The sequence below is a fragment of the Festucalex cinctus genome, chromosome 11, assembly GCF_051991245.1.
Source record: "Festucalex cinctus isolate MCC-2025b chromosome 11, RoL_Fcin_1.0, whole genome shotgun sequence".
NCBI lineage: Eukaryota > Metazoa > Chordata > Actinopteri > Syngnathiformes > Syngnathidae > Festucalex > Festucalex cinctus.
Genome location: NC_135421.1, coordinates 3,669,045 through 3,957,402, shown reverse-complemented (window position 1 = coordinate 3,957,402; position 288,358 = coordinate 3,669,045). Strand labels below are relative to the sequence as shown.

At 41.1% G+C, this 288,358-nt stretch overlaps 1 protein-coding gene and 1 long non-coding RNA gene across 6 annotated transcripts; both read left to right on the top strand.

Moving 5' to 3' along the window:
- The first annotated feature begins 123,991 nt into the window (after positions 1-123,991).
- On the top strand, positions 123,992-263,124 carry itgb2 (integrin, beta 2). Of its 5 annotated transcripts, XM_077537721.1 has the most exons (16): positions 123,992-124,038; positions 171,228-171,285; positions 176,233-176,330; positions 183,917-184,118; positions 187,710-187,880; positions 187,954-188,192; positions 189,586-189,744; positions 193,656-193,751; positions 193,840-193,929; positions 194,881-195,018; positions 206,215-206,405; positions 222,800-223,032; positions 238,058-238,277; positions 238,363-238,577; positions 260,175-260,341; positions 262,801-263,124. In XM_077537721.1, the coding sequence occupies exons 2-16, from the start codon at positions 171,231-171,233 to the stop codon at positions 262,864-262,866; spliced, it is 2,340 nt and encodes a 779-aa protein (XP_077393847.1). In that variant the 5' UTR covers positions 123,992-124,038; positions 171,228-171,230; the 3' UTR covers positions 262,867-263,124. The 5 variants fall into 5 exon arrangements, 3 of the variants coding, with proteins under 3 accessions (XP_077393847.1, XP_077393848.1, XP_077393849.1); XR_013287411.1 differs by lacking the exons at positions 238,058-238,277; positions 238,363-238,577; positions 260,175-260,341; positions 262,801-263,124 and adding exons at positions 235,236-235,389; positions 235,833-235,986; positions 236,184-236,394; XR_013287410.1 differs by lacking the exons at positions 238,058-238,277; positions 238,363-238,577; positions 260,175-260,341; positions 262,801-263,124 and adding exons at positions 235,236-235,389; positions 235,833-236,396.
- LOC144031028 (uncharacterized) lies at positions 219,584-220,940 on the top strand. The gene is made up of 3 exons (XR_013287412.1): positions 219,584-219,879; positions 220,319-220,549; positions 220,831-220,940. It is a non-coding gene; the product is annotated as an uncharacterized LOC144031028 (long non-coding RNA).
- Positions 263,125-288,358: the final 25,234 nt, after the last annotated feature.

Sequence of the window (288,358 nt, the reverse complement as noted above, 5' to 3'; positions counted from 1 at the left end):
GGAACTGAAAAGCTGGAAGAGCTCATGATGGAACATATTTGAAGTTGGAACGAAGTGAATCGGATGAAAAATGTGGAAGGAAATGTGAAATTTTGAATCTCCCATTAAGAATACATGGGGAAAAATCGGGTACGAAATCGGGAATTGCGGGTAAGACGTGAATCGTGGGAATAAGAAAAATGGAAGCGCTGTAGGCGCGAATATTTGGAATCGTTTGAAATTGGAACGGAGTGAATCGGGTGAAAAATGTGGAAGTAGAAGCTGGACAAAAAAGTGCGAGGAATAAAATATAAGAATAAGAATAATAACTAGAAATGCCATTTCTGGGGAAATGGCGTGTGAAGGCTGGAGAGCTGAATGAATACCTGTGGAATGATTTGGAATAATGTTGAATGATGATGAATGATATTAAAAGATATTGAAAGATATTGAATGATATTGAATGATATTGAATGATGTTGAATGATACTGAATGACATGGAATGAGCTTAACATGCTGAAGTTGGAATGGTTTAAATTCATCCAAAAATCTAGAAGCAGTTGAAGGAATACAAATACCACAAAAGTAAAAATAAATCAGCAAGAAACAAGAAAACAAGGAAGAAATCAAGTAAGAAATGGACGAAGTAGCAAGTAATCGGGTAAGCAATGGAGTAAAGTGAGAAGAATTAAGTAAGCAATGAAGTAAGGAGGGTAGAATCGAGTCGCAATGGTGTAAGGAGTGGCAAACTTAAGCAATGGAGTAATAGTCACTCTGTTGAAATCAGGTCACATTTGCATTAGTATACTAAGCTAGCATTAGCATGCTAAGTTAACATTAGCATTAATATGCTAACTTAGCATTAGCATGCTAACATTAGCATTAGCATGCTAACATTAGCATTAGCATGCTAAGCTAACATTAGCATTAGCAAGCTAACATTAGCATTAGCATGCTAACTTAGCATTAGCATTAGCATGCTAAGCTAACATTAGCATTAGCATGCTAAGCTAACATTAGCATTAGCATGCTAACTTAGCATTAGCATGCTAAGCTAACATTAGCATTAGCATGCTAAGCTAACATTAGCATTCACATGCTAAGCTAACATTAGCATTAGCATGCTGAGCTAACATTAGCATTAGCATGCTAAGCTAGCAATAGCATTAGCATGTTCAGCTAGAATTAGCATTAGCTAACATTAGCATGCTAACTTAGCACTAGCATGCTCACTTCCTGTTGATTTCAGGCCACTTCCTGTTGAAATCGGGTCACTTCCTGTTGAAATCGGGTCACTTCCTGTTGAAATTGGGTCACTTCCTGTTGATATCAGGTCACTTCCTGTCAAAATTGGGTCACTTCCTGTTGAAATTGGGTCACTTCCTGTTGATTTCAGGCCACTTCCTGTTGAAATCGGGTCACTTCCTGTTGAAATCGGGTCACTTCCTGTTGAAATTGGGTCACTTCCTGTTGATATCAGGTCACTTCCTGTCAAAATTGGGTCACTTCCTGTTGAAATTGGGTCACTTCCTGTTGATATCAGGTCACTTCCTGTCAAAATTGGGTCACTTCCTGTTGAAATCGGGTCACTTCCTGTTGAAATTGGGTCACTTCCTGTTGAAATCGGGTCACTTCCTGTTGAAATTGGGTCACTTCCTGTTGATATCAGTTCACTTCCTGTCAAAATTGTGTCACTTCCTGTTGAAATTGGGTCACTTCCTGTTGATATCAGGTCACTTCCTGTCAAAATTGGGTCACTTCCTGTTGAAATCGGGTCACTTCCTGTTGAAATTGGGTCACTTCCTGTTGATATCAGGTCACTTCCTGTCAAAATTGGGTCACTTCCTGTTGAAATTGGGTCACTTCCTGTTGATATCAGGTCACTTCCTGTCAAAATTGGGTCACTTCCTGTTGAAATCGGGTCACTTCCTGTTAAAAACAGGTCACTTCCTGTTGATTTTAGGTCACTTCCTGTTAAAATTAAGTCACTTCCTGTTGAAATTAAGTCACTTCCTGTTGAAATCGGGTCACTTCCTGTTGATTTTAAGTCACTTCCTGTTGATATGAGGTCACTTCCTGTTAAAATCAGGTCACTTCCTGTTGAATTCGGGTAATTTCCTGTTAATATCAGGTCAGTTCCTGTTGATTTTAGGTCACTTCCTGTTGAAATTAAGTCACTTCCTGTTGATATGAGGTCACTTCCTGTTGATATTGGTCACTTCCTGTTCAGGTCGGGGAATATCCTGGCAAGAATCACACGCATACCTAATCAATTGGCCAAAATGGCCACCGCCTTGGGAGGCCAGGTTGGCGAGAAACCTGGGCATATCATTTGTCTAAAATGGCCGCCGTGCATGGTAAGTTGGAAAATGCCCGCCATGCGTGGTAAGTTAGGTGGTAAGATAGAAGAGCTCATGATGTGAAATGGTGGAATATATTGAAGTTGGAACGAAGTCAATCGGATAAATAATGTGGAAGTAAATGGAAAATGTAGAATGTGGGAAATATTTGGGTACGAAATTGGGAATTGTGGGTAAGGTGTGAATTTTGGAACTGAAAAGCTGGAAGAGCTCATGGCTTGAATTGGTGGAATATATTGAAGTTGAAACCACGTCAATCGGTTGAAAAATGTCGAAGTAAATGTGAAATGTAGAATGTGGCAAATATTCGGGTACGAAATCGGGAATTGTGGGTAAGGCATGAATTTTGGAACTGAAAAGCTGGAAGAGCTCATGGCTTGAATTGCTGGAATATATTGAAGTTGGAACGAAGTCAATCGGATAAATAATGTGGAAGTAAATGGAAAATGTAGAATGTGGGAAATATTTGGGTACGAAATTGGGAATTGTGGGTAAGGCGTGAATTTTGGAACTGAAAAGCAGGAAGAGCTCATGGCTTGAATTGGTGGAATAGATTGAAGTTGAAACGACGTCAATCGGATGAAAAATGTCGAAGTAAATGTGAAATGTATAATGTGGGAAATATTCGGGTACGAAATCGGGAATTGTGAGTAAGGCATGAATTTTGGAACTGAAAAGCTGGAAGAGCTCATGGCTTGAATTGCTGGAATATATTGAAGTTGGAACAAAGTCAATCGGATGAATAATGTGTAAGTAAATGGAAAATGTAGAATGTGGGAAATATTTGGGTACGAAATTGGGAATTGTGGGTAAGGCGTGAATTTTGGAACTGAAAAGCTGGAAGAGATCATGGCTTGAATTGGTGGAATATATTGAAGTTGAAACGTCAATCGGATGAAAAATGTCGAAGTAAATGGAAAATGTAGAATGTGGGTAATGTGCGGGTACGAAATCGAGAATTGTGGGTAAGGCGTGAATTTTGGAACTGAAAAGCTGGAAGAGCTCGTGGCTTGAATTGCTGGAATATATTGAAGTTGGAACGACGTCAATCGGATGAATAATGTGGAAGTAAATGAAAAATGTAGAATGTGGGAAATATTCGGGTACGAAATCGTGAATTGTGGGTAAGGTGTGAATTTTGGAACTGAAAAGCTGGAAGAGCTCATGATGGAACATATTGAAGTTGGAACGAAGTGAATCGGATGAAAAATGTGGAAGGAAATGTGAAATTTAGAATCTCCCATTAAGAATACATGGGGAAAAATCGGGTACGAAATCGGGAATTGCGGGTAACACGTGAATCGTGGGAATAAGAAAAATGGAAGCGATGTAGGCGCGAATATTTGGAATCATTTGAAATTGGAACGGAGTGAATCGGGTGAAAAATGTGGAAGTAGAAACAGGACAAAAAAGTGCGAGGAATAAAATAGTATAAGAATAAGAATAAGAATAAGAATAACGGGAATGGTGTAGAATAACATATGTGTGAAGGCCTCCAGCCTTCACACAACTAGAAATGCCATTTCTGGGGAAATGGCGTGTGAAGGCTGGAGAGCTGAATGAATACCTGTGGAATGATTTGGAATAATGTTGAATGATGATGAATGATATTGAAAGATATTGAAAGATATTGAATGATATTGAATGATATTGAATGATACTGAATGACATGGAATGAGCTTAACATGCTGAAGTTGGAATGGTTTAAATTCATCCAGAAATCTAGAAGCAGTTGAAGGAAGATAAATACCACAAAAGTAAAAATAAATCAGCAAGAAACATGAAAACAAGGAAGGAATCAAGTAAGAAATGGAGGAAGTAGCAAGTAATCGGGTAAGCAATGGAGTAAAGTGAGAAGAATTAAGTAAGCAATGAAGTAAGGAGGGTAGAATCGAGTCGCAATGGTGTAAGGAGTGGCAAACTTAAGCAATGGAGTAATAGTCACTCTGTTGAAATCAGGTCACATTTGCATTAGTATACTAAGCTAGCATTAGCATGCTAAGTTAACATTAGCATTAATATGCTAACTTAGCATTAGCATGCTAAGCTAACATTAGCATTAGCATGTTAACATTAGCATTAGCATTCTAAGCTAACATTAGCATTAGCATGCTAACATTAGCATTAGCATGCTAAGTTAACATTAGCATTAGCATGCTAACATTAGCATTAGCATGCTAACTTAGCATTAACATTAGCATGCTAACTTAGCATTAGCATGCTAAGCTAACATTAGCATTAGCATGTTAACTTAGCATTAACATGCTAAGCTAACATTAGCATTAGCATGCTAACTTAGCATTAGCATGCTAAGCTAACATTAGCATTAGCATGCTAAGCTAACATTAGCATTCACATGCTAAGCTAGCATTAGCATTAGCATGCTGAGCTAACATTAGCATTAGCATGCTAAGCTAGCAATAGCATTAGCATGTTCAGCTAGCATTAGCATTAGCCTGCATTAGCATGCTAACTTAGCACTAGCATGCTCACTTCCTGTTGATTTCAGGCCACTTCCTGTTGAAATCGGGTCACTTCCTGTTGAAATTGGGTCACTTCCTGTTGATATCAGGTCACTTCCTGTCAAAATTGGGTCACTTCCTGTTGAAATTGGGTCACTTCCTGTTGATATCAGGTCACTTCCTGTCAAAATTGGGTCACTTCCTGTTGAAATCGGGTCACTTCCTGTTAAAAACAGGTCACTTCCTGTTGATTTTAGGCCACTTCCTGTTGAAATTAAGTCACTTCCTGTTGAAATCGGGTCACTTCCTGTTGATTTTAAGTCACTTCCTGTTGATATGAGGTCACTTCCTGTTAAAATCAGGTCACTTCCTGTTGAAATCGGGTCATTTCCTGTTAAAATCAGGTCACTTCCTGTTGATTTTAGGTCACTTCCTGTTGATATGAGGTCACTTCCTGTTGATATTGGTCACTTCCTGTTCAGGTCGGGGAATATCCTGGCAAGAATCACACGCATACCTAATCAATTGGCCAAAATGGCCACCGCCTTGGGAGGCCAGGTTGGCGAGAAACCTGGGCATATCATTTGTCTAAAATGGCCGCCGTGCATGGTAAGTTGGAAAATGGCCGCCATACGTGGTAAGTTAGGTGGTAAGATGGAAGAGCTCATGACGTGAAATGGTGGAATATATTGAAGTTGGAACGAAGTCAATCGGATAAATAATGTGGAAGTAAATGGAAAATGTAGAATGTGGGAAATATTTGGGTACGAAATTGGGAATTGTGGGTAAGGCGGGAATTTTGGAACTGAAAAGCTGGAAGAGCTCATGGCTTGAATTGGTGGAATATATTGAAGTTGAAACAACGTCAATCGGATAAAAAATGTCGAAGTAAATGTGAAATGTAGAATGTGGGAAATATTCGGGTACGAAATCGGGAATTGTGGGTAAGGCATGAATTTTGGAACTGAAAAGCTGGAAGAGCTCATGGCTTGAATTGCTGGAATATATTGAAGTTAGAACGAAGTCAATCGGATAAATAATGTGGAAGTAAATGGAAAATGTAGAATGTGGGAAATATTTGGGCACGAAATTGGGAATTGTGGGTAAGGCGTGAATTTTGGAACTGAAAAGCAGGAAGAGCTCATGGCTTGAATTGGTGGAATAGATTGAAGTTGAAACGACGTCAATCGGATGAAAAATGTCGAAGTAAATGTGAAATGTATAATGTGGGAAATATTCGGGTACGAAATCGGGAATTGTGGGTAAGGCATGAATTTTGGAACTGAAAAGCTGGAAGAGCTCATGGCTTGAATTGCTGGAATATATTGAAGCTGGAACAACGTCAATCGGATGAATAATGTGTAAGTAAATGGAAAATGTAGAATGTGGGAAATATTCGGGTACGAAATCGGGAATTGTGGGCAAGGCGTGAATTTTGGAACTGAAAAGCTGGAAGAGCTAATGGCTTGAAATGCTGGAATATATTGAAGCTGGAACGACGTCAATCGGATGAATAATGTGTAAGTAAATGGAAAATGTAGAATGTGGGTAATGTGCGGGTACGAAATCGGGAATTGTGGGTAAGGCGTGAATTTTGGAACTGAAAAGCTGGAAGAGCTCATGGCTTGAATTGCTGGAATATATTGAAGTTGGAACAAAGTCAATTGGATGAATAATGTGGAAGTAAATGAAAAATGTAGAATGTGGGAAATATTCGGGTACGAAATCGTGAATTGTGGGTAAGGCGTGAATTTTGGAACTGAAAAGCTGGAAGAGCTCATGGCTTGGATTGCTGGAATATATTGAAGTTGGCATGAAGTCAATCGGATGAATAATGTAGAAGTAAATGTGAAATGTAGAATGTGGGAAATATTCGGGTACGAAATCGTGAATTGTGGGTAAGGCGTGAATTTTGGAACTGAAAAGCTGGAAGAGCTCATGATGGAACATATTTGAAGTTGGAACGAAGTGAATCGGATGAAAAATGTGGAAGGAAATGTGAAATTTTGAATCTCCCATTAAGAATACATGGGGAAAAATCGGGTACGAAATCGGGAATTGCGGGTAAGACGTGAATCGTGGGAATAAGAAAAATGGAAGCGCTGTAGGCGCGAATATTTGGAATCGTTTGAAATTGGAACGGAGTGAATCGGGTGAAAAATGTGGAAGTAGAAGCTGGACAAAAAAGTGCGAGGAATAAAATATAAGAATAAGAATAATAACTAGAAATGCCATTTCTGGGGAAATGGCGTGTGAAGGCTGGAGAGCTGAATGAATACCTGTGGAATGATTTGGAATAATGTTGAATGATGATGAATGATATTAAAAGATATTGAAAGATATTGAATGATATTGAATGATATTGAATGATGTTGAATGATACTGAATGACATGGAATGAGCTTAACATGCTGAAGTTGGAATGGTTTAAATTCATCCAAAAATCTAGAAGCAGTTGAAGGAATACAAATACCACAAAAGTAAAAATAAATCAGCAAGAAACAAGAAAACAAGGAAGAAATCAAGTAAGAAATGGACGAAGTAGCAAGTAATCGGGTAAGCAATGGAGTAAAGTGAGAAGAATTAAGTAAGCAATGAAGTAAGGAGGGTAGAATCGAGTCGCAATGGTGTAAGGAGTGGCAAACTTAAGCAATGGAGTAATAGTCACTCTGTTGAAATCAGGTCACATTTGCATTAGTATACTAAGCTAGCATTAGCATGCTAAGTTAACATTAGCATTAATATGCTAACTTAGCATTAGCATGCTAACATTAGCATTAGCATGCTAACATTAGCATTAGCATGCTAAGCTAACATTAGCATTAGCAAGCTAACATTAGCATTAGCATGCTAACTTAGCATTAGCATTAGCATGCTAAGCTAACATTAGCATTAGCATGCTAAGCTAACATTAGCATTAGCATGCTAACTTAGCATTAGCATGCTAAGCTAACATTAGCATTAGCATGCTAAGCTAACATTAGCATTCACATGCTAAGCTAACATTAGCATTAGCATGCTGAGCTAACATTAGCATTAGCATGCTAAGCTAGCAATAGCATTAGCATGTTCAGCTAGAATTAGCATTAGCTAACATTAGCATGCTAACTTAGCACTAGCATGCTCACTTCCTGTTGATTTCAGGCCACTTCCTGTTGAAATCGGGTCACTTCCTGTTGAAATCGGGTCACTTCCTGTTGAAATTGGGTCACTTCCTGTTGATATCAGGTCACTTCCTGTCAAAATTGGGTCACTTCCTGTTGAAATTGGGTCACTTCCTGTTGATTTCAGGCCACTTCCTGTTGAAATCGGGTCACTTCCTGTTGAAATCGGGTCACTTCCTGTTGAAATTGGGTCACTTCCTGTTGATATCAGGTCACTTCCTGTCAAAATTGGGTCACTTCCTGTTGAAATTGGGTCACTTCCTGTTGATATCAGGTCACTTCCTGTCAAAATTGGGTCACTTCCTGTTGAAATCGGGTCACTTCCTGTTGAAATTGGGTCACTTCCTGTTGAAATCGGGTCACTTCCTGTTGAAATTGGGTCACTTCCTGTTGATATCAGTTCACTTCCTGTCAAAATTGGGTCACTTCCTGTTGAAATTGGGTCACTTCCTGTTGATATCAGGTCACTTCCTGTCAAAATTGGGTCACTTCCTGTTGAAATCGGGTCACTTCCTGTTGAAATTGGGTCACTTCCTGTTGATATCAGGTCACTTCCTGTCAAAATTGGGTCACTTCCTGTTGAAATTGGGTCACTTCCTGTTGATATCAGGTCACTTCCTGTCAAAATTGGGTCACTTCCTGTTGAAATCGGGTCACTTCCTGTTAAAAACAGGTCACTTCCTGTTGATTTTAGGTCACTTCCTGTTAAAATTAAGTCACTTCCTGTTGAAATTAAGTCACTTCCTGTTGAAATCGGGTCACTTCCTGTTGATTTTAAGTCACTTCCTGTTGATATGAGGTCACTTCCTGTTAAAATCAGGTCACTTCCTGTTGAATTCGGGTAATTTCCTGTTAATATCAGGTCAGTTCCTGTTGATTTTAGGTCACTTCCTGTTGAAATTAAGTCACTTCCTGTTGATATGAGGTCACTTCCTGTTGATATTGGTCACTTCCTGTTCAGGTCGGGGAATATCCTGGCAAGAATCACACGCATACCTAATCAATTGGCCAAAATGGCCACCGCCTTGGGAGGCCAGGTTGGCGAGAAACCTGGGCATATCATTTGTCTAAAATGGCCGCCGTGCATGGTAAGTTGGAAAATGCCCGCCATGCGTGGTAAGTTAGGTGGTAAGATAGAAGAGCTCATGATGTGAAATGGTGGAATATATTGAAGTTGGAACGAAGTCAATCGGATAAATAATGTGGAAGTAAATGGAAAATGTAGAATGTGGGAAATATTTGGGTACGAAATTGGGAATTGTGGGTAAGGTGTGAATTTTGGAACTGAAAAGCTGGAAGAGCTCATGGCTTGAATTGGTGGAATATATTGAAGTTGAAACCACGTCAATCGGTTGAAAAATGTCGAAGTAAATGTGAAATGTAGAATGTGGCAAATATTCGGGTACGAAATCGGGAATTGTGGGTAAGGCATGAATTTTGGAACTGAAAAGCTGGAAGAGCTCATGGCTTGAATTGCTGGAATATATTGAAGTTGGAACGAAGTCAATCGGATAAATAATGTGGAAGTAAATGGAAAATGTAGAATGTGGGAAATATTTGGGTACGAAATTGGGAATTGTGGGTAAGGCGTGAATTTTGGAACTGAAAAGCAGGAAGAGCTCATGGCTTGAATTGGTGGAATAGATTGAAGTTGAAACGACGTCAATCGGATGAAAAATGTCGAAGTAAATGTGAAATGTATAATGTGGGAAATATTCGGGTACGAAATCGGGAATTGTGAGTAAGGCATGAATTTTGGAACTGAAAAGCTGGAAGAGCTCATGGCTTGAATTGCTGGAATATATTGAAGTTGGAACAAAGTCAATCGGATGAATAATGTGTAAGTAAATGGAAAATGTAGAATGTGGGAAATATTTGGGTACGAAATTGGGAATTGTGGGTAAGGCGTGAATTTTGGAACTGAAAAGCTGGAAGAGATCATGGCTTGAATTGGTGGAATATATTGAAGTTGAAACGTCAATCGGATGAAAAATGTCGAAGTAAATGGAAAATGTAGAATGTGGGTAATGTGCGGGTACGAAATCGAGAATTGTGGGTAAGGCGTGAATTTTGGAACTGAAAAGCTGGAAGAGCTCGTGGCTTGAATTGCTGGAATATATTGAAGTTGGAACGACGTCAATCGGATGAATAATGTGGAAGTAAATGAAAAATGTAGAATGTGGGAAATATTCGGGTACGAAATCGTGAATTGTGGGTAAGGTGTGAATTTTGGAACTGAAAAGCTGGAAGAGCTCATGATGGAACATATTGAAGTTGGAACGAAGTGAATCGGATGAAAAATGTGGAAGGAAATGTGAAATTTAGAATCTCCCATTAAGAATACATGGGGAAAAATCGGGTACGAAATCGGGAATTGCGGGTAACACGTGAATCGTGGGAATAAGAAAAATGGAAGCGATGTAGGCGCGAATATTTGGAATCATTTGAAATTGGAACGGAGTGAATCGGGTGAAAAATGTGGAAGTAGAAACAGGACAAAAAAGTGCGAGGAATAAAATAGTATAAGAATAAGAATAAGAATAAGAATAACGGGAATGGTGTAGAATAACATATGTGTGAAGGCCTCCAGCCTTCACACAACTAGAAATGCCATTTCTGGGGAAATGGCGTGTGAAGGCTGGAGAGCTGAATGAATACCTGTGGAATGATTTGGAATAATGTTGAATGATGATGAATGATATTGAAAGATATTGAACGATATTGAATGGTGTTGAATGATGTTGAATGATACTGAATGACATGGAATGAGCTTAACATGCTGAAGTTGTAATGGTTTAAATTCATCCAGAAATCTAGAAGCAGTTGAAGGAAGACAAATACCACAAAAGTAAAAATAAATCAGCAAGAAATAAGAAAACAAGGAAGAAATCAAGTAAGAAATGGAGCAAGTAGCAAGTAATCGGGTAAGCAATGGAGTAAAGTGAGAAGAATTAAGTAAGCAATGAATTAAGGAGGGTAGAATCGAGTCGCAAATGGTGTAAGGAGTGGCAAACTTAAGCAATGTGGAGTAATAGTCACTCGGTTGAAATCAGGTCACATTTGCATTAGTATACTAAGCTAGCATTAGCATGCTAAGCTAACATTAGCATTAATATGCTAACTTAATATTAGCATGCTAAGCAAACATTAGCATTAGCATGCTAACTTAGCATTAGCATTCTAAGCTAGCATTAGCATGCTAAGCTAACATTAGCATTAGCATGTTAAGCTAACAGCATTAGCATGCTAAGCTAATATTAGCATTAGCATGCTAACATTAGCATGCTAACTTAACATTAGCCTTAGCATGCTAACTTAGCATTAGCATGCTAGCTTAGCATTAGCATGCTAAGCTAACATTAGCATTAGCATGCTAAGCTAAAATTAGCACTAGCATGCTAAGCTAACATTAGCACTAGCATGCTAGCTTAGCATTAGCATGCTAAGCTAACATTAGCATTAGCATGCTAAGCTAACATTAGCACTAGCATGCTAGCTTAGCATTAGCATGCTAAGCTAACATTAGCATTAGCATGCTAAGCTAACATTAGCATTGACATGCTAAGCTAACATTAGCATTAGCATGCTAACTTAGCATTAGCATGCTGAGCTAACATTTGCATTAGCATGCTAAGCTAGCAGTAGCATTAGCATGTTCAGCTAGTGTTAGCATTAGCTAGCATTAGCATCCTAACTTAGCACTAGCATGCTCACTTCCTGTTGATTTCAGGCCACTTCTTGTTGAATTCGGGTCACTTCCTGTTGAAATCGGGTCACTTCCTGTTGAAATTGGGTCACTTCTGTTGATTTTAGGTCACTTCCTGTTGATATCAGGTCACTTCCTGTCAAAATTGGGTCACTTCCTGTTGAAATCGGGTCACTTCCTGTTAAAAACAGGTCACTTCCTGTTGATTTTAGGTCACTTCCTGTTGAAATTAAGTCACTTCCTGTTGAAATCGGGTCACTTCCTGTTGATTTTAAGTCACTTCCTGTTGATATGAGGTCACTTCCTGTTAAAATCAGGTCACTTCCTGTTGAATTCGGGTCATTTCCTGTTAATATCAGGTCACTTCCTGTTGATTTTAGGTCACTTCCTGTTGAAATTAAGTCACTTCCTGTTGATATGAGGTCACTTCCTGTTGATGTTGGTCACTTCCTGTTCAGGTCGGGGAATATCCTGGCAAGAATCACACGCATACCTAATCAATTGGCCAAAATGGCCACCGCCTTGGGAGGCCAGGTTGGCGAGAAACCTGGGCATATCATTGGTCTAAAATGGCCGCCGTGCATGGTAAGTTGGAAAATGGCCGCCATGCGTGGTAAGTTAGGTGGTAAGATTGAAGAGTTCATGACGTGAAATGGTGGAATATATTGAAGTTGGAACGAAGTCAATCGGATAAATAATGTGGAAGTAAATGGAAAATGTAGAATGTGGGAAATATTTGGGTACGAAATTGGGAATTGTGGGTAAGGCGTGAATTTTGGAACTGAAAAGCTGGAAGAGCTCATGGCTTGAATTGGTGGAATATATTGAAGTTGAAACCACGTCAATCGGTTGAAAAATGTCGAAGTAAATGTGAAATGTAGAATGTGGGAAATATTCGGGTACGAAATCGGGAATTGTGGGTAAGGCATGAATTTTGGAACTGAAAAGCTGGAAGAGCTCATGGCTTGAATTGCTGGAATATATTGAAGTTGGAACGAAGTCAATCGGATAAATAATGTGGAAGTAAATGGAAAATGTAGAATGTGGGAAATATTCGGGTACGAAATCGGGAATTGTGGGTAAGGCATGAATTTTGGAACTGAAAAGCTGGAAGAGCTCATGGCTTGAATTGCTGGAATATATTGAAGTTGGAACAAAGTCAATCGGATGAATAATGTGTAAGTAAATGGAAAATGTAGAATGTGGGAAATATTTGGGTACGAAATTGGGAATTGTGGGTAAGGCGTGAATTTTGGAACTGAAAAGCTGGAAGAGATCATGGCTTGAATTGGTGGAATATATTGAAGTTGAAACGACGTCAATCGGATGAAAAATGTCGAAGTAAATGGAAAATGTAGAATGTGGGTAATGTGCGGGTACGAAATCGAGAATTGTGGGTAAGGCGTGAATTTTGGAACTGAAAAGCTGGAAGAGCTCGTGGCTTGAATTGCTGGAATATATTGAAGTTGGAACGAAGTCAATCGGAAGAATAATGTGGAAGTAAATGAAAAATGTAGAATGTGGGAAATATTCGGGTACGAAATCGGGAATTGTGGGTAAGGCATGAATTTTGGAACTGAAAAGCTGGAAGAGCTCATGGCTTGAATTGCTGGAATATATTGAAGTTGGAACGAAGTCAATCGGATGAAAAATGTCGAAGTAAATGAAAAATGTAGAATGTGGGAAATATTCGGGTACGAAATTGTGAATTGTGGGTAAGGTGTGAATTTTGGAACTGAAAAGCTGGAAGAGCTCATGATGGAACATATTGAAGTTGGAACAAAGTGAATCGGATGAAAAAATGTGGAAGGAAATGTGAAATTTAGAATCTCCCATTAAGAATACATGGGGAAAAATCGGGTACGAAATCGGGAATTGCGGGTAACACGTGAATCGTGGGAATAAGAAAAATGGAAGCGATGTAGACGCGAATATTTGGAATCATTTGAAATTGGAACGGAGTGAATCGGGTGAAAAATGTGGAAGTAGAAACAGGACAAAAAAGTGCGAGGAATAAAATAGAATAAGAATAATAACTAGAAATGCCATTTCTGGGGAAATGGCGTGTGAAGGCTGGAGTGCTGAATGAATACCTGTGGAATGATTTAGAATAATGTTGAATGATGATGAATGATATTGAAAGATATTGAATGATATTGAATGGTGTTGAATGATGTTGAATGATACTGAATGACATGGAATGACCTTAACATGCTGAAGTTGGAATGGTTTAAATTCATCCAGAAATCTAGAAGCAGTTGAAGGAAGACAAATACCACAAAAGTAAAATTAAATCAGCAAGAAACAAGAAAACAAGGAAGAAATCAAGAAATGGAGGAAGTAGCAAGTAATCGGGAAAGCAATGGAGTAAAGTGAGAAGAATTAAGTAAGCAATGAAGTAAGGAGGGTAGAATCGAGTCGCAATGGTGTAAGGAGTGGCAAACTTAAGCAATGGAGTAATAGTCACTCTGTTGAAACCAGGTAACATTTGCATGAGTATACTAAGCTAGCATTAGCATGCTAAGCTAACATTAGCATTAGTATGCTAATTTATCATTAGCATGCGAAGTTAACATTAATATTGTCATGCTAAGCTAACATTAGCATTAATATTCTAACTTAGCATTAGCATGCTAAGCGTACATTAGCATTAGCATGCTAACTGAGCATTAGCATTAGCATTCTAAGCTAAAATTAGCATTAGCATGCTAAGCTAACATTAGCATTAGCATGATAACATTAGCATTAACATGCTAACATTAGCATTAACATGCTAAGCTAACATTAGCATTAGCATGCTAAGCTACCATTAGCATTGGCATGCTAAGCTAACATTAGCATAAGCATGCTAACTTAGCATTAGCATACTGAGCTAACATTAGCATTAACATGCTAAGCTAGCAATAGCATTAGCATGTTCAGCTAGCCTAAGCATTAGTTAGCATTAGCATGCTAACTTAGCACTAGCATGCTCACTTCCTGTTGATTTCAGGCCACTTCCTGTTGAAATTGGGTCACTTCCTGTTGATTTTAGGTCACTTCCTGTTGATATGTCACTTCCTGTTGATTTTAGGTCACTTCCTGTTGATATGAGGTCACTTCCTCTTGATATGAGGTCACTTCCTGTTAAAATCAGGTCACTTCCTGTTAAAATCAGGTCACTTCCTGTTGATTTCAGGCCACTTCCTGTTGGAATCGGGTCACTTCCTGTTGAAATCGGGTCACTTCCTGTTGATATGAGGTCACTTCCTGTTGATATGAGGTCACTTCCTGTTGAAATCGGGTCACTTCCTGTTGATATGAGGTCACTTCCTGTTGATATGAGGTCACTTCCTGTTAAAATCAGGTCACTTCCTGTTAAAATCAGGTCACTTCCTGTTGAAATCGGGTCAATTCCTGTTAAAATCAGGTCACTTCCTGTTGATTTTAGGTCACTTCCTATTGAAATTAGGTCGAAATGGCGGAAATCCTAGGCGTCCCTAATCAATTGGCCAAGATGGCCGCCGCCCCCGGTGGACGACGTGGCGGAAATCCTAGGCGTCCCGAATCAATTGGCCAAGATGGCCGCCGCCACCGGTGGACGACGTGGCGGAAATCCTTGTCGTCCCGAATCAATTGGGCAAGATGGCCGCCGCCACCGGTGGACGACGTGGCGGAAATCCTGGGCGTCCCTAAACCATTGGCCAAGATGGCCGCCGGCCTGTGGGTCCAGGTTGGCGAGAATCCTGGGCATATCTAATCATTTATCTAAAATGGCCGCCATTCATGGTAATTTGGAAAATGGCCGCCATGTGTTGTAAGTTAGGTGCTAAGATGGAAGAGCTCATGACGTGAAATGGTGGAATATATTGAAGTTGGAACGAAGTCAATCGGATAAATAATGTCGAAGTAAATGTGAAATGTAGAATGTGGGAAATATTTGGGTACGAATTTGGGAATTGTGGGTAAGGCGTGAATTTTGGAACTGAAAAGCTGGAAGAGCTCATGGCTTGAATTGGTGAAATATATTGAAGTTGAAACGACGTCAATCGGATGAAAAATGTCGAAGTAAATGTGAAATGTAGAATGTGGGAAATATTCGGGTACGAAATCGGAAATTGTGGGTAAGGCATGAATTTTGGAACTGAAAAGCTGGAAGAGCTCATGGCTTGAATTGCTGGAATATATTGAAGTTGGAACGAAGTCAATCGGATGAATAATGTGGAAGTAAATGTGAAATATAGAATGTGGGAAATATTCGGGTACGAAATCCGGAATTGTGGGCAAGGTGTGAATTTTGGAACTGAAAAGCTGGAAGAACTCATGGCTTGAATTGCTGGAATATATTGAAGCTGGAACGACGTCAATCGGATGAATAATGTGTAAGTAAATGGAAAATGTAGAATGTGGGAAATATTCGGGTACGAAATCGGGAATTGTGGGCAAGGCGTGAATTTTGGAACTGAAAAGCTGGAAGAGCTAATGGCTTGAAATGCTGGAATATATTGAAGCTGGAACGACATCAATTGGATGAATAATGTGGAAGTAAATGAAAAATGTAGAATGTGGGAAATATTCGGGTACGAAATCGTGAATTGTGGGTAAGGCATGAATTTTGGAACTGAAAAGCTGGAAGAGCTCATGGCTTGAATTGCTGGAATATATTGAAGTTGGAACGAAGTCAATCGGATAAATAATGTGGAAGTAAATGGAAAATGTAGAATGTGGGAAATATTCGGGTACGAAATCGTGAATTGTGGGTAAGGCGTGAATTTTGGAACTGAAAAGCTGGAAGAGCTCATGATGGAACATATTGAACTTGGAACGAAGTGAATCGGATGAAAAATGTGGAAGGAAATGTGAAATTTTGAATCTCCCATTAAGAATACATGGGGAAAAATCGGGTACGAAATCGGGAATTGCGGGTAACACGTGAATCGTGGGAATAAGAAAAATGGAAGCGATGTAGGCACGAATATTTGGAATCGTTTGAAATTGGAACGGAGTGAATCGGGTGAAAAATGTGGAAGTAGAAGCTGGACAAAAAAGTGCGAGGAATAAAATATAAGAATAATAATAATAAGAATAAGAATAAGAATAACGGGAATGGTGTAGAATAACATATGTGTGAAGGCCTCCAGCCTTCACACAATAATAAGAATAACGGGAATGGTGTAGAATAACATATGTGTGAAGGCCTCCAGCCTTCACACAACTAGAAATGCCATTTCTGGGGAAATGGCGTGTGAAGGCTGGAGAGCTGAATGAATACCTGTGGAATGATTTGGAATAATGTTGAATGATGATGAATGATATTGAAAGATATTGAATGATATTGAATGGTGTTGAATGATGTTGAATGATGTTGAATGATACTGAATGACATGCAATGAGCTTAACATGCTGAAGTTGGAATGGTTTAAATTCATCCAGACATCTAGAAGCAGTTGAAGGAAGACAAATACCACAAAAGTAAAAATAAATCAGCAAGAAACAAGAAATCAAGTAAGAAATGGAGGAAGTAGCAAGTAATCGGGTAAGCAATGGAGTAAAGTGAGAAGAATTAAGTAAGCAATGAAGTAAGGAGGGTAAAATCGAGTCGCAATGGTGTAAGGAGTGGCAAACTTAAGCAATGGAGTAATAGTCACTCTGTTGAAATCAGGTAACATTTGCATTAGTATACTAAGCTAGCATTAGCATGCTAAGCTAACATTAGCATTAGCATGCTAAGCTAACATTAGCATTAGCATGCTAAGCTAACATTAGCATTAGCATGCTAAGCTAGCATTATCATGCTAAGCTAGCATTAGCATGCTAAGCTAACATTTACATTAGCATGCTAACTTAGCATTAGCATTAGCATGCTAACATTAGCATTAGCATGTTAAGTTAGCATTAGCATGCTAAGCTAACATTTGCATTAAGCTAAAATTAGCATTAGGATGCTAAGCTAGCATTAACATTAGCATGCTAATCTAACATTAGCATTAGCATGCTAACTTAGCATTAGCATGCTAACATTAGCATTAGCATGCTAACTTAGCATTAGAATTATGCTAAGCTAACATTAGCATTAGCATGTTAATCTAGCATTAGCATTAGCATGCTAAGCTAACATTAGCATTAACATGCTAACTTAGCATTAACATTAGCATGCTAACCTTAGCATTAGCATGTTATCCGAGAATTAGCATTAGCATACTAAGCTAACATTAGCATTAGCATGCAAACTTAGTATTAGCATGCTAAGCTAACATTAGCATGCTAAGCTAGCAATAGCATTAGCATGTTCAGCTAGCATTAGCATTAGCTAGCATTAACATGCTAATTTAGCACTAGCATGCTCACTTCCTGTTGATTTCAGGCCACTTCCTGTTTAAATTGGGTCACTTCCTGTTGAAATGGGTCACTTCCTGTTGATTTTAGGTCACTTCCTGTTGATTTTAGGTCACTTCCTGTTGATTTGAGGTCACTTCCTGTTAAAATCAGGTCACTTCCTATTAAAATCAGGTCATTTCCTGTTGAAATTGGGTCACTTCCTGTTGAAATCGGGTCACTTCCTGTTAAAATCAGGTCACTTCCTGTTGATTTCAGGCCACTTCCTGTTGAAATCGGGTCACTTCCTGTTGATATGAGGTCACTTCCTGTTAAATTCAGGTCACTTCCTGTTAAAATCAGGTCACATCCTGTTGATTTCAGGCCACTTCCTGTTGAAATCGGGTCACTTCCTGTTGATATGAGGTCACTTCCTGTTAAAATCAGGTCACTTCCTGTTGATTTCAGGCCACTTCCTGTTGAAATCGGGTCACTCCCTGTTGAAATCAGGTCACTTCCTGTTGATTTTAAGTCACGTCCTGTTGATATGAGGTCACTTCCTGTTGATTTTCGGTCACTTTCTGTTGATATGAGGTCACTTTCTGTTGATATGAGGTCACTTCCTATTGATATGAGGTCACTTCCTGTTGATATGAGGTCACTTCCTGTCGAAATCGGGTCACTTCCTGTTAAAATCAGGTCACTTCCTGTTGAGTTTAGGTCACTTCCTAAATCCTAGGTCCCTAATCAATTGGCCAAGATGGCCGCCGCCCTCGGTGGACGACGTGGCGGAAATCCTAGGCGTCCCTAATCAATTGGCCAAGATGGCCTCCGCCACCGGTAGACGACGTGGCGGAAATCCTATGCTTCCCGAATCAATTGGCCAAGATGGCCGCCGCCCCCGGTGGACGACGTGGCGGAAATCCTCGGCGTCCCTAATCCATTGGCCAAGATGGCCGCCGGCCTGTGGGTCCAGGTTGGCGAGAATCCTGGGCATATCTAATCATTTATCCAAAATGGCCGCCATTCATGGTAATTTGGAAAATGGCCGCCATGCGTGGTAAGTTCGGTGGTAAGATGGAAGAGCTCATGACGTGAAATGGAGGAATATATTGAAGTTGGAACGAAGTCAATCAGATAAATAATGTGGAAGTAAATGGAAAATGTAGAATGTGGGAAATATTTGGGTACGAAATTGGGAATTGTGGGCAAGGTGTGAATTTTGGAACTGAAAAGCTGGAAGAGCTCATGGCTTGAAATGCTGGAATATATTGAAGTTGAAATGACGTCAATCAGATGAAAAATGTCGAAGTAAATGTGAAATGTAGAATGTGGGAAATATTCGGGTACGAAATCGGGAATTGTGGGTAAGGCATGAATTTTGGAACTGAAAAGCTGGAAGAGCTCATGGCTTGAATTGCTGGAATATATTGAAGTTGGAACGAAGTCAATCGGATGAATAATGTGAAAGTAAATGTGAAAGATAGAATGTGGGAAATATTCGGGTACAAAATCGGGAATTGTGGGTAAGGCATGAATTTTGGAACTGAAAAGCTGGAAGAGCTCATGGCTTGAATTGCTGGAATATATTGACGTTGGAATGAAGTCAATCGGATGAATAATGTGGAAGTAAATGTGAAATATAGAATGTGGGAAATATTCGGGTATGAAATCCGGAATTGTGGGTAAGGTGTGAATTTTGGAACTGAAAAGCTGTAAGAGCTCATGGCTTGAAATGCTGGAATATATTGAAGTTGGAACGAAGTCAATCGGATAAATAATGTGGAAGTAAATGGAAAATGTAGAATGTGGGAAATATTTGGATACGAAATTGGGAATTGTGGGTAAGGCGTGAATTTTGGAACTGAAAAGCTGGAAGAGCTCATGGCTTGAATTGCTGGAATATATTGAAGCCGGAACAACGTCAATCGGATGAATAATGTGGAAGAAAATGTAGAATGTGGGTAATGTGCAGGTACGAAATCGGGAATTGTGGGTAAGGCGTGAATTTTGGAACTGAAAAGCTGGAAGAGCTCATGGCTTGAATTGCTAGAATATATTGAAGTTGAAACGACATCAATCGGATGAAAAATGTCGAAGTAAATGTGAAATGTAGAATGTGGGAAATATTCGGGTACGAAATCCGGAATTATGGGTAAGGCATAAATTTTGGAACTGAAAAGCTGGAAGAGCTCATGGCTTGAATTGCTGGAATATATTGAAGTTGGAACGAAGTCAATCGGATGAATAATGTGAAAGTAAATGTGAAAGATAGAATGTGGGAAATATTCGGGTACGAAATCGGGAATTGTGGGTAAGGCATGAATTTTGGAACTGAAAAGCTGGAAGAGCTCATGGCTTGAATTGCTGGAATATATTGACGTTGGAATGAAGTCAATCGGATGAATAATGTGGAAGTAAATGTGAAATATAGAATGTGGGAAATATTCGGGTATGAAATCCGGAATTGTGGGTAAGGTGTGAATTTTGGAACTGAAAAGCTGGAAGAGCTCATGGCTTGAAATGCTGGAATATATTGAAGTTGGAACGAAGTCAATCGGATAAATAATGTGGAAGTAAATGGAAAATGTAGAATGTGGGAAATATTTGGATACGAAATTGGGAATTGTGGGTAAGGCGTGAATTTTGGAACTGAAAAGCTGGAAGAGCTCATGGCTTGAATTGCTTAAATATATTGAAGCCGGAACAACGTCAATCGGATGAATAATGTGGAAGAAAATGTAGAATGTGGGTAATGTGCAGGTACGAAATCGGGAATTGTGGGTAAGGCGTGAATTTTGGAACTGAAAAGCTGGAAGAGCTCATGGCTTGAATTGCTAGAATATATTGAAGTTGAAACGACGTCAATCGGATGAAAAATGTCGAAGTAAATGTGAAATGTAGAATGTGGGAAATATTCGGGTACGAAATCCGGAATTATGGGTAAGGCATAAATTTTGGAACTGAAAAGCTGGAAGAGCTCATGGCTTGAATTGCTGGAATATATTGAAGTTGGAACGAAGTCATCGGATGAATAATGTGGAAGGAAATGTGAAATATAGAATGTGGGAAATATTCGGGTACGAAATCCGGAATTGTGGGCAAGGTGTGAATTTTGGAACTGAAAACGTGGAAGAGCTCATGGCTTGAAATGCTGGAATATATTGAAGCTGGAACAACGTCAATCGGATGAATAATGTGTAAGTAAATGGAAAATGTAGAATGTGGGAAATATTCGGGTACGAAATCGGGAATTGTGGGTAAGGCGTGAATTTTGGAACTGAAAAGCTGGAAGAGCTCATGGCTTGAATTGCTGGAATATATTGAAGTTGGAACGAAGTCAATTGGATGAATAATGTGGAAGTAAATGAAAAATGTAGAATGTGGGAAATATTCGGGTACGAAATCGTGAATTGTGGGTAAGGCGTGAATTTTGGAACTGAAAAGCTGGAAGAGCTCATGGCTTGGATTGCTGGAATATATTGAAGTTGGCATGAAGTCAATCGGATGAATAATGTGGAAGTAAATGTGAAATGTAGAATGTGGGAAATATTCGGGTACGAAATCGTGAATTGTGGGTAAGGCGTGAATTTTGGAACTGAAAAGCTGGAAGAGCTCATGATGGAACATATTTGAAGTTGGAACGAAGTGAATCGGATGAAAAATGTGGAAGGAAATGTGAAATTTTGAATCTCCCATTAAGAATACATGGGGAAAAATCGGGTACGAAATCGGGAATTGCGGGTAACACGTGAATCGTGGGAATAAGAAAAATGGAAGCGCTGTAGGCGCGAATATTTGGAATCGTTTGAAATTGGAACGGAGTGAATCGGGTGAAAAATGTGGAAGTAGAAGCTGGACAAAAAAGTGCGAGGAATAAAATATAAGAATAAGAATAATAACTAGAAATGCCATTTCTGGGGAAATGGCGTGTGAAGGCTGGAGAGCTGAATGAATACCTGTGGAATGATTTGGAATAATGTTGAATGATGATGAATGATATTGAAAGATATTGAAAGATATTGAATGATATTGAATGATGTTGAATGATACTGAATGACATGGAATGAGCTTAACATGCTGAAGTTGGAATGGTTTAAATTCATCCAGAAATCTAGAAGCAGTTGAAGGAAGATAAATACCACAAAAGTAAAAATAAATCAGCAAGAAACAAGAAAACAAGGAAGAAATCAAGTAAGAAATGGACGAAGTAGCAAGTAATCGGGAAAGCAATGGAGTAAAGTGAGAAGAATTAAGTAAGCAATGAAGTAAGGAGGGTAGAATCGAGTCGCAATGGTGTAAGGAGTGGCAAACTTAAGCAATGGAGTAATAGTCACTCTGTTGAAATCAGGTCACATTTGCATTAGTATACTAAGCTAGCATTAGCATGCTAAGTTAACATTAGCATTAATATGCTAACTTAGCATTAGCATTCTAAGCTAACATTAGTATTGGTATGCTAAGCTAACATTAGCATTAGCATGCTAACATTAGCATTAGCATGCTAAGCTAACATTAGCATTAGCATGCTAACATTAGCATTAGCATGCTAACCTAACATTAGCATTAGCATGCTAAGCTAACATTAGCATTAGCATGCTAACTTAGCATTAACATGCTAAGCTAACATTAGCATTAGCATGCTAACTTAGCATTAGCATGCTAAGCTAACATTAGCATTAGCATGCTAAGCTAACATTAGCATTAGCATGCTAAGCTAACATTAGCATTCACATGCTAAGCTAACATTAACATTAGCATGCTGAGCTAACATTAGCATTAGCATGCTAAGCTAGCAATAGCATGCTCACTTCCTGTTGATTTCAGGCCACTTCCTGTTGAAATCGGGTCACTTCCTGTTGAAATCGGGTCACTTCCTGTTGAAATCGGGTCACTTCCTGTTGAAATTGGGTCACTTCCTGTTGATATCAGGTCACTTCCTGTCAAAATTGGGTCACTTCCTGTTGAAATTGGGTCACTTCCTGTTGAAATTGGGTCACTTCCTGTTGATATCAGGTCACTTCCTGTCAAAATTGGGTCACTTCCTGTTGAAATCGGGTCACTTCCTGTTAAAAACAGGTCACTTCCTGTTGATTTTAGGTCACTTCCTGTTGAAATTAAGTCACTTCCTGTTGAAATCGGGTCACTTCCTGTTGATTTTAAGTCACTTCCTGTTGATATGAAGTCACTTCCTGTTAAAATCAGGTCACTTCCTGTTGAAATCGGGTCATTTCCTGTTAAAATCAGGTCACTTCCTGTTGATTTTAGGTCACTTCCTGTTGAAATTAAGTCACTTCCTGTTGAAATTAAGTCACTTCCTGTTGATATGAGGTCACTTCCTGTTGATATTGGTCACTTCCTGTTCAGGTCGGGGAATATCCTGGCAAGAATCACACGCATACCTAATCAATTGGCCAAAATGGCCACCGCCTTGGGAGGCCAGGTTGGCGAGAAACCTGGGCATATCATTTGTCTAAAATGGCCGCCGTGCATGGTAAGTTGGAAAATGGCCGCCATACGTGGTAAGTTAGGTGGTAAGATGGAAGAGCTCATGACGTGAAATGGTGGAATATATTGAAGTTGGAACGAAGTCAATCGGATAAATAATGTGGAAGTAAATGGAAAATGTAGAATGTGGGAAATATTTGGGTACGAAATTGGGAATTGTGGGTAAGGCGTGAATTTTGGAACTGAAAAGCTGGAAGAGCTCATGGCTTGAATTGCTGGAATATATTGAAGCTGGAACGACGTCAATCGGATGAATAATGTGTAAGTAAATAGAAAATGTAGAATGTGGGAAATATTCGGGTACGAAATCGGGAATTGTGGGCAAAGCGTGAATTTTGGAACTGAAAAGCTGGAAGAGCTAATGGCTTGAAATGCTGGAATATATTGAAGCTGGAACGACGTCAATCGGATGAATAATGTGTAAGTAAATGGAAAATGTAGAATGTGGGAAATATTCGGGTACGAAATCGGGAATTGTGGGTCAGGCGTAAATTTTGGAACTGAAAAGCTGGAAGAGCTCATGGCTTGAAGTGGTGGAATATATTGAAGTTGAAACGACGTCAATCAGATGAATAATGTGGAAGTAAATGGAAAATGTAGAATGTGGGAAATATTCGGGTACGAAATCAGGAATTGTGGGCAAGGTGTGAATTTTGGAACTGAAAAGCTGGAAGAGCTAATGGCTTGAAATGCTGGAATATATTGAAGCTGGAACGACGTCAATTGGATGAATAATGTGGAAGTAAATGGAAAATGTAGAATGTGGGAAATATTCGGGTACGAAATCGGGAATTGTGGGCAAGGCGTGAATTTTGGAACTGAAAAGCTGGCTCATGGCTTGAATTTCTGGAATATATTGAAGTTGGAACGAAGTCAATCAGATGAATAATGTGGAAGTAAATGAAAAATGTAGAATGTGGGAAATATTCGGGTACGAAATCGTGAATTGTGGGTAAGGCGTGAATTTTGGAACTGAAAAGCTCATTATGGAACATATTGAAGTTGGAACGAAGTGAATCGGATGAAAAATGTGGAAGGAAATGTGAAATTTTGAATCTCCCATTAAGAATACATGGGGAAAAATCGGGTACGAAATCGGGAATTGCGGGTAACACGTGAATCGTGGGAATAAGAAAAATGGAAGCGCTCTAGGCGCGAATATTTGGAATCGTTTGAAATTGGAACGGAGTGAATCGGGTGAAAAATGTGGAAGAAGAAAGCGGACAAAAAAGTGCGAGGAATAAAATATAATAATAATAATAATAAGAATAACGGGAATGGTGTAGAATAACATATGTGTGAAGGCCTCCAGCCTTCACACAACTAGAAATGCCATTTCTGGGGAAATGGCGTGTGAAGGCTGGAGAGCTGAATGAATACCTGTGGAATGATTTGGAATAATGTTGAATGATGATGAATGATATTGAAAGATATTGAAAGATATTGAATGATATTGAATGATGTTGAATGATACTGAATGACATGGAATGAGCTTAACATGCTGAAGTTGGAATGGTTTAAATTCATCCAGAAATCTAGAAGCAGTTGAAGGAAGATAAATACCACAAAAGTAAAAATAAATCAGCAAGAAACAAGAAAACAAGGAAGAAATCAAGTAAGAAATGGACGAAGTAGCAAGTAATCGGGAAAGCAATGGAGTAAAGTGAGAAGAATTAAGTAAGCAATGAAGTAAGGAGGGTAGAATCGAGTCGCAATGGTGTAAGGAGTGGCAAACTTAAGCAATGGAGTAATAGTCACTCTGTTGAAATCAGGTCACATTTGCATTAGTATACTAAGCTAGCATTAGCATGCTAAGTTAACATTAGCATTAATATGCTAACTTAGCATTAGCATGCTAAGCTAACATTAGCATTAGCATGTTAACATTAGCATTAGCATTCTAAGCTAACATTAGCATTAGCATGCTAACATTAGCATTAGCATGCTAAGTTAACATTATCATTAGCATGCTAACATTAGCATTAGCATGCTAACTTAGCATTAACATTAGCATGCTAACTTAGCATTAGCATGCTAAGCTAACATTAGCATTAGCATGCTAAGCTAACATTAGCATTAGCATGTTAACTTAGCATTAACATGCTAAGCTAACATTAGCATTAGCATGCTAACTTAGCATTAGCATGCTAAGCTAACATTAGCATTAGCATGCTAAGCTAACATTAGCATTCACATGCTAAGCTAGCATTAGCATTAGCATGCTGAGCTAACATTAGCATTAGCATGCTAAGCTAGCAATAGCATTAGCATGTTCAGCTAGCATTAGCATTAGCTAGCATTAGCATGCTAACTTAGCACTAGCATGCTCACTTCCTGTTGATTTCAGGCCACTTCCTGTTGAAATCGGGTCACTTCCTGTTGAAATTGGGTCACTTCCTGTTGATATCAGGTCACTTCCTGTCAAAATTGGGTCACTTCCTGTTGAAATTGGGTCACTTCCTGTTGATATCAGGTCACTTCCTGTCAAAATTGGGTCACTTCCTGTTGAAATCGGGTCACTTCCTGTTAAAAACAGGTCACTTCCTGTTGATTTTAGGCCACTTCCTGTTGAAATTAAGTCACTTCCTGTTGAAATCGGGTCACTTCCTGTTGATTTTAAGTCACTTCCTGTTGATATGAGGTCACTTCCTGTTAAAATCAGGTCACTTCCTGTTGAAATCGGGTCATTTCCTGTTAAAATCAGGTCACTTCCTGTTGATTTTAGGTCACTTCCTGTTGATATGAGGTCACTTCCTGTTGATATTGGTCACTTCCTGTTCAGGTCGGGGAATATCCTGGCAAGAATCACACGCATACCTAATCAATTGGCCAAAATGGCCACCGCCTTGGGAGGCCAGGTTGGCGAGAAACCTGGGCATATCATTTGTCTAAAATGGCCGCCGTGCATGGTAAGTTGGAAAATGGCCGCCATACGTGGTAAGTTAGGTGGTAAGATGGAAGAGCTCATGACGTGAAATGGTGGAATATATTGAAGTTGGAACGAAGTCAATCGGATAAATAATGTGGAAGTAAATGGAAAATGTAGAATGTGGGAAATATTTGGGTACGAAATTGGGAATTGTGGGTAAGGCGGGAATTTTGGAACTGAAAAGCTGGAAGAGCTCATGGCTTGAATTGGTGGAATATATTGAAGTTGAAACAACGTCAATCGGATAAAAAATGTCGAAGTAAATGTGAAATGTATAATGTGGGAAATATTCGGGTACGAAATCGGGAATTGTGGGTAAGGCATGAATTTTGGAACTGAAAAGCTGGAAGAGCTCATGGCTTGAATTGCTGGAATATATTGAAGTTGGAACAAAGTCAATCGGATGAATAATGTGTAAGTAAATGGAAAATGTAGAATGTGGGAAATATTTGGGTACGAAATTGGGAATTGTGGGTAAGGCGTGAATTTTGGAACTGAAAAGCTGGAAGAGCTCATGGCTTGAATTGGTGGAATATATTGAAGTTGAAACGACGTCAATCGGATGAAAAATGTCGAAGTAAATGGAAAATGTAGAATGTGGGTAATGTGCGGGTACGAAATCGAGAATTGTGGGTAAGGAGTGAATTTTGGAACTGAAAAGCTGGAAGAGCTCATGGCTTGAATTGCTGGAATATATTGAAGTTGGAACGAAGTCAATCGGATGAATAATGTGGAAGTAAATGAAAAATGTAGAATGTGGGAAATATTCGGGTACGAAATCGTGAATTGTGGGTAAGGCGTGAATTTTGGAACTGAAAAGCTGGAAGAGCTCATGATGGAACATATTGAAGTTGGAACGAAGTGAATCGGATGAAAACTGTGGAAGGAAATGTGAAATTTTGAATCTCCCATTAAGAATACATGGGGAAAAATCGGGTACGAAATCGGGAATTGCGGGTAACACGTGAATTGTGGGAATAAGAAAAATGGAAGCGATGTAGGCACGAATATTTGGAATCGTTTGAAATTGGAACGGAGTGAATCGGGTGAAAAATGTGGAAGTAGAAGCTGGACAAAAAAGTGCGAGGAATAAAATATAATAATAATAATAATAACTAGAAATGCCATTTCTGGGGAAATGGCGTGTGAAGGCTGGAGAGCTGAATGAATACCTGTGGAATGATTTGGAATAATGTTGAATGATGATGAATGATATTGAAAGATATTGAAAGATATTGAATGATATTGAATGATGTTGAATGATACTGAATGACATGGAATGAGCTTAACATGCTGAAGTTGGAATGGTTTAAATTCATCCAGAAATCTAGAAGCAGTTGAAGGAAGATAAATACCACAAAAGTAAAAATAAATCAGCAAGAAACAAGAAAACAAGGAAGAAATCAAGTAAGAAATGGACGAAGTAGCAAGTAATCGGGTAAGCAATGGAGTAAAGTGAGAAGAATTAAGTAAGCAATGAAGTAAGGAGGGTAGAATCGAGTCGCAATGGTGTAAGGAGTGGCAAACTTAAGCAATGGAGTAATAGTCACTCTGTTGAAATCAGGTCACATTTGCATTAGTATACTAAGCTAGCATTAGCATGCTAAGTTAACATTAGCATTAATATGCTAACTTAGCATTAGCATGCTAAATTAACATTAGCATTAGCATTAGCATGCTAACTTAGCATTAGCATTCTAAGCTAACATTAACATTGGCATGCTAAGCTAACATTAGCATTAGCATGCTAACATTAGCATTAGCATGCTAAGCTAACATTAGCATTAGCATGCTAACATTAGCATTAGCATGCTAACTTAGCATTAGCATTAGCATGCTAACTTAGCATTAGCATTAGCATGCTAAGCTAACATTAGCATTAGCATGCTAAGCTAACATTAGCATTAGCATGCTAACTCAGCATTAACATGCTAACTTAGCATTAACATGCTAAGCTAACATTAGCATTAGCATGCTAACTTAGCATTAGCATGCTAAGCTAACATTAGCATTAGCATGCTAAGCTAACATTAGCATTCACATGCTACGCTAACATTAGCATTAGCATGCTGAGCTAACATTAGCATTAGCATGCTAAGCTAGCAATAGCATTAGCATGTTCAGCTAGAATTAGCATTAGCTAGCATTAGCATGCTAACTTAGCACTAGCATGCTCACTTCCTGTTGATTTCAGGCCACTTCCTGTTGAAATCGGGTCACTTCCTGTTGAAATCGGGTCACTTCCTGTTGAAATTGGGTCACTTCCTGTTGATATCAGGTCACTTCCTGTCAAAATTGGGTCACTTCCTGTTGAAATTGGGTCACTTCCTGTTGATATCAGGTCACTTCCTATCAAAATTGGGTCACTTCCTGTTGAAATCGGGTCACTTCCTGTTAAAAACAGGTCACTTCCTGTTGATTTTAGGTCACTTCCTGTTGAAATTAAGTCACTTCCTGTTGAAATCGGGTCACTTCCTGTTGATTTTAAGTCACTTCCTGTTGACATGAAGTCACTTCCTGTTAAAATCAGGTCACTTCCTGTTGAAATCGGGTCATTTCCTGTTAAAATCAGGTCACTTCCTGTTGATTTTAGGTCACTTCCTGTTGAAATTAAGTCACTTCCTGTTGAAATTAAGTCACTTCCTGTTGAAATTAAGTCACTTCCTGTTGATATGAGGTCACTTCCTGTTGATATTGGTCACTTCCTGTTCAGGTCGGGGAATATCCTGGCAAGAATCACACGCATACCTAATCAATTGGCCAAAATGGCCACCGCCTTGGGAGGCCAGGTTGGCGAGAAACCTGGGCATATCATTTGTCTAAAATGGCCGCCGTGCATGGTAAGTTGGAAAATGGCCGCCATACGTGGTAAGTTAGGTGGTAAGATGGAAGAGCTCATGACGTGAAATGGTGGAATATATTGAAGTTGGAACGAAGTCAATCGGATAAATAATGTGGAAGTAAATGGAAAATGTAGAATGTGGGAAATATTTGGGTACGAAATTGGGAATTGTGGGTAAGGCGTGAATTTTGGAACTGAAAAGCTGGAAGAGCTCATGGCTTGAATTGGTGGAATATATTGAAGTTGAAACCACGTCAATCGGTTGAAAAATGTCGAAGTAAATGTGAAATGTAGAATGTGGGAAATATTCGGGTACGCAATCGGGAATTGTGGGTAAGGCATGAATTTTGGAACTGAAAAGCTGGAAGAGCTCATGGCTTGAATTGCTGGAATATATTGAAGTTGGAACGAAGTCAATCGGATGAATAATGTGGAAGGAAATGTGAAATATAGAATGTGGGAAATATTCGGGTACGAAATCCGGAATTGTGGGCAAGGTGTGAATTTTGGAACTGAAAAGCTGGAAGAGCTCATGGCTTGAATTGCTGGAATATATTGAAGCCGGAACAACGTCAATCGGATGAATAATGTGGAAGAAAATGTAGAATGTGGGTAATGTGCGGGTACAAAATCGGGAATTGTGGGTAAGGCGTGAATTTTGGAACTGAAAAGCTGGAAGAGCTCATGGCTTGAATTGCTGGAATATTTTTAAGTTGGAACGAAGTCAATCGGATGAAAAATGTCGAAGTAAATGTGAAATGTAGAATGTGGGAAATATTCGGGTACGCAATCGGGAATTGTGGGTAAGGCATGAATTTTGGAACTGAAAAGCTGGAAGAGCTCATGGCTTGAATTGCTGGAATATATTGAAGTTGGAACGAAGTCAATCGGATGACTAATGTGGAAGTAAATGTGAAATATAGAATGTGGGAAATATTCGGGTACGAAATCCGGAATTGTGGGCAAGGTGTGAATTTTGGAACTGAAAAGCTGGAAGAGCTCATGGCTTGAATTGCTGGAATATATTGAAGCTGGAACGACGTCAATCGGATGAATAATGTGTAAGTAAATGGAAAATGTAGAATGTGGGAAATATTCGGGTACGAAATCAGGAATTGTGGGCAAGGCGTGAATTTTGGAACTGAAAAGCTGGAAGAGCTAATGGCTTGAAATGCTGGAATATATTGAAGCTGGAACGACGTTAATTGGATGTATAATGTGGAAGTAAATGGAAAATGTAGAATGTGGGAAATATTCGGGTACGAAATCGGGAATTGTGGGCAAGGCGTGAATTTTGGAACTGAAAAGCTGGAATAGCTCATGGCTTGAATTGCTGGAATATATCGAAGTTGGAACAAAGTCAATCGGATGAATAATGTGTAAGTAAATGGAAAATGTAGAATGTGGGAAATATTTGGGTACGAAATTGGGAATTGTGGGTAAGGCGTGAATTTTGGAACTGAAAAGCTGGAAGAGCTCATGGCTTGAATTGGTGGAATATATTGAAGTTGAAACGACGTCAATCGGATGAAAAATGTCGAAGTAAATGGAAAATGTAGAATGTGGGTAATGTGCGGGTACGAAATCGAGAATTGTGGGTAAGGAGTGAATTTTGGAACTGAAAAGCTGGAAGAGCTCATGGCTTGAATTGCTGGAATATATTGAAGTTGGAACGAAGTCAATCGGATGAATAATGTGGAAGTAAATGAAAAATGTAGAATGTGGGAAATATTCGGGTACGAAATCGTGAATTGTGGGTAAGGCGTGAATTTTGGAACTGAAAAGCTGGAAGAGCTCATGATGGAACATATTGAAGTTGGAACGAAGTGAATCGGATGAAAACTGTGGAAGGAAATGTGAAATTTTGAATCTCCCATTAAGAATACATGGGGAAAAATCGGGTACGAAATCGGGAATTGCGGGTAACACGTGAATTGTGGGAATAAGAAAAATGGAAGCGCTCTAGGCGCGAATATTTGGAATCGTTTGAAATTGGAACGGAGTGAATCGGGTGAAAAATGTGGAAGTAGAAGCTGGACAAAAAAGTGCGAGGAATAAAATATAATAATAATAATAATAACTAGAAATGCCATTTCTGGGGAAATGGCGTGTGAAGGCTGGAGAGCTGAATGAATACCTGTGGAATGATTTGGAATAATGTTGAATGATGATGAATGATATTGAAAGATATTGAAAGATATTGAATGATATTGAATGATGTTGAATGATACTGAATGACATGGAATGAGCTAAACATGCTGAAGTTGGAATGGTTTAAATTCATCCAGAAATCTAGAAGCAGTTGAAGGAAGACAAATACCACAAAAGTAAAAATAAATCAGCAAGAAACAAGAAAACAAGGAAGAAATCAAGTAAGAAATGGACGAAGTAGCAAGTAATCGGGTAAGCAATGGAGTAAAGTGAGAAGAATTAAGTAAGCAATGAAGTAAGGAGGGTAGAATCGAGTCGCAATGGTGTAAGGAGTGGCAAACTTAAGCAATGGAGTAATAGTCACTCTGTTGAAATCAGGTCACATTTGCATTAGTATACTAAGCTAGCATTAGCATGCTAAGTTAACATTAGCATTAATGTGCTAACTTAGCATTAGCATGCTAAGCTAACATTAGCATTAGCATGCTAACTTAGCATTAGCATTCTAAGCTAACATTAGCATTGGCATGCTAAGCTAACATTAGCATTAGCATGCTAACATTAGCATTAGCATGCTAAGCTAACATTAGCATTAGCATGCTAACATTAACATTAGCATGCTAACTTAGCATTAGCATGCTAAGCTAACATTAGCATTAGCATGCTAAGCTAACATTAGCATTAGCATGCTAAGCTAACATTAGCATTAGCATGCTAACTTAGCATTAGCATGCTAAGCTAACATTAGCATTAGCATGCTAAGCTAACATTAGCATTCACATGCTGAGCTAACATTAGCATTAGCATGCTAAGCTAGCAATAGCATTAGCATGTTCAGCTAGAATTAGCATTAGCTAGCATTAGCATGCTAACTTAGCACTAGCATGCTCACTTCCTGTTGATTTCAGGCCACTTCCTGTTGAAATCGGGTCACTTCCTGTTGAAATCGGGTCACTTCCTGTTGAAATTGGGTCACTTCCTGTTGATATCAGGTCACTTCCTGTCAAAATTGGGTCACTTCCTATTGAAATTGGGTCACTTCCTGTTGATATCAGGTCACTTCCTGTCAAAATTGGGTCACTTCCTGTTGAAATTGGGTCACTTCCTGTTAAAAACAGGTCACTTCCTGTTGATTTTAGGTCACTTCCTGTTGAAATTAAGTCACTTCCTGTTGAAATCGGGTCACTTCCTGTTGATTTTAAGTCACTTCCTGTTGACATGAAGTCACTTCCTGTTAAAATCAGGTCACTTCCTGTTGAAATCGGGTCATTTCCTGTTAAAATCAGGTCACTTCCTGTTGATTTTAGGTCACTTCCTGTTGAAATTAAGTCACTTCCTGTTGAAATTAAGTCACTTCCTGTTGATATGAGGTCACTTCCTGTTGATATTGGTCACTTCCTGTTCAGGTCGGGGAATATCCTGGCAAGAATCACACGCATACCTAATCAATTGGCCAAAATGGCCACCGCCTTGGGAGGCCAGGTTGGCGAGAAACCTGGGCATATCATTTGTCTAAAATGGCCGCCGTGCATGGTAAGTTGGAAAATGGCCGCCATACGTGGTAAGTTAGGTGGTAAGATGGAAGAGCTCATGACGTGAAATGGTGGAATATATTGAAGTTGGAACGAAGTCAATCGGATAAATAATGTGGAAGTAAATGGAAAATGTAGAATGTGGGAAATATTTGGGTACGAAATTGGGAATTGTGGGTAAGGCGTGAATTTTGGAACTGAAAAGCTGGAAGAGCTCATGGCTTGAATTGGTGGAATATATTGAAGTTGAAACCACGTCAATCGGTTGAAAAATGTCGAAGTAAATGTGAAATGTAGAATGTGGGAAATATTCGGGTACGCAATCGGGAATTGTGGGTAAGGCATGAATTTTGGAACTGAAAAGCTGGAAGAGCTCATGGCTTGAATTGCTGGAATATATTGAAGTTGGAACGAAGTCAATCGGATGACTAATGTGGAAGTAAATGTGAAATATAGAATGTGGGAAATATTCGGGTACGAAATCCGGAATTGTGGGCAAGGTGTGAATTTTGGAACTGAAAAGCTGGAAGAGCTCATGGCTTGAATTGCTGGAATATATTGAAGCTGGAACGACGTCAATCGGATGAATAATGTGTAAGTAAATGGAAAATGTAGAATGTGGGAAATATTCGGGTACGAAATCGGGAATTGTGGGCAAGGCGTGAATTTTGGAACTGAAAAGCTGGAAGAGCTAATGGCTTGAAATGCTGGAATATATTGAAGCTGGAACGACGTCAATCGGATGAATAATGTGTAAGTAAATGGAAAATGTAGAATGTGGGAAATATTCGGGTACGAAATCGGGAATTGTGGGTCAGGCGTAAATTTTTGAACTGAAAAGCTGGAAGAGCTCATGGCTTGAAGTGGTGGAATATATTCAAGTTGAAACGACGTCAATCGGATGAATAATGTGGAAGTAAATGGAAAATGTAGAATGTGGGAAATATTCGGGTACGAAATCGGGAATTGTGGGCAAGGCGTGAATTTTGGAACTGAAAAGCTGGAAGAGCTAATGGCTTGAAATTGTGGAATATATTGAAGCTGGAACGACGTCAATCGGATGAATAATGTGGAAGTAAATGGAAAATGTAGAATGTGGGTAATGTGCGGGTACGAAATCGGGAATTGTGGGTAAGGCGTGAATTTTGGAACTGAAAAGCTGGAAGAGCTCATGGCTTGAATTGGTGGAATATATTGAAGTTGAAACGATGTCAATCGGATGAAAAATGTCGAAGTAAATGTGAAATGTAGAATGTAGGAAATATTAGGGTACGAAATTGGGAATTGTGGGTAAGGCGTGAATTTTGGAACTGAAAAGCTGGAAGAGCTCATGATGGAACATATTGAAGTTGGAACGAAGTGAATCGGATGAAAAATGTGGAAGGAAATGTGAAATTTTGAATCTCCCATTAAGAATACATGGGGAAAAATCGGGTACGAAATCGGGAATTGCGGGTAACACGTGAATAGTGGGAATAAGAAAAATGGAAGCGCTGTAGGCGTGAATATTTGGAATCGTTTGAAATTGGAACGGAGTGAATCGGGTGAAAAATGTGGAAGAAGAAACTGGACAAAAAAGTGCGAGGAATAAAATATAATAATAATAATAATAATAATAAGAATAACGGGAATGGTGTAGAATAACATATGTGTGAAGGCCTCCAGCCTTCACACAACTAGAAATGCCATTTCTGGGGAAATGGCGTGTGAAGGCTGGAGAGCTGAATGAATACCTGTGGAATGATTTGGAATAATGTTGAATGATGATGAATGATATTGAAAGATATTGAAAGATATTGAATGATATTGAATGATGTTGAATGATACTGAATGACATGGAATGAGCTTAACATGCTGAAGTTGGAATGGTTTAAATTCATCCAGAAATCTAGAAGCAGTTGAAGGAAGATAAATACCACAAAAGTAAAAATAAATCAGCAAGAAACAAGAAAACAAGGAAGAAATCAAGTAAGAAATGGACGAAGTAGCAAGTAATCGGGTAAGCAATGGAGTAAAGTGAGAAGAATTAAGTAAGCAATGAAGTAAGGAGGGTAGAATCGAGTCGCAATGGTGTAAAGAGTGGCAAACTTAAGCAATGGAGTAATAGTCACTCTGTTGAAATCAGGTCACATTTGCATTAGTATACTAAGCTAGCATTAGCATGCTAAGTTAACATTAGCATTAATATGCTAACTTAGCATTAGCATGCTAAATTAACATTAGCATTAGCATTAGCATGCTAACTTAGCATTAGCATTCTAAGCTAACATTAACATTGGCATGCTAAGCTAACATTAGCATTAGCATGCTAACATTAGCATTAGCATGCTAAGCTAACATTAGCATTAGCATGCTAACATTAGCATTAGCATGCTAACTTAGCATTAGCATTAGCATGCTAAGCTAACATTAGCATTAGCATGCTAAGCTAACATTAGCATTAGCATGCTAACTTAGCATTAACATGCTAACTTAGCATTAACATGCTAAGCTAACATTAGCATTAGCATGCTAACTTAGCATTAGCATGCTAAGCTAACATTAGCATTAGCATGCTAAGCTAACATTAGCATTCACATGCTACGCTAACATTAGCATTAGCATGCTGAGCTAACATTAGCATTAGCATGCTAAGCTAGCAATAGCATTAGCATGTTCAGCTAGAATTAGCATTAGCTAGCATTAGCATGCTAACTTAGCACTAGCATGCTCACTTCCTGTTGATTTCAGGCCACTTCCTGTTGAAATCGGGTCACTTCCTGTTGAAATCGGGTCACTTCCTGTTGAAATTGGGTCACTTCCTGTTGATATCAGGTCACTTCCTGTCAAAATTGGGTCACTTCCTGTTGAAATTGGGTCACTTCCTGTTGATATCAGGTCACTTCCTATCAAAATTGGGTCACTTCCTGTTGAAATCGGGTCACTTCCTGTTAAAAACAGGTCACTTCCTGTTGATTTTAGGTCACTTCCTGTTGAAATTAAGTCACTTCCTGTTGAAATCGGGTCACTTCCTGTTGATTTTAAGTCACTTCCTGTTGACATGAAGTCACTTCCTGTTAAAATCAGGTCACTTCCTGTTGAAATCGGGTCATTTCCTGTTAAAATCAGGTCACTTCCTGTTGATTTTAGGTCACTTCCTGTTGAAATTAAGTCACTTCCTGTTGAAATTAAGTCACTTCCTGTTGAAATTAAGTCACTTCCTGTTGATATGAGGTCACTTCCTGTTGATATTGGTCACTTCCTGTTCAGGTCGGGGAATATCCTGGCAAGAATCACACGCATACCTAATCAATTGGCCAAAATGGCCACCGCCTTGGGAGGCCAGGTTGGCGAGAAACCTGGGCATATCATTTGTCTAAAATGGCCGCCGTGCATGGTAAGTTGGAAAATGGCCGCCATACGTGGTAAGTTAGGTGGTAAGATGGAAGAGCTCATGACGTGAAATGGTGGAATATATTGAAGTTGGAACGAAGTCAATCGGATAAATAATGTGGAAGTAAATGGAAAATGTAGAATGTGGGAAATATTTGGGTACGAAATTGGGAATTGTGGGTAAGGCGTGAATTTTGGAACTGAAAAGCTGGAAGAGCTCATGGCTTGAATTGGTGGAATATATTGAAGTTGAAACCACGTCAATCGGTTGAAAAATGTCGAAGTAAATGTGAAATGTAGAATGTGGGAAATATTCGGGTACGCAATCGGGAATTGTGGGTAAGGCATGAATTTTGGAACTGAAAAGCTGGAAGAGCTCATGGCTTGAATTGCTGGAATATATTGAAGTTGGAACGAAGTCAATCGGATGAATAATGTGGAAGGAAATGTGAAATATAGAATGTGGGAAATATTCGGGTACGAAATCCGGAATTGTGGGCAAGGTGTGAATTTTGGAACTGAAAAGCTGGAAGAGCTCATGGCTTGAATTGCTGGAATATATTGAAGCCGGAACAACGTCAATCGGATGAATAATGTGGAAGAAAATGTAGAATGTGGGTAATGTGCGGGTACAAAATCGGGAATTGTGGGTAAGGCGTGAATTTTGGAACTGAAAAGCTGGAAGAGCTCATGGCTTGAATTGCTGGAATATTTTTAAGTTGGAACGAAGTCAATCGGATGAAAAATGTCGAAGTAAATGTGAAATGTAGAATGTGGGAAATATTCGGGTACGCAATCGAGAATTGTGGGTAAGGCATGAATTTTGGAACTGAAAAGCTGGAAGAGCTCATGGCTTGAATTGCTGGAATATATTGAAGTTGGAACGAAGTCAATCGGATGACTAATGTGGAAGTAAATGTGAAATATAGAATGTGGGAAATATTCGGGTACGAAATCCGGAATTGTGGGCAAGGTGTGAATTTTGGAACTGAAAAGCTGGAAGAGCTCATGGCTTGAATTGCTGGAATATATTGAAGCTGGAACGACGTCAATCGGATGAATAATGTGTAAGTAAATGGAAAATGTAGAATGTGGGAAATATTCGGGTACGAAATCAGGAATTGTGGGCAAGGCGTGAATTTTGGAACTGAAAAGCTGGAAGAGCTAATGGCTTGAAATGCTGGAATATATTGAAGCTGGAACGACGTTAATTGGATGTATAATGTGGAAGTAAATGGAAAATGTAGAATGTGGGAAATATTCGGGTACGAAATCGGGAATTGTGGGCAAGGCGTGAATTTTGGAACTGAAAAGCTGGAATAGCTCATGGCTTGAATTGCTGGAATATATTGAAGTTGGAACGAAGTCAATCAGATGAATAATGTGGAAGTAAATGAAAAATGTAGAATGTGGGAAATATTCGGGTACGAAATCGTGAATTGTGGGTAAGGCGTGAATTTTGGAACTGAAAAGCTCATGATGGAACATATTGAAGTTGGAACGAAGTGAATCGGATGAAAAATGTGGAAGGAAATGTGAAATTTTGAATCTCCCATTAAGAATACATGGGGAAAAATCGGGTACGAAATCGGGAATTGCGGGTAACACGTGAATCGTGGGAATAAGAAAAATGGAAGCGCTCTAGGCGCGAATATTTGGAATCGTTTGAAATTGGAACGGAGTGAATCGGGTGAAAAATGTGGAAGAAGAAACTGGACAAAAAAGTGCGAGGAATAAAATATAATAATAACTAGAAATGCCATTTCTGGGGAAATGGCGTGTGAAGGCTGGAGAGCTGAATGAATACCTGTGGAATGATTTGGAATAATGTTGAATGATGATGAATGATATTGAAAGATATTGAAAGATATTGAATGATATTGAATGATATTGAATGATGTTGAATGATACTGAATGACATGGAATGAGCTTAACATGCTGAAGTTGGAATGGTTTAAATTCATCCAGAAATCTAGAAGCAGTTGAAGGAAGACAAATACCACAAAAGTAAAAATAAATCAGCAAGAAACAAGAAAACAAGGAAGAAATCAAGTAAGAAATGGACGAAGTAGCAAGTAATCGGGTAAGCAATGGAGTAAAGTGAGAAGAATTAAGTAAGCAATGAAGTAAGGAGGGTAGAATCGAGTCGCAATGGTGTAAGGAGTGGCAAACTTAAGCAATGGAGTAATAGTCACTCTGTTGAAATCAGGTCACATTTGCATTAGTATACTAAGCTAGCATTAGCATGCTAAGTTAACATTAGCATTAATATGCTAACTTAGCATTAACATGCTAAGCTAACATTAGCATTAGCATGCTAACTTAGCATTAGCATTCTAAGCTAACATTAGTATTGGCATGCTAAGCTAACATTAGCATTAACATGCTAACATTAGCATTAGCATGCTAAGCTAACATTAGCATTAGCATGCTAAGCTAACATTAGCATTAGCATGCTAACATTAGCATTAGCATGCTAACTTAGCATTAGCACTAGCATGCTAAGCTAACATTAGCATTAGCATGCTAACTTAGCATTAACATGCTAAGCTAACATTAGCATTAGCATGCTAACTTAGCATTAACATGCTAAGCTAACATTAGCATTAGCATGCTAAGCTAACATTAGCATTCACATGCTAAGCTAACATTAGCATTAGCATGCTGAGCTAACATTAGCATTAGCATGCTAAGCTAGCAATAGCATTAGCATGTTCAGCTAGAATTAGCATTAGCTAGCATTAGCATGCTAACTTAGCACTAGCAGGCTCACTTCCTGTTGATTTCAGGCCACTTCCTGTTGAAATCGGGTCACTTCCTGTTGAAATCGGGTCACTTCCTGTTGAAATTGGGTCACTTCCTGTTGATATCAGGTCACTTCTTGTCAAAATTGGGTCACTTCCTGTTGAAATTGGGTCACTTCCTGTTGAAATTGGGTCACTTCCTGTTGATATCAGGTCACTTCCTGTCAAAATTGGGTCACTTCCTGTTGATATCGGGTCACTTCCTGTTAAAAACAGGTCACTTCCTGTTGATTTTAGGTCACTTCCTGTTGAAATTAAGTCACTTCCTGTTGAAATCGGGTCACTTCCTGTTGATTTTAAGTCACTTCCTGTTGACATGAAGTCACTTCCTGTTAAAATCAGGTCACTTCCTGTTGAAATCGGGTCATTTCCTGTTAAAATCAGGTCACTTCCTGTTGATTTTAGGTCACTTCCTGTTGAAATTAAGTCACTTCCTGTTGAAATTAAGTCACTTCCTGTTGATATGAGGTCACTTCCTATTGATATTGGTCACTTCCTGTTCAGGTCGGGGAATATCCTGGCAAGAATCACACGCATACCTAATCAATTGGCCAAAATGGCCACCGCCTTGGGAGGCCAGGTTGGCGAGAAACCTGGGCATATCATTTGTCTAAAATGGCCGCCGTGCATGGTAAGTTGGAAAATGGCCGCCATACGTGGTAAGTTAGGTGGTAAGATGGAAGAGCTCATGACGTGAAATGGTGGAATATATTGAAGTTGGAACAAAGTCAATCGGATAAATAATGTGGAAATAAATGGAAAATGTAGAATGTGGGAAATATTTGGGTACGAAATTGGGAATTGTGGGTAAGGCGTGAATTTTGGAACTGAAAAGCTGGAAGAGCTCATGGCTTGAATTGGTGGAATATATTGAAGTTGAAACGACGTCAATCGGATGAAAAATGTGGAAGTAAATGTGAAATGTAGAATTTGGGAAAAATTCGGGTACGAAATCGTGAATTGTGGGTAAGGCATGAATTTTGGAACTGAAAAGCTGGAAGAGCTCATGGCTTGAATTGCTGGAATATATTGAAGTTGGAACGAAGTCAGTCGGATGGATAATGTGGAAGTAAATGTGAAATATAGAATGTGGGAAATATTCGGGTACGAATTCCGGAATTGTGGGCAAGGTGTGAATTTTGGAACTGAAAAGCTGGAAGAACTCATGGCTTGAATTGCTGGACTATATTGAAGCTGGAACGACGTCAATCGGATGAATAATGTGTAAGTAAATGGAAAATGTAGAATGTGGGAAATATTCGGGTACGAAATCGGGAATTGTGGGCAAGGCGTGAATTTTGGAACTGAAAAGCTGGAAGAGCTAATGGCTTGAAATTGTGGAATATATTGAAGCTGGAACAACGTCAATTGGATGAATAATGTGGAAGTAAATGGAAAATGTAGAATGTGGGTAATATGCGGGTACGAAATCGGGAATTGTGGGTAAGGCGTGAATTTTGGAACTGAAAAGCTGGAAGAGCTCATTGCTTGAATTGCTGGAATATATTGAAGTTGGAACGAAGTCAATCGGATGAATAATGTGGAAGTAAATGAAAAATGTAGAATGTAGGAAATATTCGGGTACGAAATCGTGAATTGTGGGTAAGGCGTGAATTTTGGAACTGAAAAGCTCATGATGGAACATATTGAACTTGGAACGAAGTGAATCGGATGAAAATTGTGGAAGGAAATGTGAAATTTTGAATCTCCCATTAAGAATACATGGGGAAAAATCGGGTACGAAATCGGGAATTGCGGGTAACACGTGAATCGTGGGAATAAGAAAAATGGAAGCGATGTAGGCACGAATATTTGGAATCGTTTGAAATTGGAACGGAGTGAATCGGGTGAAAAATGTGGAAGTAGAAGAAGGACAAAAAAGTGCGAGGAATAAAATATAAGAATAATAAGAATAACTAGAAATGCCATTTCTGGGGAAATGGCGTGTGAAGGCTGGAGAGCTGAATGAATACCTGTGGAATGATTTGGAATAATGTTGAATGATGATGAATGATATTGAAAGATATTGAAAGATATTGAATGATATTGAATGATGTTGAATGATACTGAATGACATGGAATGAGCTAAACATGCTGAAGTTGGAATGGTTTAAATTCATCCAGAAATCTAGAAGCAGTTGAAGGAAGACAAATACCACAAAAGTAAAAATAAATCAGCAAGAAACAAGAAAACAAGGAAGAAATCAAGTAAGAAATGGACGAAGTAGCAAGTAATCGGGTAAGCAATGGAGTAAAGTGAGAAGAATTAAGTAAGCAATGAAGTAAGGAGGGTAGAATCGAGTCGCAATGGTGTAAGGAGTGGCAAACTTAAGCAATGGAGTAATAGTCACTCTGTTGAAATCAGGTCACATTTGCATTAGTATACTAAGCTAGCATTAGCATGCTAAGTTAACATTAGCATTAATGTGCTAACTTAGCATTAGCATGCTAAGCTAACATTAGCATTAGCATGCTAACTTAGCATTAGCATTCTAAGCTAACATTAGCATTGGCATGCTAAGCTAACATTAGCATTAGCATGCTAACATTAGCATTAGCATGCTAAGCTAACATTAGCATTAGCATGCTAACATTAGCATTAGCATGCTAACTTAGCATTAGCATTAGCATGCTAAGCTAACATTAGCATTAGCATGCTAAGCTAACATTAGCATTAGCATGCTAACTTAGCATTAACATGCTAAGCTAACATTAGCATTAGCATGCTAACTTAGCATTAGCATGCTAAGGTAACATTAGCATTAGCATGCTAAGCTAACATTAGCATTCACATGCTGAGCTAACATTAGCATTAGCATGCTAAGCTAGCAATAGCATTAGCATGTTCAGCTAGAATTAGCATTAGCTAGCATTAGCATGCTAACTTAGCACTAGCATGCTCACTTCCTGTTGATTTCAGGCCACTTCCTGTTGAAATCGGGTCACTTCCTATTGAAATCGGGTCACTTCCTGTTGAAATTGGGTCACTTCCTGTTGATATCAGGTCACTTCCTGTCAAAATTGGGTCACTTCCTATTGAAATTGGGTCACTTCCTGTTGATATCAGGTCACTTCCTGTCAAAATTGGGTCACTTCCTGTTGAAATTGGGTCACTTCCTGTTAAAAACAGGTCACTTCCTGTTGATTTTAGGTCACTTCCTGTTGAAATTAAGTCACTTCCTGTTGAAATCGGGTCACTTCCTGTTGATTTTAAGTCACTTCCTGTTGACATGAAGTCACTTCCTGTTAAAATCAGGTCACTTCCTGTTGAAATCGGGTCATTTCCTGTTAAAATCAGGTCACTTCCTGTTGATTTTAGGTCACTTCCTGTTGAAATTAAGTCACTTCCTGTTGATATGAGGTCACTTCCTGTTGATATTGGTCACTTCCTGTTCAGGTCGGGGAATATCCTGGCAAGAATCACACGCATACCTAATCAATTGGCCAAAATGGCCACCGCCTTGGGAGGCCAGGTTGGCGAGAAACCTGGGCATATCATTTGTCTAAAATGGCCGCCGTGCATGGTAAGTTGGAAAATGGCCGCCATACGTGGTAAGTTAGGTGGTAAGATGGAAGAGCTCATGACGTGAAATGGTGGAATATATTGAAGTTGGAACGAAGTCAATCGGATAAATAATGTGGAAGTAAATGGAAAATGTAGAATGTGGGAAATATTTGGGTACGAAATTGGGAATTGTGGGTTAAGGCGTGAATTTTGGAACTGAAAAGCTGGAAGAGCTCATGGCTTGAATTGGTGGAATATATTGAAGTTGAAACCACGTCAATCGGTTGAAAAATGTCGAAGTAAATGTGAAATGTAGAATGTGGGAAATATTCGGGTACGCAATCGGGAATTGTGGGTAAGGCATGAATTTTGGAACTGAAAAGCTGGAAGAGCTCATGGCTTGAATTGCTGGAATATATTGAAGTTGGAACGAAGTCAATCGGATGACTAATGTGGAAGTAAATGTGAAATATAGAATGTGGGAAATATTCGGGTACGAAATCCGGAATTGTGGGCAAGGTGTGAATTTTGGAACTGAAAAGCTGGAAGAGCTCATGGCTTGAATTGCTGGAATATATTGAAGCTGGAACGACGTCAATCGGATGAATAATGTGTAAGTAAATGGAAAATGTAGAATGTGGGAAATATTCGGGTACGAAATCGGGAATTGTGGGCAAGGCGTGAATTTTGGAACTGAAAAGCTGGAAGAGCTAATGGCTTGAAATGCTGGAATATATTGAAGCTGGAACGACGTCAATCGGATGAATAATGTGTAAGTAAATGGAAAATGTAGAATGTGGGAAATATTCGGGTACGAAATCGGGAATTGTGGGTCAGGCGTAAATTTTTGAACTGAAAAGCTGGAAGAGCTCATGGCTTGAAGTGGTGGAATATATTCAAGTTGAAACGACGTCAATCGGATGAATAATGTGGAAGTAAATGGAAAATGTAGAATGTGGGAAATATTCGGGTACGAAATCGGGAATTGTGGGCAAGGCGTGAATTTTGGAACTGAAAAGCTGGAAGAGCTAATGGCTTGAAATTGTGGAATATATTGAAGCTGGAACGACGTCAATCGGATGAATAATGTGGAAGTAAATGGAAAATGTAGAATGTGGGTAATGTGCGGGTACGAAATCGGGAATTGTGGGTAAGGCGTGAATTTTGGAACTGAAAAGCTGGAAGAGCTCATGGCTTGAATTGGTGGAATATATTGAAGTTGAAACGATGTCAATCGGATGAAAAATGTCGAAGTAAATGTGAAATGTAGAATGTAGGAAATATTAGGGTACGAAATTGGGAATTGTGGGTAAGGCGTGAATTTTGGAACTGAAAAGCTGGAAGAGCTTATGATGGAACATATTGAAGTTGGAACGAAGTGAATCGGATGAAAAATGTGGAAGGAAATGTGAAATTTTGAATCTCCCATTAAGAATACATGGGGAAAAATCGGGTACGAAATCGGGAATTGCGGGTAACACGTGAATAGTGGGAATAAGAAAAATGGAAGCGCTGTAGGCGTGAATATTTGGAATCGTTTGAAATTGGAACGGAGTGAATCGGGTGAAAAATGTGGAAGAAGAAACTGGACAAAAAAGTGCGAGGAATAAAATATAATAATAATAATAATAATAATAAGAATAACGGGAATGGTGTAGAATAACATATGTGTGAAGGCCTCCAGCCTTCACACAATAATAATAATAAGAATAACGGGAATGGTGTAGAATAACATATGTGTGAAGGCCTCCAGCCTTCACACAATAATAAGAATAACGGGAATGGTGTAGAATAACATATGTGTGAAGGCCTCCAGCCTTCACACAACTAGAAATGCCATTTCTGGGGAAATGGCGTGTGAAGGCTGGAGAGCTGAATGAATACCTGTGGAATGATTTGGAATAATGTTGAATGATGATGAATGATATTGAAAGATATTGAAAGATATTGAATGATATTGAAGGATGTTGAATGATACTGAATGACATGGAATGAGCTTAACATGCTGAAGTTGGAATGGTTTAAATTCATCCAGAAATCTAGAAGCAGTTGAAGGAAGATAAATACCACAAAAGTAAAAATAAATCAGCAAGAATCATGAAAACAAGGAAGGAATCAAGTAAGAAATGGAGGAAGTAGCAAGTAATCGGGTAAGCAATGGAGTAAAGTGAGAAGAATTAAGTAAGCAATGAAGTAAGGAGGGTAGAATCGAGTCGCAATGGTGTAAGGAGTGGCAAACTTAAGCAATGGAGTAATAGTCACTCTGTTGAAATCAGTTCACATTTGCATTAGTATACTAAGCTAGCATTAGCATGCTAAGTTAACATTAGCATTAATATGCTAACTTGGCATTAGCATGCTAAGCTAACATTAGCATTAGCATGCTAACTTAGCATTAGCATTCTAAGCTAACATTAGCATTGGCATGCTAAGCTAACATTAGCATTAGCATGCTAACATTAGCATTAGCATGCTAAGCTAACATTAGCATTAGCATGCTAAGCTAACATTAGCATTAGCATGCTAAGCTAACATTAGCATTAGCATGCTAACTTAGCTTTAACATGCTAAGCTAACATTAGCATTAGCATGCTAACTTAGCATTAGCATGCTAAGCTAACATTAGCATTAGCATGCTAAGCTAACATTAGCATTCACATGCTAAGCTAACATTAGCATTAGCATGCTGAGCTAACATTAACATTAGCATGCTAAGCTAGCAATAGCATTAGCATGTTCAGCTAGCATTAGCATTAGCTAGCATTAGCATGCTAACTTAGCACTAGCATGCTCACTTCCTGTTGATTTCAAGACACTTCCTGTTGAAATCGGGTCACTTCCTGTTGATTTTAGGCCACTTCCTGTTGAAATTAAGTCACTTCCTGTTGAAATCGGGTCACTTCCTGTTGATTTTAAGTCACTTCCTGTTGATATGAGGTCACTTCCTGTTAAAATCAGGTCACTTCCTGTTGAAATCGGGTCATTTCCTGTTAAAATCAGGTCACTTCCTGTTGATTTTAGGTCACTTCCTGTTGAGATTAAGTCACTTCCTGTTGATGTGAGGTCACTTCCTGTTGATATTGGTCACTTCCTGTTCAGGTCGGGGAATATCCTGGCAAGAATCACACGCATACCTAATCAATTGGCCAAAATGGCCACCGCCTTGGGAGGCCAGGTTGGCGAGAAACCTGGGCATATCATTTGTCTAAAATGGCCGCCGTGCATGGTAAGTTGGAAAATGGCCGCCATACGTGTTAAATTAGGTGGTAAGATGGAAGAGCTCATGACGTGAAATGGTGGAATATATTGAAGTTGGAACGAAGTCAATCGGATAAATAATGTGGAAGTAAATGGAAAATGTAGAATGTGGGAAATATTTGGGTACGAAATTGGGAATTGTGGGTAAGGCGGGAATTTTGGAACTGAAAAGCTGGAAGAGCTCATGGCTTGAATTGGTGGAATATATTGAAGTTGAAACAACGTCAATCGGATGAAAAATGTCGAAGTAAATGTGAAATGTAGAATGTGGGAAATATTCGGGTACGAAATCGGGAATTGTGGGTAAGGCATGAATTTTGGAACTGAAAAGCTGGAAGAGCTCATGGCTTGAATTGCTGGAATATATTGAAGTTGGAACGAAGTCAATCGGATGAATAATGTGTAAGTAAATGTGACATATAGAATGTGGGAAATATTCGGGTACGAAATCCGGAATTGTGGGCAAGGTGTGAATTTTGGAACTGAAAAGCTGGAAGAGCTCATGGCTTGAATTGCTGGAATATATTGAAGCTGGAACGACATCAATCGGATGAATAATGTGTAAGTAAATGGAAAATGTAGAATGTGGGAAATATTCGGGTACAAAATCGGGAATTGTGGGCAAGGCGTGAATTTTGGAACTGAAAAGCTGGAAGAGCTCATGGCTTGAATTGGTGGAATATATTGAAGTTGAAACGACGTCAATCAGATGAAAAATGTCGAAGTAAATGGAAAATGTAGAATGTGGGTAATGTGCGGGTACGAAATCGAGAATTGTGGGTAAGGAGTGAATTTTGGAACTGAAAAGCTGGAAGAGCTCATGGCTTGAATTGCTGGAATATATTGAAGTTGGAACGAAGTCAATCGGATGAATAATGTGGAAGTAAATGAAAAATGTAGAATGTGGGAAATATTCGGGTACGAAATCGTGAATTGTGGGTAAGGCGTGAATTTTGGAACTGAAAAGCTGGAAGAGCTCATGATGGAACATATTGAAGTTGGAACGAAGTGAATCGGATGAAAACTGTGGAAGGAAATGTGAAATTTTGAATCTCCCATTAAGAATACATGGGGAAAAATCGGGTACGAAATCGGGAATTGCGGGTAACACGTGAATTGTGGGAATAAGAAAAATGGAAGCGCTCTAGGCGCGAATATTTGGAATCGTTTGAAATTGGAACGGAGTGAATCGGGTGAAAAATGTGGAAGTAGAAGCTGGACAAAAAAGTGCGAGGAATAAAATATAATAATAATAATAATAACTAGAAATGCCATTTCTGGGGAAATGGCGTGTGAAGGCTGGAGAGCTGAATGAATACCTGTGGAATGATTTGGAATAATGTTGAATGATGATGAATGATATTGAAAGATATTGAAAGATATTGAATGATATTGAATGATGTTGAATGATACTGAATGACATGGAATGAGCTTAACATGCTGAAGTTGGAATGGTTTAAATTCATCCAGAAATCTAGAAGCAGTTGAAGGAAGATAAATACCACAAAAGTAAAAATAAATCAGCAAGAATCATGAAAACAAGGAAGGAATCAAGTAAGAAATGGAGGAAGTAGCAAGTAATCGGGTAAGCAATGGAGTAAAGTGAGAAGAATTAAGTAAGCAATGAAGTAAGGAGGGTAGAATCGAGTCGCAATGGTGTAAGGAGTGGCAAACTTAAGCAATGGAGTAATAGTCACTCTGTTGAAATCAGGTCACATTTGCATTAGTATACTAAGCTAGCATTAGCATGCTAAGTTAACATTAGCATTAATATGCTAACTTGGCATTAGCATGCTAAGCTAACATTGGCATTAGCATGCTAACTTAGCATTAGCATTCTAAGCTAACATTAGCATTGGCATGCTAAGCTAACATTAGCATTAGCATGCTAACATTAGCATTAGCATGCAAGCTAACATTAGCATTAGCATGCTAAGCTAACATTAGCATTAGCATGCTAAGCTAACATTAGCATTAGCATGCTAATTTAGCATTAACATGCTAAGCTAACATTAGCATTAGCATGCTAACTTAGCATTAGCATGCTAAGCTAACATTAGCATTAGCATGCTAAGCTAACATTAGCATTCACATGCTAAGCTAACATTAGCATTAGCATGCTGAGCTAACATTAGCATTAGCATGCTAAGCTACCAATAGCATTAGCATGTTCAGCTAGCATTAGCATTAGCTAGCATTAGCATGCTAACTTAGCACTAGCATGCTCACTTCCTGTTGATTTCAGGCCACTTCCTGTTGAAATCGGGTCACTTCCTGTTGAAATTGGGTCACTTCCTGTTGATATTAGGTCACTTCCTGTCAAAATTGGGTCACTTCCAGTTGAAATTGGGTCACTTCCTGTTGATATCAGGTCACTTCCTGTTGAAATCGGGTCACTTCCTGTTAAAATCGGGTCACTTCCTGTTAAAAACAGGTCACTTCCTGTTGATTTTAGGCCACTTCCTGTTGAAATTAAGTCACTTCCTGTTGAAATCGGGTCACTTCCTGTTGATTTTAAGTCACTTCCTGTTGATATGAGGTCACTTCCTGTTAAAATCAGGTCACTTCCTGTTGAAATCGGGTCATTTCCTGTTAAAATCAGGTCACTTCTTGTTGATTTTAGGTCACTTCCTGTTGAAATTAAGTCACTTCCTGTTGAGATTAAGTCACTTCCTGTTGATGTGAGGTCACTTCCTGTTGATATTGGTCACTTCCTGTTCAGGTCGGGGAATATCCTGGCAAGAATCACACGCATACCTAATCAATTGGCCAAAATGGCCACCGCCTTGGGAGGCCAGGTTGGCGAGAAACCTGGGCATATCATTTGTCTAAAATGGCCGCCGTGCATGGTAAGTTGGAAAATGGCCGCCATACGTGGTAAATTAGGTGGTAAGATGGAAGAGCTCATGACGTGAAATGGTGGAATATATTGAAGTTGGAACGAAGTCAATCGGATAAATAATGTGGAAGTAAATGGAAAATGTAGAATGTGGGAAATATTTGGGTACGAAATTGGGAATTGTGGGTAAGGCGGGAATTTTGGAACTGAAAAGCTGGAAGAGCTCATGGCTTGAATTGGTGGAATATATTGAAGTTGAAACAACGTCAATCGGATGAAAAATGTCGAAGTAAATGTGAAATGTAGAATGTGGGAAATATTCGGGTACGAAATCGGGAATTGTGGGTAAGGCTTGAATTTTGGAACTGAAAAGCTGGAAGAGCTCATGGCTTGAATTGCTGGAATATATTGAAGTTGGAACGAAGTCAATCGGATGAATAATGTGTAAGTAAATGTGACATATAGAATGTGGGAAATATTCGGGTACGAAATCCGGAATTGTGGGCAAGGTGTGAATTTTGGAACTGAAAAGCTGGAAGAGCTCATGGCTTGAATTGCTGGAATATATTGAAGCTGGAACGACATCAATCGGATGAATAATGTGTAAGTAAATGGAAAATGTAGAATGTGGGAAATATTCGGGTACAAAATCGGGAATTGTGGGCAAGGCGTGAATTTTGGAACTGAAAAGCTGGAAGAGCTAATGGCTTGAAATGCTGGAATATATTGAAGCTGGAACGACGTCAATTGGATGAATAATGTGGAAGTAAATGGAAAATGTAGAATGTGGGTAATGTGCGGGTACGAAATCGGGAATTGTGGGCAAGGCGTGAATTTTGGAACTGAAAAGCTGGAAGAGCTCATGGCTTGAATTGCTGGAATATATTGAAGTTGGAACGAAGTCAATCGGATGAATAATGTGGAAGTAAATGAAAAATGTAGAATGTGGGAAATATTCGGGTACGAAATCGTGAATTGTGGGTAAGGCGTGAATTTTGGAACTGAAAAGCTGGAAGAGCTCATGATGGAACATATTGAAGTTGGAACGAAGTGAATCGGATGAAAACTGTGGAAGGAAATGTGAAATTTTGAATCTCCCATTAAGAATACATGGGGAAAAATCGGGTACGAAATCGGGAATTGCGGGTAACACGTGAATCGTGGGAATAAGAAAAATGGAAGCGCTCTAGGCGCGAATATTTGGAATCGTTTGAAATTGGAACGGAGTGAATCGGGTGAAAAATGTGGAAGAAGAAACTGGACAAAAAAGTGCGAGGAATAAAATATAAGAATAAGAATAATAACTAGAAATGCCATTTCTGGGGAAATGGCGTGTGAAGGCTGGAGAGCTGAATGAATACCTGTGGAATGATTTGGAATAATGTTGAATGATGATGAATGATATTGAAAGATATTGAAAGATATTGAATGATATTGAATGATGTTGAATGATACTGAATGACATGGAATGAGCTTAACATGCTGAAGTTGGAATGGTTTAAATTCATCCAGAAATCTAGAAGCAGTTGAAGGAAGATAAATACCACAAAAGTAAAAATAAATCAGCAAGAAACAAGAAAACAAGGAAGAAATCAAGTAAGAAATGGACGAAGTAGCAAGTAATCGGGTAAGCAATGGAGTAAAGTGAGAAGAATTAAGTAAGCAATGAAGTAAGGAGGGTAGAATCGAGTCGCAATGGTGTAAGGAGTGGCAAACTTAAGCAATGGAGTAATAGTCACTCTGTTGAAATCAGGTCACATTTGCATTAGTATACTAAGCTAGCATTAGCATGCTAAGTTAACATTAGCATTAATATGCTAACTTAGCATTAGCATGCTAAATTAACATTAGCATTAGCATTAGCATGCTAACTTAGCATTAGCATTCTAAGCTAACATTAACATTGGCATGCTAAGCTAACATTAGCATTAGCATGCTAACATTAGCATTAGCATGCTAAGCTAACATTAGCATTAGCATGCTAACATTAGCATTAGCATGCTAAGCTAACATTAGCATTAGCATGCTAAGCTAACATTAGCATTAGCATGCTAACTTAGCATTAACATGCTAACTTAGCATTAATATGCTAAGCTAACATTAGCATTACCATGCTAACTTAGCATTAGCATGCTAAGCTAACATTAGCATTAGCATGCTAAGCTAACATTAGCATTAGCATGCTAACTTAGCATTAACATGCTAACTTAGCATTAACATGCTAAGCTAACATTAGCATTAGCATGCTAACTTAGCATTAGCATGCTAAGCTAACATTAGCATTAGCATGCTAAGCTAACATTAGCATTCACATGCTACGCTAACATTAGCATTAGCATGCTGAGCTAACATTAGCATTAGCATGCTAAGCTAGCAATAGCATTAGCATGTTCAGCTAGAATTAGCATTAGCTAGCATTAGCATGCTAACTTAGCACTAGCATGCTCACTTCCTGTTGATTTCAGGCCACTTCCTGTTGAAATCGGGTCACTTCCTGTTGAAATCGGGTCACTTCCTGTTGAAATTGGGTCACTTCCTGTTGATATCAGGTCACTTCCTGTCAAAATTGGGTCACTTCCTGTTGAAATTGGGTCACTTCCTGTTGATATCAGGTCACTTCCTATCAAAATTGGGTCACTTCCTGTTGAAATCGGGTCACTTCCTGTTAAAAACAGGTCACTTCCTGTTGATTTTAGGTCACTTCCTGTTGAAATTAAGTCACTTCCTGTTGAAATCGGGTCACTTCCTGTTGATTTTAAGTCACTTCCTGTTGACATGAAGTCACTTCCTGTTAAAATCAGGTCACTTCCTGTTGAAATCGGGTCATTTCCTGTTAAAATCAGGTCACTTCCTGTTGATTTTAGGTCACTTCCTGTTGAAATTAAGTCACTTCCTGTTGAAATTAAGTCACTTCCTGTTGAAATTAAGTCACTTCCTGTTGATATGAGGTCACTTCCTGTTGATATTGGTCACTTCCTGTTCAGGTCGGGGAATATCCTGGCAAGAATCACACGCATACCTAATCAATTGGCCAAAATGGCCACCGCCTTGGGAGGCCAGGTTGGCGAGAAACCTGGGCATATCATTTGTCTAAAATGGCCGCCGTGCATGGTAAGTTGGAAAATGGCCGCCATACGTGGTAAGTTAGGTGGTAAGATGGAAGAGCTCATGACGTGAAATGGTGGAATATATTGAAGTTGGAACGAAGTCAATCGGATAAATAATGTGGAAGTAAATGGAAAATGTAGAATGTGGGAAATATTTGGGTACGAAATTGGGAATTGTGGGTAAGGCGTGAATTTTGGAACTGAAAAGCTGGAAGAGCTCATGGCTTGAATTGGTGGAATATATTGAAGTTGAAACCACGTCAATCGGTTGAAAAATGTCGAAGTAAATGTGAAATGTAGAATGTGGGAAATATTCGGGTACGCAATCGGGAATTGTGGGTAAGGCATGAATTTTGGAACTGAAAAGCTGGAAGAGCTCATGGCTTGAATTGCTGGAATATATTGAAGTTGGAACGAAGTCAATCGGATGAATAATGTGGAAGGAAATGTGAAATATAGAATGTGGGAAATATTCGGGTACGAAATCCGGAATTGTGGACAAGGTGTGAATTTTGGAACTGAAAAGCTGGAAGAGCTCATGGCTTGAATTGCTGGAATATATTGAAGCCGGAACAACGTCAATCGGATGAATAATGTGGAAGAAAATGTAGAATGTGGGTAATGTGCGGGTACAAAATCGGGAATTGTGGGTAAGGCGTGAATTTTGGAACTGAAAAGCTGGAAGAGCTCATGGCTTGAATTGCTGGAATATATTTAAGTTGGAACGAAGTCAATCGGATGAAAAATGTCGAAGTAAATGTGAAATGTAGAATGTGGGAAATATTCGGGTACGCAATCGGGAATTGTGGGTAAGGCATGAATTTTGGAACTGAAAAGCTGGAAGAGCTCATGGCTTGAATTGCTGGAATATATTGAAGTTGGAACGAAGTCAATCGGATGACTAATGTGGAAGTAAATGTGAAATATAGAATGTGGGAAATATTCGGGTACGAAATCCGGAATTGTGGGCAAGGTGTGAATTTTGGAACTGAAAAGCTGGAAGAGCTCATGGCTTGAATTGCTGGAATATATTGAAGCTGGAACGACGTCAATCGGATGAATAATGTGTAAGTAAATGGAAAATGTAGAATGTGGGAAATATTCGGGTACGAAATCAGGAATTGTGGGCAAGGCGTGAATTTTGGAACTGAAAAGCTGGAAGAGCTAATGGCTTGAAATGCTGGAATATATTGAAGCTGGAACGACGTTAATTGGATGTATAATGTGGAAGTAAATGGAAAATGTAGAATGTGGGAAATATTCGGGTACGAAATCGGGAATTGTGGGCAAGGCGTGAATTTTGGAACTGAAAAGCTGGAATAGCTCATGGCTTGAATTGCTGGAATATATTGAAGTTGGAACGAAGTCAATCAGATGAATAATGTGGAAGTAAATGAAAAATGTAGAATGTGGGAAATATTCGGGTACGAAATCGTGAATTGTGGGTAAGGCGTGAATTTTGGAACTGAAAAGCTCATGATGGAACATATTGAAGTTGGAACGAAGTGAATCGGATGAAAAATGTGGAAGGAAATGTGAAATTTTGAATCTCCCATTAAGAATACATGGGGAAAAATCGGGTACGAAATCGGGAATTGCGGGTAACACGTGAATCGTGGGAATAAGAAAAATGGAAGCGCTCTAGGCGCGAATATTTGGAATCGTTTGAAATTGGAACGGAGTGAATCGGGTGAAAAATGTGGAAGAAGAAACTGGACAAAAAAGTGCGAGGAATAAAATATAATAATAATAAGAATAACGGGAATGGTGTAGAATAACATATGTGTGAAGGCCTCCAGCCTTCACACAACTAGAAATGCCATTTCTGGGGAAATGGCGTGTGAAGGCTGGAGAGCTGAATGAATACCTGTGGAATGATTTGGAATCATGTTGAATGATGATGAATGATATTGAAAGATATTGAAAGATATTGAATGATATTGAATGATGTTGAATGATACTGAATGACATGGAATGAGCTTAACATGCTGAAGTTGGAATGGTTTAAATTCATCCAGAAATCTAGAAGCAGTTGAAGGAAGATAAATACCACAAAAGTAAAAATAAATCAGCAAGAAACATGAAAACAAGGAAGGAATCAAGTAAGAAATGGAGGAAGTAGCAAGTAATCGGGTAAGCAATGGAGTAAAGTGAGAAGAATTAAGTAAGCAATGAAGTAAGGAGGGTAGAATCGAGTCGCAATGGTGTAAGGAGTGGCAAACTTAAGCAATGGAGTAATAGTCACTCTGTTGAAATCAGGTTACATTTGCATTAGTATACTAAGCTAGCATTAGCATGCTAAGTCAACATTAGCATTAATATGCTAACTTAGCATTAGCATGCTAAGCTAACATTAGCATTAGCATGCTAACATTAGCACTAGCATTCTAAGCTAACATTAGCATTGGCATGCTAAGCTAACATTAGCATTAGCATGCTAAGCTAACATTAGCATTAGCATGCTAGCATTAGCATTAGCATGCTAACTTAGCATTAGCATTAGCATGCTAACGTAGCATTAGCATGCTAAGCTAACATTAGCATTACCATGCTAACTTAGCATTAACATGCTAAGCTAACATTAGCATTAGCATGCTAAGCTAACATTAGCATTAGCATGCTAAGCTAACATTAGCATTCACATCCTAAGCTAACATTAGCATTAGCATGCTAACTTAGCATTAACATGCTAAGCTAACATTAGCATTAGCATGCTAAGCTAACATTAGCATTAGCATGCTAAGCTAACATTAGCATTCACATCCTAAGCTAACATTAGCATTAGCATGCTGAGCTAACATTAGCATTAGCATGCTAAGCTAGCAGTAGCATTAACATGTTCAGCTAGCATTAGCATTAGCTAGCATTAGTATGCTAACTTAGCACTAGAATGCTCACTTCCTGTTGATTTCAGGCCACTTCCTGTTGAAATCGGGTCACTTCCTGTTGAAATCGGGTCACTTCCTGTTGAAATTGGGTCACTTCCTGTTGATATCAGGTCACTTCCTGTCAAAATTGGGTCACTTCCTGTTGAAATTGGGTCACTTCCTGTTGATATCAGGTCACTTCCTGTCAAAATTGGGTCACTTCCTGTGGAAATCGGGTCACTTCCTGTTAAAAACAGGTCACTTCCTGTTGATTTTAGGCCACTTCCTGTTGAAATTAAGTCACTTCCTGTTGATATCGGGTCACTTCCTGTTGATTTTAAGTCACTTCCTATTGATATGAGGTCACTTCCTGTTAAAATCAGGTCACTTCCTGTTGAAATCGGGTCATTTCCTGTTAAAACAGGTCACTTCCTGTTGATTTTAGGTCACTTCCTGTTGAAATTAAGTCACTTCCTGTTGAGATTAAGTCACTTCCTGTTGATATGAGGTCACTTCCTGTTGATATTGGTCACTTCCTGTTCAGGTCGGGGAATATCCTGGCAAGAATCACACGCATACCTAATCAATTGGCCAAAATGGCCACCGCCTTGGGAGGCCTGGTTGGCGAGAAACCTGGGCAAATCATTTGTCTAAAATGGCCGCCGTGCATGGTAAGTTGGAAAATGGCCGCCATACGTGGTAAGTTAGGTGGTAAGATGGAAGAGCTCATGACGTGAAATGGTGGAATATATTGAAGTTGGAACGAAGTCAATCGGATAAATAATGTGGAAGTAAATGGAAAATGTAGAATGTGGGAAATATTTGGGTACGAAATTGGGAATTGTGGGTAAGGCGGGAATTTTGGAACTGAAAAGCTGGAAGAGCTCATGGCTTGAATTGGTGGAATATATTGAAGTTGAAACAACGTCAATCGGATGAAAAATGTCGAAGTAAATGTGAAATGTAGAATGTGGGAAATATTCGGGTACGAAATCGGGAATTGTGGGTAAGGCATGAATTTTGGAACTGAAAAGCTGGAAGAGCTTATGGCTTGAATTGCTGGAATATATTGAAGCTGGAACGAAGTCAATCGGATGAATAATGTGGAAGGAAATGTGAAATATAGAATGTGGGAAATATTCGGGTACGAAATCCGGAATTGTGGGCAAGGTGTGAATTTTGGAACTGAAAAGCTGGAAGAGCTCATGGCTTGAATTGCTGGAATATATTGAAGCCGGAACAACGTCAATTGGATGAATAATGTGGAAGAAAATGGAGAATGTGGGTAATGTGCGGGTACAAAATCGGGAATTGTGGGTAAGGCATGAATTTTGGAACTGAAAAGCTGGAAGAGCTCATGGCTTGAATTGCTGGAATATATTGAAGTTGGAACGAAGTCAATTGGATGAATAATGTGGAAGTAAATGAAAAATGTAGAATGTGGGAAATATTCGGGTACGAAATCCGGAATTGTGGGCAAGGTGTGAATTTTGGAACTGAAAAGCTGGAAGAGCTCATGGCTTGAATTGCTGGAATATATTGAAGTTGGAACGAAGTCAATCGGATGAATAATGTGTAAGTAAATGTGAAATATAGATTGTGGGAAAAATTCGGGTACAAAATCGTGAATTGTGGGTAAGGCATGAATTTTGGAACTGAAAAGCTGGAAGAGCTCATGGCTTGAATTGCTGGAATATATTGAAGTTGGAACGAAGTCAGTCGGATGAATAATGTGGAAGTAAATGTGAAATATAGAATGTGAGAAATATTCGGGTACGAAATCCGGAATTGTGGGTAAGGTGTGAATTTTGGAACTGAAAAGCTGGAAGAGCTAATGGCTTGAAATTGTGGAATATATTGAAGCTGGAACGACGTCAATTGGATGAATAATGTGGAAGTAAATGGAAAATGTAGAATGTGGGTAATGTGCGGGTACGAAATCGGGAATTGTGGGTAAGGCGTGAATTTTGGAACTGAAAAGCTGGAAGAGCTCATGGCTTGAATTGCTGGAATATATTGAAGTTGGAACGAAGTCAATCGGATGAATAATGTGGAAGTAAATGAAAAATGTAGAATGTGGGAAATATTCGGGTACGAAATCGTGAATTGTGGGTAAGGCGTGAATTTTGGAACTGAAAAGCTCATGATGGAACATATTGAAGTTGGAACGAAGTGAATCGGATGAAAAATGTGGAAGGAAATGTGAAATTTTGAATCTCCCATTAAGAATACATGGGGAAAAATCGGGTACGAAATCGGGAATTGCGGGTGACACGTGAATCGTGGGAATAAGAAAAATGGAAGCGCTCTAGGCGCGAATATTTGGAATCGTTTGAAATTGGAACGGAGTGAATCGGGTGAAAAATGTGGAAGAAGAAACTGGACAAAAAAGTGCGAGGAATAAAATATAATAATAATAATAATAACTAGAAATGCCATTTCTGGGGAAATGGCGTGTGAAGGCTGGAGAGCTGAATGAATACCTGTGGAATGATTTGGAATAATGTTGAATGATGATGAATGATATTGAAAGATATTGAAAGATATTGAATGATATTGAATGATGTTGAATGATACTGAATGACATGGAATGAGCTTAACATGCTGAAGTTGGAATGGTTTAAATTCATCCAGAAATCTAGAAGCAGTTGAAGGAAGATAAATACCACAAAAGTAAAAATAAATCAGCAAGAATCATGAAAACAAGGAAGGAATCAAGTAAGAAATGGAGGAAGTAGCAAGTAATCGGGTAAGCAATGGAGTAAAGTGAGAAGAATTAAGTAAGCAATGAAGTAAGGAGGGTAGAATCGAGTCGCAATGGTGTAAGGAGTGGCAAACTTAAGCAATGGAGTAATAGTCACTCTGTTGAAATCAGGTCACATTTGCATTAGTATACTAAGCTAGCATTAGCATGCTAAGTTAACATTAGCATTAATATGCTAACTTGGCATTAGCATGCTAAGCTAACATTAGCATTAGCATGCTAACTTAGCATTAGCATTCTAAGCTAACATTAGCATTGGCATGCTAAGCTAACATTAGCATTAGCATGCTAACATTAGCATTAGCACACTATGCTAACATTAGCATTAGCATGCTAAGCTAACATTAGCATTAGCATGCTAAGCTAACATTAGCATTAGCATGCTAACTTAGCATTAACATGCTAAGCTAACATTAGCATTAGCATGCTAACATTAGCATTAGCATGCTAAGCTAACATTAGCATTAGCATGCTAAGCTAACATTAGCATTCACATGCTAAGCTAACATTAGCATTAGCATGCTGAGCTAACATTAGCATTAGCATGCTAAGTTAGCAATAGCATTAGCATGTTCAGCTAGCATTAGCATTAGCTAGCATTAGCATGCTAACTTAGCACTAGCATGCTCACTTCCTGTTGATTTCAGGCCACTTCCTGTTGAAATCGGGTCACTTCCTGTTGAAATCGGGTCACTTCCTGTTGAAATTGGGTCACTTCCTGTTGATATTAGGTCACTTCCTGTCAAAATTGGGTCACTTCCTGTTGAAATTGGGTCACTTCCTGTTGATATCAGGTCACTTCCTGTTGAAATCGGGTCACTTCCTGTTAAAATTGGGTCACTTCCTGTTAAAAACAGGTCACTTCCTGTTGATTTTAGGCCACTTCCTGTTGAAATTAAGTCACTTCCTGTTGAAATCGGGTCACTTCCTGTTGATTTTAAGTCACTTCCTGTTGATATGAGGTCACTTCCTGTTAAAATCATGTCACTTCCTGTTGAAATCGGGTCATTTCCTGTTAAAATCAGGTCACTTCCTGTTGATTTTAGGTCACTTCCTGTTGAAATTAAGTCACTTCCTGTTGAGATTAAGTCACTTCCTGTTGATGTGAGGTCACTTCCTGTTGATATTGGTCACTTCCTGTTCAGGTCGGGGAATATCCTGGCAAGAATCACACGCATACCTAATCAATTGGCCAAAATGGCCACCGCCTTGGGAGGCCAGGTTGGCGAGAAACCTGGGCATATCATTTGTCTAAAATGGCCGCCGTGCATGGTAAGTTGGAAAATGGCCGCCATACGTGGTAAATTAGGTGGTAAGATGGAAGAGCTCATGACGTGAAATGGTGGAATATATTGAAGTTGGAACGAAGTCAATCGGATAAATAATGTGGAAGTAAATGGAAAATGTAGAATGTGGGAAATATTTGGGTACGAAATTGGGAATTGTGGGTAAGGCGGGAATTTTGGAACTGAAAAGCTGGAAGAGCTCATGGCTTGAATTGGTGGAATATATTGAAGTTGAAACAACGTCAATCGGATGAAAAATGTCGAAGTAAATGTGAAATGTAGAATGTGGGAAATATTCGGGTACGAAATCGGGAATTGTGGGTAAGGCATGAATTTTGGAACTGAAAAGCTGGAAGAGCTCATGGCTTGAATTGCTGGAATATATTGAAGTTGGAACGAAGTCAATCGGATGAATAATGTGTAAGTAAATGTGACATATAGAATGTGGGAAATATTCGGGTACGAAATCCGGAAATGTGGGCAAGGTGTGAATTTTGGAACTGAAAAGCTGGAAGAGCTCATGGCTTGAATTGCTGGAATATATTGAAGCTGGAACGACATCAATCGGATGAATAATGTGTAAGTAAATGGAAAATGTAGAATGTGGGAAATATTCGGGTACAAAATCGGGAATTGTGGGCAAGGCGTGAATTTTGGAACTGAAAAGCTGGAAGAGCTAATGGCTTGAAATGCTGGAATATATTGAAGCTGGAACGACGTCAATTGGATGAATAATGTGGAAGTAAATGGAAAATGTAGAATGTGGGTAATGTGCGGGTACGAAATCGGGAATTGTGGGCAAGGCGTGAATTTTGGAACTGAAAAGCTGGAAGAGCTCATGGCTTGAATTGCTGGAATATATTGAAGTTGGAACGAAGTCAATCGGATGAATAATGTGGAAGTAAATGAAAAATGTAGAATGTGGGAAATATTCGGGTACGAAATCGTGAATTGTGGGTAAGGCATGAATTTTGGAACTGAAAAGCTGGAAGAGCTCATGATGGAACATATTGAAGTTGGAACGAAGTGAATCGGATGAAAACTGTGGAAGGAAATGTGAAATTTTGAATCTCCCATTAAGAATACATGCGGAAAAATCGGGTACGAAATCGGGAATTGCGGGTAACACGTGAATCGTGGGAATAAGAAAAATGGAAGCGCTCTAGGCGCGAATATTTGGAATCGTTTGAAATTGGAACGGAGTGAATCGGGTGAAAAATGTGGAAGAAGAAACTGGACAAAAAAGTGCGAGGAATAAAATATAAGAATAAGAATAATAACTAGAAATGCCATTTCTGGGGAAATGGCGTGTGAAGGCTGGAGAGCTGAATGAATACCTGTGGAATGATTTGGAATAATGTTGAATGATGATGAATGATATTGAAAGATATTGAATGATATTGAATGGTTTTGAATGATGTTGAATGATGTTGAATGATACTGAATGACATGGAATGAGCTTAACATGCTGAAGTTGGAATGGTTTAATTCTAATGTTAGCATGCTAACATTAGCATTAGCATGCTAACTTAGCATTAGCATGCTAAGCTAACATTAGAATTAGCATGCTAACTTAGCATTAGCATGCTAAGCTAACATTAGCATTAGCATGCTAGCTTAGTACTAGCATGCTCACTTCCTGTTGATTTCAGGCCACTTCCTGTTGAAATCGGGTCACTTCCTGTTGAATTCGGGTCACTTCCTGTTGAAACTGGGTCACTTCCTGTTGATTTTAAGTCACTTCCTGTTGATATCAGGTCACTTCCTGTCAAAATCGGGTCACTTCCTGTTGAAATCGGGTCACTTCCTGTTAAAAACAGGTCACTTCCTGTTGATTTTAGGTCACTTCCTGTTGAAATTAAGTCACTTCCTGTTGAAATCAGGTCACTTCCTGTTGATTTTAAGTCACTTCCTGTTGATATGAGGTCACTTCCTGTTAAAATCAGGTCACTTCCTGTTGAAATCGGGTCATTTCCTGTTAAAATCAGGTCACTTCCTGTTGATTTTAGGTCACTTCCTGTTGATTTTAGGTCACTTCCTGCTGAAATTAAGTCACTTCCTGTGGATATGAGGTCACTTCCTGTTGATATTGGTCACTTCCTGTTCAGGTCGGGGAATATCCTGGCAAGAATCACACGCATACCTAATCAATTGGCCAAAATGGCCACCGCCTTGGGAGGCCAGGTTGGCGAGAAACCTGGGCATATCATTTGTCTAAAATGGCCGCCGTGCATGGTAAGTTGGAAAATGGCCGCCATGCGTGGTAAGTTCGGTGGTAAGATGAAAGAGCTCATGACGTGAAATGGTGGAATATATTGAAGTTGGAACGAAGTCAATCGGATAAATAATGTGGAAGTAAATGGAAAATGTAGAATGTGGGAAATATTTGGGTACGAAATCGGGAATTGTGGGTAAGGCGTGAATTTTGGAACTGAAAAGCTGGAAGAGCTCATGGCTTGAATTGGTGGAATATATTGAAGTTGAAACGACGTCAATCGGATGAATAATGTGGAAGTAAATGTGAAATATAGAATGTGGGAAATATTCGGGTACCAAATCCGGAATTGTGGGCAAGGTGTGAATTTTGGAACTGAAAAGCTGGAAGAGCTCATGGCTTGAATTGCTGGAATATATTGAAGTTGGAACGAAGTCAATCGGATGAATAATGTGGAAGTAAATGTGAAATATAGAATGTGGGAAATATTCGGGTACCAAATCCGGAATTGTGGGCAAGGTGTGAATTTTGGAACTGAAAAGGTGGAAGAGCTCATGGCTTGAATTGCTGGAATATATTGAAGCTGGAACGACGTCAATCGGATGAATAATGTGTAAGTAAATGGAAAATGTTGAATGTGGGAAATATTCGGGTATGAAATCGGGAATTGTGGGCAAGGCGTGAATTTTGGAACTGAAAAGCTGTAAGAGCTAATGGCTTGAAATGCTGGAATATATTGTGAAGTTGGAACGACGTTAATTGGATGAATGATGTGGAAGTAAATGGAAAATGTAGAATATGGGTAATGTGCGGGTACGAAATCAGGAATTGTGGGTAAGGCATGAATTTTGGAACTGAAAAGCTGGAAGAGCTCATGGCTTGAATTGGTGGAATATATTGAAGTTGAAACGACATCAATCGGATGAAAAATATCGAAGTAAATGTGAAATGTAGAATGTGGGAAATATGCGGGTACGAAATCGGGAATTGTGGGTAAGGCATGAATTTTGGAACTGAAAAGCTGGAAGAGCTCATGGCTTGAATTGCTGGAATACATTGAAGTTGGAACGACGTCAATCGGATGAATAATGTGGAAGTAAATGAAAAATGTAGAATGTGGGAAATATTCGGGTACGAAATCGTGAATTGTTGGTAAGGTGTGAATTTTGGAACTGAAAAGCTGGAAGAGCTCATGATGGAACATATTGAAGTTGGAACGAAGTGAATCGGATGAAAAATGTGGAAGGAAATGTGAAATTTAGAATCTCCCATTAAGAATACATGGGGAAAAATCGGGTACGAAATCGGGAATTGCGGGTAACACGTGAATCGTGGGAATAAGAAAAATGGAAGCGATGTAGGCGCGAATATTTGGAATCATTTGAAATTGGAACGGAGTGAATCGGGTGAAAAATGTGGAAGTAGAAACAGGACAAAAAAGTGCGAGGAATAAAATAGAATAAGAATAAGAATAAGAATAAGAATAACGGGAATGGTGTAGAATAACATATGTGTGAAGGCCTCCAGCCTTCACACAATAAGAAGAAGAATAACGGGAATGGTGTAGAATAACATATGTGTGAAGGCCTCCAGCCTTCACACAATAATAAGAACTAGAAATGCCATTTCTGGGGAAATGGCGTGTGAAGGCTGGAGAGCTGAATGAATACCTGTGGAATGATTTGGAATAATGTTGAATGATGATGAATGATATTGAAAGATATTGAAAGATATTGAATGATATTGAATGATGTTGAATGATACTGAATGACATGGAATGAGCTTAACATGCTGAAGTTGGAATGGTTTAAATTCATCCAGAAATCTAGAAGCAGTTGAAGGAAGATAAATACCACAAAAGTAAAAATAAATCAGCAAGAAACATGAAAACAAGGAAGGAATCAAGTAAGAAATGGAGGAAGTAGCAAGTAATCGGGTAAGCAATGGAGTAAAGTGAGAAGAATTAAGTAAGCAATGAAGTAAGGAGGGTAGAATCGAGTCGCAATGGTGTAAGGAGTGGCAAACTTAAGCAATGGAGTAATAGTCACTCTGTTGAAATCAGGTCACATTTGCATTAGTATACTAAGCTAGCATTAGCATGCTAAGTTAACATTAGCATTAATATGCTAACTTAGCATTAGCATGCTAAGCTAACATTAGCATTAGCATGTTAACATTAGCATTAGCATTCTAAGCTAACATTAGCATTAGCATGCTAACATTAGCATTAGCATGCTAAGTTAACATTAGCATTAGCATGCTAACATTAGCATTAGCATGCTAACTTAGCATTAACATTAGGATGCTAACTTAGCATTAGCATGCTAAGCTAACATTAGCATTAGCATGTTAACTTAGCATTAACATGCTAAGCTAACATTAGCATTAGCATGCTAACTTAGCATTAGCATGCTAAGCTAACATTAGCATTAGCATGCTAAGCTAACATTAGCATTCACATGCTAAGCTAGCATTAGCATTAGCATGCTGAGCTAACATTAGCATTAGCATGCTAAGCTAGCAATAGCATTAGCATGTTCAGCTAGCATTAGCATTAGCTAGCATTAGCATGCTAACTTAGCACTAGCATGCTCACTTCCTGTTGATTTCAGGCCACTTCCTGTTGAAATCGGGTCACTTCCTGTTGAAATTGGGTCACTTCCTGTTGATATCAGGTCACTTCCTGTCAAAATTGGGTCACTTCCTGTTGAAATTGGGTCACTTCCTGTTGATATCAGGTCACTTCCTGTTGAAATCGGGTCACTTCCTGTTAAAAACAGGTCACTTCCTGTTGATTTTAGGCCACTTCCTGTTGAAATTAAGTCACTTCCTGTTGAAATCGGGTCACTTCCTGTTGATTTTAAGTCACTTCCTGTTGATATGAGGTCACTTCCTGTTAAAATCAGGTCACTTCCTGTTGAAATCGGGTCATTTCCTGTTAAAATCAGGTCACTTCCTGTTGATTTTAGGTCACTTCCTGTTGATATGAGGTCACTTCCTGTTGATATTGGTCACTTCCTGTTCAGGTCGGGGAATATCCTGGCAAGAATCACACGCATACCTAATCAATTGGCCAAAATGGCCACCGCCTTGGGAGGCCAGGTTGGCGAGAAACCTGGGCATATCATTTGTCTAAAATGGCCGCCGTGCATGGTAAGTTGGAAAATGGCCGCCATACGTGGTAAGTTAGGTGGTAAGATGGAAGAGCTCATGACGTGAAATGGTGGAATATATTGAAGTTGGAACGAAGTCAATCGGATAAATAATGTGGAAGTAAATGGAAAATGTAGAATGTGGGAAATATTTGGGTACGAAATTGGGAATTGTGGGTAAGGCGGGAATTTTGGAACTGAAAAGCTGGAAGAGCTCATGGCTTGAATTGGTGGAATATATTGAAGTTGAAACAACGTCAATCGGATAAAAAATGTCGAAGTAAATGTGAAATGTAGAATGTGGGAAATATTCGGGTACGAAATCGGGAATTGTGGGTAAGGCATGAATTTTGGAACTGAAAAGCTGGAAGAGCTCATGGCTTGAATTGCTGGAATATATTGAAGTTAGAACGAAGTCAATCGGATAAATAATGTGGAAGTAAATGGAAAATGTAGAATGTAGGAAATATTTGGGCACGAAATTGGGAATTGTGGGTAAGGCGTGAATTTTGGAACTGAAAAGCAGGAAGAGCTCATGGCTTGAATTGGTGGAATAGATTGAAGTTGAAACGACGTCAATCGGATGAAAAATGTCGAAGTAAATGTGAAATGTATAATGTGGGAAATATTCGGGTACGAAATCGGGAATTGTGGGTAAGGCATGAATTTTGGAACTGAAAAGCTGGAAGAGCTCATGGCTTGAATTGCTGGAATATATTGAAGTTGGAACAAAGTCAATCGGATGAATAATGTGTAAGTAAATGGAAAATGTAGAATGTGGGAAATATTTGGGTACGAAATTGGGAATTGTGGGTAAGGCGTGAATTTTGGAACTGAAAAGCTGGAAGAGCTCATGGCTTGAATTGGTGGAATATATTGAAGTTGAAACGACGTCAATCGGATGAAAAATGTCGAAGTAAATGGAAAATGTAGAATGTGGGTAATGTGCGGGTACGAAATCGAGAATTGTGGGTAAGGAGTGAATTTTGGAACTGAAAAGCTGGAAGAGCTCATGGCTTGAATTGCTGGAATATATTGAAGTTGGAACGAAGTCAATCGGATGAATAATGTGGAAGTAAATGAAAAATGTAGAATGTGGGAAATATTCGGGTACGAAATCGTGAATTGTGGGTAAGGCGTGAATTTTGGAACTGAAAAGCTGGAAGAGCTCATGATGGAACATATTGAAGTTGGAACGAAGTGAATCGGATGAAAACTGTGGAAGGAAATGTGAAATTTTGAATCTCCCATTAAGAATACATGGGGAAAAATCGGGTACGAAATCGGGAATTGCGGGTAACACGTGAATTGTGGGAATAAGAAAAATGGAAGCGCTCTAGGCGCGAATATTTGGAATCGTTTGAAATTGGAACGGAGTGAATCGGGTGAAAAATGTGGAAGTAGAAGCTGGACAAAAAAGTGCGAGGAATAAAATATAATAATAATAATAACTAGAAATGCCATTTCTGGGGAAATGGCGTGTGAAGGCTGGAGAGCTGAATGAATACCTGTGGAATGATTTGGAATAATGTTGAATGATGATGAATGATATTGAAAGATATTGAAAGATATTGAATGATATTGAATGATGTTGAATGATACTGAATGACATGGAATCAGCTTAACATGCTGAAGTTGGAATGGTTTAAATTCATCCAGAAATCTAGAAGCAGTTGAAGGAAGATAAATACCACAAAAGTAAAAATAAATCAGCAAGAAACATGAAAAAAAGGAAGGAATCAAGTAAGAAATGGAGGAAGTAGCGAGTAATCGGGTAAGCAATGGAGTAAAGTGAGAAGAATTAAGTAAGCAATGAAGTAAGGAGGGTAGAATCGAGTCGCAATGGTGTAAGGAGTGGCAAACTTAAGCAATGGAGTAATAGTCACTCTGTTGAAATCAGGTCACATTTGCATTAGTATACTAAGCTAGCATTAGCATGCTAAGTTAACATTAGCATTAATATGCTAACTTAGCATTAGCATGCTAAGCTAACATTAGCATTAGCATGCTAACATTAGCATTAGCATTCTAAGCTAACATTAGCATTAGCATGCTAACATTAGCATTAGCATGCTAAGTTAACATTAGCATTAGCATGCTAACATTAGCATTAGCATGCTAACTTAGCATTAACATTAGCATGCTAACTTAGCATTAGCATGCTAAGCTAACATTAGCATTAGCATGTTAACTTAACATTAACATGCTAAGCTAACATTAGCATTAGCATGCTAACTTAGCATTAGCATGCTAAGCTAACATTAGCATTAGCCTGCTAAGCTAACATTAGCATTCACATGCTAAGCTAGCATTAGCATTAGCATGCTGAGCTAACATTAGCATTAGCATGCTAAGCTAGCAATAGCATTAGCATGTTCAGCTAGCATTAGCATTAGCTAGCATTAGCATGCTAACTTAGCACTAGCATGCTCACTTCCTGTTGATTTCAGGCCACTTCATGTTGAAATCGGGTCACTTCCTGTTGAAATTGGGTCACTTCCTGTTGATATCAGGTCACTTCCTGTCAAAATTGGGTCACTTCCTGTTGAAATTGGGTCACTTCCTGTTGATATCAGGTCACTTCCTGTCAAAATTGGGTCACTTCCTGTTGAAATCGGGTCACTTCCTGTTAAAAACAGGTCACTTCCTGTTGATTTTAGGCCACTTCCTGTTGAAATTAAGTCACTTCCTGTTGAAATCGGGTCACTTCCTGTTGATTTTAAGTCACTTCCTGTTGATATGAGGTCACTTCCTGTTAAAATCAGGTCACTTCCTGTTGAAATCGGGTCATTTCCTGTTAAAATCAGGTCACTTCCTGTTGATTTTAGGTCACTTCCTGTTGATATGAGGTCACTTCCTGTTGATATTGGTCACTTCCTGTTCAGGTCGGGGAATATCCTGGCAAGAATCACACGCATACCTAATCAATTGGCCAAAATGGCCACCGCCTTGGGAGGCCAGGTTGGCGAGAAACCTGGGCATATCATTTGTCTAAAATGGCCGCCGTGCATGGTAAGTTGGAAAATGGCCGCCATACGTGGTAAGTTAGGTGGTAAGATGGAAGAGCTCATGACGTGAAATGGTGGAATATATTGAAGTTGGAACGAAGTCAATCGGATAAATAATGTGGAAGTAAATGGAAAATGTAGAATGTGGGAAATATTTGGGTACGAAATTGGGAATTGTGGGTAAGGCGGGAATTTTGGAACTGAAAAGCTGGAAGAGCTCATGGCTTGAATTGGTGGAATATATTGAAGTTGAAACAACGTCAATCGGATAAAAAATGTCGAAGTAAATGTGAAATGTAGAATGTGGGAAATATTCGGGTACGAAATCGGGAATTGTGGGTAAGGCATGAATTTTGGAACTGAAAAGCTGGAAGAGCTCATGGCTTGAATTGCTGGAATATATTGAAGTTAGAACGAAGTCAATCGGATAAATAATGTGGAAGTAAATGGAAAATGTAGAATGTGGGAAATATTTGGGCACGAAATTGGGAATTGTGGGTAAGGCGTGAATTTTGGAACTGAAAAGCAGGAAGAGCTCATGGCTTGAATTGGTGGAATAGATTGAAGTTGAAACGACGTCAATCGGATGAAAAATGTCGAAGTAAATGTGAAATGTATAATGTGGGAAATATTCGGGTACGAAATCGGGAATTGTGGGTAAGGCATGAATTTTGGAACTGAAAAGCTGGAAGAGCTCATGGCTTGAATTGCTGGAATATATTGAAGCTGGAACAACGTCAATCGGATGAATAATGTGTAAGTAAATGGAAAATGTAGAATGTGGGTAATGTGCGGGTACGAAATCGGGAATTGTGGGTAAGGCGTGAATTTTGGAACTGAAAAGCTGGAAGAGCTCATGGCTTGAATTGCTGGAATATATTGAAGTTGGAACGAAGTCAATTGGATGAATAATGTGGAAGTAAATGAAAAATGTAGAATGTGGGAAATATTCGGGTACGAAATCGTGAATTGTGGGTAAGGCGTGAATTTTGGAACTGAAAAGCTGGAAGAGCTCATGGCTTGGATTGCTGGAATATATTGAAGTTGGCATGAAGTCAATCGGATGAATAATGTGGAAGTAAATGTGAAATGTAGAATGTGGGAAATATTCGGGTACGAAATCGTGAATTGTGGGTAAGGCGTGAATTTTGGAACTGAAAAGCTGGAAGAGCTCATGATGGAACATATTTGAAGTTGGAACGAAGTGAATCGGATGAAAAATGTGGAAGGAAATGTGAAATTTTGAATCTCCCATTAAGAATACATGGGGAAAAATCGGGTACGAAATCGGGAATTGCGGGTAACACGTGAATCGTGGGAATAAGAAAAATGGAAGCGATGTAGACGCGAATATTTGGAATCATTTGAAATTGGAACGGAGTGAATCGGGTGAAAAATGTGGAAGTAGAAACAGGACAAAAAAGTGCGAGGAATAAAATAGAATAAGAATAAGAATAATAATAATAATAATAAGAATAACGGGAATGGTGTAGAATAACATATGTGTGAAGGCCTCCAGCCTTCACACAACTAGAAATGCCATTTCTGGGGAAATGGCGTGTGAAGGCTGGAGAGCTGAATGAATACCTGTGGAATGATTTGGAATAATGTTGAATGATGATGAATGATATTGAAAGATATTGAATGATATTGAATGGTGTTGAATAATGTTGAATGATATCTGGGCATATCATTTGTCTAAAATGGCCGCCGTGCATGGTAAGTTGGAAAATGGCCGCCATGTGCGGTAAGTTAGGTGGTAAGATGGAAGAGCTCATGACGTGAAATGGTGGAATATATTGAAGCTGGAACGACGTCAATTGGATGAATAATGTGGAAGTAAATGTGAAATGTAGAATGTGGGAAATATTCGGGTACGAAATCGGGAATTGTGGGTAAGGAATGAATTTTGGAACTGAAAAGCTGGAAGAGCTCATGGCTTGAATTGCTGGAATATATTGAAGCTGGAACAACGTCAATCGGATGAATAATGTGTAAGTAAATAGAAAATGTAGAATGTGGGAAATATTTGGGTACGAAATCGGGAATTGTGGGCAAGGCGTGAATTTTGGAACTGAAAAGCTGGAAGGGCTCATGGCTTGAAATGGTGGAATATATTGACGTTGGAACGAAGTCAATCGGATAAATAATGTGGAAGTAAATGGAAAATGTAGAATGTGGGAAATATTTGGGTACGAAATTGGGAATTGTGGGTAAGGTGTGAATTTTGGAACTGAAAAGCTGGAAGAGCTCATGGCTTGAATTGCTGGAATATATTGAAGCTGGAACGACATCAATTGGATGAATAATGTGTAAGTAAATGGAAAATGTAGAATGTGGGAAATATTCGGGTACGAAATCGGGAATTGTGGGCAAGGCGTGAATTTTGGAACTGAAAAGCTGGAAGAGCTAATTGCTTGAAATGCTGGAATATATTGAAGCTGCAACGACGTCAATTGGATGAATAATGTGGAAGTAAATGTAGAATGTGGGTAATGTGCGGGTACGAAATTGGGAATTGTGGGTAAGGCATGAATTTTGGAACTGAAAAGCTGGAAGAGCTCATGGCTTGAATTGCTGGAATATATTCAAGTTGGAACGAAGTCAATCGGATGAATAATGTGGAAGTAAATGTGAAATATATAATGTGGGAAATATTCGGGTACGAAATCCGGAATTGTGGGTAAGGCGTGAATTTTGGAACTGAAAAGCTGGAAGAGCTCATGATGGAACATATTGAAGTTGGAACGAAGTGAATCGGATGAAAAATGTGGAAGGAAATGTGAAATTTTGAATCTCCCATTAAGAATACATGGGGAAAAATCGGGTACGGAATCGGGAATTGCGGGTAACACGTGAATCGTGGGAATAAGAAAAATGGAAGCGCTCTAGGCGCGAATATTTGGAATCGTTTGAAATTGGAACGGAGTGAATCGGGTGAAAAATGTGGAAGTAGAAGCTGGACAAAAAAGTGCGAGGAATAAAATATAAGAATAATAAGAAGAACTAGAAATGCCATTTCTGGGGAAATGGCGTGTGAAGGCTGGAGAGCTGAATGAATACCTGTGGAATGATTTGGAATAATGTTGAATGATGATGAATGATATTGAAAGATATTGAAAGATATTAAATGATATTGAATGATGTTGAATGATACTGAATGACATGGAATGAGCTTAACATGCTGAAGTTGGAATGGTTTAAATTCATCCAGAAATCTAGAAGCAGTTGAAGGAAGATAAATACCACAAAAGTAAAAATAAATCAGCAAGAAACATGAAAACAAGGAAGGAATCAAGTAAGAAATGGAGGAAGTAGCAAGTAATCGGGTAAGCAATGGAGTAAAGTGAGAAGAATTAAGTAAGCAATGAAGTAAGGAGGGTAGAATCGAGTCGCAATGGTGTAAGGAGTGGCAAACTTAAGCAATGGAGTAATAGTCACTCTGTTGAAATCAGGTCACATTTGCATTAGTATACTAAGCTAGCATTAGCATGCTAAGTTAACATTAGCATTAATATGCTAACAGCATTAGCATGCTAAGCTAACATTAGCATTAGCATGCTAACATTAGCATTAGCATTCTAAGCTAACATTAGCATTAGCATGCTAACATTAGCATTAGCATGCTAAGTTAACATTAGCATTAGCATGCTAACATTAGCATTAGCATGCTAACTTAGCATTAACATTAGCATGCTAACTTAGCATTAGCATGCTAAGCTAGCATTAGCATGTTAACTTAGCATTAACATGCTAAGCTAACATTAGCATTAACATGCTAACTTAGCATTAGCATGCTAAGCTAACAATAGCATTAGCATGCTAAGCTAACATTAGCATTCACATGCTAAGCTAGCATTAGCATTAGCATGCTGAGCTAACATTAGCATTAGCATGCTAAGCTAGCAATAGCATTAGCATGTTCAGCTAGCATTAGCATTAGCTAGCATTAGCATGCTAACTTATCACTAGCATGCTCACTTCCTGTTGATTTCAGGCCACTTCCTGTTGAAATCGGGTCACTTCCTGTTGAAATTGGGTCACTTCCTGTTGATATCAGGTCACTTCCTGTCAAAATTGGGTCACTTCCTGTTGAAATTGGGTCACTTCCTGTTGATATCAGGTCACTTCCTGTCAAAATTGGGTCACTTCCTGTTGAAATCGGGTCACTTCCTGTTAAAAACAGGTCACTTCCTGTTGATTTTAGGCCACTTCCTGTTGAAATTAAGTCACTTCCTGTTGAAATCGGGTCACTTCCTGTTGATTTTAAGTCACTTCCTGTTGATATGAGGTCACTTCCTGTTAAAATCAGGTCACTTCCTGTTGAAATCGGGTCATTTCCTGTTAAAATCAGGTCACTTCCTGTTGATTTTAGGTCACTTCCTGTTGATATGAGGTCACTTCCTGTTGATATTGGTCACTTCCTGTTCAGGTCGGGGAATATCCTGGCAAGAATCACACGCATACCTAATCAATTGGCCAAAATGGCCACCGCCTTGGGAGGCCAGGTTGGCGAGAAACCTGGGCATATCATTTGTCTAAAATGGCAGCCGTGCATGGTAAGTTGGAAAATGGCCGCCATACGTGGTAAGTTAGGTGGTAAGATGGAAGAGCTCATGACGTGAAATGGTGGAATATATTGAAGTTGGAACGAAGTCAATCGGATAAATAATGTGGAAGTAAATGGAAAATGTAGAATGTGGGAAATATTTGGGTACGAAATTGGGAATTGTGGGTAAGGCGGGAATTTTGGAACTGAAAAGCTGGAAGAGCTCATGGCTTGAATTGGTGGAATATATTGAAGTTGAAACAACGTCAATCGGATAAAAAATGTCGAAGTAAATGTGAAATGTAGAATGTGGGAAATATTCGGGTACGAAATCGGAATTGTGGGTAAGGCATGAATTTTGGAACTGAAAAGCTGGAAGAGCTCATGGCTTGAATTGCTGGAATATATTGAAGTTAGAACGAAGTCAATCGGATAAATAATGTGGAAGTAAATGGAAAATGTAGAATGTGGGAAATATTTGGGCACGAAATTGGGAATTGTGGGTAAGGCGTGAATTTTGGAACTGAAAAGCAGGAAGAGCTCATGGCTTGAATTGGTGGAATAGATTGAAGTTGAAACGACGTCAATCGGATGAAAAATGTCGAAGTAAATGTGAAATGTATAATGTGGGAAATATTCGGGTACGAAATCGGGAATTGTGGGTAAGGCATGAATTTTGGAACTGAAAAGCTGGAAGAGCTCATGGCTTGAATTGCTGGAATATATTGAAGTTGGAACAAAGTCAATCGGATGAATAATGTGTAAGTAAATGGAAAATGTAGAATGTGGGAAATATTTGGGTACGAAATTGGGAATTGTGGGTAAGGCGTGAATTTTGGAACTGAAAAGCTGGAAGAGCTCATGGCTTGAATTGGTGGAATATATTGAAGTTGAAACGACGTCAATCGGATGAAAAATGTCGAAGTAAATGGAAAATGTAGAATGTGGGTAATGTGCGGGTACGAAATCGAGAATTGTGGGTAAGGAGTGAATTTTGGAACTGAAAAGCTGGAAGAGCTCATGGCTTGAATTGCTGGAATATATTGAAGTTGGAACGAAGTCAATCGGATGAATAATGTGGAAGTAAATGAAAAATGTAGAATGTGGGAAATATTCGGGTACGAAATCGTGAATTGTGGGTAAGGCGTGAATTTTGGAACTGAAAAGCTGGAAGAGCTCATGATGGAACATATTGAAGTTGGAACGAAGTGAATCGGATGAAAACTGTGGAAGGAAATGTGAAATTTTGAATCTCCCATTAAGAATACATGGGGAAAAATCGGGTACGAAATCGGGAATTGCGGGTAACACGTGAATTGTGGGAATAAGAAAAATGGAAGCGCTCTAGGCGCGAATATTTGGAATCGTTTGAAATTGGAACGGAGTGAATCGGGTGAAAAATGTGGAAGTAGAAGCTGGACAAAAAAGTGCGAGGAATAAAATATAATAATAATAATAATAAGAATAACGGGAATGGTGTAGAATAACATATGTGTGAAGGCCTCCAGCCTTCACACAACTAGAAATGCCATTTCTGGGGAAATGGCGTGTGAAGGCTGGAGAGCTGAATGAATACCTGTGGAATGATTTGGAATAATGTTGAATGATGATGAATGATATTAAAAGATATTGAAAGATATTGAATGATATTGAATGATATTGAATGATGTTGAATGATACTGAATGACATGGAATGAGCTTAACATGCTGAAGTTGGAATGGTTTAAATTCATCCAAAAATCTAGAAGCAGTTGAAGGAATACAAATACCACAAAAGTAAAAATAAATCAGCAAGAAACAAGAAAACAAGGAAGAAATCAAGTAAGAAATGGACGAAGTAGCAAGTAATCGGGTAAGCAATGGAGTAAAGTGAGAAGAATTAAGTAAGCAATGAAGTAAGGAGGGTAGAATCGAGTCGCAATGGTGTAAGGAGTGGCAAACTTAAGCAATGGAGTAATAGTCACTCTGTTGAAATCAGGTCACATTTGCATTAGTATACTAAGCTAGCATTAGCATGCTAAGTTAACATTAGCATTAATATGCTAACTTAGCATTAGCATGCTAACATTAGCATTAGCATGCTAACATTAGCATTAGCATGCTAAGCTAACATTAGCATTAGCAAGCTAACATTAGCATTAGCATGCTAACTTAGCATTAGCATTAGCATGCTAAGCTAACATTAGCATTAGCATGCTAAGCTAACATTAGCATTAGCATGCTAACTTAGCATTAGCATGCTAAGCTAACATTAGCATTAGCATGCTAAGCTAACATTAGCATTCACATGCTAAGCTAACATTAGCATTAGCATGCTGAGCTAACATTAGCATTAGCATGCTAAGCTAGCAATAGCATTAGCATGTTCAGCTAGAATTAGCATTAGCTAACATTAGCATGCTAACTTAGAACTAGCATGCTCACTTCCTGTTGATTTCAGGCCACTTCCTGTTGAAATCGGGTCACTTCCTGTTGAAATCGGGTCACTTCCTGTTGAAATTGGGTCACTTCCTGTTGATATCAGGTCACTTCCTGTCAAAATTGGGTCACTTCCTGTTGAAATTGGGTCACTTCCTGTTGATATCAGGTCACTTCCTGTCAAAATTGGGTCACTTCCTGTTGAAATCGGGTCACTTCCTGTTGAAATTGGGTCACTTCCTGTTGAAATCGGGTCACTTCCTGTTGATATCAGGTCACTTCCTGTCAAAATTGGGTCACTTCCTGTTGGAATTGGGTCACTTCCTGTTGATATCAGGTCACTTCCTGTCAAAATTGGGTCACTTCCTGTTGAAATCGGGTCACTTCCTGTTGAAATTGGGTCACTTCCTGTTGATATCAGGTCACTTCCTGTCAAAATTGGGTCACTTTCTGTTGAAATTGGGTCACTTCCTGTTGATATCAGGTCACTTCCTGTCAAAATTGGGTCACTTCCTGTTGAAATCGGGTCACTTCCTGTTGAAATCGGGTCACTTCCTGTTGATATCAGGTCACTTCCTGTCAAAATTGGGTCACTTCCTGTTGGAATTGGGTCACTTCCTGTTGATATCAGGTCACTTCCTGTCAAAATTGGGTCACTTCCTGTTGAAATCGGGTCACTTCCTGTTGAAATTGGGTCACTTCCTGTTGATATCAGGTCACTTCCTGTCAAAATTGGGTCACTTCCTATTGAAATTGGGTCACTTCCTGTTATCAGGTCACTTCCTGTCAAAATTGGGTCACTTCCTGTTGAAATCGGGTCACTTCCTGTTGATTTTAGGCCACTTCCTGTTGAAATTAAGTCACTTCCTGTTGAAATCGGGTCACTTCCTGTTGATTTTAAGTCACTTCCTGTTGATATGAGGTCACTTCCTGTTAAAATCAGGTCACTTCCTGTTGAAATCGGGTCATTTCCTGTTAAAATCAGGTCACTTCCTGTTGATTTTAGGTCACTTCCTGTTGAAATTAAGTCACTTCCTGTTGAAATTAAGTCACTTCCTGTTGAGATTAAGTCACTTCCTGTTGATATGAGGTCACTTCCTGTTGATATGAGGTCACTTCCTGTTGATATTGGTCACTTCCTGTTCAGGTCGGGGAATATCCTGGCAAGAATCACACGCATACCTAATCAATTGGCCAAAATGGCCACCGCCTTGGGAGGCCAGGTTGGCGAGAAACCTGGGCATATCATTTGTCTAAAATGGCCGCCGTGCATGGTAAGTTGGAAAATGGCCGCCATACGTGGTAAGTTAGGTGGTAAGATGGAAGAGCTCATGACGTGAAATGGTGGAATATATTGAAGTTGGAACGAAGTCAATCGGATAAATAATGTGGAAGTAAATGGAAAATGTAGAATGTGGGAAATATTTGGGTACGAAATTGGGAATTGTGGGTAAGGCGGGAATTTTGGAACTGAAAAGCTGGAAGAGCTCATGGCTTGAATTGGTGGAATATATTGAAGTTGAAACAACGTCAATCGGATGAAAAATGTCGAAGTAAATGTGAAATGTAGAATGTGGGAAATATTCGGGTACGCAATCGGGAATTGTGGGTAAGGCATGAATTTTGGAACTGAAAAGCTGGAAGAGCTCATGGCTTGAATTGCTGGAATATATTGAAGTTGGAACGAAGTCAATCGGATGAATAATGTGGAAGGAAATGTGAAATATAGAATGTGGGAAATATTCGGGTACGAAATCCGGAATTGTGGGCAAGGTGTGAATTTTGGAACTGAAAAGCTGGAAGAGCTCATGGCTTGAATTGCTGGAATATATTGAAGCCCGAACAACGTCAATCGGATGAATAATGTGGAAGAAAATGTAGAATGTGGGTAATGTGCGGGTACAAAATCGGGAATTGTGGGTAAGGCGTGAATTTTGGAACTGAAAAGCTGGAAGAGCTCATGGCTTGAATTGCTGGAATATATTGAAGTTGGAACGAAGTCAATCGGATGAAAAATGTCGAAGTAAATGTGAAATATAGAATGTGGGAAATATTCGGGTACGAAATCCGGAATTGTGGGCAAGGTGTGAATTTTGGAACTGAAAACGTGGAAGAGCTCATGGCTTGAAATGCTGGAATATATTGAAGCTGGAACAACGTCAATCGGATGAATAATGTGTAAGTAAATGGAAAATGTAGAATGTGGGAAATATTCGGGTACGAAATCGGGAATTGTGGGCAAGGCGTGAATTTTGGAACTGAAAAGCTGGAAGAGCTAATGGCTTGAAATGCTGGAATATATTGAAGCTGGAACGACGTCAATCGGATGAATAATGTGTAAGTAAATGGAAAATGTAGAATGTGGGTAATGTGCGGGTACGAAATCGGGAATTGTGGGTAAGGCGTGAATTTTGGAACTGAAAAGCTGGAAGAGCTCATGGCTTGAATTGCTGGAATATATTGAAGTTGGAACGAAGTCAATTGGATGAATAATGTGGAAGTAAATGAAAAATGCAGAATGTGGGAAATATTCGGGTACGAAATCGTGAATTGTGGGTAAGGCGTGAATTTTGGAACTGAAAAGCTGGAAGAGCTCATGATGGAACATATTTGAAGTTGGAACGAAGTGAATCGGATGAAAAATGTGGAAGGAAATGTGAAATTTTGAATCTCCCATTAAGAATACATGGGGAAAAATCGGGTACGAAATCGGGAATTGCGGGTAACACGTGAATCGTGGGAATAAGAAAAATGGAAGCGCTGTAGGCGCGAATATTTGGAATCGTTTGAAATTGGAACGGAGTGAATCGGGTGAAAAATGTGGAAGTAGAAGCTGGACAAAAAAGTGCGAGGAATAAAATATAAGAATAAGAATAATAAGAATAATAATAATAAGAAGAATAACGGGAATGGTGTAGAATAACATATGTGTGAAGGCCTCCAGCCTTCACACAATAATAATAAGAATAACGGGAATGGTGTAGAATAACATATGTGTGAAGGCCTCCAGCCTTCACACAATAACTAGAAATGCCATTTCTGGGGAAATGGCGTGTGAAGGCTGGAGTGCTGAATGAATACCTGTGGAATGATTTAGAATAATGTTGAATGATGATGAATGATATTGAAAGATATTGAATGATATTGAATGGTGTTGAATGATGTTGAATGATACTGAATGACATGGAATGACCTTAACATGCTGAAGTTGGAATGGTTTAAATTCATCCAGAAATCTAGAAGCAGTTGAAGGAAGACAAATACCACAAAAGTAAAATTAAATCAGCAAGAAACAAGAAAACAAGGAAGAAATCAAGAAATGGAGGAAGTAGCAAGTAATCGGGAAAGCAATGGAGTAAAGTGAGAAGAATTAAGTAAGCAATGAAGTAAGGAGGGTAGAATCGAGTCGCAATGGTGTAAGGAGTGGCAAACTTAAGCAATGGAGTAATAGTCACTCTGTTGAAACCAGGTAACATTTGCATGAGTATACTAAGCTAGCATTAGCATGCTAAGCTAACATTAGCATTAGTATGCTAATTTATCATTAGCATGCGAAGTTAACATTAATATTGTCATGCTAAGCTAACATTAGCATTAATATTCTAACTTAGCATTAGCATGCTAAGCTTACATTAGCATTAGCATGCTAACTGAGCATTAGCATTAGCATTCTAAGCTAACATTAGCATTAGCATGCTAAGCTAACATTAGCATTAGCATGATAACATTAGCATTAACATGCTAACATTAGCATTAACATGTTAAGCTAACATTAGCATTAGCATGCTAAGCTAACATTAGCATTAGCATGCTAACTTAGCATTAGCATACTGAGCTAACATTAGCATTAACATGCTAAGCTAGCAATAGCATTAGCATGTTCAGCTAGCCTAAGCATTAGTTAGCATTAGCATGCTAACTTAGCACTAGCATGCTCACTTCCTGTTGATTTCAGGCCACTTCCTGTTGAAATTGGGTCACTTCCTGTTGATTTTAGGTCACTTCCTGTTGATATGAGGTCACTTCCTGTTGATGTGAGGTCACTTCCTGTTAAAATCAGGTCACTTCCTGTTAAAATCAGGTCACTTCCTGTTGATTTCAGGCCACTTCCTGTTGGAATCGGGTCACTTCCTGTTGAAATCGGGTCACTTCCTGTTGATATGAGGTCACTTCCTGTTGATATGAGGTCAATTCCTGTTGAAATCGGGTCACTTCCTGTTGATATGAGGTCACTTCCTGTTGATATGAGGTCACTTCCTGTTAAAATCAGGTCACTTCCTGTTAAAATCAGGTCACTTCCTGTTGATTTTAGGTCACTTCCTGTTGAAATTAAGTCACTTCCTGTTGAGATTAAGTCACTTCCTGTTGATGTGAGGTCACTTCCTGTTGAAATCGGGTCACTTCCTGTTGAAATTGGGTCACTTCCTGTTGATATTAGGTCACTTCCTGTCAAAATTGGGTCACTTCCTGTTGAAATTGGGTCACTTCCTGTTGATATCAGGTCACTTCCTGTTGAAATCGGGTCACTTCCTGTTAAAATCGGGTCACTTCCTGTTAAAAACAGGTCACTTCCTGTTGATTTTAGGCCACTTCCTGTTGAAATTAAGTCACTTCCTGTTGAAATCGGGTCACTTCCTGTTGATTTTAAGTCACTTCCTGTTGATATGAGGTCACTTCCTGTTAAAATCAGGTCACTTCCTGTTGAAATCGGGTCACTTCCTGTTAAAATCAGGTCACTTCCTGTTGATTTTAGGTCACTTCCTGTTGAAATTAAGTCACTTCCTGTTGAGATTAAGTCACTTCCTGTTGATGTGAGGTCACTTCCTGTTGATATTGGTCACTTCCTGTTCAGGTCGGGGAATATCCTGGCAAGAATCACACGCATACCTAATCAATTGGCCAAAATGGCCACCGCCTTGGGAGGCCAGGTTGGCGAGAAACCTGGGCATATCATTTGTCTAAAATGGCCGCCGTGCATGGTAAGTTGGAAAATGGCCGCCATACGTGGTAAGTTAGGTGGTAAGATGGAAGAGCTCATGACGTGAAATGGTGGAATATATTGAAGTTGGAACGAAGTCAATCGGATAAATAATGTGGAAGTAAATGGAAAATGTAGAATGTGGGAAATATTTGGGTACGAAATTGGGAATTGTGGGTAAGGCGTGAATTTTGGAACTGAAAAGCTGGAAGAGCTCATGGCTTGAATTGGTGGAATATATTGAAGTTGAAACGACGTCAATCGGATGAAAAATGTCGAAGTAAATGTGAAATGTAGAATGTGGGAAATATTCGGGTACGAAATTGGGAATTGTGGGTAAGGCATGAATTTTGGAACTGAAAAGCTGGAAGAGCTCATGGCTTGAATTGCTGGAATATATTGAAGTTGGAACGAAGTCAATCGGATGACTAATGTGGAAGTAAATGTGAAATATAGAATGTGGGAAATATTCGGGTACGAAATCCGGAATTGTGGGCAAGGTGTGAATTTTGGAACTGAAAAGCTGGAAGAGCTCATGGCTTGAATTGCTGGAATATATTGAAGCTGGAACGACGTCAATCGGATGAATAATGTGTAAGTAAATGGAAAATGTAGAATGTGGGAAATATTCGGGTACGAAATCGGGAATTGTGGGCAAGGCGTGAATTTTGGAACTGAAAAGCTGGAAGAGCTAATGGCTTGAAATGCTGGAATATATTGAAGCTGGAACGACGTCAATCGGATGAATAATGTGTAAGTAAATGGAAAATGTAGAATGTGGGAAATATTCGGGTACGAAATCGGGAATTGTGGGTCAGGCGTAAATTTTGGAACTGAAAAGCTGGAAGAGCTCATGGCTTGAAGTGGTGGAATATATTGAAGTTTAAACGACGTCAATCGGATGAATAATGTGGAAGTAAATGGAAAATGTAGAATGTGGGAAATATTCGGGTACGAAATCAGGAATTGTGGGCAAGGCGTGAATTTTGGAACTGAAAAGCTGGAAGAGCTAATGGCTTGAAATGCTGGAATATATTGAAGCTGGAACGACGTCAATCGGATGAATAATGTGTAAGTAAATGGAAAATGTAGAATGTGGGAAATATTCGGGTACGAAATCGGGAATTGTGGGTCAGGCGTGAATTTTGGAACTGAAAAGCTGGAATAGCTCATGGCTTGAATTGCTGGAATATATTGAAGTTGGAACGAAGTCAATCGGATGAATAATGTGGAAGTAAATGAAAAATGTAGAATGTGGGAAATATTCGGGTACGAAATCGTGAATTGTGGGTAAGGCGTGAATTTTGGAACTGAAAAGCTCATTATGGAACATATTGAAGTTGGAACGAAGTGAATCGGATGAAAAATGTGGAAGGAAATGTGAAATTTTGAATCTCCCATTAAGAATAAATGGGGAAAAATCGGGTACGAAATCGGGAATTGTGGGTAACACGTGAATCGTGGGAATAAGAAAAATGGAAGCGCTGTAGGCGTGAATATTTGGAATCGTTTGAAATTGGAACGGAGTGAATCGGGTGAAAAATGTGGAAGAAGAAACTGGACAAAAAAGTGCGAGGAATAAAATATAATAATAATAATAATAATAAGAACTAGAAATGCCATTTCTGGGGAAATGGCGTGTGAAGGCTGGAGTGCTGAATGAATACCTATGGAATAATTTAGAATAATGTTGAATGATGATGAATGATATTGAAAGATATTGAATGATATTGAATGGTGTTGAATGATGTTGAATGATACTGAATGACATGGAATGACCTTAACATGCTGAAGTTGGAATGGTTTAAATTCATCCAGAAATCTAGAAGCAGTTGAAGGAAGACAAATACCACAAAAGTAAAATTAAATCAGCAAGAAACAAGAAAACAAGGAAGAAATCAAGAAATGGAGGAAGTAGCAAGTAATCGGGAAAGCAATGGAGTAAAGTGAGAAGAATTAAGTAAGCAATGAAGTAAGGAGGGTAGAATCGAGTCGCAATGGTGTAAGGAGTGGCAAACTTAAGCAATGGAGTAATAGTCACTCTGTTGAAACCAGGTAACATTTGCATGAGTATACTAAGCTAGCATTAGCATGCTAAGCTAACATTAGCATTAGTATGCTAATTTATCATTAGCATGCGAAGTTAACATTAATATTGTCATGCTAAGCTAACATTAGCATTAATATTCTAACTTAGCATTAGCATGCTAAGTTTACATTAGCATTAGCATGCTAACTGAGCATTAGCATTAGCATTCTAAGCTAACATTAGCATTAGCATGCTAAGCTAACATTAGCATTAGCATGATAACATTAGCATTAACATGCTAACATTAGCATTAACATGCTAAGCTAACATTAGCATTAGCATGCTAAGCTAACATTAACATTAGCATGTTAACTTAGCATTAGCATGCTAACTTAGCATTAGCATGCTAAGATTGGCATTAGCATGCTCACTTAGTAATAGCATTAGCATGCTAATTCTAAGTTAGCATGCTAATGCTAATGTTAGCATAATGCTAACATTAGCATTAGCATGCTAACTTAGAATTAGCATGCTAAGCTAACATTAGCATTAGCATGCTAAGCTAACATTAGCATTAGCATGCTAACTTAGCATTAGCATTAACATGCTAAGCTAACATTAACATGCTAAGTTAACATTAGCATTAACATGCTAGCTTAACATTAGCATGCTAAGCTAACATTAGCATTAACATACGCAGCTAACATTAGCATTTGCATGCTAAGCTAACATTAGCATGCTAAGCTAGCATTAGCATGTTAACTTAGCAATAGCATGCTAACATTAGCATTAGCATGCTAACATTAGCATTAGCATGCTAACTTAGCATTAGCATGCTAAGCTAACATTAGCATTAGCATGCTAACTTAGCATTAGCATGCTAAGCTAACTTTAGCATTAGCATGTAAACTTAGCATTAGCATGCTAAGCTAACATTAGCATTAGCATGCTAAGCTAACATTAGCATTAGCATGCTAAGCTAACATTTGCATTAGCATGCTAACTTAGCATTAGCATGCTATGCTAACATTAGCATGCTAAGTTAACATTAGCATTAACATGCTAAGCTAACATTAACATGCTAAGCTAACATTAGCATTAACATGCTAGCTTAACATTAGCATGCTAAGCTAACATTAGCATTAAAATAAGCAGCTAACATTAGCATTTGCATGCTAAGCTAACATTAGCATACTAAGCTAGCATTAGCATGTTTAGCTAGCATTAGCATGCTAACTTAGCATTAGCATGCTAAGCTAACATTAGCACTAGCATGCTAAGCTAACATTAGAATTAGCATGCTAAGCTAACATTAGCACTAGCATGCTAGCTTAGCATTAGCATGCTAAGCTAACATTAGCATTAACATGCTCAGCTAACATTAGCATTAGCATGCTAAGCTAACATTAGCATTCACATGCTAAGCTAACATTAGCATTAGCATGCTGAGCTAACATTAGCATTAGCATGCTAAGCTAGCAGTAGCATTAGCATGTTCAGCTAGTGTTAGCATTAGCTAGCATTAGCATCCTAACTTAGCACTAGCATGCTCACTTCCTGTTGATTTCAGGCCACTTCTTGTTGAATTCGGGTCACTTCCTGTTGAAATCGGGTCACTTCCTGTTGAAATTGGGTCACTTCTGTTGATTTTAGGTCACTTCCTGTTGATATCAGGTCACTTCCTGTCAAAATTGGGTCACTTCCTGTTGAAATCGGGTCACTTCCTGTTAAAAACAGGTCACTTCCTGTTGATTTTAAGTCACTTCCTGTTAAAATTAAGTCACTTCCTGTTGAAATTAAGTCACTTCCTGTTGAAATCGGGTCACTTCCTGTTGATTTTAAGTCACTTCCTGTTGATATGAGGTCACTTCCTGTTAAAATCAGGTCACTTCCTGTTGAATTCGGGTCATTTCCTGTTAATATCAGGTCACTTCCTGTTGATTTTAGGTCACTTCCTGTTGAAATTAAGTCACTTCCTGTTGATATGAGGTCACTTCCTGTTGATATTGGTCACTTCCTGTTCAGGTCGGGGAATATCCTGGCAAGAATCACACGCATACCTAATCAATTGGCCAAAATGGCCACCGCCTTGGGAGGCCAGGTTGGCGAGAAACCTGGGCATATCATTGGTCTAAAATGGCCGCCGTGCATGGTAAGTTGGAAAATGGCCGCCATACGTGGTAAGTTAGGTGGTAAGATGGAAGAGCTCATGACGTGAAATGGTGGAATATATTGAAGTTGGAACGAAGTCAATCGGATAAATAATGTGGAAGTAAATGGAAAATGTAGAATGTGGGAAATATTTGGGTACGAAATTGGGAATTGTGGGTAAGGCGTGAATTTTGGAACTGAAAAGCTGGAAGAGCTCATGGCTTGAATTGCTGGAATATATTGAAGCTGGAACGACGTCAATCGGATGAATAATGTGTAAGTAAATGGAAAATGTAGAATGTGGGAAATATTCGGGTACGAAATCGTGAATTGTGGGCAAAGCGTGAATTTTGGAACTGAAAAGCTGGAAGAGCAAATGGCTTGAAATGCTGGAATATATTGAAGCTGGAACGACGTCAATCGGATGAATAATGTGTAAGTAAATGGAAAATGTAGAATGTGGGAAATATTCGGGTACGAAATCGGGAATTGTGGGTCAGGCGTAAATTTTGGAACTGAAAAGCTGGAAGAGCTCATGGCTTGAAGTGGTGGAATATATTGAAGTTGAAACGACGTCAATCGGATGAATAATGTGGAAGTAAATGGAAAATGTAGAATGTGGGAAATATTTGGGTACGAAATTGGGAATTGTGGGTAAGGCGTGAATTTTGGAACTGAAAAGCTGGAAGAGCTCATGGCTTGAATTGCTGGAATATATTGAAGCTGGAACGACGTCAATCGGATGAATAATGTGTAAGTAAATGGAAAATGTAGAATGTGGGAAATATTCGGGTACGAAATCGGGAATTGTGGGCAAAGCGTGAATTTTGGAACTGAAAAGCTGGAAGAGCTAATGGCTTGAAATGCTGGAATATATTGAAGCTGGAACGACGTCAATCGGATGAATAATGTGTAAGTAAATGGAAAATGTAGAATGTGGGAAATATTCGGGTACGAAATCGGGAATTGTGGGTCAGGCGTAAATTTTGGAACTGAAAAGCTGGAAGAGCTCATGGCTTGAAGTGGTGGAATATATTGAAGCTGGAACAACGTCAATTGGATGAATAATGTGGAAGTAAATGGAAAATGTAGAATGTGGGAAATATTCGGGTACGAAATCGGGAATTGTGGGCAAGGCGTGAATTTTGGAACTGAAAAGCTCATTATGGAACATATTGAAGTTGGAACGAAGTGAATCGGATGAAAAATGTGGAAGGAAATGTGAAATTTTGAATCTCCCATTAAGAATACATGGGGAAAAATCGGGTACGAAATCGGGAATTGCGGGTAACACGTGAATCGTGGGAATAAGAAAAATGGAAGCGATGTAGACGCGAATATTTGGAATCATTTGAAATTGGAACGGAGTGAATCGGGTGAAAAATGTGGAAGTAGAAACAGGACAAAAAAGTGCGAGGAATAAAATAGAATAATAATAATAACTAGAAATGCCATTTCTGGGGAAATGGCGTGTGAAGGCTGGAGAGCTGAATGAATACCTGTGGAATGATTTGGAATAATGTTGAATGATGATGAATGATATTGAAAGATATTGAATGATATTGAATGGTGTTGAATAATGTTGAATGATATCTGGGCATATCATTTGTCTAAAATGGCCGCCGTGCATGGTAAGTTGGAAAATGGCCGCCATGTGCGGTAAGTTAGGTGGTAAGATGGAAGAGCTCATGACGTGAAATGGTGGAATATATTGAAGCTGGAACGACGTCGATTGGATGAATAATGTGGAAGTAAATGTGAAATGTAGAATGTGGGAAATATTCGGGTACGAAATCGGGAATTGTGGGTAAGGAATGAATTTTGGAACTGAAAAGCTGGAAGAGCTCATGGCTTGAATTGCTGGAATATATTGAAGTTGGAACGAAGTCAATCGGATGAATAATGTGGAAGTAAATGTGAAATATATAATGTGGGAAATATTCGGGTACGAAATCCGGAATTGTGGGCAAGGTGTGAATTTTGGAACTGAAAAGCTGGAAGAGCTCATGGCTTGAATTGCTGGAATATATTGAAGCTGGAACAACGTCAATCGGATGAATAATGTGTAAGTAAATAGAAAATGTAGAATGTGGGAAATATTTGGGTACGAAATCGGGAATTGTGGGCAAGGCGTGAATTTTGGAACTGAAAAGCTGGAAGGGCTCATGGCTTGAAATGGTGGAATATATTGACGTTGGAACGAAGTCAATCGGATAAATAATGTGGAAGTAAATGGAAAATGTAGAATGTGGGAAATATTTGGGTACGAAATTGGGAATTGTGGGTAAGGCATGAATTTTGGAACTGAAAAGCTGGAAGAGCTCATGGCTTGAATTGGTGGAATATATTGAAGTTGAAACGACGTCAATCGGATGAAAAATGTCGAAGTAAATGTGAAATGTAGAATGTGGGAAATATTCGGGTACGAAATCGGGAATTGTGGGTAAGGCATGATTTTTGGAACTGAAAAGCTGGAAGAGCTCATGGCTTAAATTGCTGGAATATATTGAAGTTGGAACGAAGTCAATCGGATGAATAATGTGGAAGTAAATGTGAAATATAGAATGTGGGAAATATTCGGGTACGAAATCCGGAATTGTGGGTAAGGTGTGAATTTTGGAACTGAAAAGCTGGAAGAGCTCATGGCTTGAATTGCTGGAATATATTGAAGCTGGAACGACATCAATTGGATGAATAATGTGTAAGTAAATGGAAAATGTAGAATGTGGGAAATATTCGGGTACGAAATCGGGAATTGTGGGCAAGGCGTGAATTTTGGAACTGAAAAGCTGGAAGAGCTAATTGCTTGAAATGCTGGAATATATTGAAGCTGGAACGACGTCAATTGGATGAATAATGTGGAAGTAAATGTAGAATGTGGGTAATGTGCGGGTACGAAATCGGGAATTGTGGGTAAGGCATGAATTTGGGTAAGGCGTGAATTTTGGAACTGAAAAGCTCATTATGGAACATATTGAAGTTGGAACGAAGTGAATCGGATGAAAAATGTGGAAGGAAATGTGAAATTTTGAATCTCCCATTAAGAATACATGGGGAAAAATCGGGTACGAAATCGGGAATTGCGGGTAACACGTGAATCGTGGGAATAAGAAAAATGGAAGCGCTGTAGGCGTGAATATTTGGAATCGTTTGAAATTGGAACGGAGTGAATCGGGTGAAAAATGTGGAAGAAGAAACTGGACAAAAAAGTGCGAGGAATAAAATATAAGAATAATAATAAGAATAAGAATAACGGGAATGGTGTAGAATAACATATGTGTGAAGGCCTCCAGCCTTCACACAATAACGGGAATGGTGTAGAATAACATATGTGTGAAGGCCTCCAGCCTTCACACAATAAGAATAACGGGAATGGTGTAGAATAACATATGTGTGAAGGCCTCCAGCCTTCACACAATAACTAGAAATGCCATTTCTGGGGAAATGGCGTGTGAAGGCTGGAGAGCTGAATGAATACCTGTGGAATGATTTGGAATAATGTTGAATGATGATGAATGATATTGAAAGATATTGAATGATATTGAATGGTGTTGAATAATGTTGAATGATATCTGGGCATATCATTTGTCTAAAATGGCCGCCGTGCATGGTAAGTTGGAAAATGGCCGCCTTGTGCGGTAAGTTAGGTGGTAAGATGGAAGAGCTCATGACGTGAAATGGTGGAATATATTGAAGCTGGAACGACGTCAATTGGATGAATAATGTGGAAGTAAATGTGAAATGTAGAATGTGGGAAATATTCGGGTACGAAATTGGGAATTGTGGGTAAGGCATGAATTTTGGAACTGAAAAGCTGGAAGAGCTCATGGCTTGAATTGCTGGAATATATTGAAGTTGAAACGACGTCAATCGGATGAAAAATGTCGAAGTAAATGTGAAATGTAGAATGTGGGAAATATTCGGGTACGAAATCGGGAATTGTGGGTAAGGCATGATTTTTGGAACTGAAAAGCTGGAAGAGCTCATGGCTTAAATTGCTGGAATATATTGAAGTTGGAACGAAGTCAATCGGATGAATAATGTGGAAGTAAATGTGAAATATAGAATGTGGGAAATATTCGGGTACGAAATCCGGAATTGTGGGTAAGGTGTGAATTTTGGAACTGAAAAGCTGGAAGAGCTCATGGCTTGAATTGATGGAATATATTGAAGCTGGAACGACATCAATTGGATGAATAATGTGTAAGTAAATGGAAAATGTAGAATGTGGGAAATATTCGGGTACGAAATCGGGAATTGTGGGCAAGGCGTGAATTTTGGAACTGAAAAGCTGGAAGAGCTAATTGCTTGAAATGCTGGAATATATTGAAGCTGGAACGACGTCAATTGGATGAATAATGTGGAAGTAAATGTAGAATGTGGGTAATGTGCGGGTACGAAATCGGGAATTGTGGGTAAGGCGTGAATTTTGGAACTGAAAAGCTGGAAGAGCTCATGGCTTGAATTGGTGGAATATTTTGAAGTTGAAACGATGTCAATCGGATGAAAAATGTCGAAGTAAATGTGAAATGTAGAATGTAGGAAATATTAGGGTACGAAATTGGGAATTGTGGGTAAGGCGTGAATTTTGGAACTGAAAAGCTGGAAGAGCTCATGATGGAACATATTGAAGTTGGAACGAAGTGAATCGGATGAAAAATGTGGAAGGAAATGTGAAATTTTGAATCTCCTATTAAGAATACATGGGGAAAAATCGGGTACGAAATCGGGAATTGCGGGTAACACGTGAATAGTGGGAATAAGAAAAATGGAAGCGCTGTAGGCGTGAATATTTGGAATCGTTTTAAATTGGAACGGAGTGAATCGGGTGAAAAATGTGGAAGAAGAAACTGGACAAAAAAGTGCGAGGAATAAAATAGAATAAGAATAAGAATAACGGGAATGGTGTAGAATAACATATGTGTGAAGGCCTCCAGCCTTCACACAACTAGAAATGCCATTTCTGGGGAAATGGCGTGTGAAGGCTGGAGAGCTGAATGAATACCTGTGGAATGATTTGGAATAATGTTGAATGATGATGAATGATATTGAAAGATATTGAGAGATATTGAATGATATTGAATGATATTGAATGATGTTGAATGATACTGAATGACATGGAATGAGCTAAACATGCTGAAGTTGGAATGGTTTAAATTCATCCAGAAATCTAGAAGCAGTTGAAGGAAGACAAATACCACAAAAGTAAAAATAAATCAGCAAGAAACAAGAAAACAAGGAAGAAATCAAGTAAGAAATGGACGAAGTAGCAAGTAATCGGGTAAGCAATGGAGTAAAGTGAGAAGAATTAAGTAAGCAATGAAGTAAGGAGGGTAGAATCGAGTCGCAATGGTGTAAGGAGTGGCAAACTTAAGCAATGGAGTAATAGTCACTCTGTTGAAATCAGGTCACATTTGCATTAGTATACTAAGCTAGCATTAGCATGCTAAGTTAACATTAGCATTAATGTGCTAACTTAGCATTAGCATGCTAAGCTAACATTAGCATTAGCATGCTAACTTAGCATTAGCATTCTAAGCTAACATTAGCATTGGCATGCTAAGCTAACATTAGCATTAGCATGCTAACATTAGCATTAGCATGCTAAGCTAACATTAGCATTAGCATGCTAACTTAGCATTAGCATGCTAACTTAGCATTAGCATTAGCATGCTAAGCTAACATTAGCATTAGCATGCTAAGCTAACATTAGCATTAGCATGCTAAGCTAACATTAGCATTAGCATGCTAACTTAGCATTAACATGCCAAGCTAACATTAGCATTAGCATGCTAACTTAGCATTAGCATGCTAAGCTAACATTAGCATTAGCATGCTAAGCTAACATTAGCATTCACATGCTAAGCTAACATTAGCATTAGCATGCTGAGCTAACATTAGCATTAGCATGCTAAGCTAGCAATAGCATTAGCATGTTCAGCTAGAATTAGCATTAGCTAGCATTAGCATGCTAACTTAGCACTAGCATGCTCACTTCCTGTTGATTTCAGGCCACTTCCTGTTGAAATCGGGTCACTTCCTGTTGAAATCGGGTCACTTCCTGTTGAAATTGGGTCACTTCCTGTTGATATCAGGTCACTTCCTGTCAAAATTGGGTCACTTCCTGTTGAAATTGGGTCACTTCCTGTTGATATCAGGTCACTTCCTGTCAAAATTGGGTCACTTCCTGTTGAAATTGGGTCACTTCCTGTTAAAAACAGGTCACTTCCTGTTGATTTTAGGTCACTTCCTGTTGAAATTAAGTCACTTCCTGTTGAAATCGGGTCACTTCCTGTTGATTTTAAGTCACTTCCTGTTGACATGAAGTCACTTCCTGTTAAAATCAGGTCACTTCCTGTTGAAATCGGGTCATTTCCTGTTAAAATCAGGTCACTTCCTGTTGATTTTAGGTCACTTCCTGTTGAAATTAAGTCACTTCCTGTTGAAATTAAGTCACTTCCTGTTGATATGAGGTCACTTCCTGTTGATATTGGTCACTTCCTGTTCAGGTCGGGGAATATCCTGGCAAGAATCACACGCATACCTAATCAATTGGCCAAAATGGCCACCGCCTTGGGAGGCCAGGTTGGCGAGAAACCTGGGCATATCATTTGTCTAAAATGGCCGCCGTGCATGGTAAGTTGGAAAATGGCCGCCATACGTGGTAAGTTAGGTGGTAAGATGGAAGAGCTCATGACGTGAAATGGTGGAATATATTGAAGTTGGAACGAAGTCAATCGGATAAATAATGTGGAAGTAAATGGAAAATGTAGAATGTGGGAAATATTTGGGTACGAAAATGGGAATTGTGGGTAAGGCGTGAATTTTGGAACTGAAAAGCTGGAAGAGCTCATGGCTTGAATTGCTGGAATATATTGAAGCTGGAACGACGTCAATCGGATGAATAATGTGTAAGTAAATGGAAAATGTAGAATGTGGGAAATATTCGGGTACGAAATCAGGAATTGTGGGCAAAGCGTGAATTTTGGAACTGAAAAGCTGGAAGAGCTAATGGCTTGAAATGCTGGAATATATTGAAGCTGGAACGACGTCAATCGGATGAATAATGTGTAAGTAAATGGAAAATGTAGAATGTGGGAAATATTCGGGTACGAAATCGGGAATTGTGGGTCAGGCGTAAATTTTGGAACTGAAAAGCTGGAAGAGCTCATGGCTTGAAGTGGTGGAATATATTGAAGTTGAAACGACGTCAATCGGATGAATAATGTGGAAGTAAATCGAAAATGTAGAATGTGGGAAATATTCGGGTACGAAATCAGGAATTAGTAGCAAGTAATCGGGTAAGCAATGGAGTAAAGTGAGAAGAATTAAGTAAGCAATAAAGTAAGGAGGGTAGAATCGAGTCGCAATGGTGTAAGGAGTGGCAAACTTAAGCAATGGAGTAATAGTCACTCTGTTGAAATCAGGTCACATTTGCATTACTATACTAAGCTAGCATTAGCATTCTAAGCTAACATTAGCATTAATATGCTAACTTAAAATTAGCATGCTAAGCTTACATTAGCATTAGCATGCTAACTTAGCATTAGCATTCTAAGCTAACATTAGCATGAGCATGTTAAGCTAACATTAGCATGCTAAGCTAACATTAGCATTGGCATGTTAACTTAGTATTAGCATTAGCATGCTAAGCTAACATTAGCATTAGCATGCTAACTTAGCATTAGCATGCTAACATTAGCATTAGTATGCTAACTTAGCATTAGCATGCTAAGCTAACATTAGCATTAGCATGCTAACTTAGCATTAACATGCTAACATTAGCATTGGCATGTTAAGCTAACATTAGCATTAGCATGCTAACATTAGCATTGGCATGTTAAGCTGACATTAGCATTAGCATGCTAGCTTAGCATGCTAATGCTAAGCTAGCATGCTAAGCTAACATTTGCATTAGCATGCTAACTTAGCATTAGCATTAGCATGCTAACATTAGCATTAGCATGCTAAGCTAGCATTAGCATTAGCATGTTAAGCTAGCATTAGCATGCTAAGCTAACATTAGCATTAGCATGCTAACTTAGCATTAACTTTAGCATGCTAACATTAGCATTAGCATGCTAACTTAGAATTAGCATTAGCATGCGAAGCTAACATTAACATTAGCATGCTAACTTAGCATTAGCATGCTAAGCTAACATGAGCATTTGCATGCTAAGCTAGCAATAGCATTAGCATGTTCAGCTAGCGTTAGCATTAGCTAGCATTAGCATGCTAACTTAGCACTAGTATGCTCACTTCCTGTTGATTTCAGGCCACTTCCTGTTTAAATCGGGTCATTTCCTGTTAAAATGGGTCATTTCCTGTTGATTTTAGGTCACTTCCTGTTGATATGAGGTCACTTCCTGTTGATATGAGGTCACTTCCTGTTAAAATCAGGTCACTTCCTGTTAAAATCAGGTCACTTCCTGTTGAAATCGGGTCACTTACTGTTAAAATCAGGTCACTTCCTGTTGATTTCAGGCCACTTCCTGTTGAAATCGGGTCACTTCCTGTTAAAATCAGGTCACTTCCTGTTGATTTCAGGCCACTTCCTGTTGAAATCGGGTCACTTCCTGTTGAAATCGGGTCACTTCCTGTTGATTTTAGGTCACTTCCTGTTGATATGAGGTCACTTCCTGTTGATTTTAAGTCACTTCCTGTTGATATAAGGTCACTTCCTGTTGATTTTAGGTAACTTCCTGTTGATATGAGGTCACTTCCTGTTGATATGAGGTCACTTCCTGTTAAAATCAGGTCACTTCCTGTTGATTTTAGGTAACTTCCTTGCTTTATCTATCCTTCCCTCCTTCCTCTCTTTAGTTTTTCCTCTGGTCACTTGAGATCTTAATTTATTAGAAGTATGAGGTTTCTGGGGTTGGCATAAGACTCTGGTTTTGTAACCACGCAGGAGGGGTCTTGTTGGTGCTGGACTTCACCTTGATGGATTGGATGTACTGGCTTCTATGGATCTCACTCTGCCTTATCGATCCTTCCCTCCTTCCTCTCTTTAGTTTTTCCTCTGGGCTCTTGAGATCTCGCTAAATTTGCTGGAATTTAGAGGCTTCCGGGGTTGGCGTAAGACTTTGATTTTGTAATCATGGGGAAGGCAGGAAGTGTTTGGTCGGTGCTGGATTTCACTTTGATTTACCTTTCTTTTCTCTTTATTTCTTTTTTTTTCTGACCTTTTCTCTGGTCTCCTGACCATTTAAACCTCACGACTCTGGCAAGATTCTGAAGTACCTGGTTAAGGCGAAGGGTAATGGGATATTTATAAGGTTTTAGGTGAATGAATGAGTATAAATTTATACGTATTTGCACGCACGCACACGCACGCACGCGCACGCACGCAAACGCACACACGCAAACGCACGCACGCACGCAAACGCACGCACGCAAACGCACGCACACATACACACAAAAAAATAAAAATAAAAAAATAAATAAAAAAAATCAGGTCACTTCCTGTTGATTTCAGGCCACTTCCTGTTGAAATCGGGTCACTTCCTGTTAAAATCAGGTCACTTCCTGTTGATTTCAGGCCACTTCCTGTTGAAATCGGGTCACTTCCTGTTGAAATCGGGTCACTTCCTGTTGATTTTAGGTCACTTCCTATTGATTTTAAGTCACTTCCTGTTGATATAAGGTCACTTCCTGTTGATTTTAGGTAACTTCCTGTTGATATGAGGTCACTTCCTGTTGATATGAGGTCACTTCCTGTTAAAATCAGGTCACTTCCTGTTGATTTTAGGTAACTTCCTGCTGATATGAGGTCACTTCCTGTTGATATGAGGTCACTTCCTGTTGAAATCGGGTCACTTCCTGTTAAAATCAGGTCACTTCCTGTTGATTTTAGGTCACTTCCTATTGAAATTCGGTCAAAATGGCGGAAGTCCTAGGTGTCCCTAATCAATTGGCCAAGATGGCCGCCGCCACCGGTGGACGACGTGGGGGAAATCCTAGGCTTCCCGAATCAATTGGCCAAGATGGCCGCCGGTCTGTGGGTCCAGGTTGGCGAGAATCCTGGGCATATCTAATCATTTATCCAAAATGGCCGCTATTCATGGTAATTTGGAAAATGGCCGCCATGCGTGGTAAGTTCGGTGGGAAGATGGAAGAGCTCATGACGTGAAATGGTGGAATATATTGAAGTTGGAACGAAGTCAATCAGATAAATAATGTGGAAGTAAATGGAAAATGTAGAATGTGGGAAATATTTGGGTACGAAATTGGGAATTGTGGGTAAGGCGTGAATTTTGGAACTGAAAAGCTGGAAGAGCTCATGGCTTGAATTGGTGGAATATATTGAAGTTGAAACGACGTCAATCGGATGAAAAATGTCGAAGTAAATGTGAAATGTAGAATGTGGGAAATATTCGGGTACGCAATCGGGAATTGTGGGTAAGGCATGAATTTTGGAACTGAAAAGCTGGAAGAGCTCATGGCTTGAATTGCTGGAATATATTGAAGTTGGAACGAAGTCAATCGGATGAATAATGTGGAAGTAAATGTGAAATATAGAATGTGGGAAATATTCGGGTACGAAATCCGGAATTGTGGGCAAGGTGTGAATTTTGGAACTGAAAAGCTGGAAGAGCTCATGGCTTGAAATGCTGGAATATATTGAAGTTGAAATGACGTCAATCAGATGAAAAATGTCGAAGTAAATGTGAAATGTAGAATGTGGGAAATATTCGGGTACGAAATCGGGAATTGTGGGTAAGGCATGAATTTTGGAACTGAAAACCTGGAAGAGCTCATGGCTTGAATTGCTGGAATATATTGAAGTTGGAACGAAGTCAATCGGATGAATAATGTGAAAGTAAATGTGAAAGATAGAATGTGGGAAATATTCGGGTACGAAATCGGGAATTGTGGGTAAGGCATGAATTTTGGAACTGAAAAGCTGGAAGAGCTCATGGCTTGAATTGCTGGAATATATTGAAGTTGGAATGAAGTCAATCGGATGAATAATGTGGAAGTAAATGTGAAATGTAGAATGTGGGAAATATTCGGGTATGAAATCGGGAATTGTGGGTAAGGCATGAATTTTGGAACTGAAAAGCTGGAAGAGCTAATGGCTTGAAATGCTGGAATATATTGAAGCTGGAACGACGTCAATTGGATGAATAATGTGGAAGTAAATGGAAAATGTAGAATGTGGGTAATGTGCGGGTACGAAATCGGGAATTGTGGGTAAGGCGTGAATTTTGGAACTGAAAAGCTGGAAGAGCTCATGGCTTGAATTCCTGGAATATATTGAAGTTGGAACGAAGTCAATCGGATAAATAATGTGGAAGTAAATGGAAAATGTAGAATGTGGGAAATATTTGGGTACAAAATCGTGAATTGTGGGTAAGGCATGAATTTTGGAACTGAAAAGCTGGAAGAGCTCATGGCTTGAATTGCTGGAATATATTGAAGCTGGAACGACGTCAATCGGATGAATAATGTGTAAGTAAATGGAAAATGTAGAATGTGGGAAATATTCGGGTACGAAATCGGGAATTGTGGGCAAGGCGTGAATTTTGGAACTGAAAAGCTGGAAGAGCTAATGGCTTGAAATGCTGGAATATATTGAAGCTGGAACGACATCAATTGGATGAATAATGTGGAAGTAAATGGAAAATGTAGAATGTGGGAAATATTCGGGTACGAAATCGGGAATTGTGGGTAAGGCATGAATTTTGGAACTGAAAAGCTGGAAGAGCTCATGGCTTGAATTGCTGGAATATATTGAAGTTGGAATGAAGTCAATCGGATGAATAATGTGGAAGTAAATGTGAAATGTAGAATGTGGGAAATATTCGGGTACGAAATCGGGAATTGTGGGCAAGGCGTGAATTTTGGAACTGAAAAGCTGGAAGAGCTAATGGCTTGAAATGCTGGAATATATTGAAGCTGGAACGACGTCAATTGGATGAATAATGTGGAAGTAAATGGAAAATGTAGAATGTGGGTAATGTGCGGGTATGAAATCGGGAATTGTGGGCAAGGCGTGAATTTTGGAACTGAAAAGCTGGAAGAGCTAATGGCTTGAAATGCTGGAATATATTGAAGCTGGAACGACGTCAATTAGATGAATAATGTGGAAGTAAATGGAAAATGTAGAATGTGGGAAATATTCGGGTACGAAATCGTGAATTGTGGGTAAGGCATGAATTTTGGAGCTGAAAAGCTGGAAGAGCTCATGATGGAACATATTGAAGTTGGAACGAAGTGAATCGGATGAAAAATGTGGAAGGAAACGTGAAATTTTGAATCTCCCATTAAGAATACATGGGGAAAAATCGGGTACGAAATCGGGAATTGCGGGTAACACGTGAATCGTGGGAATAAGAAAAATGGAAGCGCTGTAGGCGTGAATATTTGGAATCGTTTGAAATTGGAACGGAGTGAATCGGGTGAAAAATGTGGAAGAAGAAACTGGGCAAAAAAGTGCGAGGAATAAAATAGAATAAGAATAACGGGAATGGTGGAGAATAACATATGTGTGAAGGCCTCCAGCCTTCACACAATAAGAATAACGGGAATGGTGTAGAATAACATATGTGTGAAGGCCTCCAGCCTTCACACAATAAGAATAACGGGAATGGTGTAGAATAACATATGTGTTAAGGCCTCCAGCCTTCACACAATAAGAATAAGAATAACGGGAATGGTGTAGAATAACATATGTGTGAAGGCCTCCAGCCTTCACACAATAAGAATAACGGGAATGGTGTAGAATAACATATGTGTGAAGGCCTCCAGCCTTCACACAATAATAATAATAAGAAGAAGAAGAATAACGGGAATGGTGTAGAATAACATATGTGTGAAGGCCTCCAGCCTTCACACAATAACGGGAATGGTGTAGAATAACATATGTGTGAAGGCCTCCAGCCTTCACACAATAAGAATAACGGGAATGGTGTAGAATAACATATGTGTGAAGGCTGGAGGCCTTCACACAATTAAGTAATAATACACACAACACAATCTATATTCGACAATTGTTAGTCTGATTTATGGAGCAATGTTTACAGCACATTGAGCCCAACTATGAAGTTTTGCTGTCTTTTCTTTTCTTTTCTTTTCTTTTCTTTTATTTATAAGCGATACTGTCTTTTATCGCTGATAATATGGCTGTAACTGCATTGAAAAGATTAACTGTATGTATTGTTCTCTCAACATGACATACAAGATGTGAAACAGAAATTAGAATTAACCTGTTAAGTTCCCTGAGAGAATTTGGGATTTAACATGTCATGTATATATATATGTTATTCATGCTTGCTTAATTAATATATATATGATTTTATTGATTTTAACGTTTATCATTGTCGAATAGAGCTGAAGACCTTTGACATATGATTATGACTCAGCTGTGAAGGACTTGTGACTCATTTGTGGAAAATTACTGAGAATGAGTCTCAACAAGTGCGCATTGATATGAGGAGATGCGGAAGGACACTCACCGGAAGAAATCAGTGATATGACCCAAGGTGATAAAAGGTCGTCACCAGCTGGGATCGACGCCCTTTTTCCCTGCGATGTGGTCTGGATGGAGTGTATTCCTGAAGATGGATTTATGGCTGTTTGGGACTTGAGATTTTTTTTATGAAGGAACTTGGACTTAAAGCCGTGAATGGAATTTTCTTCAATGATTGGGTAAAGTACAAAACTTTTATCAATAATGATGTATAATAGGAAGATATGAATGACTAATCGCGAGTTAGGGTGGGGGCCATTTAATACACTCTCATATCTTTAAATTATTTTTAGCCAAAAACATCTTATTGTGAATCAGGTCTTAAGCTTTTCCGAGAAATTATCAATCTTAGAAAGATCTGTAAAAGGTTTATATTATTCTTAATTTCCTGTTTTCTATTTTATTTTATTTTGATTGATTAAAGGTTTTATCATTAAATGTGATTTTTATGATTTATAAAGGTTGTCTTATTATTGTCAATAAAATTGTTTAAAAGACAATCTTTGAATCAATCATTTTATTGTTTTGTCTTTATTTTATTTAGTTTTGGTTTTATTCTTTTTGGACGTTTTATAAGTCCAAGGTCATTTTCTAAGACCAAATAAAATGATTGAAAAACTAATTGTGATTTAATTAGTTTGTTTGGTTTGTTTAACTTTGATTTTATTTTATTTTTGGACATTTTATAAGTCCAAGGTCGTTTTATAAGACCTTATTATTTGTCTTTGATTTTATTCTTTTTGGACGTTTTATAAGTCCAAGGTCATTTTATAAAACCAAATAAAATAATTGAAAAAACAGTTGTGAATTGATTATTTTATTTGTTTCTTTTTAATTTTTATTTTATTTTTGGACATTTTATAAGTCCACATCATTATTTTTTTCCAAGACGGACAACAGCATCGGACTTTTGGAAGAAGGTAAGTGTATTTGAACAACCTCTAACCAATGCTTCCATCTGTATTAATAAGTCAAATACTCCTGCTTGATATGTAACAAATCCGTATGATCCTAACAAGGATTATTAAATTACTAGGTCAATAACAAATGCAAACAACTCAGAGAAGTGGAGCTGCCAATGTAAGTGAGGTGTTCAGATTATTAATCCTGGGCTCTGTGTGTGGCTATTCACTCATTGATAGGTGGATGGAAACGGATTGGCCTCATGATAAGAAGACAGTGAACAAACCTAGGTGAATCCACTTTGATATATCGGCTTATCTAATTCCCGTCTCCTCATGCTGACGCCTTAGAGCTGGTGAGGAAAAAGGGGAATTTCTAACCCTTTAATTGGAGAGTCGATCAGGACATATTTCCCGATTTAAGTCCTGCGGGTAAGCGGAAGTTGACATGTGGCGCCCATAATGTGAGGCTTCGATTGACTCATTTTTGTCAAAATCGGGATCGATCGAGGCCCAAACAGGAACCCGAGTGAGCGCGGCTCTGAGCGGAGGGCACAGTGCTTAGAGCTGATAGCGAACTCGCTGATAAATTGTCATGTCAGACGACCCTGAGCTAACACAAAATAGTCTCTTTGATGAATAGTGTTTCATGGAAAAGAACTTTTTTAATTGTGAAAATCTAGTGTGATTTTTGAGTTGAAGTTGATTGTACTATTTTGTGTTAAAGGAACGGTGACTGGCTCCCTCAGGAGACTTGCACTCTAAGAGAGGTTGAGTGTGAGGAAAGCCATTCAAAGTGAATGGGTTTTAACAGCAACCTGCTGCTCTGGTCAGCTGTGAAGGTACTGATAGTGTACTTGGCAGAGCGCGCTGCGTCGCGCTGTCCTGAGGGGAGGGTTAAGGGGTGGTTCAGGCCTGTCCACAAAGAGAAGGAGGGCTTGAACAGAGTTAATGTTGAGAGGCTGCTCGGAGAGAGGCAGTCTCTTCAAACCTTGTGATGTTAAACTATGGTTTGCGCTATTTAGGCTTTCCATATTGGGCACGGTTGACCATTTTATTTGTTTGTCATCTCAGATATCCATTTTTAGCAAAACTACCATATTCTTTGCTTGGTTATTGTGGGGTGCCGGGAGCAATTTATAGTCCCTTTTCTTGGATAGCGGATGCATTGACAGAGGCTGCCGCTACAAATCTATCCCTGATCCCCCACCCTCTGCCTTTTCTCCTTGTGTTTTTGAGAAAACTGTAAGTTTTCGGTACCCCGACAGGAGTGTCCATTGGCACAAGAAGAAAGTCGTTGAGAACCAAGGAGGAAAGGTAGGTGTTTCCACTAGGCTAATGTGCTAGTGGAAGCAGCCTTTTTCGGTACCCCGACAGGAGTGTCCATTGGCACAAGAAGAAAGTCGTCGAGAACCAAGGAGAGAAGGTAGGTGTTTCCACTAGACTAATGTTCTAGTGGAAGCAGCCTTTTTCGGTTCCCGATAGGAGTGTCCATTGGCACTAGAAGAAAGTCGTCGAGAGCCAAGGAGAGAAGGTAGGTGTTTCCACTAGACTAATGTACTAGTGGAAGCAGCCTTTTTCGGTTCCATAATAGGAGTGTCCATTGACACAAGAAGAAATCCACCTCCCGGAAAAGAGAAGCGGGAAGGAGCAACCGACCTAAAAGAATAACACACCCCACCGTTCGAGAGAGGACATCCGCCGACGAGTAAAGGTAGGAAACCCGAAGGCGGTAGTCCCGATAGAAGTAGAGGCAACGTACACGGGTACGGAGCTGAGTAGCCAGGAGCTAAAGTACGTCCCTGATCCCAAAAAGGCCACGGGAAGGCTTCGGAAATTGATAGCTCCACTCCTACAATAAGAAAGTAAAACCGGCTATAAAAATTGTAGGAGCAGAGAAATGGGACAATACTCCCAAAGGAGGAAAAGTGGTCCCAGATGAGTTTGTGTGGGAGGTTACTAAGGCCTACGTGAAGTGCTAGCCATGTAAGTGCCTTGCCCACAAAGAGGGAGCTGGAGAAACTGGAACTTTGGGTCCCAGAAAAGAAAATCCGTTCAGTTATACGAAATAGCGAGTTGTGTATAAGGCAGGATGCTTAGGACAACGAGTGGACGGGTTGATGATTAAAAGCAATGTTCCATGGGCATTAGTTTGCATGGACGTAGCAGGCCCCATGGGGGTGAACGACACTAAAGGTGAGAAGTATTTTATTGTGCTTGTAAATTTGATGTCAGGACATTTGGGATTAAAAGCAAAGTATGACCAATCTGACATCAGTGATGAAGTTCTAGATAGAAATACAGTGCAATTAAAAAAAAAAAGAAAAAAAAAAAGAAGGGACTCCAAGGGGTAGAGCAGCTGAAACCAATGCCAGTTAATTCAGCCTGAAGTTAAGGAGTAAGACAAATAATTAAAAAATGGAAGCAGCCACTCCGGCCTTTGTCAAGCTCGTTATGGTGAAAGGAGCTGTCATCGTGCGGAGGACTGATAAGGAAATAATGGTTGGAAGGGCATTTAATTTTTGGATAAATGTAGTAAAAGGATATATTGTTAATGGAGTAGAAGGTTTTAGTTGGCAAGCAGCTATCTTGACCTGTGTAATTTGTAGTGGAATATGGAATAGATATCCGACGAAGGCTGGTTGGATGAGCTTAAGCCGGATTTGAGCGAGGTAGGCACGGCTAAAATACTTGAAATACAGATATGTGGATATTGTAGAATAAAGAGTCTACCTAGAATAAAAGTGCATGCTCAGTGGGATTTAGACCTGTAAGAGACTATGGAGGCACAGTATTGTGAATGTTTGTGGGACGGAGAGAGCATACTGTATTGTCAACATTGTAGGATGAGGATAGGGAAAGGTTCACTGAATAAGAGCTGGGGAAGCTGAAGGGTGGCAGCTAACCAGAGCAGAAACCCCGATAAAGTTGTTAAGTTTTGATTTATTGATCTATTGGCCGATGGAGATAAATGAGAGGATGTGCAGCTTGAGATAAAGCACAAAATATATTAGTATAAAGTTAATGATGTTATTTTAATAAAATTATTTGTTTTGATATAAAAAAAGTAAATGTTGGGTTTTTGTTGGTGTTTATATTAGGAGTTTGTTTTGTGGTTGTAGAGATTTTTATCAATATAAATGGAATATTTATTGTTAGTTGGTTTGTGTTATTGTAATTTTTAAAAGGAAAATTTTTTTTGTGTTATTAAATTTATTTTTAGAAAATGGTTAATGATTATAATTTAACATAATATTTAAAATCAGAATTGAACTGCCTGGCTTGCTTGATCAGTTGTCTTTTGTTGGAAAATAATGTTGCATCTCCACCAGTTCTGACCCGAGATTTCAGGCACGGCTCTACAACAACTGGCCGCCAGGAGGAGGAGGAATAGATGGAGATGGGAAAAGTATTGGGAACTCCAGCCGTGAGGTCAAAGGCGGAATCGAAGGAAGGGCCAGCCAAGGGAGAGAGCGCCTCCCCTGACAAGGAGGAGCCAGAAGAGAGGAAGTTCAAGTTTGAATTGAGCAAAGACAGTGAGGATGACGAGGTAAGAGAACACAAGAACCTCAAAATATCTTTGTCACGCCTTTGGAACAGACGCCAGGGTCCACGGCCTTCCACATCTTCAGAGAAATAACAACAAGAAGGAGATGGAAGACGAGATTGCTGAGCTGAAGAACCGGATAACCAGGTTAGAAACAAGTAAAGAATTAGTAGAGAATATCCTACAAGGATTAGTACCGATTTTATATGATCTCTTTCGAGATCTTGGTCAATTTAGGCCATATTGGGTGTCTTTAATTCAACAATTCCATGAAGAAGCCTCCCTGAGAGGAGAAATGAGAGAAAGGATTAGAAAATTGGAAAAAGGAATCGCGGAAACAGAAGCCAAGATACAGAGGTCCAACCAAACCCCCGTGAATCTCGAACAGGAGAAGCCACCAGGACCCTCGACGGCCCTGTTGTTTGATTATCAAGAGTTTTTACGAAATCAGATGCAAGAAAGATTGGCTGAATTGCGGGCCAGACATGATGAAGATAAGTAGTCAAAAGAAAAGAAAAAAAAAAGCTAGGAAAATTGATTATCAATAAATTAAAAAACCCGCCTATTTTAAAAGAAAATAATTTTTTTTGTAAAAAGATAAGATAATTGTGTAATGAAAGCCAACCCCCAGGAAAGGGAGGAGGAGCTAAGGAGATGTTAAAACGCAACAGTTTTTAAAGGATAAGACCAAAAGGAGAAAGCATGAAACGGAGCTATAAGATGGAGGGAGAACGAGGATGGAATCCGCCTGGATACGGAACCCCGATGTATGACCTACCTCGACCTACGACTCTGAACTTGCCTTACCCCCTGACTTTAGAGGTAGGAGAAGGGCCGCATGTCTACTACAATGGAGGAACAATTACACACCAACCGAAGCGCAGAAAGACAGAGAACTATTATGAGACTCCAGTGAATGAAGATCCACCGGATACAGTTTATGAACAACCTGAAGTTCAACCTGAAGCTGACAGAGTGTATATGAACATTCGTGTCGACCGCCAGAGACCAAATTGGAGATATGGAAGAGTTTTGGTGACTATCCAACTTTGTGTCATGGTAATATTTTTGATATATTATTTGATGAGACAAAAATCTAGCATCGCTGGCACAGCCCCGATTAATCCCCTCGACCTGGTAGAAATACGACATGGCACCACTAAGGTAACCAACCAGACGTGCTGGAAGGTGGAAGTGAAGCATGTTTGTGAAGAATGGAGAAGGGAGAAGGGAGCCTGCGGTGCTGGCGAGGAAAAACCCTGTGAGGTGGGATGGAGAAGGGAGAAGATAGCAGTAATAAATTCCTATCTTTGCACCTTCAACAATACAGATTATAATGAAACCCTGGAGGTTTTGAGAAGAAGTACTACATATCCTGCAAAATCAAAAAGCAAGTGTGTACATCCAGTGATTTTACGAGTTGATAACACAACAAGCGACTTTATAGTCAATATTACTTTGTTATGTTTGGAGAAGCAAGAACAAAGAATGATCAGAAAGAACTGGGTCCAGATCGGGAAGGAGGAACCTGCTTGGTACCTCAGCGAATATTGTGCAGGACTGCCAGATGCAACAGGTGGATACTGGGTGAAGACAGACTATGGTGCCCCTGACTTCACCTACCCGGCGGGCCCACGGAATGACACTTGTATTGAATTTCGCCCGGCATGGGAACCATGTTGGAACTGTATAACCTTTCGGTGCGAGGAGCCAGGGACCAACGGGACCACTGATTACCTGCCAGGTACTCCTATTCCATCATCAGGTAGGACACCTGAATTTTTTTAAGCTATTTGGGTTTGTAAAATTTGAAAAGCTTGTGTCAATATTACAGAAAATTAGTAATAACGCGACGACCAGGATGTAAGTTAATGTTAGAAAAGGCCCAGTCGTATAATAGTAGTTATTGTGATTGGAATATGATGAAATATTGTTTTGAGACCTATCATATGTTTTGTTATGCAGATGAGGGTAAGAGAATTATAATTTTTGAGATAAGGCTTAGGGGTGATGTAAGTTGAATCCTGAGTCCCTGAGGAAATGTATTAGATCAAAAGGAAATAGTAGTGAAACATGAAGTATGGCTAAATGATTTTTTATTTTATTTTTTTTATGGATATGGGAAAGAGGTATAGTGATATTGAAGTTAATCTTTAATAAATCTATGGGAATAAATGTGTTAAAAGTAGTCTGGGCACAGATGTAGGTTTAACGTATTTTTATATCGGATGATTTATATAATGCCCCAAAGGGTGATTTTGATAAAATTGACCAATGGTAGGATTGAGAATGATCCCTGATTTTGTTATGCCGATCTTAGAAGGTCACGCATTTAAGAAGACCCTTTGTAAGGGGGATATAGTTATAGGGTTTGATTGGTTAGGATTTGATAAGATTTATGGCCCTGGCACTAGTGATGTGTTTTTTTTTTGGGGGATGAATCCCTGAAGATGGATGGGGGGTTTATGAGTGGTTTATAAACGGCGTGTCAGTAAGTGTATTGATGATGTACGTGGTGACATTTGAAGCCCCATGAAGCAGGTGTATCACGTGACTGACTCAGGGAATGATTAGCTAGGTTTGCTATGGATTCCCCACTAATTTTTTTTGGGTCCCTTATTGTGATATATATTTTTTTGTTTTGGCATTTGATTCGAGTTTTTGTGATGGAACTAGCAAGAAAGAGATTTTTTTGGTTGGGTGCATTTTGAGCAGATCTCCCTTTAGAAGGTAATGCACTGTAATTGTGGTATTATTTTAATAGATTTTAATGATAAAATGAAATAAAAAGAGACAACACATACAATTTATATTTTTGTCTGTAGTTGAAAGTCCCCTTTAGTCTTGGAATCACAGAAATATATGTGTCTAAATTTTATATAAACTTGTTATCTCATATCGATGCACCCCTGTTTTATCATTAACATGTGGAAGAGTTTTTAAGCAGGTGAAAATTTTTGTAAAATGAATAAGCCGCCTGAGTCCAAAAACTTTGGAAAACATATTGTTTTTAAATAGAAATGAATAAGGATTTTATTTTATCCTATTTTATATTTTTGTTTGTTGTCTAAGTGTAAACATAGACAAAGTAATATAGAATAATTTATGTTAAAACATTTTTAAAAAAATATATTTTTGTTTTTGAAGCATGATATATACCCCACCATTTTATTGCATGCACCAAGCATGTTATATATATTTTTTTGTGTCCACATGATGGCGTAGTCAAGGGAATGAATCATCTTGAAGCCCCGACGTGTGTGTGAAGCATTTTATAGTAGGACTTTACTGTTTTACGGGGTTTTATTTTGCCATCACTATCTTGCACCTGCCACGAATTTGTTGAAAGATGGCTGCATTGTGGACGCAGTGATGAATATAATCATAAGGAGAAGTATGGTTCCTGCTAGTGTCAGGAATTGTCCTGTCAGCAGTTATAGCGGTTGCAGTTATCAAAAGAGGGACCTTGGCATTATCTGCCCACCAAAATTATAAAGACAAAACCTTACCAAATAAGGTTAAAATTTAGTTATTGGCCAACGAGCTGCAGAAAAATGGGGGGGCCAACTAATGGGAAACTATTGAGAAGTAAGGATGGGCATCAGAAAAGGGTGGGATCGACCAGATCCTAAATAAGACGCCCTAGCCCTGATTTCCTCACTTCTCATTGAAACCTTTTGGTGGAACAGTAAACAACAACTAACCATGGCTTGTAATGCTCCGGGGAAAGGCATCATTGGGAGACCAGGCGCTCTTCAAAATGTGAGTAATAAAGCGGAATATTGGATAATTTATGTAATAGGGTTTTGTTGTTGTATTAGATTTGGTGAATAACTAAATTGACATTATAAGAAATAATTTTAATTTGATTTTTTTTTGGTTATGTCTGGTCGACCACTTGGTTTTAGTAAATTGGGTTTTGATCTATGTATTTTTTATTTTTTTTACTCTCCCGCCAAGAGGTTCCGCTACTCGGAAGAGCGACCACACTCTCGCTCTCCCGTAGTAGAGGTGTTCCGCATTGATGGAGTAGATGCGGATGGAAACTTAGACCAAGATCAGAATGTATATATTGGGAGCCGCAATATTTTAGGTTTCCCTCGGGTCTAAGAATTGTCGAATTTTGTTTATGTGTTTAACAGGATAACCAAGATAAGCCGCAGTGTGTCTTCTGTGGAAGTGACCTCCTCACATCCGCTTGGGTGGTGGGGGATGCGTATTATGGTCATTGTTGTTACCCGTTGCCCGCAGAGGATGAGAGTAGAGAAATGTGGCTCATCCCGGACGGGCTTTTTCTAAACTTCGTCGGTGATTTTTTCATTGATATCCAGTGTGGTTCCTGGGTATGGCCTGGCTTTGCTGACCTCGCGGGTTCAAGTAAGTTGGAAGGTTTGGTTCAAAGTCGCTTGAAAGAGATACGTTATCATGTTAGCAATGAGGGTGAACTCATTGGGAGAACTTTCCCTTTAATGCGCATGATATGGCGCCTGCCTGACGGTGCTCGGCGCTTGACATTCAACACCTTGGCTGGCTTTTGTGTAGCCGCCACCCCTTTGAGACAGGTCGGATCCAATCGGGATGAGGATGAGTGGCCCTACGAGCCTATAACGCCCACTTCGCCCTTCCTGGACCGGGTTGACGAGCCTGGGGAACCCAGTGCCGCCCGACGGGATGCTCCAGTTGGTAAGGTTATGCCACTGTCGAGAACACCCTCCCCTATGGTTTCATCGACCACTGATGACCGGGAGGGTGTGCCAGGCGAGGATGGGGGTGGAACGGGGTCATCTCCCTCCCTGATGATAAGGGAACTAGGCCTATGGTCTCCTCTTACTGACCCTCCGTCAGACACCTTGCATTCTGAATCCCCGGTGTCTCCGTTGTCGGATGACATGGGGGGGTTGGATGAGGGTGACTGGTTGCAGCTGGGTGACGGGCTCGCGAGGTTGATCGGTTTAGACACCATTGATCTCTAGGCGGGGGTGTTGAATTGAGTAGATTGAGTAGGGTCAGATGAAACGCCATATCATGTAAAATGAGATAAATTAATGGGCTAGACTCAATTCTTAGTTAGAGACCAATTGGTGTCTGTAGGACTGAGAATCATTCTTTGGCCTCTGGGTGTAGTTCCTCAAGGTAACCACCAGATGCCGCCAAACCGGTACAACTAAGCCGCCCACTCAGCATTGCCCGGACATTCCTTATAAGGCCATAAAGGGCCAGATACAAATTAGTGTAGATAAATGATATCCTGAATTAAGTAATAATACACACAACACAATCTATATTCGACAATTGTTAGTCTGATTTATGGAGCAATGTTTACAGCACATTGAGCCCAACTATGAAGTTTTGCTGTCTTTTCTTTTCTTTTCTTTTCTTTTCTTTTCTTTTATTTATAAGCGATGCTGTCTTTTATCGCTGATAATATGGCTGTAACTGCATTGAAAAGATTAACTGTATGTATTGTTCTCTCAACATGACATACAAGATGTGAAACAGAAATTAGAATTAACCTGTTAAGTTCCCTGAGAGAATTTGGGATTTAACATGTCATGTATATATATATGTTATTCATGCTTGCTTAATTAATATATATATGATTTTATTGATTTTAACGTTTATCATTGTCGAATAGAGCTGAAGACCTTTGACATATGATTATGACTCAGCTGTGAAGGACTTATGACTCATTTGTGGAAAATTACTGAGAATGAGTCTCAACAAGTGCGGATTGATATGAGGAGATGCGGAAGGACACTCACCGGAAGAAATCAGTGATATGACCCAAGGTGATAAAAGGTCGTCACCAGCTGGGATCGACGCCCTTTTTCCCTGCGATGTGGTCTGGATGGAGTGTATTCCTGAAGATGGATTTATGGCTGTTTGGGACTTGAGATTTTTTTTATGAAGGAACTTGGACTTAAAGCCGTGAATGGAATTTTCTTCAATGATTGGGTAAAGTACAAAACTTTTATCAATAATGATGTATAATAGGAAGATATGAATGACTAATCGCGAGTTAGGGTGGGGGCCATTTAATACACTCTCATATCTTTAAATTATTTTTAGCCAAAAACATCTTATTGTGAATCAGGTCTTAAGCTTTTCCGAGAAATGATCAATCTTAGAAAGCTTCTGTAAAAGGTTTATATTATTCTTAATTTCCTGTTTTCTATTTTATTTTATTTTGATTGATTAAAGGTTTTATCATTAAATGTGATTTTTAGGATTTATAAAGGTTGTCTTATTATTGTCAATAAAATTGTTTAAAAGACAATCTTTGAATCAATCATTTTATTGTTTTGTCTTTATTTTATTTAGTTTTGGTTTTATTCTTTTTGGACGTTTTATAAGTCCAAGGTCATTTTATAAGACCAAATAAAATGATTGAAAAACTAATTGTGATTTAATTAGTTTGTTTGGTTTGTTTAACTTTGATTTTATTTTATTTTTGGACATTTTATAAGTCCAAGGTCGTTTTATAAGACCTTATTATTTGTCTTTGATTTTATTTTATTTTTGGACATTTTATAAGTCCAAGGTCGTTTTATAAGACCTTATTATTTGTCTTTGATTTTATTCTTTTTGGACGTTTTATAAGTCCAAGGTCATTTTATAAGACCAAATAAAATAATTGAAAAACCAGTTGTGAATTGATTATTTTATTTGTTTCTTTTTAATTTTTATTTTATTTTTGGACATTTTATAAGTCCACATCATTATTTTTTTCCAAGACGGACAACAGCATCGGACTTTTGGAAGAAGGTAAGTGTATTTGAACAACCTCTAACCAATGCTTCCATCTGTATTAATAAGTCAAATACTCCTGCTTGATATGTAACAAATCCGTATGATCCTAACAAGGATTATTAAATTACTAGGTCAATAACAAATGCAAACAACTCAGAGAAGTGGAGCTGCCAATGTAAGTGAGGTGTTCAGATTATTAATCCTGGGCTCTGTGTGTGGCTATTCACTCAGGATTGATAGGTGGATGGAAACGGATTGGCCTCATGATAAGAAGACAGTGAACAAACCTAGGTGAATCCACTTTGATATATCGGCTTATCTAATTCCCGTCTCCTCACGCTGACGCCTTAGAGCTGGTGAGGAAAAAGGGGAATTTCTAACCCTTTAATTGGAGAGTCGATCAGGACATATTTCCCGATTTAAGTCCTGCGGGTAAGCGGAAGTTGACACAGTGTCAAAGCAATCATACTGAGTCATAGTATAGCATCTATCCATCCATCCATCCATCCATCCATCCATCCATCTTCTTCCGCTTATCCGAGGTCGGGTCGCGGGGGCAGCAGCTTTAGGAGGGAAACCCAGACTTCCCTCTCCCCAGCCACTTCAACCAGCTCCTCCGGCGGGATCCCAAGGCGTTCCCAGGCCAACCGAGAGACATAGTCTCTCCAACGTGTCCTGGGTCGTCCCCGGGGTCTCCCGCCGGTGGGACATGCCCGGAACACCTCCCCAGGGAGGCGTCCAGGAGGCATCCGAACCAGATGCCCGAGCCACCTCAGCTGGCTCCTCTCAACTCGGAGGAGCAGCGGCTCTACTCTGAGTCGCTCGCGGATGACCGAGCTTCTCACCCTATCTCTAAGGGAGAGCCCGGACACCCTGCGGAGGGAAACTCATTTCACAACTCGTGACCATAGGTGAGGGTTGGAACGTAGATCGACAGGTAAATCAAGAGCTTTGCCTTTTGGCTCAGCTCCTTCTTCACCACGACGGACCGATACAGAGTCCGCATCACTGCAGACGCTGCACCGATCCGCCTGTCAATCTCTCGCTCCATCCTACCCTCACTCGTGAACAAGACCCCAAGATACTTGAACTCCTCCACTTGGGGCAGGACCTCATCCCTGACCCGGAGAGGACACGCCACCCTTTTCCGACTGAGGACCATGGTCTCAGATTTGGAGGTGCTTCATCCCGACCGCTTCACACTCAGCTGCGAACCGCTCCAGTGAGAGTAAGAGATCCCGGCTTGATGAAGCTCCAGCAACAGCACCACATCATCTGCAAAGAGCAGAGATGCAATTTTGAGGCCACCAAACCGGAACCCCTCAACGCGTCGGCTGCAACTAGAAATTCTGCCCATAAAGACTATGAACAGAATCGGTGACAAAGGGCAACCTTGCCGGAGTCCAACCCTCACTGGAAACGAATCCGACTTACTGCCGGCAATGCGGACCAGACTCTGGCAACGGTCGTACAGGGACCGAACAGCCCCTATCAGGGGGCCCGGTACCCCGTACTCCCGAAACACCCCCCACAGGATTCCCCCGAGGGACACGGTCGAACGCCTTCTCCAAATCCACAAAACACATGTGGACTGGTTGAGCGAACTCCCACGCACCCTCGAGTGCCACACTGCTCTTCCTGAATCCGAGATTCAACTTCCCGACGGACCCTCCTCTCCAGCACCCCTGAATAGAACTTACCAGGGAAGCTGAGGAGTGTGATCCCTCTGTAGTTGGAAGACACCCTCTGGTCCCCCTTCTTAAAATGGGGGACCACCACCCCGGTCTGCCAATCCAGAGGCACTGTCCCCGATGTCCACGTGATTTTGTAGAGGCGTGTCAACCATGACAGCCCCACAACATCCAGAGTCTTTAGGAACTCCGGGCGGATCTCATCCACCCCCGGGGCCCTGCCACCGAGGAGCTTTCCAACCACCTCAGTGACTTCGAGCCCACCCCAGAGTCCCCAGACTCTACTTCCTCAAAGGAAGACGTGTCAGTGGAATTGAGGAGGTCTTCGAAGTATTCCCTCCACCGATTCACGACGTCCCGAGTCGAGGTCAGCAGCACCCCATCGTCACAATACACAGTGTTAATGGTGCACTGCTTTCCTCTCCTGAGACGCCGGATGGTGGACCAGAATTTCCTCGAAGCCGTCCGAAAGTTGTTTTCTATGGCCTCACCGAACTCCTCCCATGTCCGAGTTTTTGCCTCAGCAACCGCTGAAGCCGCGTTCCGCTTGGCCATCCGGTACCTGTCAGCTGCCTCCGGAGTCTCACAGGCCAAAAAGGCCCGATAGGACTCCTTCTTCAGCTTGACGGCATCCCTTGACGGCGGTCAACAACAATGGAGGCGCGGAACATGGCCCATTCGGAGTCAATGTCCCCCACCTCCCCCGGGACAAGGGACATTCTGACAGGTGATTCCGCCAGACGTTCCCAGCAAACCCTCACAAGACGTTTGGGTCTGCCAGGTTGGACCGGCATCTTCCCCCACCAACGGAGCCGACACACACCAGGTGGTGATCAGTTGACAGCTCCGCCCCTCTCTTCACCCGAGTGTTCAAAACATGCGGCCGCAAATCCGATGACAAGTCGATCATCGAACTGCGGCCTAGGGTGTCCTGATGCCAAGTGCACATATGGACACCCTTATGTTTGAACATGGTGTTCGTTATGGACAATCCGTGACGAGCACAGAAGTCCAATAACAGAACACCGCTCGGGTTCCGATCGGGGGGGCCGTTCCTCCCAATCACGCCCCTCCGTCTCACTGTCATTGCCGACGTGAGCGTTGAAGTCCCCCAGCAAGACGAGGGAGTCCCCAGGGGGAGCGCTCTCCAGCACACCCTCCAAGGACTCCAAAAAGGGTGGGTACTCTGAACTGCTGTTTGGTGCATAAGCACAAACAACAGTCAGGACCTGTCCTCCCACCCGAAGGCGGAGGGAGGCTACCTTCTCGTCTACCGGGGTAAACCCCAACGTACAGGCGCCGAGCCGGGGGGCAAAAAGTATGCCCACACCTGCTCTGCGCCTCTCACCGTGTGCAACTCCAAAGTGGAAGAGAGTCAAACCCCTCTCGAGAGGACTGGTACCAGAGCCCATGCCGTGTGTGGAGGAGAGTCCGACTATATCTAGTCGGAACTTCTCTGCCTCACACACCAGCCCGGGCTCCTTCCCTGCCAGAGAGGTGACATTCCATGTCCCAAGAGCCAGCTTCTGTAGCCGGGGTTCGGTCCGCCAAGGTCTTCTCCCTTGGCTGCCATCCAGCCTGCACTGCACCCGCCCCCTTTGGCCCCTCCCACCGGTGGTGAGCCCGTGGGAAGCGGGACCCACGTTGCCTCTTCGGGCTGTGCCCGGCCGGGCCTCAAGGGTGCAGGCCACCAGGCCTGGCTCCAGAGGGGGGCCCCGGTGACCCACGTCCAGGCGTGGGAAACGTGCCTTCAAAGTTTTTATACATCATAAGGGATCTTCTGAGCCGTGCTTAGTCGGGCCCCTCACCTAGGACCTGTTTGCCATGGGTGACCCTGCCAGGGGCATAAAGCCCCAGACAACATAGCTCCTAGGATCACTGGGACACACAAACCCCTCCACCACGACAAGGTGCCGGCTCACGGAGGGGTATATAGCAGCAGAAATAGTATAGCAGTTTAATTTTATTTTCCTGAGTCACCTGAGTTTCCATATACCCCCTGCAATGTGTACACATACCCCTGGCTGGGAAATACTGCATCGGATGACCTCATCCATATAGTGGAGCAGATAATGAAAAAAGTCATTCACATTGTGATACAACCCCTAGCAAAAAGTATGGAATCACCGGTCTTGGATGAGCACCCACTCAGATGTTCAATATCAGATAAAAAGCATGAAACAGTCGTAAGGTCATTCCAAAGTGCAACATCTTGGCTTTCAGAAAATGTTACTTTTATGAGCAAGTGTAGGGAAATAAATATGGAATCACTCCATTCTGAGGAAAAAAAACATATAGTAAAAAAATACTTTTGAGCGCCGATTTGGAATTCCCCTGTCGCGATAGCGTCATCGAGTAAGAATAACAAAATATGCTTGTACCTAGTTCCGGTTGACGTAGTCCCGTATATAAAAAGGGAACGTTGCCAGAACACATCTTCTAGAACCTTTCTCACGCAAACCAGCACGAGGGTTCTGAGTGACAAGCAATACTGGCGGTCGTTCGGGACTCAAGGAACCGTAGTTACATTTGTAAATGGCTATTTACTAATGCTGTCTACATGTCCTGATCATTATTTTGACTATATAAAAACAAAATTTTGACAAAATATGGTTATTGACATGAAGAGACCTGCTGTCCCCAGAAATTGCATTCTCTAGTTGTTTTATAGGAAGCTAATATTAAAAATAAAAGAGTAAATACAGCTCAGGTTAGGATTTTTTTTAATACGCTGCAGACATTTGCTGTGCGCTGAGAGAGTGAGAGCACTGCACATTTGTGCACGCTCACAGCTTAGAGGGAACGCTTGTTCTTAAATCATGAACATTCTCTGCAGCCGTAAGGTTCTTCGGCAGGCTACACTGAAAAAATTTCAAGCACCAAGTAAATGTGACATTAATATATACGTATGTATAATTAACTCATTTGCTCCCAATAACGTGTAAATACGTTTTTTTAATGTTCTAAGTGTCCCAAAGACGTATTTATACGTTTTTTTGTTTTTTTATGCTAGAGCATACAGAAGGCTTTGATTCAGCCCCTCAACTACAAAGAACGGTTGCAGAAATGGTAGTTATTACACAAACGGCCAGCAGTTGGCAGCAGAGCAAAGGAGATCAACCAGGACCATCTAGAAAAAAAGCTCAATTACTTAATTTTTAATAGATTTGTGAAAACTGATGAAACTTAGCTCTCTTTTAATGCTAATTGCTGCAAAACGGTAACAGATAGAAACATACTTTTTTTTCCTGATGAAAGAAGAGACTTTAATCTTTCTTTTGATAGGTTCCATGCTTTTATAGCTATAGAAAAAAATATTCTGTGGGCCTTGCAAAATCAGTCAGAATCCAGTAAAACAGCCGGGAGCGAACGGGACTACTTCTGTGAAAATGGCTGGGAGTGAATGAGTTAATAAAAATGTTGAATGTCATCAGGGTAAGAACTCTCAGGTCATTATATTAAGTAAAATGCAGTATTAGTTTTATGAGTGTACAGAAGGTGTCATGGTTCGGTTCTCAGCCCTGTTGTGCTTTTGTTTTTTCAGTACCAGTAACGAGGGGGGCGTTCCCCAGCGCCGCACCTGCAACATGTTTGCAATCAAGACTTTAAAAGGACTCCGAGCAGCACAGCCAGCTGTCGGATTATTATTTGCTCACCATTGTGTCCAAGTGTTCTCCGCGTTCTCCTGTTGATAAGTTCTGAATTTGCTGTCGTCCTAGTTTAATTTGTATTCACGTGTGAGTATTCCGCGTCGCCTTTTGTTGTATTTCCGTGTTGATTGATTCCGTGTATATTTCGAGTAGTCCTTGCCGGTTGCGAGTGTTTTGTGTTCTTCTAGTTCATGTCCTTGCCTTTTGCAAGTGTCTTTTGTTTACGTTAGTGCTCCTTGCCTTTTGCAAGTGTTTTTTGTTACGTTAGTGCTCCTTGCCGTTTGCAAGTGTTTTTTGTTACGTTAGTGCTCCATGCCGTTTGCAAGTGTTTTTGTTACATTCGCGTTCCTTGCCTTTTGCAAGTGTTTTGTGTTTTCTATTCCGTCCTTGCCTTTTGCAAGTGTTTTTTGTTACCTTCGTGTGCCTTGCTGTGAGCAAGCGCTTTTTTGTAATTAGTATTGTCTTGCCTGCGAGCAAGCTTTGTATCTTCGGTTTGTTCAAAAAATAAATCGAATTGTATTTTTCCTCCTCTGAGCCTGCGTTTGTGGGATCTGCTTTTTACTCGACTCGGTCGAGCCTTAACAGAATAATCCGACCATGGATCCTGTAGACTCAGAGAAGGTGAGAAAGGCGTTGGCCAGCCAGGGGCAACGGGTCGGGCAAACTGAAACTGCGTTAGCCGGTCTCCAGGAGGTGGTGGGCAGGCTTGCTCACCGGTGTGAGGAGTTGTTTGCCAGGCTCCTGCAGCTCGGTTCTCGCGAGGTGCCAAACCCGGAACTTCCGCGAACAGACACAGCCACGTCGGCACTCCCGGTTACACCTAGGGAACCCGTTTTGCCCCACCCGTCACGCTACGAGGGACAGCCTGGGGGTTGCGGTCAGTTTTTGCACCAGTGTTCTCTCATTTTCGACCAGCAACCATTTACTTATGCTCGTGATCAGTCAAAAGTAGCTTTCATTATGAGTCTCCTGTCTGGTCAAGCCGCTACGTGGGCGATGGTGGTGAGCAACTCTCGACCGGACCTTCGGTCCTCTCTCCCGAATTTTGTTTCTGAATTTCAACGGGTGTTTGACCATCCTGTCAAGGGGAGAGAGGCCGGAGGTCGGTTGTTAGATTTAGTTCAAGGGGAAAAGTCTGTCGCTGATTACTCGATCATGTTTCGTATTTTGGCCGCGGAGAGCGGATTTGAGGACTGTGCGTTGCGTAGTATATTTCGTCGTGGACTGAATACCTCACTCAAGGATGAACTGGCGGTCCGCGACGACACGAGTACTCTCGAAGGACTTATTGCTCTTACCATCCGTTTGGATAACCGTTTACGGGAACGACACCGAGAGCGTGCTTGTGAGCAGCATGTGCGGGCCGTCGACAGCCGCACGTCCGGACCCTTCATCCCCAAAGACGCGGACGCACGCTCCCTTCCGAGCTCCCCAGCCGACATGGGGGAGTCCATGCCGACCCGACGGGGACGCCTGCACCCCGAGGAGCGCCGTCGTCGGTGGCTCGTAGGAGACTGCCTCTACTGCGGTCAACCAGGGCATTGGATGGCTTCATGCCCAGAGAGACCTCCACGCCGGACACGACCGACAACCCGACTGGGAGGCCAAGCGACCGAGGCCGAGGGAACCGGAATGGACGCAAAACCGGGTGAGCACAAACCGGGGGGATCCGAACCATGCCCACCAAATAGGTCGAACAGCAAAAATAAACGGCTAGAATTGGCGGGGGAATTGTCAGGCTTCGGAGCGAACCTTAGGGTTACCGCTCTTATTGATTCGGGTGCTGACGATTGCTTCGTGGATCCGTGTGTGGTAGAGGCGTTAGGAAGCCCGGTGGAACCCTTAGAGAAGGTTAAGGAGGTTTTTGACCTCGATGGGCGTCTTCTAGCGCAGGTTCGGCATACTACCGGTCCACTCATCCTGAGACTTTCAGGGAATCACGTTGAGAGAAGGAGTTTTTTCATTATGCCTTCCCGTTCGGCTCCCCTAGTGTTGGGCCTTCCGTGGTTAAAGACTCATAATCCCGACATTGATTGGGAGAAACCTGCCCTAGAGAAGTGGAGTCCCTTCTGCCATGCTCATTGTTTGAAGTCGGCAGGGGGGGCTACCACCGTACTTGTTAGCCCAGCTCCAGAATCTATTTGCCTTGATCATGTCCCGGAAGAATACCATGATTTAAGTAAAGTCTTCAGTAAAGACCGCGCACAGGCGTTGCCGCCCCATAGGCCGTATGGATTGTGCTATAGAGCTGATCCCAAATGCACCCTTGCCGAGTTCACGCCTTTATCAGGTGTCCCAGCCTGAACAGGAAGCCCTTCGGGAATATATCTCAAGTTCACTAGCAACCGGTCAGATCCGACCTTCAAAATCACCTGTGGGGGCGGGGGTTTTTTTTATTGAGAAAAAGGATAAGACCCTCCGTGTGTAGATTATCGAGGGCTGAACGACATCACGGTGAAAAATAAATACCCGCTTCCCCTGCTAGATTCGGCATTCGCTCCGTTGCAGTCCTCCCGAGTATTTACTAAACTTGACCTGCGACGTGCCTACCACCTGGTTCGGATACGGGAAGGGGATGAGTGGAAGACCGCCTTCAAGACTCCCCTCGGGCATTTCGAATACTGCGTGATGCCGTTCGGCCTAACTAATGCCCCGGCAGTATTCCAATGTTTGATTAATGATGTCCTCAGGGATATGCTGAACGTCTTTTGCTTCGTCTATTTGGACGATATCTTAATATTTTCGCGCGAGTTGCATGAGCACCGGCAACATGTCCGTTTGGTTCTCCAGCGCCTCTTAGAGAACCGACTCTACGTTAAGGCTGAAAAGTGTGAGTTCCATTCTAGGTCTGTTCAATTCCTGGGCTTCATAATTGAGGGGGGGCAACTGAGAGCTGATCCGGTTAAGACTCAGGCCGTGGTTGATTGGCCGAGCCCCAAGACTCGAAAACAGCTGCAACGGTTTTTGGGCTTCGCCAATTTTTATCGCCGATTTATCAGGAATTATAGTTTACGGGCCGCACCTCTTACTAAATTGACTTCGTGTAAAGTTCCTTTTAGGTGGACACCTAGCGCAGAAGGTGCGTTCAATGAACTCAAACAGTTGTTTGTAAACCCGCCGGTATTGACCCACCCTAACACAGAGTTTCCATTTGTGGTCGAGGTTGACGCGTCGGATTCAGGAGTGGGGGCGGTCCTGTCCCAGCGGTCGCCAGAAGACGGGAAGCTCCATCCCTGCGCCTTCTTCTCCAGACGACTGAGCCCCGCAGAGGCCAACTATGACGTCGGAAATCGGGAACTGCTGGCGATTGTCATGGCACTACAGGAATGGAGACACTGGCTGGAGGGCGCCAAGGAACCCTTTAAGGTACTCACCGACCACAAGAACCTGGCATATCTCCGGACCGCCAAGAGACTGAACTCACGACAAGCACGTTGGGCCTTGCTCTTCACCCGGTTCAACTTCGTTGTGGCCTACCGCCAGGGGTCACGGAACCAAAAGTCAGATGCGTTGTCTCGGATGCATGACGCGGCTACTCCCGAGGCTGGGATGGAACCAGTCCTGCCTGAACATTGCTTTGTGGGTGCCTTGCGTTGGGAGGTCGAAAGAAGGGTCACAGAGGCTCTGGAGGGAGTAGCAATTCCTGGTGAATGTCCAGCCGAGAGACTATTCGTCCCTGACCCGTTGCGGGCAGAGGTTCTACAGTGGGGGCATAACTCGAAAGTCGCCTGTCATCCTGGAATTAACAGAACCCTTGCCCTCATAAGCCAACGATTCTGGTGGCCCGACATGAGAAAAGACATTACGGATTACGTCAAGGCTTGCACCGCTTGTGCGTGCGGGAAATCCTCCCACCAGCCTCCTGTGGGCCTGCTTCGGCCACTACCAATTCCATCGCGGCGGTGGTCCCACATCTCCCTGGACTTCATCACTGGCCTCCCTAGGTCGAGAGGTAACACTGTAATTATGACCGTGGTAGACCGATTCTCCAAATTGACTCACTTCGTAGCTCTCTCCAAACTACCGTCATCATGGGAGACGGCACAACTCCCCACCCGTCACGTGTTCAGGCTTCACGGAATACCGATGGACTTAGTATCAGACCGTGGGCCGCAGTTCATTTCCCAGGTCTGGAAAAAGTTTTGTAAACTGCTGGGAGCCACAGCCAGCTTATCGTCTGGGTATTACCCTCAGACTAACGGCCAGACGGAGAGGGCCAACCAGGACCTTGAAGCGGCCCTCCGATGTGTTTGCCTACACAACCCTGAATCCTGGTCCACGCACCTACCATGGATCGAGTACGCCACCAACACCCTGCCGTCATCGGCGACTGGACGATCACCTTTCATGGCGGCTTATGGCTATCAGCCACCCCTGTTCCCGTCACAGGAAGGTTCCATTGAACTGCCCACTATTCAGCATCATCTTCGGCGGGCCCACAAGGTGTGGCGGGAGACCCGAGCGGCGTTGTCCCGCACGGCGGCCCGCAACAAAGAGATAGCGGATCGCCGGCGGCGTCCGGAACCCTCCTACCAGCCAGGAGACAAGGTCTGGCTCTCTTCCCGGGACATGCACCTTGCTGGGTGCTCCAAGAAGTTGGGTCCACGTTACATTGGACCTTTCGAGATTCTCTCAATCATTAATCCTGTTACAGTGAAGCTCAGACTACCGCCCTCACTCAAGGTGCATCCGGTGTTCCACGTCTCCCTCCTCAAGCCAGAGACCCCCAGCCCTCTGCATCCTACCGGAACCAGCTCTGCCTCCTCCCCGTTTGGTCGATGGTGATCCTGTCTACACGGTCAAAGAAATCTTGGACTCGAGGCCCAGGGGCCGGGGCTTCCAGTATCTGGTCGACTGGGAGGGCTATGGACCTGAAGAGCGGCAGTGGGTCCCCCGCTCCTGGATCCTGGACCCGTCATTGCTCGAGACCTTCCATGCTGCACACCCAAATAAGCCAGGTGGTCCGCCAAGGGGCGTCCGTTAAGGGGGGGGTACTGTCATGGTTCGGTTCTCAGCCCTGTTGTGCTTTTGTTTTTTCAGTACCAGTAACGAGGGGGGCGTTCCCCAGCGCCGCACCTGCAACATGTTTGCAATCAAGACTTTAAAAGGACTCCGAGCAGCACAGCCAGCTGTTGGATTATTATTTGCTCACCATTGTGTCCAAGTGTTCTCCGCTTTCTCCTGTTGATAAGTTCTGAATTTGCTGTCGTCCTAGTTTAATTTGTATTCACGTGTGAGTATTCCGCGTCGCCTTTTGTTGTATTTCCGTGTTGATTGATTCCGTGTATATTTCGAGTAGTCCTTGCCGGTTGCGAGTGTTTTGTGTTCTTCTAGTTCATGTCCTTGCCTTTTGCAAGTGTCTTTTGTTTACGTTAGTGCTCCTTGCCTTTTGCAAGTGTTTTTTGTTACGTTAGTGCTCCTTGCCGTTTGCAAGTGTTTTTTGTTACGTTAGTGCTCCTTGCCGTTTGCAAGTGTTTTTGTTACATTCGCGTTCCTTGCCTTTTGCAAGTGTTTTGTGTTTTCTATTCCGTCCTTGCCTTTTGCAAGTGTTTTTTGTTACCTTCGTGTGCCTTGCTGTGAGCAAGCGCTTTTTTGTAATTAGTATTGTCTTGCCTGCGAGCAAGCTTTGTATCTTCGGTTTGTTCAAAAAATAAATCGAATTGTATTTTTCCTCCTCTGAGCCTGCGTTTGTGGGATCTGCTTTTTACTCGACTCGGTCGAGCCTTAACAGAAGGGGACCGTAAAACTGGAACGATACTTCCCCGTGCGTGTGTGTTCTGACTTTTTGAATAAAAGGCCGGTGCCGGAGGATCTCAGGGCTTGCGAGGGTACATCAAGTAAAAGGAGTTTTGAAATATATGATGCTCCAAGACCATTAAGACAATTATAAACCAGTAATAAAATCGATCCTGAAGCAGTATGTGATATGTGTGGTGGTTGTCATTAGTTCATAAATATAACGGTGTCCATTGAACCCTCTGTATGCTTGTAGAAATAAATTCATCCATCCATCCATTTTCTGAACCGCTTGCTCCTCACAAGGGTCGCGGGGGGTGCTAAGCCTATCCTAGAGCACAACCTGGACTGGTTGCCAGCCAATCGCAGGGCACACAGAGACAAACAAACATCCACACACACACACAAGCACACATAGGGACAATTCGGAGCGCCCAATTAACCTGCCAGGCATGTCTTTGGAATGTGGGAGGAGACCGGAGTACCCGAAGAAGACCCATGCAGGCACAGGGAGAACATGCACACTCCCAGGAAGGCCGGAGCCTGGACTCGAACCCGAGTCCTCAGTTCTGTGAGGCGGACGTGTTAACCAGTCATACACCGTGCCGCTCGAAATAAATTCATTCAATGCATTATTCTTTTAATTTTTAGATGTTTTTAAAAGCACCCCCTTGGCCGCGGCACTGCTGTGTGTGCGTGTGTGTGTGTCATAAAATAATCGTTTTCTTATTCATTTAGTTTTTATACCAGCTGCCGTTAAGGAAAATTGGTCTGCACTTCCTTCATTTTCATTTTTGTAAAAATTATCCAAATGATTATCCTCATTTTTGTTTCAAAATGATCCAAATGACTGTGACGGAATATACAGTAACTTTAACTTTAAACCAGGAAATATCAGACAATAATGGAAAATGTACAAAAACTTCTCCAAACAAAAAGTTATTTCATCTGATTATGTCAAATCACTTTCAAGAAAAAGTCAGGTATAATATGATAGTTACTGTAGGCCTACTATGAAGTCTGAACAAAATTCTTGAAAAATAACAACAATTCTAACAACAATTGTTTATATAATGGTATATCCGATATCCTTACTGTTGAGGGAGTTGGTGTTTCATTTACAGTGGTGTTGTTTGCAGAAGCTGCAAAAACAAGAGAAATCAGATATGGAGCTAGGTTATGATGGTTGTAGCTGTTCAAACAGTAAATGCTACAACAGAAAAGTAATGAAGAGAGAAATGTTCAAGAACCAACAAGGCAAGACAAAAATTTTCTGTTTGGGTTGGATTAAATAATGTCCAAACTTACTGAGCTCAGAAAAGCGCTTCATCATTGTGACATAATCCAAAGTGAATTGTATCCTGCTTCTGGCTCCTTTTCACCATGTGCTGTATTTCTCTATATATCCCTATTATTTGCCTTTTCGCCAGCTGTGCGTGTAGGTCCATACAAATCGACACCTGAGCAGGTGAGTGCTCCCACCTGGAGTCAGGATCAAATGAACATGCACTTACTCATTTTGTAGGTAGGATTACATCCTCACATGACTCCAGTGGCCAGGGAACAAGTATTGGCAAGAAGAATTTAAGAAGCGCATATAAGTGGCGCTTAAGGGCACTGCATATTAGTGACTGCAATTAGACTAAAAAAGATAAGATACACGAGTGAAAAATTATCCCATGATTTAGTGACCTGCACCATATGTATAAAATCATCTATCTTCAGTGTTGTAAAATGCAATTTATCCAGATAGTTTATTTTTTAGGGATGCACGATAATGCTATTTTCATCCATCCATCCATCCATTTTCTTGACCGCTTATTCCTCACAAGGGTCGCGGGGGCTGCTGGCGCCTATCTCAGCTGGCTCTGGGCAGTAGGCGGGGGACACCCTGGACTGGTTGCCAACCAATCGCAGGGCACACAGAGACGAACAACCATCCACACTCACACGCACACCTAGGGACAATTCGGAGCGCCCGATTAACCTGCCATGCATGTCTTTGGAATGTGGGAGGAGACCGGAGTACCCGGAGAAGACCATGCTATTTTCAATTGATACAATAAACCAATAATTTAAAAAGTGCTGATGTTGATAACAGATAAATAAGTAAGCCGATCATTCTTTACACAATTAATTGAATGAATACAAATTTACTTTTGAGTCCTACTATAAGTCTAACATGAACAGTGAAACATTGTGTACCATGAAGCTGAATTTCTCATTTTGAGTTTGCTAAAACAAAAGAGTCATGTTTTAAAAATGCGACAAAAAACTGTGAGGGTAACATTTTGGGGAGACACAGTACAGAAAGCCCACACCAGCGAATGCCATGTCGCCATGATGCACCTTCCGTATGTATCTGTATAATGTGAAATTGGTCGATATTTGCCATTAGGGCCGCATGATATTGAAAAAAAAGGACATTGCGATTTTTTTGGTGTCTGCAATATATATTGCGATATTAAAAACAGAAGAACTTTCACCAGATGACTTGAATAGCTCTGTTTGCAAAGAATTTGATGAATGGGGGGGTGTTTTTTTGTATTTTTTCAAATCTAATTTTTGTGTTAGGAATGTGACAAATACAAAAACAAAAAAAATGACTGTACTGTACTTACATTCTACTTTTGGATCATCAACGCATATGAGTCAGGAAGCACTCATGGTATGACAAAAAAAAAGTCTGCCAGCATACGTCGCAAATATCGCCACACATTTTCACTTCTGCTCTTTTAAATGGGATGACATGAGCATAAAAATGAGCTATGAAATATTTAACTTGAAGATGAAAAATGGTCCTCTCAAAAAGAGTCACAGTATGACACCCTGACCCAAAATGCACACAGGTTATATTAACTTGTAAATACAATAGTTGAGTGTCCCTCGTGTATTACTTGGGGTGGGGTGGTGGGACAAAACAAAACAAAACAAAAAGAAAAAAAATCATTTTATTCATTTTTAAAAGCATTTGAGACATCACATCCATGATAAGTTATTAACAAAGCACTTTTCACAGGCAAAATCAATAATCTTTTCATGGAGACAAAATTATGAAATCAAACTTCCCACTGTGGTAATATGACCTAATTTATGCAAGAAAATACCACAAGGAGCAACAATAAAATAAGCAAAGCCTCAGCAAATCAATTGTATGCTGAGTGTGATCTTCAAAGTTGAGGCTGATTCCATCTCTTGAGAGGTCAAGCTTCCAAAATGTTGAAAGGGTTACCGCTTGCTCCTCACAAGGGTGCTGGAGCCTATCCCAGCTGGCTTCAGGCAGTAGGCGGGGTACACCCTGGACTGGTTGCCAGCCAATCGCAGTCTATATACATAATTCCCCTTGACATAAATGCACTTGGTCCAATGATCCTTAAGCAATGCTAACCCAACACAGAAGAAGGTGGTCTCCTGATCCCCTAAAAACCCCTCCACAGCGCATATGGCCTCATCATTGTTTCCAAAATGGCAGCTTTGTGATTTCAGTTTAGGAAGCAGGTAGAAGTCAGATACAGCCAAGTCTGGGGTCTAGAGTGGGTGGGCTAGTAATTCAAAACTACAACTGGCTGCTTCAGCAATTGCAACTTTTTGATTGCTCCAACCTCTTTTGTATCCATCTTTTTATATATATATATATATATATATATCCTTGTATATATATATATATATATATATATATATATATATATATATATATATATATATATATATATATATATATATATATATATATATATATATACACAAGGATCGTCTAAGCCTCACCCAGAAAAAAAGAACTGTAGCCAAACAGTATATTGTGGAAACACACTGATACTTCTTATGAAATTAGAAAAGCTAATACAGAGTTCTGTCTTAATGTTTCTGCTAGTGACGGACAGACAAAGGTGAGGCGTGTGTGACAAATGTAAAGATGGATACAAAAGAGGTTAGAGCAATCAAAAAGTTGCAATTGCTGAAGCAGCCAGTACATATATATACATATATATGTATGTATGTATGTATGTATGTATGTATGTATGTATGTATGTATGTATGTATTAGGGATAGACCGATGGGCCGGGCCGATTATCCGTGCCAATATTTGGCATTTTGACAAATATCGGCATCAGCCATTTGTTGAATAAAGCTGGTATTTATCTCACTGAGCAGTGAAAACTTGCGAACGTAGCGAATTTGAGGTTTTCATCAGGATTTGTAAGACGTTCACACGTTTTATTTGTCTTAAACACATTTGGAACATATTGAGACAATTTTTCACTGTGAAGATCTTTTGATGAACTTTTCCGAACCCTAACGAAAACCCCAAATTAGCTACATTTACTTGCATTTGTCACTCAGTGAGATGCAGGAAACTTTTCATTTATGGATCTATTTAAATTTCCATTTTACAAAAAATAGGAACTATCTACACTTTTTATTCAAAAAAAAAATCAAAAATCAAAAAATTATGTTGGAATTTTAGAAAACTTTATTTACAGCAGAAATCTTTAGGGATCTATTTACTTGCTTTTTGATTTTTATTATTTTTTTATTTATCTTAACACATGGCAATGACCCTGAAAGCTCTGCAATTTATTTATTTTTTTTAATACAAATTTGTCAATATAGTTTAAAAGAAAACTTTTTTTCCCCTCTATTTTACTGCAAATGGATATCGGCTTGAAATCGGTTATCGGCCTCCTTGACTACTAATAATCTGTATCGGTATCGGCCTTGGAAGAAAAAACATATCGGTCTATAACTAATATATGTATATATATGTGTGTATATATATATATATATATATATATATATATATATATATATATATACTTTTCTAATGTTTATTTCATGTTCATTATTTTATTTAGTCTTCCCAACTAAAATGGACGAGTGTAAATAACTAAAACGGGGGGGGAGTTAAATAAAATCAACATTAATGAACAAAATTTCTGGAGTCTGGTGTTGCAAGGGCAGAATTGTTCTTCTCTTCAACACCCTCGTTGAGTCATACTTCCTGTCAGGCAGTCTTCGGCATAACGGTCAGCCAGAGGCAGCAACCATCTTCCTCATTCTTGTAAGTTACAATTTGTTTTTCTAATAGATTGTTACTGATTATTGGTGCAAAAATGCTATTCATTTATTTGATTATTATTTAAGTCACATATGTCTGACTACCGAACACAAAAGTGTGAGGATGTTGACTGAATGAAATATAGAGGGAAAAAAAGCATTATATTAATTGTGTTTGAATAAAAAATATACCAATACCAAACGAGAACACTTGTTATGGCAAGGTGAATGCGACTCCTAGACAATACTTAGTGAGTTAAGTTAAATTATTCAACAGAAATAGGACAATATAGCGGGAGAGTTATAGGGATGCAGATATTAAATATTTTATTTCTTCAGTATCTGACATAAAAATCTAGCAAATAATCAAATATTCGAATAAAATGTATTTTGGCTTGAAGAGCATTATGGACACAAATGAGAAAATAAAACCTTTTACTTGGTAACAAACAGTCATTTGGTTCTCAATCATCACTTCCTTTTTCTTAAAGTTACATTGTACACAGCAGCAAACTATTTTTTTGTCTTTTCCGTTTCACAGACAAATGTACGTCAGCTTACACATAGCATTTCTTGTATCAAAAACATATTACAGTAGGTTCATGGCTGTGTGTTTATGAGCTTAAACCTGCTGACGATGAATGAGACAAATATTCTTTACACTAGTAGAAGTCTTTGGAAGGGTTCAAACTAAAATCAAGACAGTAAGACGTACTGGGAGGAAACAAATATTTCCTTCACCTGACTTCACTCAAACGCTATAAAATATCACTTACTTAGGAGAAGGCTAATACACTGGCCATGCCTAAACTGCAAAACGTTTATGCACCCTGCATGATGTAATATGGGCCACGGGCAGTGTTTATTTTCTATTCAAGCTAGTTCAAAGTTCAGTTGACAGATTTTTAAATGAACTAGTTCAGTTCATAAATCATAATTCTTCCTTCGTTCCTTTTTTCTTTCTAACAATATGTTGCTGTGAGCCGTTACCCTCAAAATACTGGCTTTTTCCCATTATTGTCATCCATTCAGTCCACGTGTAGACAGCTGCAACTTTCATCCTACAATCTCATGAAAGAAAACATCTTGCTTGAATGCTCTTTTTTTATTTTATTTTATTTTATTTATTTATTTTTTTAATGAGGAATTAGACAAAAACAGGACTGACTTTCATGCGCAAGCACAAAATTGAGGTAGGAACCAGGCAGAAGTGGGAAATGAGCCTTCACACACACTAACTCAGTCAGGAGTCACCAACATGGTGCCTGCGGCAGTAGATATCGCTAAGAACAACTTCAACTGCCCGTGAATGTTCTAAAAATAGCTCACCAGTGATAGTACATTGGACATACAGTGTGGGGTTTGTGACCACTGTCCAGGATGAGGTCCCAATCAGAAACAGGGAGCCGTGCACTGCCCGTATTCGTATACTTCGTAGATCCGAAGTACGGGGTTCGGGTGGATGGTTATGTACGGAGGACCAAAACTGCCAAAATTCAAAATAAATAAATGACTACATAAATAATTAAATGACTAAAAGTGAAAATAAAAATGATTATCAAAAATATAATTTGAAAATTATATATATAAAAAAAATATATATAAATGGAAATAAATCCGTTTTTATTTTCACTTTTAGTAATTTATTTATTTATTTAGTATATATATTTTTTTTTTAGTCATTTATCTGTTTATTTACTCATTTATTTATCTATTTATTTAGTTATTTATTCATCCATTTATTTAGTCATCCATCCATCCATTTTCTTGACCGCTTATTCCTCACTAGGGTCGCGGGGGGTGCTGGCGCCTATCTCAGCTGGCTCTGGGCAGTAGGCGGGGTACACCCTGGACTGGTTGCCAGCCAATCACAGGGCACACAGAGACGGACAACCATCCACACTCACAAGCACACCTAGGGACAATTCGGAGCGCCCAAATCTCGCCGGCTTAAAAAAAAATAAAAATAAAAATAAGGAAATCTCGCCGGCTTGCAGTGGAGAGCTCCAGCAATGGACGACTATCGCGTCCACTGTCACCTCAACTTGCGACTTGAGTTGTTAGACAACACGTGAGAGCAGACAGTGCATACATACATATATATATATATATATATATATATATATATATATATATATATATATATATATATGTATGTATATGTATATATAGATATATGTATATATAGATATAAACATAAACAAATAACAAAGAAAGTTAAAAGTAAAATAAAAGAAACATACAATAAATGTCAATTTATATGTTCAAGGGAATAGGAAGAAATTGAAAACTTATCCAGTCCTACCCCTTATTCTTCGTATCCTATCACTTATTTCATATTTGATACAATAGATTACATTTTAATAAAAGAAAATATATAATCCTACTCATATAATGTATGCAAATAAAATTAATAGAAATACACAATAATAATACATCAACATACTCATGTATACAATTCTCATTACACTCATATTGATACATCAAAGAAAAGTAAATAAATAAATCATTTCTACAATTTTCCTAACTCATGTCTGATTTAAATAATAATATTGAACTTTGCTTTTAAACATTTTTTTAAATTCAACAAGTGAATTACATCTTTTCAGGTCAGTTCCCAAATTATTCCACAAATTAACTCCTTTAACGGAGACACACCTTTGCTTAATATTTGTTCTTGTTTTGGGTTTTTTGTACACACTTGTACTCCTTATCTCATCAGGACTGTGTCTAATTTCAAACAACTTTTGAGTACTGTGGCAGAGTAGATTGTTGTATACTTTGTACATTATTTGTGCTATTTTAAACTCAACCAAGTCATAAAATTTCATTGTATTTAATTTAGTAAATAGTGGATGTGTTGATTCTGTATATTTTGATCGATTAATAATCCTTATGGATCTTTTTTGCAATTTAAAAACAGGGTCGGTATTTGTTTTATATGCATTTCCCCAAATTTCCACACAATAGGTCAAGTATGGTAATAATAATGTATTATATAATGTATATAGTGAATTCATGTTCAGGACCTCCTTAGTTTTATAGAGTATCCCGATGATTTTTGACATTTTCCTTTTAACATTTTCTATGTGTGGCTTTCAACATAATTTGTCATCGATAACTACTCCAAGAAATTTATTTTCATACACCCTTTCTATTTCAATTAAATTCACCATAATTTTGACTTGATGAGTGATTGGTCTAGTGCCAAAAACTATGAACTTGGTTTTATTTAAATTTAATGATAATTTGTTCATGTCAAACCATTTTTTTTTTAATTGTATTTAATTCATACTCCACGGTAGTCAGGAGCTGCTTCGTTGTCTCCAGAACAGTAGAGAGTTGTATCATCCGCAAACAAGACACTTTTGAATATTTTTGAGACACAAGAGATGTCATTCATATACAATATAAATAGTTTAGGGCCTAGCACAGACCCCTGAGGAACTCCATGAGTAATCTTCAAGTGTTTTGAATTTGTATTATTAAAATGCACATACTGATATCTATCATCCAAATAACTTTTTATCCATTTATATGTTAAGCCTCTTATACCATATTTCACTAATTTATTCATTAATATAGAATGGTCTATCGTGTCAAATGCTTTCTTTAGATCCATAAATATCCCAACAGTAATTTTTTTATTGTCTATGTTGGTAGATATTGCTTCTACAAGTTCCATGACTGCCATTGATGTGGTCCGTTTTTCTCTAAACCCGTACTGATTTTCAGTCAAAAGCTTATGTTTCTCAATAAAATTGTCCAGTATGTATAAAAATAATTTTTCTAGAATTTTTGAGAACTGTGGCAACAATGATATTGGTCTGTAGTTATTGAATATGTGCCTATCTACTTTTGTAAATAGGAATAACTTTTGCTATTTTCATTTTTGATGGAAATATACCAGTTTGGAAAGACAAATTGCAAATATATGTAAGAGGTTTCACAATATATTCTATAATATTTTTTACTAGTGTCATATCAATATTATAAAAAAAGTCGGTGGACTTTTTATTTTTTAATGTTTTCACAACATTTAATACTTCTATATCATTAACACCATTAAGGAACATAGTGGATGAATTATTTACAATGTACTTATCTATTTCATGTTTATTTCTTGTCTCTGGGATTTCATTTGCCAAATTACTACCCACATTAACCAAATATTCGTTGAAGTTATTGGCTATGTCTGAAATTTTATCAATTACAATATCTTTGTCTTTTATAAAGTATTCTGGATAATTTGTTTTTTTAGATCTATTTTTAATTACATCATTTAGTATTTTCCATATTTCTTGCGTATTGCTTTTATTCTGCTCAAATAATGCATGGTAATATTCTTTCTTACTTATACATATATTGAATAATTTATTTTTATAGGTTTTATACTTTGTTTCAGCTTCCATAGTTCTTGTTTTAAGAAATCTTTTATGTAAAATATTTTTCTTTTTACATTTGCGTGTGCTTAAGACCCGATGGGACACATGCGAACCAAAATGTTTAAACTGCTTTTAAAAGCCACTTCGGGTGTTGTGTGCTGAGAGGGTTGGATCCCAAAGGCGCAGACACAAATAAGCTTTTATCTATTTATTCACATCGAGAGGCTGAAACTCAGAGATGCTGTACACAGGAACAGGTGGACAATAATCCAGCAAAACACACAATTCTCAGACCCTTAAATAGACAGTCAACCAATCTCCTCTTGGTTGTGGCTAGACATGTGAGTACTAGTACTGACATGGAATTCTCTGATTGGCTGTTGACTCCGTAATTACAGATAGTTCCTGACATCAACAAACATCAGATAGCATAAAAGATCATTGACATCATATAGTCCAGACATCATATAGCCTAAAACTAGCTGAAACTGGATGCTATTACATCAATACCAAAACAGACGCGCAACGGGTCGAGAACTCTGGTGTATGGTCATGAACTCTACTCAAACTTAACCCAGGCGTGACCCCAGGCATGAGACAAGACCCAAACATTACTCCTGCATGACAACAGGCTCCGAGTGGTGCCGTCGGCGTGGGTTCACTTCCCCCGCCCGTGAGATGTTTGTGTAATAGATAAATACAAAAATAAATACATACACATACACACACAATTATTGGAGGGAATCGACTGGAAGTAGGTTTGAATTTCCGGCAGAGAGCACAAGCAGGTCCAATGATAGTTTATTTTAGACACCAGGTGGGCAAATATCAAAAAGAAAGGCTAAAACATAAAAAAATACATAATAATAATAAAAAAATAAATAAAACCTCCTAAAAGTAAGCAGTTAAAAAATAAACATTTAATTTAAAAACTCAGTAAAAATGAGGGAGGGAGTTAAAAATCAGTCTCATCTCTCTAAAGGATGAGGGAGTTAGAACCTTCTCAGCGACGCAGGCATTAGAGTTACGGAAGTCCTTCTTGGGCGGGACCTGGCCTCGACGCGTCAATCCACGGCCCTTCGGGTGGTCAGGCGGGGCCTACAGAGATAAGAATAGCAGGCAGTACAAGGGCCAAGAATCCACGTTCTGCTGTTGTGGTCCTTGTTGGGCCACCATGTGTCACGAGTCGAAATATACTCACAGCCCAGGTAGGGCTCTTCGAACTGCCGCTGCAGGCAGTTGTGTAGCGCTGTGACACCTCCCAGGTCTTGCCGCTGCCTCCAGACAAGTTGCCGTCGTCTGCCTCGTCACCAGCCGGTCTGTCGTCCGCGGTCCTCTGTCCTGTTCCGCTGGCCCCTGTCACTCCTTGTCACTCCGTGCATTCCCCCCCTCCCCCGATCCTCTGTCTTTGTTTCTTCCTCCCGTTTTCTCTCCTGTGTCCATCTATCTGCCTGAGTCTTTCAAAAGGCACCGTGCAAGCCTCTGATTGGTTAAAAAGAAAACCCATTTGGGGAAGGCCGGAGCCCACAAATTCACTGCAACCAAAACAAATCACAGAAAACAAAACACCAAAACAACACGCAAGAAAAAAAAAAAAAGCAAGATTACATAACTCATGCATTAAAAAATCAAATACTTCCACCTTATGACACAGTACCTTGACATGGAATGGATATTGATGTGATTTTACGGTACAAAGTCGTTTAGTTATTAGAAGGACACCCCCACTTGTTTGTAATGGAAATACCATCCATCCATTTTCTTAACCGTTTATTCTTCGTAATGGAAATACATTTGTTCAAATTAAAATAGCACTACACTGTGTACAGTAAACTTTAAAACTCTTTATATTAAATTAGTGTGACTGCTCTTTTTTTCCTGCACCGTTGTGTAACATCCGTGTCATTCTCATCACTCTTTTGATTAAGTCATACTTCCTGTGTGACAGTGTTCTAGTGGGTGTTCCGGTGAGCTACCGAGTGAAAGACTGCAAGTATCTTCCTGATTCTTGCAACATAGAATTTTTGTTTATCCATATCTGACTACCATGGTGCAAATAATTAGCAGAAGTTTCTTATTTTCTAGGAGGAAGTTGACTGAATTAACCACAACAGGCAGTGAACTATGACTAAGAATAGTAATAATATTTAAAGTGTATGGGACAGCTCAGGACATTTTTTAATATGATGTTTGGAACAATATAATATACACGACAAAATGAGCGGCTTGTCGAGTCAAAACATATTAAAAGAGTATTTCCTTATTTTTAAATTACCCACGCAAAATCTGGCCATTTGGCGCGCTCCAGCGGCTGAATCGGATATGACATCAGCGGAAGAACGGAAGTCAGAGTCTTTGCTTTGCCGCTGCAAGCTTATGACTGCTGTGTGTTTTATCATCAACTGGATTTATACATGCCGTCTCGTTGCGTGGCCGGATTTTGTCGTAATCGAAGGGAGGATGGCGTGAACCTTTTTCGGTTCCCTCAAGATGCAGTTCTTGGCGAAAATGTACAAAGCAAGTACAAGAGACAGAGATAAATGGACACCTGACTCCAACGTCAGTGTTGTACAGCGCACATTTCGAGGAAGACTCGTTTGACCCGCTCCCGGCCCTGAAGCTGTCACTTGGCTATAATGTGGGGTAAGAACTACAATCTAGAAAGTTAACAGCTATTTTATTTTGTATTATGTATTGTGCTGTGCATTTGTGTTGAAGGCATCATCATGCCCAAGTTAATAACAGTTCAAACTTTGCATCCAAAATGTGAGTAAATGTACTGTACAATATACATGATTGATAACACACCAATTTATGGAAAAACAAATTGCTCACCCCACCTAGCTTTCAAATTTGTCATGTACATGTAATTTACAAATGTGCATTTTTCAAAGAATAAAATGGCTGTATAGGTGTAAATATTACCTGCATTTCAACATAGTTTCTTATTTAAAAGTTTGTTTTGTTTTGATTTTTTTTTTAAAGGGAAAAGAAGCTTCATGTCAAGCCTTGCCCTCAAACAGAACCGTAGCAGTCTCAATTTGAACTAAAGGACATCAAAAGGGTAAGGATAGTTATTGTAATAATTGGTTTTGATCATCTCAAACAACATACTTTGCATGGTACATATGTTTATGGAATCATATTTTCAGGAGTGCAGACAGTTTGGTCCTGGCAGAGCTCTTTGGTGACCGTGGAAACCCAGACCCTCCATGCAGAAAATGCACACCAGGGATGGGGACGCTAAATGCACTGTGTGCTATCCCAAGTACAATACAGAAAAGGAGCATTTACAGGACTGTCTCAGAAAATTAGAATATTGTGATAAATTCCATTATTTTCTGTAATGCAATTAAATAAGCAAAAATGACATACATTCTAGATTCATTAAAATTCACCTGAAATATTGCAAGCCTTTTATTATTTTAATATTGCTGATTATGGTTTACAGCTTAAGAAAACTCAAATATCCTATCTCAAAATGTTTGAATATTTCCTCAGACCAAAAAAAAAGCCATAATATTCTAATTTTCTGAGACAGTCCTGGGGCAGCCAACATTTCATATGTATTTTTTATTTGAAATATCAACATCCACAATTAGAATTCAACAATCTAATCACAACATAGTGGGAAAAAGTAGGAATAGAAATGAAAGTTAATTCGAATTGTTTTGCATACATGTACAACACGATTAAATAATTCAATGGGTATATTATTATGTACAGAATACAGAATATGTGGAGGATCTTAAGAAGATTGTGGAGACCTTCTGTCAGGGGGCCAATCTGGAGGGGGACACACTCCTTGAAGAGCTGGCGCTGGACCAGGAAGTGCAGAACGAACGCCGAACACTGTGTGCAGACTTTCAGAAGCCAGACTTCGCACTTTACTTACCGTTAACTTTTTCAGTGGAGTAATAGCTGAGTTTTAGACATGACAATTTCAGACTCGGATATTGGATTTTATGACCAATTGTAGGAAGCGCACTGAGCTATTGTCTTTTGATTTTTTTTTTTTTATGTATTTTTTTATTTTCTTTTTTTATTAATTAATTTTTTTGTGGGAGATGAATCACTGAATAGTTTGACTGATGACTTGCAAGATGCAATTTGTACGTTTGTAAAATAAAATTGTAAATTTATAGGCATAGCTGATTGTTCTCTATTTGTTCATTTATACTTTTGGATGACAAGAAAAAGGCATGTATTTCTTTTGTATAATTGCATTTATTTATATCACATTTCGTGGTATCCTTTGTAGTCATTCGATGGAAATGTTCTCCTTCTTCCTGACACTACACAAGAAGGAATCGGTAAGCGGTCTGCAAGACTTCCACACTGAGGCACACCGCTTTGAAGGCCCAGTGATGGGTGATGCACTGGTTCTGCTGTGCTCCGGACTCTGACAGCAAACGCTCTCCTTCACTGTTGACATTACTACACAGTTACCACAGGAACAAAGCACAAGCAACTATTTTTTATTTTATTTTATTTTTTTAGCCATTTATAACATTTACAAAGAATTTACATTTACAAAGAATTTGTTCATTATTTGAGGAAATACTTGGATTATCTATTTCAAGCACTTCAGGAGAAAAAAAAAAGTGTCATGCATCTGACTGGTATGAGGTCAATTTAATTTCCAAAATGCATGTTGTAAACTTTTTCCATTGTTAATTGAGTCTCACAGAGGATGGCATGTGGCAATGAAAAAGGGGCAGTGGTGGCTTCACTTCTTACGACAGCGAGTAAGCAGCATTTAGTTTATGGTTTGCATTTTGAGATGGATAATAAGTTCTATTTTCTACTACCAATATAAATGAGCTTTTTACTATAACAAGTAAAGCATAATAATTTGAGTGTATTCGACTAAACCAAGCTACATTTTGGCCACAAAGCGTTTGCTATTTCGCCCATACAAAAATATAAACAGCATTGTTAGTCCATAATTTCCATTTTAAAATAAAGAGTAAGATTTACCATTCTGTGTTCTGGATCCTGCCGATGTCGTCCTCTACCTCGGCAATTTGAGACTGGTCACAGCCACCTTCATTGTATGCAGACGACCGGACACAGTTGCACCAGCACCTTCATCAAGAAAAGGCTCAAACAGATACAGCTGGATACATTCCTGGGCTTAAATATCTTCGTCTGAAGACTGCTTGTCGTCGGGAACGTCAAATTCCAACTCTACACTTGATAGCGAGTCAGAAAGCACCTTACTATCCGTGTAGTTCTCCATAGCCTCGTATTGTTTTCGCCAACTTCCGTACTCCCGCTGACGTCACGAGTGTCCAGGCTCGGAAAAAGGGGGCATCGCCAGTGAGCTGCCATGTTTTGGAAATTCACGAAAATATAAAATTTTTACAAGCCCTTGTCATTGCATTTTTAACACTGTAATCATTGAAATCACATTATTTGTACTTGTACTCTTTAAAAAAGAAAAAAAAAATACTTTGAGGGTGACTTTTTTTCGTGTCCCATACATTTTAAATACATTTAATAGGCAACGGATAGAGAATACTTTTTAGTTCAATTGCTCTCCCTCCTAGACAATATTGAGAAATTTTAGTTTATTCTTGTCTTCTGTGCAAATTTCAGATTTAGCAGACTATAATAAAGTATAAGACTGTATCATAGTTCCCATGAGGACTAAAATAGTGAATCAAAACATTTGAACAGAATTGGTTCAGCAGTTGAAACCAGAAACTATCCATCCATCCTTTTACTACCGCTTATCCAAGGTCGGGTCGCGGGGGCAGCAGCTTTAGGAGGGAAACCCAGACCTCCCTCTCCCCAGCCACTTCAACCAGCTCCACCGGCGGGATCCCAAGGCGTTCCCAGGCCAGCCGAGAGACATAGTCTCTCCAGCGTCAGCGTTCAGCCTACCGCCGGTGGGACATGCCCGGAACACCTCCCCAGGGAGGCGTCCAGGAGGCATCCGAACCAGATGCCCGAGCCACCTCAGCTGGCTCCTCTCAACGCGGAGGAGCAGCGGCTCGACTCTGATCCCTCCCGGATGACCGAGCTTCTCACCCTATCTCTAAGGGAGAGCCCGGACACCCTGCGGAGGAAACTCATTTCGGCCGCTTGTATCCGGGATCTCGTTCTTTCGGTCACGACCCACACCTCGTGACCAAAGGTGAGGGTTGGAACGTAGATCGACCGGTAAATCGAGAGCTTCGCCTTTTGGCTCAACTCTTTCTTCACCATGACAGACCGATACAGAGTCCGCATCACTGCAGACGCTGCACCGATCCGCCTGTCGATCTCCCGCTCCATCCTACCCTCACTTGTGAACAAGACCCCAAGATACTTGACTCCTCCACTTGGGGCAGGATCTCATCCCCGACCCGGAGATGACAGGCCACCCTTTTGCGACTGAGGACATGGTCTCGGATTTAGAGGTGCTGATCTTCATCCCAAACGCTTCACACTCGGCTGCGAACCGCTCCAGTGAGAGTTGGAGATCCCGGCTTGATGGAGCCAACAGCACCACATCATCTGCAAAAAGCAGAAATGCAATACTGAGGCCACCAAACCGGAACCCCTCAACGCCTCGGCTGCGCCTAGAAATTCTGTCCATAAAAATTATGAACAGAATCGGTGACAAAGGGCAACCTTGGCGGAATCCAACCCTCACTGGAAACGAATCCGACTTACTGCCGGCAATGCGGACCAGACTCTGGCAACAGTTGTACAGGGACCGAACAGCCCGTATCAGGGGGCCCGGTACCCCGTACTCCCGAAGCACCCCCCACAGGACTCCCCAAGGGACACGGTCGAACGCCTTCTCCAAATTCACAAAACACATGTGGACGGGTGAGCGAACTCCCACGCACCCTCGAGGACCCTGCTGAGGGTGTAGAGCTGGTCCACTGTTCCACGGCCAGGACAAAAACCACACTGCTCCTCCTGAATCCGAGATTCGACTTCCCGACGGACCCTCCTCTCCAGCACCCCTGAATAGACCATACCAGGGAGGCTGAGGAGTGTGCTCCCTCTGTAGTTGGAACACACCCTCCGGTCCCCCTTCTTAAAAAGGGGGACCACCACCCCGGTCTGCCAATCTAGAGGCACTGTCTCCGATGTCCACACCATGTTGTAGAGGCGTGTCAACCACGACAGCCCCACAGCATCCAGAGTCTTGAGGAACTCCGGGCGGATCTCATCCACCCCTGGGGATCTGCCACCAAGAAGCTTTCCAACCACCTCAGTGACTTTGGCCCCAGAGATAGGAGAGCCCACCTCAGAGTCCTCAGACTCTGCTTCCTCAAAGGAAGACGTGTCGATGGAATTGAGTAGGTCTTCAAAGTATGACTTTGACTGGTGCTGGTGTTCCGGACGGCGATGGCAGTGGCGGCGCAGTGGCAGTGGCACCGGCGTGGCGGAATGACGAGTGCGTCGAGTCCGAAGGTGTAAAAGAAGTGGCAGCTGGTGCACTGGACTCTGAGGTGGAATTATGCGCCACGGAGCGGCGATTGTCCGCAAGCTCTTCTGATCTGACGCCTGTGAATCGTACCGGGGCGAAATCTACCGGCCTCGGTGTTAGCGGAACGTCAACGAAAAATGACTCAGCTGGGTTTGTACCCACCACCGGCTCTCCTGGGTGGAGTAAAGTTGTCAAGAAAGGACGGCCTCGGCAGAAACTGGCTAATACAGCGCTGGGAATGCCTGTTGCTGCCGCTGGACGAAAAAAAGCTGGATCTATTTCGATAATCGGCACTGGCGCTGTAAGTACTATAAAAGTCGTAAAGACTAAAATAGTGAGTGTTTTTGCCACGAAATTCTGTCCAGATTTGGATGCAGAGACGCTGTCAGAGTATCTTAAGTCAAAACTTAACAGGGATGTGACCTGCCTAAAAATCGATTGTGCACGTAGCCGTTTTGGCTGTTTCAAAGTTACTGCAGAATGTCAGGACATCAATGAAATGTATAATCCTGAATTATGGCCCGAAGGGGCTCTGGTTCGGAGGTATTATGAACCACGTAGAGCTACCGCCCTCAGGCCGATTATGGCCACTGCGCCCCCTATGCAAGGAGGGGTAGTGTGCAAGTGGATGTTGAATGAATGATGAAAGTTGTGTCATACAATTCGCGTGGACTGCCTACTGGACAAGGGGCTGCTGACAAAGCACGGCGTATTGTTATTGACGCACTCTTTGAGAGTTTTGATATTCTATGTATACAAGAGACTATGCTATCTGTACAAGATCTGGACAAACTCAACACTGTGCACAGTGACTTCTATGGGGCAGGGGAGTCCACAACTGATTTGGGTTTGGGTATTGTGCGTGGCAGAATACCTGGTGGGATAGCCATTTTTTGGCATAAGAAACTAGACCCATTAATTTCTGTAATTCGGCTTGAGGTTGACTGGGCCATTGCAGTTAAAGTTACACATGATAGGAATACTTTTATTGTCTTAAATGTTTATACACCTTATGAATCTTACCAGAATGAAATTGAATATCTTAATAGGCTCGCTTTTATTCGTTCTTTTATAAAAGATAGTGAATACATGAGTATCTTTGTAATGGGTGATATCAGATGTTCACTCCTTGTTTGGGCGACATTTGAAGGAGTTTTGTGGAAATGATAAGCTTATGCTCTCAAGTGAGAAAATCTTGCCAGCTGATAGCTATACATATATTAGTGAAGCTTGGCATACAACATCTTGGCTGGATCACTGTATATGCACAGCTGATGCACACAACTGCTTGGTGGCAGCTGAGATCTTATATAGTTTATCTATTGCAGATCATATTCCAGTTTCTATGACACTTGATCTAGAATGTTTACCTGCATTGCCTGTTTGCAATAATGGTACATGTAGAAAGCTAGACTGGGGAAAACAATCAGATTTTGATCTCTGGCAGTATAATTGTCGAACTGATATAACTCTTTGTGATGTTGACATCCCATGTGAAGCTATCCTATGTGATGATATAAATTGTAAGAAACAGGAACATTTCATGGCTGTGCTCAACATGTATGAAACAATAGTGACAGGCCTCAATGATAGTAATCCCCTTATTATTGAGAAGAAGAAGCATAGAATCATGCCTGGTTGGAGTGTGCATGTGTCTGATCTATATTCAGAGGCTAAAGATGCCACTCAAAAATGGGTATTGGCTGGTAAAATAAGATACGGACCAGAATTTGAGAAGAAGAAAGAAGCAAATGCTGAGTTTAAGTATGCGTTGCGCTTTATTAAGAAGAATGAACAGATGTTGAGAGCAAACTCTATGGCAGGAAACCTTGGGCAGAAAGACAGTATCGCTTACTGGAAAGAAGTTAAAAGAATTAATAACAGTAAAATACCGCAGTCGGCTAATATTGATGGGATTACTGGAGATAAAAATATTGTGGAGTTATGGCGAAAGTATTATAGTAAGCTTTTTAACTGTGTTCAGAGTGCTGATTTTAATATACGTATAGCTGATGACAATAATGGCATGGTGATTAAGCCAGGTGAAGTGTGCAATGCTATTGGAAAACTGGCATTGAATAAATCATGTGGTTCTGATCAATTAACAGCCGAGCACCTGAAGTATGCTAGTAATAGAATATCGGTGTTGCTCTCTATGTGTTTTTCTGGCTTCCTATCACATGGAATATTGCCTGACTCTATGCTGTCCGTAATCCTGGTGCCAGTAATTAAAGATAAAACATGTAAAGTATCAAGTTCAGATAATTATAGACCAATAGCTCTTGCAAGTGTATTATCTAAAGTCTTAGAGCGAATTTTATTAGACAGACTTCAGGGATACATAATGAGTTGTGACAATCAATTTGGTTTTAAAAATGGACATAGCCCAGACTTGTGTGTTTACACATTAAAAGAGGTGGTGTCCAAATATAATAGACATAACTCCACTGTATTTTTCTGCTTTTTAGATGCATCTAAGGCTTTTGATCGCATCAACCATGGCAAACTTTTTATTAAACTGCAAGAGCGAGGGGTTCCTTCATACTTACTACGTATTATGTATTACTGGTATACAAAACAAACTATGCAAGTCAGATGGGGGACAACTGTCTCAACATGTTTTCCAGTTACAAATGGGGTAAGACAGGGGGGGATATTGTCACCAATTCTGTTTAATTTGTATATGGATGAACTGTCAAAGAAATTACATGAATGCAAGACTGGATGTATGGTTGGAGATAGGCTCATTAATCATTTAATGTATGCTGATGACTTGGTAGTAATGACACCTTATAGTGCTGGTTTACAGCAACTACTTAAAGTATGTGCTGAGTATGGGGTGCAATATGACATCCAATATAACCCTATTAAAACTGTGGTAATGATGATTAAATCTAAGGCGGATCAAAAGCTGATATTTCCATCTTTCTATTTGTCCAAACAAGAACTTAAAGTTGTAACAAAGGTAAAATATTTGGGCCATGTGTTGAGGGATGATTTAAGTGATGATGATGATGTACTGAGACAGTGCAGAAAGTTATATGCCCAAGCAAATATGCTTGCGCGCAAATTTAGTTACTGTTCTGATGATGTTAAAATTGAACTCTTTAAAGCCTACTGTACTCCATTATATTCCCCACATCTATGGCACAACTATAGAAAAGGAATAATGAATAAGATCAAGGTTGCATATAATGATGCTTTAAGAATTCTGTTAAAATACCCTAGGTGGGAGAGTGCAAGTTTATTGTTTGTTGCCTCAAATGTTCCAACATTTCATGCACTGTTAAGGAATTTTATATATAAATTTATGTGTCGAATTAATAGATCCGGTAACGGAATTATAAAATCGATAAATGATCCTTTTTTAAGTGATTCTAGATACACTTCATTGTTCTGGAAATACTGGATACATGAACTGTATGTTGTTTGAACAAAGGACTATTTTTCATGTGTGTTTTTATATAAGTGTGTTTTTTGTATGTTGTTGTATTATTTGTTTGTTCTTAATGGACTTGAGTCTGTCAATAAAGATACTTCTTATTCCCCCCACCGATTCACGACGTCCCGAAACGAGGTCAGCAGCACACCATCGCCACTATACACAGTGTTAATGGTGCACTGCTTTCCTCTCCTGAGATGCCGGATGGTGGACCAGAATTTCCTCGAAGCCGTCCGGAAGTCGTTTTCCATTGCCGCACCGAACTCCTCCCATTTTGCCTCAGCAACCGCCGAAGCCGCATTCCACTTGGACAGCCGGTACCCGTCGGCTGCCTCCAGAGTCCCACAGGCCAAAAAGGCCCGATAGGACTCCTTCAGCTTGACGGCATCCCTTACCGCTGGTGTCCACCAGCGGGTTCGAGGACTGCCACTGCGACAGGCACCGGCCACCTTACGGCCACAGCTCCAATCGGCTGCCTCAACAATGGAGCCGCGTAACATGGCCCATTCGAACTCAATGTCCACCCGCCTCCCCCGGGACAAGGGAGAAGCTCTGCCGGAGGTGGCGTTGGAACTCTTTCTGACAGGGGATTCCGCCAGACGTTCCCAGCAGACCCTCACAATACGTTTGGGTCTGCCAGGTTGGACCGGCATCTTCCCCCACCAACGGAGCCAACACACCACCAGGTGATCAGTTGACAGCTCCGCCCCTCTCTTCACCCGAGTGTCCAAAACATGCGGCCGCAAATCCGATGACATGACTACAAAGTCGATCATCGAACTGCGGCCTAGGGTGTCCTGGTGCCAAGTGCACATATGGACACCCTTATGTTTGAACATGGTGTTCGTTATGGACAGTCCGTGACGAGCACAGAAGTCCAAAAACAGAACACCGCTCGGGTTCCGATCGGGGGGGCCGTTCCTCCCAATCACGCCCCTCCACGTCTCACTGTCATTGCCCACGTGACCGTTGAAGTCCCCCAGCAGGACGAGTGAGTCCCCAGGGGGAGCGCTCTCCAGCACACCCTCTAAGGATTCCAAAAAGGGTGGATACTCTGAACTGCTGTTTGGTACATATGCACAAACAACAGTCAGGACCCGTCCCCCCACCCGAAGGCGGAGGGAGGCTACCCTCTCGTCTACCGGGGTAAACCCCAACGTACAGGCGCCGAGCCGGGGGGCAATAAGCATGCACACACCTGCTCTGCGCCTCTCACCGTGGGCAACTCCAGAGTGGAAGAGAGTTCAACCCCTCTCGAGAGGACTAGTACCAGAGCCCAAGCCGTGTGTGGCCGGGCCTGGTGGCCGGGCCCCATGGGTGCAGGCCCGGCCACCGGGCGCTCACCAACGAGCCCCACCTCCAGCCCTGGCTCCACAAGGGAGCACCCGCGTCCGGGCAAGGGAATCGTGTTTCAAATAATTGTATTCTTCATAAGGGGTCTTGTGAGCCGTGCTTAGTCTGGCCCCTCACCTAGGACCTGTTTGCCATGGGTGACCCTACCAGGGCCATAAAGCCCCAGACAACATAGCTCCTCGGATCACTGGGACACGCAAACCCCTCCACCACGGTAAGGTGCCGGCTCACGGAGGGGTAGTTGAAACCAGCAACTAGCTTTTTCAAAACTATTGTGAAATCTGTTCCAAGTTACAGAGAATAATCAACAGCTCACTTCAGCCAGACCAGCAATCTAAGCCCTTCAGAGTAGCTGCCGTGACATCACTTCTAAAATTCTGTAATTAATTAATTAATTAATTAATCAATTTTTTGGGGGGGGGCTGGAGTTAGGGTTGGGGAAAATAGCCAACCAAGTCGGATAAGTTGACTTTAACAGTAGGTCCACTAAAAATGTCTGCCTCGAAGCTCCGCCTAGATATGTGAGTGATCACCAATAGTGCCACAGTTTCTCCAACACAATGTGGATTTTGGCTTAAATTACCAACGGGGTTCTAAAAAAAAAAAAAATCAAATTTTCGTTTTCTAGTCATATTCTCTCCAAAGATTACTAGTGATACCCAAGTGGCAATTCAAGCATATGTCCTCCCATGTTCTTTCCTCTATTATCACGTTTCATTTCAAGTTCCCATTTTCTCTTTTAAATCAAGTGTATTATCAGACATGTCAGCAGTTACGATGTCATATATTTGTGAATCATGGTTCTTAGTAGGGATGTAACGATATCCTAACATCACGATACGATATTGTCACGATATGAAGGTCACGATACGATAATTATCATGATATTTTTGGCGATATTTAAAAAAGATCACTATATTGTAAAAACAGAGCTCATACTAAAAAAACAAAAAAAACAAAAAAAAAACACAGTATTGTGCTTTTGTACCTTACAGCAATGCATATCATAACAAGCACACATTGATGGCTTCACAAGCAAATTAGGTTCTCCTCATCTGGCAATTAGCATAGATTTTAAACATAGAAGGCCAAAACATCCCCATCCATCCATCCATCCATCCATCCATCCATCCATCCATCCATCCATCCATCCATCCATCCATCCATCCATCCATCATCTAACGCTTATCCGGAGTCGGGTCGCGGGGGGCAGCAGCTTTAACAGGGAAGCCCAGACTTCCCTCTCCCCAGCCACTTCAACCAGCTCCTCCGGCGGGATCCCAAGGCGTTCACAGGCCAGCCGAGAGACATAGTCTCTCCAGCGTGTCCTGGGTCATCCCCGGGGCCTCCCACCGGTGTGACATGCCCGGAACACCTCCCCAGGGAGACGTCCAGGAGGCATCCGAACCAGATGCCTGAGCCAATTCAGCTGGATCCTCTCAACGCGGAGGAGCAGCAGCTCGACTCTGAGCCCCTCCCGAATGACCGAGCTTCTCACCCTATCTCTAAGGGAGAGCCCGGACACCCGACGGAGGAAACTCATTTCGGCCGCTTGTATCCGGGATCTTGTTCTTTCGGTCACGACCCACAGCTCGTGACCATAGGTGAGGGTTGGAACGTAGATCCACCGGTAAATCGAGAGCTTCGCCTTTCGACTCAGCTCCTTCTTCACCACAACAGACCGATACAGCGTCCGCATCACTGCAGACGCTGCACCGATCCGCCTGTCGATCTCCCACTCCATCCTACCCTCACTCGTGAACAAGACCCCAAGATTCTTGAACTCCTCCACATCCCTAATGAAAATTAAATTGCACAAATAAACTAGCCACTAGAGGGTGCTACAACTACAAAAATGGAAATAAACCAGACTTTTTTTTAACAGATGTGTTCCTTTTAAATATTGTGAACATGACGACGATGATAGTGTGGCAGTTTTAATATCACGATATTGCCCTTATCGTGACATCCCTAGTTCTTCGTAGGCAAATGATGTGCAGTTACAATAATGAAGTATTTTTCCACTGTTGTATGTTCTCTTTTAAGCTTGTCTCTTTTTATGTGAGTATATAGTGCCTAATTGGTAGGTATCTGAACATATCTTTTGGTGGTAGTGTGAACTGAGTCTGCAATTGGAAGAAGAATTTCATTTAATTCCCCTCAAACAATTGATCAATCGTTGTCAGCCCATTGCATTCCCAACGCTTGAATCTACTGTCCCATACTGACGACAGATGTCAATGTTCCCGCAATGTAGAGCTTGCTCCTCCTAATCTCATCCTGACTGCCCTCAACGTATGCTTAATACATGTTTTCTACCTAAAATTAGTCCACCGTTTCTTACTCAAAAAGGGAAAGGCTCTGCACTGAGTTATGCTCTATTTGAAGCCATCTAACATCCTGGTTATTGTATATCCATTGAGTAATAACAACGACTTGACTCGCCCAATAGTAATGTTTCAGGTTCAGATAGCTCTCCCTTATCCTTTGTTGCGCACATTAGTCTCACTTGAGGCCGTTCATTTGGCCTAACAGACCTGGAAATGAGTTTGTCCAAGGCTGTAAAAGTAGACGACACGTGGGAACTGTCAACTTCCGCTTACCCGCAGGACTTAAATCGGGAAATATGTCCTGATCGACTCTCCAATTAAAGGGTTAGAAATTCCCCTTTTTCCTCACCAGCTCTAAGGCGTTAGTGTGAGGAGACGGGAATTAAATAAGCCGATATATCAAAGTGGATTCACCTAGGTTTGTTCACTGTCTTCTTATCATGAGGCCAATCCGTTTTCATCCACCTATCAATCCTGAGTGAGTAACCACACACACAGGGCCCAGGAATGATAATCTGAACACCTCACTTAAATTGGCAGCTCCACTTTTCTAAGTTGTTTGCATTTGTTATTGACCTAGTAATTTAATAATCCTTGTTAGAATCATACGGATTTGTTACATATCAAGCTGGAGTATTTGACTTTATTAATACAGATGGAGACACTCATTAGATGTTATTCGAGTGCACTTACCTTTTTCCAAACGTCCGTTGCTGTTGTCCTCCTCGAAGAGGGAAAAAATAATATTGATGCGGACTTATAAAATGTCCAAAAATAAATAAAATAAAATCAAAAACAAATAATAAGGTCTTATAGAACGACCTCGGACTCATAGAACGTCCAAAAATAAATAAAATAAAATCAAAAACAAATAATAAGGTCTTATAGAACGACCTCGGACTCATAGAACGTCCAAAAATAAATAAAATAAAATCAAAAACAAATAATAAGGTCTTATAGAACGACCTCGGACTCATAGAACGTCCAAAAATAAATAAAATAAAATCAAAAACAAATAATAAGGTCTTATAGAACGACCTCGGACTCATAGAACGTCCAAAAATAAATATAATAAAAATTAAAACAAACCAAACAAACTAATTAAATCACAATTAGTTTTTAAATCATTTTATTTGGACTTATAAAACGTCCAAAAAAATAAATAAAACCAAAAATAAATAAAATAAAGATTAAAACAAAACAATAAAATGATTGATTCAAAAATTGTCTTTTAAACAATTTTATTGACAATAAAAGATAACCAATATAAATCATCAAAATCACATTTAATGATAAAACTTTAAATCAATCAAAATAAAATAAAATAAAATAAAAACAGAAAATTAAGAATAATATAAACCTTTTACAATAAGCTTTATAAGATTGATCATTTCTCAAAAAAGCTTAAGACCTGATTGACAATAAGATGTTTTTGGCAAAAATAATTTTAAAGATATGAGAGTGTATTAAATGGCCCCTACCCTAACACGCGATTAGTCATTCATATCTTCCTATTATACATCATTATTGCTAAAGGATTTGTACATTACCAATCAGAGAAGAAGTATTCCAGTCACGGCTTAATCCCAGTCCTTCGTAAAAAATCCAAAGTCCCAGGCAGGCAGCTATAATCCTTCTTCGAGAATGCACTCTGTCCAGACCATCGCAGGGTAAAAAAGACCCCGATCGTAGCTGGTGACGGCTTTTTATCACCTTCGGGCAGACCACCGACTTCTTCCGTGAATGTCCTTCCGCCTCCTCATATCAAGTCGCACTTGCTGGGACTCATTTCCAGTAATCTTCCACAGACGAGCCATGAAGATGAGTCATGAGGTCATACATTCCTTACAAATGTGTCATGGATACACAGCGTTGCATGATGAGTCATACATGAAAATATGTCAAGGTCTTCAGCTCTATTCGACAAATGATGAACGTTAAAATCAATAAAATCATATATATATTAATTAAGCAAACATGAATAACATATATATACATGACATGTTAAATCCCAAATTCTCTCAGCTTGAACTTAACAGGTTAATTCTAATCTCTGTTGCACATCTTGTATATATCTTTGTTAAATCAAACAATACATACAGATAATCTTTTCAATGCAGTTACAGCAATATTATCAGCGATAAAAGACAGTATCGATTATAAATGAAAGAAAAGAAAAAGAAAGACAGGAAAACTTCATAGTTGGCTTTCAATGTGTTACAAACATTGATCCAAAAATCAGGTTAACAATTATCGAATATAGATTGTGTTGTGTATTATTATTTAATTCAGGATATCATTTATTTATATTTAATTTGTATCTTATATGGAATGTCCGGGCAATGCTGAGTGGGTGGCTTAGTTGTACAGGTTTGGCGGCATCTGGTGGTTACTTTGAGGAACTACACCCAGAGGCCAAAGTTTAATTATCAGTCCTATAGACACCTATTGGTCTCTAACTAAGAATTGAGTCTAGCCCATTAATTTGCTATCTCATTTTACATGATATGGCGTTTCATCTGACCCACTCAATCTACTCAATTCAACACCCCCTCCTAGAGATCAATGGTGTCCAAACTGATCAACCGCAAAAGCCTCCAACTCCAACCAGTCACCTGCATTCAACCCCCTTGTGTCCTCCGGCAACGGAGACACCGGGGATTCAGAAGGCAAGGAGTCGGACGGAGGATCAGTAAGAGGAGACCACAGGCCCAGTTCACCTATCATCAGGGAGGGAGATGACCCCCGTTCCACCCCCATCCTCGCCTTGCACACCCTCCAGGTCATCAGTGGTCGATGTAACCGTGGGGGAGGGTGATCTCAACAGTGGCACAACCTTACCAACTGGAATATCCTGTCGGGCGGCTCTGGGTTCCCCAGGCTCGTCAACCCGGTCCAGGAAGGGCGAGGAGGGCGTTACAGGCTCGTAGGGCCACTCATCCCGATTGGATCCGACCTGTCTCAAAGGAGTGGCGGCTACACAGAAGCCAGCCAAGGTGTTGAATGTCAAGCGCCGAGCACCGTCAGGCAGGCGCCATATCATGCGCGTTAAAAGGAAAGTTCCCCCGATAAATTCACCCTCAACGTTAAAATAATAACGTATCTCTTTCAAGCGACTTTGAACCAAACCTTCCAACTTACTTGAGCCCGCGAGGTCAGCAAAGCCAGGCCATATCCAGGAACCACACTGGATATCAATGAAAAAATCACTGACGAAATTTAGAAAAAGCCCGTCTGGTATGAGCCACATTTCTCTACCCTCATCCACTGCGGGCAAAGGATAGCAGCAATGTCCATAGAAAGCGTCCCCCACCACCCAAGCGGACGTGAGGAGATCACTTCCACAGAAGACACACTGCGGCTGATCCTGGTTATCCTGTTAAACACACATCCAAAATTCGACAATTCTTAGACCCGAGGGAAACCTAAAATATTGCGGCTCCCAATATATACATTCTAATCTTAGTCTAAGTTTCCATCCGCATCTACTCCATCAATGCGGAACACCTCTACTACGGGAGAGCGAGAGTGTGGTCGCTCTTCCGAGTAGCGGAACCTCTTGGCGGGAGAGTAAAAAAAAAATACATAGATAAAAACCCAAATTACTAAAACCAAGTGGTCGACCAGACATAACCAAAGGAGAATTAAAATTATTCCCCACACTACTAACTTAGTTGTTCGCTATATCCGACACAACAATAAAAAAGCCATATTATAAAAATTATCCAATATTCCACTTCATTACTCACGTTTTGAAGGGCGCCTGGTCTTCCAATAATACCTTTACCCAAAGCATTACAAGCCATGGTTAGTTGTTGGTTACTGTTCCGCCAAAAGATTTCAGTGAGAAGTGAGGAAGTCAGGGCTAGGGCGTCTTATCTATAATTGGATCGATCCCGCCCTTTTCTGAAGCCCATCCCCACTTCTCAATAATTTCCCCTTAGTCGGCCCCCCCATTTTTTCTGCAGCTCGTTGGCCAATAACTGAGCTTTAACCTTATTTGGTGAGGTTTTCTCTTTATAATTTCGGTGGGTAGATAATGCCAAGATCCCTCTTTTGATAACTGCAACAGCTATAACTGCTGACAGAACAATTCCTGACACTAGCAGGAACCATACTCCCACATCATATAATAAACCATACAGCCCTGTACTTATCCCAATAACCGCCGTCTCTGCTACATCTTCTACAACTTCCACGGCTGTAGTGGCCACAGTTTTTACTACACCTTTTATTGCCAATCCTATTCTCTCATACCAAGTACATACATGTTCCCCCTTATGATCATATTCGTCACTGTGTCCACAATGCAGCCATCTTTCAGCAGGTTCGTGGCATGTGCCAGGGCCATAAATTTTATTAAATCCCAGCCAATCAAACCCTATAACTATATCCCCTTTACAAAGGGTCTTCCTAAATGCGTGACCTTCTAAGATCTGCATAATAGAGTCAGGAGGCTTGGGGATCATTCTTAATCCTACCATTTTGGATAAGTCATGATCTTTGTCCCACCGCGTACAATATTCTCTACCTGCAGCTTGACTCCGGATCCATTGATTACTATTATCCTTGATCCATACTGCCCCCTCATAGTTGGCATAATTTTCATCGCGATAACGTACATTACAAAAATTCTGAAATCGGGAGACTTTATAACAGGGTATACGTGCTAATACAATTGTGCATTCATTACAATTTTTCACGGACTCTCCCCCCTTACACAACATTTCCCATGGTCTTGGATTAGCATATAAGGCTGGTCTTTCAATGTCAGGCCAAATATCGTTCTCTTTAGAGTACACCGTCGCCATATATTGGTATTTAATCCAATAATTCTCCGACTCTCCTAAGCAAGGTATCACATCCTGAACCATCTCATCTTTATTGAGCCCCCACCACGTCTTACTTTCATCTCTCGTGTGTCCTTCTCTCCATGCCTGGAGCACTCCTTTAATCGTTAGGTTTGTGTTCAACCCTGTACAGTTATATATCCAATGAGTCAAAGGTGGCGTTCCTGTCTCCACCAAGGGGCATCGTGGTGAAATTCCACTTATCCACTCCTTCCTATGCAATCTGTTATACATTCTCAATGCTACACATTGGTCAATTTTATCAAAATCCCCTTTTGGGACATTATATAAATCATCCGGTGTAGGAATACGTTGAGCCCACATCCGTGCCCATACTACTTTTAACACATTTATTCCCAAAGTTTTATTAAAGGTTGATTTCAATATATATGTATCTCTTTTCCATATCCACGGAAAGGAATCATTTAGCCATACTTCATATTTCACTTCTATTTTCTCTTGATCTAATGCATTTCCGGCATATAATCTAATAAAGTGACTCAGGATTAACCTTACATCACGCCTAAGCCCTATATCGGAGGGTGTAATTATATTACCCTCATCTGCATAACAAAACATATGATAGGGCTCAAAACAATATTTCATCATATTCCAATCACAATGGCTATTATTATACGACTGGGCCTTTTCTAACATTAACTTGCATCCTGGCCGTCGCGTTATTACTAATTTTTTCTGTGATATTGGTACAGGCTTTTCGAATTTTGCAAACCGACGTAATTTAAGAAATTTAGGTGACCTACCTGATGATGGAGTAGGAGTACCTGGCAAGTAATCTGTGGTCCCGTTGGTCCCTGGCTCCTCGCACCGAAAGGTTATACAGTTCCAACATGGTTCCCCTGCTGGGCGAAATTCGGTACAAGTGTCATTCCGTGGGGCCGCCGGGTAGGTGAAGTCAGGGGCGTCATGGTCTGTCTTCAACCAGTATCCACCTGTTGCATCTGGTAGTCTTGCACAATATTCGTTGAAGTACCAAGCAGGTTCTTCCTTCCCGATCTGGACCCAGTTCTTTCTGATGATTCTTTGTTCTTGCTTCTCCAGACATAACAAGGTAATATTGACTGTAAAGTCGCTTGTTGTGTTATCAACTCGTAAAATCACTGGATGTGCACACTTGCTTTTTGATTTCGCAGGATATATAATACTTCTTCTCAAGACCTCTAGGGTTTCATTATAATATGTGCTGTTAAAGGTGCGAAGATAGGAATTTATTACTGCTATCTTCTCCCTTCTCCATTCTACCCCACAGGGTTTTTCCTCTCCAGCACCGCAGGCTCCCTTCTCCCTTCTCCATTCTTCACATACATGCTTCACTTCCACCTTCCAACACGTCTGGTTGGTTACTTTAGTGGTGCCATGTCGTATTTCTACTAGGTCGAGGGGATTAATCGGGGCTGTGCTAGCGATGCTAGATTTTTGTCTCATCAAATAATATATCAAAAATATTACCATAAAACAAAGTTTGATAGTTATCAAAACCTTTCCATACCTCCAATTTTGTCGCTGGCGGTTGATAGCTTTAGGTTGTTCATCAACTGTGTCCGGTGGGTCTTCTAGCTTAGTACTAGAGCTTAGCTCTAGTATTACTAGCTTGCTACAACCTTGCTCTTCCTCCATCTCGTAGCTCCGTTTCATGCTTTCTTCTTTTGGTCTTGTCCTTTAAGGACTGTTGCGTTTTAACATCTCATTAGCTCCTCCTCCTTTTCTTGGGGGTTGGCCTTCATTACACAATTATCTTATCTTTTTACAAAAACTTATTTTCTTTTAAAATAGGCGGGGGTTTTTTTTTTCCCTTCTTAATTTATTGATAATCAATTTTCCTAGCTTTTTTGATCTTTTGACCACTTATCTTCATCATGTCTGGCCCTTCCTCCATTCCGCCTTTGACCTCGCGGCTGGAGTTTCCAATACTTTACCCATCTCCATCTGTTCCTCCTGGGGAAAAACGGAATGAGGGGCCCTTCTACACTTTCTCACCAATTCCTTCCATCTAGGTGATTTATACTGACATGGATTTGCCTCGTTAAAACTAGGACATCCACGTAGCGATCCAATGTCTTTTGTGGTCGCCGACTACATGTCCTTCACCGGTACAACCCGGGTATGGACATCCTTGACACCATTTTTCCTTTGGGCGACCTCTAAGGTCAGATTTTCCCCTGACATGGGTCACTCGTTCTTGCCCGAGCCTTCCCTCACTTAATAAACTCGCATTAAGTTTTTCTAGCTTTTCTGTGGCCACCTGAGCTAATGCCATCATCTTCTCATTACCACTAGGCCTCATTTTTTCACTCTTTTCATCTCTATAGGTTCTACCACTATACATTCTTATCTGTGCACTACTATGGCACTCCCCATAAAAAATACATTTGGGGTGAAGCCGCTTGGCCTCCTCCTCCGTACTCATTGACACTTCCATTCCCAATGAGTATATACCCTCATAAGGTTTCATGGCCATCATTATTTTTACTTTTATCCAGTATCCTGTGTCAGACCTCGTATCTTGTTGAGGCGACACCACTGGACTCACCCTTACTACTGCTGTTTTAGCCTTATATTCCATTTTATCCAATGTAGCGTACATTAACACATTACTACTACACATACTACTAATATTTATTACCCTTTCTTGTGGGACGTCAGGTAATGTTTCCATCGGAATATCCCCTCGGGCTAACACACCATTGATTACTGTGGCCCAGGGTACCCCTGGTTCAACTACACACTTAGGTTCAACATATATTAGAGTTGGCGTCGCCTCCGAGCCAACAATAAGCGGAGCCGGGCGATACTCACCTCCTTCTGGCGGCCAGTTGTTGTAAAGCAGCGCCTGAAATCTCGAGTCGCACGTCCTCTCGTTTATCTCCATAGGCCAATAGGTCAGCAAATCGGAACTCAGCGACTTTATCGGGGTTTCCGCTCTAGTTAACTGCCACCCTTCGGCTTCCCCAGCTCTTATCAGTGAACCTCTTCCCATTCTCATCCAACAATGTTGACAATACAATACCTTCTCTCCATCCCACATACATTTACAATACTGTGCATCTGTATTCTCTTGCGGGGCTAAATCCCACTGAACATGCACTTTTATTCTAGGTAGGCTCTTTATTCTACAATACCCACATACCTGTATTTCAAATATCTTAGCCGTGCCTACCTCGCTCAAATCCGGCTTAAGCTCGTCCAACCAGCCTTCGTCGGATATCTGTTCCACATTCCACTGGCTCCTCGACTCTTCGCTTCCACTACAAATTATGCAGGTCAAGATAGCCGGTTGCCAACTAAAATCTTCTACTCTATTAACAATATATCCTCTTATTGCATTTATCCAAAGATTAAATGCCCTACCAACCATTACTTCCTTTTCAGTCCTCCGCACGATGACAGCTCCTTTCACCATAACGAGCTTGACAAAGGGCGGAGTGGCTTGTTCCATCTTTTAATTATTTGTCTTACTCCTTAGCTTTAGGCTGAATTAACTGGCATTGGTTTTAGCTGCTCTACCCCTTGGAGTCCCTTCTTTTTTAATCGCACTGTATTTCTGTCTAAAACTTCTTCAATGATGTCAGATTGGTCATACTTCGCTTTTACTGCCTGACTATCGGATGGACCATGAGATTTTATCCACACTCTCTGTCCTACCTGAAATGGGCACTTTCCTTTCTGAGTGTTTTCTGTACTTTGCATTCGTCCTACCTCAGGAGCGACAAAGGGGCGCTGGTTTAATTCCTCTGAAGGGGAAGGTCTATCTGCTCTGCTCCTCCCATTCAAGTCCTTGACCAACTCCACCAATTTTTCACTCCATTCTTTTCCATTAGCATTTTTCCCGAGCCAACTTTTAACTAGGCCAATGGTTCGTTCAGCCACGCCATTAGCTTGAGGGGTGTAAGGCGGAGAGTAAGTCCTCATTATTCCCCACTTTTGACACCACCTGTCTATTGTAGCGTTTTTGAAATGAGTTCCATTGTCAGTTCTTAACTCTCTCGGTATGCCTAACCACATACAACCCTCTTCCAGCGTTTTTAGTACGCTATTAGCATTCGCATTACGCACCGCTTTTAATCCAAAATGTCCTGACATCGAATCTACAAGCACAACAAGATACTTCTCACCTTTAGTGCCGTTTACTCCCATGGGGCCTGCTACGTCCATGCAAACTGATGCCCATGGAACAGTGCTTTTAATCGTCAATCCGTCCACTCGTTGCCCTCGGCGTCCTGCATTATACTTATTACACAACTCGCAATTTCGTATAACTGAACGGATTTTCTTTTCTGGGATCCAAAGTTCCAGTTTCTCCAGCTCTCTCTTTGTGGGCAAGGCACCTCCATGGCCTAGCGCTTCATGTACGGCCTTAGTCACCTCACACACAAACTCATCTGGGACCACTTTTCCTCCTTTGGGGGTATTGTCCCATTTTTCTGCTCCTACAATTACCAATCTTCTCTCTTGGACGTATTTATCTATTTCATCATTTCCTCTCCAGTGAGCCCCCTCCTTGACGTGGGCTTTCTGGTGAACAACATCGATAGTCATATTTAACCTTAACTCGGCTATTTTCTTCCATAACTCAGCATGAGCAATTTCTTTACTCCTCGCCCCTTCAAACCCATTTTCTTCCCAAATGGATAAATCTTCTCTGAGCGCCTGGGCGCAATAGTGACTATCGGTTATAAGTCTTACTCGACTCACGTGTAATCTTATGGCCTCCAACAATCCTTCTAACACCGCTGTAGCCTCTCCTGCTTGGGCACTGCCAGGAGTCTGACCTTTCCTGCGGCATATCTCTTTACCATTGTGTTTCAGGATGAAGCCCCAGTGGGCATACTGGTCTTCACCCTTTTTGGATCCATCAGTGTATAGAATCCATTCATATGGTTTCTCCTCACTATTTACAGTTTTCGCCTGTTTTTTAGATATGGATTTTGCTGGTCCTATCTCTAGGTCAGGGTCAAGCAGGATATCTTCCCACCTCCCCCATCTCACATTCGTCGCTTTAGTACTTTCTAGTGTGTCTTTACGCAGGTATCGATGTACTTGACTCTGCGTAACAACTTTTATGCCTTGTCCCTGGGCTAGGTCTTTTAATGTTCCCCAATATTTAGCAAGAACCGCTAATTCTCTCTCCTCCTGGGGAAACTTTTTCTCAACATTATTTATAGTATAAGTCCATAGTGTCACTAAGCCGGCACCTTCATTACTAACACTTACCATTGCATTATCTTCATCACATTGTATCTCGGCAACCAACCTGACTTCCAAGCTTCTCGGTTCGAGGCGTATAGCATTTTTTACTACGTTTTTAAGCCCTTCTAAATTCTCTTGGTCTTTAGCTGACCAAGGCCAATCTTTTGTTTTCTTTTCATTAGGATTTTTACGCAATCGGGCATAAAGGGGTCTCGCAAATTTCTGATAATACGGAACATGATCTCGAACATAATTACACAGTCCTAATATTTTCTGTAGCTCGTTCTCGGACGTTGGAGGCAAAATCTGTTCTATTTTCTCTCGATACGCTTGCGACAGCCCCAAGTCTTCAGACACTTGGAATCCCAAGTAATCTACCTCAAACCTGGCCAGCTGACACTTCTTAAGATTTAGTTTTAATCCTGTCTCCGTCACTCGTTCGATTACGGCCTGCAGAATCTCCAAATGTTCCTCCTCCGTGTCACTAGCGATGAACACATCATCGATGTAAACTGTGACTGGGAGACCTTCCAAAATATGCAAGACAGCTGATTGAAATACATTCGGGGAGTTCTTATATCCTTGCGGCAACCTCTGCCAAACGTATGCTTTTCCTTTATGCGTAAACGCTGTTTTCCCTTGTGATGCTTTGGCAATTCTCAGGGAAAAGAATCCATTTGCAAGGTCAATACATGATTTATACTTCTTTACTCTTAATGTTTTTAAAGACGCCTGGGGGTTTATGAGGCTCGCTCGGTTAGCCACCGTTCGGCGGTTTAGAGCTTTAAAGTTAATGACTGGCCTCCATCCCCCTCCTACCGCTTCAGGTTTTTTAACAGCTTGAATTGGGCTATTGGTAATAGGGTTTAGTTCTTCACGAATAATGCCAAGTGCTAATAATTCTTTTACAATTACCTCCATTTCAGCCACTGCTCCGGGGTTGAGGGGATATTGCCTCACTGGCGGATGTACCCCCCCAATTATAATATGCACATAATTTGCGCCTAAATCACCGCAATCATTCTTAAAATGTGCGATGGCGGCTTTGTCTAGAATTTCACCTAATTTCTTTTTCCCTTCCAGTGTTAATACACTGTCTTGGATTTGTTGGGCTTTTACGGCAGGTACATCTACTGATTTATACCATTCTTGGTCGGGTATTATTTTTGTAGGGCCTACTTTCACTAATTTAGGTTTTAGTTTTTCCCATCTCTTTTTCGCAACTTGCCTTTTATTTTTAGGTATCTTCATTTCTTCTGCATCTTTTAATGTCAACAAATTGTATGGTCCTAACACCCACACAATTCCCTTCCAAATCCCTACCGGCATTTTGGCAATCGAGCCATCAGCTACCATTACTTTTAGGTGTCCGATTCGTTTTAAGGCTCTACGGGTCATGGACACCTCGGCCCCTGTGTCTACTAAATAGGGCACTCCCTCCACCTTAGCATAAAGGTTATCCCCTATTCTGTAAACCCCTTCTAGGGTGACCCGTGCCTTTGTTTCCATTATTTCCCAGGCCCCCCGGAGGCTGCAGCCTTGCGAGCCTCGAGGAAGGCCTTCCTTTCTTCTGGGTTCAGTTTGTCAAATTCTTCTTTGGGCATATATGCTAGACCTGGTCTTCGCACTGCTGGCTGTTGTCTTGGTTGGGGCCTCGTCTGCTGTCCTGGCTGGGTGGCCTGTCTCTGATTCCAGTTCGTTCTCTGCTGCTGAGGTCTCACGTAGGGGACAGTCTGAACTGGTTGCTGAGCTCCCTGCTGGACCTGCTGTTCGCTCCCTCGGGTGCGACTAGCGACTGGTCCGGTTCTCCTTTTCTCAGCGTTATGCTTAGTTAGGCGATCCCACTTCTTAACGGAGGCTTCAATTTTCAGCGTTGTGCTATATGGGGCCATTTTCACAAAGTCAGCTTCGTTCCCTCTGTCCTTGACAATCATCCGCAGCACTTTGATATACCTATTTGGAGATATAACTTCCTTAATTTTGTGCCACACATTTAGCAGTGAAACGTCCCTTTTGAGTTGCTCTCTAGCCCTGCTAATATGGGCATCTTCATCCTCATCTTCGCCGTCCACCCATCTTTCGTAGACCTGTTGTGGTGTTTCGTTTGGTCCGACAGGGCTAGCGATGATGTACTGAAGCCATAGTTTCTTAGCACCATCTCCTCCTGGGGCGTCTCTAATCATAGGCCATGTCTCAACTAAATACTCTTTAGCTGTCTCTAGCCTACCTTTTTGGCGAACCAACTCCTTCAAGGTCTTAAATTGTTGCACCTCCCCCTCCATGTCATGTGGTTGGGGTACTGGGTTTGGTACTATTGTAGTTGATCCCAGCTGTGTCACATATTGGGACTGTTGGTTCAAAGAGGTTCTTGGGGCGGCTGGTACCGTTACAGTAACCGCTGCTCCATCGTTATCAGAACCTGAATTTAGGTCATCGTCGGCTCTCAGCTCACATTTTGCTTTATTATTTATTGCTTTTTTAAGCCTTCTCAACATAAAATCATGTGCCACCGCCACGTAGCCATCCCTGAAATTCTTAGTCAGGTCTTGGTGAATTAATAATGTGGTATATGGCGGAGCCTGTAAAATGTTAATAGCCTCGCGATAAATTATTCGCATAGTTAGAGGCATTTTACTATCTAGCTTATTGAGCCAGGCAGGTGGATAGGGGCGATCTACTTGCCCTGCCTCGGGTACGTAAGCTCTTCGCCCATCCTTTGTCTCGATCCATCCCAGATTAAGATCTCTAGCTACCCTTGCTGAGGATTGGTACACGTCAAACGTAGGTTGAGGATTTTTCTTTCTTTTATTAACTGGTCTTGTAACTATTTTGGGGTTCTGGCCGGGGTTGCCCGGGTCATCTTCTGATGAGGTTGAGTCTTGGTCTTCGTCAGCGGGGTTAGCGCCAATCGCGGTCGAAACAGGAGCTTGCTCTTCATCGTCTTCCTCTTCGCTCCCATCTCCTGGCATCGCTAATGGTCCCATTGAGTTTACATTTCCCATATGCCTTTTTTGCGAAACCTGTGGCAGGGGCACCGGCGTTATGGGGGGTTGTCCCGGAAAGAGCTCCCGTGCTGTTCCAGGGGTAGACGTGACGGGGCTAAAGGTCACCGTTCCCCTTGGGGCCTTGTTTTTTCCCTTTGGGGTTTGTCTGCTCGGTCCCGCTTGCTCTTCGTCCTCCACCTCCCGGGCAGCTTCTAACTTCCTTCCACTTACCGGGAGAGGCACGGGAGATGTTTTAACTGGGGATGATGACTGGGGTGAGTCCCTGGGTTCTCCGTTTATTGATTGCTGGAGCTGGCGTCGTTCACGATCCATCTGTCTAGTACGGGTTAAAATCTCGTCTGTCACTGATTTAACTCGTTCCTCTCTCTGCTTTTTTGATATTACTATCACAAATTCTACTCCCGATGGTGTTGTTACAGGAGTCTTAGCTCTTAGAGTGAACGCTGCTACTGCTATGGACTCAGCCAGTTGCCACTGCATCTTTCCAGTTTTAATCCAATTTACAGCCATCACTATTCTCTCCGCTCCTTCTCCTAACGCTTTGTCGACCCCCCTCTCCAATGCTTTTGCCATCTCGTCCGCATATTGTGACTGATCGATTTTGGGGTTCCACTCTGTCCCTGGCACGTGTATTATCATGCCATAGGGAGTGTTCCCACCACTAGTTTTTGCCGCTATTATTGGCCGCTGATTATCTTTTTGTAATTCTTGTTTAACCTCTAATTCATATTCTTGTCCCGCTTCCTGCCTTAAAATGTTTCCAAGCGCTTTACTATGCGGTTTTAGTGATCTATCTGTTATTATCACTATAGCATCCCCCCGTATTTGCCAGGGGCTTCCCACATAGTGGCACAATATTACACCATTCCCGATTGAAAGCTTTTTTGTTTCCTCCGGCAGCCCACCCAGGGGCGCCGTTCTTATCAGGGGAGTCATTTTCACACTTTTTCCTGGGCTTTCATTTTCTGATGCTCCTGCATCCTCCTCATGGACACATGAGCCCATATCAACAAAGCCCTCTTCACCAACGGCCTCAGCTGGCCTTTTCCGCATTTTTTGTAACTCTTTCTGCTTTTGAACAAATCCCGACTGCTCCCAGAGGTTGAAGCTTAATTCTTCAGCCCCCTTGGGATTTGCTAATTCCACCCTTATCTGCATTTTCTCAGCGAGGGATTTAATCGTAGAGTCCCACTGGACTCCGGTGCTAGTTACTTCCACTACGTTATACACATCCAACAACACAGTCCACCAGTGGACCCAAAGGCCCACCGTCCCAGAGGTGCATCCCTCTTGGGGGTGGTTTACCACTACTGTTGCTATGCCCATTATTTCGGGAAATTCACTCACAAACACTCCTGTTTCCTTCACCGACCCTTCCACCTCAGCTGCGAGGTCGGTAGGACGGATTGAAGGGTTGTTTATTTCCAGGTGCCTTCTTGCTCCTGGTGGCCATCGATCTACACCTTCGCCCAGTAGCATAACCACTACTGGTATATCTGGTTGTTCTAGAGGATGGGGTGCAGGCATTAACCCTGCTACCCCCTCTGTAGGGCTGGGGGGCTTTCCCCTCCCATTTCTCCCTATTATTCTTTCCATTACTTCACTAGCGTGTTCTATAGCCCGCTTTGCTTTCTTATTGTAGGAGTGGAGCTATCTATTTCCGAAGCCTTCCCCGCGCGCTTTGGGTTCAGGGACGTACTTTAGCTCCTGGTTACTCAGCTCCGTACCCGTGTACGTTGCCTCTACCTCTATCGGGACTACCGCCTTCGGGTTTCCTACCTTTACTCGTCGGCGGATGTCCTCTCTCAAACGGTGGGGTGTGTTGTCCTTTCGGGTCGGTTGTAATCCTTCCCGCTTCTCTTCTCCGGGATCTGGATGTCTTCTTGTTCCAATGGACACGTCTGCTAGGAACCGAAAAAGGCTGCCTCCACTAGAACATTAGTCTAGTGGAAACACCTACCTTCTCTCCTTGGTTCTCGACGACTTTCTTCTTGTGCCAATGGACACTCCTGTCAGGAACCAGAAAAAGGCTGCTTCCACTAGAACATTAGTCTAGTGGAAATCCCTACCTTTTCTCCTTGGTTCTCGACAACTTTCTTCTTGTGCCAATGGACACTCCTGTCAGGAACCGAAAAAGGCTGCTTCCACTAGAACATTAGTCTAGTGGAAACCCCTACCTTTTCTCCTAGGTTCTCGACGACTTTCTTCTTGTGCCAATGGACACTCCTGTCGGGAACCGAAAACTTAAAATTTTTTCAAAAACTCCAGGAGAAAAGGCAAGAGACAGGGAATCAGGGTTAGGTTTGCAGCGTCAGCCTCTGACACTGAGTCCGCTATCCAAGAAAAGGGACTATAAATATTTTCAGGCACCCCGCAATAACTAAGCAAAGAGTATGGTAGTTTTGCTACAAATGGATACCTGAGATAACAAACCAATAAAATGGGCAACCGCACCCAATACGGAAAGCCTAAATAGCGCAAACCATAGTTTAACATCACAAGCCTAGAAGAGACTGCCTCTCTCCGAGCAGCCTCTCAACATTAACTCTAACTGTTCAAGCCCTCCTTCTTTTTGTGGACTGGCCTGAACCACCCCTTGACTCAGCCCCTCCCTCAGGAAAGCGCGGCGCAGCGCGCTCTGCCAAGTACACTATCAGTACCTTCACAGCTGACCAGAGCAGCAGGTCGCTGTTAAAGCCCATTCACTTTGAATGGCCTTCTCACACTCAACCTCTTTTAGAGTGCAAGTCTCCTGGGGGAGCCAGTCACCGTTTCTTTAACACAAAATAGTACAATCAACTTCAACTCAAAAATCACACTAGATTTTCACAATTAAAGAAGCTCTTTTCCATGAAACACTATTCATCAAAGAGACTATTTTGTGTTAGCTCAGGGTCGTATGACATGACAATTTATCAGCGAGTTCGCTATCAGCTCCAAGCACTGTGCCCTCTGCTCAGAGCCGCAAGTCTCGTTCACTCGGGTTCCTGTTTTGGGCCTCGATCGATCCCGATTTTGACAAAAATGAGTCAATCGAGCCCCACGTCTGGGCGCCACATGTCAACTTCCGCTTACCCGCAGGACTTAAATCGGGAAATATGTCCTGATCGACTCTCCAATTAAAGGGTTAGAAATTCCCCTTTTTCCTCACCAGCTCTAAGGCGTTAGTGTGAGGAGACGGGAATTAAATAAGCCGATATATCAAAGTGGATTCACCTAGGTTTGTTCACTGTCTTCTTATCATGAGGCCAATCCGTTTTCATCCACCTATCAATCCTGAGTGAGTAACCACACACACAGGGCCCAGGAATGATAATCTGAACACCTCACTTAAATTGGCAGCTCCACTTTTCTAAGTTGTTTGCATTTGTTATTGACCTAGTAATTTAATAATCCTTGTTAGAATCATACGGATTTGTTACATATCAAGCTGGAGTATTTGACTTTATTAATACAGATGGAGACACTCCTTAGATGTTATTCGAGTGCACTTACCTTTTTCCAAACGTCCGTTGCTGTTGTCCTCCTCGAAGAGGGAAAAAATAATATTGATGCGGACTTATAAAATGTCCAAAAATAAATAAAATAAAATCAAAAACAAATAATAAGGTCTTATAGAACGACCTCGGACTCATAGAACGTCCAAAAATAAATAAAATAAAATCAAAAACAAATAATAAGGTCTTATAGAACGACCTCGGACTCATAGAACGTCCAAAAATAAATAAAATAAAATCAAAAACAAATAATAAGGTCTTATAGAACGACCTCGGACTCATAGAACGTCCAAAAATAAATAAAATAAAATCAAAAACAAATAATAAGGTCTTATAGAACGACCTCGGACTCATAGAACGTCCAAAAATAAATATAATAAAAATTAAAACAAACCAAACAAACTAATTAAATCACAATTAGTTTTTAAATCATTTTATTTGGACTTATAAAACGTCCAAAAAAATAAATAAAACCAAAAATAAATAAAATAAAGATTAAAACAAAACAATAAAATGATTGATTCAAAAATTGTCTTTTAAACAATTTTATTGACAATAAAAGATAACCAATATAAATCATCAAAATCACATTTAATGATAAAACTTTAAATCAATCAAAATAAAATAAAATAAAATAAAAACAGAAAATTAAGAATAATATAAACCTTTTACAATAAGCTTTATAAGATTGATCATTTCTCAAAAAAGCTTAAGACCTGATTGACAATAAGATGTTTTTGGCAAAAATAATTTTAAAGATATGAGAGTGTATTAAATGGCCCCTACCCTAACACGCGATTAGTCATTCATATCTTCCTATTATACATCATTATTGCTAAAGGATTTGTACATTACCAATCAGAGAAGAAGTATTCCAGTCACGGCTTAATCCCAGTCCTTCGTAAAAAATCCAAAGTCCCAGGCAGGCAGCTATAATCCTTCTTCGAGAATGCACTCTGTCCAGACCATCGCAGGGTAAAAAAGACCCCGATCGTAGCTGGTGACGGCTTTTTATCACCTTCGGGCAGACCACCGACTTCTTCCGTGAATGTCCTTCCGCCTCCTCATATCAAGTCGCACTTGCTGGGACTCATTTCCAGTAATCTTCCACAGACGAGCCATGAAGATGAGTCATGAGGTCATACATTCCTTACAAATGTGTCATGGATACACAGCGTTGCATGATGAGTCATACATGAAAATATGTCAAGGTCTTCAGCTCTATTCGACAAATGATGAACGTTAAAATCAATAAAATCATATATATATTAATTAAGCAAACATGAATAACATATATATACATGACATGTTAAATCCCAAATTCTCTCAGCTTGAACTTAACAGGTTAATTCTAATCTCTGTTGCACATCTTGTATATATCTTTGTTAAATCAAACAATACATACAGATAATCTTTTCAATGCAGTTACAGCAATATTATCAGCGATAAAAGACAGTATCGATTATAAATGAAAGAAAAGAAAAAGAAAGACAGGAAAACTTCATAGTTGGCTTTCAATGTGTTACAAACATTGATCCAAAAATCAGGTTAACAATTATCGAATATAGATTGTGTTGTGTATTATTATTTAATTCAGGATATCATTTATTTATATTTAATTTGTATCTTATATGGAATGTCCGGGCAATGCTGAGTGGGTGGCTTAGTTGTACAGGTTTGGCGGCATCTGGTGGTTACTTTGAGGAACTACACCCAGAGGCCAAAGTTTAATTATCAGTCCTATAGACACCTATTGGTCTCTAACTAAGAATTGAGTCTAGCCCATTAATTTGCTATCTCATTTTACATGATATGGCGTTTCATCTGACCCACTCAATCTACTCAATTCAACAGAACCCATATGGGCAATGCCCTAAATAAATACAGAAGTCTTGGTAATATGTTCATTTTGACAGCTTCTATTCTACCAAACAAAGAGAGTGGGAGCCAGGGTTATTATAGTTTTGGAATTTTCATTTTGGTTACGTTTTATCCTGTTTTGTATTTTTAAATTTAGTTAGTTTTAATGAGTTTTCAGGGTAGTTGTTTTTGTTTTTATTAGTTTTAAAAATGCTTAGTTTTTGTTTAGTTTTAGTTAGTTTCAGTATTAGTTTTCTTTTTTTTTTTCTTTTTTTTTTTTTTTAGAAAAAAAATGTGTATTATTTGTACGCAATATTTAATGAACACCATGGTAAAATGGAAAAAGTACCTCTTCTTACCTAGCGCTACATTTTGGCTGCGTTAAATGAAAAAGCAGACGAGCCGAGCTATTGGAGCCAAAAGTCAAGCATGCAAAATTGTCGCCTAGTTGTGACGTCATCTGAAGGTGGTTTTCTATTGGCTGCTGCTAGATGACATCACTTTCAAACGTCCTTATTCCGGTTTAATGAATATACTTTTCACATTTAAAATAATCCTCAAAGACATATGCATTAAATTAATTACCAAAGACTAAAAGCCGGCACCTTAACGTGGTGGAGGGGTTTGCGTGTCCCAATGAACCTAGGAGCTATGTTGTCTGGGGCTTTATGCCCCTGGTAGGGTCACCCATGGCAAACAGGTCCTAGGTGAGGGGCCAGACTAAGAACGGCTCCCTTATGATGGAAAATAACTTTGGAGACGCGTTTCCCTTGCCCGGACGCGGGTCACCGGGGCCCCCCTCTGGAGCCAGGCCTGGAGGCGGGGCTCGCTGGCGAGCGCCTGGTGGCCGGGCCTGCACCCATGGGGCCCAGCCGGGCACAGCCCGAAGAGGCAACGTGGGTCCCCCTTCCCACGGGCTCACCACCGGTGGGAGGGGCCAAAGGGGTCGGGTGCAGTGTAGGCTGGGTGGCAGCCAAGGGAGGAGACCTTGGCGGACCGACCCCCGGCTACAGAAGCTTGCTCTTGGGACATGGAACGTCACCTCTCTGGCAGGGAAGGAGCCCGAGCTGGTGTGCGAGGCCGAGAAGTTCCAACTAGACATTCGCCTCCACACACAGCTTGGGCTCTGGTACCAGTCCTCTTGAGAGGGGTTGGACTCTCTTCCACTCTGGAGTTGCCCACGGTGTGAGGCGCAGAGCAGGTGTGGGCATACTTATTGCCCCCCGGCTCGGCGCCTGTACGTTGAGGTTTACCCCGGTGGACGAGAGGGTAGCCTCCCTCCGCCTTCGGGTGGGGGGACGGGTCCTGACTGTTGTTTGTGCATATGCACCAAACAGCAGCTCAGAGTACCCACCCTTTTTGGAGTCCTTGGAGGGTGTGCTGGAGAGCGCTCCCTCTGGGGACTCCCTCATCCTACTGGGGGACTTCAACGCTCACGTGGGGAATGACAGTGAGACCTGGAGGGGCGTGATTGGGAGGAACGGCCCCCCTGATAGGAACCCGAGCGGTGTTCTGTTATTGGACTTCTGTGCTCGTCACGGTTTGTCCATAACGAACACCATGTTCAAGCATAAGGGTGTCCATATGTGCACTTGGCACCAGGACACCCTAGGCCGCAGTTCGATGATCGACTTTGTAGTCGTGTCATCGGATTTGCGGCCGCATGTTCTGGACACTCGGGTGAAGAGAGGGGCGGAGCTGTCAACTGATCACCACCTGGTGGTGTGTTGGCTCCGATGGTGGGGGAAGATGCCAGTCCGACCTGGCAGACCCAAACGTATTGTGAGGGTTTGCTGGGAACGTCTGGCGGAATCCCCTGTCAGAAAGAGTTTCAATGCCCACCTCCGGCAGAGCTTCTCCCTTGTCTCGGGGGAGGCGGGGGACATTGAGTCCGAATGGGCCATGTTCCGCGCCTCCATTGTTGAGGCGGCCGATCGGAGCTGTGGCCGTAAGGTGGTCGGTGCCTGTCGCGGCGGCAATCTTCGAACCCGCTGGTGGACACCAGCGGTAAGGGATGCCGTCAAGCTGAAGAAGGAGTCCCATCGGGCCTTTTTGGCCTGTCGGACTCCGGAGGCAGCTGACAGGTACCGGATGGCCAAGCGGAACGCGGCTTCGGCGGTTGCTGAGGCAAAAACTCGGACATGGGAGGAGTTCGGTGAGGCCATGGAAAACGGCTTCGAGGAAATTAGGGTCCACCATCCGGCGTCTCAGGAGAGGAAAGCGGTGCACCATTAACACTGTGTATAGTGGCGATGGGGTGCTGCTGACCTCGACTCGGGACGTCGTGAAGCGGTGGGGGGAATACTTCGAAGACCTCCTCAATTCCACCAACACGTCTCCTTTTGAGGAAGCAGAGTCTGGGGACTCTGGGGTGGGCTCTCCTATCTCTGGGGTCGAAGTCACTGAGGTGGTTGGAAAGCTCCTCGGTGGCAGGGCCCCGGGGGTGGATGAGATCCGCCCGGAGTTCCTAAAGACTCTGGATGTTGTGGGGCTGTCGTGGTTGACACGTCTCTACAACATCGCGTGGACATCGGGGACAGTGCCTCTGGATTGGCAGACCGGGGTGGTGGTCCCCCTTTTTAAGAAGGGGGACCGGAGGGTGTGTTCCAACTACAGAGGGATCACACTCCTCAGCCTCCCTGGTAAGGTCAATTCATTGGTGCTGGAGAGGAGGGTCCGTCGGGAGGTCGAATCTCGGATTCAGGAGGAGCAGTGTGGTTTTCGTCCTGGCCGTGGAACAGTGGACCAGCTCTACACCCTCCACAGGATCCTCGAGGGTGCGTGGGAGTTCGCTCAACCAGTCCACATGTGTTTTGTGGATTTGGAGAAGGCGTTCGACCGTGTCCCTCGGGGAGTTCTGTGGGGGGTGCTTCGGGAGTACGGGGTGCCGGGCCCCTTGATACGGGCTGTTCGGTCCCTGTACGACCGTTGCCAGAGTTTGGTCCGCATTGCCGGCAGTAAGTCGGATTCATTTCCGGTGAGGGTTGGACTCCGCCAAGGTTGCCCTTTGTCACCGATTCTGTTCATAACTTTTATAGACAGAATTTCTAGGCGCAGCCGAGGCGTGGAGGGGTTCCGGTTTGGTGGCCTCAGCATTGCATCGCTGCTCTTTGCAGATGATGTGGTGCTGTTGGCTTCATCAGGCCGGGGCCTTCAGCTCTCACTGGAGCGGTTCGCAGCCGAGTGTGAAGCGGCTGGGATGAGGATCAGCACCTCCAAATCCGAGACCATGGTCCTCAGTCGGAAAAGGGTGGAGTGTCGTCTTCAGGTCGGGGATGAGATCCTGCCCCAAGTGGAGGAGTTCAAGTATCTTGGGGTCTTGTTCACGAGTGAGGGGAGGATGGAGCGGGAGATCGACAGGCGGATCGGTGCAGCGTCTGCAGTGATGCGGACTCTGTATCGGTCCGTCGTGGTAAAGAAAGAGCTGAGCCAAAAGGCAAAGCTCTCGATTTACCGGTCGATCTACGTTCCAACCCTCACCTATGGTCACGAGCTGTGGGTCGTGACCGAAAGAACGAGATCCCGGATACAAGCGGCCGAAATGAGTTTCCTCCGCAGGGTGTCCGGGCTCTCCCTTAGAGATAGGGTGAGAAGCTCGGTCATCCGGGAGGGACTCGGAGTCGAGCCGCTGCTCCTCCGCGTTGAGAGGAGCCAGCTGAGGTGGCTCGGGCATCTGGTTCGGATGCCTCCTGGACGCCTCCCTGGGGAGGTGTTCCGGGCATGTCCCACTGGCGGGAGGCCGCGGGGACGACCCAGGACACGCTGGAGAGACTATGTCTCTCGGTTGGCCTGGGAACGCCTCGGGATCCCACCGGAGGAGCTGGTTGAAGTGGCTGGGGAGAGGGAAGTCTGGGTTTCCCTCCTGAAGCTGCTGCCCCCGCGACCCGACCCCGGATAAGCGGAAGAAGATGGATGGATGGATGGATGGATGGATGGATAAAACAAAAGACATTTTCGCTATAATTATTAGGGCTGGGACGATCCACTTCTGTCACGATCCAATCCGGATTGCGATACCTTGGTAGGTTACTTTTTTTATTTTTAAGTTTTATTGTGGTCATGGTGTGTGTGTGTGTGTGTGGGGGGGGGGGGGGTGTGGGTGTGTGTGTGTGTGTGTGTGTGTGTGGTACTTAAATTTTAAAGTTATTAACCTTAAAATGTGTATTTAAAAAGGGATCATCCTGCCAGGACGGCCCATTTTTCACTTATAAACTCTTTTTTTTTTTTTTTTAAATCAAGTGATATTAGCATTTAATTTCAATTTCATCCATCTGCTTTGGAAATTCAGGGGAAAAAAACAAATGTGAAATGCATGACGCGTTGATCATCGACACACACCTGTCTTGTTTTGAGTCGCCTCCCCATCGATGGAGAGTGGAGCTCCCTGATGTTGAGCGCCTTCCTTTTGTGGCTGGCTTCAACCGCCATTCTTACAAGCGCAAAACAAGCGCTGGCCAGTGGAGACTCTCTCTGACTCTCACTCGCTCGCTCTGTCCGACTCTCGCTCACTCGCTCTGTCTGATTCTCGCTCACTCGCTCTGTCTGACTCTCGCTCGCTCGCTCTGACTCTCGTTCGCTCGCTCTGACTCTCGCTCGCTCGCTCTGACTCCCGCTCGCTCTGACTCCCGCTCGCTCGCTCACTCTGACTCTCGCTCACTCGCTCTGTCTGACTCTCACTCGCTCGCTCTGTCTGACTCTCGTTCGCTCGGTTGCTCTGTCTGACTCTGGGCTCGCTCTGTCTGACTCTCGTTTGCTCGGTCGCTCGGTCTGACTCTCGCTCTCTCGGGGCTCTGTCTGACTCTCGGTCGCTCGGTCGGACTCTCGCTCGCTTGGTCTGACGCTCGGTCGCTCGCTTGGTCTGACGCTCGGTCGGTCTGACGCACAGTTGCTCGCTCGGTCTGACTCTCGGTCGCTCACTCGGTCTGACTCCCGGTCGCTCGCTCGGTCTGACGCTCGGTTGCTCGCTCGGTCTGACGCTCGGTGTCTCGCTCGGTCTGACTCCCGGTCGCTCGGTCGCTCGCTCGGTCTGACTCTCTGTCGCTCGCTCGGTCGCTCGCTCGGTCGCTCGCTCGGTCTGACTCTTGGTCGCTCGCTCGGTCTGACTCTCGGTCGGTCTGACTCTCGGTTGCTCGGTCGCTCGCTCGGTCTGACTCTCGGTCGGTCTGACTCTCGGTTGCTCGGTCGCTCGCTTGGTCTGACTCTCGGTCGCTCGCTCTGACTCTCGGTCGCTCGCTCGGTCTGACTCTCGGTCGCTCGCTCGGTCTGACTCTCGCTCGCTCGCTCGGTCTGACTCTTGCTTGTTCTCTCGGTCTCAGTTCTCGCTCGGTCTGACTGTCTGTCTGTCTGTCTGTCTCTCTCTCTCTCTCTCTCTCTCTCTCTCTCTCTCTCTCTCTCTCTCTCTCTCTCTCTCTCCCCCCTCCATGATGTGACTGGCCAGTCAGCCCCCACCCCCTCCCCCTCCGCCCATTACCACGACTACTACAATTGCGTTGTGAACACTTATGACAGACTTTATTGATGCGTTTCTTTCCTTTATTTATTTGCAGGACAAAAGCATCAAGCGCCATAGCAAAGATGCTTGTAGCTGGCTGTATTTTCGAGCTATTTTTTATCCGTGTTGCCTTGTGTCAATAAAAGAGTTTTATTTAGCCCTTTATACTGCAGTGGCATTTGTGCTGACGAGCGGGTGAAATTTCTGTAGGTGCGTATTGTTGTGCGGCACGATTATGTAATGCGTACAGTATGTGCCATTGTGTCCACATTAGTTGACTAATATGATTTGTTGCATGAGGCTTTTTCAAGATGGGTGATCATTGAGAGAAGACGAGCGTTTAATTATTTTTAATTAAGTTAATTCATGTGCTTTCTGCCCCGCGGCGTGCTTGTGACAACGGAGGAGCAAGTCTGGAGCAAAACAAACATTAATGTGACCCAACATCTAGCATACATGGCGTTTGAGGAATCGAAATGCACAACTAAAATGTTTGTGTCACTGTTTTCCCCTGTCTCCAGAAAGTGTGGATTGAGTATGGTAGGTTGATGTGGTTGTGCGTAAAGTTTCACGTCAGTTTGTTTTCTATAACTACCACCTTTGGCGCAGAAATGTTCGTACGTAGAGTTTTGGCCTCATTTTGATCGTATTCAAGCTATATAAATGAGGCCCCAGGTAATTGTGGGAATGCAAACAGTATTCCCACTTGTGTTTCTAACCATTATCATTATTATTATTGTGGGAATGCTGGAAACTCCCACATAATACTTCCGATTTTCACAGTTCAAAATTTCAACTTGCTTCAAAACTTCACACCTTCCGGGTTATATCTCGTCTGATTCCACATTACTTAGAGTATTCACACAATTTAACGTTACATATCTTACACTTTTTCACATTCATTTTCAATGGGACTGACTCTGAACTTTTTCTAAGTCCCACTTTCCACGCCAACTTCCACACATACAACATCTCATCATTACCAATTCTGATACTGCCCAGTGGCACATTTGGAAAAGTGCAGTGTTGAGTAACCAGGAGGTTCTGGGTTCAAAACCCACCTCTGACTGTACATTGCAAATATATCCACGGCAATTATGGTCAGGGATGTATAAATGTATACAAACTGACTGTCAGATCAGGAAATGCTTTATAATTTCACTGAAATGATTAAATGCATGTTTGCTTTCAGCATCAGATGGCACTTCTGTATAAATACACCATTAGCCATGATTTTCAACAAGTCAAGTTGGCGCATGTGTTAAATACTTGCCTGACATTACGGAGACATGCAAGTGTGTTGGTTCAAATCTTGCTTGGGAAGCACCCACAGCTTAAATTCAGAAATGGTCATTGTTCATTTATTTTACATCCATTTGATGAAATGTCATTTGACATTTAACTTATTTGCATATGAATCCATATTTTCAGCATTCAGTTCACAATGGGAACTCCTACAAGTCTTTCGCCATTAGTTTTCAGACTGGATTTGGCTTTGAATGACTGTGACGTGATGAAATGTAGTGCTCAGAAATGATGAATGAGTAAGCCCCAGTAAATCAAGCAAACAAATATCCTATGTATCCATTTTGTGAATGTGATTACAAGCTGCATTTGGACTATCATATCAGGAAATGCATTATAATTTCACTGAAATGATTTAACGCATGTGTCCCCATTCAGCATTGATAGCGGCATCAGATGACACGTTTCAATGTAAATACGCCATTAGCCATGATTTTCAATAAGTGAAGTTGGCGCATGTCTTAATTACTCTGGAAGTGCGTTGGTTTGAATCTCGCTTGGGAAAAGCCCAAATGGGAAATGGGACACTATCACCTCTTAGTAACCTCAATTAATTTCACCGCGTCAAAGCACAGGTTTGTTCCGAATAACCAGAATGGGAGGCTCATATAGAAAGTACAAGACCCTACAGAAAAACTGCCAGAAAAGGCAAACATGCGAAACAATGTAGAAGTATCAATAAAAACAACACAAAGAGAAATCTTCACAGCAAATAATTGTTAAAAAGGTTATCACTGCAAACAATCATCATTCTTTAAAAAGGTCTTCACAGCAACCACTTAACTCCAAGTCACACTAGAAACCACCCACTATGATATTGCACTTTGCGCAAATAAAACCTTTACTAAATTTTGATTAAAAAAAATATCATTGGCTAAAAGAGGAAATAAATAAAAGGCCCATGAAATAAATCTAGTCTAGGGAAAAACCAGTGACACAAAACTCTTGATTGTGCACTCACTTCAATTCAACGGTCTGCATAGGCGTGAATGGGCTACCAGCCACCCAGTCCTTTATTTAGCTCAGTGACATCGATGTTCACTACTTTTCAGAGTGCATTGTGGGTAATTTTGAGTGCCCTACATTTTCGTTCCCTGGACATTAGGACACCACTACAAAATGGTGTGACCCCTCCGTAGGGCACTATATAGTGAGTAGGGTCCACATTCGGACATAGCCACTATCAAAAGGAATGCGATGAGAACTGGCTTCATGCTCTTTTTTTCTATATTTTATTTTTTTTTAATGTTTTTATTTAACCCATTAAGACCTAAAGCACCTGGCAAAACATTCCTCTGAAACCTATAGTCACCCCCGAAAACCTTAAGCTTTCCTGGAAGTTCAACAATATTTAAAATAATTGATATCTCAGCTCCTAAAGCAGATACAAACATAATTCCAAAAAACATTTCAGAGTATACACCTGTGGCGTTCACACAAACCTAAGGTTATTAGTCTAAGCTTTCAATATTTATTTTTTTAAATCAACAAACAAAAGATGCATCTGTGGGTAGATAACTCCGTAAATATTTACCTTCAACACTGGAGTGCAGTTGTAATAACCTCAGGGGATCGAGTGGTAATTATTCGTCGTTCACTCTGTTACAAAGCCAGCAAAATGTTCAACATTCTCATTGTCTACAAACATATTTCTTAACAGTATGTCACTGTCGACTCGTTATACTGATTTGAATTCCTCTCGCGCCGTCGTCAATCGTGTCATTTATTTCATAACTTTCTGCCTGACTAAAATTCCAGGACATGCTACGAGGCCCTAACCTTGCTCTCACAAGATGAATAATCGCGGTATTTGTGAGTTCCCAAACTTCGGAGAACACATCTTGTACCGAGCCCGTTAATTTCCACCGATCCGAACCACCCAATCATAGAGCGACATTGTGTTTGGGGCGGGACATGCAACTGTGACGAAAGCAGGAAGCCAGCGCCGACGCTGGGGCTAACAAACAAACCTAACATGGATGAATGAACGCTTACAATTAATTCTGCTCTTTCAGAATTGCTCACCGTTTCCTTGTTGAATGTTCAACAGCGAGAGGCGCTTCGTGCATTTCTAGCTGGTAAGATGTTCGTGGTCCAACCCCCACCCCCCAGACAAGAACGAAGACATTCGGTGATTGGTTAAAACAAACGTGTAGAATGCCACATTGTACAATCAGCTCGAATTACTGTACAGAATGTCCCGCCCAGCACTACAATATACTGTTGAACAGAAACTTTGGTGGGATTAACTGGTCACCGTAAAATGGTTCAGGTGCGACCAGGAGGGAAGGAGTTAGTTTGTATCTTGTGATAATAGGAAGTTTCAAATCTGAGCGAATAGGCATGACATCTGGGGTCCCTCAGGGGTCAGTCTCTGGGTTTGCTGAAATATCCTTTTAAAAATTATCTCTGTTGCAATAAAAGATTATGCTCTAAAAATTAACACCTAATGGAACTTTTTTTTAAATTTTTTTTACTGTTAATTTACTACAATATAAATAAGACAAATGAAGTAATTAATCTAGTGATCTTTGTTATATTTGTGATATATTCGTGTATGTCTTCGTGTATGCCTACTTTTCATTTTTGTGTCTATAAACCCACGTGGCATGGACACCTTTAGTGGTACATGACAACAAATAAGTAAATGAACTAAACTGAATGAAAACTAAAGTAAACTAGTAAATTACCATTACTATATTTTTTACTCTGTAGCACTTTGAGATTGTTTAAATATATAGTGCATTACAAATAAAATGTATTATTATTATTATTATTATTATTATTATTATTATTATTATTATTATTATTGCTACGTCAATTAAAATATCCATTTATCAATATCTATACTTCTTGGCCTTATTTGGGTTGCGGGTAACTGGAATTTATTCCAGCTGACATCAGAAGAGACCCTAATTGGCCATCATTCAAGCCTAGCAGGCAGGCAGATATATGAACAACCATTTTCTCACTCACATTCATAGCTAAATGCAATTTATTTGTTTGGGCAATAATTAATGTTATGTTTTTATCAGGTAATGAATCATTTGCTTTTAGTCCTGCTGTCCATCTTCCTTTCAGTGGCTCCAAATGGTAAGTAAAATCTTTTGTTCTTTCCCCTCTCAACCGCCAGATGGTGGTACTGAACAGCACGGAAAATGCCTTCGCGCATGCGCAGACGAGACTGCATACTAAATAGTCATGTAGTCATTGTCTCCCGGGTGATCCATGTCATGTGTCTAAAAGGCTATGGAACCCGAAAGACAGTCTCTCAAAGCTTCTCGCGCGTTTCACCCGCTCTTGCTTTACAAACCACTATTCTTCTTGTCTGTCGCTCGAGGCCTGTGATCGTGTCGATCGGGGCTGCGGGTTTATTTCCTGCGCCCTCCTTTGGCCGCAATGGTGCTTTGTGTTTTCTGGACAGGTGTGGTTGACTTGCATTGCGAGGTGCTTTTCCTTCCTACTTTTGCTCTTGCGAGGTCATCTTTTCTCCCCGCTGACGGCACTCCTTGTAATGCTTCTGCTGGCGTTATACAGCACAAGGTTTTGTCCTCTCTTCTCTCATTGTGGGCTGCTCTGGGATTTCCGGTGTCTCTCGTCGCTTGTTTTTTCCTGTTATGGAGGACACACCTCGCTGTATGGGTTGTGTATGCTCCTTCTTGCCCGAGGAGGGCCACCTGCACTGCTGCCTTAGTTGTTGCGGTGCATGCTGCGCTGACGCTCATCCGCCTGCCAACTCTGGTACTGTCAGCGTCGTGCCTCAGATTTATAGGAACTGTAGGCCAGGGGCAATCATCGTCTTCTGGAGAGAGAGCTGCGCCTTTGCTGGTGGTGCCCAGGTTGATGATGCCGTATCCTCAGGGTCATTTTTCAGGACTCAGGGACTGAGTGTGCTTCCGCGGCTTTGGAACCGGGCTCTCCGCCCTCTGAGCTTGGTTCATCAGAGGGGATTTGGTTCATTCTGTTTTACTTCATGCTTTCCTACGTTTACAGTTGCATTCGTCTGACCTCACTCAGCTGTCCCCTGAATGTGGCCTCTCTCCACTAAGCCTTCCCTTCTTTCTCTGAGCCTGAATCTTCGCACTATCTGGTGGACCTTCAGTTTCTCACATCACTTGATGGACGACCGTGCCCTGGCCTCTATGCGGGGTACTGCGGCTCCCGGCTTTGACCGTATCCCTAATGTCGAGTCTGCTGTGCCATCCCTCATTGTCTTCCCTGAGGAGACCCTTAGACAGCCTGTGCGGTGCCCTCTCCCTCAATGTTGCGTGACGGTTGACCTGCTCACTAGGTTGTATAACGCGGGGGGCGCTTGTAATGCGCCTAAGTAACGCTCATCTTATGCTTGGGCTCTCTGCAATTTTTTAGGACACTGCTATGGAGGAGGTTTCGACATTTTGTAGCTTGGCATTGAGAGACTTTGCCCTCTTGTCTAGGGAGCATGGCCGGTGTTTGTCGTTCTTGATCCAGGCACGCCGTCAGGTCTGGCTGGCTCAGTCCCCCTTGGCGCATGCTTCCAGGAGGACGCTGTGGAGTCTCCATGTGTTTCCTGTTAGAACTATTTGGTTCGGCTGTGGTGGAGGCGCTGGAATGGATGGATGGTCCGTGCTCATGACACCAGGCTAAAGTTCGGCAGCCTTGCTCGGCCCGATGCTCATCCTGGGTCTACGGGAAATGCTCCCCCAACCTGCGGCGGTTTCGGCCATCTGAGGGCTCCAGTGCTCAGCGCACCTCGCAGAGACCCGTTGCGGACTTTCGTCCTTCTACCTTCCTCCCAGTCTGCCCACTCTACGCTTCGTCCGTCCCCGGCCCCTAGGTCTCGGAGGTCCAGGGATTGAGGCCGTGGGGCTCGCCGTCGGTTATTTCTCTTGTCGGCTGCTCAGCTACTGGGCTGCTCTTGTTCGGACCCCTGGGTGATCTCAACCTTAACCCATGGGTACAGGATCCAGTTCCGGGTCAGGAAAAACCGTCATCGAAGACCCAGCAAGGGCCCTGGCTCTAGATCAGGAGCTAGCGACCCTCCTTGCCAAGTCTGCTACCGAAGCAGTGGATGCCTTGCAATGTTCCCTCTCAGCTGCACAGTTTGAGCAATTGTGCAGTGCTCTAACCCTCTCAGCACAAAGCAATGTCTGCAGTGCATTAAAAAAAAAAAAAAAAAAAATACATATATATATATATATATATATATATATATATATATATATATATATATAACCTGAACTGTATATACCTTGTATAGTTTATATTATCTTCTTGTATAGAAACTGAAAAGGAAACTGGAGCCTATCCCAGCTAGCTTCGGGCAGCGGGCGGGGTACACTCTGAACTGGTTGCCAGCCAATCCAGGATGACTGAAATATTGTGAACATGTTGAATCATGTTGTTATGATTTTGCGACTGGCACGCGAAGCACACCGCTAGCGTAGTGTCATTTATTTGTTTGCCTCTTGCCTCTCCGAGTCAATGGCTAGCTTCCTCACTCCCCGGTATCCGAGACAGGATTCACCACCGTTGGGAGTGGCGACACACCGCTCTGACTGCTGGAGAGTGGAGACGACCGAGTGATTTTAAACTGGACCAGCAAATTGCTGCTGTTGTCAAATCCAGCTTTTTTCACCTTAGGCAGCTGGCTAAGGTAAAGAATCTCCTATCTCAGCAACGCTGAGAAACAGTAACCCATATCTTTGTTACATCTCGGCTGGATTATAATGCACTTTATCTTGGAATCAGCCAATCCCCCCTTAAGAGTCTCCAACTTGTCCAAAATGCTGCTGCTTGTCTCCTAACTGGTGCCCGTAAGAGGGAGCACATAACCCCTATCCTGGCCACTCTTCACTGGCTGCCCATGAAAGTCCCTTTTAAGATTCTTTTATGTTTTTAATCTCTAAATGGTCTTGCCCCACCTTACCTGGCTGAGCTCTTGCACCCCTATGCACCTCCCCGGTGCCTCAGTTCAGCAGACCAGACACAATTGGAGGTCCCGAGGAGAAAGCAGGCTTAGCCCCCTAAGCGATCGAGCCTTTGCAGTTGCCGGTCCCGCCCCTTTGGAACGACCTTCCATAAAATATATAAATAGGAGCTGCCTAATTTTTAACGTGAAGTAACTTGTGAAATTATGCACATTTTTAAAACTGTAAAAATACAACCCAGTCCCCAAAAATACATGCATTGTTATTTAATTTATTACTGCTAAATTGTGCTACAGTGTACACCTTTGCAGAACGCTGGATGCTTTTATTTTGTTAAGTTCAATAGGAATCGTAATCGACTCGTGAGGTTTTCCAAAGATTCCCACCCCTACATCCACATGCTGACTACGACCAATATATAGTATTTTGGATGGTCGCATGAGGGGAATGGTTCACGACCGTTGATCTGAAGGATGCCTACTTCCACATTCCTATTGAGCTTCACCACAGGCCGTTTCTCCGCGATGACTACAGGGTCCGTCACTGCCAGTTCCCGGTTCTCCCTTTTGGTCTATCACGTTGGCTGTCAGTGGCAGTTCTGGGTACTCCCTTTCGGCCTATCACACTGGCCTAGGGTTTTCACCTATTTTGGGAAGGCGGCCCTTACTCCCCTGTAGTCAGGGGGCATGAAGATGCTCCCTTACCTGGACGACTGGCAGTCTCATGCTCAGGCACTCCAGGACACATCAGTACATGGTCTCTCTCTCTCTTTCATGTCAACAGAATGCTGCCTCTCCTCCTCTTTCTGCGGCTGCTGGGCAAGCTGACATCCCTGACGGCAATTGTCCCGCTGGGCCTGCTGTGATTGTGACCATTACAACAGTGGCTGACCAGCATCCGTCTGCAGCCGCTGCTGGACCGTCGAAGTGTGTACGGTCGCTTCCTCATTGCTCTTGCTCCATGGGGCTGCCACTCTTTCCTGTGGGCTGGGTGTGGTGCTGGTCCACCATGAAGTTGTCACCACCCATGGGGTGGGGCATGGTTTGGCAGCACAGGATGGCTCAGGGCCAGTGGTCTGCGGGTGACGACACATCAATGTGCTGGAGCTGCATGCAGTTAATCTGGCTCTCATTCATTTTCTGTTTGGGATTGCTTCAGCAAGGAATCGGTCGATCTGTTCGCCTCGGAGGAATCTACTCACTATCCCCTCTGGTTTTCCCTGAGAGAGCAGAGCAGCTCCCTGGCTGGGCAAGGACGCTCTGGTCGGTGCACCTTCTGTATGCCTTTCTGCCTCTTCCCCTCATTCACCAGCCACATACTACTGTTGGTTGCCAGATGTTGTCCTCTCTTCCACACACTCTCTGCTTTTATGAACCGTGGCCTTTGTCAGATCGGTTGGATCTGCTGTCTCAGCAGTGGGGTCGAATTTGGCATCCCGGCCCTCATCGACTCCGCCTGTGTATTTGGCCGCTAATGGGCTCGACCCGCTGCCGACAGACTGCTTCGCCTCTGTCAGACATGCGGTCCTTAATATCAGGGCTCCTTCCACTCATTTGCAGTATGCTGTCGGGTGGAAGTTGTTTGCGACGTGGTGTACCGGCTCCGTGGCGTGCCCAATTCCTGACGTCTTGGAGTTCCTTCAGTCTGTTTTGGATTAGGGTCGCACCCCTTCCACACTGTTGATGGAAAAACAGAGGGTTGCCACAGGGTTGCTCGTGGCCTTCCTCAGGGGGAGCACTTCAAATTCGTCCCCTGCGACGCACCTCGTCTCCCCGCTTTGCAGATCCCCTTTGGAACCGCTGGCCGAGGAGGACCTTTGTTGGTCGTCGCGGTTGCATCCGCTAAGCGGGCGGGGGAGCTCCACAGTCTGTGTCAACCCCGCGTGTCTTCGTTGGCACCCCGATGAAGCTGGTGTCACACTATGGCCTAACACCGCTGTCGTCCCTAAAGTTTTGTCTGACTCCCAATTTAACTTTTCTATTTGTCTCATTAGTTTGGTATGCATTCTCATCTGCGTGCACTAAGACATTTTCTGTGCTGTTCAGCACCACCATCTTGCTTTATATATGATATTCTGATTACTCAGTAATATTTGTAATGCAGAAGTGTGTTTTTGTATTTTTTATTGTAGGATGGTGTCAAAAAGAAGAGGTTTGCTTTAAGTCCATAGTAAACTCCTGCAATGATTGTGTCAGATCTGGGCCCTTCTGTGCTTGGTGTCAACAACTGGTATGTTTTAACTTTTAAGCACAATCTATGATTTTCCCATTTGATTATTCAAATGGGACTTTCTGGCAGAGTCGTTTTGAATAGTTTTTTTTTCTAGATAGGTGCCTTTCCGTGAGAAGTATGTAAACCGTCATAAACAAATAAAATAAACGTACATAATATGTCTGAAGTATTGTTAGTTAGGTTATCTGCGCAGTCCAGCCTGAAGTTCAAACTCACACGTCCACCCACCGTCCCCTGGGTTCAGAGTCAGTGCACCAGAGTTTTAAAAAGAAAAATAAATTTGACGAAAAAAAGAAACCTTTTTTTTTTTCAGACAAAATTTATTTTTCCAGTAAAGAGAACACCCTCTTCCCTTGCTTACAGTTTCGACTGTGAAACATCCGAATACACACAGTAATAAAACCACAGCAAAAACTTAGACAAGGCAAGTATTTCATACACAAGGCAACTCAATGTGCTTTACACAAGGAAAGAAACAAACACAGCAGTTGACAACGTTCAGAAGTAAAGCAGGCAAAACAAAAGTAGCTTACAAAATTTACTAAAAGAACATACTGTTGTGTGCTGGAGTTGGTTTAGATCCCAAAGCGCAGACACAAATAAGATTTTAACTATGTATTCACATCGAGAGGCACAAACTAAGAGAGCTGTACAGAGGAACAGTGAACAATAATCCAGCAAACATGAACATCTTTCAAACAGCTTATATAGAGAATCAATCTCATCATCGATCGTGGCAAGACATCGTATGACATGAAATTCTCCGATTGGCTGTTGACCAATACATCACACAGTACCAAAGATTCCTGTCACCACACACATCATCTAGGCATCGTATAATTCTACATCATATAACACAAAACTAGTAGAAAACCTGATGATTGTTACATGAGACAAAAACATCAATCAAACATCACTCCTGTTGAAACTTGATGGCTACATAAAACAAAAACATCACATGAGACAAAAACCTCATTCAAACATCACTCGAGTTGAAACTTGATGATGGCTACATAAAACAAAAACATCACTCAAACATCATTCCTTCATGACTCGAGTTACAAGTTATGACACTTGTTAAAGTTATGACAATGTTAAAACAGACAGCAAACTTGAAAAACATTTAGAATAAATATGTTTTCTAAGATAATTAAAAGAAGAAAAAAAAAGATTTAAATATGTTTAAAAGACCGATAGGAAAAAAACAGAGTTTTTAAAAGCATTTACACTCGGGGCTGATTTTCCCATTTGTGTGCAGCATAACAGCTAGATGCGGCTTCACCATGTTCACTTTGAACTCTGGGTTCCACTAATTGACCCAAGTCTGCAGATCTGAGAACCCTGCTGGGTTTGTATTCAATCAGCATTTCTTGAATATATCCAGGACCCAAATCATTCAGTGATTTATAGACCTGGAACAGAATTTTGAAATCTATTCTGCAGCTGACTGGGAGCCAGTGTAAAACCTTGAGAACTGGAGTGTTCTGATCTGAAAACCCGAGCTGCAATTGTCTAATGTTCTTTTGAGAGAATACAAATGCGACCTACTCCGAACCCTGTCGAACGTAACATTCACGTTCTCCAACGCTTTTCCGTCCCGTGTCGTCCGCACCGCGCTGAGGTGGTGAGAGCACTGCACGATTGCGCAGGCGTGCAATTTAGAGGGAACATTGGATGGGGGGAGACGCGCACTCTGCAGTCGCCCATTAGCCAAATCTACTTCCGGACTAGATAGTAGTGCGCGTTCAAGGCTCCAGGTGGAGAAGTGGAACCGTCACTTGCCTTCGGTGCCGGTTGGCATGGGTTCGTTTTCCCGCCTGGGAGACACCATGTTTGTGTGTGAGTGAGTGATGGGGGGGGTTTAGTGTATGTTCGGCGCTGGCTCAATGACTGAGCAGTGAGCACGTCATGCCGCTGTAATGGGAGCCACCAAATGCCAAAACAGAATGGGATGAAAACGATGTGTGTAATGTCAGCCATGATATTCAGACGTGGCATGACATAATGGGGCATTGCACATGAGGATATACTGAAATTGCAGAATACAGTTGGCATAGACATCAAAGGTGTGAAACAAAGGCCAGATAAAGAATGTGATGTATACATAAAAGGGAAATTCACTCAAACAGAAATTCAACTGACAAGGTACAGAGACCACTTGAATTGGTGAACACAGATTGATCTGGTCCAGTAAACAATGAGTCCATAGAAGGTTTCAAGTATATCCAATCTTTCACAGATGTGTATACAAGTGCGGTGTTTGTTTACTTTAAGGTTACTTTAAGGTTAGCCACTCCGGCACGACGTGAAAAAAAAATCTACCGATTTTTCCCAACCCAAAGTTGGCCTTCTCCCGCTGCTAAAAAAAAAAAAAATTCTAGGGGAAACACTGGACTGCTAGTCAACAATATGAAAGAAGGCTCAATTATGTCAGCGAGGAGTGGACCAGCAACATGACCACATGATACTCAACACTGTCGACTCGACGCAGGGAAAGTCTGAGTCAACTGACTGATGTATATACCCATTTTTGCCCCATTAGCAAATATCCTTCAAATTGACGTAAGAGGAAACACCCGGTAAAAATACTTTTTGACATACGGAGAAACACCCGGTAAAAATACTTTTTTACTTCTACTCATCAAGTACATTTCAGAGCCTGTACTTTTTTACTTGAGTAATTATTGAGTGAGTACTTTTACCAAAGTTGTTTTTTACACTAGTAATTGTACTGTTCTTTTCTATAAACAAGTTTTATTGACAAAAAACAAGGTACAACCAATCACACCATCATCATTTTGTTTTTTGTTTTCATAAATTTTACCCCAATAGAACTAAAAAAATGACTGAATTGTAATTGTACTTTTACTCAAGCAGAGAATGTGAGTACTTTTCCCCATCTCTGACAGTTACCATAATTCCAATTACGTAGATGTCTTCCACGTCCTGGATGGACAGATTAGACGCACACCTTTTTTTCCCATTTGTTCCAGTAATCCATGGTGTATCCAGCTGCAACCGTTCACTTGGGGCACTCCTCTGTCAGCTCTAGTGATGTGTCGGTCGCGAACATTTCCCTCGCTCTCTATATCCACCTATGTCGCTCTCTCTTTTTCACGTGTCTGAAGCGAGGCTTGGCAGGGTCTCAGCTGCCGTGCTCAGAGAGGGAGGGGTGGGATGGTGGGGGGCCTGGTATAGGTGGTACTGCACGCAGTGCACTTTGCTCCGCCTCGTCTGCGCAGCCTCAGACAGAGAGAGACAGGAGGAGGAGAAAACAGGAGAGGAAAGGACGACACACAAACACGGTTTGTACAAGATTAGCTGAAAACGCAGTAACATTTGGAGACATTTTAATTGGTTAAAGTCAGATGAGAGAAGGAGCCAGATCAGCCCGTCCAAGTTGATAAGTTTTGATATGATAAGTATTATATTTTTTTATGCAAATTTAAAATAAAGCAAGGCCTTTTATACTGGACCAGGTGAGTAACTAATGTTTGTTTTGTTCGCTGCTGCTGTTGCAGTTTAATTACTACTCACTATTTTTGTTATTTGATTGTTATTTTAATTGTTGGTTGAAGTTTTTATTTTGTTTCTTGTTTATTGTAAGGAGCCTATTAATTGTTCAATAAAATGAGAAAAAATCATTTTCTTTGCTTGATAATTGTTGCTATTTGCAGTCAGTAGAGTGCAATATTTAATTCACCAAGTCATTTATCAAAATGTATGGTAAATTTGTCGTAAATATTTAAAAGAAAAGCTAAAGTTAAAAGAGCCGTTTGGGAGCCAAAAAAAGCCGATCCAAATGAACCGGCTCACCGAAAAGAGCCGAAAATCCCATCAGTAGTCAGCTCTTCTCGTCGAGAAAAATGTTGTCACCTGTGTCGAAAGACGAGTTGTCCAAATCCATGAATGGTCGTGGGAGGCTGGGGTAGTAATTAAGACACAAGACATCACAAGGACCTTTGACACGGTTAATCATGAGGTACTGTTGACCAAATTATCAAAATTTAACTTCTTTCTACAAACATTAAGCTGGTTCAGATCCTATCTCACAGTTAGAAAACAGTGTGTGGTTATCAATGATGCCAGATCTACTTACCTGGACTGTCCAGTTGGGGTACGTCAGGGATCAGTGCTTGGACCTCTTTTATTTTCATTATTTATTAATGACTTGTTTGATGTCTGCCTAAATTTTAATGCCCAGCTATATGCAGATGATGCTGTCATTTTCACTCATGCAAAAAACACAACAGAAGCTGCTCGGACTCTTACAACTGCATTATCTCAGGTTCACGACTGGCTCACCAACTCTTGTCTATCTCTAAATCCATCGATCCATTTTCTTGACCGCTTATTCCTCACAAGCAGACACGGCGCTCCGCATACGCTTATCACACACTGCGCGTAGGGCATCAACTGCCTAAGGGGGCACCAAAAAACAAATCAAGCCCATAAAAATAATAATTTTAGTAATTATAATATCAGTGTCTAATATTTAAAATAAAAGCTTGTAAAGCATGTTAATAAATACAAAATATAACGTAGCATTATTCACTCGACGAGCGGTATCACCGGTCTACGTTGGTGCCCCCCCTAGTAGTTTGCTCCTATTAGGGAGCGGGGTGCACTTTTGCTCCAACGGAGAAAACTACTGTACTAGGGAAAGGGGGTGCACTTTATGCTTCAATCGCAAATTTGGCAGAAGTTTCTTCTTGTATATCTGGACATGTCATCGAAAAGGCATCAAGAATTGGGGGTGGAAAAGAGGAAAAGAAAAAACGAGATGATGCTCGCGCGTCACTTGCAGGTATGACAATGACAATTTGTTTGTTTATTTTGTAACAGCTACGTTTACATGACCACAGTTAGCAAAAAAAACAAAAAAAAAACACTCCAAACCGCCGCAGTGGAATGGTTGTGACCAGGACGTTCATTATACTGTATGTTAAATGGAATGTGACGAGACAATATTGTTTCATATGGAACGCCAACGAGTATGCCGACAAGAGGTTCCTAGGCCAAGAGCGGCATGTACTGGTGAAAGTGTAATTTCAAAATAATAATAATAGTTCTAATAATAATAATAATAATAATAATAATAATAATAATAATAATAATAATAATAATAATAATAATAATAATAGTAATCATCATCTTAAGGCTAAGTAGATTTCCTCATTTCATATTCATAGTTTTAACATTATGTCCAGAATTTTTACATAGGTGCCCTATCAGTCCTTCTCTAAAAAGGTAGATTATTAAAATTTTCATGTACCTGTGTCTTAAATATAGGCCTGCACAATACCATAATCAATTTAGAAAATGTTTGTACCATGGTTCAAAACCATATTTCATTGTAGAATCCCTGAATATTGTCTTGTATTTCTGAATACAGGATCAATGCTTCAATATTTCAAGGAGCATTTCATACCCTAACATAAATGCAGAAATTGCACAAAAGCTTTCTTATGATGACCTGATAGCCGATTTTGCAGCTCAGAAATGTAGACATGTGCCTCTGTAGGGCCTCTACTAACTTGCTTGCACTTTATGTTTATTTCCATTTGTTTATTTGTTAATAGTAGTGGCATTTAGTTTTATTTTTTATTTTCATTTATTTAGCTTTATTTATTTGAGTATTTGGTGCCATTGTTAGTGTTTTATAAAGACTTATTATTTATCACTTATTTTTGGGAACATTTTTAAAATTTCAATATTGACACAAGTAGGGCTGGATACCACAAAACATTTATGCTTAGGGCACCAAAAGGGCTAGCGCCGGCCCTGCTCACAAGGGTCGCGGGGGGTGCTGGCGCCTATCTCAGCTGGCTCTGGGCAGTAGGCGGGGGACACCCTGGACTGGTTGCCAGCCAATCGCAGGGCACACAGAGACAGACAACCATCCACACTCACAAGCACACCTATGGACAAGTCGGAGTGCCCAATTAACCTGCCATGCATGTCTTTGGAATGTGGGAGGAGACCGGAGTACCCGGAGAAGACCCACGCGAGCACGGGGAGAACATGCAAACTCCACCCAGGAAGGCCGGAGCCTGGACTCGAACCGGAGTCCTCAGAACTGGGAGGCGTCGTGCTAACCACTCGCCCACCGTGCCGCCCTCTATCTCTAAATGTTGAAAAAAAAAAAAAAAACGGTGTGTATGTTCTTTACAAAACAGCAACTGAGGACTCACCACTCTGGTGTGTTTTTAGCTGGGGAGGAGCTGGCTTTGGTGAGTGATTTCAGATACCTGGGAGTCATAGTGGACTCTACACTATCCTTCAGGAAACACAAAAAAAGTGGCTAATTCTGTAAAATACAACCTGGTAAACTTCAGACATATAAGGAACCTATTAACTAGCAGCGCAGCTCTGATGTTTTTACACTGTATGATTCTCTCACGAATAGACTACTGCTTAACTAGCTGGTCTCTGGTATGTACTTCAGCACTCAAACCCATAGAATCGCTCTACAAAAAAGCACTGAAGACTCTGGACAAAAAACCTCTCTCATATCATATCTGTAATGTTCTCAAAAAGCACAACTTTTTAAGCTTCCTTAGCTTTAGGACTTTAAGATTTGCCTGTTTTATATATGTGTCTCCATGGTCTTGCTCCAACACCACTCAATGAATTAAAAAAAAAAAAAAAAAAAAAGGACTGTGAGAGGCATGAGCACCAGGGCTAGTGACAGAGGGGACTGCGAGATTCCCCACAGACGCACCACGTTTGGGAGGAATGTGCTGTCTGTTGTGGGGGGGAACATTTGGAACAGTCTGCCTTCCACAATTAGGGAATGTCCGTCATATTTATCTTTTAAAGCAAATCTTAAATGTTGGCTGAAAGACAATCAGAATTGTGAACATTAACTCTTATTACATTGACTTGTTTTTATCGAGTCGTTTTATTATGGTATTCTATTGTTTTATTGTAATGCTCTTATTTGTTTATCTTGATTTTCTATTGCTATGTGATGTGTATTTTAATGTATTTATAGGGGACTACAGATGCAAATTAGCAATTGCTGCTGAATCTGGCATATTTACAACTTGTGTTGTTCATTAATGTGCATTGTCCCTTTCAAATAAAATGAAATGAAATGAGGATAAGAGGTCGAGAGAGGGATCAGAGCGTAAAGCGTTCACCTTCCGTGAGACCCAAGCTAAGATTATAACTGATCAGTCAGCAATGTATATAAAGAAACAAATCTCAAATTGGAAGTGAAAATTATAGTATTGCACATTAAGATTCACTATGATTTTACTTGTCCAGTCCACACCAAATAAGTTGTTTGTGGCCCTTGAACAACAAGTTCGATGAGCGACTAGATACTATGAACACCGATATTTATTGCAAAACAGCTGGACTGAATTGAATTTTGCTATCATTCACAGTATGGTAATTTTAACAGCCTTTATAAATTGGATCAAAGCATTGATTTGTCATTAATAATGGGGCCCTTTAGGTGTAGTGGCCCAAATGCAGGTGTGTTGTGTGTTGTTTTGCCTTTGTCATGAACACAAAAACATAAAATATAACTTAAGTATGATCTCTCTTTCTCTTATTTTGCATGGTATTGAAAGAATTTCACCAAAGCCGGGGAACAGGAGTCAGCACGCTGCGAAACCCGAGCAAAATTGATGGAAAGAGGCTGTAAGGAAGAAGAAATTATTGACCCTGTGAGCAGTCAACAAATTGACAAGAATGAACCTTTGTCTACATCATTCAATATGCAAGAACCTATTCAGTTGAGTCCACAGAAGATAAGTCTGAGATTGCGACCTGGTGAGTTTGATTTCTGATTTGACCACAATAAAAGTTTTTGTTTTTCTCTAAAATAATTAAATCTTCATTTTATGGCACTACCATTTCATATTCACATTGTTGCTAACAATTTTATTACAGTGGAACCTTGGTTCACACTGAATTTGCTCCAAAACTGTAAATCAAAGTGTTTTTGAACCGAAACAGTTTTTCCCATTAAAAGAAGTGAACATGGAATTTATCTGCTCCAGCTCTCAAGTCACTTTTGCGAATGAATAGCAGGGCCCTCAGCCAACGCGGTCCACTGGCAGTATATTTGCCTCCGCTGTTCTATGCAGTATGTTAAATTTATCCCCCAAAAAATAGTTTAACATTTGAAATTTCTATCAGTGGCCTGCGATTGGCTGGCAACCAGTTGAGTTCAGGTTGTACCCCGCTTACTGCCCGAAGCCATCTTGGATAGGCTCCAGCCCCCCCGCGACCATTGTAAGGAATAAGCGGTTAAGAGAATGGATGGATGGAAAATCATGAAAAAAAATTCTCACAACAGACATGTTTACATTTTAGTTTGGTGTTGTTGAGAATAGAGATCCTGAAGTTTCCGTCATGCATCCCAAATTGGGCATTAGCACATACATTTTGGCAATATAGAAAACGTGACCAAAAGAGGAATCAATGCATAGCCAATGGATCACAAATACAGCATTGTGACTTTGTATCTTCTTCTGCGCATGCGGGTCACTTTGGGGACTCATACGTTCACACAGCAGACAGACTGAGGTCATTATTAATCTGTAATGTGAACACTTACTCAAAAAAAATCGGATTTTACCAAAAATTCGGAATTGAGCATTAAGACCTGCAGTGTGAACGTAGCCTTAATGGTGTAGATGTCGCTCGATTTTATACTTATTAAATGAAGACGAAAGACGTGATCAGGCACTTTGTACATGATGGCTGAGTCAGCATTTGCTAACTTGCCTTTACCACATGCAAAATGGAGAAATAATCTGTTTCGTTCTTTTGTGCTGCTACGGTTTAATAGATAGTCCATCCATCCATCATCTACCGCTTATCCGGGGTCGGGTCGCGACGGCAGCAGCTTTAGCAGGGAAGCCCAGACTTCCCTGTCCCCGGCCACTTCAACCAGCTCCTCCGGCGGGATCCCAAGGCGTTCCCAGGCCAGCCGAGAGACATAGTCTCTCCAACGTGTCCTGGGTCGTCCCTGGGGTCTCCCGCCAGTGGGACATGCCCGGAACACCTCCCCCGGGAGGTGTCCAGGAGGCATCTGAACCAGATGGCCAAGCCACCTCAACTGGTTCCTCTCGATGTGGAGGAGCAGCGGCTCGACTCTGAGTCCCGCCCGGACACCCTGCGGAGGAAACTCATTTCGGCCTCTTGTATCCGGGATCTTGTTCTTTCGGTCATGACCCACAGCTCGTGACCATAGGTGAGGGTTGGAACGTAGATCAACCGGTAAATCGAGAGCTTCGCCTTTCGACTCAGCTCCTTCTTCACCACAATGGACCGATAAAGCGTCCGCCTGCACCGATCCGCCTGTCAATCTCCCGCTCCATCCTACCCTCACTCGTGAACAAGATCCCAAGATACTTGAACTCCTCCACTTGGGGCAGGATCTCATCCCCGACCTGGAGAGGACACGCCACCCTTTTCCGACTGAGGACCATGGTCTCGGATTTGGAGGTGCTTATCCTCATCCCAACCGCTTCACACTCGGCTGCAAATTGCTCCAGGTCATGGCTTGATGAAGCCAACAGCACCACCTCATATGCAAAGAGCAGAGATGCAATGCTGAGGCCACCAAACCGGACCCCCTCAACGCCTCGACTGCGCCTAGAAATTCTGTCCAAAAAAGTTATGAACAGAATCGGTGACAAAGGGCAACCTTGGCGGAGTCCAACCCTCACTGGAAACGAATTCGACTTACTGCCGGCAATGCGGACCAAACTCTGACACCAGTCGTACAGGGACCAAACAGCCCGTATCAGGGGGCCCGGGACCCCGTACTCCCAAAGCACCCTCCACAGGACTCCCCGAGGGACAGGGTCGAACGCCTTCTCCAAGTCCATAAAACACATGTAGACTGGATGAGCAAACTCCCACGCACCCTCGAGGATCCTGCTGAGGTTGTAGAGCTGGTCCACTGTTCCACGGCCAGGACGAAAACCACACTGCTCCTCCTGTATCCCAGATTCGACTTCCCGACAGGAAGAGATATTTCACAGTTGAATTTCATAATTGACCAACACCACAAAACGTTTTAGGGCATAAATGACAGAGGCGGCGGCCAAATTAGTAGATGCTAAGTTGCTAATGTACCTAAATAACATTGCCAAGACTTGCGTGAAAAAGCTAACTTTGATGGCATTTTGACCACACACAAAGGGGAAATACATCTGGATTGTAGCAATTTGTGAATCCTTTGTAGTTAAACGCTAGTTTTATTGTCATTGTCATTGTCATCCATTAACACTGCACCGCTACTTTTCTGCCAGAGGGGGCGCATTCAAAGAAATAGTCACGTGACGTCCAGATCTCTATTGTAGGGCATTCCCTAAAGAAGGAAAAGTGGGAAAGGGTGGACGGCGGGATGGCTGCTCACCTAGCACCAGCCTATGCCCAGTCCTTCTACTGAGAGCTCACCGGACACTGCTGGAACCACCGGGGCTTCCAAATGGCAAAATCAATTGCACATTTCACTTTCTTGGGCACTATACTGAGGGATAATTAAGAGCAAAAAAACAAAAAGATACGTATCTGTATGTGAAATACTTGGCACACACAGCGATCAACGTTCACGCTGTGTGAGAGAAAGCCCATGATGTGACTGTGCAAATTGCAGCATATACTGTGTACAGCATATACTGTGTGCATGTGTATTAAGTACAGTGTTCCCTCGCTGTATCGCAGAATTTTTTAGTGCAATTTTGCATGCATTTTTTTTTTTTAACAGTAATGTACCTATTTTATAAAAATGTATTAAGGTTTGTGGCGGCACGGTGAGTGAATGGGTAGCACGTCCGCCTCACAGTACTGAGGACGCAATATTGAGTCAAGACTCCGGCTTCCTGGGTGGAGTTTGCATGTTCTCCCTGTGCCCGCGTGGGTCTTCTCCGGGTATTCCGGTCTCCTTCCACATTCCAAAGACATGCGTGGCAGGTTAATTGGTCACTCCGAATTGTCCCTAGGTGTGCTTGGGAGTGTGAGTGGTTGTTCATCTCTGTGTGTCCTGTGATTGGTTGGCAATCAGTACAGGGTGTACCCCGCCAGCTGGGATGGGCACCAGCACCCCGGCGTCCCTTGTGAGGAAGAAGCGGTTCAGAAAATGGATGGATGGATGTATTAAGGTTTGAACATTGAGAATGTTTAAACAAGAGAGAAATGTGACTAAATATAAATGCCACGATGAGAAAAGTGTATAAACTGTGTGGTAAGGGGTTTTACAGACTTAAAAAAATTATTAAAAATGTAAACCATAAAGCTAACTACTTTACGGATTTCATTTATTGCGGGTATTTTTTGGAACCTAACCCCAGCGGGAAACAAGGGAACACTGTACTTATTTGAATTTTTTTCTCTGCTTCTGCACAGGGCTTCCAACCACATTTCGTGTTTCATTTAAAAGAGTTCAGGGCTATCCAGTGGATCTCTACTACCTGATGGACTTGTCTTTTTCAATGAGAGATGACTTAGAAAATGTCAAAGATCTTGGGCAGGATCTCTTTGCAACTCTAGAGAAAATTACACAACATGCTCAAATTGGTAATGTTGATTGATTATGTACACTGACCGTATTGCAAGAAATATGGGACTAATATAATTTCTATAACTTTAGGGTTTGGCGCCTTTGTTGATAAGACAGTCCTTCCATACACCAACACCAACAAGAAAAAACTGCAGAGGCCATGCGATGAGAATTACCAGTGTCAAGCTACCTTTGGCTACCGGCATGTGCTTAGTATGACGCCAAGGATTGATGAGTTCAAAAAAAAAGTAACAGAGCAGTTCATTTCTGGGAATTTGGATTCTCCTGAAGGCAGTCTTGATGCCATGATGCAGGCTGCTGTTTGTGGGGTAAGGGCTAAAGCATAACCATATATACTGTATAAGTCACAATACATTGTCTTATCTTACAGGTTTGGGGGAAAATGTTAGTAGTCTTCTGTTAGTAGTCTGAAAGTTTTCAGTTTGGCTTTTGTTACCCTAGCAATACCTATGATCCATATTTAACGTTGACCATGGTGTTTCTTGATATTTTTATTTTATTATTTTTTGAGATGTCTTCACACAGATCTTGAGGCACACTAAACACACTGATAGAATAATTGTTGAATTAAGAATAATTAACTAACAAGTGTGATTTGCAGAAGATGATTTGATTGATTTAACTATATTGTTTTTATCATACATTTGCTAAGTTTTCATAATCATTCATATTAAATATAGTGTTTGCAGCGAGAGCAAAACTGCTCTTGAAGATCTGGAGACCAAAATTACGCATCCGCTGGCAATCGAAGTGCCTTTGCATGAAACGTGATGTTTATTGAGTTTCTGCAAAGTCATGATCGAACGTCAAAGAAGAACCTGGATGGAGAAGATAAGCGGTATCGCGCTCGCTTCCCCTCCCCTTAGCATTTTGAGTGTCAGGGAATCCTAATAAAAAGAGGGGGTGCAGAGGGACTGTTTTGGAAGCATAGGTTTGAATTGTATGGCACAGTTCTCCTCTGCTCTCCCCACTAGCGTGTTAAAAGGTATTACGGTGTCTTTCTCTCCTTTTTGTGTCTGTGTAAAATTATTATAAAAGGGTCAGTATTGATGAACCTGACACACACGATAAACACTTGGTGGGTTGGCTTCTTTCCTTTTTTTTTTCTCCAAGAGAGAGCTCAGAATTTTAACTCGGCAGTCTTACCGATTCAACATATCATCATTGCTCTCTCTCTCTTTTTTTTTTAATGTGCATGTGTGCGCATTTGCGTGTGTGGGTGTGCGTGTGGGCGTCTGCATGTGTGTGCATGTTAGGCGGGGCTAAGCGAACTTCGCTTTTCTACCTGCTTTTCTAAGTTACAACAAACAGTAAAGTGGCAAGGTTTGAAAAATTTTATGAAGCTCGTCAATCTACTTTCTGTGATGAGGTTATCTGTCTATCTATCTGTCTGTCTGTCTGTCTGTATGTCTGTCTGTCTGTCTGTCTATCTATCAATCTGTTTCAGACATTGAGAACTCAAAGAATGTAAACAATTACTCATGGTAGACTATTCAAACTCACTGGCACACTGTTTATTTGTTTTTTGCGCGGGGCTGTGGCAGGAAGAAATGGTTTGCCACCTTTGGTTGCCTAATTGCATTTATTGCATTTAATTGGAAAACATATTTGAAGAAGGCAGAGAGGCAAACTCGAAGTGGCTTTTTAATGTAATCTTGTTTTATTTGAAAATTGGTTTTAAGTTATGCATTTCGTTGTCAGGATAAAATAGGTTGGAGGAACAGTAGTACTCGTCTGCTTGTGTTGGCAACTGATGACGGATTCCATATGGCTGGAGATGGAAAATTGGCTGGCATCCTGGAACCAAATGATGAACAGTGCCACATGAAGAACACCCTTTATACCAAGAGCAATGAAATGGTATGTACACATGGAGATGAGCAATCAACAGCAGGGTCTTTGTCACAGCTAGTGCACCAAGTAATATACAAATTGTTTATAATATCCACCCGTTTTTTGAAAGCGATATATACAACGTGATACAACGTGAGAATATTTCTTGTTCTCATATTCTCTCAAATTCCCATATGATAAATCGAATTACAAATGCCTACATTACCATTTTTTGCAACCATAGGGCGCACCGGATTAAAAGGCGCAATCTGAAATTCGGGTGATATTTCTGTATTTAACCCATACATACGGCACATCATATTATAGGGCGCATGCATGCTTAAACATATGGTAGCATGCATGCATGTAACAATGACTCACACTCGTTTTTTTTATCACTCTTCATCCACAAATTCAAAAATGGTGCCTTTGCATAAAACGAGACTGTAGAGACGCTTGTCTAACCTCATTGATAATTGTGATTCACTCAAGGGAGTTCTTCACCTCTGGAATCTAGAACTTTACTCCGCAGATTCGTTCGGGAAAGGAGGGACATTCGATACAGTACTTTTAAATGATTCGTCGATGCAGCATCTTGTGCGCGTTAGTTTTGATCAATCACGGCAACGGATCTTAGGGAAAAACAAAAGCACAAACTTTACCAGATAAGAATGCACGAAGCGCCTCTCGCTGTTGAACATTCAACAAGGAAACGGTGAGTTATTCTGCAAGAACAGAATTAACTGCCGGGTCCATTCGTCTGAGTGTCTTGGTTTCGTCCCGCCCCAAACAACGCCTGATTGGTCCGACCTAAAAAAGGTCAGTTGCAAATGTATCAGCGGGAACGGTACAAGATGTATTTCTCGTAATATTTGTGAATGTTTACCGCGACAATTCAGCTTGCTGGCAAGGTTAGCGCTTTTCCCGGCTGCTCTTTGATCAATAATCCATTGTTCAAGTCGGTCTTCCAAATCCGGCCACCTCACCTTGTTCCCGCGGAAGCTCAGTTTCGTCTTCTTAACTTGGCAAAGTTCATTTTCCGGCTTCCTTTCGAACCATGGATTAATTAATGTGGAATTCTCTCACGGCTGCTATATATATATATATATATATATATATATATATATATATATATATATATATATATATATATATATATATATATATATATATATATACATGAACAAAGAGAATAATTGGGTTCAAATTAGTCATTTGAATGTACCCGACATCGTCTGTAATGCATGCAACATTTTGGCCACAATCTTTTGCTATTTTTATGGTCACCAGTAGGGGTAGGCGATGTCATATCACGATTCTTTAAAAATAAATTCACAATCTCGATTTTATCATGATTTTTATTTATTTATTTATTTTTACATATTTTTAGACTAATCTTCACATTTCTGAACATTTTTGTAAATTTTAAAACACATGTACAATGTATATAAAACCCTAATCTTAAGCCAACTAAGCTTTCTGAACAGGTTTCAATTGATTGATCGATATTCTCCCAGACTACAGGAGGCAGTAAAGAGTGCCAACGGTGTATGAACAGCGCTAGTTAACGCCACAATAGAAGTTGAACATGTTTTTTCCTCAATAAACTATCGACAAAAACAGTTTGGAATGAGTTAGCAAAGTAAATAAAACACAGAATTGGAAAGTAGTAAACACTGTTTACGACAGCATTTGCTCGTCCGCGACTCCGCATAGTTTATAAATTCTCATAGGTGCGCGTGTGGGCAATGTGGATGTGTCGTGGCGAGGGGAGAGTTGCGTACACGTCGGCTGTCGGGTAAGGTTCCGACTTCTGAGGTGGTCGGGCCGCGCTGGCACCGGCGGAGGGGGGGTGGGTTGTGGGGTTCTCCGTGCCGGCCGCAGCCCCTGGCTGGGGGCGAAGCAAAAACCGAGCCGGCTGGCCCGGCTGCCTCCCCGTGACCCCGCGGCTCCAGTCCACCGCGGCCGGGCGGTCGGAGCTCCCGCGAGCGTCCGACCCGCACGGCCTCGTGTTTGTGTGAGTAAGTAAGTGGAGGGAGGAAAAAAAAAAAAGACCACACGGATGCATCAAGCATAAACCAAGTTTGAGCCCACATAAAGTTGAACCGTATAGAATGTGCTCCAGACGATCTTGCCGATCTGTCAGCTTTATGAGATCGTCAACACATTAAAGTTCTTAACGATCTAATATCGTCATATCGCCCACCCCTAGTCACCAGTAGTATATCCAAATTATAATGTCTATATACCTTAAAGGTGCATTGGGCCATTTAAAAAGGTCATGTTAAAATGTTTTATACATCATACATGCTCCACTAATGCCCAGATGAGTACAAAGAGCCCTGATTGTTTTACTCTGACTGCATCTATCAGCTTTTATCTTCCCTTTATAGTAGAGTGTGCGGACCACCGTACTCTCCACAGTTTCTTTGGTGAGGGCAGGGGCAGCATTTTTCTGACCTAATTTGAAGTCATATCTTCGTTTGTCAACTGTGGCGGTCATTTTAAGATCGTGCGCGTACTCGCACGCGCACAATGAACGAGCCTAACAGAGATGCTGCAGTTACACTTGGGGCCAGAGGTAGCAGTCGTGAGTAAAAAAGTGACAAACTGCACAATGATCCTTTAACGATGATGAAGCCGTGTACATTCCAGCATGATTCCATTTGGTGGGGGAAGACGTGCGCGGGCCCCTCGTACAGCGAGCACGCCACAGACACCTCCCTCTCAGGCATGCGCTGCTTGCAGGGAACCGGGGACATTGCCAGCCTGCACCCAGCGCAGAGGCTGTCATACTTCAGAAACTGTAATTCTTTGGCTTGGTGCCGCAAAAATCTCGCTCGTTTCCAAAACCCGGAAATGTATTTTAGCATGTGAAATCCTGTGCCGACGTGGGCACGCCATATAAAAAGGGGGCCTCCCCAACCCAGTTGCGTACCCACCCGTCGGCTGTCGGGTTCCGAGGTGGCTCCCGCTGGCACTGGCGGGGGGGGGCGGTGTCCCCACGCCGGCCGCGGCCCCGGGCCGGGACCAAGGTTGAGTGGATGTGGGGAAAGCGGGGGAGTGCAAACTGAGTCGCCCGGCCCGTGGCCGGGTGGTCGGAGCTCCCGCGAGCACCGACCCTCCGCAGCCACGCGCCCTCGGCCTCTCGTTCGAAGGCGCCTCCGCCCGTGCAGGCTTGCTCACCCTCTCTCTCCGGTAATGATCCTTCCACAGGTTCACCCACGGAAACCTTGTTAAACTTCCTCTAGTATAGTCAAGTTTGATCGTCTTCTCGGCGCGCCGCAGGCGCCAGGGAGGGCCCATCCGTCACGCACAGGCTCGCATCCTTCCCACATCGTCCCGACGAGTTCACGAACAGTTTGCTCATAGTTCACGACCTGGTCGCGGAATTTTGTCATGACAAAAATTTTCGACATGGCACACAGTCACGATGGGTGTACGCACACTTTACGACTAGTTCGCGCACTGGTACGACTCGAGTCGTGCCAATTCGTGCCACAAAATCGTGCAAGTGTCAAGGCACCTTAATGTTGTGTTCAAGTACGCCATGGAAAATCGTCAACTCTTCCACTCCCGCACAGTCACAACTTCGACAGACATGCTTCAGAACCGAAACATGGCACTGTTTGATTTTATGTGAATCGCTGCTCGGAAGTACCAACCCAAATCGGTCCATATCTTAAAAAGTACCGTCTTCGATACCCATCCCTTCCGCAAGCACATGCAAAACAAACTCCACACAAAAAGGTCACAAATTCACTCTTTTTGGTGCGCAGAAACAGTGTTAAAAACATACCACTCAGCTGCCTTTTTAATTGAAATGCGGTATGCAATTGTAATACTATGTAGTTTGTTAAATTGTAATTACATCATGAACATAATTCAGTAACTTACATGTGACCACTGTAATTATGTTTAACCATATTAATGTGAAGGACTACCCATCTGTTGGACAAATAGCCAGGCAGTTGGAAAAAGAACATATTCAACCCATATTTGCTGTGACAGAAAATGTGGAAAATATGTACAAGGTAAAGTATTCGACTTATTAATATGTATATCTTTTGAGTGTGGTAGGGTGTGGAATGACTTTTAACCATATATTCTATTTTATTATAGCAACTCTCCAAAATGATTCCAAAATCTGAAGTGGGAGTTCTGTCACAAGATTCGAGAAATGTTGTTCAACTGATTGAAAGTGCATATAATGTAAGTCTTGAACTTTTAGTATTTACTACGGTGGCCCTGAAGTGCAAAACGCGAAAAAAAAAAAAAAAACTGGCACAACTGCAAATTCAAAAACACAAACCAAATAAAAAAAGAGCACAAAAACAAGGAATAGAAAAGGTAATCACAAACACAAATCAGAAAACACAAACACAAAAACCGGAAGAAAACAACAAAAAGGTAACCGCAAACACAAAACGAGTAACCTCAACATTTTCCTCACGGAAGTAGTTGGTAGGTGGAAGGCAGGAGAAACCATACTCACGAATGATTGGACGAGAGGTGCAGCGTGAATGTGTTGTGTGCTGGAGTCGGATCCCAAAGCGCAGACACAAATTCAGTTTTAACTATTTATTTACATAGAAAGGCGAGAAACAACGAAAGCTGCACTGATGAACAGGAAGTAATAATCCGGCAAGACACACACAATTCTCAGACTGCACGTACAGACAGTGAATCGATCTGATTGGTTGCAAGTAAAAGACTAAAGAACAAAGGCCAACATCACCAAACTGTCAAATAGTAAAAAAAAAAAAACAGTTGAAACTGGATGCTGTTACATCAGAACCAAAACATACACGTAACGGGTCGTGAACTCTGGCGCCCAGAATGGATGTTCCATGTTCCTCCTGCCCTTTTTGGTTTTTTTTGTTTGCCATTACCTTTTGTTTTTCTTTTTGTTTTTGTTTTCTGATTTGTGTTTGTGATTACCTTTTCGTTGGTGTGATTTTTGATTTGCTGTGGTGTTTTGTTTTTGTGTTTTTTATTCGGTTTGTGTTTTTTGATTTGCAGTTGTGTAGAGTTTTTTGTTTTTGCGTTTTGCACTTCAGGGCCACCGTAATTTACCCTTTTCTTGAAGAAAAAAAAAACAATTCTTGTTTTTATTTCAGTATTTGATACGTGCATAATCTCTCAAAACAACTTTATTTCCAGAGATTGTCCTCCAAAGTTACTCTAACCCATGATACTCTCCCTGAAAACGTAAGAGTTGTCTACACTCCACTCTGTAATGATGCAAGACAAGAAGGGGACAACAAAGGAGTTTGTGACAATGTTCATGTGGGACAGAAGGTCAGTTCTTTGTGGTTTTCTAAAGCCTTGTCCTTTGTTTCTGTAATTCAATTAAAAAAACAAAAATGTCATACATTCTGGATTCACTTGGAAACACTTGCAGGTGTTTCGAGTTAATTAGACGATTCAAGTGATTAGTTGAATAGCCTACTAGTATACTTTTTCATGATATTCTAATATTTTGAGATAGGATATTTGAGTTTTGTTTAAAGGGGCACGATGCAAGATTAAGAGTTTTTGCACATTTGCGACCCCTCTGGCGAAACGTGGAATGGACCCCAGCGACGTGCACACGGCCAGGAGCGTGCGCGACTTTTCGGGCACAAGCAAACCTCCAAGTTAATCGAACAAACGTAAACACGGAGCACAATGCCTTTTTTATAGGCTTAATCATGTCTACAGAGGTAAGAAACGTATTCATCTTCAAGTTACTTTGTATGTGAAAGTCATTTTGAGTGCCAATAGCTTACGTAAGTACAACCTTCCAAACGTAAATAGTGCATCCCGTGAATCCGATGACATTGAGGATAGCAATACGTTGCTAATATGCCCAAGTGCAGAGACATTAGCGACCATGTGGTAGTTTTATTCTGCACTGCTAATCATAAATAGACCCTATCGTACTTTCGCTACGAAGTCTTACCTTTTTAGCAAAAAGTCAGCAAGCTGTGGGTTTCATCCCCAGAATAGCGCTTAGCTCTTTCCACCTGACGAACGCTGCTCTTATATTTATCCGCGTCCTCCCGTGACGCTGGTCTGAAAGTTTTTTACTTCTCTTTGTCTTCCGTGGAGTCTCCAGTGCAGGTCTCTTTAAATCCAGTTTGAATTTGCTGTCCTGTCCGTGAAGTTGTGTGAACAATCGCGAGAACTAACAGGGACAATAGCATACACGCGCATGACGTCATGCTCAGAGCCACAGTTAAAGATTCCGACCCGAACGCTCCAACAAATTTCCCTTTTACAGAAAAATAGGGGCAACACTCATTGTGCCACAGTCATGCCTCCTGTCCATTATACAATTCTTAAAACATGTGCGGGTGAAAAATATGGTTATTTTAACACTCAAATTTGAGTCTAATCTTGCATCGGGCACCTTCAAGCTGTAAGCTATAATCAGCAATATTAAAATAATAAATGGCTTGCAATATTTCAGTTGATTTGTAATGAATCCAGAACGTGTGACATGTTTGTGTTTTTAATCGCATAACATAAAATAAAGGACTTTATCACAACATTCTAATGTTCTGAGACAGTTGTGTGTGTATGTGTGTGAATATATATATATATATATATATATATATATATATATATATATATATATATATATATATATATATATATATATATATATATATATATATATATATATATATAGTTAAATTGTAAATTAAATATATAATGTCAAATGATTCATTGAAATCTATTCAGCATGCAACTATGAGGTTGTCACTTGGGCCAGGTGGCAGCAACAGAAGCATTTAAGTACCTGGCAATGCGTGGCATTTTCCAGGACCCTGCTGCCACTGTCAGGGAAAAAAAACACACTGCTCCCTATGAAGGTTCAACGGACTCTCTGTTGTGTATTAGTTGCCATTGTGAGTGTGTGCGTGTGTGTGTCTAAGAGACAGGAAACGCAGGTTATAGATCGCCGGAAATGACCACGACGTGTTGTTGAGTCCAGACAGGTGTGCCGCATGTGTGACTAAACGGTGTGACAGCAAGTTGGCCACTGTTTTTCCTTCATATGCTTGGACACAAATGGCTATGAGGATGGGATACTGGCTCTTCGCGTGTTGCTGGTGAAAGTGGATTCAGGACTATCCCCCCCCCCCCCCCCCCGTGTTGTTTTTGAAGTGCTTCTGGAGTGACTGATGATGTGGAGAAGTAATCGATCATGTGCGGACTGGAGGACGGCGGGCCATGAGTACCGTGTCCGCTGCAGCTCACTTCCCTTCTTATGGTGTGGGCACGGTAATATCTCATGTCTTGCCAAATGATGAGCAGAAGCCTATTGCCTTTGCGTCCCATAGTTACCATGCTAACTACTATGCTTGAACAGTAGGAAAGGAAAGGAGATGATCAAACAACAAGACAACTTTAAATCATTTGTTCAGATACTAGTGTACAACACAAACATGAGATTGGACGGCATTGTGAAAGACTTGCAGGAAGTCAAGCTAAGTCTACAGTTCACTGATGGCGTAAATTATCTCCGTGCTGAGGAGAAACATATCTCAAAGCTGGAGAAATACGACACAGAAATCACGTGCAGTGAACTGAAGGTACTGTTTGGCAAACTCGAGCAATCTGGATAATTGCTCACGAAGAAATAATATAATTGTGGACGGGATAGTTGACGAACAGGACGAGAAGGTTGATGTGACTGTAAGCAAAGTTCACCAACTATTTCCAAATAAATTGGGATTGAAGAGCACTGGAATGTACATCGAGAGATGTTATGAATTAATAAATGATAAATTAACACAAATGAAAGAATATGCTTCGCCCGGACGACCTGTTTGTGCATGGAGTAGCGCGGTGGCTAATCGGCCATGGACGGCGCAGCGGGACAGCAAAAACAGGAGAGCAACTTTAAGTCCATAGGTTCACTTTTATTAAAAAGAAAAAAAAAAACCTAGTGGGCTCAGAGTCACCGTGCCTCCCCGGCGTCAAAAATATTCACAGCCAAAAACGTAAAAGCGTTGCACCTGCACACAAAACAGGCGCCACACTGTAACTGTTGTAAGTTAATTATTTTACATTAGTAGACATAGTAAGATGGCACTTTGAAAAAGATATTCTTTAGTAGTTACAACTTACAAGTGGAGTATTACATATGCATGTTAAAACAGCATTTTAAGAGTGATAGTCACTAATTCAGTAACATTACATATGCAAAAATGTTGCTCACTGTTTTCTAAAATAAAAGCAGATGTTTGCAAATGTGCAAATTACAAGATTTACATCATTTTAAATTAAACAAGATATTCAAACGATTAATGGAGTAAAAAAAAAAAAAAGTAAATTAATTCGACAATTGACTAATTGTTGAGTAATCAAATAATCGTTGCACCGCTACACTGAATCGAATCATAATCTTGCTGAATCGAACCAAATCGTTCCGTTTTAAAATCAAACCGTCCTTGTATCGGATCACACCCAATTTATCGAGATGCGTATCAAATCGTCTTGATTGGAGAAATTTACACCCCTACGTTACAGCCATATTATCCGGGCGTCCACTACAAAAAAATAAAATCATGAAGACAACTGTAAATCTATTTTCCATGTTGTTCTTATGTTGGAAAAGAGTCAAAATCAGTAATCAAAATAAAACATTGCTCAGTGGAAAAAATGCTGGTCTGGAGGGGTTATAACACTGCCACACACATGCAACCTTAATATATTTCATAGTGTCAACATTTCAGAATGGAAAACATAACATTTCATAGTTCATTGTTCTGTTGCAAAATAAGACACTCAGCCACATTCTGGAAGAGTTTTTTTCTTTGTCAGTCTTCTGCAATCCAGGCATTGTGAGAGGGGCGAGGGACTGGAGGTGATACAGTCTCTAATGCCTTGGTCAGACTACAAGAAAACAGCCCGATTTTGGCGCGACCGATGTGTCGCGGACAAACGGGGAATGTCGTCAACGATTTCGGGTTGTCTTGTCGCACAACGTGACATACCTACGTCGTCGTCCTTTTGGTATCACTTTCGACTGGCACTGTTCCAGTAGCTCTTAAAACTGCTGTTATTCAACCTCTACTTAAACAACCTAAACTCGACCCAGATAGCCAATGCAATTATAGGCCAGTATCAAATTTACCGTTTATTGCAAAAATACTTGAACAAGTTGTTGCGCAGCAGCTGAATGAATATATGACCGCTAACAATCAATATGATAATATATACCTTTTCAGTCTAGATTCTGGGCCGTTCACTCTACAATCAATCTCGGCACGTTTGACCTAGAGCTACGAAATTTGACAGGCACTTGTAGCACCCCGGGACGCACAAAAAGTCAATTGGGATGTAGCAAAAATGTACAGGAAGTGAGTTGTGAATTTTTGAATGTCCAAATTTGGCCCTTTTTTACACATTCACTATGGTCATACTTTTCCCCCCTTTGCAAACATTTTTCGTCCAATTGACTTCAAACTTGGCATTTATCATCTCAAGACCTGAGACAACAACTGGGCAAAAAATCCTGACTTTTTGAGATACTATATGACGGGGGCGGGGCATCAAAAATTGCCTTTAAAATTTCATTTGTCCAGAAAGACAAAATGCTTAATAACTCCCATGTTCAAGCTCCAAAAAATCTCAAACTTCTCAGGCAACGTAATAGTCACGGCCTGAAAACATCTATATAATAAAATTCAGATATACATTTAGCGCCACCTAGTGGTGACAATAAATGTCATACTTTACGTTTTTAGCTCCTGTGCCGAGCTCGTTGAAGGGATCCAGTTGAAAATTGGTCAGAAACACTTTAACATGTTGATCATGCCCCACACCGAATATTGTAACTTTTCGCCAAAGGGCGTGGCCGTTACAGAGCCGCAAAGTCTGATGATTTTTTGTGACAATAAAAGTTGCTTTAACTTGACCCAGATGATCCTATCTTCTCAAAATTTCACACATTTGATGAGAGTCCAGCCCGTAAGACATCTACAAACTTGTATGTCATCTTACTTATAGCACCACCTACTGGCACTTTTTTTTCTTACGAATTTTCTTTAATGTTTTTCTCCAACCACGTTAACTGGACCTACCTCATATTTGCTCAGAAGAGGGTTTCGGCCTTCATGATGTCACAACACGAAGTTTGTGAGTTTTCGCGAATCGCTGTGGAGCTGTTCGCCAAGAAAACATCGCCAATTTTGAGGGTCTAAACATGCACAAAAACTCATGAAACTTGGCACACACATCTGGCCTGGTAAAATGAGCAATATTTTATTGTGTATTGTGCTATTTTTAAAAAATGACTCAATAGTGCCCCCTAGACATTTTTAACGAAGCAGCCCCACTTGTACATTTAAGCAAGATCTTCGGAAATTTTTAGGTGTATGAGGGAGCACAAGACCTACAAAAAAAGTCTCTTGGACCTATATGCTAAAATAAACAGGAAGTGAGCTACGAATTTGTGAATGTCCCATTTTTGACGATTTTTGCACATTTACAGGGGGCATACTTTTGCCCACTTCTCCTACACGTTTCATCCGACTGACTTCAGACTTGACCTGGACCATGTCAAGACCTGAGCCAACGACAGGCGGAAAAATCTTGACTTTTCGAAATACTATATGATGAGGGCGGGGCATCAAATTTTGTGTTTCGCAATGAAAAAGGATATGCTTAATAACTCCCCGGTACATGCTCCAAAAAATCCCAAACTTGACATGTATGTTGATATTTAAGGCCTGAAGGTATCTCTATGACAACATTCAGTTATATATGCAGCGCCACCTAGCCCTTGAGGCATGAAAAAAAAAATACCCCACTTACGGTATTTTTACAAAAATTGTGAACATGTTTCCAAATGAAAAAGGATATGCTTAATAACTCCCCGGTACATGCTCCAAAAAATCCCAAACTTGACATGTATGTTTATAGTCAAGGCCTGAAGGTATCTCTATGACAAAATTCAGTTATAAATACAGCGCCACCTAGTCCTTGAGGCATAAAAAATATAAAATAAAAATCCCCACTTACGGTATTTTTACAAAAATTGTAAACTCATTGTAAGTGTGATAACTAAGTCATTTATGAATATTCTTTTACTTTCCATCACTCAAAATGTTCACTGGCATCAGACCGATCCAAACATATGTACTTTTTTTTTATTTTGTTTTATTTATTTTTGATAGCTTCTATGGACAATAAAAGCAACATTGTGCAATCCATACGAGCGATGATGTATGTATATATACTTTTACAAAAAAATACCAATCAGGGCAACTCATTGCCTAAAAAGAGAAAAGGTCGCTGATTTTTGCAGATCTTAACAATCACCAAAACCCTTTGAGCTTGACACACTCATCACACCTGGCAAAAAAAAATAAAAAATCCACATGCATAGGTTTATCATGTCATTTTCAAAGAAATTCTGCTTCCAATGTGCCAGTACCCCAATGTGCCAGTACCCCAACGTGCAAGTACCCCAATATGGCCCGGGCTGCGAGGGCCCTTTATAGCTGCTCGCAGCACTAGTTTTTTTTTTAGTTTTTTTAGCCTGATCCAGACAGGTGCAACATGAAAATATTTTACCCCGCTGCCACTGGAACTCGCACAATAATGTGAAAGGCATTGCACGTAGGCTATTTATTTTCATTTAAAGACGTCAGCTTGAATCAAGTATCGTCCCTGTTCGGGGGCCGGTGGAGGGGGGCATAGCGCCGGCGAGCACGACTCCTCTGTCCCAAAACTGTGATCATTCTTCACCAGATTCTGTTCTCATCCCAGAATCATACTCTAAAAATATCAAAAGTCACATTATTTTTTTATTTTATAGACGCGGCCACCTCATACATTGTAACATTGCCACCGTCATGGGTAATGGCGACGTCAAATATTGTGATATCGTGATATTAAAACTGTCACAATATATTGTCGTCATCATGTCACGATGTTAAAAGCAGCACATCTATTTAAAAAAAAAGTCAGGCTGAGTTCCATTTGTGCAGTTATAGCACCCTCTGGTGGCTAGTTTTGTAGTGCAGTTAAATTTTCACAAGGCATGTTTTGGCCCTTCTATGTTTCAAATCCCCATTAATCGTTAAATGAACGTAATATGCTTGTGAACCGAGTCAATATGTGGAGGAACTCACTGTGATAGCATTAGCACATGAGTGCCTCAATATTAACCCATAGGCAGCATTGTGACCCGTTTTGGACTTTTTGATGTTTCTGACCTAGTCATTTCAAAATAAGATACTGCCTACAGGCTATGTGTTATTGTAGGCACAATATTATGTGTATTTTATTTAGTATGAGCAAATTTTTTTACATTATTGTGACCTTTTTTTTTACATTATTTGTATCGCCAGCCTCCCCACAAAATCGTGATAATTATCGTATAACCTTCATATCGTATCGTGATGTTTGGATATCGTTACATCCCTAGTCAATAGTATCCATTCGTCCATTGTCTTAACCGCTTTTCCTCACTAGGGTCGTGGGGATGCTGGAGCCTATTCCAGCTGGCTTTGGGCAGTAGGCGGGGTACACCCTGAACTAAATGCCAGCCAATCCAGGACGTCAATAGTACAAAAGTACAAAAAAAATATTGTGACTGTTGTTCAAATATTATATAGTATGATTCGGGCATAAGTGAGGATCGATCACGGCTTTGGGACAGACATATAGAGCCTATATGTTTTTATAGAAGTCAGCCCAGGCGCTGCATGTCGCCTTGATGCGTCTTTTTCCTCCCTCCCTCGGAGGAACAAAATCTGATGGTTTGGAGTGAACACGTGTATTAAATCCACCATACTAAAACAATTCAAATTTCAAATAGGGATCAATATTTAAGCAGTTTAGAAAATTATGTACTCAAACACAATATATGCCGAATATTTCATTTTTTGGTAAAATAAAACAATAGCATTTGTCATCTCCAAATTAATTCACAAAATGGGCTATATTACCCCGACACATATAATAAATTAAAATACGGTAATTGTGAAATCGTATTTTAAACAACTACCGAGCAGGGAGCGCAAGCAATAATGCGCTCATAAGCCTATGCCGCACTTGTCGCATGCTCCATTCAAACAAACAGTCCCTGCTCTGCCTCTTCTTTTTGTTGTTGTTATTGTTTTTTGCCCCGCCTCCCCGACATGTCAGTGCCGATGGGGCTCTCTTGGCGAAACAACGCACAATGATCGGATGGTGTCTTGTCGAGTTCAGACTTGTAGTGTGACCACACGCCCCGTCGACGACACAGAGAGAATTTATCGGGTAACATGACAAGCGCGACTGTCGTGAAAGAAAAAAAAGTCGTGTAGTTTGAGCTCGGCCTTAGTCAACCAACCCCCACTTTGGAGTGTCCCAGGACAAAGGAAAGGCATTCCTTTGTCCTTGATGAGTTTGGAAAATTGCCCGATGTTCACTACATGTTTTTAGTCCATCCATCCATCCATCCATCCATCCATCCATCCATCCATCCATCCATCCATCCATCCATCCACTTTCTGAGCCGCTTACTCCTCACTAGGGTCACGGGGGTGCTGGAGCCTATCTCAGCTGGCTAATCGCAGGGCACACAGAGACGAACAACCATCCACACAAACAAGCACACCTAGGGACAATTCGGAGCGCCCAATTAAGAGTGCGGGAGGTCTCCTGTAAAAATATGGTGTACTCCGGTCTCCGGAGTACCCGGAGAAGACCCACACAGTGACCGAGAGAACATGCAAGCTCCACCCAGGAAGGCCGGAGCCTGGACTAGAACCCGAGTCCTCAGTAGTGGGAGGCGGACGTGCTAACCTTAGATCCACCGTGCCACCTCCATCCTCATTTAAATTTAAATTATTGGTATCTTGGTATAAAATTGTTGCAACTTGGTGAAACCCTTAGTAACAAAGGGAGTGCATTTAGTGCTGATTTCAAAACAGACCTGCGGGCCCAGTGGCTTTGGATCTTTTGACGAAAGCATGTAAAAGGCACGTCTGTCATACCATATATGGTAACACTTTATAATAACTACCCGTTATAACTAGTTAATAGACCATTAGTAAACTGTTAATTAATGAGTTATTAATGACTTATTAAATGTTTGTTAACTGTTTGTTAAGGTTTTAAAATGATGTCTATAAATAGTAAAAATGTTATTTTTAAACTGTTAGTTATTGAGCTCTAAATGACTTGTTAACTGTATAGTAATTATTCATAACTATATTTTATAAATTAGTAATACATCGTTAACAAGCTATTAGAAAATTACTTACTAATGACTTGATAAGTATTACTTCATAGTTTGTATAGTTTATTGGGACGTTATTATAAAGTTGCCACTATTCCTCATTTATTACGTGTTAGTAAATGTGGAGTAGTTGCAACTTTAGAATAACGTCCCAATAACATAAATAGAGTAATAACTAATATTTAAGTTGTAGATTAACTCACTTCTTTACAGCAGTTGTTAATAGTTTGTTAACCATCTACTAATACTATACCAGTGAAACTTTGTAGAGGAGCAAATGAGTGGAAAAAGTTCAATGGGACGGAAAATTGATATTTAGGCATGGTAAGGCATAGTAATTTTATATTTTAAATTTCACCTTCAAATTCTGTACTTTCAACTTGTTCCACCTGTTTGTTGTTTGACAAAGTTTCATAGTTATTAGTAGATGGTTAACATCTACTATGTAAAGAATTAGCTAATATATAAGTTAAATATTAGTAAGTAGTAGGGGTGTTAAAAAAAAAATCGATTCGGCAATATATCGCGATACTACATCGCGTGATTCTCGAATCGATGCAATAATCGGCAGAATCGATTTTTTTTTTTTTTTAGGATTCACACCTTGAGCATGGAAGAATGTTATATGAACGGAACATTAAGCCTTAATATTTTATTTTAATGCTGTTCAAACATGAAACAGATTACAACCTCTATAAGACTGAAATTTCAGATAAATAAATAATACATTTTCATATAAATCTTACACTCTACAAGCTTACTGATTAGTATTTTCAAAATTTGAATGAAAAAAAATCGCAACAATCGACTTATAAATTCGTATCGGGATTAATCGGTATCGAATCGAATCGTGACCTGTGAATCGTGATACGAATCGAATCGTCAGGTACTAGGCAATTCACACCCCTAGTAAGTAGTTAATTTATACTATTGGGATATTATCGTAAAGTTGCAACTGTTCCTCATTTAATAACAGTTAATAAATGAGGAATAGCTACCACTTTAGAATAACGTCCTAATAACAGATATAAACTATTAACTGATACTTAACAAGTCATTATTAAGTAATTTACTAATAGTTTGTTAACTTAGTCTTACTAATTTATAATATATAGTTACAAATGATTAATATACAGTTAACAAGTCATTTATAACTCAATAACTAACAGTTTAATAATGACATATTAACTGTTTATAGTCATAAGTATAAATCCTTAACAAACAGTTAACAAACATTTAATAAGTCATTAACAACTCATTAATTAACAATCAACTAATGATCTATGAACTACTTATAACGGATAGTTATTATAAAGTGTTACCCAATAGATTAACTTTTTTACTGCCAAAAACGTTTAATGGCGTATGCTAAAATCTCACTGAATGCCGCCATAAACGTTGACGTTTACTACGTTTTTGTTTTCCTCAAAATGGGCAGTACAACGTGTTGTGCAGCACTGCCTTGCCAATGGGATTGTGAAATCAAAAACACCCACTAACTATGGCCAACAGATGGCAGCATTGCATCTCTTTTCAATGTGCTCCCTGGTGTATCAAATTACAATGAAACATGACGAATCTGATGAAATAGAACGTTTTCAAGGACGATGTAAATGATGAAAACGTTAAATCTAATTCACAGAACGTCACTAAACAAAAAATAATTCGTGTCAAAGTCACTGTTGTGCAGCAAATGTATCTTTTCACAAAAAGCTTGTTTTCGCTTTATTTTTTTTCTATTTTCGCTGATGTCACTCAAATTACTTATTTTCAAATGGTGATTATGAAAGAATGGAATACGGTAGAAATGTACTTTTTTTTCTAATAAAAGAATGGAATCCCATCTTTCATATGGTAGCCCCAATGTTTATGCAGTCATGGCGCACAATATTTTTCCTGTTCACCTTGAAAGATGAATGAAAATGCTTGAAATCGGCTGACACTGTTGGGGTTGTTTTTTTGGATAACGTGTGGCAGTAAAAGAGATCTGGAATTGTTTAGTATTAATGAATAATCTGTATCCCTTAAATACTGTACCTAACACCAAAAAAAATGATTCAATGGGATTATCAACTCCATGACACCGAATATTGTTACCGACTTACTTTATTTGATTGTAATGGCTTGATTGAAGTGTTCCTCACAGGGAATTGAAAATATATATTTATTTATTTTTTAAATGATTCACTGACATGACATGATTTAAGGCTTTTTTATTCTCAGATGAGAAAAGACATTAACCCTGTCTCTAAAAAATGTCTCCACAGATTTCTTTTGATGTAACAGTAACAGCAGACTCGTGCATTGAGAACAAAACATTCTCTATCAGACCACTTGGTATTAAAGACACATTGACAGTGACCTTATCTACAAACTGTGAGTGTCAGTGTAAAGATCCAAGTGAAAGTAGCCAACAAGATTGTAATGGAAAGGGAAGAATAAGCTGTGGTATTTGCAGGTAAGCTTTATACTTTAATTCATCACGTATTTACCATTTATTTATCTGTCCACGCTTTTTCCCTCCAAAAGGCAAACCGTTTTTCATTCCGATGCATTTGTTACACCACACAAAGAACCAGAAAACACATGCAGACACAGGAAATACATCTGGACCACGCTTCAGAGGTGGTGGGTTTGGTGCCTTTCTGTTGAGCATATTGACAGTGTTGAAAGTGAATAGTGAAACATCACTGAATCACTCCAAAACACAACAAAATTAAAATATGTTCAATGGGAAAAAAAAATAAAAAATCCAAGTAACTTTCCTATACTTCAGATTGGCATTGAGAAACACTACACAAACAATGCACTTCTCCAGTATAAGCAGCAATAGTTGCTTTAGAGCATGGGTGTCCAAACTTTTTCATTTGAGGGCCACATAAAGAAAATCAGAAGGACGCAAGGGCCACATAATGTTATGAAGAGAAATTGTGTTTAGTCCTAAAAATTGTACAAATAATTTATTTGTGCTTTTGAAAATTTAGAAAAATACTACAGTATATAATCCATTTTATTTGTAATATGGCAGTAGGGTTATTATAGTTTTGGAATTTTTTATCTTAGTTAGTATTTATTAGTTTTCAGGGTGGTTCTGTTATTAGTTTTAGTTCTTTAATAAATGCTTCGTTTTAGTTTAGCTTTAGTTAGTTTCAGTATTAGTATTATTTATTTTATTTTTTTTAAGTATGTATTTCTTGTGTGCAATATTTAAAAAACACCATGGGAGCAACGTCATCTGAAAGTGCTTTTCTATTGCTGCTAGATGACGTCACTTCTGTGTACTTTCAAATGTCATTATTCCGGTTGATATAAAAATAAATCTACTAAAAATCACGCCAAAGACTAAAACGAAGGACATTTTTGCTATAATTATAGTTTTAGTTAGTTTTGTAAACATAAAATGTAAGTTCAGTTAGTTTTCATTTTTTAAAAAGCATTTTTGTTTTTATTTTATTTCGTTAACAAAATTGTTTTTTGAATTTTAGTTTAGTTATTTCCTTAGTTTTAGTTTAAAATAACCTTTAATGGCACCTGTGTTTTTCGACACCCTCCCTTCTTATTTTGACCATCTCCAAACATTTTTCTTTTTATTTTATTTGAACTGAGTCAAATGCAATTTTTAGCATATGTCGCTAAAAAATGGTTTGGACACCACTGCTTTAGAGACACCGGCATTTTGGAACCCTGACTGTAATTACAAGTTTGCTCCATAGGATTTATTTGGTTGGTACTAACAATCATTTCCAGTTCAATACATTTTGTAGAAACTTTTTTTGTACGTACGCCACCATTGTTGTTTACGTCGCAACGCATTTAGGGCCAGATCCACCAAAGGTTTGCGAAGCTTTTGCACAGCGCAAACCGGTATAAATGGAGCAATCCGGGAGCGTGGAAGCCACTAAGCACACGCAGATGGTGAAATTCATCATTGACTGCACTGGTCTGTGTACTTTTTGGCTATTCGTTTTTCCTTCTGAAGCAAGGAGACTTTGAAACACACAATATTTATTACTGTCTGTAAGCAGATGGAGTCATATATTTTGTTTTGGGGTGGAAAACGTTTTACTCTGCGAGAAGATGACAGAAGCTTCAAAATAGACACTAGGGGGCAGCAAGCTGTCACTGCAATAGCAGTCGTGACATCGCTGCAAAAGATGAACGGCTTCCGGGTCAAGGAGAAACCAGCTTGCGGGAAACGGTTTACGGACACATTTCATTTCCTGATTTGTGCTAAATAAACACATAATATAGAACATCAGAAAAGGGCTCGTTTCCCGTTTTTCATTTTCTTTTTTCTTTTTCTTAACAAAAACGAGACGACTAATTTCCCGTTATTTGTTCGTATACATCAAAACAAAAAACAGAAATCGGTTTGTTTACCAATTTCCGTTTCCTTGTTTCAGAAGGAAAAACGAATGGCCGAAAAGTACACGGACCCTGCGCTGCCAACCAGATTGTGCCCCAGTGCGCGGGTGTTTTTTGTAACTGAGGTAATTTGCATACATTTGGTGGAGAAATTGCCCACCTCTATGCAAATGAGATGCATTGATACACTGCGTCTAATTCACTAACGCTAGCTCTAATAGCCACACGGAGTTTGAGTGACGCAAACAACGTAGATGAAAGGCTGGTGTAAAGTCGGCGCTTCCTATGTGGATCATGGCAGCAGTTGTTGCAGCACGGAGAAGGCAGTGCCCGTCCTCACTCTGATCACGCACGGTGCGTTGGGTGGGAGAGATGTGCGGCGGGGTGGGGATGGGGGCATTTTGCTACGTAGGTTTAAAACAATGACGGAACCTGGGCTGATCGGCAATTGCGGTGGGGGGACATTTTGCGATCATTTTCACGTGACAGATGCATAGGTATGCCCACGTCAACCTCTGAAAATATTTTAAAAAATGATTGTGCCAATAATTTGTATTTTATTTAAATTAATGAATGACATCGTTGTCGTCCTCGCCGCTCACGACAGCTTAATCGCCCTAAAGCCTAATTTATGCCTCCACGTTTGCTCTCGCGTTGATGAACGCCGTAGGTCACATGATCGACGCGAGCCATGAATTTTAAGTGCCGCGTCGCTCGTGGCCAGCTGCGGTGCACACGTCGCCAATCCTTGAACGCCGTAGATGGCGGGGCATAGCTCGTTTCTGATTGGTCCGTTCGATGGCGTTTTTTCTTTTTTTTTTTCTCTCTCTCCCCGCCCCCCGCCCAGATAGTTTCCGTGAAGGCAACTGGCGGCGCAAATCGACTTCCTGCTCGGAGACCACGGCTGTGCCTGGATATGTGCCTGGGACGAGAGGCGGAAAAGAACAATAACTTAAAAAAACAAAACAAAAAAAAACTGTGTTCGCTAAGCGCATGGCTGTTGTGTTTTGGCGAGTTTACGGCCGACACCGGTGCAAATTGGCAATAATTAATTGCCACGGTGATGAACTTACTCTCCCCCCGGCTTTGTTTCGTGTTTCTGAATTAAATTGAACTTCCTGAATCCGTCATAAAATGCAGAAGAATCGCCACTCTGTGGCGTCCTAGCCATAGCAACAGCGGGACTTGGTGTGAAACTCCAGCAGACACAGGTGTGTATTGCGCACAAGTCGGAAGGCAAACGCACGAGCGGAGCTGCGCCGTAAAGCCTAATAACACCTCCGCTCGAGCCTCTCGCAGAAGCATACTGAGGCCTTAAATGAGGAAAACACTTCTGCACCACTCAGTCCAAACTCGCTTTCTGATAATTTCATTTTTCTCGCAACTGTTAACTGCTTCTTGGCGCAAATCCATTGTCATGTGTGGTAAAATCAGGCACAAATTTGCTCCCAGCTGTCAAACTTGTGTGTGAGCTGGTATATCATTAGACCAATATCTTTAGTGAATGGGACGTTAACAAGGTGCAAACTGCAGTTGCACATCCATCCATCCATTTTCTTGACCGCTTATTCCTCACAAGGGTCGCGGGGGTTGCTGGAGCCAATCTCAGCTGGCTTTGGGCAGTAGGCAGGGTACACCCTGGACTGGTTGCCAGCCAGGGCACACAGAGACAAACAACCATCCACACTCACAAGCACACCTAGGGACAATTCGGAGCGCACAATTAACCTGCCATGCATGTCTTTGGAATGTGGGAGGAGACCGGAGTACCCGGAGAAGACCCACGCGGGCACGGGGAGAACATGCAAACTCCACCCAGGAAGGCCGGAGCCTGGACTCGAACCGGAGTCCTCAGAACTGGGAGGCGGACTTGCTAACCAGTCATCCACCCGTGCCATGCCCGTGGGTGCACATATGGAGCAATTTTTAGTGCCGTTAGCGGATGCAGCGCGTTCTTACCTCTGGATTACACCGGTTGTGTGTGCGTTGCGGTGCGGTGCGTCCTGACTGCGTGCTCCAGACGCGTCAATTTTTTGGCCAATCTGTACAGCTGCGGTCCGGCAGCTCCGTCGCCGACCACTTCCTGCTGTGTCTCGCAAACCGCGCGCGATCATGTGGCATTAAAAACAACGACAAACACAGAAAGTCTGTGCTCAACAGAGAAGCAGAAAGAGGTGGACTTTTATTATTTCGTGGCTTTCTACCTCCAATATAAACCTCTCCTCGTCCATGTTCTGATGTCTAAACCGTGAATGAGCACCTCGCACGTTAACTCCAGGCCCGGCTACGCCCACATCACGTTTTGCTGACATGATTGCAAAATAGGAGCTGGCGAGTGTTTTATTCTGAAAGGTAACCGGAAATTTATTTTGAAACTGCGTCTGTCTTCCTGTCCCGCTCGATGTGTTTTGTGCTAGTTTGCCATTTGCCGGAGGCTGACGGAGGCGGCCTCCGGCAAAAATAGAAAATAGGTCTATTCGTGCTGAAGGGCTGTGGCACGTCGCAGCTGAGACGCAGTCGACACGCAACGCACACACAAGCGGTGTAAACTGCACCATTCGAATGAATGGAATCTAATTGGTTGCGTCGCCGGAACGCACCGCAGTCACACCGCAGCCGCATCCGGTGCGAGTCCCGGGTTAGTGGATATGACCCTCAGTGCATAGTAGAATGGTGGCTGGCTCTCTGCCGAGCAGTGTAAAACTGGTATAAAGCGCGGTAAACCTCTGTGTCGTTCCAAAAAAAGGGACGATCAAAACTTTTTAATATGTCTGGTGAATGAACATAACATGGTGCGGGGGAGGGTGACTCTCGGTCGCATGCTGTTTCATTACCATATTAGACTTTACTGGTATCTGTAATGATTTCTGGGTATACCGGCTGGTGGATCCCACAAATGCAAAGGAAGGATGGGTTGTATTAACAAAGATTTATTTTGACACAGCAAAAACACAAAGCGCTGGACAAAGCCAGAAGAAAAGGATTAACAAAAGTCACTTGCAAAACTGCAAGGAAAACCAAAGTCACAAAAAATTAGTGCTGCCAAACGATACAAATTTTTAATCTGATTAATCACTTTTTAATTTGGATTAATCACGATTAATCAGCTAAATTACTTGCGTAATATAAAATAAATGCAAAATACCGTAATATTTTGACATTAACGCATTTTATCATCTGAATGTCATTTGCAAACATTGATTAAATGCATGTACGCAATTGCATGCATACGTGTATTGCTCACAACGTAACAGCATCATATCAATTGGGTGCAATTCGGGAATTATATTGCAAAGAACATGCTGAATGCTGACGTAAACTTGGTAACAGCATCATATCAACTGGGTGCAATTCAGGAATTATTAATTAATTGAATGCAAATTACTTTTTTTTCATCTAAAGTCCCATCGGGGTGTTTTTTAAAGCGAAATTTACCACAGAGCACACCAATTGGAGTCACCCTGCTCATCTTGGAACAACAGGCGTAGGAAATGCCGTGCATTGATCTAATCACTGACCTGCGCAGCCCTCAATGTAACCATCCGCGGTTATGTTCAAGGCTCAAGTTCGCTCGAAAATAATAGTGTGATTAATATGCATTAATACGTGATTAATGCAACATTTTTCTGTGATTAATTAATCTATTAACGCTTTAACTTTGACAGTCCTACAAAAAATACACCTAAAGGCTACAAAATCGCACTACGCGAATAAACAATAATTCTAAACGAGCTACAAAGAGGAGGGGAGCTAAAGGCGACGTGGAAAAACAACACGTGGATACCAATCACTCAAGCACAAAGCTGAGGAAACAATAACAAAACCACAGAGCAAAAAGGACTCACGTGAAGACTGGAAACAAGAAGCGAAACTAGAGACAGGAATTTGGAACCCGAGATCAGAATAAGGACGTAGCAAGGTCAATACTCTGACAAGGGCCGTTTCTCAAAACGCATTCTTGTCCGTACTTACGTCCTGTCATGTCTTGAAACATCATCAGTCACGGCCCAATTACTGTTCCGATTGCAAGTATGCAAAAGCCATAAGGGTCGGGTAAAGAGCGGACGGAATACCCGGTTGTTGTTCTTACTGCGAGCATCCTGGTTCTGACACATTGCGGTAACTGTATGCCATGTGACTAAATGTTATATAATTACGAGTAATATTTAAGTATCATTTGAATTAAAAATTACTCTATATAGTAGTAGCGAGCGGTGACTTTTTGGAGTGGGCATGTTGAAGTGTGACATATGCAAGTGGCCTCAAGGGCGCAAGCTGGAAAATGTTGGGGTATTTTTCTTATTAATTTCAATCTTCTTCTTCTTCTTCTTCTTCTTCTTCTTCTTCCGGCTTTTCCCTGCAGGGGTCGCCACAGCGAATCAGTTACCTCCATCTAACCCTGCCTTCCGCATCCTCTGCTCTTACACCAACTACCTTCATGTCCTCTTTAACTACATCCATAAATCTTCTCTTTGGTCTTCCTCTCAATCTTCTGCCTGGCATTTGAAAACTCAGCATCCTTCTGCCAATATAGTCACTATCTCCCCTCTGGACATGTCCAAACCATCTCAGTCTGGCCTCTCTGACTTTATCTCCAAAGCCTCAAGCATGTGCTGTCCCTCTGATGTACTCATTCCTGATCCTATCCATCCTGGTCACTCCCAAAGAGAACCTCAGCATCTTCATCTCTGCCACTTCCAGTACTGCCTGCTGTCTTTTCCTCAGTGGCACTGTCTCCAGACCAAACATCGCTGGTCTCACCACAGTTTTATAAACCTTTCCTTTCATTTTAGCTGAAACTCTTCTATCACACGTCACACCTGACACTTTTCTCCGCCCATTCCAGCCTGCCTGCACCCGCTTCCTCACTTCTTTTCCACACTCTCCATTGCTTTGAACTGTTGACCCTAAATGCTTAAACTCCATCTTCTTGGTCTCTTCTCCCTGTAACCTCACTCTTCCACTTGGGTCCCTCTCATTCACACAAAGATACTCCGTCTTGCTACGGCTAACCTTCATTCCCCTCCTTTGCAGGGCAAACCTCCACACCTCTAGCTTCTCCTCCACCTGTTCCCTGCTCTCACTACAGATCACTATGTCATCTGCAAACATCATAGTCCATGGGGATTCCTGTCTAACCTCGTCTGTCATCCATTACCATAGAGAACAAGAAGGTGCTCAGAGCTGATCCCTGATGTGTCCTGCACCACTTGAACATACTTCTCATCCACTCAAGACTTCCTCATACAAAAACACAGTTCCTCTGGGCACCCTGTCATCAGCTTTCTCCAGGTCTACAAAGACACAGTGCAGCTCCTTCTGACCTTCTCTGTACTTCTCAATCAACATCCTTAAAGCAAATACTGCATCGGTCGTACTTTTTTTTTTTTTTTTGCATGAAACCATACTGCTGCACACAAATGTTCACCTCTGCCCTCAGTCTAGCTCCCACTACTCTTTCCAATAGCTTCATTGTGTGGCTCATCAGCTTTATTCCTCTGTAGTTGCCACAATTCTGCACGTCTCCCTTGTTCTTAAAAATGGACACCAGCACACTTCTCCTCCATTCCTCAGGCATCTTCTCACTAAGATCCTGTTGAACAACCCTGTCAGAAATTCTACTGCTACCTCTCCTAGACACTTTCATACCTCCACAAGTATATCATCAGGACCAAGTGCCTTTCCACTCTTCATCCTCTTCAATGTCCTTCTCACTTCATCCTTACTAATCTTTGCTACTTCCTGGCCCGCAACAGCCACCCCTTCTACTCTTCGTTCTCTCTCATTTTTCTCATTCATCAACTCTTCAAAGTACTCTTTCCATCTACCATCACATCGCTGGCATCTGTCAACACTCTTCCATCCCTATCCTTTATTACCCTAACCTGCTGCACATCCTTCCCATCTCTGACTCTTTGCCTTGCCAACCTGTATAGATCAGTCTCTCCCTCCTTGCTGTCCAACCTAGCATACAAGTCATCGTAAGCCTCTTGTTTGGCCTTTGCCACTTCTACTTTCACCTTACACCGTATTTCCCTGTACTCCTGTCTACTTTATTTGGTCCTCTCAGTGTCCCACTTCTTCTTCTCTCTGGATCCACTTCTGCACCTCCTCATTCCACCACCAAGTCCCCTTATCTCCTTTCCTTCCAGATAACACACCAAGGCCTGTCCTACCTGATCACATTTGCTGTAGCTGTCCAGTCATCTGGGAGCACATCCTGACCATCCAGAGCCTTTCTCAACTACTTCCTGAAAGTCATACAACACTCTTCCTTTTTCAGCTTCCACCATTTCATCCTCTGCTCTGCCTTTGCCCTCTTTGTCTTCCTCACCACCAGAGTCATCCTACACACAACCATCCTATGCTGTCTGGCTAGACTCTCACCTACCACTACTTTGCAGTCGCTGATTTCCTTCATATTACACCCTCTACACAAGATGTAGTCTACCTGTGTACTTCTACCTCGACTCTTGTCGGTCACCCTATGTTCCTGCCTCTTCTGGAAGAAAGTATTCACGACAGCCATTTCCATCCTTTTTGCAAAGTCAATCACCATCTGTCCTTCTACGTTCTCCTCCTGGATACCAAACCTACACATCACCTCCTCATCTCCACTGTTTCCTGCACCAGCATGTCCATTGAAGTCTGCACCAATGACAACTCTCACTTCTAGGGATGCTCTGCACCATTTCATCAAGTTCCACCCAAAAGTTCTCCTTCTCCTCCAGCTCACATCCTAACTGTGGCGTATACCCACTAACAACATTGATCATCACACCTTCAATTACTAGCTTCAGGCTCACCACCCTATCTGACACTCTTTTTTACCTCCAGAATGTTCTTAACAAACTCCTCCTTCACAATAACTCCTACTCCATTTCTCTTCCTATTTGAACCATGATAGAACAGTTTGAAACCAGCTCTTAAACTTCTCGCTTTGCTCCCTTTCCACCTAATCTCCTGAACACAAAGTATGTCCACTTTCATCCTCTGCATCATGTCAACCAGCTCTCTACCTTTTCCTGTCATACTTCCAACATTCAAAGTCCCTATTCTAAGTCCTTGACTCATGGTGTTCCTCTTCTCTTTCTTCCTACGAACACACCTTCCTCCTCTCCTTCTTTGACCAACAGTAATTTCCATCGGCACCCTGTTGGTTAACAGCACCGATGGCGGTCGTTGTTAACCCGGGCCATGACTGATCCGGTATGGAAGTCATATATTTGATTCGCATGTTTGGTTTGGCCGAAGTTTTATGTCCGATGCCCTTCCTGACATAACCCTCTATATTTATCCGGGCTTGGGACTGGCACAAGAAGACACTGGCTTGTGCCCCATCGCGGCAACATTTTTTATTATTAATTTCAATCTTAAATATTATTTAATTATTATTTTATACCACTGTAGGTATAAAATTAAAGCGGAAATATTCAGGACTGACTCAGGTTGATAATGTAACCAGCTCCGTGGTGAGTGAAATGACAAAATCACAATTTGCCAATACGTTGGAATTTACAGTATTCGGAACTGGCTCGTGCCCATGATGTGGGCTCAACCCGGGAGAAGGAAAAAATGATATGACAGAAGAGCTGCAAGAGGTTTCAACCAACAATAATTTTTGCTCACCTGTGGACAGCCAGTTGGCCACTGATGTTTCTCGTACGTCCTTTCTTGAAAGTGAGGGACGAAATTCTTCCCTGTTTTCTTGATGATTACTTCAGTAGGACGACCACTTCTAATTATATTCTCGCTGGAGCATTCCTGGAGCGGCCGGAGGACCGCGGAGCACGGCCGAGAACGCTGGAGCCTCCTCGGGCATGAAATCTGGCATTTGCTGGCCCTCATCTCCGGGACGAAAAGCCACTGACTGCTTGCCAAGTAAGCCAATTATGCGCATGGGCGTTGTTGTCAGAGATGCTGCTTGAATGCCAGATTTTTTGCCATTCAAAAGGCTCACGTTAGAAACCTCTTGGATCTAACACAACTTTATTTCTCATTGCGCGTGCGCGAATGCTGTCGGCCTTCCGGTTTACAAAGTCGAGCTTCCTCTCGTGAGACACCCGTTTATTGCGATGGTTCGTGTGTGCCAACTATCCGCTGTTAGGGTTCCACATGGCTTTCCACCTCTCCGCAAGGAAAACAGGACAATTACACAGGAATTTAAGACCAAAGCAGTAGAACTAAGGGTTTGTATAACTATAATTATATTGAAGGGCTTGGGCATGCACCGCATTAATAGCTTATAGCTTAATACCACTCGCCACTGCTATATCATAAAACATTTAAACACTAAACAAAAACAGTATTCAACAGATAAAATAAGTAGAAACAAACAACCATTCACATTTTGAAAGGTCACAAAAAATAAATAAAATAAATAAGAAGACGATCAAATGTCCCTGGAGTTTGCTTGTTGGCGATGATCTGCGTCGCCAACGGCTAGCTGCGACTTCTAGCACAGGGAGCCGACGTACAGGTGTCCTTGCCGGAGACTACAAGGTAGTAGCTCTACTAGCCAGCGATAGTCAGTTGTAGTGACCTGCCTGACGAAAAAGCTCCTGCTCCAGATGGCAATGAACGGCGTTCCTGGTGTCCGCGAATGGCGCCAACAGCCTCCGTATGGTGCTTCAGCCACCAGCTAGCTACAGCGATTAGCCGATGATGGTCATGCCGGCACGCCCAACGCAGAGGTCGGCGTCCTGGGGCTTGTCCAGCAGCCATAGCCAGCCTATGGTATGGCATTAATTTGTGCCACAATTACGCAAGCGTAATGGGAAATACTGAGCACAAAAGGCGTGTTTCGTGCATACAAAATGTGTTTTGTGCGTACAAAAAGATATGTCTCGTACATACAAAATGTGTTTTGAACGTACAAAACCGTCCTCGTGCACGCTTGCTGCTTCTCTCCTCTACGTGTACAATACCTTGATTCACGCTTACGCTACTAGGGTCGAGGTGTAATTGGACCACTATTGTTAACCAATCAGGAGTCGGACAGTAGAGCAAATCCTGATTGGCTGTTTAATATCAATCAGGCAGAACTTAGACAACGTGATGTCACGCCGCGTTGCATCAAGGCCGTTTCTGCCATTTTTATTTATTTTTTTTATTTTCTAGTTTACTACCACTCAGTCCTTTCCTGTTTGAATTTTTATCTACATCTCTGCTTACTTTTATTTACTTAGCAAAATTTAAGTTTTGTTATGTTACGAGGTGAAGCAGCTCCTAACTGCTTTCCTGGTTAGAGGAAGAAGGAGGGTAACAAGGTTTAGCGCCCATGGGGATGCTGGATGACGGCATCAAAAGAAAAAGAAAAGTAGAGGCTAACCTGCTGCTTACGTTTTCATTATGGTAAGTTACAAAATACTGTATTGTATTTAAGTTCTGCATTCTATAGTTTTTTCTTTTCTTCCTCTTTTGATCGGTCCACTATCATTACAATCTTAAACTATGCATGCCATCATGAGTGGTGTTGTATAAGGAGTGACAAAGAAAATGTAAATGTAATGAGTAACAAAGAAAATGTTACACCATCCTTTTTTCTTTAGTTATTAGTGCCTCGTACCACCAAAGGTATATCGTGAATAATAAAAAACATTGAATACTGCACTGTGTTTGGCAGTCCAATGCCATAGTTACTGATGTAAGAATTTCATTGATTTTGGTTACAAGACAACCATACAAAATGACTATCAGCTGTTAAAATCAACATTTTCCCAAAATAATGTAAGTTATACTAATATGAGAAACATGGTTGATCTTATCATTTTTCCACAACGAAAGACAGACATCTAAAAATCTGAGCGTTAACCTTTGGTTTTGTTTTTATTATCAGGCAAAAAAGATGACGAAGGACACAGAATGCACCTAATGACACCACAACAGAAGTGTCAACAACACCACGAGAAGCAGAAGATGAAGAATTTGAGTGCAAAAAATATTGATATCGCAATATTGGCCCATGCAATATGCATATAATAAAGACATGCAATAAGTTTCATATGGAATTTTATGCTTTTATCGGAATTTCACCAGTCAGCCGCTAGCTAAAATGTGCACCGCCATCCACTAGTTGAACAGTATCGAAATGTACCGTATTTTCCGCACTAAAAGGCGCACCGCATTATAAGGCGCACCTTCAATGAATTACATATTTTAAAACTTTTTCAATATATAAGGCGCCACAGTAGAGGCTGGGGTTACGTTGTGCATCCATTAGATGGTGCTGCGCTAAAGGGAATGTCAACAAAACAGTCAGATAGGTCAGTCAAACTTTATTAATAGATTACAAACCCGCTTTCTGGCAACTCCATTCACTCCCAAAATGAATAAACAGCTGTTTTATTATTTTCTCTGAGGTAAAGTATTAGCATTAGTATTAGCTAGCGATCTAAGATGGCGGGATCTTCTGCGCATGCGCGTCACCGGTAGTGCAGGGTCACTGATAGCGTCTTGACAGTGAGACCTGTTGCGGCTCAATATTGATCCATATATAAGGCGCACTGGATTATAACGCGCATGGTCAGCTTTTGAAAAAATTGAAAGCTCTTAGGTGCACCTTTAGTGTGGAAAATACGGTAATTATAATTAAATAACTATGAATATATTTTGCTGCATGAAAAATATCATTTGTTCATTACATAATGAAAATGTAATTTCTTTAGATACTTATTAAATATTGCAATATATATCACTATATTCAGCAACATTGCATATCGCATGATTTTCCAAAATCGTTCAGCTCTAGTTCCTGAAGTTTTTGAGCCAGCTGAGGCCAATTTGACTTGGTTATTAAAATGTCTGTAGGAAGAGTCTGAACCCTAACGTTTGAGCTTGACAGCAGGGAAATGAAGAGCTCCTGAAGAATGACAACATTAACACTGGACTCTCATAATTGAAGTTTCAATAGCTGTTATGGCCTGTTTTTCAGCATACCGTATAAAACATTTTTAAAATGTGTTTTTTTTCCTCCTGTAAGTTGTCTACACCTTTACTGAACTTCTTTAAATGTGTCTTTCAAACAGTATCATTGACAATTAGAAAATTAAAAGGGTCATACACTGTATTCGGGAACAACCTGTAAATAATAACCACAATAAAATAGTATTGCAGTTACAGTGCCAATGCAGTACATGCCACACGGGCGGTGTGGTAGGTTGGTTGTCTCCCAACCCAGAGGTTGTGGGTTGTGTGCTAAAGGTATTTCCATGCTGAAAACACCACCTCTGACGGTCGTCCAGGATTCACAGAACCATAGTTACGTATAGGTCGCTTGCACATGTCGTCACTTCCGCCTCGGATTTCTTGTAGTCGCCATGCTGGGTGGCCTCCATTTACGTAGCGATTCGGTCTAACACGTATCTATCACGTTTGTTTTCTGCGTTTAAAATGGTACATTGTTGCTGCATCGTTGGCTGTTCGAACAAAGCCAAGGGGGAAAATGGTCGGTCTTTTTTCCGAATTCCGAAAATAATTAGGAACCAGGGCCTGGAGACAGAGGAGTGCGGACTCCGGAGGGAAGTCGTTACTTTGGGCTCGTGTGTGCAGCGATCACTTTGTGAGCGGTAAGCTTGTTTACCTTTATTTAATGCATGAGGATTAATAACATTTCGACCGCCCATATATGGGCAAGTTGCTTATGTTTTGGATTCATGAGCAAGCAAGTTCGGTAGTACAAGCTGGCTAGCGGACGTTAGCCGAAAGCTAACATCGAACATTTTCACCCAAGTAGTGCCAGTGCAAAGTGTTTACTGCTGAAATTGGATTGATTAGTCTTGGGCTTTTAATGCCGATAACATGTTTTTTGGTGGCAAAATGTAAACTTGGAAAAAAAGAGACAGAAGGGGCTGATGCAAGAAAACAGACCCCCGGGGGTGATGCAAGAAAACAGACCCCCGGTAGCCTACACATCATGCTAAAGAACTTATTCACGGCCACCCTACTGCGGTAAAATAACCAGTCTTTCCATATTTTATTTGTTTATATATTTGTTTATTTTAACAGGTCGCCCTGCGCCCGTTTTTCTGTCCAATCATCCCGACTGGGCTCCAACATTAAAGTTGGGTCCCAAGTTACAACATCTATGTCTCAGCCCAGTCGGTGCCAAGATATGAACGTGCACAGGAGAGACAAGCAAAGAAAAGACGACTCGAAGTGGCAGAGATTGTTGCAGTTATGCAGCCAGATGGCTCCAGTAACCTGTACCCTCAAGTACTGCTGACATCATTGACTCTGGTATGCCACTCATAATTCATTACATGATATATTGTATGCATGAGTGAATGTATGTGTTTATGTTTGTGTGTGTACACGCACCTTATATTTTAGAGACATTTGGAAGTGTTTATAGAAATAAGTATTTGCCTGTAGCAATGTTCATACATTAAAAAATGCAACAAAATGTGTACATTTCTTTTACACTGACAAAAAAACTATACTACTTTACTATATTAAACCTTTTACTGGTACCGTATTTTTTTGTGATCTTTTTTTTATTATTATTATTATTTCTTTAGGGATCTCATGCCACACCGACTTGATTGCCAATGACATATGGAAACGAAGGCGAGCATCAAAGCATTGGAGGAGGACAACATGCGACTGTTTGTTTGGCGCTAATAAAGGCAGCGTTTATACAAATTCTATTGTTGGGTTTGTTTACAAAGCTATACATAATACAAATGACAGGATTTGACTCAATGTGCAATATGGTCCCTCTTAAAGTAATGGCATAAATCTCTATTATTTCTAAAAGCACAAAAAATGAAGTGAATAATGATTAGATGTAGTAATTTCAGGGTTAAAAATTGAACTGTTAATTAATGTAGTTTATTTTAGCACAGGTGCCTACCATCCTGAGATGACGGTATGATGTAATGTTGATGGGGTACGCAATGACTTTCATTATGCTATGTACAGAGGAAAAAGTTGCTCTCTTTTAAATTTGTTTAATGTAAGACAAGTACCAGTACTGTGTTACAGTTTTCCAAATAATCCTTGTTTCACACTTGTCACAAAACCACTGTCCTTTTGGCAGTCTAGATTGGCACACTTCAAGTGATGTCATTTGATTTTACAATCTGCTGCAGCACAAAAAACTACTTTATTCCGCATCTTTGAAGTACATGAGCAAGTGGTAGGTGACAGCGGCTGAGCAGGAACACTGGAAGTCCACTGCTGATCTAGTAAATGCTCTCCCGAGCAGTTCAGGTAAGGAGGGGACTTTGGGGAAAAAAAACTCTGGCTTTTCCGGCTGGCCAAAACGAGCGATCTGGGTGGACTCGCTCAATCACACTTTGTCCACACCACAAAGTCGCAGAAGTCCGTCCAGTTAAACTCATCTGTGCCTGAATCTGAAAATATTACAAACATTGTAATGAAAATATGAAACATAGAATTAAATAAGAAACTACAAAAAGTAAAGCCATACATACCTGGTAATACTATTGGTGTTGTCGTGACAAGTGATGGGAATTGTTGCCATCCGGCACCAGACAGAAATTGGGTGTTGTGACAGCCTCCTTAACCGTGAGATCATAAGAAAAGCTGTCAGTATGCTCAGTAGTTACCATGAACACGTTTTATTGTACTGGAAACTGAAACTAAAAATACGTCCTCTGAGAGTGGTTAACCTTAACCATTTAGAATAAGTTGATTAAGTAACATGTAACTAGTGAAAGGGTAGCATTAAATTTAATTAAGCCACGGGGAGGCTGTGCAGTTACTTTTTATTCTTATACGCTCTGCCCTATTTGCCTGTTATAAAATGATTAGAAAAACCACATCAGGTAAACCCAGCTGTGCATGTAAACAATGATAACAGGAAGCCTGAGAACAAATCAACATTTTTGTGTGCAGAATTACCAACACCATGTGGTTTACTTACGTGCAACAGCAACAGTTTCTTCTGATGCGATGTTAAAGTTTACACTCTGTATCCACCCGCTTACAAAATAATTGTAAGCCTCCAAGGATTTGTTGGCGTGTTATGGAGCATGTTGTCAACACGAGGTAGGGAAAGATGTCCAGAGATGTCACATTTGGCCAGCAAGCTTTCTCCGTCAAAAAAAAAATCACCCTTGGTCAGGACGTAATTAGGATCAATCCCGCCACACAGAGACACCTTCTGCCTGTATCGTTGTTTTTGATCTTCCGGTAAATCGTGAAAATACTGCGAAAATTACATCAGGTTGATAAGCTCTACCGTGTAACTCGCGAGTGTACCTTGTGAACCGGCGGACACCCAATATGGCGCCCGAAGGAAAAACTCCCATGATGCATTACGATGTGCAAGCGACCTATAGCTGTCATTTTACCTAATTGTTTTTTGTTTTATCAGTCACATTAAAAATGAGAGAGGACGAATGACTTATTCTCCTAAAATCAACGTGTTCTTATTCATGTATGTAATGTTATGTAAATCAATTGAACTTGAAAGTTGAAACATTTTTTGGTGTGTTCATAGTTTGTCTCATTCTTATTCAGTTGCAGTCAAGGCTCCGTTGGTCAGTTCTGTGAGTGCTCCATTGGCAACAAAGACGAACACTCCCTGAGAGCATCATGTGTGAGCCCAAGTGGTCTTGAGTGTCAGAGTCATGGAGATTGCGTGTGTGGCAGATGCCAGTGCCACACCACAGCAAGCGGAGGCAGTTACTATGGTGACTTCTGTGAATGTGATGACGAACACTGTGAGAAGTTCCAGAATAGATTATGCGGAGGTATGTTTGTTCCTTTTATATAAAGACAAATATATGGGCTAAAAATATGGGCACAACGTCACTTTGCTACAGTGACACTGTTAATGCCATCGAGCGGCGGGGCTTAACAAGGAAATGGCGCCGAATGATTTGGAAGTAGAGTTAATAAGTTATCATCTTATATAAATAAACTTGAGTTGTGTTGAGTTGAGCGTTTAATGTGGAAAGCAGAGGCTATGTTGTCATTGGTCTTGATACCGGCGAATTATAATCCAAACAGACAGAGATATTCTCTAGAATATCTTTCTTAATGAATCGATTTCTACTTTTAATTCAAATTACTACATTCACACACTAAACCATGTCGAACTCTAGCAGCAGATTGATAGGGTGTCACTCTTTTTTTTTTAAGAGCTCAGAATAGTTCATTCGGTAGTCTTACCGATTCAACGTCTTATCATCATTGCTCTTTTTTTTTTTTTTTTTTTTTTTGTGTGTGCGTGCGTTTGCGTGTGTGCGTTTGCGTGCGTGCGTGCGTGCGTGTGCGTGCAAATACGTATAAATTTATACTCATTAATTCACCTAAAGCCTTATAAATATCCCATTACCCTTCGCCTTAACCAGGTACTTCAGAATCTTGCCAGAGTCGTGAAGTTTAAATGGTCAGGAGACCAGAGAAAAGGTCAGAAAAAAATAAAGAGAAAAGAAAGATAAATCAAAGTGAAATCCAGCACCGACCAAACACTTCCTGCCTTCCCCATGATTACAAAATCAAAGTCTTACGCCAACCCCGGAAGCCTCTAAATTCCAGCAAATTTAGCGAGATCTCAAGAGACCAGAGGAAAACCTAAAGAGAGGAAGGAGGGAAGGATCGATAAGGCAGAGTGAGATCCATAGAAGCCAGTACATCCAATCCATCAAAGTGAAATCCAGCACCAACAAAACCCCTTACAAAACCAGAGTCTTATGCCAACCCCAGAAACCTCAAACTTCCAATAAATTGAGATCTCAAGTGACCAGAGGAAAAACTAAAGAGAGGAAGGAGGGAAGGATAGATAAAGCAAAGTGAGATCCACAGAGCCAGCACCCACTGATTCAAGGGGCTGTGGGAGGGAGAGGCTACTTCTGTTGAGTTTCAGTAGATGCTGGTGCGACGGATCTGGCATGCATAAGGACCACCACCAAAGAAAGAAGCCGTCAACCGCGGTCCAGCAAAGCGAGCACCGCCCCCCCCGAAATCCCCAGGCCGCGGCAGCACCAAGGCCACCCCCAAGCCACCCGAGCGGACACCGGTCGGCGAGCCGACCCAGACGCCCGGAACACCCCCGCCCCAGCCCCGGCCCACATCCCCGAGCCCAAGGCCGCAGAACGAGGCCCAGCGGGCCCCCACAGCGCCCCATCGGTCCCCAGCCCCCATCACCCCACGACCCACCCGCACCCCACCCAAAACCGCCACCCGCCACGACCCAGGCCCCACCACCCCCGGCCCCCAAACCCCCGAACACACCCCGACCCCCAACATCCAACCCCCCACCCACCCATACCTCCAACCCCCCCCCAAACAAGTAGGGTGTCACTCTGCTCCTTCACTCACACCGAGAATTAAAAGTTGTGACATGCACCAGTGCCTTGTATGTAATGTAGACTAATGTAATAATGTATTGTAATTAGTAATGTAATGTTTTGATCGCTTGTCAATGTCTATTTCATTTTATTGCAATGAAAATTTTAAAATGTTCAATGTACAAATGTTCAAAACTATAAATTTTATTGTAGTACAATTACCACATTATTAATATTGCAGTGCAACTGCGGTTTTAAAAATCCGGAGACGTGAAGATACCGTGTGCCCTGTGTTAAGGCCTCAGTATACTTCTGCTTGAGGCTCACGCGGAGCTCCGCTCGTGCGTTTGCCTTCCAACTTGTGCGCAATACACATCGGTGTTTGCTGTTGTTTCACTCCAAGTCCCGCTGTCGCTACGGCTGCATCGCCACAGGGAGATTCCTCTGCATTTTATGACAAATTCAGGAAGTTCAGTTTAATTCACAATCACGAAACAAAGCCGGGGGGGAGAGTAAGCTCATCACCGTGGCAATTATTTATTGCCAATTTTCACCTGTGTTGGCCGTAAACTCGCCAAAACACAACAGCCACGCGCTTAGCGAACATTTTTTTTTATTTTTTTTATTTTTATTTTTAAGTTGTTGTTGGTTTCCGCCTCTCGTCCCAGGCACATATCCACATGCACAGCCGTGGTCTCCGAGCAGGAGGTCGATTTGCGCCGCCAAACAGTTGCCTTCACCGAAACTATCTGGGCGGGGGGCGGGGGAGAAGGGTCTGATTGCAGACCGAAGACTGGGAACGGAACTATGGAGAGAAATTTGTGTCTTTATTTTCAATCAAACAAAAAAGGAATTTGCAATCAAAAAAAAATTTCAATCAAACAAAAAGGGGATAATATAACAATATATATATATATAATAATATAATAATATTATTATATAATAATATAATAATATATATATATATATATATATATATATATATATATATATATATATATATATATATATATATATATATATATATATATATATATATATATAATACATAATAATAAATCAGGTAAATTCCTGGCAAATCAACTTCAACGGAATCGGGAAAAATCTCTTATAACGGCTATTAAAGATATAAATGGTGAATGCACACAATCACCAGAAGAAATTAACCATATTTTTTATAACTATTATCGACATCTATACACAGAAATTAATAGACCTAACCCTGAATATATTGAGGAATTCCTAAACAGCTTAAATATACCTCAGTTATCTATTGAACATAAAGATATTCTCGATACCCCGCTTACTATAGATGAGTTGTATCGTGCTTTAGACAGTATGCCTAATGGCAGAGCACCTGGTCCAGACGGCTTTCCGGCTATATTTTTTAAACATTTCTGGTTAATGTTTGCTCCATTATTTCTAAGAGTAGTAACTGAAATTAAAAGTAAAGGTGATATACGTCAAGATATGAATATAGCAGCAATTAAACTTTTATTAAAGCCAGAAAAAGACCCTACCCTCCCGTCAAGTTACCGACCGATATCACTAATTAATACCGATATTAAAATTATCGCTAAGGCCTTGGCATCTCGATTAGAGACGGTAATCTCGACAATTATTCATAGTGATCAAACAGGTTTTATTAAAGGTCGTCATTCTACTAATAATATTAGGAGACTCTTTAACTTGATTAGTATGTCACAGCGGTATGATAAAAAGGCAGTTGTTATTTCGCTGGATGCAGAAAAAGCATTCGATAAAGTTAACTGGTCCTTCCTCTTTGCTGTCTTAAATAAATTCGGCTTCGGGGAGTCATTCATTCAATGGGTCTCAATATTATATGATTCTCCTAAAGCTACAGTTACTACTAATGGGATTACATCACAGAGTTTTACTTTACAAAGGGGAACAAGACAAGGGTGCCCAATGTCTCCTTTATTATTTGCTATATTTATTGAGCCGCTTGCATTAGCTATACGTCAGGATAGACGGATCCAAGGAATCCACTCCGGGACAATAGAACATAAAATTAATCTATATGCCGATGATATATTACTCTATTTAGAAGAACCTGCTATCTCGCTAGGGGAAGCATTTAAATTAATAACTAAATTCTCTCACTTATCAGATTACTCTATTAACTGGACAAAATCAACATTATTACCTATTACAGAAAATTCATGGAATCCTACAAGTCAGGATCCACACTACTCCTTTCCTACAGGTAATTTAAAATACTTAGGTGTTAAAATTTCACCTAAGTTAACTGAATTAACTTCTTTAAATTTTTCACCATTATTGGATAGTATCCGTAGTGACCTGGAGCGCTGGAATAATCTTCCGATCTCTTTAATAGGACGGATAGCTACTATAAAAATGAAAGTTTTACCAAAGATTAATTATTTATTTTCAATGATTCCATTTAAACCTACGTCTAACTGGTTCCAATCGCTGGACTCTGCTATCATAAAATTCTATTGGAATAAAAAAAAAAGCCAAAATTAGTCTATCTACTCTTCAGGAAAGTAAATCTAAAGGAGGTTTAGAGGCACCAAACTTTATGTACTATTATTTAGCTAATCAACTACAATATCTTGTGCTATGGACACAACCCAACAGAGATACTAACTGTTGGTTGGAATTGGAGCAGAAGGATTGTAATAATCTTAGACTGTCAGATTTACTCTTTATTACAAAATCAATAAGACGACATAATTGTTTTAAAAACCCAATGATAGCCGCCACCCTGACTGCCTGGTGGAAGGCATTAGAAATTACAAACTCCCAATTGGCGCCCTGTGGGCTCTCTCCCATTTGGCATAACCCCGACTTTCAACTTAATAATCAGTCGTTCCATTTAAGCCTATGGGAGCAGAAAGGAATTACACACCTTCATCATCTTTTCTCAGATAATAAGTTTATATCGTATACAAACTTGGTCCAGAAATATGAAATAAAAAAGGGAAATTTCTTACATTATCTGCAAGTTAAAAATATGGTTAAGAAACAAATCCCAACACTTCAGGATACGCTCCAACTGCCTGTTTTAGCTAAAGATATTATAAAGCTTTCTCCAACAACAATAAAGAAAATATCAAAAATATATAAGTTATTTTTATACACAAATAAAACGTATTTACCGACTTTAAAATGGGAAAAAGACTTAGTCTATAGTCTATAGTCCCGGAACCAGACTTTTGGACCCAAATCTGTGAAAATGTATTTAAAATGACCAAACAGACAAATTTGCAACTTATCCAATATAAGATACTTCATAGAACATATATTACACAATATATGATGAAAAAAATGGGACTCTCTGACTCCGACATTTGTCTCCAGTGCTCACAAAACACTGCCGATACTTATCTTCATGCTTTATGGTCATGTACTCCAGTGCTGCATTTCTGGACTAAAATCTTGGAAAAGCTCGCTGATATATTAAACTGTAGGCTTCCTTTATCTCCAAGATTGTGTTTACTAGGTGACTTAACAATAACTGAGCTACCATGTAAACAATCTCAATCTATATTTATAGCCCTTACTATTGCTAAAAAAAATAATCCTTGTCAATTGGAAAAATAAACAATCTCTAAATATCGACCACTGGTTAAACTTACTAATAAATTATATCTCAATGGAAAAAATCTCTGCCTTAAATAAAAATCAAGTATCAAGATTTAAACAAATATGGTCTATGTACATAGAATATTTTAATCTCAATTTGGCAACTTAATCCTGCCAAGATTCTGCCTGTTAACGAGAGCCACCACATCGTTACAACTTCTGTTTTCGCTGCTTCTGTATTTGGTATTTTGTATCTGATTGTTTTTATTTTTATATAGTCAGGAACCTAGTTGCCGCTAGTGGGCTCGAGCATACCACACTATACGACACTATACTCAATAACTCCTTAAGATCTATTTCTAGTGGGCACTAAGCATCAACACTTGGTGTTACTGCATGCTAATTAGTCAATTTTCTTGACGCCGTCCCCTGTGGTCGGCGGGGGTGGTTCTGCACCCCCCCCCCCCCCCCCCCCCCGTTGTCTGCTCGGTGGCGGTTGCGTCTTGGCCGCTCCCTGGGCCCCCTGTGGGGTGCGGTGTTGGGGTGCTTCCCCTGGTGCCCGGGGGCGGTGCCGTCCCGGCGCGGTCCGCTGCTCCGTGCCCCGGCGGCGCGGTTCGGGGTGGGTGGGCCTCCGGTGTGCCCCGTGGTTCCCTCTCCCCTCCCCCTTCCTCCCCCCCCGTCGCCTCTCCCTCCTCGCCTCCTCCCGCCCATCCTCCTCTGCCTCCCGGTCCCCTTTTCCCCTTGTCGCCCCCCCCTCCTCCTCCCCCCCCCCCCCCCCCCCTCCTGCCCTGCAGCCGCCCTTTCGCCTTCTTGTCGTCTTCTCCCCGCCCCCCCCCCCCCCTTCCCTGTCTGCCCTGCGGCCCCTCCCCCTCCCTCTCCCTGGGCCTGGGGCTCCCTCCCCGGCCCGGGCTCCGGGGGCCGGGCGGGGGTTTGGGGCCTGCCCCACTCCGGTATAACTCCTGGCGCCCCGGGCGGGCTCCGGTGGCCGGGTGGCTGTCCGGTAGCCCTGCTGCGCTGGCTGTCCGCCCATTGTGGTGCCGGGTGGATGAGGTGGGGGGGCGGGTGGGGGGTGGGGGTGGCTGGGGGGGCGGGCGTGCCACCTACACCCGCCGGGTTGGGTGAGGCCCCGCTGGTCGCTCCTCTTACTCACTTCACTAGCTTGCAACTATACACTTTGTAAATATACACATAGGGCACACAACACATTTCTTGGTGGGGTGGGGAAGGGTGGAAACACCGTCTTCACCCTTCAACTCCCCTCCAATTTTAATGCACCTCACGTCCAAGGGGAGGGGTGAGTTGGGGCGGGGAGCCATCAGAGGGGATGGACTGCAGTGCCTGGCAGCGCTGTGGTCCACCCCCCATTTGTGCCCCATTTGTGTCCCTGCCCCACCACTTTGTCCCTCCATTCCCTTTTTTAATGCACCACACATATACATATTCATTTTTTTGGGGGGGATACGGGTGTGTCGGAGTAGGGGAAATTTTTTCCCTCTGCTCCGACTCACCTGCTCCCAATTTTAATGCACTACACGCACACACTTGTATATACACTGGGTGGGGCCACATTCACGGTGTAAGGGTAGAGCTCGCCAGTCGGCGAGCTGGCGGACTCAGTAACAGGGTTAGGTGTCACTAGTACTCTGGCGTGACGACCGGGGCCTCTCCCCACCGGGCTCGGTGTTCTGGTGTTCCGCCTTCTCCCCTGGTGCTTCCTCCTCTGCTTCCCCCCTCCCGCCGCTGTGCAAATCTCGCGCGGCTGGAGGTGGGGTGGGCACATCTTCCCTCTCTGCGCTGCTGCCCGGTGCCGGTTTCCGGGGGGGGGTGGGGGGTTCTCGCGGGGGGCCGGGTTCGTGGGGGGGGTGGCGGCCGTCGGGGGGGGGGCGGCTTGTTTGGGGGGGGGTGGAGGTATGGGTGGGTGGGGGGTTGGGTGCTGGGGATCGGGGTGTGTTCGGGGGTTTGGGGGTCGGGGGTGGTGGGGCCTGGGTCGTGGTGGATGGCGGGTTTGGGTGGGGTGCGGGGGGGTCGTGGGGGGATGGGGGCTGGGGACCGGTGGGGCGCTGTGGGGGCCCGCTGGGCCTCGTTCTGCGGCCTTGGGCTCGGGGGTGTGGGCCGGGGCTGGGGCGGGGGTGTTCCGGGTGTCTGGGTCGGATTCCGGGGGGGGGGGGGGGGGGGGGGGGGTGCTCGCTTTGCTGGACCGCGGTTGACGGCTTCTTTCTTTGGTGGTGGTCCTTATGCATGCCAGATCCGTCGCACCAGCATCTACTGAAACTCAACAGAAGTACCCTCTCCCTCCCACAGCCCCTTGAATCAGTTGGTGCTGGTGTCTGTGGTTCTCACTTTGCTTTATCTATCCTTCCCTCCTTCCTCTCTTTAGTTTTTCCTCTGGTCACTTGAGATCTTAATTTATTAGAAGTATGAGGTTTCTGGGGTTGGCATAAGACTCTGGTTTTGTAACCACGCAGGAGGGGTCTTGTTGGTGCTGGACTTCACTTTGATGGATTGGATGTACTGGCTTCTATGGATCTCACTCTGCCTTATCGATCCTTCCCTCCTTCCTCTCTTTAGTTTTTCCTCTGGTCTCTTGAGATCTCGCTAAATTTGCTGGAATTTAGAGGCTTCCGGGGTTGGCGTAAGACTTTGATTTTGTAATCATGGGGAAGGCAGGAACTGTTTGGTCGGTGCTGGATTTCACTTTGATTTACCTTTCTTTTCTCTTTATTTCTTTTTTTTTCTGACCTTTTCTCTGGTCTCCTGACCATTTAAACCTCACGACTCTGGCAAGATTCTGAAGTACCTGGTTAAGGCGAAGGGTAATGGGATATTTATAAGGTTTTAGGTGAATGAATGAGTATAAATTTATACGTATTTGCACGCACGCGCACGCACGCACGCAAACGCACGCAAACGCACACACGCAAACGCACGCACGCACGCAAACTCACGCACGCAAACGCACGCACACATACACACACACACACAAAAAAAAAAAAAAAAAAAAAAAAAAAAAAAGGGGATTTGCAATCAAAAAAAAATTTCAATCAAACAAACAAAAAGGGGATTTGCAACCTCAAATAAATTTTAATCAAACAAAAAAGGGTTTTCATATAAAATAAAAATTTGCAAACAAAAAAAAACATTTCAAACATGGATTTGTATTTTAATAAAATCTTTTGCAAACATTTTTTTCGTTTTGTTTGCGAATCTGTTTTTTGGTTGCGAATCTGTTTTTTGGTTGCGAATCTGTTTTTTGATTGAAACCTGTTTTTTGGTTGCGAATCTTTTTCTGTGTTGTGTGGGCGGGGTCCTCCGTTCAACCGATGATAGAAGCCTTGTCATTGGTCAGCTTGGAAGCCGCTGCGACAACTTTCATTGGTCAGATAGGAATGGGGGTGTGACAATGTTCGTCTGACTATTTCCTGGTTCATTTTGTCCAGTCGCCGCCAGCATGAGGTAAATATGACACCCCCCCCCCCACTTCTAGTTTTCCGTTTTGTTTATCTGACATTTATCTAAAAGCAACCCTTGATCTATCATTTATCCGGTGATTTGTTCTAACCATTACAATTAACGTAATCACTCACTCAGCATTGCTTAGCCATGTTAGCTAGCTAGGTAATTGATGGTCCGATACATGAGTCAGTCATGAAGCTATGTTGTTGGCAGTCAAAACACAAATATACGGCTAATTTGGGATAGCTGTTAGGATGAAGTTTTTTTTTTTTTTTTTATACTCATAAAGAAACCTTTGCATTTGTTTCACATACAGGCAGGGCTGGGAATCGAATTTATTTACACTAGCTGCTTCCCCTAAATCTTGGATTAAATTCGTGATAATTCTGTGATTATTATTTATTGGTCCTGGTTGTTTACTGTACGAGTCAGGTTGAAAAAGAGGGGGAACTCATGCACCGTCAAAGCGGTGACACTGCTACTACTAGGATCCAGGCCACGTAACCGTTTGATTTTAGTTAGTCTAGTCATGAATCGTGATGTTTTGTTGGTACGAGAAACGGCCCAAATAAACGGCCTGCTGAGATAGCTGTTATTATGCTTATTCATGATTATTTTATTACATTACATCATTACATTAATAAAATGCTAATTATTAATCACTTATGAGAAGTTCTGGTCATTGAAATAAGTAGCCTCTGCTACATTTATGTCTTGGGTGTTTGAAATACAGAGGAAGTGACAAATTACGTAATATAAATACATTTAGTTCCTGTGATTGTTTCATTGTAGTTTTCCTGTTTCAATAATGTTCAAAACATGTGTCAAACATAACTTTGTCAGAATTTTTTTTTTTTTACATGTTTGGTACTTAATTCAAGCACACTTTTCTTTACTTTTTAGATGCAGAAGATGAAGTTGGTGGTTGGTCAGCTCTCTTCATGAGGTGATGCTGTGGATAACTGAGCAGGGCCACAAGCACCTGCTTATGTCAGACAGAGAGCAATTTAAAATATAAATAAACTTTGACCACAATTGTGAGGTACACATGCCAGGTCACACATTATGTTACCCCCTGCACAAACACCATTACATTTCCAACTGCTCATATGAGTGATTACCATTCCTTTAAATCACATCTACTGACTGCTATCACCTTTGATGCCAGATTTGACACAGTGTAATTGAAAGGGCAAAAAAAAAAAAAAATCACATCCATTTCATTTTTTTTGAGTAATTACAGGCTGTTTCTACCAAAATGTTTGTTTTAAGTTTAACAGTTCATTTTCTGAGCTTTCTTGATTTCTTGTTGGCAGGCCAATCATTTCTTGAGAAAAATGTCTGTATAAAATCAATAAAATGCTGAATAATTGACTGGTTGTTAGTTCATATGCATGCTTTTTTTTATGAAATAAAAGTCAAACTGTTTTACACAGGAATTTATTTTCATTTTTTACATAAATTTAAATGACCCTTTGGGCCGCGAGACACTAGCACTAGAAGCAACATTGAGAGTCTGCAAATAAATGACGCGACCAAAACTCAAGGACTCCTTGTTTGGATTGATTTGCCGTAAAGCAACAAGTCTTTCCTCAGGTAAACGACAGTGGATGTCAGGTATAACGATCCCGTGTTCACCGTGATGGTCCAAGGGTAGTGCCTCTTCAGCTTGCTGGATCTGTAATATCAAATACATTTATGAAAGCTACAGTAACTCCAAGAACTTTTACTCATATAACGTTTTTTCCTCTGGTTATGTACGCTTTTACCAGCAATAAAACTGCCCTGGCCTGCTCCTCTTACAGTAAACATGCATCTCGCTATGTCTACATTTTATACCCCTTGGTCTGCTCGCACTCTAAAAGAAAAAATCTAGTCAGTGTAATTGCAAAAGTACACCTACAACTCAGATTCCCCTTCTGTTTCAATCTGACTCATACAGTAAACAACCAGGACCAATAAATAATAATCACAGAATTATCACGAATTTAATCTCTACTTCAAACATCCAAGATTTAGGGGAAGCAGCTAGTGTAAATAAATTCGATTCCCAGCCCTGCCTGTATGTGAAACAAATGCAAAGGTTTCTTTATGAGTATAAAAAAAAAAAAAAAAACTTCATCCTAACAGCTATCCCAAATTAGCCGTATATTTGTGTTTTGACTGCCAACAACATAGCTTCATGACTGACTCATGTATCGGACCATCAGTTACCTAGCTAGCTAACATGGCTAAGCAATGCTGAGTGAGTGATTACGTTAATTGTAATGGTTAGAACAAATCACCGGATAAACGATAGATCAAGGGTTGCTTTTAGATAAATGTCAGATAAACAAAACGGAAAACTAGAAGTGGGGGGTGTCATATTTACCTCGATGCTGGCGGCGACTGGACAAAATGAACCAGGAAATAGTCAGACGAACATTGTCACACCCCCATTCCTATCTGACCAATGAAAGTTGTCGCAGCGGCTTCCAAGCTGACCAATGACAAGGCTTCTATCATCGGTTGAACGGAGGACCCCGCCCACACAACACAGAAAAAGATTCGCAACCAAAAAACAGGTTTCAATCAAAAAACAGATTCGCAACCAAAAAACAGATTCGCAACCAAAAAACAGATTTGCAACCAAAAAACAGATTTGCAAACAAAACGAAAAAAATGTTTGCAAAAGATTTTCTTAAAATACAAATCCATGTTTGAAATGGTTTTTTTTGTTTGCAAATATTTATTTTATATGAAAACCCTTTTTTGTTTGATTAAAATTTATTTGAGGTTGCAAATCCCCTTTTTGTTTGATTGAAATTTTTTTTTGATTGCAAATTCCTTTTTTGTTTGATTGAAAATAAAGACACAAATTTCTCTCCATACGGAACGCCCACGGAACGGAACGCCCACGGAACGCCCACGGAACGGAACGCCCCTATGCTCTTGATTGACGGAAAGTGACGCTGCTGTCGTGATCCAGTAGTGTTGTTCTCAACTTCTCTGCAGCGAGCGGTCGCCACGAGAACTACGAAACGAAATCATTCCATCCATTATCACAACCTCTTAGTTCTCAAAAAGTTCCCGGGGACGACACGAAATAATTTGTAAAATGACGAGTCGGGAGCAGAAAGTAAGTGGACATGTATTTTATTTAATGAACATGAGCACATAGGTCGCTAAAGAAAAGTTCGTTTCCCGCACAGAAAGTTTGAAAAATGAATTGAAATGATTTAGTGGAACACAATGTTTTTCTTCCATATCTCTCTCGTTGAATTCCAATTGTTATTTCACATGGAACAATAGTTTGAACCTGTGTACCGTACAATATGATGACCTAAAAGTAGTAACTTGCAAATGGGGAATCCACCATGACGCTGTACGTAATGCAAAATGGTGTAAGCCCAATACATCACATATTTGCAGCAGATAGGCCTGTATAGCGTAGCTACGTAATTAATTACCATTAATGTATCGATGGGATTTGAATAATAACATAATTTTACTCTGTTGTGGCATGAACGTTAAGAAATCTTTACATGAGTCCAGTTTTTTGTATTTATGTTGGTATGTTTTTGGATTGTAATTGCCCAATTCTACAGTCGGATGACAAAAGATTTATACAAATCAAATGTGTTCTAATTTGCACTCAGCTTCATCGAACCGTCTATAAAGATGGACACCTACCAGCACCCATTTTCGAAGGCTTGAACCGATACAGATGCAGCATTTGTGCCAAAGGTGGAGAGTTTGCATATGTTGTGGCACATCTGCAAACTCATGATAAGACGGCAATTTGTCATGAAGGTATGTTGTAGTTTGAAGTCCACTATAATCAATTTAAATTTTGTCAATATGGCAATTCTTTCTTAGTTGCCATGGTAAACAATTTATATAAATATGAAAAAGAATGTATTGTTAGTTTTGTGAATGATGAATACATTTCGGTACAACCTAAAAAGTACTCACTGATACTGATGCCAAGTAATGGATGCCACTATTATGAACTGATGATATACACTCACTGGCTAGTCAAACAGAACTACACAGAGTAGAGACTTTAACATTGCATCTTTATCAGAGAATCATGTGGCTCTGACATTTATACAATATAAACAAATTATGTGAAAGCTACAAAAACATGCTGATAAGGAATTCTTCATTCCACTACTCTTGTTCGAAGAAGATAATGATGATCATATTGATGATGAAGACCAGTCTATTTTTAGTTTATGCGGTTATGTTCACAGCTACCAGAGGAGATTTTACGGTCCATCCTGATTCTTGCTGTCCTCAATGATGGCGAAGGCGCAATCCACGTGCTGGCCCTGACATGCACCCGATTCTGGATGATCATCAGATAAGAATCATTTCGTAGGGAAGCACATTTTCAGTGGCTAGACAGTAAGTTGTGAGGGAGTGGGGATCATGAAGATAAGTGGTTAAGATAATGGATGGGTGGACAAAAAAAAAAAATTCTGTCTGTCTATCTATCTGTCTGTCTGTCTGTCTATCTATCTATGTGACAGCTAAGGCTGTTTGAAAGCACTATATACATAAGATGACTTGACTGTCTGTCTGTATGTCTATCTATCTACCAGGTGTCGTCAACTGGAGTGCATTTTCACCTGATTTTAAAAAGATGTACAGGATCCCCTATTGCCTCAACCCTTGCATCCAATGCAATTCTATATTTAAAAAATATAAAGGGTTCTGGGGACATGGAAAAAGAGGAGAACTCATTGTTTTTTATTCAGATTACAACATTCACAGACGCTGCAGCAACTGCATAAATTTATGTCACAAAATAAATGTGATTTGGAAAACAAAAAAATGGGAGTGGTTATTTGAAGTTACAGAAGCATGTACATTACATAATGCTTACATGTATCATAAAATCATGTTTGGAGAGGAATTTTGTGAAAAATGATGAAGTAGGCTACTTTTTGTCATAAATATACCACCTAGTATTGCTTGTTGTAGGCCTTTATGGAAAAATATATTTTAAAGATGGCTAACAAAAAATAACATTTTGTATGTATATCACAATTAAACCAGCTTTAAAATACTATTTCCACCTCATAATTTTGTGGAAATAGTCTTTTTCATATGTGCTACGTTTGTGTGTTTGTTGCAATAAAGTTTAGTTTGTCGCGCCATTAATTGCATTAAGTTACTATTCTGTTTCTAAATACTCTGTTTCGTATGTGGTACGTTTGTGTGGTTTTTGCAATAAAGTTTCTACTTTAGTCCTCTAAGACTACCCGTAGCCTGCGGGGGCGGAGTGTTCCGCTGGGGGAGGAGTGTTCCGTGATTGGTGGGCGTATTGTTCCGACTTTTGTCCTCTAAGACTACCCGTAGCCTGCAGGGGCGTAGTGTTCCGCTGGGGGAGGAGTGTTCCGTGCTTGGGGGCGTAGTGTTCCGTTCTGCGGTCTGCAATCAGATACAATTGGGGCGGGGAGAGAGAAAAAAAAAAAAAAAAAAGCAGAGTACGCCATCAAACGGACCAATCACGAGCGAGCTACGCCCCGCCATCTACGGCGTGCAAGTATTGGTGACGTGTGCACCGAGCGACGCGGCACTTCAAATTCATGGCTCGCGTAGATCATGTGATCTACGCCGGTCATCAACGCGAGAGCAAATGTGGAGGTATAAATTAGGCTTTAGTTTATGGTAAAATATTTTGTGGTTGTTCTCAGAAGTTGCGCAGGGTTGTGTTTGTGGTTGGTCTAGTAAGTTGTGCACCCTATGGGGGGCCACTACCAGAAATTCTGCCTAGGGTGCCAAGTTGCTTAGGAACGCCTTGTATGTGATAATGTAGGCCAATCTATTAACGCATTGTAAATTTACTACATAATGAAATGTTTTGATCACTCCTTGATGTCATCAGGTCTATGAAAGACCACTTCGACGTGTCACAAATGAACGGTTTACCTCGCGTCGCAGAATATCACCACAAATGTTCATTTTATGCTCTTTTAAGTGGGATGAAATTACAATCAAATGAGTTACAAAATATACAATTTGTAGATGAAAAATTCGAAAGCAAGTCTCCCTGTTCTGTGTATTACGTTGAGGGGGACATCAAAAACAATTTTTTAAAAACATTTAAAATGTTTGGCTTTTTGGAACATGTCATATTGTCTGATCTGCTCACAAAACAACGTCAATCAAGCTGCGGCGCTTATAGCCCCATTCCAACTCTCTCTGGAGAGAAACTAGTTATTTCAACATTTGTCATTTCATTCATTAAGTGGTGCTACTGTAATGGAATGTATGTTTAAACAGATTCTCAGCTCCATTATAATTAACGTGAGGCTATTTTTGGGGGGAATAAATTGCAGCAACTAACGTACTACTACGAGTACTACTACTAGTACTAAGTACACCATTTCAATGTAATTTTCAAACATCTTTTTCATGTAATAAACTGTATAATATCGTCTCTTTCCTTTCTAATACATGCAACTGATAGGAAATGGCAAGTGCAACTGTGGAAAATGTGAATGCTACCCAGGATTTGATGGCTCAGCATGTCAATGCACAGTGTCAGAGGAGGAGTGTCGTACCCCGAATAATACAATTTGCTATGGCAGAGGGAATTGTAAGTGTAACCGTTGTGAGTGCAAAAATGGATACCAACGTCCACATTGCCAAGATTGTCTTGGTTGCCCTGACGCTTGCCAAATCAAATTGTAAGTACTTTAATCGTTTTTTAACTTGACTGACTTAAATGGACTGTCATATATTCTCCAACCACCTTTTTTTTTTTCTTTTCAGAAACTGCATTGAATGCCTTGGCTTTGATTCTGGTCCTTTAAAAAAAAACTGCAGCATGGCTTGCAGAGAGAGCATTTTGCATGAAATGGTAGATCAGTTCACTTTTTCTAGCACGCTGTGCCGGCAAAGGGACACGAATGGCTGTTGGATCAAATTCAAGCTGGATCAACAGGTTGGAGAGGATAAGTACATTGCTGAAATTATGAAAGAGAGAGGTAAGATTATTTACCATGTAAATACATCAACACATATCTAGTAGGGATGTTACGATAAGGGCAATATCGTGATATTAGAACTGCCACAATATCGTCGTCGTCATGTTCACAATATTTAAAAGGAACACATCTGTTAAAAAAGTCAGGTTGATTTCCATTTGTTCAAATCTAGCACCCTCTAGTGGCTATTTTGTTAGTGCAATTTAATTTTCATTAGGGATGTTTTGGCCTTCTATGTTTAAAATCTATGCTCATGGGGTATATGCCACGGAAGAGGCGGGACGTGACACACACAACAGTTTATTTCCGGTCCGGGTTGAGAATGCGCAACCCAGGGGCACAAAGTCGGAAACACAAGTATTTTTGACGCAGCCCACACGTCGCAAACCGAACCGGAAACAAACTGTTGTGCATAAAACAGTCCCGCCTCTTCCGTGACATATACCCCATTGTCATATGAAAGGGAACCTAATTTGCTTGTGAAGCGATCACTGTGTGCTTGCATTAGCAAGTAAGTGCCTCAATATTGTTAGTAGAGATTGTAAGTGGTTTATATGCATTGCTGTAATGTACAAAAGCACAATATTGTGTTTTTTTTAGTATGACCTCTTTTTTTTTTACAATATTGTGATCTTTTTTAAATATCGACACGATATTGTTATAATTTTCATATCGTGACCTTCATATCGTGAAAAATCGAATCGTGATGTGGTTGAATATCGTTACATCGTTACATATCGTTAGGATCGCGAGATGCTGTGACTATCGCGTGACCGGTAGCGAGACTGGGAAAATCTAACATGGCGGCGCTCTGCTGCTAAAATAGAATTAGCTTTATATTTCTAATTAAACCCGAATTTAATGATTAGATAAATTCGATTTTTTTCTTTTCTAAGAAAGATCGGAAATATTATCCAGTGTGGACGACCTCGAACGTTTTATTGACGATTATTTTTATAGCTGCGCGATGGATGATCTGGCGGCTAGTCGGGATAATCCTTCGGAAAAAAAAAGGAAAAATGACTCGTCAACAGACACGGACGATTTAGCAACCGCCGACGTATCGGTGAGTATGCTGGATTCCATAAATAAAAAACTTGACGTCCTCTGTCTTATCCGCGAGGACGTCAAAGAATTAAAGGCAAGTTTGGAATTCGTTAGCCAACAGGTAAGCGATCTCCAACGCGATAACTCCGAGCTACGCTCCTCTCTCGTCGCTGTCACAGCCGAGTTGGAGACGATTAAAAAGGAAAATAAAATGCTAAAGGAAACGGTCTTAGATGTTCAATCCCGTAGTATGCGGGAAAATCTAATATTCTCAGGTATATCCGAAAATTCTCCAGATAATCCAGAGAGTGAGATAAAAAAATTCATGACATCATCGCTAAAGATCCCACAGGAGACGGTAAATAATATCTCTTTTCACCGTGTACACCGGCTCGGAGCTCGTAAGGGCAATAAGCCCCGTCCTATTATTGCTAAGTTCGAACATTTTAAACATAAAGAATTGGTAAAAAGTAAAGGACGGGAGCTCAAAGGGACATATTTCGGGATGAATGATCAATTCCCAAGAGAGATAAACGAGCGGCGAAAAGTACTGTTTCCTATAATGAAACAAAATAGACAGGAGGGTAAACGGACTTCGATGGTCGTTGATAAATTATATATCGACGGCCAGCTATTCCGAAACCCAACCTCGACCCCTTGGCTGTTCTAACTGACAATTGGTAGAGCCGAGCATTGTGTGATTATTTGACGTATGTATATGTATATGTATGTGTATGTATATGTATATATATGTATATGTATATGTATGTATATGTATATGTATGGATAATGGGTTACGAAATAAATATGAATTTATATTATGCATAGGCTATATAGTAATAATAATAATAATAATAATAATAATATAAAAATATATTCTTAAAAAAATAAATTAATAATAATAATAATAATCTCGCTTAGGTCACCATTTACTGGTGTATTGTTATGTTGAATCCCCCACAGATTTCCTTCACACTCACTTCCCCCCACGTTTCTTCACTATTATACTTATCTACTTGCTATCTCTCTCTTTATATAAATTATATAAATTGCCTAATTACTCTTTTGCTATCCTACAATATGTTAATATTAATAAGCAGCTTATATAGATGTATACATAAGACTGATTCTATATTGCTTGTATGCAGAAATTAGTTCTGGTCTCCTGGAATGTGTGTGGCGCTCGCTCCCAGGCAAAAAGAATAAAAATTTTAGACCATCTCTCAAAATTTAAGGCAGATATTTGTCTCCTACAAGAAACCCACTCACAAAAATCAGAAGAAAAATTATTTATAGATACAAATTTTAGTCACGTTTACTCTGCCTCCTATAATAGTAGACAAAGAGGTGTCTCTATACTTATACATAAGAATTTATTCTTTACTCTAAATAATATAGTAACAGATTTAGAGGGCCGATATATTATTATCCAGGTAACTATATTTAATAAAGTATATACAATTGGTAATTTATATGCCCCAAATAATGATGACCCTGATTTTTTCCATGAATTTTTCTCTCGGTTACTCGATTTAGCAACAAATTCTACTATTATTATTGGAGGTGATTTTAACACGGTCTTGAACCCGTTAATAGATCGTTCTAATAATACGATATATACAAGGCGATTACGATCCGCTAAAGTAATAGATGAATATATGGAGGATTTTGGCCTCAGCGATGGCTGGAGACTTCAAAACCCAAGTAAGAAGGAATTTACTTTCTTCTCTGCTGTGCACCGATCATTCTCAAGAATTGATTTTTTCCTTACAAATAATTCTATTGTTGATAAAACTGCTATAAAAATACATTCTATAATTATAAGTGATCATGCACCAGTCTCCCTCACTCTACAAATTGACTCTACCTTTAAACCTCCCCCGATATGGCGTTTTAACATCTCATTACTGAAAGACGTAGAGTTTGATAAAATTATTAGAAGGGAGTGGGCAGATTTTTTGGAAATAAATGACTCTCCAAATATATCTCCATCTCTTCTCTGGGAAGCAGGGAAAGCGGTAATTAGAGGGAAAATTATATCATATTCAACTTATAAAAAGAAACAGGATCAAAAATTAGAAAAATACCTGGAAGATAAAATTAAACAACTAACGGATGAATATGTATTAAACCCAAATAATCAAATATGGATAGAACTACAGAATATAAAAATACAGTTAGATAACATGTTATCTAAAAAGACAGAGTTTATAATACAACAGTTGAGATATAATAATTTTGAACATAATAATAAATCAGGTAAATTCCTGGCAAATCAACTTCAACGGAATCGGGAAAAATCTCTTATAACGGCTATTAAAGATATAAATGGTGAATGCACACAATCACCAGAAGAAATTAACCATATTTTTTATAACTATTATCGAAATCTATACACAGAAATTAATAGACCTAACCCTGAATATATTGAGGAATTCCTAAACAGCTTAAATATACCTCAGTTATCTATTGAACATAAAGATATTCTCGATACCCCGCTTACTATAGATGAGTTGTATCGTGCTTTAGACAGTATGCCTAATGGCAGAGCACCTGGTCCAGACGGCTTTCCGGCTATATTTTTTAAACATTTCTGGTTAATGTTTGCTCCATTATTTCTAAGAGTAGTAACTGAAATTAAAAGTAAAGGTGATATACGTCAAGATATGAATATAGCAGCAATTAAACTTTTATTAAAGCCAGAAAAAGACCCTACCCTCCCGTCAAGTTACCGACCGATATCACTAATTAATACCGATATTAAAATTATCGCTAAGGCCTTGGCATCTCGATTAGAGACGGTAATCTCGACAATTATTCATAGTGATCAAACAGGTTTTATTAAAGGTCGTCATTCTACTAATAATATTAGGAGACTCTTTAACTTGATTAGTATGTCACAGCGGTATGATAAAAAGGCAGTTGTTATTTCGCTGGATGCAGAAAAAGCATTCGATAAAGTTAACTGGTCCTTCCTCTTTGCTGTCTTAAATAAATTCGGCTTCGGGGAGTCATTCATTCAATGGGTCTCAATATTATATGATTCTCCTAAAGCTACAGTTACTACTAATGGGATTACATCACAGAGTTTTACTTTACAAAGGGGAACAAGACAAGGGTGCCCAATGTCTCCTTTATTATTTGCTATATTTATTGAGCCGCTTGCATTAGCTATACGTCAGGATAGACGGATCCAAGGAATCCACTCCGGGACAATAGAACATAAAATTAATCTATATGCCGATGATATATTACTCTATTTAGAAGAACCTGCTATCTCGCTAGGGGAAGCATTTAAATTAATAACTAAATTCTCTCACTTATCAGATTACTCTATTAACTGGACAAAATCAACATTATTACCTATTACAGAAAATTCATGGAATCCTACAAGTCAGGATCCACACTACTCCTTTCCTACAGGTAATTTAAAATACTTAGGTGTTAAAATTTCACCTAAGTTAACTGAATTAACTTCTTTAAATTTTTCACCATTATTGGATAGTATCCGTAGTGACCTGGAGCGCTGGAATAATCTTCCGATCTCTTTAATAGGACGGATAGCTACTATAAAAATGAAAGTTTTACCAAAGATTAATTATTTATTTTCAATGATTCCATTTAAACCTACGTCTAACTGGTTCCAATCGCTGGACTCTGCTATCATAAAATTCTATTGGAATAAAAAAAAAGCCAAAATTAGTCTATCTACTCTTCAGGAAAGTAAATCTAAAGGAGGTTTAGAGGCACCAAACTTTATGTACTATTATTTAGCTAATCAACTACAATATCTTGTGCTATGGACACAACCCAACAGAGATACTAACTGTTGGTTGGAATTGGAGCAGAAGGATTGTAATAATCTTAGACTGTCAGATTTACTCTTTATTACAAAATCAATAAGACGACATAATTGTTTTAAAAACCCAATGATAGCCGCCACCCTGACTGCCTGGTGGAAGGCATTAGAAATTACAAACTCCCAATTGGCGCCCTGTGGGCTCTCTCCCATTTGGCATAACCCCGACTTTCAACTTAATAATCAGTCGTTCCATTTAAGCCTATGGGAGCAGAAAGGAATTACACACCTTCATCATCTTTTCTCAGATAATAAGTTTATATCGTATACAAACTTGGTCCAGAAATATGAAATAAAAAAGGGAAATTTCTTACATTATCTGCAAGTTAAAAATATGGTTAAGAAACAAATCCCAACACTTCAGGATACGCTCCAACTGCCTGTCTTAGCTAAAGATATTATAAAGCTTTCTCCAACAACAATAAAGAAAATATCAAAAATATATAAGTTATTTTTATACACAAATAAAACGTATTTACCGACTTTAAAATGGGAAAAAGACTTGTCTATAGTTCCGGAACCAGACTTTTGGACCCAAATCTGTGAAAATGTATTTAAAATGACCAAACAGACAAATTTGCAACTTATCCAATATAAGATACTTCATAGTACATATATTACACAATATATGATGAAAAAAATGGGACTCTCTGACTCCGACATTTGTCTCCAGTGCTCACAAAACACTGCCGATACTTATCTTCATGCTTTATGGTCATGTACTCCAGTGCTGCATTTCTGGACTAAAATCTTGGAAAAGCTCGCTGATATATTAAACTGTAGGCTTCCTTTATCTCCAAGATTGTGTTTACTAGGTGACTTAACAATAACTGAGCTACCATGTAAACAATCTCAATCTATATTTATAGCCCTTACTATTGCTAAAAAAATAATCCTTGTCAATTGGAAAAATAAACAATCTCTAAATATCGACCACTGGTTAAACTTACTAATAAATTATATCTCAATGGAAAAAATCTCTGCCTTAAATAAAAATCAAGTATCAAGATTTAAACAAATATGGTCTATGTACATAGAATATTTTAATCTCAATTTGGCAACTTAATCCTGCCAAGATTCTGCCTGTTAACGAGAGCCACCACATCGTTACAACTTCTGTTTTCGCTGCTTCTGTATTTGGTATTTTGTATCTGATTGTTTTTATTTTTATATAGTCAGGAACCTAGTTGCTGCTAGTGGGCTCGAGCATACCACACTATACGACACTATACTCAATAACTCCTTAAGATCTATTTCTAGTGGGCACTAAGCATCAACACTTGGTGTTACTGCATGCTAATTAGTCAATTTTCTTGACGCCGTCCCCTGTGGTCGGGCGGGGGTGGTTCTGCCCCCCCCCGTTGTCTGCTCGGTGGCGGTTGCGTCTTGGCCGCTCCCTGGGCCCCCTGTGCGGTGCGGTGTTGGGGTGCTTCCCCTGGTGCCCGGGGCGGTGCCGTCCCGGCGCGGTCCGCTGCTCCGTGCCCGGCGGCGCGGTTCGGGGTGGGTGGGCCTCCGGTGTGCCCCGTGGTTCCCTCTCCCCTCCCCCTTCCTCCCCCCCGTCGCCTCTCCCTCCTCGCCTCCTCCCGCCCATCCTCCTCTGCCTCCCGGTCCCTTTTCCCTCGTCGCCCCCCCTCCTCCTCCCCCCCGCCCCTTCCTGCCCTGCAGCCGCCCTTTCGCCTTCTTGTCGTCTTCTCCCCGCTTCCCCCCCCCCCCCTTCCCTGTCTGCCCTGCGGCCCCTCCCCCTCCCTCTCCCTGGGCCTGGGGCTCCCTCCCCGGCCCGGGCGTCGGCCTCCGGGGGCCGGGCGAGGGTTTGGGGCCTGCCCCACTCCGGTATAACTCCTGGCTCCCCGGGCGGGCTCCGGTGGCCGGTGGGCTGTCCGGTAGCCCTGCTGCGCTGGCTGTCCGCCCATTGTGGTGCCGGGTGGATGAGGTGGGGGGCGGGTGGGGGTGGGGGTGCTGGGGGGCGGGCGTGCCACCTACACCCGCCGGGTTGGGTGAGGCCCCGCTGGTCGCTCCTCTTACTCACTTCACTAGCTTGCACTATACACTTTGTAAATATACACATAGGGCACACAACACATTTCTTGGTGGGGTGGGGAAGGGTGGAAACACCGTCTTCACCCTTCAACTCCCCTCCAATTTTAATGCACCTCACGTCCAAGGGGAGGGGTGAGTTGGGGCGGGGAGCCATCAGAGGGGATGGACTGCAGTGCCTGGCAGCGCTGTGGTCCCCCCCATTTGTGTCCCTGCCCCACCACTTTGTCCCTCCATTCCCTTTTTTAATGCACCACACATATACATATTCATTTTTTTGGGGGTGATACGGGTGTGTCGGAGTAGGGGAAATTTTTTCCCTCTGCTCCGACTCACCTGCTCCCAATTTTAATGCACCACACGCACACACTTGTATATACACTGGGTGGGGCCACATTCACGGTGTAAGGGTAGAGCTCGCCAGTCGGCGAGCTGGCGGACTCAGTAACAGGGTTAGGTGTCACTAGTACTCTGGCGTGACGACCGGGGCCTCTCCCCACCGGGCTCGGTGTTCTGGTGTTCCGCCTTCTCCCCTGGTGCTTCCTCCTCTGCTTCCCCCCTCCCGCCGCTGTGCAAATCTCGCGCGGCTGGAGGTGGGGTGGGCACATCTTCCCTCTCTGCGCTGCTGCCCGGTGCCGGTTTCCGGGGGGGGGGGGGGGGGGGGGGGTGGCCGTCATTGCCCTCCCTTCAGTGAAGATATCGAGGATCCACTGTCCTCTTCAAGAGTGATCGTATATTTTGCATCCTGGGTGTTGGAGGTAGAGTCTCCGCTTCTATTAGGTTTAAAGAAGAAGTTTAACAACTCAGAATCTAGAAGAAAACTAACAGAGTCCGGGCCGGGATTCGAACTGTCGGCACAATGATTTATTTGACAGAGACATACAAACAAGACATATATTCTGTCCAAAAGGGAGGAGAAGTCCGTAGAACAAAGAGATGCACTGGTTTTTATAACCTTACTAGATCCACGCCCAAACCTTTTTTTAGGGCGTAACATCTTAAGGTAACTAACTTTATTGGCCCACTCCGACATATTAGCCTAATTATTCATATGGATTTCTTTGGCCACTAGAGTGCACCACAGGATTGAAGTTTAACTTTGTGCTGTACTAGTTCATGACCACTGGGGGCACTGGGACTCCATTCAAATTTAGGCCCGTAACCTTTAGCCTACTCTTAGAGTTGCCCTCTGTACGAACCACAGGTTTTGGCACGCTCACGTCTAGCCTTCCGATCGTAAATCTTGTGGATAAAACTTTTTTTAAAATTTATTTAAATTTATTATTTTTTTTTATAGTTTTCATCTGCTTTGGAGGCGCACTGACTCTTTCCCCATTGCGCTAATTCGTTGGTCCAATTTCGACACTTTTTCTGAGCTAGTGGATCAGTGCACTTTATACATTTTTATCTCACAGATTCCTCCAAGGCCAGCCAGCTTTAGGAAGATTACATTTAGAATGTATTACAATGTGGTTCACATAAAATAATTCTCAATTGACAAATATAGTGTCACAAAACCCACATATTCCTTTAAATTTACATAGATGTCTAAAGTAAAATACATCATTTCCCAGTTTCATGATGTAAACATCATGAACAATCAAGGTCAAACATGAGATCCCAACCTATGTGTTTATCACAGTAAATATGTGCATCAAAGTTTAATAATTCTAAAAAAAAAAAAAAAAGGTGATTAAATGGGATTAACTGGTAAAACATACAGAATATATTAATTGTACAATTTTCTTTTGAGGCACAAACATAACTCTAAAAATGTCCAGGGGCCTCATTGATAAAACTGTGCGTGAAAACCTGCGCAGAAATGTACGTAGGAACGAAACTCAAAACGCACGTACGCGGAAAAAAAATTGAGATAAAACCATGCGTAGACACACATACGCATATCTGTACGCAAGTTCCCTTTATAAATGCCACACGATCCCAACCGGTGTGCGCAGCAGATTCCACGCCATTCCCTGCCTCAAGTCCGCCTATTTCCTCCCATTTTTGGCAATGGAAATCAACTCATCTGCGTATTAATAAGCAGCACGTGTTGGCGAACACCAAATCAAAACAATTTGGACGGTCAATGAAAGGCAAGAAAGAAGGCTAAATTCACCGTGATGTACATAGAATTTTTGTGTGAACAGTACGTCCTATAAAAAAACCCCAAAAAGATATATATATATATATATTTAAGAAAAAAAAGAGGATGTACATTGAACCCCTCATTAAAGGGGTCGAGTCACGGAAGGCCAATAAAAGCAAGCAGGACGAGTTGCGGCAATGCCGCTGCAGGGCGCACAGTAGCAGATTTTTTCTCTTTTTTTTTTAAGACAAAAAAAAAAAAACTAATTAAAAAAAATAATAATTGTAATAAAAATAATCCATCCACCCATTCATTTTCCTAACCGCTTACACTTTTATTGTCTTTACTCAGACTTATACTAAATTGTCTCAAAATTAGGCGATCTATAGGCCGCCCTATTATTGTTGTTAATATTCCCAATGTGTTGCTTATGGATCTTCATCCAGAATCACGGCATGGATCGCATTGTGAACGTTTATGGCCGGCGCGCGCATTTCTTTCTTGTACATGCATGACGAAACCCTATCTACGCAGCAAAGATGCACCCAAGACTATTTTTCTAGCTTTTTTTTAAATTATTTCATTTTTTTTATTATTCTTATTGTCTTGTTTCAATATAGTTTTATTTAGTCCTTAATGGCAATTGCGCGGCGGGCGGGTGAAGTTACGATAGACGCATATTGTTGCGCGTCGCGATGATGTAATGCGTGCAGTATGTGTCCACATTAGTTGTCACTAATGTGATTTGTTGCATGAGGCTTTTTCAAGATAGGTGATCAATGGGAGAAGACGGGCGTTTGTTTAAGATATTTATTCGCGTGCAGCTTTCCGCCCCCCTGCGTGCTTGTGACGTCTGCAAAATATAATAATGTGACCCAACATCCAGCATACAGCGTTTGAGGAATAGAAATACACCACACAGCTGATTGTGTCGCTGTTTTCCCATCTCTCCAAAATGTGCGGATTGCGTACGGTAGGTCCAGACTTGACGTGGCGGTGCGTAAAGTTTCACGTTCAGTTTGTTTTCTATAAATACCAACTTTGGCGCAGAAATGTTCGTACGTAGAGTTTTTGCCTCATTTTGATCGTACGCAAGCTTTATAAATGAGGTCCCAGGTGTTGATGAGGTAGGAATGTTCAAAGTTCAAATGCAGCGATCAGGGTGGGGCGGTAAGGGAGATGCTTTCAATTTTCTTTGAGCAGGGTTCATGCTGCCCCCAATCATCAGTCAATTAATTCAGGCCCAATCAGTACAGTCCGGCTTATTATGACACGGCGTGGAGAGGCGGAGGAGAACAGTTGGCCGTAACGGCTGCAGTTTATTAATAGGAAAAACAAAACACCTCTTACTGAGGTAAAACGCTGAACATAAAGAGCTCCAAACTGGAGAGGAAAAAAAAGGGCACTCAAAACAGGGACAACAAAAGGCGCTCCGCTGGGGAGGAAAAAGAGGGGCAAACACAAGGCGCAAGGCAAGGCAAAAAACGAGGACTGTGGCTCAAGAGCTGTGGGAACGCTTCTATGCACTGGTTGTGACACTTTGGCAACGGATGGTGGTGGATGATGGCTTTTACTGGCTGGGTAATTGGAGATAGGTGGAAGTAATCATGGACGGGGACCCGTAATGAATGGCGCAGGAGGAAGGGCAAGTGAACTGAGGTGAGAGGGTGGTTAGTGATTTCAAAATAAACAGGAAGTGACGTAACAAAATAAAAGCGGACGCCGGCCCGCCTATGGCAGCGTGACAGTACCCCCTTCTACGGCCGGCTCCAGACAGCCCAGGCACGACGGGATGCGCCCTGTGGAAATCTTTGATGAGCAAGGGATCCAAACTGAAGCGAGAGGGCACTCATTGCCTCTCTTCAGGACCGTATCCCTCCCAGTCCACCAGGTACTGACTTCCCCGGACCCGCTTCCTGACATCCAATAATTTTCTGACCTTGTTTAACTTGTATACCTCTATCATCTCCGGAGGAGGAGGTACAGGTTTGGGCAGGACCAGAGAACTGTCCTGGACCGGCTTGACCTGGCTGACGTGGAACGTGGGGTGGACGCGGAGGGATCGAGGCTGGCGAAGGCATACAGCAGCAGGACCTATGGTCTTGGAGATGGGATATGGACCCACTAACCTTGGCCACTTGACCAGCTCAGTGGTCAAGTGGTAGTGTGTCCACCCTGAGAATGGGAGGTCATGGGTTCAATCCCCCAGCTAGGTCACACCAAAGACGATAAAAAAAACGACCCACTAACCTTGGGGCTAACTTCAGGCATGGTACCTTGAGGTGCAGGTTTTTGGTTGACAACGAGACCCGTTGACCCGGCCGGTACAGGGGTGCGGGTTTCCTCTTCCGGTCAGCAGCCCTCTTCACTTGGTCACCTTGATGTTGCAGCACTGTTGGGCTGCTGACCAGATTCAGTGACATCTGCGGATCATGGCATGGACGGAAGGTACAGACACTTCCTCTTCCAGGTCGGCGAAGTAGGGAGGATCATAGCTATGGACACATATGAAGGCTGTGATACCTGTAGCGGACGTGGGCAGAGCGTGTGCGAGTTCGACCCATACCAGATTCTTGCTCCATGACGGGAAACAAATTGAGGTCTACGGTCCGACATGATATGGCGAGGAAATCCATGGACCCGGAATACTTGGTCAATCATGATTTCTGCTGTTCTTTTGGGTGAGGGTAGCTTGGATAATGGGATGAATGGTACCATTTTGGAAAAGCGGTCAACAACTATGAGGATGGTGGTTTTACCGTGTGAAGTGGGAAGTCCGGTAACAAAGTCCAGGGAGATTTTGGCCCAGGGTCTTGAAGGAATTGGGAGTGGTTGGAGAAGGCCCATCCGGGGTTGGTTCGATGCCTTGTTCCTGGCATATATTGGGCAGGCCTTAACGTATTCCCGCACGGAGGCCTCCATAGACGGCCACCAGAACCTCCGGGCGATGGCATTCAAGGTCCTGCGGGTTCCTGGGTGACAGGATAAACGAGAAGTGTGTGCCCAATGAATCACCTGGGATCGCAGGGTCTCTGGAACTAAGAGCCTACGTGGTGGGCACTCTTTGGGCGGATTGGTGTCCTTGAGGGCCTCCTTGACATCTTCCTCAATTTTCCATGCCATTGCTCCTATCACACACAGTTATCACAGTATCACAGTTTCTGGGAAGGATGGGTTCGGGTTCGGTCACTGTAGACTCTGGATCGTGGATTTGTGATAATGCGTCTGCTTTGATGTTCCGGCTTCCCGGCCTGTAGGTCAAAGAGGCTTTAACCTGGCTATCCATGTCTGACTGATCGTGCCCTTTTATTGGATGTCTTTTTTTTCTTTTTCTTTTTTTTTTGTGTGTTTATGTGTGCGTGCGTGTGCGTGCGCGTGCATGCATTTGTGTGCGTGCGTTTGCGTGCGTGTGTGCGTGTGTGTACAAATACGTATAAATTTATACTCATTAATTCACCTAAAACCTTATAAAAATCCCATTACCCTTCACCTTAACCAGGTACTTCAAAGTCTCGCCAGAGTCGTGAAGTTCAAATGGTCAGGAGACCAGAGAAAAGGTAAAAAAAGATAAAGAAAAATAAATCAAAGTGAAATCCAGCACCGGCCAGACACTTCCTGCCTTCCCCATGGTTACAGAATCAGAGTCTTACACTGACCCCAGAAGCCTCTAAATTCCAACAAATTAACGAGATCTCGAGAGTCCGGAGGAAAAACTAAAGAGAGGAAGGAGGGAAGGATCGATGAGGCAGAGTGAGATCCATAGAAACCAGTACAGTGATACCTCGGTTTACGAACTTAATTGGTTCCCAGAGAGTGTGTGTAAACCGAAAAGTTCTTCTTCCGATCATTTATTTCCCATAAGAAACCATTAAAATGAGAATAATCCGTTCCCAGGTCCCTATAAAACATAATTTTCTACTAAATAAGCCTTAAAACTACACAAAAATATACCTTATTTTTATTATTTATTTTTATTATTTTTTTATTGTATTGTATTTAAAGAAATAAATTGTACTGTATAATAAAGTCGTTTTATTTTACTTTGTGATGGTAGTTCTTAAGGATAGTAGCAATGGTAGACTTACTTCATTCGCGAGCGTTTCACCGCGTAGAGTGTTTATGGAACGGTTGTCGCTCATTCGCACTTTCGTGCTCACCGGAGCGGAGGAGGTGTGTCCCTTGGTGACAAGGAAGTGGAGCACTTTAGCGAGTCAACAAGTGAGCACCGTCAACTACTTTCACCTCTTTCCTGGGACTAAACAGCCGTGGCACGATTTTCTCCTTTTTTGAGGTACGTGATGGCACTTTCGCTTTTTTTAGTGGCGCGAACTCCATTGACTGCAATGCAAACGCGCCGCCGAATCGGCGTCCCTCGCTGGTAAGCATTAGGCTTAAAACTAGCCTGTGGTGGGGTCTTTTTCGGTCCCATAATAGCAAAAGTACACTCAAAATGTCTATCAAACACAAACCGCGTCCGCACTAAAAGAAAGGGGGTGACGAACTGCTTACTGGGAAGCTTACTGGGAATGTGGCTGAAAATTGGAGGAGATTTAAGCAACGCTTCGCTTTGTACCTGTCGGCAATGGGACTCGACGAGGCAAGTGACAAAAAGCAAGCGGCAGTGTTTTTGCACGTTGTGGGTGAGGACGCACTAGAAGTTTACAATAACTTCACATTTGCTGATGGAGATGGAATGAAACTGGATAAGATTATGGATAAATTTGAAGCATACTGCATACCTAAGAGAAATGTGACATTTGAGAGGCACAGATTCTTCACGTATGTTCAGAAGACAGGAGAGACAATTGACCAGTATGTAACAGAGCTACGGAACAGAAGTAAGACATGTGAATTTGGTGGGCTGACAGACTCTTTGATAAAAGACAGGCTTGTGTGCGGGATTCCTGATAATGGTCTAAGAGAGAGGCTATTGAGAGAAGATGATCTCGACCTGGAAAAAGCATTAAAACTGTGCAGAGCGGCTGAAACGGTAAAGGTGCAAGCAAAAGAACTAGTCAGTGACAGCTGCAAGGTTGATGCTGTGAATAAGAGCTCACAGAGGAGGAGTAAAAAGGATGCTACCTCTGAAATTAAACAGAAATTAACGTTGCCAGTTAGCAGAGTTAATAAAGACAAGACTTGTGGTCGTTGTGGAACACAACATCCTCCTAAAAAATGTCCAGCATTTGGAAAAACATGCAACAACTGTAACAAAAGCAACCATTTTGCTCGATGCTGCAGAAGTCGTACCCCAAAACAAGACAAGATCCATACGGTAGATGAAGATGACAATGAGGAATTTTATGTGGATGCTGTGACAGAAAATGAAGTGGAAAAAAAAGGATTGGTTGATGACACTACAAATGAATGATTCGCACATAGAAGTTAAACTGGATACCGGTGCCCGGGCGAATGTCATCTCAGAAACAGAGTTCAAAAGAATCAGACCACGACCCAAAATACATGCAACTAAAGCAAAAGTGAGTGGATACTCAGGGGCAAGAATACCTGTGAAAGGAAAATGCATCGTTAAAGTGACACACAAGAACAAAGTGCATACACTAGCATTCCTTGTAGTTCCAAAGAATGTGCAGCCAATACTAGGTTTAAAAGCCTGTGAAAGACTGAACCTAGTTAAGAGAGTGCTTGTTGTAGAAACTGATGATGACACTGATTATGATAATTTGATGGAAAAATACAGTGATCTGTTCCAAGATCTTGGATGCCTTTCAGGTGTACACACAATCAGAGTGGACAGCAAGGTGCCACCAGTCGTTCATCCATGCCGCAAAGTGCCATTTGCTCTTCAAAAGCCACTGAAAGATGAACTTGACCGGATGGAAAACCGGGAAGTGATTACAAAGATCGATGAACCGACAGAGTGGGTGAGTTCACTCGTTGTGGTGGAGAAAAAGAATGGACAGCCAAGAGTTTGCATGGATCCTAGAGATCTAAATAGAGCAATACTGAGAGAGCATTTTAAACTCCCTACGAGAGAAGAAATAATGTCGCAGTTCGCAAATGCAAAATACTTTAGCAAACTGGATGCATCATCAGGATTTTGGCAACTGAAGCTGGACGATGCAAGTTCAAAACTATGTACATTCAATACACCATTTGGCAGATATAGATTCCGGCGACTGCCATTCGGCATTGCTTCCGCACCTGAGGTGTATCACAAAACAATACACATGATCTATGAGCACCTGCAAGGAGTGGACACGTCAATGGATGACATCATTGTGTGGGGAAGTACAAAAACAGAACATGACATGAGACTGAGAAAGGTTCTTGAGGCAACCAGAAAAGCAAATCTCAAGCTGAATAAAGAAAAATGCCAGCTTGGTGTAAAAGAACTGACATTTGTAGGGGACATCCTGAGCAGTGAAGGAATCAGACCAGATCCCAGAAAAGTGTCAGCAATCGAAAATATGCCGAGGCCAAAATGTAAGAAGGATGTACAAAGATTTAATGGCATGCTCAACTACATGGGAAAATTTATACCCAATCTCTCTGAGAAAATGGCACCACTGAGACAACTGACTGAAAAGAAAATTGAGTGGGAGTGGAATCATGAACATGAGAGATCATGGTGCGACTTAAAGAAGTTGCTCACACAAGAGCCAGTTCTGAAGTTCTATGATCCTACGAGACCTATTAAGATCTCATCAGATGCATCACAGAGCGGGCTTGGAGCAGTTCTCTTGCTGCACTATGGTGACTGGCAGCCTGTTGCATATGCTTCACGATCGATGACGGATGCAGAGACAAGATATGCACAGATCGAAAAAGAATTGCTCAGCATAACATATGCTTGTGAAAGATTTCACCAGTTTGTGTCAGGACAAGCAATCATTGTTGAAACTGAGCATAAGCCATTGATTGCATTATTCCAGAAGCCACTGAATGATTGCCCATTAAGGATTCAAAGGATGATGATTCGACTACAGCGCTACACAATTGATGTGATGTACACACCTGGTAAGATGATGTACAGAGCCGACACATTATCCAGAGCTGTTGACCCAAAAGAGCCAGCAAACAACAAAATGAATAATGATGTACAGGTATACGTGAACATGATCACAAGTGCACTGCCTGTATCAGATAGAAAAATGGAACAAATAAGAACAGAGTCAAGCAAAGATGACACGTTGGTGACGTTGTGCAAAACCATCATAGATGGATGGCCCATCTGTAAGCAAGACAGTCCAACTGTTATTCAGGAGTACTGGAACTGCAGGGCAGAGCTATCCGTGGTGGAAGGAATCATCTACAAAGGAAGCAAAATAGTCATTCCAAGGAGTCTTCGAGGAGACATGCTCAAGAAGATACATTCAGGACATTTAGGCATTGAAAAATGCAAGAAGAGGGCACGTGAGGTGATGTATTGGCCAAGGATTAATCAGGATGTGACAAATGAAGTATCAAACTGTTCAACATGTTTGAAATACCAAGCAAGCAATCCTGCCGAACCACTCAAGCCACACCCTGTTCCAGACCGACCTTATCAGAAGGTGGGTGCTGACCTTTTTGTTTCTGGCGGAAAGGACTACATCTTGATCACAGACTATTACTCTTTGTATCCAGAGGTCTGTAGATTGAACACTACAACCGCATAATCTGTGATTACATCCATGAAAGCCGTATTTGCAAGACACGGTGTGCTAAGTGAAGTTGTGACAGATAATGGACCACAATTTGCAAACATGAAGTTCAGACAGTTTGCCGAGTCATGGGACTTTGTTCACACAACATCGAGTCCACACTACCCGCAGTCCAATGGGCTTGTGGAAAAGTCGGTCCAAATTGTGAAAAGACTGATGAACAAAGCACGAGACAGCGAAACTGATTTCTATCAGAGCCTGCTGGTATATCGCTCAACGCCACTGGAGTGTGGTTTGTCGCCAGCTCAACTTCTTATGGGACGACGCCTGAGGTCTAACCTACCCATCCAGCATGACCTACTTCAGACGAAGGAGGGAAGCAGAGCGAAGCAGTTTAAAGTCCAACAAAAAGAAAAGCAGAAGTTCTATTATGACAGAGGAACAAAGAGCTTACCTGAACTGCATGCTGGGGACCAAGTGAGGTTCAAAGACAAAATGAACACATGGACACAGAAAGCAAATGTCCTAAGTGAAGTTCAACCAAGGTCATACACCATTCAGACAGAAGATGGAGCTATCTTGAGACGGAATCGCAAGGATCTTCTCAAGCAACCTGCAATTGGAGAATCGAGATTTGAGGCTGCAGAACAACCTCAACACACATTCAAAACGACAACGGATGAATCAGCTACCCATATGCAAGAACCAACACTCAGAAAATCTTCAAGAAAAGTGAAACCACCGGAGAGACTCATTGAACAGATTTAAATGTGTCTGAATATGTTAGTTATAATGTTATGACAATATATCTCCTTAAGTATAGTTGTATCTTTGAATAGTACAGACTACTTGTCTAAACTGATTTTGTTAACTTTAAACTATTTGAGTTTAGAAATAACCAAGAGAGTTATTATTCGTTTTAGTTGTGTACGTAAGGAAACTCAATGTTAGGATGGCTGAGATATAGCAAGGTTTGATGGTTCAATGTTCATTTAAAAAAAAAAAAAAGGAAGATGTAATGATAACAGCAAAAAGCAACCGTTTAGTTGACTGTTATTGGTTGGTGTGTTATTGTAACATCCAGACAGCAGAGGGCGCGTGTGAGCCGGGAAAAAGGTCAACAGCGGAGAGAGCGAGGAAACGCTACCACGCTGCAATTGCATTCATGTCTGTACATCTGTGTCTGTGAAGCCAGTTGAAATATAAAGTAACTTCTTCCTCAAGCAAAGGTTTGGTTTATTAAGAACCCACAACGAAAACGATACATGGTGTCAGAAGATGGTCTTGAGGAGGAGCAATGGATTCAAGTATTAACGAGGACCAGTTTCCGAGGCAAGCTACCGTTAGCCACTCAGCTAACCAGATTGACGCATCAGCTCATCGGTGAACGTCGTGTTGCTACGTTGTGAGAAAAGAGGCCTAGCGACGACATGGATGGTCTACACCCACCACCCGCCCTTCAGCTTACTGGGAATGTGGCTGAAAATTGGAGGAGATTTAAGCAACGCTTCGCTTTGTACCTGTCGGCAATGGGACTCGACGAGGCAAGTGACAAAAAGCAAGCGGCAGTGTTTTTGCACGTTGTGGGTGAGGACGCACTAGAAGTTTACAATAACTTCACATTTGCTGATGGAGATGGAATGAAACTGGATAAGATTATGGATCAATTTGAAGCATACTGCATACCTAAGAGAAATGTGACATTTGAGAGGCACAGATTCTTTCTGAAGTGACACTTCGCTTGATTGAGCTTCAGACCTGATGTTTTTATAATCCGTAGAACTGTATCCTGGCGTCGGTTGTTCTCTGCCATACTCGATCCAAAGACAAGAATGTCGTCCATGACGACAACTACTCCATCCAGGTCTTTTAGTAGAGTGCTCATTAATCGCTGAAAGATCTCTGGCGCTGACGTTATCCCAAATGGTAGACGCTTGAAACAGAACCGTCCCATTGGAGTGATGAACGTCGTTAATTTCCAGCAGCTTGGGTCTAGCCGCTAGATTTGCCAAAACCTGCTCGAGGCATCTAACGTAGAGAAAACCTTAGCTCCACCTAGCATTGGTGTTATGTCATCCAATGTTGGTAGGATGTAGCGCTCTTGTTTTACCCCTTTGTTTGTTTGTTTGTTTATTTCCACAGTGCATTCAAATACAGTCAAAACCTAAGGATACAATCATTTCACTGTGAAAAATGGACTCCCTCAGAAGCTCAGAGCTTATACAATGGGGTCCAACAACCCACCACCAACACAATTTACATCGCAACCCAATTAGGTTGATATCACATATTTACAACTTGTAGTGTAACCCCCGTAACCTCTGTTCCATGTACAAGAGAATTTCAAACGCAGAGAGAAACTAAACAGAAACTAGGCCACAAAATCATTACCGGTAGATGCATATCTCCTAAGTAAGTTATTTTCAGTTTTCTTTTAAATTTGGGAAAAGAAGAAGAATGTTTGATATCATTGTCCATTGTTCAAACGCTTTAAGTCCACGCATACTCTGACTTCATCTTTGTTCCGTTTTGGAGCTGGGACCATTGGCGAGCACCAGTCTGTAGGTTCTGTGACCTCTTCAATTATCCCAAGGTTTAGCATGCGCTCCTTTTCTACCATCGGCAGGAGGGGAAAAGGGACTTGTTGGGGTGTGCTAACGCTGAAAGGCACTGCATCACTTGTTAGATCTATCTTAACAGGCTCACAATTCAGCAGACCTATTTCCCCAAACACATTTTCTGTTTGGTCATTATTTATTTCATTGAGTCTCACGACCAATCCAATTCGTTTTCAACCGTCTTGCTCAACAAATTGCTTGCAAATGGACCCTTTATGACCGTTATCCAATACTTGAATTTCTGATTTTTGGACATCGTAGTTGCAAGGAATTTCCCCACACTTGTGACTTTTCCTCCTGGACTGTATACGGTTGGCCTGCACGTATCAATTTTAGCTTTTTCTGCATTCGTACAATGCAGAAAAATTCTCTGCGATCACAGTGGTGTCAGCACCCGTATCAATTTTAAAATAAACTGGACTGCCAGTGACTTATAGCACCACCTCCCAATCACTGTCTGAAACTGGCTCATCTATTATTGTAGGTTTTGCCTCATTAATTTCACCCAGGTCCTCCAATGAAAAATGAATCCTCATCTGTGTCCAGTTTGTCTTCTACATTCTCAGTTCTGACCTCTTTTATTGTTTTACTTTGGCACACTACAGCAAAATGTCCCATTTTGTTACAATTATTGCACCTCTTATTATAAGTAGGGGGCGGCACGGTGGTCTAGTGGTTAGCACGTCCGCCTCCCAGTTCTGAGGACTCCGGTTCGAGTCCAGGCTCCGGCCTTCCTGGGTGGAGTTTGCATGTTCTCCCCGTGCCCGCGTGGGTCTTCTCCGGGTACTCCGGTCTCCTCCCACATTCCAAAGACATGCATGGCAGGTTAATTGGGCGCTCCGAATTGTCCCTAGGTGTGCGTGTGAGTGTGGATGGTTGTTCGTCTCTGTGTGCCCTGCGATTGGCTGGCAACCAGTCCAGGGTGTCCCCAGCCTACTGCCCAGAGCCAGCTGAGATAGGCGCCAGCGCCCCCCGCGACCCTTGTGAGGAATAAGCGGTCAAGAAAATGGATGGATGGATTATAAGTAGGACAGTGCTCACCTTTGCTGTGGTTCCAATTGTACCGTGTGCAGTTATGTTTCATGTCTCTCCATTTCTGTCCGCGTGACTGATGTGGCTTCTGACTCTGTGCTTTATCATAGCTCTTCTTTGCAGAGGTGTTGACTCGAGTCATGTGACTTGGACTCGAGTCATGATTTTGATAACTTTAGACTCGACAAAATGTTAAAAGACTTGCAACTCAACTTGGACTGAACAACTATGACTTGTGTGGACTTGAGCCCCTTGACTTGAAAAGACTCTTCTACCTAAACAAAAAAGATTGTAATATATGCTTGGGACTTGACTTGGGACTTGAGGGCAAAGACTTGAAACTTACTTGTGACTTGCAAAACAATGACTTACTCCCACCTCCACTTCTTTGTGCTGTTGTACTGTTTGCATCTCACCTCACTCAGGCCACTCTTTTCCCGCTCCACACTTTGCTGCTTAATTTGTTCATTTTCCCGTGCAACTTGTATTGCCCGTTGCCGTTCTCGTGTTAAATCTGGCTCGAGTTGAAGTTTTTGTGACACATCCTTGTCCAGTATTCCAATGAAAATCATACAGGGTCCGCACGAAAGCTTCCACAGTTTCACCCGCCGTCTGTGCTCTTCGATGAAAACACGCGTGGTCATGAATTGCGTTCCGCTTTGTGATGAAGTGTTCGTCGGACTTCTCCACTACGGTCTTAAAATCAAACTTGGGATGTGGTATATCCCCTGTGGCAGCAGGAAACACAAACGAAGCATAGATAGGCTCGGCGTCCCTTCCCACGGAATAAATAAGTGAATTTACTTGCACTTCGCCACGATGCGAAGTGGGAAAACCGTTGCCTCCTTACTGGCCACTCCGCTGGCTGAGCAAAATCAAAAGGCTCCGGGGGACCAAACTTTGCCATCCTTTCGTCACTGTCGTGTAGTTTTCACTCAGGATGATCCCACTTCTGACACCATGTCACGAGAAAGGAGCACGGCCTTTTTATGTTTAACACAATTTTTTATTCCAGCTCAGTGCAGCAACAACACATACACATTCCCGCTCAGGCTCTCACTCTATATACTTCCTACTACGTCACTTTGACGTTTCCAGTACGGTAGCCTAGAGTAATCATAAATCAAATATCACAACAGCATTTCACATACAATAAGGGGAATGTCGTTTTAAATATGGGGAGAATAATTAGCTTGATTAGTCCGTTTATGAAAAAAAGAACGGAGTTACCTAACGCTGTTAGTTTAAACATCGTTATTCCCAACATTGTCCATATACATGTCTAACCTATTGTCATCTGTTTTGCACCAGAGTGTCCTGAACCACCCAGTGTCACGGCTATCATCGGCGGTTCCATTGCATCCGTGGCTCTCATTGGCATCTTGTTATTAATGCTGATTAAGTTGCTAATCTACATGAAGGATCTGAAAGAGTTCAAGAAGTTTGAAAATGAGAAGAAGAAATCCAAATGGGCAGAGGTGAGACAGTTTGTTTTACATTTTACGTTATGGGCTTTGAGTATGTCATGTTCAAATGGGTGGATAACAAAAAAACACAGACACAAAATAAGGGAAAAAATTATTTACAACAATTTCACCCAACAAACAAGGTTCAAAATAAAGCCCTTGTAAAAGGCAATGAGCGAATACAAACAAAAAGCGCACAAACTAATGCGGTAGTAACTTAACACAAAAAAGGAAAAAAACAAAACTCAGAGCAGGCGAAATAAGATTAGAAAAGGCGCAAGGAATTCGAGGAACAGGGGCTAGGAATCAAATTATAGTTGGAGTACTGAGGTAAGCAGTGGGGTATCTTGTGGGCCTACTGTGCCACATCCATCCATCCATCCACCCTATATTGACAAAGTTACAGCAATTTTAATGTTGGAAGGTAGAAAATCCTAGTTTTGAGAAAAAGGGTTTTAAAGTTTTGGTACTTGCATCTTTCAAATGTCCAGAGCAACCAGTGCCTTAGGAAAAAGATATGATGAAAATATATCCAAAACGCTGACAACTGGTGAGGTTCTCTGAAGGAAAGCAAATGACAATAGCCACTAGCGGAAAGGGCGGTGCACTCAAGAAATTTTCCCGGAAACACGTCACGGCTATTTGTGCCGTTAGTCCATTCATCTTCTGAGGCATCAGTCAAAGTTTGGTTCTTTTTTTGTTGCTCCTCGTGGAATTTTCTTGCATAAATGAGGTCATATTACCACAGTGGGAAATTTGATTTCATAATTTTGTGTCAATTAAAAGATTTGCCATTTTCATGTGGCCAGTGAAAAGTGCTTTATTGATAAATTATTATGGATTGATGTCTCAAATGCTTTTGGTCACATGAAGAAATGTTTGTTTCTTTTGTTTTGTGATGCTGGGCAGTTGCGAGAGGTGGAGTTTTCACGAGGCGGTCGCTGTAAAAATCTATTTATGTTTACATATTTAATTTAGATAAAATTTTCCACCTATGGGAGGATGGCGGCATCCCTGCGCCGAAATCGGAATCATTGCTGTGGAGGTGTGGGGTAGGGATGAGTGAGACTCTCTGTATATGTTCAACCATCTAATTATTTGTACAGTATCTGTATTTGGAGGGGGCGTGGTCTAAGGCAGATGTGGGCGTGGCCTAAACCAGAAGTGGGCATGATTTGATTGGAAATACATGAATACATGGGGCTTACATTGCTAGTTCGTTTGTTTTTTTTGTTCGTTTTTTTCAATTTCACACATAAATGGTAAAATAAAGTGTGAAACATATGAATTGAGCAAAAGTTGCTCCAATTTTTGCTTATTTGAAAACTATTGCCAAAACGGCCTAATTGAGATTTGACTCAGTGCTTTTGATCACTAAAGAACTATTTTTTTTTTATAAACTCATGTCTGAGTTAAATGGCTGTAAATAAATAAATAAATGTCTGAGTATGAGCAAATAAGTACGAATAAATACTTACTGAACAATCAGAGAATTGAGATTCAGTATTTTTGCCCCAGCAATCACCCGTGTCCCATCTCGTCGCTCAGAGCTGCCTTCACTTGCTCGGCCATGTCCTCTGCATGCCCCAGGAACACAAAGGCACACTTGTTGTTCGACCTCGCTTCGGCGGGATGGACAAGACCGCGAGGCAGGCCCCGTACCCGCTGGAAGGACGTTGTGAGGGATGACCTGCAGGCTGTAGGGCTGACGTGGGACCGCCGCCGTTGGAAAGCCCTGGTGAACCTGCTTGGCTCTACGCCTCCGATGCAAGAGCTCTAACGACTACTATTTTTGATCACAATAACAAAGGAACTATTTACAGCTTACACATTGTTATGTCCTGAGGTTGGATCCCAAAAACGCAGACACAAATAAGAGTTTAACACTTTATTCGCATAACATCAAGAGGCGTGGAACTAACATGACTAGACCAGAAACAATGAGAAGGCATCGAGTAACAGAGGAACAGGTGGCTAGCTGGACAGATGAATAAATCGGCAACAACACACTTCTCTGTCAGACTTATATAGACAGCGAACGGATCTGATTGGCTGTGGCCAGACAAAGAGATTAAAGATTCCTGACATCACATAGCTTCTGAGCAGTTGGAATTAGCTGCTGATTGCATCAGTTCAAATAAAGTCAAATAAAACCAAACATCAGACATTTGCCACAAACAAAACAGTCATGACACGCATGGCTTTGGGTGGATCATTTCTACAGACAATGAGAGAGTCCCATACTGCAGAGGTCTTTTAGCTTTTTTTGCTGGAGGACCTCCATCACCAGATCTAACAATAGTTTCAGTGGAGGCAAGATGGGTGCTACCACTCCCTGGTTCAGCTGAAGCACCCCATCTGTATCCCTCATTGCATGTGACTTGTGTGTGATTGTGCTGTTCTGTAAAGGTCAACCGAATTGTTGATGAGCACCTGAATTAACATTAACATTATCACGTCTCTGTCAACAGGCAGACAATCCACTCTTCCAGAATGCCACCACTACTGTAACCAATCCAACCTTTACTGGAGAATGAAAATGAGGAACAGCACAAAAGATGTGTTGCATCAAATTTAAGATTGTTTTTTTTTTCTTACATAAAATATTAACTCTCTAGTGTTTGAACATAAAGTTTCCGATTTTTAAATGTATTAATTTCCTCCAATGATGTATCGTATCATTCCATCTATTTTGTATTTGGAATCGTGTTGGAAAACCTATTTGAAACATTTTAATTGCTGTGTTTACGTCACGATCATTTGTATTTTGTTGAATTAAAAGCAAATGAACTTGACTGCTTATTCTGTCCTCAGTGTGTGTGTCTTAACACAAATTGACAGATAGTGAACAGTCTTAATGAGAAATTAAGAGGCTGTAGTAAAGTTTACGTTTTTACCGTTGTCTTCAATCTTTTTACTTCTGTAAAACTGAAATGATATAAACATACAGTACAATAGTATGTCACTCAAATTACATGCACACACATAAATGACAATACAAATAGCTGTGCATAATATAAAAACAAAGCAAATGTAATCTACACTTAACTGCAACATCACATCACTGGCATTCATAATGCAAACAAATTAAAAGCGGCCAATTTGTCTGTCAAAATTGCATTACCCTCAGTTTTGCGCAAAAGGCATGCTTCACAAAAGCAAGCTGGTAATGGAAACACTGGATTTGTGAAAAAAATTTAAAATATCACAAAAAAGTTTTTGTGCTCTCATGAGGTGGTTTTTGAGAGGTGTTTGTGTGTGTGTGTGTGTGTGTGTGTGTCGAAATACAAGTATTTTGCAAAAGTGTAATGCAAACACTTTTTGCGCATTCGTAGTCATGTGACACCCGCCCGGTCACGGAGGAAAGGAATGTAACACGTTTGCCAATGTGTATTTTTATTAACTTGCAATATTTGTTTCGAAAATTATTAATTTCAGTATTGTATTTTAGTTTTACATGCTGAACTGTTTTGTGTACTGCAGGTCATGATAGCAAAAGAGAAAGAGGTGTAAGCGAGTGAGCCTCGTTCGAGAAGTTGAAAAGGGAGAGGAGCTAGCTTGAAATCCTGTCCTGCCATGTCTGGTTCATTTAAGCATTGAAGACGCCAGAAAACATCAGAAACTCTAAACTATTTGTAACCCACCTTTTACCCAGCGTCCGGGAACAACAAGAACAACAACATTTTAGGGTTACAGGACGTAGGAAGTACGGGGCCAATCACTGACAATCAGTATGCTTAGCAAGGAGTTTGCGAAGAGTACATTCGCTCATCATTGCTTCTGTAATGTAAACTAATTAACAACGTAGCTTGGCGACAGGAGAACACACGCGCACGCACGCACACTTAAAGATGGAATTCAGAAAGCGAAAAGTGTGGCACCGAAAAGGCTCGAATAAAGAAAAGAGCTTTAGAAGTGTCTGCTAACACCTCTTTATAAGAGAACTTTTTGTGAAAGAATTCAGTTTAAACTTTGATCCCAAACCAATGGAAAGGTGTATGTTACGTACAATGTGCCAGTTGGTCATATTAATATGTTTTGCACTGTTCACGTTAATTAAGTATTTCGTTATTGTTCAAATCAACATGGATTGTGATGTAGTAAGGCATTCTGTTATTTCTGCATTATGGTCCACCACAATCCACTGGGATGGTCTCGGTGGTACTCGAGGGGTACCAGGGATGCTCCATGTGACGTTCTCTACAACACTCCCTCGAACGACGAATGGCAAGAGCGATGAGTTCCTCCAAATCTGCCGTGTCGTCCTTGACAATGATCCATCTTATTTAAATCGGCGGGATCCATCTGGCTGGATTATTCTGTTGTGTGCTGAGAGAGAGTGGATGGAGGTTCGGCGCTTGGAGGAGAGGCAGTTTGGATGGGACTGGAAAATTGGACCATTCTTTTTTGTGTGTATGGTGCTCATCGCGAACGCAGCAGTTGCTTGTTTATGAGCTAGCTTATAAGCAGACTTAGCTTGAAGCAAATGTGTGTGACGTCATGCATGCTGAGATCATGTCTCTGATCAACTGCTGAAAGGAGGCTGATTCTGTCCTCTTTCACCTAAAAACTGCTTCAAACATCAAAGTGTATGTAGGGATGGAAGAATGTTGATTAGTTGTGATTGTATTGTATTGGTGTTAATGTTTTATTAGGGCCCGAGCAGCGACCGCTGCGAGGTCCCTATTGTTCCTGAAGGAATTCTTATTAGGGCCCGAGTAGCGACCGCTGCGAGGTCCCTATTGTTTTTGTAAAAATTATTATTAGGGCCCGAGCAGCGACCGCTGCGAGGTCCCTATTGTTTTTGTAAAAATTATTATTATTATTATTATTATTAGGGCCCGAGCAGCGGCGGCGGCGGTGCCGCTGCGAGGCCCTATTGTTTTTGTAGGAATTCTTCTTCTTCTTATTATTAGGGCCCGAGCAGCGGCGGCGGCGGTGCCGCTGCGAGGCCCTATTGTTTTTGTAGGAATTCTTCTTATTATTATTATTCTTATTCTTATTATTCTTCTCCGCAAACAATCGCATTTTTGAGACACTAAACGTGACCGAAAACTCACCAAACTTTACACGCACATCAGGCCTGGCGAAAAATTTGATATTTTAAAGTCGCCATACATGATAACAGAAAAATGGCTCCTTAGCGCCCCCTACATAGGTTAAACGGATCCCTGTCCCGCTACGATTGTCCGACGGCTATGAAAATTGTGTGGCACCTGTAGCACATCCCAATGAACAAAAACCTCTTTGAAGTGTGTACCCTAAAATAGACAGAAAGTGAGGTATGAGTATTTAAATGTCCAATTTTTGCCAATTTTTGCACATTTACAGGGGTCATACTTTTGCCCGCTTCTCCTACACGGTTAACCCGATTGACTTCAAACTTGGGATGTACCATCTCAACACCTGGGACAACATCATTGTGAAAAATGAAAAGTTTTTGATATACTATATGACGGCGGCGGCGCATCAAATTTAGAGTTTAAAAATTCTTACTTCACGAAGCATTGCCGGTTGTACGTTTAATCTAGAGCTACGAAAATTGGTACACATATGTAACAGGCTATGACCTACAAAAAACTCTTTTTGAACCATATGCTAAACCTAACAGGAAGTCCACCATTTTGATTTATTTTGGAACGTGTTGCCATTTTTTTGGCCATTTCATTGGGGTCTTATTTTAACGAACTCCTCCTACAGTGTTTATCCGATCATCTTCAAACTTGGTGTGATTCATCTTAAGATGTTGAAGATGAAAAGTTATTGAAAGCTTTGTATTTCGTCGCACGCTGTTGTCATGGCATGCACTGTTTTTAAAGGAAAAAAAATATCCTTAAAGAAGCATTCCCATTTGTACGAAGCAGCTAGAGCTACGAAAATTTGTAGACATATGTAACAGCCCAAGATGTACAAAAAAAGTCTCTTGGTGCCCTGTGCTAAACCCAACAGGAAGTCCCCCAGGGGCCGGGCATCACATTTTGAGCTAAAAAACTCCTCTTTAACAAAGCATACCCGGCTGTACGTTTCACCTAGAGTTACCAACATTTGTAGAGGTATATAACAGCCCTCGAGGTACAAAAAACTCTTTTTGAACCATATGCTAAACCTAACAGGGCGTCCGCCATTTTGATTTACTTTGGAATGTGTTGCCATTTTTTTTGGCCATTTCATAGGGGTCATATTTTAACAAACTCCTCCTACAGAGTTTATCCGATCATCTTCAAACTTGGTGTGATTCATCTTAAGATGTTGAAAATGAAAAGTTATTGAAAGTTTTTTATTTCATCACACGCTGTTGTCGTGGCATGCACTTTTTGCAAAGGAAAAAAATCCTTCTTAATGAAGCATTCCCAGTTGTACGAAGCAGCTAGAGCGACGAAAAATTGTAGACATATGTAACAGCCCAGGATGTACAAAAAAGTCTCTTGGTGCCATGTGCTAAACCCAACAGGAAGTCCCCCAGGGGCCGGGCATCACATTTTGAGCTAAAAAACTCCTCTTTAACGAAGCATTCCCGGTTGTACGTTTCACCTAGCGCTATGATAATTTGCAGGCATACATAAGAGCCCATGATGTACAAAAAAAAGTCTCTTGGAACCATGTGCTAAACCAAACAGGAAGTCTGCCATTTTGATTTATGATGGGATTTGTTGCCATTTTTTGTGGCCTTTTTCAGGGGTCATATTTTAACGAACCCCTCCTACAAAATTTATCCGACTGTCTTCAAACTTGGTGTGTTTCATCTTAAGATGTTTAAGATGCAAAGTAATCGAAAGTTTTTTATTTTGTAACACGCTGTTGCCATAGCAATGCATTGTTTGTCAAGTGCTGCTTTTTTTTTTTTTTTATACACATGAAAACTCATGAAACTTTGCAAACACATCAGACTTGTCATGAACATGAATTTTCAGAGATTTATTGTGCAATTTGCAATAAATAGCGCCCTCTAGACATTTTTACGAAGCATTTCCGATCGTATGATTTTGCTAGACCTACAAAAAAGTATTATGTAGCCATTTGCCAAACCAAAGAGGAAGACCGCTATTTTGATTTTATTTTGGGAATTATACATCATTTTTGGCCTTTTTCATGAAACTTTGCACAGACAAGGCATGGAAAAAACTAACATTTTAAATGGTCCTTGTTCCATGTAACAGTACCCCAACGTGCCAGTACCCCGACGTGCAAGTAACCCAACGTTGTGCTCAATAGCGCCCTCTATGCATTTTTATGGAGCATTTCCAATTGTATGATTCAAGCGATACACAACTAAAGATGACTTGACCTAGATTTGTGAAAACTGGGAGGCATACCTATTAGCTTAAGACCTACAAAAAGTATTCTGTAGCCGTATGCTAAACCTAAAAGGAAGTCCGCCATTTTGAATTTATTTTGGGAATTGCGCACCATATTTTGCGTTTTGATTAAACTTTACACACACAAGGCTTGTCAAAAACATTTTAGATGGTCCTTGTCCTATTTGACAGTACCCCAACGTGCCAGTACCCCGACGTGCAAGTACCCCAACGTGGCCCGGGTTGCGAGGGCCCTTTATAGCTGCTCGCAGCTCTAGTTATTATTCTTATTATTCTTCTCCGCAAACAATCGCATTTTTGAGACACTAAACGTGACCGAAAACTCACCAAACTTTACACGCACATCAGGCCTGGCGAAAAATTTGATATTTTAAAGTCGCCATACATGATAACAGAAAAATGGCTCCTTAGCGCCCCCTACATAGGTTAAACGGATCCCTGTCCCGCTACGATTGTCCGACGGCTATGAAAATTGTGTGGCACCTGTAGCACATCCCAATGAACAAAAACCTCTTTGAAGTGTGTACCCTAAAATAGACAGAAAGTGAGGTATGAGTATTTAAATGTCCAATTTTTGCCAATTTTTGCACATTTACAGGGGTCATACTTTTGCCCGCTTCTCCTACACGGTTAACCCGATTGACTTCGAACTTGGGATGTACCATCTCAACACCTGGGACAACATCATTGTGAAAAATGAAAAGTTTTTGATATACTATATGACGGCGGCGGCGCATCAAATTTAGAGTTTAAAAATTCTTACTTCACGAAGCATTGCCGGTTGTAAGTTTAATCTAGAGCTACGAAAATTGGTACACATATGTAACAGGCTATGACCTACAAAAAACTCTTTTTGAACCATATGCTAAACCTAACAGGAAGTCCACCATTTTGATTTATTTTGGAACGTGTTGCCATTTTTTTTGGCCATTTCATTGGGGTCTTATTTTAACGAACACCTCCTACAGTGTTTATCCGATCATCTTCAAACTTGGTGTGATTCATCTTAAGATGTTGAAGATGAAAAGTTATTGAAAGCTTTGTATTTTGTCGCACGCTGTTGTCATGGCATGCACTGTTTTTAAAGGGAAAAAAATATCCTTAAAGAAGCATTCCCATTTGTACGAAGCAGCTAGAGCTACGAAAATTTGTAGACATATGTAACAGCCCAAGATGTACAAAAAAGTCTCTTGGTGCCCTGTGCTAAACCCAACAGGAAGTCCCCCAGGGGCCGGGCATCACATTTTGAGCTAAAAAACTCCTCTTTAACAAAGCATACCCGGCTGTACGTTTCACCTAGAGTTACCAAAATTTGTAGAGGTATATAACAGCCCTCGAGGTACAAAAAACTCTTTTTGAACCATATGCTAAACCTAACAGGACGTCCGCCATTTTGATTTACTTTGGAATGTTTTGCCATTTTTTTTGGCCATTTCATAGGGGTCATATTTTAACAAACTCCTCCTACAGAGTTTATCCGATCATCTTCAAACTTGGTGTGATTCATCTTAAGATGTTGAAAATGAAAAGTTATTGAAAGTTTTTTATTTCGTCACACGCTGTTGTCGTGGCATGCACTTTTTGCAAAGGAAAAGAAATCTTATTAATGAAGCATTCCCAGTTGTACGAAGCAGCTAGAGCGACGAAAAATTGTAGACATATGTAACAGTCCAGGATGTACAAAAAAGTCTCTTGGTGCCATGTGCTTAACCTAACAGGAAGTCCCCCAGGGGCCGGGCATCACATTTTGAGCTAAAAAACTCCTCTTTAACGAAGCATTCCCGGTTGTACGTTTCACCTAGCGCTATGATAATTTGCAGGCATACATAAGAGCCCATGATGTACAAAAAAAGTCTCTTGGAACCATGTGCTAAACCAAACAGGAAGTCTGCCATTTTGATTTATGATGGCATTTGTTGCCATTTTTTGTGGCCTTTTTCAGGGGTCATATTTTAACGAACCCCTCCTACAAAATTTATCCGACTGTCTTCAAACTTGGTGTGTTTCATCTTAAGATGTTTAAGATGCAAAGTAATCGAAAGTTTTTTATTTTGTAACACGCTGTTGCCATAGCAATGCATTGTTTGTCAAGTGCTGCTTTTTTTTTTTTTTTATACACATGAAAACTCATGAAACTTTGCAAACACATCAGACTTGTCATGAACATGAATTTTCAGAGATGTATTGTGCAATTTGCAATAAATAGCGCCCTCTAGACATTTTTATGAAGCATTTCCGATTGTATGATTATGCTAGACCTACAAAAAAGTATTATGTAGCCTTTTGCCAAACCAAAGAGGAAGTCCGCTATTTTGATTTTATTTTGGGAATTATACATCATTTTTGGCCTTTTTCATTAAACTTTGCACAGACAAGGCATGGAAAAAACTAACATTTTAAATGGTCCTTGTTCCATGTAACAGTTGTCAAGTGCTGCTTTTTTTTTTTTTTTTTTTTTAAATACATGAAAACTCATGAAACTTTGCAAACACATCAGACTTGTCATGAACATGAATTTTTCAGAGATTTATTGTGCAATTTGCACTAAATAGCGCCCTCTAGACATTTTTATGAAGCATTTCCGATTGTATGATTATGCTAGACCTACAAAAAAGTATTATGTAGCCATTTGCCAAACCAAAGTGGAAGTCCGCTATTTTGATTTTATTTTGGGAATTATACATCATTTTTGGCCTTTTTCATTAAACTTTGCACAGACAAGGCATAGAAAAAACTAACATTTTAAATGGTCCTTGTTCCATGTAACAGTACCCCAACGTGCCAGTACCCTGACGTGCAAGTAACCCAACGTTGTGCTCAATAGCGCCCTCTATGCATTTTTATGGAGCATTTCCAATTGTATGATTCAAGCGATACACAACTAAAGATGACTTGACCAAGATTTATGAAAACTGGGAGGCATACCTATTAGCTTAAGACCTACAAAAGGTATTCTGTAGCCGTATGCTAAACCTAAAAGGAAGTCCACCATTTTGAATTTATTTTGGGAATTGCACACCATATTTTGCGTTTTGATTAAACTTTGCACACACAAGGCTTGTCAAAAACATTTTAGATGGTCCTTGTCCTATTTGACAGTACCCCAACGTGCCAGTACCCCGACGTGCAAGTACCCCAACGTGGCCCGGGTTGCGAGGGCCCTTTATAGCTGCTCGCAGCTCTAGTTATTATTCTTCTTTTTATTTGTTATTATTCTTTTCCGCAAACAATCACATTTTTGAGACACTAAACGTGAACGAAAACTCACCAAACTTTACACGCAGATCGGGCCTGGCGAAAAATTTGATATTTTAAAGTCGCCATACATGATAACAGAAAAATGGCTCTGTAGCGCCACCTACATAGCTTAAACGGATCCCTGTCCCGCTACGATTGTCCTACGGCTATGAAAATTGTGTGGCACCTGTAGCATATCCAGATGAACAAAAACCTCTTTGATCTGTGTACCCTAAAATAGACAGGAAGTGAGATATGAGTATTTAAATGTCAAATTTTGGCCAATTTCTGCACATTTACAGGGGTCATACTTTTGCCTGCTTCTCCTACACGGTTAATCCGATTGACTTCAAACTTGGGATGTACCATCTCAAGACCTGGGACAACACCATGGTAAAAAATCTAAAGTTTTTGACATACTATATGACGGTGGCGGGGCATCAAATTAACGAAGCATTGCCGGTGGTACGTTTAACCTAGAGCTATGAAAATTGGTACACATATGTAACAGACTATGATCTACAAAAAAGCCTGTTGGTGCCATATGCTAAACCTAACAGGAAGTCCGCCAGAGGCGAGGCATCAAATTTTGTGTTTCAAAATTCTAACTTAATGAAGCATTCCCGGCTGTACATTTCACCTAGAGTTACCAAAATTTGAAGACATATGTAACAGCCCTCAAGGTACAAAAAACTCTTTTTGAACCATATGCTAAACCGAACAGGAAGTCCGCCATTTTGATTTACTTTGGAACGTGTTGCCATTTTTTGGGCCATTTCATAGGGGTCTTATTTTAACGAACTCCTCCTACAGAGTTTATCCGATCATCTCCAAACTTGGTGTGATTCATCTTAAGATGTTGAAGATGAAAAGTTATTTAAAGCTTTTTATTTCGTCGCACGCTGTTGCCGTGGCATGCACAGTTTGCAAAGGAAAAAATTCCTTCTTAATGAAGCATTCCCAGTTGTACGAAGCAGCTAGAGCTACGAAAATTTGGAGACAAATGTAACAGCCCACGATGTACAAAAAAGTCTCTTGGTGCCATGTGCTAAACCCAACAGGAAGTCCCGTAGGGGCCGGGCATCACATTTTGAGCTAAAAAACTCCTCTTTAACGAAGCATTCCCGGTTGTACGTTTCACCTAGCGCTATGATAATTTGGAGGCATACATAAGAGCCCACGATGTACAAAAAAGTCTCTTAGAACCATATGCTAAACCAAACAGGAAGTCCGGCATTTTGATTTACGCCTTTTTTAGGGGTCACATTTTAACGAACTCCTACGAAATTTATCCGACTGTCTTCCAACTTGGTGTGTTTCATCTTAAGATGTTTAAGATGCAAAGTTATCGAAAGTTTTTTTTATTTTGTCGCAAGCCGTTGCCATAGCGATGCATTATTTGCCAAGTAAAATGCTGCTTTTTTTTTTTTTTTTTTTTGTCTAAACGAGCGAAAACTCATGAAACTTTACACACACATCAGACTTGTCATAAACATGAATATTTTAGAGATTTCTTGTGCAATTTGCAATAAATGGCAATAGCGCCCTATAGACATTTTTAGGAAGCTTTTGGAAATGTATGATTCAGCTAGATTTGTAAAAATTGGGATACCTATCAGCCTAAGACTGACAAAAAAGTTTCTAAAGCCATATGCTAAACCAAACAGGAAGTCTGCCATTTTGATTTAATTTGCTATTTGTAGCCATTTTTTGGGGCCTTTTATAGGCCTCATATTTTCTACAAAACGTATCAGATTGTCTTCATTCTTTGGCGTGTTTCATCTGAAGATATTTAAGATGAAAAGTTATTGAAATTGTTTGTCACGCCTTTGCTCTAGCGATGCATTGTTTGCAAAGAAAAATGCTTTTTTTTTTTGAAAGTCTAAACATGAGCGAAAACTCAAAAATTGCACGCAGATCAGACCTCTCAAGAACATGAATATTTTAGAGATTTGTTGTGCAATTTGTAATAAATGGCTCAATAGCGCCCTCTAGACATTTTTTATGAAGTATTTCCGATTATATGATTCAGCTAGATGTGTGAATATTTGGAGGCACACCTATCAGTCTAATACCTACACAAATTATTCTATAGCCATGTGCCAAACCATTTTGATTTTATTTTGTTAATTGTGCATCATTTTTGGCCTTTCCATGAAACTTTGCAAGCACAAAGCATGGCAAAAAAGTTTACAATTTAGACGGTTTCCTATGAAACAGTACCCCAACATGTCAGTACCCCGACGTGCAAGTACCCCAACGTGGCCCAGGTTGCGAGGGCCCTTTATAGCTGCTCGCAGCTCTAGTTAGGGCCCGAGCAGCGACCGCTGCGAGGTCCCTATTGTTTTTCGTTCGAATTATTATTATTATTCTTCTTCTTCTTCTTCTCCGTAAACGATCGCATTTTTGAGTACCTAAACATTCACGAAAACTCACCAAACTTTGCACACTCCTCAGGCCCGGCGAAAAATGTGATATTATGAAGTCGTCATAACAACGCGACTTTATAGCGCCCCCTAGCGTAGAAAAATAAAAACCAAGCCTGGCACGTTTGAGCTAGAGCAACGAAAATTGGCAGGCACGTGTAGCACCCCGAGACGCACAAAAAAGTCTATTGGGACCATGTAGCTAAAATGTACAGGAAATGAGCTATGAATTTTTTTATGTCCAATTTTGGCCTATTTTGGCACATTCACTGTGGTCATGCTTTTTCCCCCTCTGCAAACATTTTTCATCCAATTCACATCAAACTTGGCATTTATCATCTCAAGACCTGAGAGAACAACTGAGCAAAAAGTCTTGCCTTTTCGAAATACTATATGATGGGGGCGGGGCATCAAATATTGTCTTTAAAATTTCATTTGTCCAGAAAGAGCAAATGCTTAATAACTCCCATGTTCAAGCTCCAAAAAATCTCAAACTTCTCAGGCAACGTAATAGTCACGGCCTGAAAACATCTATATGATAAAATTCAGTTATACATATTGCGCCACCTAGTGGTGACAATAAATGTCATACTTTACGTTTTTAGCTACTGCGCTGAGCTCGTTGAAGGGATCCAGTTGAAAGTTGGTCAGAAAAGCCTTAAGATGTTGATCATGCCCAACACCGAATATTGTAACTTTTCGCCAAAGGGCGTGGCCGCTACGGTGCCGCAAAGTCTGAAGATTTTTCGTGACAATAAAAGCTGCATGAACTTGACCGAGATGATCCTATCTTCTCAAAATTTCACACATTTGATGAGAGTCCAGCCCTAAAGACATCTACGAACTTATATTTCATCTTACTGATAGCGCCACTTAGTGGCAATTTTTTTTCTTACGAATTTTCTTGTACATTTTTTCTCCAAACACGTTAACTGGACCAACCTCATATTTGCTCAGATGAGGGTTTCGGCCTTCATGATGTCACAACACGAAGTTTGTGAGTTTTCGCGAATCGCTGTGGGCGTGGCTAAGCACTGTTCGCCAAGAAAACAACGCCAGTTTTGAGGGTCTAAAACATGCGCAGAAACTCATGAAACTTGGCACACACATCTGGCCTGGTAAAATGAACAATAATTTATTGTTGATTGTGCTATTTTTACAAAAATGACTCAATAGCGCCCCCTAGAAATTTTTAACGAAGCAGCCCCGATTGTACGTTTAAGCAAGATCTACGAAAATGTTTACGTGTATGAGGGAGCCAAAGACCTACAAAAAAGTCTCTTGGACCCATATGCTAAAATGAACAGGAAGTGAGCTACGAATTTTTGAATGTCCCATTTTTTACGATTTTTGCACATTTTCAGAGGGCATACTTTTGCCCACTTCTCCTACACGTTTTATCCGACTGACTTATGACTTGACCTAGACCATGCCAAGACCTGAGCCAACAACAGACGGAAAAATCTTGACTTTTGGAAATACTATATGATGAGGGCGGGGCATCAAAATTTGTGTTTCGCACTGAAAAAGGATATGCTTAATAACTCCCCGATACATGCTCCAAAAAATCCCAAACTTGACATGTATGTTTATCGTCAAGGCCTGAAGGTATCTCTATGACAACATTCAGTTATATATGCAGCGCCACCTAGCCCTTGAGGCATGGAAAAAAAAATACCCCACTTACGGTATTTTGTACAAAAAATGTAAACTCATTCTAAGTGTGATAACTAAGTCATTTAGGAATATTCTTTTACCTTCCACCACTCAAAATATTCACTGGCATCAGACCTAACCAAACATACATATTTTTGTTATTTAGTTTTATGTATTTTTGATAGCCTCTATGGACATTAAAAGCAATATCGTGAATGAAGGCTATGCTTAATAACTCCCAGGTACATGCTCCAAAAAATCCCATATTTGAAATGTATATTTAGAGTCAAGGCCTGAAGGTATCTCTATGACAAAATTCAGTTATAAATACAGCGCCACCTAGTCCTTGAGGCATAAAAAAAAATGCCTCACTTACGGTATTTTTGCAAAAATTGTAAACTCATTGTAAGTGTGATAACTAAGTCATTTATGAATATTCTTTTACTTTCCACCACTCAATATGTTCACTGGTATCAGACCGATCCAAACATACGTATTTTTTAATTTAGTTTCATTTTTCTTTGATCGCCTCTATGGACAATAAAAGCAACATTGTGCAATGAGTACGAGCAATGATGTGTGTATATATACTTTTACGAAAAATACCAATCAGGGCAACTCATTGCCTAAAAATAAAAAAAGACGCTGATTTTTGCAGATCTTAACAATCACCACAACCCATTGAGCTTGACACACTCATCACACCTGGCAAAAAAAAAAAAAATCCACGTTTATCATGCCATTTTCAAAGAAATTCTGCTTCCAATGTGCCAGTACCCCAATGTGCAAGTACCCCAACGTGCAAGTACCCCAACATGGGCTGCGAGGGCCCTTTATAGCTGCTCGCAGCTCTAGTTAGGGCCCGAGCAGCGACCGCTGCGAGGTCCCTATTGTTTTTGTAAAAATTATTATTATTATTATTATTATTATTATTATTATTATTATTATTATTATTATTAGGGCCCGAGCAGCGACCGCTGCGAGGTCCCTATTGTTTTTGTAAAAATTCTTCTTCTTCTTCTTCTTTATTCTCCGCAAACGATCGCGATTTTGGGTACCTAAACATTCACGAAAACTCACCGAACTTTGCACACTCCTCAGGCCCGGCGAAAAATTTGATATTATTAAGTCGTCATAACAATGCGACTCGATAGCGCCCCCTAGCGTAGAAAAATAAAAACCAAGCCCGGCACGTTTGAGCTAGAGCAACAAAAATTGGCAGGCACGTGTAGCACCCCGAGACGCACAAAAAAGTCTATTGGGACCATGTAGCTAAAATGTACAGGAAGTGAGCTATGAATTTTTTTATGTCCAATTTTGGCCTATTTTGGCACATTCACTGTGGTCATGCTTTTTCCCCCTTTGCAAACATTTTTCACCCAATTGACTTCAAACTTGGCATTTATCATCTCAAGACCTGAGAGAAAAACTGGGCAAAACATCTTGCCTTTTTGAAATACTATATGACGGGGGCGGGGCATCAAATATTGCCTTTAAAATTTCATTTGTCCAGAAAGAGCAAATGCTTAATAACTCCCATGTTCAAGCTCCAAAAAATCTCAAACTTCTCAGGCAACGTAATAGTCACGGCCTGAAAACATCTATATGATAAAATTCAGTTATACATATAGCGCCACCTAGTGGTTACAATAAATGTCATACTTTACGTTTTTAGCTACTGTGCTGAGCTTGTTGAAGGGATCCATTTGAAAATTGGTCAGAAAAGCCTTAAGATGTTGATCATGCCCCACACCGAATATTGTAACTTTTCGCCAAAGGGCGTGGCCGCTACGGTGACGCAAAGTCTGAAGATTTTTCGTGAAAATAAAAGCTGCATTAACTTGACCGAGATGATCCTATCTTCTCAAAATTTCACACATTTGATGAGAGTCCATCCCTAAAGACATCTACTGACTTATATTTCATCTAACTGATAGCGCCACCTAGTGGCAATTTTTTTTCTTACGAATTTTCTTCTACGTTTTTCTCCAAACACGTTAACTGGACCTACCTCATATTTGCTCAGATGAGGGTTTCGGCCTTCATGATGTCACAACACGAAGTTTGTGAGTTTTCGCAAATTGCTGTGGGTGTGGCTAAGCGCTGTTCGCCAAGAAAACAACGCCAGTTTTGAGGGTCTAAACATGCACAGAAACTCATGAAACTCGGCACACACATCTGGCCTGGTAAAATGAGCAATATTTTATTGTTGATTGTGCTATTTTTACAAAAATGACTCAATAGCGCCCCCTAGAAGTTTTTATCGAAGCAGCCCCGGTTGTACGTTTAAGCAAAAACGACGAATATTTTTAGGTGTATGAGGGAGCCCAAGACCTACAAAAAAGTCTCTTGGACCCATATGCTAAAATGAACAGGAAGTTAGCTACGAATTTTTGAATGTCCCATTTTTTACTATTTTTGCACATTCACAGGGGGCAGACTTTTGCCCACTTCTCCTACACGTTTCATCTGACTGAGTTAAGACTTGACCTGGACCATGTCAAGACCTGAGCCAACGACAGGGGGAAAAATCTTGACCTTTCGAAATACTATATGATGAAGGCGGGGCATCAAAATTTGTGTTTCGCACTGAAAAAGGATATGCTTAATAACTCCCCGGTACATGCTCCAAAAAATCCCAAACTTGACATGTATGTTTATCGTCAAGGCCTGAAGCTATCTCTATGACAACATTCAGTTATATATGCAGCGCCACCGAGCCCTTGAGGCATAAAAAAAAAATACCCCACATACGGTATTTTGTACAAAAAATGTAAACTCATTCTAAGTGTGATAACTAAGTCATTTATGAATATTCTTTTAGTTTCCACCACTCAAAATGTTCACTGGCATCAGACTTATCCAAACATATATATATTTTTATTTATTTTTGATAGCCTCTGTGGACATTAAAAGCAATATCGTGAATGAAGGATATGCTTAATAACTCCACGGTACATGCTCCAAAAAAAATCCCACACTTGACATGTATGCTTATAATCAAGGCCTGAAGGTATCTCGATGACAACATTCAGTTATAAATACAGCGCCACCTAGCCCTTGAGGCTTATATAAAAAAAAAAAACCACATACGGTATTTTGTACAAAAAAATGTAAACTCATTCTAAGTGTGATAACTAAGTCATTTCTGAATATTCTTTTAGTTTCCACCACTCAAATTGTTCACTGGCTTCACACCGATCCAAACGTATGTACGTTTCCATTTTGTTTTATTCATTTTTGATTGCCCCTTTGGACAATAAAAGTAACATTGTGCAATGAGTACAACGAGCGATGATGTATATATACACTTTTACAAAAAATACCAATCAGGGCAACTCATTGCCTAAAAATAAAAAAGGACGCTGATTTTTGCAGGTCTTAACAATCACCAAAACCCGTTGAGCTTGACACACACTGGCAAAAAAAATATTCTACATGTAAACGTTTATTATGCCATTTTCAAAGAAATTTTGCTTCCAATATGCCAGTACCCCAACGTGCCAGTACCCTAACGTGCCAGTACCCCAACGTGCAAGGACTCCAACGTGGCCCGGGCTGCGAGGGCCCTTTATAGCTGCTCGCAGCTCTAGTTATTCTTCTTCTTTATTCTCCGCAAACGATCGCGATTTTGGGTACCTAAACATTCACGAAAACTCACCGAACTTTGCACACTCCTCAGGCCCGGCGAAAAATGTGATATTATTAAGTCGTCATAACAATGCGACTCGATAGCGCCCCCTAGCGTAGAAAAATAAAAACCAAGCCCGGCACGTTTGAGCTAGAGCAACAAAAATTGGCAGGCACGTGTAGCACCCCGAGACGCACAAAAAAGTCTATTGGGACCATGTAGCTAAAATGTACAGGAAGTGAGCTATGAATTTTTTAATGTCCAATTTTGGTCTATTTTGGCACATTCACTGTGGTCATGCTTTTTCCCCCTTTGCAAACATTTTTCATCCAATTGACTTCAAACTTGGCATTTATCATCTCAAGACCTGAGAGAACAACTGGGCAAAACATCTTGCCTTTTTGAAATACTATATGACGGGGGCGGGGCATCAAATATTGCCTTTAAAATTTCATTTGTCCAGAAAGAGCAAATGCTTAATAACTCCCATGTTCAAGCTCCAAAAAATCTCAAACTTCTCAGGCAACGTAATAGTCACGGCCTGAAAACATCTATATGATAAAATTCAGTTATACATATAGCGCCACCTAGTGGTTACAATAAATGTCATACTTTACGTTTTTAGCTACTGTGCTGAGCTTGTTGAAGGGATCCATTTGAAAATTGGTCAGAAAAGCCTTAAGATGTTGATCATGCCCCACACCGAATATTGTAACTTTTCGCCAAAGGGCGTGGCCGCTACGGTGACGCAAAGTCTGAAGATTTTTCGTGAAAATAAAAGCTGCATTAACTTGACCGAGATGATCCTATCTTCTCAAAATTTCACACATTTGATGAGAGTCCAGCCCTAAAGACATCTACTGACTTATATTTCATCTAACTGATAGCGCCACCTAGTGGCAATTTTTTTTCTTACGAATTTTCTTCTACGTTTTTCTCCCAACACGTTAACTGGACCTACCTCATATTTGCTCAGATGAGGGTTTCTGCCTTCATGATGTCACAACACGAAGTTTGTGAGTTTTCGTGAATTGCTGTGGGTGTGGCTAAGCGCTGTTCGCCAAGAAAACAACGCCAGTTTTGAGGGTCTAAACATGCACAGAAACTCATGAAACTTGGCACACACATCTGGCCTGGTAAGATGAGCAATATTTTATTGTTGATTGTGCTATTTTTACAAAAATGACTCAATAGCGCCCCCTAGAAGTTTTTAACGAAGCAGCCCTGGTTGTACGTTTAAGCAAGAACGACGAATATTTTTAGGTGTATGAGGGAGCCCAAGACCTACAAAAAAGTCTCTTGGACCCATATGCTAAAATGAACAGGAAGTGAGCTACGAATTTTTGAATGTCCCATTTTTGACGATTTTTGCACATTCACAGGGGGCAGACTTTTGCCCACTTCTCCTACACGTTTCATCTGACTGAGTTAAGACTTGACCTGGACCATGTCAAGACCTGAGCCAACGACAGGGGGAAAAATCTTGACCTTTCGAAATACTATATGATGAAGGCGGGGCATCAAAATTTGTGTTTCGCACTGAAAAAGGATATGCTTAATAACTCCCCGGTACATGCTCCAAAAAATCCCAAACTTGACATGTATGTTTATCGTCAAGGCCTGAAGCTATCTCTATGACAACATTCAGCTATATATGCAGCGCCACCTAGCCCTTGAGGCATAAAAAAAAAATACCCCACATACGGTATTTTGTACAAAAAATGTAAACTCATTCTAAGTGTGATAACTAAGTCATTTATGAATATTCTTTTAGTTTCCACCACTCAAAATGTTCACTGGCATCAGACTTATCCAAACATATATATATTTTTATTTATTTTTGATAGCCTCTGTGGACATTAAAAGCAATATCGTGAATGAAGGATATGCATAATAACTCCACGGTACATGCTCCAAATAAAATCCCACACTTGACATGTATGCTTATAATCAAGGCCTGAAGGTATCTCTATGACAACATTCAGTTATAAATACAGCGCCACCTAGCCCTTGAGGCATAATATATAAAAAAAAAAAAAAAACCACATACGGTATTTTGTACAAAAAATGAAAACTCATTCTAAGTGTGATAACTAAGTCATTTATAAATATTCTTTTAGTTTCCACCACTCAAATTGTTCACTGGCTTCACACCGATCCAAACGTATGTACGTTTCCATTTTGTGTTAGTCATTTTTGATTGCCTCTTTGGACAATAAAAGTAACATTGTGCAATGAGTACAACGAGCGATGATGTATATATACACTTTTACAAAAAATACCAATCAGGGCAACTCATTGCCTAAAAATAAATAAGGACGCTGATTTTTGCAGGTCTTAACAATCACCAAAACCCGTTGAGCTTGACACACACTGGCAAAAAAAATATTCTACATGTAAACGTTTATTATGCCATTTTCAAAGAAATTTTGCTTCCAATATGCCAGTACCCCAACGTGCCAGTACCCTAACGTGCAAGTACCCCAACGTGCAAGGACCCCAACGTGGCCCGGGCTGCGAGGGCCCTTTATAGCTGCTCGCAGCTCTAGTTATTCTTCTTCTTCTTCTTCTTCTTTATTCTCCGCAAACGATCGCGATTTTGGGTACCTAAACATTCACGAAAACTCACCGAACTTTGCACACTCCTCAGGCCCGGCGAAAAATTTGATATTATTAAGTCGTCATAACAATGCGACTCGATAGCGCCCCCTCGCGTAGAAAAATAAAAACCAAGCCCGGCACGTTTGAGCTAGAGCAACAAAAATTGGCAGGCACGTGTAGCACCCCGAGACGCACAAAAAAAGTCTATTGGGACCATGTAGCTAAAATGTACAGGAAGTGAGCTATGAATTTTTTTATGTCCAATTTTGGCCTATTTTGGCACATTCACTGTGGTCATGCTTTTTCCCCCTTTGCAAACATTTTTCATCCAATTGACTTCAAACTTGGCATTTATCATCTCAAGACCTGAGAGAAAAACTGGGCAAAACATCTTGCCTTTTTGAAATACTATATGACGGGGGCGGGGCATCAAATATTGCCTTTAAAATTTCATTTGTCCAGAAAGAGCAAATGCTTAATAACTCCCATGTTCAAGCTCCAAAAAATCTCAAACTTCTCAGGCAACGTAATAGTCACGGCCTGAAAACATCTATATGATAAAATTCAGTTATACATATAGCGCCACCTAGTGGTTACAATAAATGTCATACTTTACGTTTTTAGCTACTGTGCTGAGCTTGTTGAAGGGATCCATTTGAAAATTGGTCAGAAAAGGCTTAAGATGTTGATCATGCCCCACACCGAATATTGTAACTTTTCGCCAAAGGGCGTGGCCGCTACGGTGACGCAAAGTCTGAAGATTTTTCGTGAAAATAAAAGCTGCATTAACTTGACCGAGATGATCCTATCTTCTCAAAATTTCACACATTTGATGAGAGTCCAGCCCTAAAGACATCTACTGACTTATATTTCATCTAACTGATAGCGCCACCTAGTGGCAATTTTTTTTATTACGAATTTTCTTCTACGTTTTTCTCCAAACACGTTAACTGGACCTACCTCATATTTGCTCAGATGAGGGTTTCGGCCTTCATGATGTCACAACACGAAGTTTGTGAGTTTTCGCGAATTGCTGTGGGTGTGGCTAAGCGCTGTTCGCCAAGAAAACAACGCCAGTTTTGAGGGTCTAAACATGCACAGAAACTCATGAAACTTGGCACACTCATCTGGCCTGGTAAAATGAGCAATATTTTATTGTTGATTGTGCTATTTTTACAAAAATGACTCAATAGCGCCCCCTAGAAGTTTTTAACGAAGCAGCCCCGGTTGTACGTTTAAGCAAGAACGACGAATATTTTTAGGTGTATGAGGGAGCCCAAGACCTACAAAAAAGTCTCTTGGACCCATATGCTAAAATGAACAGGAAGTGAGCTACAAATTTTTGAATGTCCCATTTTTGACAATTTTTGCACATTCACAGGGCGCAGACTTTTGCCCACTTCTCCTACACGTTTCATCTGACTGAGTTAAGACTTGACCTGGACCATGTCAAGACCTGAGCCAACGACAGGGGGAAAAATCTTGACCTTTCGAAATACTATATGATGAAGGCGGGGCATCAAAATTTGTGTTTCGCACTGAAAAAGGATATGCTTAATAACTCCCCGGTACATGCTCCAAAAAATCCCAAACTTGACATGCATGTTTATCGTCAAGGCCTGAAGCTATCTCTATGACAACATTCAGTTATATATGCAGCGCCACCTAGCCCTTGAGGCATAAAAAAAAAATACCCCACATACGGTATTTTGTACAAAAAATGTAAACTCATTCTAAGTGTGATAACTAAGTCATTTATGAATATTCTTTTAGTTTCCACCACTCAAAATGTTCACTGGCATCAGACTTATCCAAACATATATATATTTTTATAGCCTCTGTGGACATTAAAAGCAATATCATGAATGAAGGATATGCTTAATAACTCCACGGTACATGCTCCAAAAAAAATCCCACACTTGACATGTATGCTTATAATCAAGGCCTGAAGGTATCTCGATGACAACATTCAGTTATAAATACAGCGCCACCTAGCCCTTGAGGCTTATATAAAAAAAAAAACCCCACATACGGTATTTTGTACAAAAAAATGTAAACTCATTCTAAGTGTGATGACTAAGTCATTTCTGAATATTCTTTTAGTTTCCACCACTCAAATTGTTCACTGGCTTCACACCGATCCAAACGTATGTACGTTTCCATTTTGTTTTATTCATTTTTGATTGCCCCTTTGGACAATAAAAGTAACATTGTGCAATGAGTACAACGAGCGATGATGTATATATACACTTTTACAAAAAATACCAATCAGGGCAACTCATTGCCTAAAAATAAAAAAGGACGCTGATTTTTGCAGGTCTTAACAATCACCAAAACCCGTTGAGCTTGACACACACTGGCAAAAAAAATATTCTACATGTAAACGTTTATTATGCCATTTTCAAAGAAATTTTGCTTCCAATATGCCAGTACCCCAACGTGCCAGTACCCTAACGTGCAAGTACCCCAACGTGCAAGGACTCCAACGTGGCCCGGGCTGCGAGGGCCCTTTATAGCTGCTCGCAGCTCTAGTTATTATTCTTCTTCTTCTTTTTCTTTGTTATTATTCTTTTCCGCAAACAACCACATTTTTGAGGCACTAAACATGAACGAAAACTCACCAAACTTTACACGCAGATCGGGCCTGGCGAAAAATTGGATATTTTAAAGTCGCCATACATGATAACAGAAAAATGGCTCTGTAGCGCCACCTACATAGGTTTAACGGATCCCTGTCCCGCTACGATTGTCCTATCGCTATGAAAATTGTGTGGCACCTGTAGCACATCCATATGAACAAAAACCTCTTTGATATGTGTACCCTAAAATAGACAGGAAGTGAGGTATGAGTATTTGAATGTCCAATTTTGGCTCATTTTTGCACATTTACAGGGGTCATACTTTTGCCCGCTTCTCCTACACGGTTAACCCGATTGACTTCAAACTTGGGATGTACCATCTCAACACCTGGGACAACATCATTGTGAAAAATGAAAAGTTTTTGATATACTATATGACGGCGGCGGCGCATCAAATTTAGAGTTTAAAAATTCTTACTTCACGAAGCATTGCCGGTTGTACGTTTAATCTAGAGCTACGAAAATTGGTACACATATGTAACAGGCTATGACCTACAAAAAACTCTTTTTGAACCATATGCTAAACCTAACAGGAAGTCCACCATTTTGATTTATTTTGGAACGTGTTGCCATTTTTTTGGCCATTTCATTGGGGTCTTATTTTAACGAACTCCTCCTACAGTGTTTATCCGATCATCTTCAAACTTGGTGTGATTCATCTTAAGATGTTGAAGATGAAAAGTTATTGAAAGCTTTGTATTTCGTCGCACGCTGTTGTCATGGCATGCACTGTTTGCAAAGGAAAAAAAAATATCCTTAAAGAAGCATTCCCATTTGTACGAAGCAGCTAGAGCTACGAAAATTTGTAGACATATGTAACAGCCCAAGATGTACAAAAAAAAGTCTCTTGGTGCCCTGTGCTAAACCCAACAGGAAGTCCCCCAGGGGCCGGGCATCACATTTTGAGATAGAAAACTCCTCTTTAACAAAGCATACCCGGCTGTACGTTTCACCTAGAGTTACAAAAATTTGTAGAGGTATATAACAGCCCTCGAGGTACAAAAAACTCTTTTTGAACCATATGCTAAACCTAACAGGACGTCCGCCATTTTGATTTACTTTGGAATGTGTTGCCATTTTTTTTGGCCATTTCATATGGGTCATATTTTAACAAACTCCTCCTACAGAGTTTATCCGATCATCTTCAAACTTGGTGTGACTCATCTTAAGATGTTGAGGATGAAAAGTTATTGAAAGCTCTTTATTTCGTCGCACGCTGTTGTTGTGGCATGCACTTTTTGCAAAGGAAAAAAATCCTTCTTAATGAAGCATTCCCAGTTGTACGAAGTAGCTAAAGCTACAAAAATTTGTAGACATATGTAACAGCCCACAATGTACAAAAACGTCTCTTGGTGCCATGTGCTAAATCCAACAGGAAGTCCCCCAGGGGCCGGGCATCACATTTTGAGCTAGAAAACTCCTCTTTAACGAAGCATTCCCGGTTGTACGTTTCACCTAGCGCGATGATAATTTGCAGGCATACATAAGAGCCCACGATGTACAAAAAAAGTCTGTTGGAACCATGTGCTAAACCAAACAGGAAGTCCGCCATTTTGATTTACGATGGGATTTGTTGCCATTTTTTGTGGCCTTTTTCAGGGGTCATATTTGAACGAACTCCTCGTACAAAGTTCATCCGACCGTCTTCAAACTTGGTGTGTTTCATCTTAAGATGTTTAAGATGCAAAGTTATCGAAAGTTTTTTATTTTGTCGCACGCTGCTGCTATAGCGATGCATTGTTTGCCAAGTAAAGTGCTGCTTTGTTTTTTTATCTATGCATGTGTGAAAACTCATGAAACTTTGCAAACACATCAGACTTGTCATGAACATGAATTTTTAGAGATTTATTGTGCAATTTGCAATAAATAGCGCCCTCTAGACATTTTTATGAAGTATTTACGATTGTATGATTCTGCTAGATTTGTGAAAATTAGGACAGACCCCTATCAGCCTAATACCTACAAAAAAGTATTATGTAGCCATTTGCCAAACCAAAGAGGAAGTCCGCTATTTTGATTTTATTTTGGGAATTATACATAATTTTTGGCCTCTTTCATTAAACTTTGCACAGACAAGGCATGGAAAAAACTAACGTTTTAAATGGTCCTTGTTCCATGTAACAGTACCCCAACGTGCCAGTACCCTGACGTGCAAGTAACCCAACGTTGTGCTCAATAGCGCCCTCTATGCATTTTTATGGAGCATTTCCAATTGTATGATTCAAGCGATACACAACTAAAGATGACTTGACCTAGATTTGTGAAAACTGGGAGGCATACCTATTAGCTTAAGACCTATAAAAAGTATTCTGTAGCCGTATGCTAAACCTAAAAGGAAGTCCGCCATTTTGAATTTATTTTGGGAATTGCACACCATCTTTGGCCTTTTGCACTCACAAAGCTTGTCAAAAACATTTTAGATGGTCCTTGTCCGATTTGACAGTACCCCAACGTGCCAGTACCCCGACGTGCAAGTACACCAACGTGGCCCAGGTTGCGAGGGCCCTTTATAGCTGCTCGCAGCTCTAGTTATTCTTCTTCTTCTTTTTATTTGTTATTATTCTTTTCCGCAAACAATCACATTTTTGAGACACTAAACGTGAACGAAAACTCACCAAACTTTACACGCAGATCGGGCCTGGCGAAAAATTTGATATTTTAAAGTCGCCATACATGATAACAGAAAAATGGCTCTGTAGCGCCACCTACATAGGTTTAACGGATCCCTGTCCCGCTACGATTGTCCTATCGCTATGAAAATTGTGTGGCACCTGTAGCACATCCATATGAACAAAAACCTCTTTGATATGTGTACCCTAAAATAGACAGGAAGTGAGGTATGAGTATTTGAATGTCCAATTTTGGCCCATTTTTGCACATTTACAGGGGTCATACCTTTGCCCGCTTCTCCTACACCGTTAACCCGATTGACTTCAAACTTGGGATGTACCATCTCAACACCTGGGACAACATCATTGTGAAAAATGAAAAGTTTTTGATATACTATATGACGGCGGCGGCGCATCAAATTTAGAGTTTAAAAATTCTTACTTCACGAAGCATTGCCGGTTGTACGTTTAATCTAGAGCTACGAAAATTGGTACACATATGTAACAGGCTATGACCTACAAAAAACTATTTTTGAACCATATGCTAAACCTAACAGGAAGTCCACCATTTTGATTTATTTTGGAACGTGTTGCCATTTTTTTGGCCATTTCATTGGGGTCTTATTTTAACGAACTCCTCCTACAGTGTTTATCCGATCATCTTCAAACTTGGTGTGATTCATCTTAAGATGTTGAAGATGAAAAGTTATTGAAAGCTTTGTATTTCGTCGCACGCTGTTGTCATGGCATGCACTGTTTGCAAAGGAAAAAAAAATTCCTTAAAGAAGCATTCCCATTTGTACGAAGCAGCTAGAGCTACGAAAATTTGTAGACATATGTAAGAGCCCAAGATGTACAAAAAAGTCTCTTGGTGCCCTGTGCTAAACCCAACAGGAAGTCCCCCAGGGGCCGGGCATCACATTTTGAGATAAAAAACTCCTCTTTAACAAAGCATTCCCGGTTGTACGTTTCACCTAGCGCGATGATAATTTGCAGGCATACATAAGAGCCCACGATGTACAAAAAAGTCTCTTGGAACCATGTGCTAAACCAAACAGGAAGTCCGCCATTTTGATTTACGATGGGATTTGTTGCCATTTTTTGTGGCCTTTTTCAGGGGTCATATTTGAACGAACTCCTCGTACAAAGTTCATCCGACCGTCTTCAAACTTGGTGTGTTTCATCTTAAGATGTTTAAGATGCAAAGTTATCGAAAGTTTTTTATTTTGTCGCACGCTGCTGCTATAGCGATGCATTGTTTGCCAAGTAAAGTGCTGCTTTGTTTTTTTATCTATGCATGTGTGAAAACTCATGAAACTTTGCAAACACATCAGACTTGTCATGAACATGAATTTTTAGAGATTTATTGTGCAATTTGCAATAAATAGCGCCCTCTAGACATTTTTATGAAGTATTTACGATTGTATGATTCTGCTAGATTTGTGAAAATTAGGACAGACCCCTATCAGCCTAATACCTACAAAAAAGTATTATGTAGCCATTTGCCAAACCAAAGAGGAAGTCCGCTATTTTGATTTTATTTTGGGAATTATACATAATTTTTGGCCTCTTTCATTAAACTTTGCACAGACAAGGCATGGAAAAAACTAACATTTTAAATGGTCCTTGTTCCATGTAACAGTACCCCAACGTGCCAGTACCCTGACGTGCAAGTAACCCAACGTTGTGCTCAATAGCGCCCTCTATGCATTTTTATGGAGCATTTCCAATTGTATGATTCAAGCGATACACAACTAAAGATGACTTGACCTAGATTTGTGAAAACTGGGAGGCATACCTATTAGCTTAAGACCTATAAAAAGTATTCTGTAGCCGTATGCTAAACCTAAAAGGAAGTCCGCCATTTTGAATTTATTTTGGGAATTGCACACCATCTTTGGCCTTTAGCACTCA

Coding starts and splice junctions, on each gene's coding strand:
- itgb2 (XM_077537721.1), top strand. CDS start 171,231: ATGAATCATTTGCTTTTAGTCCTGCTGTCCATCTTCCTTTCAGTGGCT. Junction 184,119..187,709: donor AAGTCTGAGATTGCGACCTG/GTGAGTTTGATT, acceptor GCTTCTGCACAG/GGCTTCCAACCACATTTCGT. Junction 188,193..189,585: donor TGCAGGCTGCTGTTTGTGGG/GTAAGGGCTAAA, acceptor TTTCGTTGTCAG/GATAAAATAGGTTGGAGGAA.